The sequence below is a fragment of the Dendrobates tinctorius genome, unplaced genomic scaffold (genome assembly GCF_039654945.1).
Source record: "Dendrobates tinctorius isolate UK_male_01 unplaced genomic scaffold, ASM3965494v1 ptg000116l, whole genome shotgun sequence".
Lineage (NCBI taxonomy): Eukaryota > Metazoa > Chordata > Amphibia > Anura > Dendrobatidae > Dendrobates > Dendrobates tinctorius.
In genome coordinates this window covers 36,605,259-36,893,616 of record NW_027361784.1, presented here as the reverse complement: position 1 = coordinate 36,893,616, position 288,358 = coordinate 36,605,259, and the positions used below count along the sequence as shown (strand labels likewise).

General features: G+C 44.2%; 1 protein-coding gene across 7 annotated transcripts; it reads left to right on the top strand.

Annotated features, from left to right (window-relative positions):
• The first annotated feature begins 108,686 nt into the window (after nucleotides 1-108,686).
• ST3GAL1 (ST3 beta-galactoside alpha-2,3-sialyltransferase 1) lies at nucleotides 108,687-253,812 on the top strand. 7 transcript variants are annotated; one of them, XM_073590368.1, is made up of 11 exons: nucleotides 108,692-108,790; nucleotides 130,459-130,562; nucleotides 133,617-133,679; nucleotides 170,317-170,343; nucleotides 189,187-189,271; nucleotides 220,327-220,894; nucleotides 225,190-225,383; nucleotides 235,198-235,377; nucleotides 244,188-244,233; nucleotides 244,815-244,934; nucleotides 245,740-253,812. In XM_073590368.1, exons 6-11 carry the CDS (start codon nucleotides 220,580-220,582, stop codon nucleotides 245,911-245,913), a joined length of 1,029 nt encoding a protein of 342 aa, XP_073446469.1. In that variant the 5' UTR covers nucleotides 108,692-108,790; nucleotides 130,459-130,562; nucleotides 133,617-133,679; nucleotides 170,317-170,343; nucleotides 189,187-189,271; nucleotides 220,327-220,579; the 3' UTR covers nucleotides 245,914-253,812. The 7 variants fall into 7 exon arrangements, with proteins under 7 accessions (XP_073446471.1, XP_073446466.1, XP_073446472.1 ...); XM_073590370.1 differs by lacking the exon at nucleotides 130,459-130,562 and having other exon boundaries at nucleotides 108,687-108,790; XM_073590364.1 differs by lacking the exon at nucleotides 170,317-170,343.
• Nucleotides 253,813-288,358: the final 34,546 nt, after the last annotated feature.

The following is a 288,358-nucleotide window of genomic DNA, read 5'->3' as shown; positions in this document are numbered from 1 at the left end:
AAACACAAAAGAGAATGAAGCAAAAAGCAAAACATTGATCATTTCACACAAAACTCCAAAAATGAGCCAGACAAAAGTATTGGCACCCTCAGCCTAATACTTGGTTGCACAACCTTTAGCCAAAATAACTGCGACCAACCGCTTCCGGTAACCATCAATGAGTTTCTTACAATGCTCTGCTGGAATTTTAGACCATTCTTCTTTGGCAAACTGCTTCAGGTCCCTGATGTTAGAAGGGTGCCTTCTCCAAACTGCCATTTTTAGATCTTTCCACAGGTGTTCTATGGGATTCAGGTCTGGACTCATTGCTGGCCACCTTAGAAGTCTCCAGTGCTTTCTCTCAAACCATTTTCTAGTGCTTTTTGAAGTGTGTTTTGGGTCATTGTACTGCTGGAAGACCCATGACCTCTGAGGGAGACCCAGCTTTCTCACACTGGGCCCTACATTATGCTGCAAAATTTGTTGGTTGTCTTCAGACTTCATAATGCCAAGCACACGGTCAAGCAGTCCAGTGCCAGAGGCAGCAAAGCAACCCCAAAACATCAGGGAACCTCCGCGATGTTTGACTGTAGGGACCGTGTTCTTTTCTTTGAATGCCTCTTTTTTTCTCCTGTAAACTCTATGTTGATGCCTTTGCCCAAAAAGCTCTACTTTTGTCTCATCTGACCAGAGAACATTCTTCCAAAACGTTTTAGGCTTTTTCAGGTAAGTTTTGGCAAACTCCAGCCTGGCTTTTTTATGTCTCGGGGTAAGAAGTGGGGTCTTCCTGGGTCTCCTACCATACGGTCCCTTTTCTTTCAGACGCCGACGGATAGTACGGGTTGACACTGTTGTACCCTCGGACTGCAGGGCAGCTTGAACTTGTTTGGATGTTAGTCGAGGTTCTTTATCCAACATCCGCACAATCTTGCGTTGAAATCTCTTGTCAATGTTTCTTTTCCGTCCACATCTAGGGAGGTTAGCCACAGTGCCATGGGCTTTAAACTTCCTGATGACACTGCGCACGGTAGACACAGGAACATTCAGGTCTTTGGAGATGGACTTGTAGCCTTGAGATTGCTCACGCTTCCTCACAATTTGGTTTCTCAAGTCCTCAGACAGTTCTTTGGTCTTCTTTCTTTTCTCCATGCTCAATGTGGTACACACAAGGACACAGGACAGAGGTTGAGTCAACTTTAATCCATGTTAACTGGCTGCAAGTGTGATTTAGTTATTGCCAACACCTGTTAGGTGCCACAGGTAAGTTACAGGTGCTGTTAATTACATAAATTAGAGAAGCATCACATGATTTTTCAAACAGTGCCAATACTTTTGTCCACTCTCTTTTTTATGTTTGGTGTGGAATTATATCCAATTTGGCTTTAGGACAATTATTTTTGTGTTTTTTAATTTAAGACAAATTAAATGAAGATAATAATACCAAAGAATTTGTGTTTGCAATCATTTTCAGGAAGAAACTGAGTATTATCTGACAGAATTGCAGGGGTGTCAATACTTTTGGCCATAACTGTATGTACAAGAATATAACTACTATAATACTGTCCCTATGTACAAGAATACAACTACAATAATACTGCCCCTATGTACAAGAATATAACTACTATAATACTGCCCCTATGTACAAGAATATAACTACTATAATACTGCTCCTATGTACAAGAATATAACTACTATAATACTGCTCCTATGTACAAGAATATAACTACTGTAATACTGTCCCTATGTACAAGAATGTAACTACTAAAATACTGCCCCTATGTACAAGAATATAACTACTATAATACTGCTCCCTATGTACAAGAATATAACTACTATAATACTGCTCCTATGTACAAGAATATAACTACTAAAATCCTGCCCTTATGTACAAGAATGTAACTACTAAAATAGTGCCCCTATGTACAAGAATATAACTACTAAAATACTGCCCCTATGTACAAGAATATAACTACTATAATACTGCTCCTATGTACAAGAATATAACTACTATAATACTGTCCCCTATGTACAAGAGTATAACTACTATAATACTGCTCCTATGTACAAGAATATAACTACTATAATACTGCTCCTATGTACAAGAATATAACTACTATAATACTGCTCCCTATGTACAAGAATATAACTACTGTAATACTGTCCCTATGTACAAGAATGTAACTACTAAAATACTGCCCCTATGTACAAGAATATAACTACTATAATACTGCTACTATGTACAAGAATATAACTACTATAATACTGTCCCTATGTACAAGAATATAATTACTATAATACTGCTCCTATGTACAAGACTATAACTACTATAATACTGTCCCTATGTACAAGAATATTAGTACTATAATACTGCTCCTATGTACAAGAATATAACTACTATAATACTGTCCCTATGTACAAGAATATAACTACTATAATACTGTCCCTATGTACAAGAATACAACTACTATAATACTGCTCCTATGTACAAGAATATAACTACTATAATACTGTCCCTATGTACAAGAATATAAATACTAAAATACTGCCCCTATGTACAAGAATATACTATAATACTGCTCCTATGTACAAGAGTATAACTACTATAATACTGCTCCTATGTACAAGAATATAACTACTATAATACTGCTCCTATGTACAAGAACATAACTACTATAATACTGCTCCTATATACAAGAATATAACTACTATAATACTGCCCCTATGTACAAGAATATAAATACTATAATACTGCTCCTATGTACAAGAATATAACTACTATAATGCTGCTCCTATGTACAAGAATATAACTACTATAATACTGCCCCCTATGAACAAGAATATAACTACTATAATACTGCCCCTATATACAAGAATATAACTACTATAATACTGTCCCTATGAACAAGAATATAACTACTCTAATACTGCTCCCTATGTACAAGAATATAACTACTATAATACTGACCCTATGTACAAGAATATAACTACTATAATACTGCCCCCTATGTACAAGAATATAACTGCTATAATACTGCCCCCATATACAAGAATATAACTACTATAATACTGCTCCCTATGTACAAGACTATAACTACTATAATACTGCTCCTATGTACAAGAATATAACTACTATAATACTGTCCCTATGTACAAGAATATAACTACTATAATACTGCTCCTATGCACAAGAATAAAACTACTATAATACTGTCCCTATGTACAAGAATATAACTACTATAATACTGCTCCTTTGTATAAGAATATAACTACTATAATACTGCTCCTATTTACAAGAATATAACTACTATAATACTGTCCCCTATGTACAAGAGTATAACTACTATAATACTGCTCCTATGTACAAGAATATAACTACTATAATACTGCTCCCTATGTACAAGAATATAACTACTAAAATACTGCCCCTATGTACAAGAATATAACTACTATAATACTGCTCCTATGTACAAGAATATAACTACTATAATACTGCTCCTATGTACAAGAATATAACTACTATAATACTGCTCCTATATACAAGAATATAACTACTATAATACTGCCCCTATGTACAAGAATATAACTACTATAATACTGCTCCTATGTATAAGAATATAACTGCTATTATACTGCTCCTATGTACAAGAATATAACTACTATAATACTGCTCCGATGTACAAGAATATAACTACTATAATACTGCTCCTATTTACAAGAATATAACTACTATAATACTGTTCCCTATGTACAAGAGTATAACTACTATAATACTGCTCCTATGTACAAGAATATAACTACTATAATACTGCTCCCTATGTGCAAGAATATAACTACTACAATACTGTCTCTATGTACAAGAGTACAACTACTAAAATACTGCCCCTATGTACAAGAATATAACTACTATAATACTGCTCCTATGTACATGAATATAACTACTATAATACTGCTCCTATGTACAAGAATATAACTACTATAATACTGCTCCCTATGTACAAGAATATAACTACTATAATACTGCCCCTATGTACAAGAATATAACTACTATAATACTGTCCCCTATGTACAAGAATATACAGTAACTACTATATTACTGCTCCTATGTACAAGAATATAACTACTATAATACTGCTCCCTATGTACAAGAATATAACTACTAAAATACTGCCCCTATGTACAAGAATATAACTACTATAATACTGCTCCTATGTACAAGAATATAACTACTATAATACTGCTCCTATGTACAAGAATATAACTACTATAATACTGCTCCTATATACAAGAATATAACTACTATAATACTGCCCCTATGTACAAGAATATAACTACTATAATACTGCTCCTATGTATAAGAATATAACTGCTATTATACTGCTCCTATGTACAAGAATATAACTATTATAATACTGCTCCGATGTACTAGAATATCATCAAAAAGTTAATTTATTTCACTTCTTCATTACAAAAAGTGAATCTCCTATATTCTATAGAGTCATTACACACAGAGTGATCTATTTCACGTGTTTATTTCTGTTAATGTTGATGATTAGAGTTGAGCGAAACGGGTCGAACAAATTCAAAAGTCGCCGACTTTCGCTAAAGTCAGGTTTCATGAAGCGAAACCTGACCTTAACATGAGGTCGGCCACGAGGTCGATGACCATTGCGCCAAAGTCGCGTTTCAAAAGATGCTTTAGCGCCCTTTTTCAGCCAATCAGGAAGAACAGACACTGTGGGCAACGTGATGACATAGGCAGGGGTCACCACCATCTTTGAGAAGGGCATGCAAGTGATTGGCTTGCTTTGTGTGGCATCAAAGGGGGTATGAAAGGGCGTGCACGCCGACCGCCATGTTACTCATGCTGATCTCAGAATAGGGAGAGCTGCTGCTGCTGCTCATTCTGTAGGGAGAGCGTTAGGAAGGCCAAAAGAAAAAAAAAATGCTTCTGCTGCTAGCGCTTTTCACTGTAGTTACTGTGCAGTGAAAGGTGAAGATTTTTGCTTTTGTGCAGCAGCACTGGTGGTGATTAGCCTGCCTTTTAAGGCTAGCTGCATTGTTGTGTGCACACTGGTGTTCAAACTGCTTTTTTAAAAGCAATCCAAATTGTATTGTTTTGTCCTGGTGAGGTACTGAGCGTTCATTTTTTCACACACCATACAGCGGTGTACGCTCCTCACACAGTACCATGTACCGGCTGTTATCACGGCCAAATTGAAGCTATCTGTGTGTGACTCTGTAAGGAAAAGCCGAGGAGTTTGTCCGTTCTTACAGACCTACACCTTAGAGTTTTGTCCGTTTTTCAAACAGGTTCGTATATCTGCTGTTTGATTACATTCAAAACTAGAGAGAGACAGCGTGTGTCAGTCCGTATACAAAAGCACGGAGCTTGACAATCTGTGTGTGACTCTGTAAGGAAAAGCCGAGGAGTTTGTTCGTTCTTACAGACCTACACCTTAGAGTTTTGTCCATTTTTCAAACAGTTTCTTATATCTGCTGTTTGATTACATTCAAAACTAAAGAGAGTGTGTGTCAGTCCGTATACAAAAACTCGGAGCTTGACAATTTTACATACACACACCGTACAGCGGTGTACGTGTACGCTCCTCACACAGTACCGTGTACCGGCTGGTATCACGGCCAAATTGAAGCTATCTGGGTGTGATTCTGTAAGAAAAAGCCGAGGAGTTTGTCCGTTCTTACAGACCTACAGTCTAGGGAGATTCCAATTCTGCCCAATTCTATATACACCTTGTAGTTTGTCATACACTAGGCAATTTCTGCCTGTTACATTGCGGTGTAATATACACAAGGCCTGACAGAATCCAACTGTGTCCTGAAGTCTGTAGAGAGATTCCGTTTCTCCCCAGTCCTCTGTACACCTTTTTTACACTATCCAGAATCAGCCTGTTAATTTGAGGTGTAATATACCCAGGGCCTGACAGAATCCAACTTTGTCCAGAAGTGTGTAAGGAGATTCAAATTCTCCCCAGTTCTCTATACACATTTTTACACCATCCAAAATCAGCCTGTTACATTGAGGTATAACATACACTGGGCCTGAGAGAATACTTCAGTATCCAGAAGTGTGTAAGGAGATTCAAATTCTCCCCAGTCCTCTATACACATTTTTTACACCATCCAAAATCAGCCTGTTACATTGCGGTGTAATATACACTGGGCCTGAGAGAATCCTTCAGTGTCCTGAAGTCTGTAGAGATTCCAATTCTCCCCAGTCCTCTATACACATTTTTTACACCATCCAAAATCAGCCCGTTACATTGCGGTGTAATATACACTGGGCCTGAGAGAATCCTTCAGTGTCCTCAAGTCTGTAGAGAGATTCCAATTCTCCCCAGTCCTCTATACACATTTTTTACACCATCCAAAATCAGCCTGTTATATTGAGGTGTAACATACACAGGGCCTGAGATAATGCTTCAGTATCCAGAAGTGTGTAGAGAGATTACATTTCTCCCCAGTCCTCTATACACCTCTTTTACACCATCCAGAATCAGCCTGTTACTTTGAGGTGTAATATACCCAGGGCCTGACAAAATCCAACTGTGTCCTGAAGTCTGTAGAGAGATTCCAATTCACCCCAGTTGTCTATACACCTTTTTTACACCATCCAGAATCAGCCTGTTAATTTGAGGTGTAATATACCCAGGGCCTGACAGAATCCAACTGTGTCCAGAAGTGTGTAAGGAGATTCAAATTCTCCCCAGTCCTCTATACACATTTTTTACACCATCCAAAATCAGCCTGTTACATTGAGGTGTAACATACACAGGGCCTGAGAGAATCCTTCAGTATCCAGAAGTGTGTAAGGAGATTTAAATTCTCCCCAGTCCTCTATACATATTTTTACACCATCCAAAATCAGCCTGTTACATTGAGGTGTAATATACACTGGGCCTGAGAGAATCCTTCAGTGTCCAGAAGTGTGTAAGGAGATTCAAATTCTCCCCAGTCCTCTATACACATTTTTTACACCATCCAAAATCAGCCTGTTACATTGCGGTGTAATATACACTGGGCCTGAGAGAATCCTTCAGTGTCCTCAAGTCTGTAGAGAGATTCAAATTCTCCCTGGTCCTCTATACACATTTTTTACACCATCCAAAATCAGCCTGTTACATTGAGGTGTAACATACACAGGGCCTGAGAGAATACTTCAGTATCCAGAAGTGTGTAAGGAGATTCAAATTCTCCCCACTACTATATACACCTTGTACCTTGTTTTACAGTACCATATAGTTGGTAGAATTTTGGGTACATTTTCCCCAAAAATGAGGAAGTGTGGTGGAAGAGGCCGTGGAAGTGGCCGGGGGTTGCCAGCTGGTAATGATGGTGTTGGTGGTGGTGGTGGTGGATATGCTGGTAGTGGCAAAAGCAAAATAGCACCTAATGCAGGAGGTGTTGAGCCTGCGTCATCGACTGGCTCCACAAGGCCTCGAAGGCTCCCTTTTCTGGGAGTAGGTAAACCGCTTTTAAAGCCGGAGCTTCAGGAACAAGTTTTGGCTTACTTTGCTGACTCAGCCTCCAGCTCTATCGCCTCCTCTTCTGAAGTTGTAAAAAATATAAGCACTGAGTCGTCATTGGAGGCTCATGGTCATGAACCACACCTTTCCTTGTGTCCTTCACCCGTACCAAAATTGAAGGATGACGCAGGCCACACTACAGATTACTCCATGGAGCTGTTTTCACATACCATGCCTGGGTTATCAAGTCAAATCGTGAATTACCCAGGCCAAGATGAATCTGACATGGAGTGCACTGATGCACAGCCACTGCTAGATGATTCTGCTGGTACATTCACTCAGAGCACTACATTGTCCTCGCAGTGTACTGAGCCAGAATCTGACCCAGATGAAACTCAGGTGCCCCTTCCCGCATACTATACCACCATACACGGTGACACAGAGGAAGGTGCACATGACATTGAAGAGGAGGTGATGGATGACCCAGTAGTTGACCAAGATTGGCATCTATTGGGGGAAGTGGGTGCTGCTGCCAATAGCTCAGAAGAGGAGTAGGAGCATCCACAGCAGACATCGACATCGCAACAGCTGTTATCTGGCAGGCCCGGAGCAGTCCAAAAACGTGTTACAAAAACCAAAAGAGTTGCAGGACAGCTTGGCCAGACGGTCAAATTAGCACAGCCTGCAAGGCCTCAAAATGTCTTCTCTAGTAGGAAGAGTGCAGTGTGGCACTTTTTTGAACAAAATCCTAATGATCAGGCAAAGGTTATCTGTAAGAAGTGTGCAAAGACCTTTAGCCGAGGGAAAAATCTGAGAAATTTGAATACCAGTTGCATGCTTAGAAATTTAACCACCATGCACTTGCAAGCGTGGACGGACTACCAAACCTCACGTACCACATGTGCAACTGCTCCCAATGAAGGTAGTCAGCAACGCTACATTGTTTCCCCCACTGTAAGCCCACCGGTTAGCACACCACCAGCAGCAAATGTTGAGGTGTCGTCGCAAGGCCAAAGCAGTCAGGGTATCACAATGTTATTGCTACGAAAGACAGAATCTAGGCCATCAGAAAGAACACCAACTCGATAACCATCATCAACCCTCTCTCAGTCCGCCATGTCCACCACTAGTTCCACCATATGCAGCTCTCAAGTCCAGCTCACCCTACCAGAGACTATGAGTAGGACTAGAAAGTACTCATCCTCTCATCCATGTACACTGGGTTTGAACGCCCACATTGCCAAACTAATCTCGTTAGAGATGATGCCCTACCGGTTGGTTGAAAGCTCAGCTTTCCGCGAACTCATGGCCTACGCAGTACCACGCTATGACCTACCCAGTCAGCACTTCTTTTCTCGCAAAGCCATCCCAGCCCTCCACCTTCATGTGAAAGACCGCATTGTCCATGCACTCAAGCAATCAGTGAGTGGAAAGGTGCACCTCACCACAGATGCATGGTCCAGTAGGCATGGCCAGGGTCGTTACGTGTCCATCACTGCGCACTGGGTTAATGTGGTGGATGCAGAGTCCACAGGGGGCAGCGGTGGTGGGACAGTGCTGCCTAGCCCACGGTATAGGAAACAGTTGGCTGTAGGCGTTCGACCCTCCTCCTCCTCCTCCAGAAGCGAAAGCTCGTCCACAGAGCGCAGTCGCATGAGCACTCCATCCGCAGCTGCCTGTGTTGCACACAAGGTGTCCCACTATCGATCAGCTAGTGGAAAGCATCAGCAGGCTGTGTTGAAGATGATGTGTTTGGGCGACAGACACACCGCGGAGGTACTGGCCGACTACTTGCAGCGACAAACTGAGTCATGGCTGGGCAGTCTACATCTTGAGGCAGGCAAGGTAGTTAGAGATAACGGCCGAAATTTTGTGGCAGCCATAGCCTTTCAAAACTCAGACACATACCTTGCTTGGCTCACACCTTGAACCTGGTGGTGCAGTGCTTCCTCAATAATTATCCGGAGTTAACAGGGCTGCTCCAGAACGTTCGAAGACTGTGCTCGCACATCCGCCAGTCGCCCGTACACTTCAGTCGTATGCAGAAGTGCAGCGATTGTTCCACCTTCCCAAGCACCGCCTAATTATCGACGTTGCAACAAGGTGGAACTCCACCTTGCACATGGCTGAGCGGCTGTGCGAACAGAGGCAGGCTGTAATGCATTTGTGGGAGGATACACGGGCAGCCACTTTGAGGGCAGACATGGAGTTGTCAGGTGTTTTGAGGAATGCACACGGCTGGTAAGCGCTGACGACGCCATCCTAAGCATGAGCATCCCACTTATGCGTCTGCTCATGCAAACTTTGACGCACATTAAGGAGCAGGCGTCTGCAGCCGAGGATGATGAGGAAGAGGAGGAGGGAAGCGTTGATGACAGTCAGCCATTGTCTGCTTCGGGACCTCAACTGGACGAGGTGGAGGAAGAAGAGGAAGAGGAGGAGGAGGATGATGGGGATGATCATTTAGGGGAGGAGGATGATGGGGATGATCATTTAGGGGAGGAGGATGATGGGGATGATTACTTAGGGGAGGAGGATGCTTCTCGTGGGGCAAGAGAAAATGTTGGCGTGGCAAGGTCTGGTACAGGCTTTGTGCGTGACTGGAGGGATGTGGATTTGCCAGAAAGTGCTCCTCCACCCAGCACTCGCAGTGCATCATTGACACCGGGAACATTGGCCCACATGTCAGATTATGCCTTGCAGATCCTAAAAAGGGACCCCCGCATTGCCAAAATGATGAACGATGATGACTACTGGTTTGCCAGCATCCTGGATCCACGCTATAAAGGCAAATTCCAAAACATCATGCCACAGGAGAACCTTGACCTAATATTGGCTAACAAACAAGCAACTCTGGTAAACCGGTTGGTTGAGGCATTCCCAGCACACAGCAGCGGTGATGGTTCTCACACGAGCCGTACGGGCCGGGGGAAACTTGGAAGAGGTGTTTGTGGTGCACACATCAGAAGTGGCGTTGGAGACAGGGGTTTCATGACCATGTTGTGGACTGATTTTTCAAGTCCTGCTCACACGACTGGTAATACTGCATCGATTAAAAGTGACAGGAGACAGCAGTTGTCAACTATGGTTACAAACTACTTTTCCTCCCATATCGATGTTCTCCCGCACAGGTCATTCCCCTTTGACTATTGGGCCGCTAAACTGGAAACCTGGCCTGAATTGGCGCAATATGCCTTACAGGAGCTCTCTTGTCCAGCTACAAGTGTGCTAACGGAAAGAGTCTTCAGTGCTGCTGGATTAATCCTGACAGAAAAAAGGACCCGTCTGTCGACCCAAAATGTGGATGATCTAACCTTCATTAAAATGAACCATGCATGGGTTTCAAATGATTTTGTCCCACCTTCCCCTGATGACACCTAGGTTGCCAGAAAAATGACTTGCTTTGGTCCTCCTCTTCCTCACACTTGCCCAATTTCGCCTTTTGCAGCAGCTGAATGTCCAACATCAACATATGCCATTTTGTAAACCTCCCTAACTGGGCTGCCCCCCCCCCATGGCCGGGGTCACCACCTAGTGCACCCAACTGTGTGAGTGCCGTTGCCCTGGAGAGGTGGGTGGGCCGACTCTTGGGCGCGGGCACTGGCACAGGGTCCCTCATAGTGCAATCAAGAGTCTCTGACGGTGGGGGTGCACACCCGCCATCAAACACACCGCCGTACTATGAGGGGCCCAGTCCCAGTACCGATGCCCACGAGTGGGCCCCCCTTGCTTGGGCAGGGCCCCAGCATTTGCAATGCTTACCTCTCCCTGCTCCTCCGCTGTGTAGTCTGGCCTGTCAAATCCTTCACTGGGACTGCCACTACAAATTTGGTGAACTGATACATGATGGTTAAGACGTAGCTATGCCCTGTCCTGCTGGGCTCTATCTTCAGATGATCAATGGCTTTCATTTCTTATGGACATCGACTCACAATGAGATGCAGTGGTGGTTTATCATCAGCTTTCACAGTTTTCCAACTCACAGACGTGTGACATTCCTGTGCACATTTTTAAATGTGCCCTCTCATGCCAATCCACTAGAATCGCCTACGGCCTGTGGCTTCTGTCTTTTGCACTCCAAAGTTACCTGACAGATCATGATAGGCAGTAAGCACCATGTCTACATCTCTCCCTGTGATCAAAATTTGATGGAGATGAGTAACGGTGATGGGATCAACGGTACTGCGATACAGCAACCCTTTCTTCACAAAGAACTGTTTTCACTGTCACCACACACAAAAAGTAATTGAGGGTCAGCATCGCCTCTGAGATTTCTCCTGGAAGTTTTTCCCCTGATTAGTAATTTCTACATTTCTGCAATCACTAGACTTTATGTCTGTACTTTTATGCATCTCATTTTCCTATTGCGGAGAGTCTGGACTGTCTTACTGAGACAGAAATATATATGAAGATTTAAAAATACCACTAAAAGTGTATACTGGTGTACGCTTCAAATACATTTCCTTTTTCCTACTTTTAGATTGTTATCTAATCCATACTGAGAACATGGAGATTTTAAATGTTTAAACTATGCTACATATATATGTTATCCAGTGATAATGTACCCTTTCTCAACTTTGTACTATCTGGTCAAATCCATACTGGGCCTGAGAACGTCTGAGTCTGCCTCCTGATCTATAGACATATATTTGCAATGTGTAAACTATGCTATATATACCTGTAATCCGGTGATACTGTACCCTTTCTCTACTTTCTGCAATCTTGTTGAATCCATACTGTGCCTGAGACATCTGAGTCTGCCTCCTGATTACAGCTGAGTGGTGTTTGAGTGGAACTGTTAGCCAAGTTCAAATTCTAGCTGTTTTGGGCGGTGTTAGATCCGTTCGTCGAACAACAAAACTTTGATTACAATTCCGCTGTTTGAGTTTCCGTTCCAGAAAGTTTCATCAAACAAACGCGCAACTATATTTTCACATTAATAATGGTTTTCAAAGATAATAGACAGTTTCAGGCCATAGTAGCGGTGTCTGGTAGCCAGCGGTGTAGTACACCTGTGTAGGAGCTACACCGTGTGTGCTCCTAATAATTTTATAGCGCATATTGTGATGAAAATCCTTTTTGGCCTAGTAACTGTGTCTGCTATTCAGCAGAGGAGCCCACCCGTGAACCATGCTATGCCGCCTGTTTATAAAAGAACCAGTTTTTGACTGCATTTACACCACTTAATACTTTGGGCCTAGTAACTGTGTATGCTACTCAGCAGAGTTGGCCACAAAGCTATGCCGCCTTTTTAGGTAAGAACTGTGTGCTACTCAGCAGAAGAACCCAGCTGTTAAGCAAGCTACAGCACCTCTGGTTTGGACACTTAATTTTTTCCTTTTTTCTGGAATTCCGGTTGACCTGCACTTACTGGGAAATCCTCGTTCTCGGGGAAGAATTGTAATCACAGATCCCCATCACTAACGGTGTTCAGCGGGTTATCTGCACCTGTAAGCGACACACGCTGGTCCTTTCAGTGTAGCACGCATGCAGCCACGGACAGGTAAGGGCATGACAGACCTGTTATTGGCCGATCTCGCGTGCCAGAGCCTCGCATGTCCCTCTAGTAAGCTGGACGCGGACCACGGGGGCATGACGGAGTCTCGTTCGTTAACGGAATTAAGCTTGCAATGTGAGCATCTTTTCTGTGGCTGGATGGTTGAGGTTGCCCGTGTTGAGTCAAATTAAGCCAGAGGCTCCACTCCTGGTGGTGCCCTTCTGGACATTCCTTTAAGGTTCAGCTTTGCAACCATACTGCCCCCGGAAAAAAACAAACACTTTGCCTTCATGGACGCTGTTTGGAGGGTCGTGACTCGTGGGAATAACGCCGCCCAATCGGTTTATCTGCTAGAGAGATCCTTCGTTGCTCACAAGCATGACATCACACTCCCTAGGAGGAAGCTAATGCCACTGTGGCGAAGGTACTCCTTGGGGCGCCACAAGTGTACAGATGCCCAGCCAATACTAGATGATTCTGCTGAAACATTGACCCAGACCACTACATTACCCTCCCACTCTACACAGCCAGAATCTGACCCTGATTAAACTCAGGTTACCCTTCCCACATACTATACCACCTTACATGGTGACAAAGAGGAAGGTGCAGATGAAAGTGCAGGTTCGGCCCACCCGCCGTCAGACACACCGCCGCACTATGAGGGGCCCTGTGCCAGTGCCGTCGCCAACGAGTGGGCCCCCCTGCTTGGTAAGGATCACAGCACTTACAAAGTTGAAATACTTACCTCTCCTTGCTCCTCCGCCGTGACGTCTTGTGCGTTTCCTGACAGTGATATTCTGATCAGAGAGTGCAATGACATCACGCCTGTACGCCCTCTGCCTAAACAGTCCAAGAGCAGAGAGAGGGAAGATGGGGATGACGAGGAGTCCAGACTAGTACAGGGATTCCCTAGCGAGGAGACTTATTTTATTATTTTAAAGGTTGGGAGCAATTTTTGGGGAGCACTATACTCTGGAGAATGATATCTGGGGCCCAACATACACTGGAACATTCCAAAGGTGGACATCAGTCACTGGAGCTGCATTGACAGGGCCCATTATACACTGGAGCATTAGGTATGGGGCCCATTATAAATGGAGCATTATTTGGGCCCATAAGACAGTGGAGCTTCATCCATGGGGACCAACATATACTGTAGCATTATGTGGAGCTCATCATATACTGTATGGAACATTATATGACACCAATGATTCTGTATGGAGAAATATATGGGCCTCATTACTCTGTATGGCGCACTATGCTGTGCCCATAATACTGTATGGAGGAATATATTGTCTGTTTTTGGAGCTATTGGAGAATTTAAAATGGATATCAGTCATGAGATGTAAGAAGTGAAATATTTTTCATTGTACTATACCGCTAATTCTAAGCCGTATCAGAGGATCATGAATTGTGGCATGTGTTAAAGGAGCCCATTGCACTCTTTGACCCAGGGCCCACGAAAATCTGGAGCCAGCCCTACCCCCCCCACAACTTTAGCCAAATAACCCCCAGTTTTCAATGTCTAACTATTATTATAAAGTAAATTAAGGTTGACAAGCTTAAGTAATAAGAATTGATGTTTTTGGCATTAAAATGGGCACTGTAGGTGTGTTTCCTGTCCTCCTCTCACTGCCGACTTTTATTCCCCATTGACTTGCATTGGGTTTCGTGTTTCAGTCGGCCTTCGACTTTTCACAATAATCGGACGATTTCGTTCGACCCGACTTTTGTGAAAGTTGGGTTTCACGAAACGCGACTCGACCCGAAAAAAGGCAAAGTCGCTCATCTCTACTGATGATTATGGCTCACAGCCAACGAAAACCCAAAAGTCATTATCTCAGTAAATTAGAATACTTTATAACACCAGCTTGAAAAATGATTTTAAAATCTGAAATGTTGGCTTACTGAAATGTATATTCAGTAAATGCACTCAATACTTGGTCGGGGCTCTATTTGTATCAATTCCTGCATCAATGCGGAATATAACTACTATAATACTGCTCCTGTGAACAAGAATATAACTAGTATAATACTGCCCCTATGTACAAGAATATAACTACTATAATACTGCCCCTATGTACAAGAATATAACTACTATAATACTGCTCCTATGTACAAGAATATAACTACTATAATACTGCTCCTATGTACAAGAATATAACTACTATAATACTGCTCCTATGTACAAGAATATAACTACTATAATACTGCTCCTATGTACAAGAATATAACTACTATAATACTGCCCCTATGTACAAGAATATAACTACTATAATACTGCTCCTATGTACAAGAATATAACAACTACAATACTGCTCCTATGTACAAGAATATAACTACTATAATACTGCCCCCTATGTACAAGAATATAACTACTATAATACTGCTCCTATGTACAAGAATATAACTACTATAATACTGCCCCCTATGTACAAGAATATAACTACTATAATACTGTCTCCTATGTACAAGAATATAACTACTATAATACTGCCCCTATGTACAAAAATATAACTACTATAATACTGCTCCTATGAACAAGAATATAACTACTATAATACTGCTCCTATGTACAAGAATATAACTACTATAATACTGCCCCTATGTACAAGAATATAACTACTATAATACTGTCTCCTATGTACAAGAATATAACTACTATAATACTGCCCCTATGTACAAAAATATAACTACTATAATACTGCTCCTATGAACAAGAATATAACTACTATAATACTGCTCCTATGTACAAGAATATAACTACTATAATACTGCCCCTATGTACAAGAATATAACAACTACAATACTGCTCCTATGTATAAGAATATAACTACTATAATACTGCCCCTATGTACAAGAATATAACTACTATAATACTGTCTCCTATGTACAAGAATATAACTACTATAATACTGCTCCTATATACAAGAATATAACTACTATAATACTGCTCCTATATACAAGAATATAACTACTATAATACTGCTCCTATGAACAAGAATATAACTATTATAATACTACCCCTATGTACAAGAATATAACTACTATAATACTGCTCCTATGTACAAGAATATAGCTACTATAATACTGCTCCTATGTACAAGAATATAACTAGTATAAGGCTGTGTGCCCACGTAGCGATTTTTAAGCATTTTTGCAGCGATTTTCGGCGCGAAAACGCTGCGAAAACGTTTAAAAATCGTGTACAGAACGCCCCCCATGCATTCCTATGGCATTCCGCACATGCTGTGCTAATGCTGCGCTTTTTTCCGCGGCGGAATCGCATCGCGGAAAAAATCGCAGCATGGTCATTCTTTTGTGCGGAATTGCAAAGAAATGCCGCTATTCCTCACCCATAGGAATGCATGAGAATCGCTTACTTCCCGCATGTGGCTATGCCCACCATGCGGGAAGTTAAGCGTCTCATGTGCGGTTGGTACCCACGGTGTGGAGGAGAGGAGACTGTCCTCCAGGCCCTGGGTACCATACCCCTGTAAAAAAAAAAAGAATTAAAAATCGGGGTATATTTACCTTCCGGCGTCCTGCGCTGCATTCCCGGCCTCAGCGTTCCCAGTAATGCCTTGCGGCACGGTCCTGTGATGACGTAGTCTCGCGTGACTCTAGCGGTCTCGCGAGATCGCTATAGTAACGCGAGACCAACGTCATCACAGGTCTCGCAAGGCATTACTGGGAACGCTGAGGCAGGGAATGCAGCGCAGGACGCCGGAAGGTAAATATACCCCGATTTTTTTATTTTTTTTTGCATTTTAACATTCTAGCTTTTACTATTGATGCCGCATAGGCAGCCTCAATAGTAAAAAGCTGCTCACACTTGTCAAACACTATGTTTGATGAGAGTGACCAACCTGTCAATCACTTTCCAAGCGATGCTTCAAATCGCTTGGAAAGTGCTTGAATATCGCACGTGAAAATTGCGGCAAAATCGCGGTAAAATCGCGGTGAAAAAACGCGCGATTTCTGGGAAGGAGTCCAGCTTTTAGTGTCCAGAATAAAACGCTATGTGGACACATAGCCTTATACTGCTCCCTATGTATGAGAATATAACTACTATAATACTGCTCCTATGTACAAGAATATAACTACTATAATACTGCCCCCTATGTACAAGAATATAACTGCTATATTACTGCCGCATATGCAAGAACATAACTACTATAATACTGCTCCCTATGTACAAGAATATAACTATTATAATATTGCTCCTATGTACAAGAATATAACTACTATAATACTGCCCCTATGTACAAGAATATAACTACTATAATACTGCCCCTATGTACAAGAATATAACTACTATAATACTGCTCCTATGTACAAGAATATAACTACTATAATACTGCCCCTATGTGCAAGAATATAACTACTATAATACTGCTCCTATGTACAAGACTATAACTACTATAATACTGTCCCTATGTACAAGAATATAAATACTATAATACTGCTCCTATGTACAAGAATATAACTACTATAATACTGCCCCCTATGTACAAGAATATAACTGCTATATAACTGCCCCATATGCAAGAATATAACTACTATAATACTGCCCCTATGTACAAGAATATAACTACTATAATACTGCTCCTATGTACAAGAATACAACTACTATAATACTGCCCCTATGTGCAAGAATATAACTACTATAATACTGCTCCTATGTACAAGACTATAACTACTATAATACTGTCCCTATGTACAAGAATATAAATACTATAATACTGCTCCTATGTACAAGAATATAACTACTATAATACTGCCCCCTATGTACAAGAATATAACTGCTATATAACTGCCCCATATGCAAGAATATAACTACTATAATACTGCTCCTATGTACAAGAATATGACTATTATAATACTGCTCCTATGTTCAAGAATATAACTACTATAATACTGTCCCTATGTACAATAATATAACTACTATAATACTGCCCCCTATGTACAAGAATATAACTACTATAATACTGCCCCCTATGTACAAGAATATAACTGCTATAATACTGCTCCTATGTACAAGAATATAACTACTCTAATACTGCTCCCTATGTACAAGAATATAACTACTATAATACTGCTGCTATGTACAAGAATATAACTACTATAATACTGCTCCTATGTACAAGACTATAACTACTATAATACTGTCCCTATGTACAAGAATATAACTACTATAATACTGCTCCTATGTACAAGAATATAACTACTATAATACTGCTCCTATATACAAGTACATAACTACTATAATACTGCTCCTATATACAAGAATATAACTACTATAATACTGCCCCTATGTACAAGAATATAACTACTATAATACTGCCCCTATGTACAAGAATATAACTACTATAATACTGCTCCTATGTACAAGAATATAACTACTATAATACTGCTCCTATGTACAAGAATATAACTACTATAATACTGCTCCTATATACAAGAACATAACTACTATAATACTGCTCCTATATACAAGAATATAACTACTATAATACTGCCCCTATGTACAAGAATATAACTACTATAATACTGCCCCTATGTACAAGAATATAACTACTATAATACTGCTCCTATGTACAAGAATATAACTACTATAATACTGCTCCTATGTACAAGAATATAACTACTATAATACTGCTCCTATATACAAGAACATAACTACTATAATACTGCTCCTATATACAAGAATATAACTACTATAATACTGCCCCTATGTACAAGAATATAACTACTATAATACTGCCCCTATGTACAAGAACATAACTACTATAATACTGCTCCTATGTACAAGAATATAACTACTATAATACTGCTCCTATGTACAAGAATATAACTACTATAATACTGCCCCTATGTACAAGAATATAACTACTATAATACTGCCCCTATGTACAAGAACATAACTACTATAATACTGCTCCTATGTACAAGAATATAACTACTATAATACTGCTCCTATATACAAGAATATAACTACTATAATACTGCCCCTATGTACAAGAATATAACTACTATAATACTGCCCCTATGTGCAAGAAATTAACTACTATAATACTGCTCCCATGTACAAGAATATAACTACTATAATACTGCTCCTATGTAAAAGACTATAACTATAATACTGTCCCTATGTGCAAGAATATATCTACTATAATACTGCTCCTATGTACAAGAATATAGCTACTATAATACTGTCCTAGGCTGAGAGGGAATGGCGGTCTGGTCCCTCTTTTTGGTCACTGGCTGTGGAGTCGTACGCCGGGGTCGCCATTCTGTTTAACACCAGGGATGTGACAGTACATAGGATGACAGAGGTGGTTATGGGAAGGTGTCTGGTCCTGGAAGTCACTGTCCATGGGAGGCGACTCCGGCTTATTAACATCTATGCGCCACAGACGGTGACTGACAGGACACCGTTATTTAATGATGTCAAGCTTTATCTGTTCACCTCTCTTCCAGTGATAATGGCGGGGGACTTTAATGCCATACTGACATCAGGTGACAGCTCCTCAGGTAGGACCGTGACGAGGGATGGTAGGATCTTGAATAACATAGTCCTGCAGGCCGGATTAGGTGACGTCTTTAAACGGGGAGGTCGAAAGCCAAAATTAACCTATTCCTGCTCCAATAGAGGCAGTAGAATAGATCTGGCTTTTGTAAGTCCCATGGAAGTCAATGGTGCCATGAGAGAGTCGTCCCATACTCAGACCATCTTGCCCTATATTTCTGCCTGGGGGCCGCTAAGCGAGCTGATGTTGGTAGGGGGTTATGGAGACTCAATTCCAGCCTCCTCCATGATGTCTCTGTCCAGAGTTGTGTCCTCTCCCTTTGCAGGGTCAGCTACAGAGAGTGGACTTCTATGACAACATGGCCGACTGGTGGGAAGACGTCAAGGATGATATCAGATACCTCTTGAAGAGATTGTCAGTTAAGAAAGGCAAGGAGTAAGTATAGTCAGTACCTAAGGCTGCGCAAAGAATTGGAGTCACTCTATTCTGAGGGCGGGGGTAACAAAGAGAAGATCGACAGGCTGAAATCTGAGATAAGGCAGTGTCAGTACAGCAGGTATACCTCCCTGGTTCTTGAACGGGATTATGGGGTCTTAGGGGCACCTGATCCCTTTGAGAATTGCCGGGAGCGGGTGGCCAATAAATCGGTCACAGGTATCATTGACTCCCAGGGTGTATTGCAGGAATCTCGGGAGGGTATCCTGGGGGTTGTGAAATCTTATTATACTGACTTGTTTCAGAGGAAGGCTTTGGATAAACATAAAATGACTCAATTCTTGGAGGCAACTCCAACGCCTGATACTAATGATCTGGACTTTTCTCCTTTGACAGCAGAATTAACAGTGGCGGAGGTTAAGGAGGCCATTGATAAGTTACATCTGAAGAAGGCACCAGGTCCAGATGGTACAACAGCAGAATTTTATAAGAAATTCAGAGACCTCCTGGCTCCAATTCTTGTGGATGTTTACAAAAATTGTCTAGAAAATCACCTGATGCCTCTATCCATGAGAGTGTCCTCATTAATTCTGCTGTCTAAAGGTAAGGAGCCAAGCGACATCAAGAACTGGAGGCCAATTGCCCTCTTGAATGTTGACAGGAAGATTCTGGCAAAGATCCTGTTTTCTAGGTTTGTCTGTTTGTCCCCGACACTGTTGGTAGGCTCTCAGTTTGGCACAGTAAAAGGGCGGAACATCTCTGGAGCGGTCATCTCGATACGGGAGATGTTTGAGAGATGTAAAGCTCTGCGGTGTGGGAGATATGTTGTCAGTCTGGACCAGGCTAAAGCCTTTGACAGAGTTGATCATGACTATCTGTGGGCCACTTTGTCAAAGTACGGTATTCCGGGACAATTTGTGGATTGGCTGAAGACTTTGTACAGATAGGCGGTGAGCTTTCCTCTGATTAATGGTTGGCAGGGTGGCACTTTTGGAGTTGAGGCAGGGGTGAGACAGAGCTGCCCGCTGAGTCCACTCCTGTATGTTTTTGCCATAGACCCGTTTTTGAGGTCACTGCAGGAGTGTAACTTTTGGGGGGTGCCGGTCCCCAACTGCTTGCCTCTGATGGTGGTTGCCTACGCGGATGATGTGACGCTGGTGATATCTAATCCTCATGAGGTGCAGATGTTGTCTGTGGCCATCAGAAGTTACTCAGAGGCCTCCGGGTCTCTGGTCAATCTTGAGAAGAGTCAAGCTCTGTGGACATTGCAATCTGACCCAGACTTTGATGTGCCGCAGTTTGTTAAGGCCTCCACCCATATTAAGATCTTAGGGGTTAAATTTGGGAGGGAAGATAATGCCAGCCTAAACTGGGAGAAAAAATTGGAGACCGGAAATGCAAAGGTTCAGAGATGGAAGAACTGGAGGCTGACTTACAGAGAAAGGGTTGCTATGTTGAAGACTTACCTGGTCCCCATCTTCTTGTATGTCTCTGTCGTTTTTCCTTTGCCAGAATCCTTCTCGGCGAGGCTCCTCAGTCTGTTCTTCCAGCTCTTATGGGGGAACAGGATGAACCTGATAAAGAGGGGAATAACGTACCTACGGCGGAGTGAGGGTGGGCTGGATATGTTAAATCCAAGGGTTTTCTTTGATTCCTTGTTTCTGAAACTAAATTTTGGGAGCATGGATTCAAACAGTAGCTCCCTGTGGGCGAATAGTATCAGGTATTGGATATTGCCTTTTGCGGAATCTTGGGTGCGAGGCGGCAGTCTCAAGAGGAGGAGATGGACAGGTGACCACCTCCCCCAGTATCTGGAATATGGTCTGAAGTGTGTCAGGAAGAGGGGACTGGAGAAGTCCTACATTGAGAGTAATACGAGGAAAGATCTGTGTGCTCATATATGTAGGACTTTCTTCTACTCTCCACTGGCCCTAAGAGATTGTGCCACCAGGACTCTTCAGGACAGTCTCCGATTCCTCAACGGGAGGCGACTTCCAGCAAAGTTTTTTGACATTGCTTGGCTGTCGCTACATGGGAAGCTCTTTGTGAGGGGGAACTTAAAATATTTAAGTGTTTCGGATCGGAACTGTCCCCTTGGTTGTCAGCAGGAGGAAACCATGGAGCATTTTATTTGTGATTGCTGGGGAGGTAGGGAAATATGGACGGAAGTATCAACCAAGCTGAAAGTCCCCAGACTGCTGTCCCTGAATTACCCTGACATTATCTATGGAGTCCCATCCATCGACAGGGGGACAATGTATCTGATCATTACCACCATTAAATATTACCACTGGCACATGAGAACCCAAGTGTCCCTCCACAGCGAGCCCTTCCATCCCGTAACCGCAGCCACAAAGATACTGTCCGAGCTCAGATGGATAAGAGCGATAGAGATAAAGAAAAGTCACCTTTATTCCTAATGTATTAATTTAGTTCTATAATTATTGTCTGATGCAGTCATGAGAATTTATGTTTTGTATTAAGGAAGAATTCAGTTTATTTTAATTGTATTTGTTGGTTTTATACAATAAAAATTGACCTCTATGTACAAGAATATAACTACTATAATACTGCTCCTATGTACAAGAATATAACTACTATAATACTGCTCCTGTGTACAAGAATATAACTACTATAATACTGCCCCTATGTACAAGAATATAACTACTATAATACTGCTCCTATGTACAAGAATATAACTACTATAATACTGCCCCTATGTACAAGAATATAACTACTATAATAATGCTCCTATGTACAAGAATATAACTACTATAATACTGCTCCTATGTACAAGAATATAACTACTATAATACTGCCCCTATGTACAAGAATATAACTACTATAATACTGCCCCCTATGTACAAGAATATAACTACTATAATACTGCTCCGATGTACTAGAATATCATCAAAAAGTTAATTTATTTCAGTTCTTCAAAACAAAAAGTGAAACTCATTATATAGAGTCATTACACACAGAGTGATCTATTTCACGTGTTTATTTCTGTTAATGTTGATGATTTTGGCTCACAGCCAATGAAAACCCAAAAGTCATTATCTCAGTAAATTAGAATACTTTATAACACCAGCTTGAAAAATGATTTTAAAATCTGAAATGTTGGCCTACTGAAATGTATGATCAGTAAATGCACTCAATACTTGGTCGGGGCTCTATTTGTATCAATTCCTGCATCAATGCGGCGTGGCATGGAGGCGATCAGCCTGTGACACTGCTGAGGTGTTATGGAAGCCCAGGTTGCTTTGATAGCAGCCTTCAGCTCGTCTGCATTGTTTGGTCTGGTGTCTCTCATCTTCCTCTTGACAATACTCCATAGATTCTCTATGGGGTTAAGGTCAGGTGAGTTTGCTGCCAATCAAGCAGTGATACTGTTGTGTGTATGTGGGAAGAAGGGTCCCCGCCGAGTGTCCAGGCCGGAACCAAGGGGACCGTCACCTAGGTTCCGGGGGAAACTGTTCCCGGGGGACAGAGTTCAGGGACGGACAGTTGAGATGGACAGATGGGCTGGGGGAGGAGCCAGTATAAAAGGGGCGGGGAACGCTAGTCACGGTGAGTCAGCAGATCGGGATAGAAGCAGCAGGAGACCGTGGGAGCGACTGAGAGCCAAAGCGACTTACCAGAGCCAGGAGAGACGTTCACCTAGGACATCAGAGGGACGGCGCCCAGATGACCGTCCGAGAGCCGCTGCCCCGCTTCAACCTGCGCCCACTGCCGCCTCACCCCAGCCCATGGCTGCGGCCTGCCCGCAGTCACTCGCGGTCATTGCCGCCTCGCTCCAGCCCGCGGCTGCGGCCTGTCTCCCGCCACCCGCAGCCGCCCTGCTCTCACCCGTGGCCACGGCAAGTCCAGTGCCATCGGCGGCCACCACTGTCCCGCTCTGGTCTGCGGCAAGGGCTGGGCCCTTGCTTGCCGCGGATTCCTTTTCGCAGCTGTTAGCTGCACAGGTGGCCTGCCAATCGCCACCCCGCATCGCTGCTGCTTGCCCCAGTCCGGGGGCTGTGGCCCATCCATCCAAGGACTCCTCCGGGGCCTGTGGTGCCCCAGTGTCACCGGAGTGTCGGAACGCTCGAAGACTACGTCAACTCTTCAGCAGCTGGGCCCAGCGGCTGCTACGCCAAAGAACCACCGTCCAGAACGCCAAGGGACGTCAGGACGGCTAAGTTGATTATATAGTTAAGGACCCGTAGTCGGCCATACCGACGCCCTATAGTGACCGGCTTTCGCCGTACATAGTCGTGTTCTACTCTGTTCATGTTTGCTTGTATTGAGCCCCTGTGAGGGCAACTCTTGTTACCCTTTTGTTTGGTCAGGCTACGACTGAGGACAGTTACCTCTAGGCCTATAAATGTTATTGCTAAAAGCACTAAACTGTCTCGCGCCTCGTCACTGCGTCCTGCGTACCTGCTAGTACCACATGTACACCAGGTATTGGTACTTTTGGCAGTGTGGACAGGTGCCAAGTTCTGTTGGAGAATGACATTTCCATCTCCAAAAAGCTTGTCGGCAGAGGGAAGCATGAATTGCTCTAAAATTTACTGATAGACGGCTGCACTGACTTTGGTCTTGATAAAACACAGTGGACCTACACCAGCAGATGACATGGCTCCCCAAACCATCACTGATTGTGGATACTTCACACTAGACCTCCATCAACTTGGATTGTGGCCTCTCCACTCTTCCTCCTGACTCTGGGACCGCGATTTCCAAATGAAATGCAAAGCTTATCCTCCTTGTGGAGTGTGTCAGTGACTGCCTTCTGGACATCTGTCAAGTCAGCAGTCTTCCCCATGATTGTGGAGCTACTGACACAGACTAAGGGACCTTTATAGATGCTTAGGAAGCCTTTACAGGTGTTTTTTGTTAATTATTCTAATTTACTGATATAATGACATTTGGGTTTTCATTGACTGCAAGCCATAATCATCAACACTAACAGAAATAAACACGTGAAATAGATCACTCTGTGTGTAGTGACTCTATAGAATATACAGTATGAGTTTCACTTTTTGCATTGAAGAACAGAAATTAATTATCTTTTTGGTGATATTCAAATTTTGTGAGAAGCACCTGTAAATCATTGATTTACAAAAATCTTGAATCTAAAAAATATTACTATGTTGGCTTCGAGGAATATCGTCATTTTCGGCAAATACCAAAAGATAATTAAATAGACTTTTTGACAAACAAGAAGCTTTATTCTAGAAGAATACATATATAAATTGTCAACAGTACAGTAAATGCAGTTTACTGTTCCTATGTAAAAAAATGTATTTCCTATTCCCACTTCAGATAGGTTTCTGCCATGGAGGATCTGCGGAGGAAGGGACTTGGAGATGTTGTGCAGGGGTGGGACTTGATAAAGGGGCATGACTACAGGAAAAAAATCAATTTTCTGCCCTCATAAATAGCATTGCCTATAAGTTGTAAGATATGATATAGTATTGTATAATATGCTGGAATTCATTATATTATCATTTAATATATAGTATATAGTACAATAAAGACTGATGTAATGACCTATAGAACATAAGGTATACAGTGGGTGTGGAAAGTATTCAGACCCCTTTAAACTTTTCACTCTTTGCTTCATTGCAGCCATTTGATAAATTCAAAAAAGTTTATTTTTTTCTCATTAATGTACACTCTGCACCCCATCTTGAATGAAAAAAAGTAGACATTTTTTGCAAATTTATTAAAAAAGAAAAACTGAAATATCACATGGTCATAAGTATTGAGACCCTGTGCTCAGACACTCATATTTAAGTCACATGCTGTCTATTTCCTTGTGATCCTCCTTGAGATGGTTCTACTACTTCATTGGAGTTCAGCTGTGTTTAATTAAACTGATAGGACTTGATTTGTAAAGGCGCACACCTGTCTATATAAGACCTCACAGCTCACAGTACATGTCAGACCAAATGAGAATCATGAGGTCAAAGGAACTAGCCAAGGAGCTCAGAGACAGAATTGTGGCAAGGCACAGATCTGGGCAAGGTTACAAAAGAATTTCTGCAGTAATCAAGATTCCTAAGAGCACAGTAGCCTCCATAATCCTTAAGTGGAAGAAATTTGGGACCACCAGAAGTCTTCCTAGACCGGGCTGTCCAGCCAAACTGAGCAATCGTGAGAGAAAAGCCATGGTGAGAAAGGTAAAGAAGAACCCCAAGATCACTGTGGCTGAGCTCCACAGATGCAGTAGGGAAATGAGAGAAAGTTCCACAAAGTCAACTATCTCTGCAGCCCTCCACCAGTTGGGCTTTTATGGCGCAGTGGCCCGACGGAAGCCTCTCCTCAGTGCCAGACATATGAAAGCCCACATAGAGTTTGCTAAAAAACACATGAAGGACTACCAGACTTTGAGAAATAAGATTCTCTGGTCTTATGAGATGAAGATAGAACATTTTGGTGATAATTCTAAGCGGTATGTGTGGAGAAAACCAGGCCCTGCTCATCACCTGCCCAATACAATCCCAACAGTGAAACATGGTGGTGGCAGCATCATGCTATGGGGGTTTTTCAGCTGCAGGGACAGGATGACGGGTTTAAACTGAAGGAAACATGAATGCGGCCAAGTACAGAGATATCCTGTATGAAAACCTCTTCCAGAGTGCTCTGGACCTCAGACGTGGCCGAAGGTTCACCTTCTAACAAGACAATGACCCTAAGCACACAGCTAAAATTGCAAAGGAGTGGCTTCAGAACAACTCTGTGACCATTATTGACTGTCCCAGCCAGAGCCCTGACCTAAACCCAATTGAGCATCTCTGGAGAGACCTGAAAATGGCTGTCCACCAACGTTCACCATCCAACCTGACGGAACTGGAGAGGATCTGCAAGGAAGATTGACAGAGGATCCCCAAATCCAGGGGTGAAAAACTTGTTGCATCATTCCCAAGAAGACTCATGGCTGTACTAGCTCAAAAGTGTGCTTCTACTCAATACTGAGCAAAGGGTCTGGATACTTATGACCATGTGATATTTCAGTTTTTCTTTTTCAATTAATTTGAAAAAAATTTCTACATTTCTGTTTTTTTCAGTCAAGATGGGGTGCAGAGTGTACATTAATGAGAAAAAAATGAACTTTTTTGAATTTACCAAATGGCTGCAATGAAACAAAGAGTGAAAAAATTTAAGGGGTCTGAATACTTTCCATACCCACTGTAATAAGATGTAGTGTAGTACAATAATATGGTGATTATTGGCTGCAGCCACCACTCGAGGGAGCTCATTACATATCTGTTTATACATTAAAGGGGTTGTCCGGTCCAAATCAATAAGTCTGTAGTCACTCGGTGTGACTGGACAACCCCTTTAAACTCTACAGCAACATTGTAAGCAGTAGGCTCAGATCCTCCCTCTAGTGGTGGCTGAAAGTGATCACAATTTTATCGTTTGGATCAGAAAAAAAACACAAAATACTCATCCAAGGAAAATGAAAAATGGGTCCTAAAATTTGGCAGTATCCATCAAAATGGTGTGTTCAGATGTAATTCTAGTCCAAATCATATAACAAAGCAATGACTTTATAAAGACACTCCAATTTTTTATGTGCTGCCTAAAGAAGTTCCTAGTGGAAAGGTCCTAATTGGGACCTGTAACATTAATAGGCCCCATGTTTGTGTATTATTGCCTATTACACCGGCCTCAGTCATCTAGTATAAGAGCGAGTGCCAGGCTGGACTCTTTACGACGGTCCTGCCAGAAGGTGCCATAAAAGATGAGACTATTTCATAAATGTCATATATAATGCACGAGTACCAGCTGATAATTAATTGCTCGTTACAGCACGTCCCTAATTAATGACGCTGGGAATCTTATCCTTTGCTGAGTGATTTCATGATGAAGAGAGAAATTTTATCCCTTGGAACACATTGCAATAAAATCAGAAGTCCTCTGTCCCGTGCTGCCGACTCAGCTACATTTCCTCTGCGGTGGCGACTTGACTGGACATCAGCTTTCTCCGTGATGAGAATTAGTCTTCAGAAAAAAATCTAATCTATGACTAAGAGCCACAAACCCAAGCAAGGAGCCAAACTAAAGTGCCGCTCACCTCCTCCGGATCAATCAAAATCCCGCACTGTAAAGTCTGAACTAGCATTTTGTCACCCACAGTGTGGGAAAGCCTACTGCAAGTGCAACATGAAGGGATTAGGGGAAGGCAGCCTAACACTAGGGAAGAGGAGAGTGGGGAACCCCTAGGCAGATCTAAAGTCACCCTGTCTGCCCTAAACATCCCTAAATAGGTTCTGCACCTATCGCCGAGCAGGACCCTAATCCCTGCCTGACCCTGATATTAAGCCCTGCTTAGGGAGATGACAGGGTGAGCCCTAGTCAGTCTCCACTACAATTAAAGACAGCTGGGACAGACAAACAAGGGGGAAAACTTATCTTGAGTAGACTCAGAGAGGTAACACAAACGTTCTCCAACAACACCAATGAGGAAGATAGCCAGCTGCTATATGTTGTGAGTTCATTTTCCCTTCACCATTGAGGTCTGATGAACTCCCTCCTCTAGTGAAGGAAGGTAGTGAGACTGATTACCAAACACCTGGGCAGCTAGATGAAGACTGGGTGGCTGGAATTGAGGACTGGATATAAGGCTGCCGACGCCCTTCTTCCTGGCTGGTGATTTTCCTGCTGGATTCTTGGAGACCAGTCTGATTCCTGTATCTCAAAGCTAAGTTTTTCTGCTCTGCTTTGTACTCTTCTGTTTTGTTTTTGTTTTGCCTTGTTTTTTGGGAGTTCTGCCATCCCCGGCCGGGGGTGAGCTGAATTCCATTTTTGTCTCTGATCTGTTGATATTTTGCTCTGTCTTCAGAATATACCTGAGTGCTGATATAGTCTTTTGAAGCCTAGCAACTTCAGGGCCTGTTTTTCCTATCAGTCGGTTGGCTCATTTTGATAGGGTTTTTGCGGATGGCAGACAGCAGCCTTCCTATCCTGTCCTATGTAGTTAGCTTGGGCCCCATCATTTGCTCAACCTATCTTTCTATCTGTGTTAGTGTTTTCATCTTGCTTCACCGTCATTATATGTTGGGGGCTGCCTATTGCTTTGGGGTCTGCTCTGGGGCAGTTTAGTTTTTCCCCTTTCTGTCTTTAGGCTATATAGTTCTCCGGCTGTGATCGAGGGGTCTAGGGCACCGTAAGAACCCCCCACGGCTACTGCTAGTTGTTGTGGATAGGTTCAGGGGTCTGCAATCCGATAGCTGCCAACCTCTGGTTTTTCTGGACTTAGCTGGTATTTTGTTTTTTCCTCCTTCAGTGACTCATCATAACAGCTATAGCTTCAAGCCTCAATAGGGGAAAATGGAAATATCACCGGCGATTCCCAGAAGCAGACAGGAAGTCTATAAACATCCAGGTCCAGGTGTGTCAACTAGAGCCGGGGGAGGTTGCCACTGGGTCCAAGAGTCAGAAGGACCAAGAAGGTGTCTGCAAAGCCAACCGCAGAGACCTTCTGCAGCCAAATGCTGTGTGACTGTCTGCACCCTCTGACACACCTGTGACACATTTATTATGAACATCGCACCTCTAAGTTAATATTTTCTTAGTATATCAATTTACAGAGCTCCGAATCCTCTGCATAGGCATAAAATGAAATTATATTATTTTTCCTGCTGCCACCACTAGGGGGAACTCATGAACTTACTGTTTATACATTCAGCTTAAAACATGCCAGTAATTTCAGGTGACTTTTGAGAGTAAGCGGTCATGTGCACATGAGGAATAAGAGCATTTCTAGCCATGGTATGACTTAGATACGGCATTTTTCATGAGTTTTCCCCTCTGCAGATTTTCTCTCTAATTTTCAGTTGTCTCTGAGCTGTTGTGGGGAAATTAGCAGCTGTGTGGTCTCCGATACACAGCACACACAGACATTAGGGATTGCTTCTCTCCTGGCTCTATGCAGCACATGATCAGCAGCATGAAAAACATTATACAGCAGCACTGAGCAATATAGCTGTGAATCCAGCTCTGTTGAAATTATATTTATTAAAGTATGTATATATGAATAAGACATATATACATATATGTATATATGTATATATATAGTGGCTTGTGAAAGTGTTCACCCCCTTGGCTTTTTATCTATTTTGTTGCATTACAGTCTATGCTTAAATATTTTTGTTTAATCCCACAAGAGAAAGTGCGGACGGCACCGCTGTTACCTTGAAATCGCTGGTGATGTGCGGCAAACAGAGGACCAACAGCTGGGGATCCCGGGTGCCAGACTTCGTAGTAATCAATCAAAGGCACCCAAAAATAAGTTGGCAAACGTACATGATACCGGAGTACCCATTGCAGTACCCACATTTTGATGATACCACTCAGAATCAAATATATTTTTGGGTGCCTTTGAGGGAAAAATATGTTTACAGCGCTAAAAAGTTTTTTCCACATGTTAGGTTATATCTCAGATATGTGGACGACGTGTTCATTATTTGGGATGGTTCTAGGGAATTGTTTGAGGATTTTGTTAGCTATTTGAATGAAGTGAACCTAATGAACATGGCGTTTACATATAATTTTGGTGGCATGAAGTTGGAGTTCTTAGACGTACTGTTGGAAATCAAAGAGGATAGCATTTGTACGTCTGTTTACAGGAAACCGTCAGCTACCAATTCTATATTACGCTATGACAGTTTTCTGAGGGTCCTTCAGTTGAATAATACCTTAGAGGGTTTTGTGAGACAATCAAGAGAAATGTATGATAGATTTAGACAACGGGGACATCCTGAATCACTGTTAGACATGACACTTGAAAAAGTGAAATCCCAATTTAAGGATAAAAAGAGGGGAGTTATGCCTCAACACCAAGGGCGAACTAAAAAAGAAAAGAGGTTCACTTTTTGTTTCCGCTATGGTCCCATGGATCGCCAGATACGATCAGCCATCAGAAGAAATTGGCATATTTTAGAACAAGATAGGGATTTAAGTGACATAGTATCTAGGGGGCCCCTTATTTCATGTAAACGTAGCACTAGAATTAGAGACATTTTGGTTCAGAATCGAATAGTAACTAAGCGAGACACTTGGCTGAGTAGGGGAATGCCCCAAGGGAATCACAGGTGTGGGCATTGTTCCTACTGCAAGTTTCATTGTACTGATCGTGTCTTGCAGATGGGTGCAGTGAAACATGTCGTTTCAGATTCGATTACATGTAAAACGGATCATGTGGTTTATGTAATTTTTTGTACTTGTCGTTTCTTTTATATAGGTAAAACCATACGCCCATTGTACGTTCGGTTTCGGGAACATTTTAAATCTATTGTAGCAGGTAAAGGAGTAAAACTAAAAAAGTGGTTTGGTACCGTGTTAGCCACGTGTTAGTTCTGGCTAATTGGGTAAAGGAGTCCCATGCTTAATTAGCCATGTTAGAGATATACATGGAATGGATCCAAATGTCCTTTCCTTTGCGGGGATTGAGAAGGTGGCAATACCTCCACAGGGAGGGAATCTCAATAAAATACCGTTAAGACGAGAATCGAGATGGATTATGAATACACAGGCAACAGGACCGTTAGGATTCAATGATAGGATAGACCTGGCCATTTTTTTGTAAGGAGTCGTATAGGCGGTGTCTAGAAAGTGGAGTAACATTGTTGAGATTTGAGTCGTGCATAGATGTTTTTTCTGTGACAACATGATTGGTGATGAGTATAAATATGGCCGTATTTTAGAGTAATAATGTCCGTTTTCTGGCCGGCTGTTTAATATTAACATCTTTATATGGGGGTTATGCATACAATCCAGGTCCATGTACACATGGTAGCGGTTTTTGCATGCAACATTTGTATTATTAGCTCTGTCAAATGGTTGCTATATATCTTAGATATATTGGATGTTTTTTCTTAAATCATAGGATAAAGGTTGAATTTGCTATGCAATTTTTTCCTCATATTACTGTAGCTGGTTTTCCATTTGTAAGTTTTCTCGGGTATGAGATAGTAGGGTTATATTGCACGGTTTTTAGCTATCCGCTGTAGTAAAATATAAAGGGTATATTATTATTATTATTATTTATTGTTATAGCGCCATTTATTCCATGGCGCTTTACATGTGAGGGGGGTATACATAAAAACAAGTACAATAATCTTAAACAATACAAGTCATAACTGGTACAGGAGGAGAGAGGACCCTGCCCGCGAGGGCTCACAATCTTCAAGGGATGGGTGATAATACAGTAGGCGAGGGTAGAGCTGGTCGTGCAGCGGTTTGGTCGATCGGTGGTTACTGCAGGTTATAGGCTTGTCTGAAGAGGTGGGTCTTCAGGCTCTTTTTGAAGGTTTCGATGGTAGGTGAGAGTCTGATATGTTGTGGTAGAGAGTTCCAGAGTAGGGGTGATGCGCGAGAGAAATCTTGTATGCGATTGTGGGAAGAGGAGATAAGAGGGGAGTAGAGAAGGAGATCTTGTGAGGATCGGAGGTTGCGTGCAGGAAAGTACCGGGAGACGAGGTCACAGATGTAAGGAGGAGACAAGTTGTGGATGGCTTTGTATGTCATGGTTAGGGTTTTGTAATGGAGTCTCTGGGCAATTGGGAGCCAGTGAAGGGATTGACAGAGGGGAGAAGCTGGGGAATAGCGGGGGGACAGGTGGATTAGTCGGGCAGCAGAGTTTAGAATAGATTGGAGGGGTGCGAGAGTGTTTGAGGGGAGGCCGCAGAGCATGAGGTTGCAGTAGTCAAGGCGAGAGATGATGAGGGCATGGACTAGGGTTTTTGCAGATTCTTGGGTGAGGAATGAACGGATGCGTGAAATATTTTTGAGTTGAAGTCGGCAGGAAGTGGAAAGGGTTTGGATATGTGGTTTGAAGGAGAGATCAGCATCAAGGATTACTCCGAGGCAGCGAGCTTGTGGGACTGGGGAGAGTGGGCAGTCATTTACTGTAATTGATAGGTTCGTAGGGGGGGTCACGTGAGATGGGGGAAAGATGATGAATTCTGTTTTGTCCATGTTGAGTTTCAGATATCTAGTGGAGAAGAAGGATGAAATAGTGGACAGACATTGAGGGATTCTGGTTAGTAGGGAGGTGATATCTGGTCCAGAGATGTAGATCTGTGTGTCATCAGCATAAAGATGATACTGAAAGCCATGAGATTCTATGAGCTGTCCCAGGCCAAAGGTGTAAATAGAGAACAGCAGGGGCCCTAGGACTGAACCTTGTGGGACTCCGACAGATAGGGGGCGAGGTGAGGAGGTGGTGTGTGAGTGGGAGACGCTGAATGTCCGGTCTGTTAGGTATGATGAGATCCAGGAGAGGGCCAAGTCTGTGATGCCGAGGGATGAGAGGGTCTGTAATAATAGGGAATGGTCCACTGTGTCAAAGGCAGCCGACAGGTCCAGGAGGAGGAGGACAGAGTAGTGTCGCTTGCTCTTGGCAGTTAAGAGGTCATTGGTGACCTTAGAAAGGGGAGTTTCAGTGGAGTGGTGTGACCGGAAGCCAGATTGTAAGCGGTCGAAGAGGGAGCAAGAAGAGAGATGGGAGGACAGTTCAAGGTAGACGTGTTGTTCCAGTAGCTTGGAGGCGTATGGGAGAAGTGATATAGGGCGATAGCTAGATACAGAGGATGGGTCAAGAGAGGGCTTTTTGAGGATAGGTGTGATGGAGGCATGTTTAAAGCTTGAGGGGAAAACACCAGTTGTTAGTGATAGGTTGAAGAGATGGGTTAGGGTTGGGATGAAGACTGTGGTGAGGTTTGGGATGAAGTGGGATGGGATTGGGTCGAGTGCACAGGTGGTGAGATGTGATCTTGAGAGTAGAGTGGAGAGTCGATCTTCTGTAATGGTGGAGAAGTTGGTTTTGAAGGTGGAGGGCTGGGAAGTCGGGAGGAAGGGCTCTGGGGGTTGTTGACCAAAACTGTCCCTGATGTTATCAATTTTCTGCTTGAAAAATGAGGCAAAGTCTTCAGCTGAGATGAGTGGGGAGGGAGGAGGTGCTGGGGGGTGGAGGAGAGAATTGAAGGTGTTGAATAACTGTTTAGGGTTGTGAGACAGGGAGGATATGAGAGATGAGAAGTAGGTTTGTTTAGCTGTGGCGAGTGTGGTCTTGAAAGTAGTGAGGGACTGTTTGAATGCGATGAAATGCTCGTTGGAGTGGGATCTTTTCCATCTGCGCTCAGCAGCCCTGGAAGCTCGCCTCAGCTCTTTGGTCAGGCTGGTGTGCCAGGGCTGTCTGTTGATTTTGCGAGTTTTGGTATGTGTAAGTGGGGCAGCGGATTCCAAAGCTACAGCTATTGTGGTGTTATATAGAGCGGCAGCGTCATCCGCATTGTGTAAGGAACTTATATCTGTAAGAGGGAGGAGGGATTCGGAGAATGAGTGTAGGTCAAGGTGTTTAAGATTCCTGCGAGGGTGTGAAAGTTTGTGGGGTGGGGATTGTAGACATGGAGTGAAGAGGGAAGAGAATGTGAGCAGGTTGTGGTCAGAGAGAGGAAGAGGTGAGTTAGAGAGGTTAGATAGGGAGCAGAGGCGGGTGAAGATGAGGTCCAGTGTGTGGCCATCTTTGTGGGTGGCTGTAGAAGACCATTGAGTGAGGCCGAAGGAGGAAGTGAGAGATAGAAGTTTAGTGGCAGCTGAGAGGGAAGTGTCAATGGGGATGTTGAAGTCACCCATGATGATAGTAGGGATGTCCGCGGAAAGGAAATGAAGTAACCAGGTGGTGAAGTGGTCAAAGAAGGTGGTGGCTGGCCCTGGGGGGCGGTAGATGACAGCCAGTTGGAGGTTGGAGGGGGAGTAGATGCGCACAGAGTGCACCTCAAAGGAAGGGAGGGTAACAGAGGGTGGCAGTGGGATTGGGGTGAAGGAGCAGGTATCTGACAGGAGAAAACCAACTCCTCCACCATGTTTGCTGCTGGGGCGGGGGGTGTGAGAAAGGTGGAAGCCGCCATACGAAAGTGCAGCAGGAGAGGCTGTGTCAGAAGGGGTGAGCCAGGTTTCGGTGATGGCGAGGAAGGAGAGTTTGGTAGTAACAAAAAGATCATGGATGTAGGAAAGCTTGTTGCAGACAGAGCGAGCGTTCCACAGAGCTCCTGTTAGTGGGACTGGGGAAGCGGGGGCTGGGTGAATGGGTATAAGGTTGGAGAGGTTACGGAAGGTTGTGATAGAGCGTGGATGGGAGGTAGAAATGACTGTGGGAATGTGGTGAGGACCAGGATTTGGAGAGATATCACCAGCAGTGAGAAGGAGCAGAGAAAGTGTTAGCAGGTGGGAGCAGGAGAGGGCATGAGGGGGCTGTCTGTGTTTGGAGACAGAGGATTGTATGTTAAGGAACAGTTTTGAGGCGGAGGTGAGGTGGATGGGGAGGATTGAAGAAGAGATGAACAGTTCCTTACTAGGAGTAGGGATTAGGGGAATTAGCAGAAAGTGAAGGATTATTGGGGTGAAAGTGAAAACAAACAGAAACATTGTTTACAGTGACTGTGTCCAGTTACCTTCAGTTCCCTTCTGGTTCAATTCTGGTTTTAATTCTTAAATTAATCTTCACACTTCTAGCACACACTTATAGCAATCACAATGCAGACTGAAGTCTATGCAGACTTGTACTCTGCAATATATGTACAACTAAGTGCAGTCAGGTGTGAAGCAGAGAGGAGTGGTCTCTGCTCATCTTGGCCAGACAATTAAGAGTGGACCAGATGTATATGATCAAGCCAGAGTAAACAAGGTCATAAATAACACTGGGGTAAGCTGGGGTTAGCTGAAAGGCATACCATGTGAATGCTAGGTGCAGAGGCAAGTCTATGTGCAAAGCTGGGTGACGCACTGTGTGTCCTTCATAGACAGACAGCAGGAGAGCAGGAGAGCTGGGTGGATGGACATACCATGTGAATGCTAGGTGCAGAGGCAAGTCTATGTGCAAAGCTGGGTGACGCACTGTGTGTCCTTCATAGACAGACAGCAGGAGAGCAGGAGAGCTGGGTGGATGGACATACCATGTGAATGCTAGGTGCAGAGGCAAGTCTATGTGCAAAGCTGGGTGACGCACTGTGTGTCCTTCATAGACAGACAGCAGGAGAGCAGGAGAGCTGGGTGGATGGACATACCATGTGAATGCTAGGTGCAGAGGCAAGTCTATGTGCAAAGCTGGGTGACGCACTGTGTGTCCTTCATAGACAGACAGCAGGAGAGCAGGAGAGCTGGGTGGATGGACATACCATGTGAATGCTAGGTGCAGAGGCAAGTCTATGTGCAAAGCTGGGTGACGCACTGTGTGTCCTTCATAGACAGACAGCAGGAGAGCAGGAGAGCTGGGTGGATGGACATACCATGTGAATGCTAGGTGCAGAGGCAAGTCTATGTGCAAAGCTGGGTGACGCACTGTGTGTCCTTCATAGACAGACAGCAGGAGAGCAGGAGAGCTGGGTGGATGGACATACCTGTCGGAAGAATAGAGATGCTTGTTAGAGTGCGATGGTGGCAGGTAGCAGGGCACAGTCTGTATTCATCCTTCTGGTTTTAATTCTTAAATTAATCTTCACACTTCTAGCACACACTTATAGCAATCACAATGCAGACTGAAGTCTATGCAGACTTGTACTCTGCAATATATGTACAACTAAGTGCAGTCAGGTGTGAAGCAGAGAGGAGTGGTCTCTGCTCATCTTGGCCAGACAATTAAGAGTGGACCAGATGTATATGATCAAGCCAGAGTAAACAAGGTCATAAATAACACTGGGGTAAGCTGGGGTTAGCTGAAAGGCATACCATGTGAATGCTAGGTGCAGAGGCAAGTCTATGTGCAAAGCTGGGTGACGCACTGTGTGTCCTTCATAGACAGACAGCAGGAGAGCTGTCTATGAAGCTGTATATGAAGAAGTTGCTTTTTCAGCCCCGAAAAAAGTCTTCTAAAAAAGAGGGTTTTTCTGTTATGAGAGGAAGAAAAGGTTTTTTTTTCCCTAAGGAATTTTTTGTAGAGAATTTTTGGAATAAAATCTTCCTGTGCAATCTTGATGGTTCTTCTTTTTGATATGTTTTATAATGCGATTATCTCTCGATGTAATTAAATGTTTTTTACCGCCTAGGCGGTGTGTCGGAATTCATGTTTTCTATTTGTTTGTGAGTATCGCCACATGTTTTTAATTTCACTTAAGTCACTTAGACAGCATCTGTGGAGGGAAGTGTTTCTTATTTGAACTCGTCACTTCCTTCCAGTGATTGACGCGTTGAAGCGCTCACATAGCGCGAAACGGCCGTTGTCAGCCTCTGTGCACGCCTTTTGTCACTCCCCCGACCTGACATGTTATTTATATGTCAATAAATTGGTGATTGAATTATCTCGATGAGTGCGACTATTTCTCTGCTTGGATTCAAGGATTAAATATTTTTGTAATCCGATTTGTGTGTGATGCATCAGCACTGAATAGTATAAGATGGTCAAGTGCTAAAGGCATAAAAGGCATAAATAGCGCAGTACGGTAGCTCAGTGGATAACCAGTCTTGCAGCGCTGGGTTCCTGGGTTCAAATCCCACCAAGGACAACATCTGCGAGGAGATTGCATGTTCTTGTGTTTGTGTAGGTTTTCTCTGGTTTCCTCCCACATTCAAAAGACATACTGATAGGGTTTCTAGATTGTGAGCCCCATCAGGGACAGTGCCAATAATTTCTGTAAAGTGCTGTGGAATTAATAACACTATATAATTAAATGTAAACATGTGCGTATGTATTCAACCCTTTTGCAAAGAATTCCTTAAAAAATTCTGGTGCAAGCAATTACTGTGGTGGTTACGTGTGACTGGACACACCGCCTCCAGCAGGGCGAATTTCAGAATTAGACGTGTATCTGGATACACCGCCTCCAGCAGGGCGAATTTAAATAATAAAGGGAAACACCAGGGAAGCCGATACAATGGAGGGCCCTGCGATAGGGAACGGGGACAAGGAGACCTCCTGCACTCCCCATGAGTCAGTGTCTCTACACTCCTGACGGTCCCTAGGCGGGTTCCGCACCCAGCGACGAGCAGGATACCTAAAAATCCCTAGCTCACCCTGCACCTAGCCCTTTCTAGTTATTTGGATGGTGCAGAAACTAATCCCACCACTGCACTAAAATACACATAAGGGAAGTCACAAACAGGGAAAACACCACTTAGCTTTGCTCTGTTGCTATTGCTCCAAGCAACAGAGTACGACACCAAAGTTCAGCTTCACCCCTGAAGCTCGACAGCTCAATTCAGCTTCCACCTGAAGCTATAACACCAGAGCTCCCCTGAGCTGCCAGAAACTCCTCTCTGTAGTTCCTTCCTCCACCAGACTTGGTTGGAAATGAGCAATGTCACCAACAGTGATTGCAACACCTGACACTCTTTTATAGGTCAGAGCCAGAGCAATCACACCTGCTTTATAATCACGTGCACTAAAGTAACCAGAGTGCAATGACCCTAACGGCCACCGGCGGCAAAACTAGAAATGAAACCACCACAGTGCAATGACCCTAATGGCCACCGGGGGCAAAACTAACTTTAAGCACACAGCTTAAGGGAAAAAAAAGGTTACTTGTTCATTTATCTGTCATAATCCAACCTGGATCATGACAGTACCCTCCCTCAATGAGGGGCCTCTGGACCCTCCAGACCGCTCCTCATCAGGGAACCACCTACAGCGGGGACGCCCCGATCCAGAGTTCACCCCAGCAACTACCTGCACTTTAGTTTTATGACAAACAAGCACCGCTGGTATTGGCAAAGTATGTTCTGGAGGCACCACACATCTCCAAAGCGCCGACCTGGAGAATGAGTTGTGTATGTGCATGTTCGGGGGTATCTCCAGCTGGTAAGTCTCCGGGCCCTGGATAGCCGACACCAGATACGGCCCGATCACCTAAGAATTCAGACCCCCGCATCACACTTCCACTGGATGTTTTTGGTGGCCACCCATACATGCTCGTTCACACACAGGTCCGGACCTGAACGTTTCTTGCCACACATTCGTTTGTCACAATACGGTGAACTCTTTCTGGAACTGACAACAGAGGCGTCCCCCTGTGTGACCACACTCACACCCCCACAATTCACCAAGGGGTACACCACCCTCCAACCCCTCTTACTATGAGGTCTGCGCCTCTCAGGGATGGCTAATGGCGAGGATTGAGCCTTGCCCCTACTCTCCTGCAGCACCTCCGCTGCTCTCACTGGAGAGGAAGGGGACGTTTGTAGAGAGACGGCAGAGACAGTAGCCCCTAGGCAGCAGCCCTCACATGACTGCTCCCAGCTGACTACTTCCCTAGTCTGCCAATCTGAAACCGGGTTGTGCTTTTTAGACCAAGGGGGGCCCACAACGATAGGTGCTGGATTGTCCTCCAAGACGTAGTATGACTGGGACTCATCATGATGTTCACTATACAGGACAATGTCTTCTATGACTTGGTTTAACCCCCCCTGGCTCAGTGGGACAGAGTTAATGGCCTGGACGCTTATGGGTTTGTCCGGCATCTTACCACTCAGACCATGAGTCTGGACAAACTGAGCATCCACCAAACTGACTTCTGCTCCACTGTTAAAAAGCACCGGTATGCCCTCAGATACATCGCCAATCCTCACCTCCGCTGACATAGTACCTTCTGAGGGCGAGGAGGAAATATACACTCCCAGTTCATCTTCCTCCACACGACCAAGGGGGCACGGCTTCTCTGACAGTACAGAAGTTTCGGCGTCAGTGCCAAGGACTACATCATTAGTCTGCTCACTACAGGGACGTACCCCTTCACCTTGGGGAACACCAGGCAGCACCATGGGGACACCGACTCTACCCACCTGCCTGGGTACGTCCACCTGTATAAGCAAGTCCTGCTCCCCAGCAGGGACTCACATCCTCGCCAAAGCCGTATATGAACCCTCTAGTTGAGGCAGAGGATAGGCCTCAGACCCATAATTCCGCTGCAGGTGCTACTGAAACACATCATTCAGCTCCTCACTAATCTCAGTGAGGGCCAGCAGCAACTGCTCACTGGTCTGCACTTGGCCCATGGCTCACCAGAGAAAAAAAATGTGTTGCGGTTGGTGATAATGTGGTGGTTACGTGTGACTGGACACACCGCCTCCAGCAGGGCGAATTTCTCTGACACACGTGACCCTGGATACACTGCCTCCAGTAGGGCAAATTTAAATAATTTAACATGCAGCCGGATCCACCGCCTCCAGCAGGCGAATTTCAGAATTACAAGTGTATCTGGATACACCGCCTCCAGCAGGGTGAATTTAAACAATAAAGGGAAACACCAGGGAAACCGATACAATGGAGGGCCCTGTGATAGGGAACGGGGATGTGGAGACCTCCTGCCCTCCCCTGAGTCAGTGTCTCTACACTCCTGACGGTCCCTAGGCGGGTTCTGCACCCAGCGACGAGCAGGATACCTAAAAATCCCTAGCTCGCCCTGCACCTAGCCCTTTCTAGTGACTTGGACAGTGCAGAAACTAATCCCACCACTGCACTAAAACACCCAGAAGGGAAGTCACAAACAGGGAAAACACCACTTTGCTTTGCTCTGTTGCTATTGCTCCAAGCAACAGAGTATGACACCAAAGTTCAGCTGCACCCCTGAAGCTCGAAACCTGAATTCAGCTTCCACCTGAAGCTATAACACCAGAGCTCCCCTGAGCTGCCAGGAACTCCTTTCTGTAGTTCCTTCCTCCACCAGACTTGGTTGGAAATGAGCAATATCACCAACAGTGATTGCAACACCTGACACTCTTTTATAGGTCAGAGCCAGAGCAATCACACCTGCTTTATAATCACAGGCACTAAACTAAAGTAACCAGTGTGCAATGACCCTAACGGCCACCGGCGGCAAAACTAGAACTGAATCCACCACAGTGCAATGACCCTAATGGCCACCGGGGGCAAAACTAACTTTAAGCACACAGCTTAAGGGAAAAAAAAGGTTACTAGTGCATTTATCTGTCATAATCCAACCTGGATCATGACAGTACCCTCCCTCAATGAAGGGCCTCTGGACCCTCCAGACCGCTCCTCATCAGGGAACCACCTACAGCGGGGACGCCCCGATCCAGAGTTCACCCCAGCAACTACCTGCACTTTAGTTTTATGACAAACAAGCACCGCTGGTATTGGCAAAGTATGTTCTGGAGGCACCACACATCTCCAAAGCGCCGACCTGGAGAACGAGTTGTGTATGTGCATGTCCGGGGATATCTCCAGCTGGTAAGTCTCCGGGCCCTGGATAGCCGACACCAGATACGGCCCGATGATCACCTGAGAATTCCAGACCCCCGCAACACACTTCCACTGGATGTTTTTGGTGGCCACCCATACACGCTCGTTCACACATGCATATATCAGCGACAGTCATATGGAAAAAGCTTACCAGGTGGTGCACAGTTACCCCAACTGTGGAACAAACCTCCGACTTACATTTCGCGCTCAGGAGGCGCTTTCATCTCCTTGAGAAAGCGCCTCCTGAGCGTGAAACGTACGTCGGAGGTTTGTTCCCGGCTGGGTGTAGCTGTGCACCACCTGGTAAGCTTTTTCCATATGACTGTCGCTGATATATGATGTAACTTATGATGAATGTTATGGATTCTGCTTGCCGTCATTAGCCCTATTGCCTGATTACACATCGGCTGGTTGCCCTGAGGATATCTTGTCCAGCCTATATGGCGATTATTTGGCATTTGTAACAGCCCTTGTGTCGGCATATTTTACAAACTATCAGGCCCGGATTGGCAATATAACCAACCGGGCATTTTCCCGCTGGGCCGCTGTCATGTGGGCCGCGGGCGGCAGCTCCCGATCATCTGGCCGCTTGCCAGCTGCTGCGGCCACTGTTGCTCCTGCCGCCAGCCCTCTGCGAGCACGAAGGTGATAGTTTCCAAGTTCCTCCCGCACTGCAGGGAGATAAGCCACCACGCCTCCCCCACGCACCCCATCCTCGCCGCAGCATGAGACCCCCCCGCCCCCGCAGCCACTCACAGTGTCGCTTGCCTTCTCCGTTCGCAGGACCTGTGATGAGGTCACAGGAGGGGAGGAGTCAGGGGGTCACATGATCAGGAGCCTTTGTCCAGACCCCTGACTCCGCCCCTCCTGTGACCTCATCACAGGTCCTGTGCACTCAGCCTTGCCTCTTGGTGTCTGCAAGACTCTGCTGTGCTGTTGTCATGTTGCTGGATGAGATAAGTATGTGTGGGGTCAGGAGGGGTTTACAGGGTAGATGTAGCAGAGCTGTATGTGTATGGGGTGTACTGAGCGGAGCCGTGTGTGTACGAGGTGTACGGAGCGGAGCCGTGTGTGTACGAGGTGTACGGAGCGGAGCCGTGTGTGTACGAGGTGTACGGAGAGGAGCCGTGTGTGTATGAGGTGTACGGAGAGGAGCCGTGTGTGTGCGAGGTGTACGGAGCGGAGCCGTGTGTGTGCGAGGTGTACGGAGAGGAGCCGTGTGTGTACGAGGTGTACGGATCGGAGCCGTGTGTGTGCGAGGTGTACGGAGAGGAGCCGTGTGTGTGCGAGGTGTTCGGAGAGGAGCCGTGTGTGTGTGAAGTGTACGGAGCGGAGCCGCGTGAGTACGAGGTGTACAGAGCGGAGCCGTGTGTACGAGGTGTACGGAGTGGAGCCGCGTGTGTACGAAGTGTACGGAGAGGAGCCACGTGTGTACGAAGTGTACGGAGAGGAGCCGGGTGTGTACGAGGTGTACGGAACGGAGCCGCGTGTACGAGGTGTACGGAGCAGAGCCGCGTGTGTATGGGTTATACGGAGGGGAGCCGTGTGTGCACGGAGTGGAGCCATATGTGTACGGGATGTACGGAGCAGAGCCAAGTGTGTACAAAGCATACAAAGCGTGCTTTTCCCACGGACACAGGAGTACACGGCGGAGCCCCGAGGAGCATTTTAAAACACACACGTGATGTTCCACCTGAAGTGATGTGCTTGAAGCTGACCGTAAATGAGATAATTTCTTGAGGAGATTGTAACAGAACCAGGAATGCTTCAGTTCCATCACCGTGTCCTCCGACAGCGCAGACAGCAGGATCGCCTTTCAATCGGGGATGCCGGCCATGTGAGCGGATCATGATATGTCCTGCATCGGGAGGCTCAGGTGGGCACTACAATGGGAGCCGGGCTGCTATAGTATATTTATAGAATCTTTCTTTATTTCTTTCTCTCTTTTTCTTTCTTTCTCTGTTCTTTCTTTCTCATTCTCTGTTCTGTCTTTCCCTCATTTTCTTTCTCTCTCTCTCTCTGTTCTTTCTCTCTCTCATCTTTCTTTTTTCTTTCTCTCTCTCTGTTCTTTCTTTCCCCTCTTTCTTTCTTTCTTTTTCTTTCCTCTCTTTCTTTCTCTCTGTTCTTTCTTTCTTTTCTTTACTTCTTTCTTTCTCTCTCTATTCTTTCTCTGTCTCTCTCTGTTCTTTCTTTCTTTCCCCTCTTTCTTTCTCTCTCTCTCTCTGTTCTTTCTTTCTTTCCCCTCTTTCTTTCTCTCTCTCTCTCTCTCTCTGTTCTTTCTTTCTTTCTCTTTTTTCTCTCTCTCTCTGTTTTCTCTCTTCCTTAGTGCCAGTCAGTGTGCCAATAATGCCAGCCACTGTGCCCTCAGTACAAGTCAGTGTGATCAGCAGTGCTAAATGGGTGCGATTAGGCGTGGACATGGGTGTGACTAGTTGTGGAATGGGTGTGGCCGGGCGTGGCCTAAAATTTGCAGTCTTTGTCCCTCTTTCCCTCCCTCAAAGGTTGGGAGGTATGATAGAGGCAGCTATGACCAGGGGGTCTGGTTGCCCAATGGATAGCAGTTCTGCCAGGAATTCTGTCACCGTGCGTACAAAAGGGGACAGAGCTTTGGGAGGAGTACTGTACCTAAAAGCAATAAATAGGATTGAGCTGAAATACTGGACACAGCTGTGACTACATCTTATATAGTCGTGTTAATCTCCTCTCACTGCTTGTAACCTACAAGTGTACAAAAATATTATATAGTCACCATATGACTAGTGGGCCTGTGTAACTTCAAATGCCAGGGCTGAATTTTAGTCCCAATCCGACCCTGCAAACTATCCTGGCTAATGTTATATACAGGTGCAGTCTTTTTTTTTTCACCCCCACCTGCCTTCTTAATATTGGTGTCTATTTGTCATCTGCAACTTTGCTGGTTATTTATATATATTGTCTGTGCTCGCATTTAATAAAGGATTTTGATATTTTTATACTACTTGGATTCGTTTGCTCCCTTTTTTCTCCTAAATTTGAATGTTTATGGAACGGAACATAATATTATTATGGCGGCTTATTTCCATGGATTGACGCATTGTGTTTTGTTGAAAGTATTGGGCTCATGTTTATTTCTAATGGATCATATCCTGTTGCGGGTCCTTTTTTTAAATAAAGCGGTTTAAAAACATTAAAGTCTCATATTAAATTCATCAGTATTCACAATATTCACTCCACTCATGGAGTAGTATAGATCCAAATATTCAATCAAAAGGATCTATCGTATATGACATTTCTCATCTGTTATGAGACATAGCTATGTCTCATAACAGATGAGAAATGTCATATATCCCCTGATGATTCTAGAAATGAAACGCGTTGGGTGACATTGTTTGGGATAGAGTCCACCTAGCAAAGGCAAAGGCGCCGTGATATGCTGTGGAAGTGACCCCCATTGAATAAGAAGCGCGGATACAGGCATCGGTGTGTGAATGTACAACACCTCAGATGAGTATAAATGGCACAATAACTCACTATGAGGGTTAATATATGATAGATCCTTTTGATTGAATATTTGGATCTATACTACTCCATGAGTGGAGAAAGGTGCTAAGGTCTGATGAGACTAAAATAGAAATTTTTGGTCACCAACGTAAACACTATGTTTGGTGCCAAACCAATAAAGCTTATCACACTGAGAACACCATCCCCAAAGTGAAACGTGGTGGTGGCAGCATCATGCTGTGGGGATGTTTTACGGTAGCAGGGACATGGAAAATGGATGATGCAAAATACAGTGATATTCTTGAGGAAAACCTGTTTCAGTCTGTCAGTGATTTGAGACTGGGACGTAGGTTCACCTTCTAACAAGACAATGACCCAAAGTATACTGCTAAAGCAACACTAGAGTGATTTAAGAGGAAACATGTAAATGTTTTGGAGTGACCTAGTCAAAGCCCAGACCTTAATCCAATGGAGAATTTGTGGTCAAACTTGAAGATTAATGTTCACCAGAGGAAACTATCTAACTTGAAGGAGCTGGAGCAGTTTTACCTTCAGGCCTTGAGGAATGGGCAAAAATCCCAGTGGCAAGATGTAGAAAGCTCTTAGAGACTTTCCAAAGCGAATTGCAGCTGTAATTGCCATAAAGTGAGGCTCTACAAAGTACTGACTTTAGGGAGGTGAATAGTTATGCACACTGAAATTTTCAGTTATTTTGTCCTATTTGTTGTATGCTTCTTTTCTTTGTAGGCCTCATTCAGTTATCAGTAAACAGTAAAATGATGTGCTTTACCTAAAAACTCTATCTTGGTCTAATGTGTCAATAAGACGCTTTTCCAGAAGGATTTTGACTTACTCATCCTAAAAATTGTGTCAAACTACAGTCTAACTTTTTACATGTCTGTGTCAGCAGTGAGGTCCCCCTGGGTCTCCTGCCATAGCATTTAATTTCCATCAAATGTGGAAGGATAGTTTGCGCTGACACTGATACACCCTGAGCCTGCAGGACAGCTTGAATTTCAAAACAGCTAATATAGAAAAAAATTCAAAAAAACTCACACAGCAAGATATGGCTTTACCAAAACCCTGTCCGATGACAGATGCACATAAAGCAGGATGCAGCTGGCCTCCACTAATAGAGGCATGGGGGCAGCTCAGGTGCAAACTACTGATAAAAACAACCACCCCACATCTAACAAACCATAGTGGGGTTGGCTGCCTAGTAGAATAAATGCACATAGATAAGGCTTGCATAGGACGCCAGTCACACATATGTAATGCACAGTGTCTGATTTGCAACTTATTAATGACGCCTATAGTATATGTGCATCTGTCATCTGACAGGGTTTTCGTAAAGCCATGTCTTGCTGTGTGAGTTTTTTACAGCTTGAATTTCTTCAGAACTTGATTGAGGCTACTTGTCCACCATCCGGACTATCTTGCGTTGCAACATTTAATCAATTTTCTCTGCTGTCCATGTCAAGGGAGATTAGCTACAGTGTAATGGGTTGTAAACTTCTTGATTATTACATCAAGATCTCTGGAGATGGACTTGTAAACTTGAGAGTGCTGATATTTTTCAACAGTTTTGGTTCTCAAGTCCTCAGACAGTTCTCTTCTCCTCTTTCTGTTCTCCCTACTTAGTGTGGCAGGCACAGACACACAATGCAAAGATTGAGTCACCTTCTCCCATTTTTATCTGGTTTCAGGTGTGATTTTCATATTGCCCACACCTGTTACTTGCCACAGGTGAGTGTGAGCGAGCATCGCATGCTTGCAGCAAAGTTGTTTACCCACAATTTTGGAAAGGTGTCACCAGTTTTGTCCGGCCTATTTTTCAGTTTGTTTTGTGTTGTTCCAAGTAAATAAACATGCTTATAACAAAATCTGTGTAATTGCAATAATTTTCTGGGAGAAATACTTCATTTTCTGGAATAATTTCAAGGGTGTCAATACTTTCTGCCATGACTGTATGTCTGTATATTTACTGTAAATGCAGATACCCGATCTCTAAATGGAAATTAGTGGAAGAGAAGGTAACCAGATGTAGTTCAAGTATGCCGTCTACAAGAGATCACATCTATATATATATATTTGCCATAATTGTTGGAATGCCACAAGTACCTGGGTATGTAGAGGCAGATGTCAGTCAGGTACAAGACAAAATTGGGGGGACCACTGCACCTGACATTTTGCATAAACTACTGGACGAAGCACTTTTATGCAAACACGCATCAGGTGCAGTGGGCTTTGGTTGTTTATCTCGTTCCTGATTGACATCTGCATACATGTCCCGGGTAATTGTAGCATTCCAATAATTCTGGTTTATGCATGTTGTGAGGGGTTGACCTAATCAGCTGCTTTCAGAAGTAGACACAGGAACGCTTCTTAGGTGAGTCACCTGCTGGTTTATTATGGGACAGCATAAACCATAGAATGGTTCAGCTAAATAAACATGGCCTTTCTGATATAACGGCAAAACAATAGATAAATGACAGCAAAGTCCTTAGATCTGAGGGGTTCGCCTGCTCAGACCACCATAAGTCTTTAGCTCCTCCTGGAGCCACGTCTGGAGACCTTCCTCTCCAAACCATAACACAGAGAAAAAAAAAGCAGTGACTGAACATTTAACTCCTCTGCCACTCCCATGAGGTGGAGATATGGTGAGTAGATGTCCCGCCCGTCTCTCACCTACTCACCAAAACCCAGTCCCTTTATAATGGCTAATTAACTCCTTCATCACATAGCATGCTGGAGAGAAACTTATGGGTTTCAGATCACGGAAGAAAGCAATCTTTGTGACATATCTCCCCTCACGTACAGTGCCATTGACCCTGTCATAGTATATATATGTGATTTCTTGTGGGTGGTATACCTGAACTAGGTCTGGTTACCTTCTCCTGCCCTACTTTCCATTTACAGAATGTACAGTATATGTGTATATACATAAATGTATATACATAGGTGTTATGCCCAATGGTAGCATACGTGATTCATGGACCCACTGGGTTACAGGGCCGGGCCTGACCAGGAAGGGTCGTAGCTAAACTGCTACCAGGTGTTCCCAAGGTGATTCTGATGGGGGAGACAAGCTGAGTTGCAGGTAGCCACCAGGTACAACTACTGGGCAGAACCTGGTACTGCAGCTGCTGACCCCAGGGGTGAGGTACGCTGACACTGATTAGACTAGGTTCTCCTAGGTATTAAGACTAGTAAGTTCTGGCACCTCTACAGAACAAAATGGCAGGAAGCAAGGAGCTCCCCACCTGAGTTCAATTTTGTCCACACACCAGTCACAAAGGAAGGAGCGGGACACAACATCCACAAGTCATAAGTCATGTGCTCACCCTCTGATCACGCGACAGCTAGTGTCACGTCACATGTCATACAACCGTGCCCAACTCTACGTCACAGGTCATGTGACTTCATTATGGTAACATGACGGCTAGTGCAACGTCACGCTAAATGTGACCGCGCCCCAATCACATGATTGATAGCGTCATAAGTCGCAGGGTGTGAATGGCATTACATAGGGTGTGAATTTTATCTCAGATCACAGAAAGAGTCATGTGTCTACTAGCCGGCCACATAATCGGCAAAACAGCGTAGAAAAAAGGATTGGATACTCATTGTAACATATTATGAATATATAGGGAGCTGACTACAAAGTGTTAGTGATAGAAACAAATATTCATAAAGCGTGGAAGAATAGTAAGGCTGGCTAGAGACATATCTGTACTTGTCTCTCCATTAACACATATATATGTACTTACAGTGGATTAAATTGTATATAACCTAAAGATGAATACAGAGTATCCATAAACCACTAATACCCAAGAATAAAATCAATAAAGTTTATTAAACATATACACTGCTCAAAAAAATAAAGGGAACACTAAAATACCACATCCAAGATATCTCTGAATGAAATATTCCAGTTGCAAATTTTTATTCATTGCATAGTGGAATGTGTTCCGAACAATAAACATAACAATGATCAATGTAAATCAAAATGAATATCCCATGGAGGTCTGGATTTGGAATGATACTCAAAATCAATGTGGAAAATCAAATTACAGGCTGATCCAACTTCAGTGGAATTGCCTCATGACAAGGAAAAGATGCTCAGTATTGTGTGTGGCCTCCACGTGCCTGTATGACCTCCCTACTGTACAACACCTGGGCATGCTCCTGATGGGATGACCTCCCAGACCTGGACTAAAGCGTCCGCCAACTCCTGGACAGTCTGTGGTGCAACGTGACGTTGGTGGATGGAGCGAGACATTATGTCCCAGATGTGCTCAATCAGATTCAGGTCTGGGGAACGTGCGGGCCAGTCCATAGCTTCAATGCTTTCATCTTGTAGGAACTGCTGACACACTCCAGCCACATGAGGTCTGGCATTGTTCTGCATTAGGAGGAACCCAGGGCCCACTGCACCTGCATATGGTCTCACAAGGCGTCTGAGGATCTCATCTCGGTACCTAATGGCAGTCAGGCTACCTCTGGCGAGCACATGGAGGGCTGCGCGGCCCTCCAAAGAAATGCCACCCCACACCATTACTGACCCACTGCCAAACCGGTCATGCTGAAGGATGTTGCAGGCAGCAGATCGCTCTCCACGGCGTCTCCAGACTCTGTCACGTCTGTCACATGTGCTCAGTGTGAACCTGCTTTCATCTGTGAAGAGCACAGGGCGCGAGTGGTACCGAGATGTGGTCTGTGGTCCCCACCTGCAGAACCACTCCTTTATTGAGGGTGTCTTGATAATTGCCAATAATTTCCATCTGTTGTCTATTCCATTTGCACAACAGCAAGTGAAATTGATTGTCAATCAGTGTTGCTTCCTAAGTGGACAGTTTGATTTCATAGAAGTTTGATTTACTTGGAGTTATATTCTGTTGTTTAAGTGTTCCCTTTATTTTTTTGAGCAGTGTATTTAACCCCTTTCCATACATTTAAGTCAATGTCGGAGTCCCTCCCTTTGATTTGGGCGCCGGCGGTAAGCCCACATCTTTCCCGGTACATATCATTTGTTTTGAACAGCTGACATGTACCTGGAATAGCCGCGGGTGGAATCACGATCCACCCGTGGCTATTAGCCCTTTAAATGCCGCTGTCAAATGCTGAGAGTGGCATTTAACAAGCGCTTCTGGCAATCGTGCTGGAAATACACTCACTGGAGACCTGCGGAACGTGATCGAGGGTCACCGGTGTGTTGGCATGACAAACCGAGGTATCTCTGAGACCTCTATTGTTGTCAGTGCCAGCTTGCTGTGAGCGCCACCCAGTAGTTGGCACTCATAGCAAGTGAGTAATTCTACTACATACAGGTGATCTGATCATCGCCTCTATGTTGCAGAGCCGATCGAGTTATGGCAGCTTCGAGTCTCCCTATTGAAGCATGCCAAAAGTAGAAAAAAAATGTTTTTAAAAATATAAAAAAAATATACAGTATAAAAGTTCAAATCACCTCCTTTTCGCCCCATTCAAAATAAAAGAATAATAAAAAATCAAACATACACATATTTGGTATCGCCGTGTTCAGAATCACCCGATCTATCAGTATAAAAAAAAGAATTAACCTGATCGTTAAGCGGCGTAGTGAGAGAAAAGTCAAAACACCGAATTACGTTTTTTTTGTCGCCATGACATTGCATTAAAATGCAATAACAGGTGATCAAAAGATCGCATCTGCACCAAGATAGTAGCATTAAAAACATCAGCTCAGCACGCAAAAAAATACACCCTCACCCAACCCAAGATCACGAACAATGGAGACACTACGGGTCTCGGAAAATGGCGCATTTTTTTTTTTAACAAAGTTTGAATTTTTTTTCACCACTTAGATAAAAAAGAACTTAGACATGTTTGGTGTCTATGAACTCGTAATGACCTGGAGAATCATAATGGCAGGTCAGTTTCAGCATTTAGTGAACCTAGCAGAAAAGCTAAACAAAAAACAAGTGTGGGATTGCTCTTTTTTTGCAATTTCACTGCACTTGGATTTTTTTTCCTGTTTTCTAGCACACGACATGGTAAAACCAAAAGTACAACTTGTCCCGCAAAAAACAAGCACTCACACGGTCATATTTATGGAAGAATAAAAAGGTTATGGCTCTGGGAAGACGGGGAGCAAAATACGAAAATGGAAAACCAAAAAAAGCTCCGGGGATTAAGGGGTTAAAAAAACATCACAAAAGGAAAAGGACATATGTATGAGGTTATTAAACAAGGATGAGGCGCCAAGTGAAGTCCTACAGAGGTTGCTATACTTCCTTGTCCCATCAGAAACTTCAAAACAAGTAATACAGGTAAAACTATTTGCGTCACAGATATTCTCATAATATGATAATTAATCAAGGAGACATATAAAGTGTTTAACAGTGCATACTCATAACAACAGTTAATAAAGTGAAAATGAAAATATTATAATTTTAATTCCCATATTTAAAATGAGAACATCACAATGAGGGAACAAGAAAGGAATTTAACACAAAAAAAATAAAATATATATTTTTTGAAAATAATAATTATAATGTTTATTTTTAATAATCTTTATATAGCGCTAACATATTCCGCAGCGCTTTACAGTTTGCACACATTATCAATTATCATCACTGTCCCCGATGCGGCTCACAATCTAAATTCCCTATCAGTATGTCTTTGGAATGTGGGAGGAAACCGGAGTACCCAGAGGAAAACCACACAAACACGGGGAGAACATACAAACTCCTTGCAGATGTTGTCCTTGGTGGGATTCGAACCCAGGACTCCAGTGCTAACCACTGAGCCACCGTGCTGCCCAAAATAATAATATAATCTAATGATATGATAAAATAAATAAAGAAAGAGTGAAAAACCTTGAAGGGCTGAAAAAAAATGAAAATACAAGTACTGAATCAGTGTGATGGGTGTGAACAAGCAATAAAGGATCACATAAAGCATATAACAAGAAAAAGTGAAGTGGTGAACAATAAGACCTCAGCATAAAACGGGGGATGAAGAAAATTGTAAACGTGCAAAATAGTAGGATCCAACAAATGTCAGAATATAAAATTGCAAAGAGGACACGGTGACAAAGATATCAATAAATTTACTTTTTGACATTTATATAAGTATAAAATTAAAACAGTGAACTAGGAAGTGTAAGGTCCAAAAGAGTAGAGTCAAGAACATACTAAAAAAGTAAAAAAAAAAAAAAAAAAAAAGGAAGCAATATGGAGAAGTGGGTAGATAGCATAAAATAAGTACATCATAAAGACATAACACAAATAGGTAACCATATCATTACAGAAGTGTGCATGAGTGAAAGATATAATATATAAAACTGGATGCCAAATCTCACCCAATATAGGCCATTGGCAGAGAGGTAGATTGAATCCTGGAAAGGAGAGCGCCAATCTCCTATACTTAAATGTGTCCCAAAAGCGTGTTGAAGAATCCATTTCCCATAGCAGAAGGCACGAATAGGACAGTTCTCAAAAGTAGAAATCTACAAAAGAAAAGAAGAGACAAGAAACAAAGTTAAAAACATACAAGAATAAAAACCAAAAAAATAAAACAGTAAAATATGATACGATACAGCTCAGAAAGTTATATTAGCAAATAATCACAAGGAAGATGTCACAAGGGTGTCACGTCCCCTTGGATGAGAGAGATGGTGGGATTCATGTCGTATTTTAAATGGATTTCCTTTCCTTCAGTGCTGAGAGGGTTAAGGACTCTTTCCATGGTGGCTGAGACCATACAGCCTGGTTGTTCTCAGCTGAAACTACTTATCATTATCATCTCCCTCTATATATACTAGCTGTGGATGTTTGGTCCTTGCCGACGAAAGATTTGTCTTCCTGTGCTGTGTGCTAAAGTTGAGTAGTTGGAGTGGAGATGGAGTTGTAGTGATCTGCTGTTGTGAGAGTATATCTCCTTGTCTCTATTCCTATTTAGTTTATACCTCCTTGTCCTCCTTCCTATTGTTGGTAAGTGGTTTTGTATGATAGTGGTTTTCTGTTATCCCTGTTTGTCTTTGTGTCTTGTTTACCTTACATTTCTGTCCCATGCCTCATGGAAGTGGGGAAGGGGACAGATCAGGGATCAACATGAGCATATTAAGGTCAGAGACCCGGGCCTCTTTACCTTCAAGAGTACCCCCGGGACATGGATAGTTTGAAGCCCCTCTCCCATACTAAAGATTGTCACAGTGTGACAGAAGATATCTGAAATCAAACCATCCTATTCCGGCAAGAAAGGTACAAAAAAAATGTGGTCATTGAAGCCAAATGGAGTTAATATATTCAGTTTGTATACCCACATAGACTCTTTGTGCGAAGAGGCGCTTCCTATTGCCCCCTCTGTGTCCAATCAAAGTTATGTCAATTCCCTTAACATGCAATCTTGGAATCACAGTTATGCATGGATTTAACATGACAAGGGATTGGTCTCAAAGTAGAGATCACTATGGCCCTATAGAGGTGATCATTTCTCCCCCTTTTTTTTTCTACTGTTGAAGCCAATCAGTTGTTATGGCTGTCCCTTAGTGGGAACTTAAGTATATGTTATTACAGCTAATCATTAGTCAAATGGGACCTTTACAATATATCGTTCATCTATGTAGAATGGGTCGCCCTCACACCCAGGGCTGTGGGGTACTCGGTACCGGGCCTGATGAGCTTCAATAGGAGATGTCACGGCAGCTGGGACACGGCCCGTGGCCCTGGGCGCCCATTGTAAAAGGGGTTGTTTCAGTGTGCTGATGGAAGTGAAAGTTTATAAGTGATTCGTGACGCCACCTGTGGTATTCGGCAATAGAGATGTAAGCCGACGCTGCAGACAGATCCTCTGGGACAGATGGTGTGGTGCAGCAGTGATGTTATTGCCCTCCACAGGCAGGGCTGTAGTCCTAGCGCAGTGTAGGAGGTGACACTTAGATGGTGTAGTGTCAGGCGCAAGGGATGTAGCAGTGCTGGGCGGGTTGGCGCAGGCGCAGGAATAAGTGGAGGACACCAGGGCATGTAGTTCCAAAGCTTTACTCACAGTCTGTTGTGCAAACAGGTACCTGCTTCCGTGCCGTGTCTTCCGGGTCAGGGACTCAGTCAACCTCCAGGTCAGATGGAATGCTCCCTTCCAACACTCCGCCAACATATGTGCCTTTTCTGAACGTCTCTTCTTATAGCGCCTTTGAGTGAAGTACTCCTAGTACTGAGTTACACTGGAGTTCCTCCTGTCAGATGTTCCTATGAACTCTACTTGTACGGCAGACAGCTGTAGCCTGCTTCGGGGACTCCTTGCTATTAAGTCCCGGCTCACTAATATGTTGCTGTTGTGCCCCCAAGTCTTGTGTGGGAATAAAGTGGTCACTACTTCTATTCCTCTGGTGTCTGCTGCAGGACCATTAGTATCCCTACAACCTCGGGGACCGGACCCCGGCCTTGCGCTTAGAACTTGAAAAGGGTTCTCCTCTAACCCTGGTCCTTGTTCTCTTATTCTCCTCACGTTCTGTGCTAATCCTTCTTTCTAATGGAGAATCAAGCTTCCTTCCTCTGTCTCTTTCCTGTGCCAGCAGACCCAGATCACTGTGGCCTGCTGCAGCACTTCCCTCTTCCATCCCTCTCCCGGGGATCTTCTCTGTCTCACACTCTGTCCTTCTAAATCTTCACTCACTCACTGAATGAAAGACTGACTGACTCAACTCTTCCCGCTCTTTTATGTGAACTAAACTCCACCCACCTCCCAGCACGTTTTGTGTTCCAAGCAGGGAGCCACCAATGGGTGCTTTGCTACACTCCAAGCAGGGAGCCGCCGAAGGTGCTTTGCTACACTACTTTGTGGTGTGGGGTGCAGGTGCTGGAGCGTGGTCTGGTGATATTATTTAGTTAAGTAGCTCTGTCTATTCAGATCATTTGATTAATGTTTTACCAAACATTATACCCCTTTAGCTATAACTATTTACTACTACTTAGGTGCCTACCATGTACGGTATCTATTTTTATTATTACAGTGATGTCCCCAGGTGATTCATTACCTGTGTTTTCCATTCTGTGTATTTTCTGTCATTTGTGTTGCTTTTATATATATATATTATTATCAAAGATTGGATTGATTTGACTGGCTTGCAGTTTTTCTGTTGTGGATTGTGAATCTTGGTGTTCTAAACCGCTGGTAACAGAAGTGAGTACAATGGATACAAACTAAATGCACCAACTACACCTTAAAGACATCGATATATATACAGTATATAGTCTACTGGACGCCTACCTGGAATGTTGAAAGAGACATGTCGGCAGAGGTCCTGCCGGTCACGCTTGCGGTGACACCTGCTTGAAAAAGTTAAAAAAACTGCAGCCCTGTGTCTGTGTGGCGTCACTTGACTACGGACCCTCAGTGGCAAAAAGGAAGAGTTATGATTAGCCAATGCGTTTCTGAAGTATGCCGACACGGCTCATTCACCACAGTACGGATCTAATGTGCAGATACCACCGCACTTTCATCGACCGTCCCAGCATATCCCTATCCAGAACGGAGAACTACACGCGTATGTCTCACGGAGCCTACCCAACATTCCAGGTAGGCACCCAGTAGGCTATGTATATTGATGACTTAAAGGTGAATTTAGTGCATTTCATTTGTATTTATTTTCCAGTTTATTTAGCTAATTACACACGAAGACAGGAAGCTGCGTTAGTATAGTAACCTTTAGACACTGACATATAGTGCACAATTAAAAGTGAGTACACCCCTAAGTGAAAATTGATAAATTGTGCCAAATTAGCTATTTTCTCTCCCCGGTGTCATTTAGCTCATTAGTGTTACAAGGTCTCCGGTGTGAATGGGGAGCAGATGTGGTAAATTTGGTGATATTGCTCTCACACTCTCACATACTCGGCACTGGAAGTTCAACATGTCACCTCATGGCAAAAAACTCTCTGAGGATCTGAAAAAAAGAATTGTTGCTCTTCATAAAGATGGTCTTGCCATGGACGACCAAAGAAGCTGAGTGCACTTGCTCAGCACCATATACAGAGGTTGTCTTCAAAATAGACGTATGAGTGCTGCCAACATTGCTGAAGAGGTTACAGGGGTGGGGAGTCCGCCTGTCTCTGCTCAGACCATATGCCACCGCACACTGTATCAAATTGGTCTACATCCCAGAATCATAGAATCATAGAATGTTAGAGTTGGAAGGGACCTCCTCGGTCATCGTGTCCAACCCCCTGCTCAATGCAGGATTTACTAAACCATCTCAGACAGATGTCTGTCCAGCCTCTGTTTGAAGACTTCCATTGAAAGAGAACTCACCACGTCTCATGGCAGCCTGTTCCACTCATTGATCACCCTCACTGTCAAAAAGTTTTTTCTAATATATAATCTGTATCTTTTCCCTTTAAGGCATTCTATTGCTTCTTATGTTTCTATGTGCATCTACCGCATTTCACTGATCCACCCAGTCAGTGATTACATCATAGAAGGAAATTAGATCAGTCTGGCATGACATGTTTGCTACAAACCCATGCTGGCTCTAGTTAATTACTGTATTCTTATCCAAGTGCTTACATACATGCTATTTAATAATTTGTTCAAAGATCTTTCCTGGTATAGAAGTAAGGCTCACTGGCCTGTAATTTCCTGATTTCATCTTATTTCCTTTTTGAAGATAGGGACAACATTTGCCCTTCTCCAATCTTCTTGGAGTTTTCCTGTTCTCCAGTATTTTCCAAAGATTCTGGCTAGTGGATCTGTAATTTCCTTTGCTAACTCTTTCACTACCCTAGGATGTAATTCATCTGGACCAGGAGATTTAAATTTATTTAAATTAGCTAAGTGTTCCCTCACAATCTCTCTAAGGCCTCTTCTAAAGATGGTGAACAAGAAAGCCGCAAACATTTTGCTGAAGATAAGCAGACTAAAGACATGGATTACTGAAACCATGTCCTGTGGTCTGATAAGACCAAGATAAAATTATTTGGTTCAGATGGTGTCAAGCGTGTGTAGCGGCAACCAGGTAAGGATTACAAAAATAAGTTTATCTTGCCTACAGTCAAGCATGGTGGTGGGAGTGTCATGGTTTGGGGCTGTATGAGTGTTGCCAGGTGTGGGAAGCTACAGTTCATTGATGGAACTGTGGTGTCCCCAGGAGTATGGTCGCCACAGTGGCATTACCTTCCTCCTAGGAAGTGTGATGTCATGCTTGGAAGCAATGAAAGGGTCTCTCTATCAGATAAATCCAGCACTCAGCACAGTTCCCACTCCAGGCCAGCAGAGGGCGCTCTGAACCAAACTGAGGGAGGATCTGCACTCTGGGGCCAGGAAATGGAAGTTAGTTGAGTTTGTGTTGAGAGGGAAAAGAGTGTAGATGTGGAGAGGAGCTGGAGGATTGAGCAGAATTCAGGCTCACTTCTAGCTGTAGCGCATGGTCCGGAGTCCGGTATCCGAGGTTGTATGGATGCTGATGGTCCTGCAGCAAAAACCGAAGGAAGAAGAGGCTGTAAATGCTTTGTTCCCAGCTAAGACTCGGAGGCACAGCAGCAACTTGTGTGAGCAAGAAAAAGGAGGCTAAAACTGTCTGCCATACAAGGGGAGTTCTAAAGAGAGCAAGCAAGGGGGACTTCAGTGTAACACAATACTGCAAGTGCCTCAGATAAGCGCTAGGAAGGAGACTACACAACCCATCTGCATAGAGAGATTCCTAAGTTGCTCCCATGCTGGCCAGCCTCTGTTCCATCTGTAATCTGGCCCCTGTCTGCACTTACAAAGCACAGTAAAGGTAAAGGAAACTGCACCCTGTTGTGTCATTGCCTTCTTCCTGCAACCCCTTCAGCACTGCTACATCTCTGTGCCTAACAGGGCAGCATGGTGGCTCAGTGGATAGCACTGCAGAACTGGAGTCCTGGGTTCGAATCCCACTAAGGACAACATCTGCAAGGAGTTTGTATGTTCTCCCCATGTTTGCGTGGGTTTCCTCCGGGTACTCCGGTTTCCTTCCACATTCCAAAGACATACTGATAGGGAATTTAGATTGTGAGCCCCATCAGGGACAGTGATGATAATGTGTGCAAAACTGTAAAGCGCTGCGGAATATGTTAGTGCTATATAAAAATAAAGATTATTATTATTAACACTACACCCTCTTCCTCAACACCTATTACTACTGCCCTGGGACTACAGCTCTACCTTTGGTGATTTCGTTGCCGAGCACCGCAGGTGGCGTCACGTATCATCCACCTATAAACTTTATTCAGCTATGTTTCACTCCTTTTGCATGGACGCCCAGGGCCACGGACCGGGTCACCGCTACTGTGACACGTCCATCTGAGACACCGGCCCAGTACCGAGTAACCCCACTGCCCTGGCGGGCGATCCAGAACCATGAATGTCAACATGTACTGTGACATACTGAAGCAGAGCATGATCCCCTACCTTTGGAAACTGGGCCACAGGGCAGAATTCCAACATGATAACTAAGCCAAATACACCTCCAAGACCACCACTGCCTTGTAAAAGAAATGTCTCCAGACCTAAACCAGCATCTGTGGAGCATCCTCAAACAGAAAGTGGAGGAGGGCATGGTCTCCAAAATCCACCTGCTCCGTGATGTCGTCATGGAGTGTAAGGGTATTCCAGTGGCAACTTGTGAAGATCTAGTCAATATCATACCCCAGAGAGTAAAGGCAGTGCTTGGAAATAATGGTGGCCACACAAAATATTGACACATTAGGCACAATTTGGCCATTTTCACTTAGGGGAGTACTCACTTTTCTTTCCAGCGATTTAAACATTAATGGCTGTGTGCTGATTTATTTTGAGGACACACCAAATTTACACTGTACGCTGACTACTTTACATTGTACCAAATTGTCAGATCTTCAGGGTTGTCTCATATACACATATATACTAGAATATTTACAAAAATGTCAGGGGTGTACTCACTTTTGTGATACAGATACACACATATATATATATATATATATATTTATTTGGCCAAACCCATTAAAACGAGTGTTTCCAAGGTGCTGGAAAGATGTTACAAATGGACTCTGTTGAAGATCTTCACTGTTGCTAGAGCAGGGTGCAGTTCCTAGATCTTTACACACCTTGATTGATACAATAACCAATATTAATTTGACCCAGCTGTAGAAATTGCTGCATCATTGTTCCATGACCAAATCCATGCAACGCCGAGCTGTTAGCACCTGGAATGCACTAGAGTAGAGGGATTCGTCTACCATACATTATGCCACCCCACACCGTAATCCTGGGATTATTATTATTATTGATATTATTTTTAGAGCACAGTTGATTCCATGGTGCTGTTCATGAAAAGGGGTTACATACAAAATACAGGTATAAAATACAGACAAGAAACTATCAATGACAGACTGGTACAGAGGGAAGAGGACCTTGCCTTCATGGGCTTACATTCTACAGGATAATGGGGAAGGAGACAGTAGGTCGGGGGGGTTGCAAAAGCTCCAGCGATGGTGAGGTGGCAGCGGTTACGTCTGAAAGTTCTGAATGTGGTGGATAATCAGGGGTGTTTAGGCACAGAATTCCAGAGAATGGGGGAATACTCCGGAGAAGCCTTGGAAGCATTTGGGTGAGGAACGTATAAGTGTGAAGGAGAGAATGAGGTCCTAGGAGGACCGTAGATTACGTGTTGGTAGATATCGGGAGAATAGTTCAGAAATATACAGTATATATGGAGGACACAGATTATGGACAGCCTTGTAGGTCAATGCCAGTAGTATGAACTGGATACGTTGAGGAATTGGGAGCCAATGAAGGGAATTGCGCATGGGAGAAGCCGAAGAGCAAAGTGGTCAGAGGAGGACTAGTCGGGCAGCAGAGTGAAGGACGGACTGGAGAGGTGCGAGAGGGTTAGCAGGGAGGCCACGGAGGAGGATACTGCAGTAGTTGAGGCGGGAGGTGATGAAGGCATGCACTAACATTTCAGTAGATTTAGGGCTAAGGAAAGGAAGGATTCTGGAAGTATTTTTGCACTGCTGGCAGCAGGAGATGGCGAGAGCATGGTTGTGTGGTTTGAAGTACAAGGCAGAGTTGAGAGTCATTCCGTGTCAGCGGACATCCATTACAGAGGAAAGCTTGATGTAATTTACTTTGATAGATTGGTTAGGGAGTTAGGTGAGGTGGAAGAGAGATGATGAGTTTAGCTTTGTCTACATTGAGCTTTGGGAAGTGTGATGAGTTGGAGGATATGGCTGATGGACACTTGTTTCTGTAGAGCAGAGAGATGATGCTTGGTCCAGAGAGGTAGATCTGAGCATCATCAGTGTATAGGTGGTACTGGAAGACATGGGACTTTATGAGTTGTCCCAGGCCAAAGGTGTAGATGGAGAAGAGTAGGGGTCCTAGAACAGAGCCTTGAGGGACATCAACAGAGAGAGGGCGGGATGAGGAGGTAGTGTGGGAGTTGGAGACGGTAAATGTTTGGTTAGGTATGAGGAGATCCAGGAGAGGGCGAGATCTTTGACATCAAGGAAATATAAGATTTGTAATAGAAGCAGTGGTCAACTGTGTCAAAGGCAGAGGACAGATCTAGAAGGAGGAGTACAGAGAATTGTTTGCTAGCTTTGGTAGTAAGTCATTACTAATTTTGGTCACATGGCAGTTCCAATGGAGTTATGGGGATGAAAGCCGGATTGTAAGCTGTCAAAGATTGAGTTAGATGAGAGGTGGGAGGAAAGCTCAACATGGCCGTGCTGATCGATGAGTTTGGAGGTGAACAGGAACAGCGATGTGGGACAATAGCAGTGCTGTGGTCCAAGGAGAGCCTGGAGGGGCATGACTAGGTGAAACAACTGTGATAGAACTGACCCAGTCAGGGGAAGGGGGAAAGTGCACCTACCCATTGGTACTGCCCCTTTGGATCCTCTGCAGGGGGAAACTTGGAGGAGTGAGAGCAGGGCTGGTCTCTGCTCATGAGCTTTTCAATGTGAAGAGGCACCCACTGAATAATTAAAGGGCAGCAGACCCAGAACAAAGGCCAAGGATTCACTCTTATGCTAGCACATAGCAATTTTAATTTTGTAAGTTGTGTTTGACAGGTCTCAAACACCAGACCTGCAGTGTGGAAGGCAGGAGCTTCCACAGTGAGACACAGGTTACAATGCTCATCAGGGATTTTTTCTGTCCAAAGATCCAAACTCTTCTTTTTATGGTGATATTGTACATCTATATACATGTATAATCAGATTTATAGAGCTAAAAAAGTAAAGATGCATTTGTTCGCATAGTTACTAAAAAAAAATAACAATGCAAAAACAATTACACTAATAGCACTTTATAATACACTCTTTAAAAATAAATGTCACAAAACAGAAACTGTGCACAAAAGATGGTAAGCACAACTGTGAATAGTGGTGCTCAAGTAGGATCCGAATCCGTATCACAAGATTCATAAACTTGGCACACACAAAGTGATGCCAGTGAAAAGTAATTTAATGAGGTGCAGTACATACAACAGACGTTTTGGTCACAGCACCTTCATTAATGTACTGTAAATAAAATAATAAATCAAAAAACAGTAATAAGCAACCAAAGTATATACAAAGGACAAATAAATCAATAGGAGCTTCTTAAGAGACAAGCGAATTCAAGGCCCTAAAATCATCATAATCATCATATCCATTATAGCAAGTATAAAGGAACATATATACCAAACAGATCAAGGAAGCATATTGCCATAAAATACACATTTCTTTATTGAAATACGTACAAAAGACACAGACAATAACAAAAAGAGATGGATATCCAAATAGATATCACAGGCACATATGTCTTCATAAAGTATGAAAATACACCAAGGGGTACAAACCATATGTCACAAAGTCATAGTATAGTACACCTAGTATAGGACATAAGGGGCACACAATATATATACCCTATGCAAGGTGTGCACTGCAACAAATATCACCGACATGTATGTCACCAGCATAGAGATATATAAGTAAATGAATCATAGGCAAAGAGGATATAATGCACTGCATTGGCAATAAGGCTAAGCCAAAGTGCTCTAATGGAATTAAAAAGTATAAAGCAGTGTGTTTGAGAGTCAAATATCGCCAGAGCAATAAACATTAAAATAAACGATGGAAAGCCTCTATGCAGTCTATGTGAACAAGTCATTAGATTCAATCTGTATAATTAAATAGATTATGAGCAAAGAGCATATAATACAGTACACTAGCAATTAATGCTTAAGCCATAATGGTCCAATGACACAGAAAAGTGTCTGACAGTGTGTGCTCAAAGTTAAATACTGCCAGAACAATACACATAGAGATCAACATAGGTGATCACATGGCAAATCCCCCTGACCCAAGTGTACCTCCCAGGATGAAGCTAAGGCGAAACGCGCGTCGGGGACTGCGGTATCACAGGTCATATGCTCGTTTCTTACCTCTTAGGGGTTGCTGTAACACACTTGTCAGACACTTTTCTGAGTCATTGGATCAAATGGAAAGAGGGAGGCATATCTAAAGAAGAATATAATGCTGTCTGCAGAACCTGCAGGGCACAAATCAGATTCGCTAAAACTGACAATGAATTGAGGCTTGCAAGAGATGTCAAAAGCAATAATAAAGGATTTTGGGATATATCAAAGGTAAAAGAAAAGTCAAAGATGCTATAGGATTTTTACAGGATGAAAATGATGAAATGGTAAGACAGGATGTTGAGAAGGCCGAACTTTTAAATTCCTATTTTGCATCTGTTTTCTCTCAGAAAGGAAATGTAACATCAACTGTTCTTCACTGTCCTATTAAGGGAATAGAAGAATCCAGGATATCTATAAACAGAAAGATAGTGAGGAAACACTTAGCTAACCTAAATGAATTCAAGTCTCCACGTCCAGATGAATTACACCCCAGAGTACTGAAGGAGATAGCAGAAGAAATTTTTGAACCCCTCTCCATAATCTTTGAAAATTCTTGGAGAACAGGAGAAGTCCCAGAAGACTGGAGAAGAGCAAATGTTGTTCCTATCTTCAAAAAGGGGAAGAAGGTGGACCCAGGCAACTATAGGCCGGTGAGTCTGACTTCTATACCAGGAAAGATCTTTGAACAAATTATTAAACAACATGTATGTCAGTACCTGGATAAGAATGAAGTGATTAAACAGAGTCAGCATGGGTTTGTAACTAATAAGTCATGTCAGACTAACTTAATTTCCTTCTATGACGGAATCACTGATTGGGTGGATCAAGGAAATGCTGTAGATATAGTATATATTGACTTCAGCAAAGCATTTGACAAAGTCTCTCATACAATCTTTATTGAAAAAATGACTAAGTATGGAATGGACAAGGCAACTGTTAGGTGGATTCATAACTGGCTTAGTGATCGGACCCAAAGAGTGGTCGTAAATGGCTGCACATCCAGTTGGAAGAATGTCTCAAGTGGGGTACCACAGGGCTCTGTCCTGGGCCCTGTATTGTTCAACATCTTTATCAACGATTTAGATGAAGGAATTGAGGGTAAACTGATTAAATTTGCTGATGACACAAAGCTAGGAGGGATAGCTAATACTAGAGAAGAGAGAGAGAGGATTCAAAAAGATATAAATAAACTGGAGAAGTGGGCAGCAACTAACAGAATGGTTTTTAACAGGGAGAAATGCAAAGTACTACATCTGGGCAATAAAAATGAAAAAAGCATATGCATATACAGAATGGGAGGAATAGGGCTAAGCAACAGCACATGTGAAAAAGACTTGGGTATACTAATAGATCACCGACTGAATATGAGTCAACAGTGTGATGCAGCAGCAAAAAAGGCAAATGCAATTCTAGGATGTATTAACAGAAGCATACAGTCTAGATCACGTGAAGTCATTATTTCCCTCTACTCCTGTTTGGTCAGACCTCATCTGGAATATTGTGTCCAGTTTTGGGCACCACATTTTAAAGAAGACATCAACAAACTGGAGCAAGTTCAGAAAAGAGCGACCAGAATGGTGACCGGTCTGCAAACCCTGTCTTATGAGGAAAGGTTGCAGGATTTGAGAATGTTTAGTTTGCAAAAGAGAAGACTGAGAGGAGACTTAATAGCTGTCTACAAATATCTCAAGGGCTGTCACATTGTAGAAGGATCAACTTTATTCTCATTTGCACAAGGAAAGACTAGAAGCAATGGGATGAAACTGAATGGGAGGAGACACAGATTAGATATTAGAAAAACCTTTTTGACAGTTAGAGTGATCAATGAGTGGAACAAGCTGCCACGAGAAGTGGTGAGTTCTCCTTCAATGGAAGTCTTCAAACAGAGGCTGGACAGACATCTGACTGGGATGATTTAGCGAATCCTGCTTTCAGCAGGGGGTTGGACCAGATGGCCCAGGAGGTCCCTTCCAACTCTACGATTCTATGATTATGGCTTAAGCATTAATTGCTAGTGTACTGTATTATATGCTCTTTGCTCATAATCTATTTAATTATACAGATTGAATCTAATGACATGTTCACATAGACTGCATAGAGGCTTTCCATCGTTTATTTTAATGTTTATTGCTCTGGCGATATTTGACTCTCAAACACACTGCTTTATACTTTTTGATGCCATGCCCTATACTAGGTGTACTATACTATGACTTTGTGACATATGGTTTGTACCCCTTGGTGTATTTTCATACTTTATGAAGACATATGTGCCTGTGATATCTATTTGGATAGCCATCTCTTTTTATTATTGTCTGTGTCTTTTGTACGTATTTCAATAAAGCAATGTGTATTTTATGGCAATATGCTTCCTTGATCTGTTTGGTATATATTTGTTGGGAAGTGCCATTTTCTTCAGGCCCAAATTGTGGAAATATATAAAGGAACATAGCTGGAGTTATAAAGCTATGAAAAGACCATAGTGAAAACATAGAATTGAACATAGTAACAACCTACAAAATGCTTGTGATGTACAGTAAATGTACATATCTAAGCAATGTACTGTTAGTAGAAAGAAAGTTGTAAAAATAGGGCCATAAGACCAGTAAAAAGGAGAATACACGGCTAGTGCAAAAAAGGAATATAATAACATAGGCCATATAAATGTGGAGTAAGGAGAACAATATACATACCCCTAACTGGGTAGTGCAGCGCTATGGTGCGGTATATCTGGAAGTTGAAGATATAGCCGCAATTACTAATTGCCATATGGGCCGCTGAGTGAAAAGAAATATCGCTAAATGAGTAAAAAGCTTACCCGATCGGTGAATGTGCAGCGTTAAGGAATTGACGCGGTATCCACTGCTTGTCTCGAGCGCTATAACTTGCTACCGGTGTCTATTTATAGAAGCCAAGATGGTGGCTAAACTGGAAGTGATAAGTCGGAAGTGATACAATGTGCGTTCCAGCAACACCATGTTGCGTTCCACTGGCCGGAAGTGACAAAAAAATAGGAGTATGCGTTCCAGCGGCTCCATAGTGTATTCCAAAAGGGGCAGGAAGTATAGAGGCCTGTGTATGCGTTCCAGCGAGACTATTCATTTGCGTTTCACCGACAGGAAAGACAGAGCAGGCATTTCAAAGGGGCCCTGACTGCTAGTTTCAGAAGAGATATTGTGGCCACATATGTCCGTGCTCAGAGCGTGCTCAATGCTGTGCTCAGTGTTGTAGATTCTGAAATGAGAATATAAAGCATTAGTAATTGAACAATATACTCTGGCAACATTCAAGTACAAAGCAAGATAAGACAGTCTTGTCAATAACTGTCATAACATTAACTCATGATACAGAGAGAAAAGACTGTACATCATAATCCCTGTTTAACCCTTTAGGGGCTAATGTCTGGAGCTTGTGGATCCAGAAAACCTCTCGTTTTTTTAAGGAGGCTAATATGGTTACCCCCTCTGCATGGTAATGTAACCTGTTCTATCACCTGGAATTTTAATTGGGCAACTGTGTGGCCTACTGTAATGAAGTGGTATGGACCAGGAAGCAACATGATTTTGCATCTAATGGACGACTTATGTTTTGAAATGCGGTCTTTCAGGGGTTGAGTTGTTTCCCCTATGTAAAGCAAACTACAGGGACACTTAATCAGGTATACTACAATTGATATTAAGGACCTTTACACCTCTATACTCCATCTGGAAGGCATCAAATCACTACGTAGACTAATGGATATGTCAAATTTCAGCCCTGATCAAATTAATTTGTGTTGTGAGGTTTTTTCTATCCTCCTTACAAAGATTTTTTTTCTCTTTGAGGATACATAATTTTTGCAAATCAAAGCCACAGCCATGGGCTCTAATACTGCACCAGCATATGCCAATTGCTACATGGCCCACTATAAAGACAGCGTGATATATCTTGATGACCTCTTTCGCTCACATGCTGTGATGTGGAAGAGATACATCGATGATATTTTTTGCAATTGGGATGGATCCCTAGACACTAAGGCTATGTGCACACGTGTGGAATTCCTGCAGAAATTTCCGCGGGAATTCCAGAATTCCATTCAGTGGGAAATATGTAAGAAATCCGCATTTTAAATTCCCTCCTATTTCCCGCGGAAAATCTAGTGTTTTGCAAGCATAATTACCTTGCAGAATGCTAGCATTTTTCAAGTGATCTGTAGCATCACTTGGAAAACTGATTGACAGGTTGGTCACACTTGTCAAACATCGTGTTTGACAAGTGTGACCAACTGTTTTACAACTGAGGCTGCCTATCAGCAGTAAAAAGATATATAGTTTAAACCTTTTGGCGTCCCACGCAGTGTTCCCGATCCTCGCGATGCTCCCAGCAAAGTCCTGTTCCCAGGGATGACTTGCGACAATGACCTTTGATGACGTCACGGTCTCGCGAGACCGCTATGGTGTCGCGAGACCGCGACGTCATCAAAGGTCATTGTCAGCAAGGCATCCCTGGAAACGGGACTTGCCGGGAGCATCGCTGAGGCCTGGTGATGCTGCGAGGGACACCGGAAGGTGAGAATATGACGATTTTTTATTTTAATTCTATTTTTTACAGGGATATGGTACCCAGAGCCTGGAGGGGAATCTCATCTCCTCCAGACACTAGGTACCATCCACAAATGTTCTGCTTACTTTTCGCATGGTGGGCATAGCCACATGCGGAAAGTAAGCAGAACAATGCATTCCTGTGTGTGCTGATTTTCCCATGATTCCGCAAAAACAATGAACATTCTGTTTATTTTTCCGTGATGCAATTCCGCCGTGGAAAAATACGCAGCATTAGCACAGCATGTATGGAATGCCATAGGAATGCATGGCATGCTTTTTTTTGGCGTTTTCACTGCAAAATTGCGCGTTTAAAAATGCCACAAAAACGCAAAAAATCGCTACGTGTGAACACAGCCTAAACTCCTTCTTTGATCGCTTACGGACATCGTGGCCTGGCTTAGGCTTCAAAATGTCATATGATGCTAAACAAATTAAATTTTTGGACACCATAATAAAGGACGAGATAGGTTGCCTGTCAACAGATCTATATGTTAAACCTACAGACCGAAACTGCTTACTTCACTATTCTAGCTTTCATCCAACTAAAATGAAGGATTCCATATCTAAAACACAAAAAATGAGGGTCCGGAGAATTGTATCCAATCAGATGACACAGGAGCAACGCAATCAAGAAATGCGTTTGAAATTTTCAGAAAGAGGTTATCCTCAGCATACATTGGAATCTGCAGAGACATTTAACCCTGTCCAACCAAAATCAGGGAATCGCATCCCTTCCGTGCATGATTATCATCCTTTGGCTTATCTTATCCATAGCAGTATACGTCGCCACTGGCACATCCTAGGTACAGCACATCCAAACATCAGGGAGTTCAAAGAACCATTGGTTAAAGCAGATGTAGACCCCGTTTGTCCATCTACACACCAACGTTTTCTGAGAAATCCTAAATTTGGTACCTTTCCCTGCTTGCAATGTACACAATGCAATAATGTGTTAAAGGGCAATTGTTTTCATCACCCCCATATGGGCAAAAAATACAATATTAAAGAGTATTACACATGTAATCATCACATGTAGTATACCTGATTAAGTGTCCCTATGGTTTGCTTTACATAACGGAAACAACTCAACCCGTGAAAGACCGCATCTCAAAACATAAGTCGTCCATTAGATGCAAAAGCACGAGGCTTCCTGGTCCATACCACTTCATTACAGTAGGCCACACAGCTGCCCAATTAAAATTCCAGGTGATAGAACAGGTTACATTACCATGCAGAGGGGGTAACCGTATTAGCCTCCTTAAAAATGAGAGGCTTTCTGGATCCACAAGCTCCAGACATTAGCCCCTAAAAGGTTAAATAGGGAATATGATGAACAGTCTTTTCTTTCTGTATCATAAGTTAAAGTTATGACAGTTATTAACAGGATTGTCTTATCTTGTTTTGTACTTGAATGCATACCTATCAGTGCGCCGCTTCAAATTTTAGGCCACGCCTTGACCACACCCATTTCACAACCAGTGACACCAATGTCCATGCCCCAATCACACCCATTTAGCACTGCTGATCACACTGACTGGTACTGAGGGCACAGTGGCTGGCATTATGGGCACAGTGGCTGGTACTGTGGGCACACTGACTGGTACTAAGGAAAAGAAAGAAAGAAAACAGAGAGAGAGAAAGGAGAGCGAGAGAGAAAGAAAGAACAGAGAGAAGAAAGAACAGAGAGAGAAAGAAGAAAGAACAGAGAGAGAAAGAAAGTGTTAGGGCTGGCGGAACACACCAAATTATAAAATAATAGTATGTGTGTTCGCGGCCCGGGGTCCACCGTGCAGAGGTGGTACACTGCTGCTAAGTAAAGGCGGAAGTAAAAAGCTGTGTGGGAAGGTCACAAGTGGGTTAACGTCACCCAGTGTGAACAGCACCGACTCTGTTAACTCACAGAGCCGCACTACCGCTGAACATAAACACCGGAGCCTGTTTAACTCACAGAGCCCAGCTAAGGAGCGCACAGAAAGCGGTCACAGAACCCTGCCCCAAGGACACGGGGTCAGAGTCCCTGTTGACCTTCTGAGAGCGCTGCATCGCAACTGCGGACACCGGTATAGATGCTGACTTCAGTGTGTAGAGCACGTGCACTGTGGCGTGCCGAGCCACTGGTAGAGACCAATGCCTGTCACTGACTCTGACCTACCTACACCTAAGCCTGGGCGCTTAACAGGCTAAGCTGCACAACACATGTGTTCCAAGGGTAGGGGTTCTGAGTCATTCATATATGCATACGACACACACTCTTGATAGTCAGCTAATGCAGTCTATACTAGCGCATTGCCGAGTGGCCATGCGAACCTTTTACAGCCGCGTGCTTCTGGGACCTTCCTGGCCTTTCGGATGGACCAATCCTAGCTGGAGAAGGACCTGAGCACGTGACCTTCGATCTCCAATGAGAGATCACACCACGGGCATGCTCAGTGGACCGAAAGGAGGACTTAGTCCCTGGAGAGACTCGCTGCTGGCCAGCCTGCGTTGCTAAAGGTGGACCAGAGGTGGCAGCAGCAAGCAAGCCCACAGTGCTGGTCTGAGAAGAGCGCTGGGAACGACGAGTCTGCTGAGCAGGCTCCTCTGCGGCCGAAGGAGAATGGGAGACCGCCGAGTGCAAGGCTTGGGATTCCTGCTGTGCAGCAGCATAAACCCGATGCCTAACAGAAAGAGGGGAAAGAAAGAACAGAGAGCAAAAGAAAGAACAGAGAGAAAGAAAGAGGGGAAAGAAAGAAAGAACAGAGAGTGAAGGAAAGAACAGAGAGAGACAGGTAGAAAGGGGAAAGAAAGAAAGGACAGAAAAATAAAGAGGGGAAATAAAGAAAGAACAGAGAAAAAGAGAGAAAGAACAGAGAGAAAGAAAGAGGGGACAGAAAAAAAGAACAGGGAGAGAAAGAAAGAACAGAGAGAGAAAGAGAAAGGAAGAACAGATAGAAAGAACATAGCGAGAGAGTGAAAAAAAGGGGAAAGAAAGAACAGAGAGAGAAAGAAAGAGGGGAAAGAAAGAGGGGACAGAAAAAAAGAACAGAGGGAGAGTGGAAAAAAAGAAGGGAAAAAAAGAACAGAGAGATAGAAAGAAAGAAGTAAAGAAAAAGAACAGAGAGATAGAGGGGAAAGAAATAGAAAGAGGGGAAAGAAAGAACAGAGAGAGAAAGAAAGAGCTGGAAAGAAAGAACAGAGAGGGGGAAAGAACAGAGAGAGAAAGAAAGAGGGGAAGAAGAAAGAACAGAGAGAGGGGAAGAAAGAACAGAGGGAGGAAAAAAAGAGGGGACAGAATAAAAGAACAGAGGGAGAGCAAAAGAAAAAACAGAGAGAGAAAGAAAGAGGGGAAAGAAAGAACAGAGAGAGAAAGAAAAAAGAAAGATTAGAGATAGAAAGAACAGAGAGAAAGAAAGAGGGGAAAGAAAGAAAAAAACAGAGAAAAAGAACAGAGAGAGAAAGAAAGAGGGGAAAGAAAGAACAGAGAGAGAACAGAGAGAGAAAGAGAAAGGAATGCACACGACTGGTAAGCGCAGACGACGCCATCATAAGCATGAGCATCCCACTTATGCGTCTGCTCATGCAAACTTTGACGCACATTAAGGTGACGCAGTGCATCATTGACACCTGAAACATTGGCCCACATGTCAGATTATGCCTTGCAGATCCTAAAAAGGGACCCCCGCATTGCCAAAATGTTGAACAATGACGACTACTCATTGTCCAGCATCCTGAATCCATGCTATAAAGGCAAATTCCAAAACATCATGCCACAGGAGAACCTTGACCTAATATTGGCTAACAATCAAGCAACTCTGGTAAACCGTTTGTTTGAGGCATTCCCAGCACACAGCAGCGGTGATGGTTCTCACACGAGTCGTAGGGGGCAACATGGAAGAGGTGTTCGTGGTGCACACAGCAGAAGTGGCGTTGGTGACAGGGGTTTCATGACCATGTTGTGGACTGATTTTTCAAATCCCGCTTACACGACTGGTAATACTGCATCGATTGAAAGTGACAGGAGACAGCAGTTGTCAACTATGGTTACAAACAGCTTCTCGTCCCATATCGATGTTCTCCCGCACAGGTCATTCCTCTTTGACTATTGGGCCGCTAAACTGGACGCCTGGCCTGAATTGGCACAATATGCCTTACAGGAGCTCGCTTGCCCTGCTGCTAGTGTGCTATCGGAAAGAGTCTTCAGTGCTGCTGGCTCAATCCTGACAGAAAAAAGCACCCGTCTGTCAACCCAAAATATTGATGATCTAACCTTCATTAAAATAAACCATGCATGGGTTTCAAATGATTTTGTCCCACCTTCCCCTGATGACACATAGGTTGCCATAAAAATGGCTCGCTTTTGTCCTCTTCCTCGGACTTCTCCAATTCCTCCATTTGCAGCTGCTGAATGTCCAACCTCAACATATGCCATTTTTTCAACCTCCCTAACTGGGCTGCCTCCCCCCCCCATGGCCTGGGTCACCACCTAGCACATGCAACCGTGCGAATGCCATTGCCCTGGACAGGTGGGTGGGCCGACTCTTGGGCGCCGGCACTGGCACAGGGTCCCTCACAGTGCAATCAAGTGTCTCTGACGGTGGGGGTGCACACTCGCCGTCAGACACACCGGCGTACTATGAGGGGCCCAGTGCCAGTACCGACGCCCACGAGTGTGCCCCCCTTGCTTGGGCAGGGCCCCAGCATTTGCAATATTTACCTCTCCCTGCTCCTCCGCTGTGTAGTCTGGGCTGTTAAATCCTTCACTGGGACTGCCACTACAAATTTAATGAACTGATAGATGATGGTTAAGGCGTAGCTATGCCCTGTCCCGCTGGCCAGGCTCTAGCTTCAGATGATCAATGGCTTCCATTTCTTATGGACGTCGACTCACAATGACATGCAGTGGTGGTTTATCATCAGCTTTCACAGTTTTCCTACTCACAGACATGTGACATTCCTGCCCACATTTTTAAATGTGCCCTCTCATGCCAATCCAATAGAATAGCCTACAGCCTGTGGCTTCTGTCTTTTGCACTCCAAAGTTACCTGACAGATCATGATAGGCAGTGAGGACCATGTCTACATCTCTCCCTGTGATCAAAATTTGATGGAGATGAGTAACGGTGATGGGATCAACGGTACTGCGATACAGCAACCCTTTCTTCACAAAGAACTGTTTTTGCTGTCTCCACACACAAAGTAATTGAGGGTCAGCATCGCCTCTGAGAATTCTCACGGAAGTTTTTCCCCTGATTAGTAACTCCTAAATTTCTGCAATCACTCGACTTTATGAATGTACTTTTATCCATCTCGTTTCCTCTTGCTGAGAGTCTGGACTGTCTTACTGAGACAGAAATATATATGAAGATTTAAAAATACCCCAACAGTGAATACTGGTGTACGCTTCAAAAACATTTCCTTTTTTCTACTTTTTAGATTGTTGTCTAATCCATACTGAGGCTGTGAGTGTCTTTGTCGGACTCCGGAAATAAACACGGAGATTTTAAATGTTTAAGCTATGCTATATATACCTGTTATCCGGCGATACTGTACCCTTTCTCAACTTTCTGCAATCTTGTCAAATCCATACTATGCCTGAGACCATCTGAGTCTGCCTCCTGATTACAGATGAGTGGTGTTTGAGTGGAACTGTTGGCCAAGTTCAAATTCTAGCTGTTTTGGGCGTTGTTAGATCCGTTCGTCGAACTACAACACTTTGATTAAAATTCGGCTGTTCGAGTTTCCGTTTGAGATCGTTTCGTTAAACAAAAGTGTATCTTTTTTTTCACATTAATAATGGTTTTCAATGATAATAGACAGTTTTAGGGCATAGTAGCGGTGTCTGGTAGCCAGCGGTGAAGTACACCTGTGAAGGAGCTACACCATGTGTGTTTCTAATAATTTTTTACCGCATATTGTCCTGAAAATCCTTTTGGGCCTAGTAACTGTGTCTGCTACTCAAAAGAGGAGCCCACCCGATAACCGAGCTATGCCACCTGTTTATGAAAGAACCAGTTTTTGACTGCATTTACACCACTTAATACTTTGGGCCTAGTAACTGTGTCTGCTACTCAGCAGAGTTGGCCACCCGTGAACCAAGCTATGCCGCCTGTTTATGTAAGAACTGTGTGCTACTCAGCAGAGGAGCCCAGCTGTTAAGCAAGCTACAGGACCTGTGGTTTGGACACTTAATTTTTTCACATTCTTTCTGGAATGCCGTTTAGGCCCTAATTCCAGAATTACGGTTGACCTGCACTTACTGGGAAATGCTTGTTCGCGGGGAAGAATTGTAATCCCAGATCCCCATCACTAACGGGGTTCAGCGTGTTATCCGCACCTGTAAGCGATACACGCTGGTCCTTTCATTGTAGCACGCGTGCAGCCCCAGACATGTAAGGGCATAACAAACATGTTATTGGCCGATCTCGCGTGCCAGAGCCTCGCGTGTCCCTCTAGTAAGCTGGATGCGGACCGCGGGGGTATGTCTGAGTCTCGTTCGTTAAAGGAATTAAGCTTGCAATCTGTGCAGCTTTTTTGTGGATGGCATGGTTGAGGTTGCCCGTGTTGAGTCCAATTAAGCCGCAGGCTCCACTCCTGGTGGTGCCCTTCTGGACATTCCTTTAAGGTTTAGCTGTGCAACCACACTGCCCCCGGAAACCAAACACTTTTCCTAACAGTGACATTCTGGTCAAAGAGCGCGATGACATCACGTCTGTACGCCCTCTGCCTAAACAGTCCAAGTGCAGAGAGATGGAAGATGGGGACGACGAGGAGTCCAGAGTACAGGGATTCCCTAGCGAGGGGACTTATTTAATTGTTTTAAAGGTTGGGAGCAATTTTTGGGGAGCACGATACTCTGGAGAATGATATCTGGGGCCCACCATACACTGGAGCATTCCAAAGATGGACATCAGTCACTGGAGCAGCATTTACAGGGCCCATTATACACTGGAGCATTAGAAATGGGGCCCATTACATATAGAGCATTATTTGGGCCCATAAGACACTGGAGCTTCATCCATGGTGAACAACATATACTGTAGCATTATGTGCAGCTCATCATATACTGTATCGAACATTATATGGGACCAATGATTCTGTATGGAGAAATATATGGGCCTCAATACTCTGTATGGCGCACTATGCGGTGGCCATAATACTGTATGGAGGAATATACTGTCCGTTTTTGGAACTATTGGAGAATTTAAAATGGATATCAGTCATGTGTAAGAAGTGAAGTATTTTTCATTGTACTGTACCGCTATTTCTCTGCCGTATCGGAGCATGATGAATTGTGGTATGTGTTAAAGGAGCCCATTTACACTCTTTGGCCCTGGGCCCACGAAAACCTGGAGCCAGCCCTACCCCCCCCCCCACAACTTTAGCCAAATAACCCCCAGTTTTCAATGCCTAACTATTATTATAAAGTAAATTAAGGTTGACAAGCTTAAGGAATAAGAATTGATGCTTTTGGCATTCAAATGGGCACTGTAGGTGTGTTTCCTGTCCTCCTCTCACTGCCGACTTTGCTTCCCCATTGACTTGTATTGGGTTTCGTGTTTCAGTCGGCCTTCGACATTTCACAATAATCGGCCGATTTCGTTCGACCCGACTTTTGCGAAGGTCGGGTTTCGTGAAACCCGACTCCACCGGAAAAAAGGCAAAGTCGCTTATCTCTACGTACCACCAAAATATCCATCAGTAAAAGGATTACATTACAATCTGCACTTGCATACGGCTGTCACTCTTTCACTCTCTTTCTTTCTTTTACATGTTTAGATGTTCTTTAGCAACAATTCTAGGAAATACGCCATATTGACCATGCCTCCTTATCTGGGATCCTCCATGCTGTATTATCTGTGATGTACCATGCTATATTACGCCATATTGACCATGCCTCCATATCTGGGATCCACCATGCTGTATTATCTGGGATGTACCATGCCATATTATGCCATATTGACCATGCCTCCATATCTGGGATCCACCATGCTGTATTATCTGGGATGAACCATGCTACATTACGCCATATTGACCATGCCTCCATATCTGGGATCCTCCATGCTGTATTATCTGTGATGTACCATACTATATTATGCCATATTGACCATGCCTCCATATCTGGGATCCTCCATGCTGTATTATCTGTGATGTACCATGCTATATTACGCCATATTGACCATGCCTCCATATCTGGGATCCACCATGCTGTATTATCTGGGATGAACCATGCTACATTACGCCATATTGACCATGCCTCCTTATCTGGGATCCTCCATGCTGTATTATCTGTGATGTACCATACTATATTACGCCATATTGATCATGCCTCCATATCTGGGATCCACCATGCTGTATTATCTGTGATGTACCATGCTATATTACGCCATATTGACCATGCCTCCTTATCTGGGATCCTCCATGCTGTATTATCTGTGATGTACCATGCTATATTACGCCATATTGACCATGCCTCCATATCTGGGATCCACCATGCTGTGTTATCTGGGATGTACCATGTTATATTACGCAATATTGACCATGCCTCCATATCTGGGATCCACCATGCTGTATTATCTGTGATGTACCATGTTATATTACGTCATATTGACCATGCCTCCATATCTGGGATCCACCATGCTGTATTATCTGGGATGTACCATGTTATATTACGCCATATTGACCATGCCTCCATATCTGGGATCCACCATGCTGTATTATCTGGGATGTACCATGCTATATTACGCCATATTGATCATGCCTCCATATCTGGGATCCACCATGCTGTATTATCTGGGATGTACCATGCTATATTACGCCATATTGACCATGCCTCCATATCTGGGATCCACCATGCTGTATTATCTGTGATGTACCATGCTATATTACGCAGTATTGACCATGCCTCCTTATCTGGGATCCACCATGCTGTATTATCTGGGATGTACCATGCTATATTACGCCATATTGACCATGCCTCCATATCTGGGATCCACCATGCTGTATTATCTGGGATGTACCATGCTATATTACGCCATATTGACCATGCCTCCATATCTGGGATCCACCATGCTGTATTATCTGGGATGTACCATGCTATATTACGCCATATTGACCATGCCTCCATATCTGGGATCCACCATGCTGTATTTTGTGATGTACCTTGCTATATTACGCAGTATTGACCATGCCTCCTTATCTGGGATCCTCCATGCTGTATTATCTGTGATGTACCATACTATATTACGCCATATTGACCATGCCTCCATATCTGGGATCCACCATGCTGTATTATCTGGGATGTACCATGTTATATTACGCCATATTGACCATGCCTCCATATCTGGGATCCACCATGCTGTATTATCTGGGATGTACCATGCTATATTACGCCATATTGATCATGCCTCCATATCTGGGATCCACCATGCTGTATTATCTGGGATGTACCATGCTATATTACGCCATATTGACCATGCCTCCATATCTGAGATCCACCATGCTGTATTATCTGTGATGTACCATGCTATATTACGCCATATTGACCATGCCTCCATATCTGGGATCCTCCATGCTGTATTATCTGGGATGTACCATGTTATATTACGCCATATTCACCATGCCTCCATATCTGGGATCCACCATGCTGTATTATCTGGGATGTACCATGCTATATTACGCCATATTGACCATGCCTCCATATCTGGGATCCTCCATGCTGTATTATCTGGGATGTACCATGCTATATTACGCCATATTGATCATGCCTCCATATCTGGGATCCACCATGCTGTATTATCTGGGATGTACTATGCTATATTACGCCATATTCACCATGCCTCCTCATCTGGGATCCTCCATGCTGTATTATCTGTGATGTACCATGCTATATTACGCCATATTGACCATGCCTCCATATCTGGGATCCACCATGCTGTATTATCTGGGATGTACCATGTTATATTACGCCATATTGACCATGCCTCCATATCTGGGATCCACCATGCTGTATTATCTGGGATGTACTATGCTATATTACGCCATATTCACCATGCCTCCATATCTGAGATCCTCCATGCTGTATTATCTGTGATGTACCATGCTATGTTACATTGGATTGACCATGCCTCCATATCTGGGATCCATCATGCTGCATTATCTGGGATTTACAATGTTATATTCTGTCGGATTGACCATGCCTCCTTACCTGGGATCCTCCATGCTGTATTATCTGGCATGTACCATGCTATATGCTCCCAGATAAGGAGGCATGGTCAATCCAACGTAATATAGCATGGTACATCCCAGATAATACAGCATGCTGGATCTCAGGTAAGGAGGCATGATCAATACGGCGTAATATAGCATGGTACATCCCAGATAATACACCATGCTGGATCTCAGGTAAGGAGGCATGATCAATATAGCGTAATATAGCATAGTGCATCCAAGATACTACAGCATGGTCGATATCAGATAAGGAGGCATGGTCAATACGGTATAATATAGCTTGGTACATCCCTGATAATAGAGCATGGGAGATCCCAGATAATAGAGCATGAAGGATCCCAAATAATACAGAGTGGTGGATCCCAGATAATATAGCGGGGTCGATCCAAGATAAAAGCACATGGTTGATCCAAGATAAACCAGTGTAGTGGACGCTATGTAATACAGCGTGGTCAATCACAGAAAATACAGCATGGTGGATCATAGATATTACAGCATGATGGATCTCAAATAATACAGCATGGTTGATCTCAGATAATACAACACGGTGGATTCTAGGTAATACAGCATCATGCATCCCAGATCACACAGCATTGCAGATCCCAGATAATACAGCATAATGGATCCTACGAAATACAGCAAGATGGAACCCAAATATTACTGCACTATGGATCACAGATAATATAGCATAGTGGATCCCAGATAAAACAGCATGGTAGATCCCAGATAATAGTGTATTGGGTATCAAAGATAATATAACATGGTGGATTCCAGACAATACAGCTAGTTGAATCCCAGATAATACAGCATGAGCATTCTGGATCCAAACATAATAAGGCATGGTGGATCCCAGATAAAATAACATGTTGGATCCTATGTAATACAGAATGATGGATCCCAAATATTACTGCACTGTGGATCTCATAAAATATGTCTGAGGCGTGTTCCTTCATGTATATGAATGGTAAATTATCATTGGTCACAGGTGTGAATCTTACTAAGAGTTGGACGCAGATGAGTTTTCACATATCCAGTGTGATGTCCCTGTGCTAACTGGTTACAACAGGGGCGGTCAGTCTAGTTTGGTTATATGTGGTAGTAATTGTACTGTTGGATTTGAGCGTTCACATTTGTCTTCAATGGTAAAATGGCTAAACTTGTTCAGAGACAGGATCCTGCCCCTAGGGATGATAGCGATTCCCGCTTTATGGGGTCAAGGACCTTCAAAAAGGCCTCCAGCAAAATACATCCCAGAGTTGAATTTCCAGATTATTATTACGAAACATCCAATTTTTCAGAGGAAGATGATGATCAAAAGCTAAATCTCTTCCCTACAGAGATAACCGAGAACTGGTTTGGGCCATCAGGTCATTGGGTCAGGAGACAGCCCACAATAGCATCACTACACAGCCTAGGGCCATTAGTTCTGATGTCTAGTAAATCTAGTCAGAATACTTTGAAACAGCCCAGGTGACTAACGTTACAACTTAAGAGTCAAAGCGCCCAATGTTGATGAGACACTCTAAGCTTTGATGCCTACTTAATTTGGTCAGGGGACCATGACCATGTGGCCACCTAGAGGTTGAGAAAGAGACATCATCTTCATGGCCAAGAGTCTGCATGTTACCTTCTCACTTTTGATGTCTGCTAAATCTGTTCTAAAGACTTGGAGTCAGTCCATAAGGTGAAAAAGCCACCACCTTAGGGGCCAACATGGATATCTTCTCAACTCTGATGTCAGCTAAATCCAGACAGAGGACTTAAAGACAAGCCAGGGGATGAATTGAGACATGACTGTAGAGGCCGACGGTCTTCAGTGTGGATCATACCTTATGAGCTCTGATGTCCACCAGTTCTGTCAGTGGACTTGAAGACAATGTAAAGGGTCGATAGAAACACCACCAATGGAACCAGGGGCCTTCAACGTGGATCAGATGCTCTGAAATGTACTAATCAAGTCAGAAGACTTGAAGACTATCCAGAGGGTGAATAGATCCCATCGTAGGGGCCAAGTGCCTTCAATGTGGATGATACATTATGAGCTCTGTTGTCCACTAATTCTGTAAGAGGAGTTGAAGAAGAAACACCACTGAATGGAGCCAAGGGCCTTCAACATGAGTAACACTAATGATGTAAAATAACGTACCCTAAAGTAACAGAGATTTGGTCGGCTAGTTCTCCCAGCTTGAATATGGCTGTTGTTATAGTTTGATAAACATCTTGTACCATCAGAGAACTGTCATAACAGAGTTGGTGTGTACAATGCTCAAATCCCACATTTACTGCAAATACAAGAATTCATATTGTATTGCACAAACATTTCCCTTGACACAGTACAGAGAAAATGCAATCGAATTATCGATTAAAATGTCCAATAATCAATTTGACGGTTTTAATATGAACAGAAGCATTTACAATATGCTGACGAACATTATGACACAGACATGTGCTCGTTCCAACCTTCCAACAGCTACTAAACAATCGCCTCGGAACGATCAGTGAGACGAACATATTTAGGACTTTGTTTTCCACTCCTACTTTTTGTTGGTCTACTCTTTGAACAAGTGAACAATCTCCATTTACATTACACAATTTTTGAAAGAAGAATGAGAATTTTTCCTTACTCCTAAAGAAAAGTATGTCATGTACAACGGACAAGCGATTTTTTTTGGACATATTGTTCAGTCACTCAGTCCATTCTCATTATACAATTGTCATGAATGATGGGTCAATAACATTGGAAATTGGGTCAAGGACCTTCAAGTCATGAACAATGAACGTTAGAATCGAAAGGCTTTTCGGCCAGTGCAAACGCATCTTTAATATCCTTTAGAATGTGGCCTCAAATTTAATTTGGCAGCATCATTGGCCCAGATACATTGTGGTTGACTGCCTCTACCACTACAGCTCTGTGAGAATGTTCCCGGGGCAGGATAATGCTGGTCTCCCAAGAGAGGACAGGATGGGATTAGCTTGGTTATGCAAAAATTCAATTAAATTATCCTAGAGGTATCTTTCTCCGGTGTAGACTGATGAGGGCTTTGACTTTTGGTTTGGCTTACACACACGTGAACCACAGTGTGTGCAATGAGTTTATAGGGGGTCTTTGTTCTATCCAGAATACCGCTATAAATTATATATAATTGTCTGATTTGCCTTTCTACACTTTAGAATAACGTCAGCCAATCCAACGGATATCGACGAGTTTGTCCGACAGTCTAACATCTATGGGAAGAGAAGGATCTGGCATGTCCAATTTTGGACTCCTGATACATTTGATTCCTCAGAAATAGAATGCTGCAAGAGATGCCTGTTGGTGGCTGTCTCACAGAGAATACATCACACATGGCCTAGTGAGCGCTCCTGTCTATGGGACAGTCGGGTGAGATACCTGTTGGCCAACAGCTATCTCCTATGGATGAGGAGCTTCAGAGAAGGAGCTTTAGTTAGGTAAGTCAGAAATTGTTCTCCAAAGTCACTTACATCAATCTCCACGGAGAACCAGGCTGGCTTATATGTTATCCACAAGTATCCAATATCGGGGATAGACACTAGATTCAGAGTGATTCATAAAATCTCTCCCATCAACTCATCAGATTATCCAGAAATCCTCCAGTAAGCCGTTCCTAAGTTCAGTATGCTGGATGCAAGGGTTTATCAGTTTTGCCAGAAGAGCAATTCCTGGAGCCATCTAGCCACATTCCGATAGAATTATGTACAAGTTCAATAAGACCACTAAAGCCTTAAATGGACAAGTTGGCCACTTGGAGGAGAAATCCACTCAACAGGAGCTCATTCCTATGAATAAATGGAGGTATGTGCTAAAAGATAACTCTGAGCTCAACAGGAGAGCCCATCTGGACACCATTAGTGTTCTAGGGTCATGCAAAGAACATGCAATGTTATTCAGCCAGAATATCCTGAAGGAATTTTGACAAACTTCTCCCTGTTCTTATCCATAGATTTGGGACTTGAGCCTGTAGGAGATAGATACCAACACCTGCTCCTGAACCTTCTGATGGATGTGATGTCAGTCCCAGGGTTACATCTCTCATAGTGATAACTCTGTATTTTCGGAGAAAAGTGGGTATTTTGTAAAACATCATGCACAAGAATTATGTAAAACTCTACTCTCTCAAGGGAGCCAAACTCATCAACTTCCTGGTGAAGTTCCTACTGCTCAACTGATGTCCAAGGAACTGTCCCATCCTAATAAATTACTAAGTTTTGTAGGCATCCCACGAATAAGGTTACCTCCAGAAACAAAAGAGTTAATTTCTGTGGCTTACAATTCTGCAAGTGCCTGGTCCTCACTGAGCCCTTGAGGGAAATCTCCTTTGCGAAACCTCTGAGGAACAAGCTTGCTGCTTTGGGTTATTAAGAACCTTCTATTCCATCCAGAATAGGTCGAGCTGAGGTTTTACAATTTCCTTCATTTCTCAAAATAATCATCTTTGTTCTCTCTTCCACTTCTCCTTAAAGAATACGAGTCGTGAACTACATTTTCGGTTAGTAATACAAAATAGCCCAATACTTTACAAAAAACAATTGGCAGTAACCTGCAGTCATGGCCCGCCATAATAATAAATGGTTCCACTCCATAAGCAAGTATAAATAGACGGACAAAAAGTGGAGTGATTGAATCCAGAAGGATTTTTTTTTTTTTATTAAAAATATCAAACTTTATTATGACAAATACATATACAAAAATACAATATTCATGGCAAAACTGCATGTAAAATGTGACACCAAAAGAACCAGAAGGGAAGACACATGGGGATATTCAAAGCACCAAGTTAATGCGTCCACTGAAAGTGACCCAGGTGGAATGTGAGCAGAAAATCACTGCCTATATGCATTCCTATTACCACCATAATAGGTGGGAAGCAGTGAAAGGCTTCCAGGGCTCACCACACATAGTGGAGGAAGCCGCAATAGCAATCTCATAATGTGTAATTAAATCACAACAACGCAAGGGTAAAGTAATGAGAGCGCTTACCAACTGGTGCTCGAATAACCCAGGCTGTGAAAAAGATCTCCGACGCGCGTTTCGCGCTTACCAATAGCGCTTTCTCAAGGAGATACTGCTAAAGCTGGCACAGGACCTTATGTATCTATAGTAACGGTCACGTGTGCAACCATGTGACAGAAATCAACCAATTAGCGGCGGCCATAGTGGCGCATGCGTCGTGCCACCACCGGTCCTCCTACATGAAGACAGGCGCCCAGCAGTGGCCGTGCGCGCAGGTGCAAGGAACAACCGCGCGCACGCCACAAACCGGTGAGGCGCCGCCTGCATGGGGAGGAACACGGGGAGCACATCCCGCATGGGCACAGCCATCGTATAATGGCATGAACAAAAGCAGAAGTCATGATAAATACCAATAGATACAAACATGAACAATACAAGCACGGATCAAGTGCAAATACCGCCCCAATAGCCCCCACAATGCTGTTACACAAATCGGAAAATGATCAGACAAATACATAATTTATTATTTTAAAACGCCTTACTACCCAGTGTCAAGGGCAGCTCCAGTAGCCTCAGCACCCATGAATGCTGTTGCCGCTGATCACTTAGTTGAGAAGTGGCCGCAGGGTGAGGGGGTTGTCGGGGTTGGGCATTCCGATCCACATAAAATCCTGTTCTGCGTTGGCAAGGCTGGTCAGCAAGATCCTGATGTAAACGATCAGTGGTGCCTCACAGTGGCAAAAGATCAGTGGCGCCTAGTGAAGCAACGAAAATTACCAACTGATGATGCGGAGGGCACCGGTAAGTCCAGGGGTGAGGTCGCTTCCAGTTCTGCGGAGGAGACTGAGCCCCTTCTGCCTGATGATGCGGAGGTCAAAATACCACCCCCTGTTGTCACTGGTCCAGCAGGAGTGAATGTGGTGGGAGGTGTGGATGAGATAATTTCTTTGTCTAGTGGTGTGGTTGTTGGTTTGGTGGAGTGTGAAGGGGTTATGGAGGTGGGTAATAGTGGTGTTGATGTGGTCACTGGTCCGGTTGCCCCCCTGGTGGTGGCAGAACCCGTCACGAGTTATGCCGCTGTCACCTCCGGGGGAAATAGGGCATCCTCCTAGTCTCCGGGCCACTGCAACATGCCGTCTCCTGAAGGCTCTAAAGAAGGGGAAGAGATCACTAATGGTAGAGGGTCGAGAGGTTGATCTATCCTTCTGGATAGAGAGGCATGGCCTTGGGGCCTTCCGAGAGCAAAATGGGGGAAATAAAGTGTGGTCCCTCCCGACAGTTGGTAGTGTGCGTAGGAATGTGGTCCGTCTACGGTGGAGGGGCAGTGATGCGTGTCCTCCAAGGTCTAAGGTTGTGGAACTCCTGCTGAAGATGGGCTTCAAGGCTATTGACAACTATGCCTTGATATATCCCTATTCCACGACTGAGTTTGATGTCATCTTTGTTCGACCAGAGGGGCTTGAGCTCTTCTGGTCAAATTATGAGTTGGCAAAAAATGAGCCCGGCTGGTGAGATTTTGCCGTCTCGCCAAAATCAAATCAAGAAACTGACCGTGATGACTTGTAACGAGTCATTTTCTTGTTATGACATCATGACGTGGCTTGGCCGATATGGAGAAGTGGTGGAGATGGCAAAGAAAAACCATGACGAGTATGGTATCTGGTCAGGTGCCTGGACGTTTATGGTAACACTTAGGCGTTCAGGTGGTACGGTTGCCACATTCCATCATCTGCCTTCCTGGGTAGGGATTGTATCCAGGTCTTCTACCAGGGGCAACAGAAGCTCTGCCACAATTGTGGTGACCCCACACACTTCAGTGCAATTTGCACTGTGCAGAAATGTGCATTGTGTGGGGATATCGGCCATCTTGCTGCATCTTGTGTGGAGATTAGGTGCCACCTGTGTGGTGACTTAGGTCACCCATTCAGCCGTTGAGCTCGCTCTTTTGCTAATGCAGTCGTGACCTCAGTGGGAGAAAGCCTTGAGGCTGATTCTGCTGGGGAAGGCACTAGCAGGGGTGAGGGAGCAGGAGCTGAGAGGCCAAGGAGGAAAAGCAATAAAAAGACGCCTGCCCAGCTGAGGCGTCTAGACAAGCGAAGACAGAAGAGGGAGGTGGGCGAGCCCCGGGCTACTGAGGTGACCCCTGTCCTGGATGCCAGTCTTGCTGCTGAGGCTCCGAGGGATGATGAGTTGGAGGAGGAGGTCAGGAGGATCCACAGGGAGGAAACAGCCACTGCTTCCGAATCCTCCCATTATGAAAGTATGGATGAGGATAATAGGCAGTGGCTAGAGGACAAGCGTAAGCACGGCACCAAAAAGAAGAGAAACAAGGGAGATAAAACATCATCTCCCGCTCTGACCAAGTACCTAAGGAAGGAAAAACTGACTCCCCTCTGGTTGGTCTTTCTAACCGGTTGAGAACAGGGTGAGGGTGAGGTTCCGGCTTCGGCGGAGCTTACAGGGGGTGCCGAGTCTCCTTCTTCTGGGAATGTAAGGTCCTTGGAGGGAGGGACTGGCCCAAAGTCCGGAGACGAGGACGACAGAAGAAAAAACACGTGGGAATGGACACCTCTGTGTCGTTCAAGAGGGGGAAGGATTCCTCCTCTGAGGCAGAGGATAAGGGGATTGGGAAGAAGAAAGCTATCTAACTCAATCACCAATGATGGCGGTACCCACTCTGTTGACGCTGGCATCTATAAATGTCGCCAGCATAAAGTCAAATATAGCCAGATTTTCGGCCTTTGATTTTCGCAGAGGTGTTGAAGCTGACATTTTCTTTTTGCAAGAGACCAGGCTGCTAAACATGGTAGATTGCCTCTTTGCCACAAAGAATTCCTTGTATATATGTGATATGTACTTGGCGATAATAAATTTGATTGATTGATTGATGTGTCTAAAGCCAAGAGGGAATGAAGACTCGCGCCCTCCTATTGGTCTCTTGCAGCCAAGCCGTATAGCGGAGTGGCAGTCCTTTTAACCGCACTGGTGGAATGCCGACTGGTTATTGAGTTAGAAATGGGAAGGTGCCTGATCTTAGATGTCCTCATGAAGGGACAAGAGCTCAAGCTCATTAACATCTATGGTCCCCAATCAAAGTGGGACCGAAAGTGTCTCTTTATGAGGATCAAGCCCTACCTTTTTACAAGTCGGCAGGTTGTCTTTGGAGGAGAATTAAATACTGTCACGAGGCCCCGGGATAGAGGAGGTTCCAGAGACAAGCTGACTTATGATAGCATCGCCCTTAATAGTATAGCTAGTGAGGCTCGCCTGGTGGATGTCCACATTCGGCACACCCCAGGCCACGTGGGGTTCACTTATCATAGAGGTAACTGTCGGCCCAGAATAGATAGGTTTTATTTAAAGGAGGAGGCTGTATCTTCAGCAGCGTCTGTTGAGGTGGAATTCTCCGACCACTGTTTAATTTTATTTTCTCGGAATGTTACAGAGACCCTCTGAATGGGAAGGCTGTTTTGGAGGCTGAATTCGTTTCTCTTGGAATAAGCGGACATAAGACAGTCCTTTGAGGATTTTCTTCAAAGCCAGGTACCCTTACTGGATCTTTGTAGTAGTAAGTCAGAGTGGTGGGAGATCTTCAAGAAAAGGGTGGCGAGATTCTTCCGCCAGCTCTCGAGCCTCAGAAGTCTGAGCAGGTACCGCCTGTGTCAGGGTCTGAGGAGGAAACTCGAGCATCTTGTCTCAACTGGAGGTAGCCGCGAGGAGATCTCCAGAGTGAAATCCTTGTTCATGAGGTGTCAATATGATAGACACGCATCTTTGGTTTTTGAGAGGGGTTACGGGAAGTACCGCTCGCCCGACCCTTACAGAAACTGCAAGACGTCAGTGAATAGTAAAGTGGTTACAGGACTGGTCGACACTACGGGGTCGCTGAGGTAATCCAGATCATGGATCCTAGAGGTTGTCAGATCCTTCTACTCGCACCTCTTGGGGAAGAGGGATCTTGATTGTGTTGAGATGTCGGCTTTCCTGGCTGAAGACATTCCCGAACAAAGGGTAGACCCCTCTCTTGACGTTTTGACAGAGATGATCAGGGAAGAGGAAGTTAAGTTGGCGATTGAAGGGCTTGCCCAAAAAAAAAAATTGCCCGGTCCAGATGGCTTAATATCTGAGTTCTATAAGACCTTTAAGGACGCTTTGGTTCCCCTCTTGACTGAGGTATTCAGTGAGTGTCTTTCGTCAGGCACTCTGCCAAAGTCAATGAGGAGGTCTGCCCTGTTCATCTTGTCAAAGGGTAAGGACCCATCATGCATTGAGAATTGTCATGCCATAGCGCTTCCCAATGCAGACAGGAAGGTTCTAGCAAAGGTGCTGTTTAATCGGCTGGTGAAATTTGCACCCCAACTCCTTTTGGATGCCCAACATTGCTCTGTTCCAGGTCGCAGGACATTTAGTGCTGTGCTCAGTATCCGGGAGGCAGTGGAGCAGGGTAGGGGTGGTCACTGGAAGGGGTACATGCTGTCACTGGACCAGGCAAAAGCGCTTGATCGGGTTAATCACGAGTACCTCTGGTCTGTCCTGAGATGTTACCTGCCGGGGGGGTTTGTTGATTGGCTTAAAACCTTGTACGGTGGGTCAGAGAGTTTCCCGCTTGTGAACGGTTGGATTGGCAGCTGTTTTGAGGTTGGATCTAGTGTTCGCCAGGGTTGTCCCTCGGGGCCCACTGCTGTACGTGTTTGCGATTAACCCACTTCTTAGGAGGGTGGAGCGTGGACCTTTGGCCGGGATCAGGATGGACCGGGCAGCACCGGAAGCCACTCTGAGGGTGGTGGCTTATGCCGATGATGTCAATGTTTTTGTTTCCTCTCACGAGGAGGCAGGGTGGCTGATGTCAGAGGTAGATCGCTACTCGGAGGCATCTGGGTCCAAGATCAACTGGGATAAGTGTGAGAGTCTCTAGCTGGGAGGAGGAGATCCTGGTTTTGATCTCCCGGGCACTCTTCCAGGACCCAAAGTCTTTGCAAAAGTCCTTGGCATTGAATTTGGCCAGGAGGATTACCCCAAACAAAATTGGGACAGCAGGCTAGAGATCGCCACTCAGAAGGTGAACCAATGGAAGGGTTGGTCTTTGACCCTAAGGGAAAGGGTAACCCTGATCAAAACTTACCTGCTCCCTTTACTGAATTATCTGGGCAGTGTGTGCATCTTGCTAGAGTCTCTCTGGACTCGGGTCTACAGTTTGTTCTTCCAACTGTTATGGGGGAATAGACTGAACCTGGTCAAGAGGGAGGTTACTTGCCGTACGAGGAGACTATGGTCAACTCTGTGGTGTTCCTTGTGGATACCTTCATCAAGATCAATATTGCAAACCTCTGGAAAGAGAGGGCTCCTCCTTGGGTATTCTCCTCTAGGGGATGGTTTCAGCCTTTCTTCCAGGAATGGGAGACAGGATGGCAAGTGAAGGATCTTTGCACACCACATGGACATCTTCCGGCTTACGCTACCTTGGTTCTGAAGGTAATTCGCCGGTGGGGTCTGGGAATGTGGGAGATCAGGACTCTGCCAAGAAAACTCCTTGACAATAAGGTTCTGTTGACCCATTTAGAGAGGCCTCTGGTGCTCAGAGATTGCCCAAGTCGGGATCTTGGGGTGGGTTTGCATCTTTTGAATTCTATCAGGATCCCCTCGAAGTTTTGGGACTTGGCTTGGCGCTGCTTCCATGGGAAACTGTGTGTGAGGGACAATCTGATGTGTAGGAGATCTGAGGACAGGAACTGTCCTCGGGAGCATTGTGGTACCGTGCTGGAAAGCATGGACCATTTCCTGCTTCATTGTCCCTTCAACACAGAGGTGTACAACAGGGTGGGCGCCTCTATTGGCTGGTCTCGGCTGGCCGGTCTCTCCTATGCGGAATGGGCCTATGGAGAATTCGGAGACCTTGGTGGTCGGGACCGCTGCACCTTATTTCTAGTTAGCGCAGTGTTTAGGTATCACACGTGGAATGCATGGTGCTTAGTATCGACGCAACGGAAAATCCTCCCAGTAGACGATGTGTTTAGGACCATACTTGGTGACCTGGTGAAGGTGCGCTCTCTGGAGTATGAAGACTGGGCACACATAGGGCCGCTCTCCTCTGGAGGGGCTTTTCTTTTAGTGTGCCCTAGTCTGGTCATCTCCTTTCCTGGTGGTGGGCTGCTGCTGACACTGTAGATTTTTGTTTTGTGATCGGTATACAGTGATGTAGGGCTGCAGGCGCCGAACTTGGGCTCTGTGATTTGTGGGTGTTGTAGTGTTTGTTTCTGTATATATTGTATATAGGGATATAGATTTGGGTGTAGGTGTTAGGTTGGGTGGTGGGAAAAGGGGGGAGGTGGGTTTATCTTGTGGGAGAGAATGAGCGGCTGGACCAGTGTTCATTATACGGATTATTTTTTTGGCTAATATTTTTAATTTGTTTCTGTTATTATTATTGTTATGTTTTTCATTTTTATAATAAAAGAGCTACAGAATGTAACTCAGGATCAGTAATGTAATGTATGTACACAGTGACTGCACCAGCAGAATAGTGAGTGCAGCTCTGGGGTATAATACAGGATGTAACTCAGGATCAGTAATGTAATGTATGTACACAGTGACTGCACCAGCAGAATAGTGAGTGCAGCTCTGGAGTATAAACATAGTTTTGAAGGCTGAAGGAAGACCTTATGTCCATCTAGTTCAGCCTATTTTTAGTGCAGCTGTTCTGAATTGTTGATCCTGGGGAAGGCAAAAAACCCACAGAGTAGAAGCCAATTTTCTCCATAGGGAAAAAAATTCCTTCCCCTAAGCTGGGTCAACCATCTACCTATAATATTCTGTTATTCGTAACCTTCTATACTGTTACTCACGAGAAAAGCATCCATTCCTTACATTCATTCAGTGAGTTGGCCATCACCACATCCTCAGGAAGAGAATTCCAGAGCCTCACTGCTCTTACCGTGAAGAACCCTCTTCTGTGCTGGTGCAGAAATTGTCTTTCCTCCAAACGAAGAAAATGCCCCCTTGTTCTTGTCACAGTCCTTGGTACAAACAGTTCATTGGAGAGATCTCTGTATTGCCCGCTGATATACTTGTACATATATATTAGGGCTCCCCTAAGTCTTCTCTTTTCTAGAGTAAATAGACCTACTTTTGATAACCTTTCTGGGTATTGTAGTGAACCAACTCCATTTATCATTTTAGTAGCCCGCCTTTGAACCCTTTCAAGTTCAGGAATGTCTTTCTTGAGCACCGGCGTCCAAAATTGCACACAATCCTCCAAGTGTGGTCTGACGAGTGATTTGTACAGAGGGAGAATTATGTTTTCATCTCGTGTCCCCAGACCTCTTCTAATGCATCCCATGACCCTATTTGCTTTGGTGGCAGCTGCCTGACACTGGGCACTCCAATTTAGCTTCTTATTGACTAAGATGCCTGAGTCTTTTTCCATGTCTGATTTCCCCAGCAGTTTCCCATTTAGTAAGTAATTGTAGCATCTGTTTCTCCTTCCCATGGGCATAACCTTACACTTATCTGTGTTAAACCTCATTTGCCATTTTTCAGCCCAATTCTCCAATTTACTCAAATCTGTCTGTAGTTGCAAACTGTCCTCCTTTGTGTTACCTACCTTATATAGTTTTGTATCATCTGCAAATACTGATATTTTACTGTGTAAGCCATCCACTAGATCAGTGGTCCCCAACCTTTTTTGCACCAGGGACCGGCTTGAACCAAGACCATTCTTCCATGGCCCGGCAGGGCGGGGATGGAGGTGTGACAGGGGCGGGGCTTTGGTCATAAGGGGGCGGGGCTATGGACGCGGTTGTAGTTTAGCAGTGCATATTTATCATTTAATTATAACATTTTTAATGTGACTCAACTCACCATAGGTTTTGAATGAGTGGGAGCACAGGGCTTGTTTCTCTGTTTCAGTGGGAGCACTGGGCTACTTCTACTGATGACCGTCACTGCTAATGATGATTGGAACCTACAAGGAAATGGAGCATTGAGCACTTAAGAACAATTGTACTGGAGTTCTGTACATGCTGATTATTTTCTAATCATCAGAAAATGTATGTGTGGTCCCCCCCGTCCAGCTCTGTGTGGCTCCCCCTGTTGTATGCATGGCTCCCCTGTCCCATCCTGTATACATGGCTCTGCTCCCACTCTCCCATCCTGTATACATGGCTCCGCTCCCATCCTCCCATCCTGTATGCATGGCTCTGCTCCCACTCTTCTATCCTGTATACATGGCTCCCCTGTCCCATCCTGTATGCATGGCTCCGCTCCCACTCTCCCTCCCTTGTATATATGGCTCTGCTTCCACTCTCCCTCCCCTGTGTATATGGCTCCACTCCCACTCTCCCTCCCCTGTATATATGGCTCTGCTCCCATTCTCCCTCCCTTGTATATATGGCTCTGCTCCCACTCTCCCTCCCCTGTATATATGGCTCTGCTCCCATTCTCCCTCCCCTGTATATATGGCTCCACTCCCACTCTCCCTCCCCTGTGTATATGGCTCCGCTCCCACTCTCCCTCCCCTGTATATATGGCTCCACTCCCACTCTCCCTCCCCTGTGTATATGGCTCTGCTCCCACTCTCCCTCCCCTGTATATATGGCTCCGCTCCCACTCTCCCTCCCCTCTGTATATGGCTCCGCTCCCATTCTCCCTCCCCTGTATATATGGCTCCACTCCCACTCTCCCTCCCCTGTGTATATGGCTCTGCTCCCACTCTCCCTCCCCTGTATATATGGCTCCGCTCCCACTCTCCCTCCCCTCTGTATATGGCTCTGCTCCCATTCTCCCTCCCCTGTATATATGGCTCCACTCCCACTCTCCCTCCCCTGTGTATATGGCTCCGCTCCCACTCTCCCTCCCCTGTATATATGGCTCCGCTCCCACTCTCCCTCCCCTGTGTATATGGCTCTGCTCCCACTCTCCCTCCCCTGTATATATGGCTCCACTCCCACTCTCCCTCCCCTGTGTATATGGCTCCGCTCCCACTCTCCCTCCCCTGTATATATGGCTCCACTCCCACTCTCCCTCCCCTGTGTATATGGCTCCGCTCCCACTCTCCCTCCCCTGTATATATGGCTCCACTCCCACTCTCCCTCCCCTGTGTATATGGCTCTGCTCCCACTCTCCCTCCCCTGTATATATGGCTCCACTCCCACTCTCCCTCCCCTGTGTATATGGCTCCGCTCCCACTCTCCCTCCCCTGTATATATGGCTCCACTCCCACTCTCCCTCCCCTGTGTATATGGCTCTGCTCCCACTCTCCCTCCCCTGTATATATGGCTCCACTCCCACTCTCCCTCCCCTGTGTATATGGCTCTGCTCCCACTCTCCCTCCCTTGTATATATGGCTCTGCTCCCATTCTCCCTCCCCTCTGTATATGGCTCCGCTCCCATTCTCCCTCCCCTGTATATATGGCTCCACTCCCACTCTCCCTCCCCTGTATATATGGCTCTGCTCCCATTCTCCCTCCCCTGTATATATGGCTCTGCTCCCATTCTCCCTCCCCTGTATATATGGCTCTGCTTCCACTCTCCCTCCCTTGTATATATGGCTCTGCTCCCACTCTCCCTCCCTTGTATATATGGCTCCACTCCCACTCTCCCTCCCTTGTATATATGGCTCTGCTCCCACTCTCCCTCCCCTGTATATATGGCTCCACTCCCACTCTCCCTCCCTTGTATATATGGCTCTGCTTCCACTTTCCCTCCCCTGTATATATGGCTCCGCTCCCATTCTCCCTCCCTTATATTTATGGCTCCGCTCCCATTCTCCCTCCCTTTTATTTATGGCTCCGCTCCCATTCTCCCTCCCTTATATTTATGGCTCCGCTTGGCTCCCCCATCCTCCCCATCATACTTACCCTCACGTCGCTGAACTTCCTTCCCGTCGCTGCATGTCCCTGCATCTCGCGGCGCTTCAGCTTCTTCCTGTGCGGAGCGGTCACGTGATACCGCTCATTAAGGTCCATGAATATGGACGCCACGCCTATGGGAGATGAGTGGCGTCCATATTCATGACCTTAAATGAGCGGTAGCACGTGACCGCTCAGCGCTGGATGAAGCCGCCGCGGGATGCAGGGTGAGTAACAGCTGCTGCACCGCCCCCCGGCTCCCCTTGTGTCCGCGGACCGGCAAGAGCACTGCAACGGCCCGGTGCTGGGCCGCGGACCGGCGGTTGGGGACCCCTGCACTAGATCATTAATAAATATATTAAATAGTAGGGAGCCCAATACAGACCCCTGTGGTACCCCACTAGTAACCCTGGCCCAATCTGAGGATGCCCCATTAATAACCACTCTTTGCTTTCTATCACTAAGCCAGCTACCTACCCATCTACACACATTTTCCCCTAGCCCGAGCGTTCTCATCTTACTTACCAATCTTTTATGTGGGACAGTGTCAAATGCTTTAGAGAAGTCGAGATAAATGACATCCAATGATTCTCCTTGGTCCATTTGAGAGCTTACATCCTCATAGAAGCTGATTAGAGTTGAGCGAAACGGGTCGAAAAAATTCAAAAGTCCCCGACTTTTGGCAAAGTCGGGTTTCATGAAACGAAACCCGACCCTAGGATGAGGTCGGCCACGATGTCGGTGACTTACGCGCCAAAGTCGCGTTTCAAAAGTTTGTTTTGCGCTCTTTTTCAGCCAATCAGGATCCACGGACACTGTGGGCAACGTGATGACATAGGCAGGGGTCACCACCATCTTTCAGAAGGGCATGCAAGTGATTGGCTTGTTTTGGGGGGCGTCACAGGGGGTATAAAAGGGCGTGCACGCCGACCGCCATGTTACTCATGCTGATCTCAGAATAGGGAGAGCTGCTGATGATGATGATTTTGTAGGGAGAGCGTTAGGCAGGGAAGAAGACACCAAAAACTGCTTCTGCTGCTAGCAATTTTGCGTGTACAACACACCAGTCACTGTGCAGTGCAAGGGGAGGCTATATAGTGGTGTATCAGTGGTGTTGGTTGTTGGGCTGCCTTCTAAGGCTTCCTGACATTCCTGCATTGCTGTTTACCCACTGCTCCGCAAACTGCTTTTTTAAAAGCAATCCCAATTTTTTTTTTTGTCCTGCTGAGAAGAAAAAAAAACTGCTTCTGCTGCTAGCGATTTTGCCTGTACAACACACCAGTCACTGTGCAGTGCAAGGGGAGGCTATATAGTGGTGTATCAGTGGTGTTGTTGTTGGGCTGCCTTCTAAGGCTTCCTGACATTCCTGCATTGCTGTTTACCCACTGCTCCGCAAACTGCTTTTTTAAAAGCAGTCACAATTTTTTTTTTTGTCCTGCTGAGAAGAAAAAAAACTGCTTCTGCTGCTAGCGATTTTGCCTGTACAACACACCAGTCACTGTGCAGTGCAAGGGGAGGCTATATAGTGGTGTATCAGTGGTGTTGGTTGTTGGGCTGCCTTCTAAGGCTTCCTGACATTCCTGCATTGCTGTTTACCCACTGCTCCGCAAACTGCTTTTTTAAAAGCAATCACAATTTTTTTTTGTCCTGCTGAGGTACTGAGCGTGCATTTTTTCACACCATACAGCGGTGTACGCTCCTCACACAGTACCGTGTAACGGCTGTTATCACAGCCACAGTGAAGCTATCAGTGAGTCACTCTGTGAGAATAAGTCGAGGACATGTTCCGTTCTTACAGACCTGCACTCTAGGGAGATTCCAATTCTGCCCAATTCTACATACACCTTGTAGTTTGTGATACACTAGCCAATTTCTGCCTGTGACATAGCGCTCAGATATTCAGTGGGCCTCACACAATCCATAAGTGTCCAGTGTCCACAAGTGTGTGCAGAAATTCAAAATCTCCCTTATCCTCTAGTCACTTTGGTCACAGCTCTGCCATCGAGCCTGTGACAGAGCGCTCAGATACTCAGTGGGCCTCACACAATCCATAAGTGTCCAGTGTCCACAAGTGTGTGCAGAAATTCAAAATCTCCCTTATCCTCTAGTCACTTTGGTCACAGCTCTGCCATCGAGCCTGTGACAGAGCGCTCAGATACTAGTCAGTGGGCCTCACACAATCCATAAGTGTCCAGTGTCCACAAGTGTGTGCAGAAATTCAAAATCTCCCTTATCCTCTAGTCACTTTGGTCACAGCTCTGCCATCGAGCCTGTGACAGAGCGCTCAGATACTAGTCAGTGGGCCTCACACAATCCATAAGTGTCCAGTGTCCACAAGTGTGTGCAGAAATTCAAAATCTCCCTTATCCTCTAGTCACTTTGGTCACAGCTCTGCCATCGAGCCTGTGACAGAGCGCTCAGATACTAGTCAGTGGGCCTCACACAATCCAAAAGTGTCCAGTGTCCACAAGTGTGTGCAGAAATTCAAAATCTCCCTTATCCTCTAGTCACTTTGGTCACAGCTCTGCCATCGAGCCTGTGACAGAGCACTCAGATACTAGTCAGTGGGCCTCACACAATCCATAAGTGTCCAGTGTCCACAAGTGTGTGCAGAAATTCAAAATCTCCCTTATCCTCTAGTCACTTTGGTCACAGCTCTGCCATCGAGCCTGTGACAGAGCGCTCAGATACTCAGTGGGCCTCACACAATCCAAAAGTGTCCAGTGTCCACAAGTGTCTGCAGAAATTCAAAATCTCCCCTGTCCTATAGACACCTTGTACCTTGCTTTACATTACTATATAGTTTGTTGGATTTTGTCTACATTTCTACCAAAAATGAGGAAGGCTGGTGGAAGAGGCCGTGGAATTGGGCGGGGGTTGGCAGCTGGTAATGATGGTGTTGGTGGTGGATCTGATGGTAGTGGCAAGAGCAAAATAGGACCGAATGCAGGTGTTGAGCCTGCGTCATCGTCTGGCTACATAAGGCCTCGAACGCTTAGTTTTCTAGGAGTTGGCAAACCGCTTTTAAAGCCAGAGCATCAGGAAAAAGTTTTGTCTTACATTGCTGACTCAGCCTCCAGCTCTATCGCCTCCTCTTCTTCAGTTGTAAAAAGTAAAAGCACTGAGTCGTCATTGGAGGCTCATGTTCATGAACCACACCTTTCCTTGTGTCCTTCACCCCAACCAAGATTGAAGGATGACGCAGGCCATACTACTGATTACTCCATGGAGCTGTTTTCACATACCATGCCTGGATTATCAAGTGAAATGATGAATTACCCAGGCCAAGATGAATCTGATATGGAGTGCACTGATGCACAGCCGCTGATGGATGATTCTGCTGGTACATTCACTCAGAGCACTACATTGTCCTCGCAGTGTACAGAGCCAGATTCTGACCCTGATGAGACTCAGGTGCCCCTTCCCGCACACTATACCACCATACACGGTGACACAGAGGAAGGTGCACATGACATAGAAGAGGAGGTGATGGATGACCCAGTTGTTGACCCAGATTGGCATCCATTGGGGGAAGAGGGTGCTGCTTCCAATAGCTCAGATGAGGAGCATCCACAGCAGACATCGACATCGCAACAGCTGTTATCTGGCAGGCCCGGAGCACTCCAAAGACAGGTTCCAAACATCAAAAGAGTTGCTGGACAGCTTGTCCAGAGGGTCAAAAGATCACAGCGTGCTAGGCCGCAAAATGTCTGCCAAAGTAGGAAGAGTGCAGTGTGGCACTTTTTTGAACAAAATCCTCATGATCAGGCCAAGGTTATCTGTAAGAAGTGCGCAAAGACCTTTAGCCGAGGGAAAAATCTGAAAAATTTGAATACCAGTTGCATGCTTAGACATTTAACCAGCATGCACTTGCAAGCGTGGACACAACACCAAACCTCAAGTGCCACATGTGCAACTGATCACAACGAAGGTAGTCAGCAACGCTACATTGTTTCCCCCACTGTAAGCCCACCGGTTAGCACAGCAGCAAATGTTGAGGTGTCGGTGCAATGCCACAGCAGTCAGGGAATCCCACTGTTATATCAACGAAAGACTGATTCTAGGCCATCAGAAAGGACAACAACTCCATCACCATCATCAACCCTCTCTCAGTCCGCCCTGTCCACCGCTACTTCCACCATATGCAGCTCTCAAGTCCAGCTCACCCTCCCAGACACTATGAGTAGGTCAAGAAAGTACTCAGTCTCTCATCCGCGTACACTGGGTTTGAACGCCCACATTGCCAAACTAATCTCGTTTGAGATGATGCCCTTTCGGTTGGTGGAAAGCGCAGCTTTCCGCGAACTCATGGCCTATGCAGTACCACGCTATGACCTACCCAGTCGCCACTTCTTCTCTCGCAAAGCCATCCCAGCCCTCCACCATCATGTGAAAGACCGCATTGTCCATGCACTCAAGCAGTCAGTGAGCGGAAAGGTGCACCTCACAACTGATGCATGGTCCAGTCGGCATGGGCAGGGCCGTTACGTGTCCATCTCTGCGCACTGGGTTAATGTGGTGGATGCAGGGTCCACAGGGGACAGCGGTGGTGGGACAGTGCTGCCTAGCCCACGGTATAGGAAACAGTTGGCTGTAGGCGTTCGACCCTCCTCCTCCTCCTCCTCCTCCAGAAGCGAAAGCTCGTCCACAGAGCGCAGTCGTACGAGCACTCCATCTGCAGCTGCCACTGTTGCACACGATGTGTCCCCCTATCGAGCATCTAGTGGAAAGCGTCAGCAGGCTGTGTTGCAGATAATGTGTTTGGGCGACAGACACACCGCCGAGGTACTGGCCGAGTACTTGAAGCGACAAACTGAGTCATGGCTGGGCAGTGTACATCTTGAGGCAGGCAAGGTAGTTAGTGATAACGGCCGTAATTTTGTGGCAGCCATAGCCCTTTCAAAACTCAGCCACATACCTTGCTTGGCTCACACCTTGAACCTGGTGGTGAAGTGCTTCCTCAAAAATTATCCGGAGTTAACAGCCCTGCTCCAGAAGGTGCGAAGACTGTGCGCGCACATCCGCCGGTCGCCTGTACACTCCGTTCGTATGCAGAAGCTGCAGCGATTGCTCCACCTTCCCAACCACCGCCTCATTATCGACATTGCAACAAGGTGGAACTCCACCCTGCACATGGTGGAGTGGCTGTGCGAGCAGAGGCAGGCCATAATGCATTTGTGGGAGGATACACGGCCAGGCACTTTGAGAGCAGACATGGAGTTGACAGGTGTGCAGTGGTCGAAGCTGAAAGACCTCTGTAAAGTCCTTCAGTGTTTTGAGGAATGCACACGGCTGGTAAGCGCAGACGACGCCATCCTAAGCATAAGCATCCCACTTATGCGTCTGCTCATGCAAACTTTGACGCACCTTAAGGAGCAGGCGTCTGCAGCCAATGTTGATGAGGAGGAAGAGGAGGAGGGAATCCTTGATGACATTCAGCCATTGTCTGCTCAGGGACCTCTCCTGGACGAGGTGGAGGAAGAAGAGGAGGAGGAGGAGGATGATGGGGATGATTACTTAGGGGAGGAGGATGCATCTCGTGGGGCAAGTGAAAATGTTGGCGTGGCAAGGTCTGGTACAGGGTTTGTGCGTGACTGGAGGGATGTGGATTTGCCAGAAAGTGCTCCTCCAACCAGCACTCGCAGTGCATCATTGACACCGGGAACATTGGCCCACATGTCAGATTATGCCTTGCGGATCCTAAAAAGGGACCCCCGCATTGCCAAAATGATGAACGATGACGAATACTGGTTGGCCAGCATCCTGGATCCACGCTATAAAGGCAAATTACAAAACATCATGCCACAGGAGAACCTTGACCTAATATTGGCTAATAAACAAGCAACTCTGGTAAATCGGTTGCTTGAGGCATTCCCAGCACACAGCAGCGGTGATGGTTCTCACACGAGCCGTACGGGCCGGGGGCAGCTTGGCAGAGGTGTTCGTGGTGCACACAGCAGAAGTGGCGTTGGAGACAGGGGTTTCATGACAATGTTGTGGACTGATTTTTCAAATACCGCTCACACAACTGGTAATACTGCATCGATGGAAAGTGACAGGAGACAGCAGTTGTCAACTATGGTTACAAACTACTTTTCCTCCCATATCGATGTTCTCCCACACAGGTCATTCCCCTTTGACTATTGGGCCGCTAAACTGGACACCTGGCCTGAATTGGCCCAATATGCCTTACAGGAGCTCGCTTGCCCAGCTGCAAGTGTGCTATCGGAAAGAGTCTTCAGTGCAGCTGGATCAATCCTGACAGAAAAAAGGACCCGTCTGTCAACCCAAAATGTGGATGATCTAACCTTCATTAAAATGAACCACGCATGGGTTTCCAAGGATTTTGTCCCACCTTCCCCTGATGTCACATAGGGTGACAGAAAAATGGCTTGCTTTGGTCCACCTCTTCCTGGGACTTCACCTATTTCGCCTTTTGCATCAGCTGAATGTCCAACATCAACATATGCCACTTTCTAAAACTCCACCGTGCGAGTGCCGTTGCCCTGGACAGGTGGGTAGGCCGACTCTTGGGCGCGGGCACTGGCACAGGGTCCCTCATAGTGCAATCAAGTGTCTCTGACGGTGGTGGTGCACACCCGCCGTCAGACACACCGCTGTACTATGAGGGGCCCAGTGCCAGTACCGACGCCCACGAGTGGGCCCCCCTTGCTTGGGCAGGGCCCCAGCATTTGCAATCTTTACCTCTCCCTGCTCCTCCGCTGTGTAATCTGGGCCGTCAAATCCATACTGTGCCTGACACCGTCTGAGCCTGCCTCCTGATGTATAGACATATATTTTGAATGTGTACGCTATCCATACATGTTATCTGGGGATACGGTACCCTTTCTAACCTTTGTGCAATCACGTGCAATCCATACTGGGCCTAACACCGTCTGAGCCTGCCTCCTGATGTATAGACATATATTTTGAATGTGTACGCTATCCATACATGTTATCCGGGGATACGGTACCCTTTCTAACCTTTGTGCAATCACGTGCAATCCATACTGGGCCTAACTCCGTCTGAGCCTGCCTCCTGATGTATAGACATATCTTTTGAATGTGTACGCTATCCATACATGTTATCCGGGGATACGGTACCCTTTCTAACCTTTGTGCAATCACGTGCAATCCATACTGGGCCTAACACCGTCTGAGCCTGCCTCCTGATGTATAGACATATATTTTGAATGTGTACGCTATCCATACATGTTATCTGGGGATACGGTACCCTTTCTAACCTTTGTGCAATCACGTGCAAGCCATACTGGGCCTAACACCGTCTGAGCCTGCCTCCTGATGTATAGACATATATTTTGAATGTGTACGCTATCCATACATGTTATCTGGGGATACGGTACCCTTTCTCACCTTTGTGCAATCACGTGTAATCCATACTGGGCCTGAGAACGGCTGGGGAGCTGTTAAGCAAGCTACAGCACCTGTGGTTTGCACACGTAAGTTTTTAATTTTTTCAGGAATGACGGTTAGGCCTAATTCCGGAACTGCGGTTGACCTGCACTTACTGGGAAATCATCATTCGCGGGTAATAATTGTAATCAGTGATCCCCATCACTAACGTTGTTCAGCGTATCTGCACCTGTAAGCGACAAACGCTGGCCTTTTCAGTGTAGCGCACATGCAGCCACGGACATGTAAGGGCATGACACACCAGTTATTGGCCAATCTCATGTGCCAGAGCCTCACGTGTCCCTCTAGTAAGCCGGACTCGGACCGCGGGGCATGACGGAGTCTCGTTCGTTAACGGAATTAAGCTTGCAATGTGTGCATCTGTTCTGTAGCTGGCATGGTTGAGGTTTCCCAGGTGGAGTCGAATTTAACCGTAGGCTCCACTCCTGGTGGTGCCCTTCTGAACATTCCTTTAAGGTTCAGCTTTGCAACCATACTGCCCACGTAAAACAAACACTTTGCCTTCATGAACGCTGTTTGGAGGGTCATGACTCGTGGGAATAATGCCGCCCAATCAGTTAACCTGCTAGAGAGATCCTTCGTTGCTCCCAAGCATGACATCACACTCCCTAGGAGGAAGGTAATGCCACTGTGGCGACCGTACTCCTGGGGGCGACACAAGTGCACTGATGCCCAGCCACTGCTCGATGAATCTGCTGGTACATTGACCCAGACCACTACATTCCCCTCGCACGCTACACGGCCTGAATCTGACCCTGATGAAACTCAGGTTACCCTTCCCATATACAGTTCCATCTTACACGGTGACAAAGAGGAAGCTGCAGATGAAAGTGCAGGTTCGGCCCACCCGCCATCAGACACACCACCGTACTATCAGGGGCCCTGTGCCAGTGCCGTCGCCAACGAGTGGGCCCCCCCTGCTTGCTCAGGATCACAGCACTTGCAAGGTTGAAATACTGTGCAGTGAGATGGAAGATGGGGACGACGAGGAGTCCAGACTAGTACAGGGATTCCCTAGCGAGGAGACTTATTTGATTGTTTTCAATGTTGGGACAGCAATTTTTGGGGAGCACTATACTCTGGAGAATGATAGATGGGGCCCACCATACACTGGAACATTCCAAAGGTGGACATCAGACACTGGAGCAGCATTTACAGGGCCCATTATACACTAGAGCATTAGAAATGGGGCCCATTATGTTTGGAGCATTGTTTGGGCCCATAAGACAGTGGAGCTTCATCCATGGGGACCAACATATACTGTAGCATTATGTGGAGCTCATCATATACTGTTTCAAACATTATATGGGACCAATGATTCTGTATGGAGAAATAGATGGGCCTCGTCATGAGATGTAAAAAGTGAAGTATTTTTCATTGTACTATACCGCTATTTCTCTGCCGTATCGGAGCATGATGAGTTGTGGTATGTGTTAAAGGGGCGCTCTTTCGTCCAGGGCACATGAAAACCTGCAGCCAGCCCTCCCCCCCACAACTTTAGCCAAATAACCCCCATTTTTCAGTGCGTAACTTGTATTATGAAGTTAATTAAGGTTGACAAGCTTAAGTAAGAAGAATTGATGCTTTTGGCATTCAAATGGGCACTGTAGGTGTGTTTCCTGTCCTCCTCTCACTGCCGACTTTTATTCCCCATTGACTTACATTGGGTTTTGTGTTTCGGGACGACCCCGACTTTTCCCTATAATCGGACGATCTTGCTCGACCCGACTTTTGGAAAAGTCGGGTTTCACGAAACGAAACTCGACCCTAAAAAACCAAAAGTCGCTCAACTCTAAAGCTGATCAGGTTAGTTTGACAGGAGCGATCCTTCATAAATCCATGTTGATGTGGAGTTAAACATTTATTAACATTGAGATATTCCATAATGGTATCCCTTAGAAACCATTCAAAAATTGTACCCACAACAGATGTTAAGCTTACCGGCCTATAGTTTCCAGGTTCCCTTTTACACCCCTTTTTGAATATTGGTACCACATTTGCTTGCTGCCAATCAAAAGGAACAGACCCTGTTTCTATAGAGTCTTTAAATATAAGCAATAGAGGCCTGTCTATCACATGACTTAACTCCCTTAATACCCGAGGGTGAATGCCATCAGGGCCTGGTGATTTGTCACTTTTAATCTTACTAAGGCGGTTCTGCACTTCAACCTGGGTTAGGCAGGTAATACTTAATGGGGAGTTTACATTATCACTCTGCATTTCCCCTAGCAAATCCTTTTCCTGTGTGAACACTGTTGAGAAAAAAGTATTTAAAACATTTGCTTTTCCCACATCGCTCTCTATGATTTCACCCTCATTGTTCTTTAAAGGGCCGACACCATCAATTTTAATAATTTTAATGTATGTACACAGTGACTGCACCAGCAGAATAGTGAGTGCAGCTCTGGAGTATAATACAGGGTGTAACTCAGGATCAGTAATGTAATGTATGTACACAGTGACTGCATCAGCAGAATAGTGAGTGCAGCTCTGGGGTATAATACAGGATGTAACTCAGGATCAGTAATGTAATGTATGTACACAGTGACTGTACAAGCAGAATAGTGAGTGCAGCTCTGGGGTATAATACAGGATGTAACTCAGGATCAGTAATGTAATGTATGTACACAGTGACTGCATCAGCAGAATAGTGAGTGCAGCTCTGGGGTATAATACAGGATGTAACTCAGGATCAGTAATGTAATGTATGTACACAGTGACTGTACAAGCAGAATAGTGAGTGCAGCTCTGGAGTATAATACAGGATGTAACTCAGGATCAGTAATGTAATGTATGTACACAGTGACTGCATCAGCAGAATAGTGAGTGCAGCTCTGGAGTATTATACAGGATGTAACTCAGGATCAGTAATGTAATGTATGTACACAGTGACTGTACAAGCAGAATAGTGAGGGCAGCTCTGGGGTATAATACAGGATGTAACTCAGGATCAGTAATGTAATGTATGTACACAGTGACTGCACCAGTAGAATAGTGAGTGCAGCTCTGGAGTATAATACAGGATGTAACTCAGGATCAGTAATGTATGTACACAGTAACTGCACCAGCAGAATAGTGAGTGCAGCTCTGGAGTATAACACAGGATGTAACTCAGGATCAGTAACTTTTTATGCCATACATATGTAGAATGTTTGAGAATTGCCGATATTCTGTTTTTTAATACTTATTCCTCTTTATGAATTAAGGAGCACCATTGTGAGAAATTTTGGTTTGTGATTTAAGAGACGAGGTTAAGTTGGTTTCATATTCGGTAATTTTTTCTTTTTTGTTTTTTATGCGTTTAACAACAAACATATGATGCAGCGAGGCGCCTTGAAGTGAATACAATTAAAAACAGCTACGAAAATTATAAAACTGGCACAAAAATGGGCATCAAATATTGTGATGATTATTTTTTGTTGATAAACTTATAAAAAACAGAAAAGAAAAAATTGCCGAATAAGAAACCAACTGCAGCCTCGTATGTCAGCAGCGTTTTGAGCAGAAGCTATAATGTGAGTGTGAACACGGTGTGAAATATCTGTTTATTATTGTTCTCTTCATATTGTTGGGTTCTGGCCTCTGCTCCTTTCCTTCTGACATGGGTGCTCTCCTTTCCTTCTGACACGGGTGCTCTCCTTTCCTTCTGACATGGGTGCTCTCCTTTCCTTCTGACATGGGTACTCTCCTTTCCTTCTGACATGGGTGCTCTCCTTTCCTTCTGACATGGGTGCTCTCCTTTCCGTGTGACATGGGTGCTCTCCTTTCCTTCTGACATGGGTGCTCTCCTTTCCTTCTGACATGGGTGCTCTCCTTTCCGTGTGACATGGGTGCTCTCTTTTCCTTGTGACATGGGTGCTCTCCTTTCCTTCTGACATGGGTGCTCTCCTTTCCTTCTGACATGGGTGCTCTCCTTTCCTTGTGACATGGGTGCTCTCCTTTCCTTCTGACATGGGTGCTCTCCTTTCCGTGTGACATGGGTGCTCTCCTTTCCTTCTGACATGATTGCTCTCCTTTCCTTGTGACGTGGGTGCTCTCCTTTCCTTGTGACGTGGGTGCTCTCTTTTCCTTGTGACATGGGTGCTCTCCTTTCCTTCTGACATGGGTGCTCTCCTTTCCTTCTGACACGGGTGCTCTCCTTTCCTTCTTACACGGGTGCTCTCATTTCCGTGTGACACGGGTGCTCTCCTTTCCTTGTGACACGGGTGCTCTCCTTTCCTTCTGACACGGGTGCTCTCCTTTCCTTGTGACATGGGTGCTCTCCTTTCCTTCTGACATGGGTGCTCTCCTTTCCTTCTGACATGGGTGCTCTCCTTTCCTTCTGACATGGGTGCTCTCCTTTCCTTGTGACACGGGTGCTCTCCTTTCCTTCTGACACGGGTGCTCTCCTTTCCTTCTGACACGGGTGCTCTCCTTTCCTTCTGACACGGGTGCTCTCCTTTCCTTCTGACACGGGTGCTCTCCTTTCCTTCTGACATGGGTGCTCTCCTTTCCTTCTGACATGGGTGCTCTCCTTTCCTTGTGACATGGGTGCTCTCCTTGTGACATGGGTGCTCTCCTTTCCTTCTGACATGGGTGCTCTCCTTTCCTTCTGACATGGGTGCTCTCCTTTCCTTGTGACATGGGTGCTCTCCTTTCCTTCTGACATGGGTGCTCTCCTTTCCTTCTGACATGGGTGCTCTCCTTTCCTTCTGACATGGGTGCTCTCCTTTCCTTCTGACATGGGTGCTCTCCTTTCCTTCTGACATGGGTGCTCTCCTTTCCGTGTGACATGGGTGCTCTCCTTTCCTTCTGACATGGGTGCTCTCCTTTCCTTCTGACATGGGTGCTCTCCTTTCCTTCTGACATGGGTGCTCTCCTTTCCGTGTGACATGGGTGCTCTCCTTTCCTTCTGACATGGGTGCTCTCCTTTCCTTCTGACATGGATGCTCTCCTTTCCTTCTGACACGGGTGCTCTCCTTTCCTTCTGACATGGGTGCTCTCCTTTCCTTCTGAAAAGGGGGCTCTCCTTTCCGTGTGACATGGGTGCTCTCCTTTCCTTCTGACATGGGTGCTCTCCTTTCCTTCTGACATGGGTGCTCTCCTTTCCTTCTGACATGGGTGCTCTCCTTTCCGTGTGACATGGGTGCTCTCCTTTCCGTGTGACATGGGTGCTCTCCTTTCCTTCTGACATGGGTGCTCTCCTTTCCTTCTGACATGGGTGCTCTCCTTTCCTTCTGACATGGGTGCTCTCCTTTCCTTCTGACATTGGTGCTCTCCTTTCCTTCTGACATGGGTGCTCTCCTTTCCGTGTGACATGGGTGCTCTCCTTTCCTTCTGACATGGGTGCTCTCCTTTCCTTCTGACATGGGTGCTCTCCTTTCCTTCTGACATGGGTGCTCTCCTTTCCTTCTGACATGGGTGCTCTCCTTTCCTTCTGACACGGGTGCTCTCCTTTCCTTCTGACATGGGTGCTCTCCTTTCCTTCTGACATGGGTGCTCTCCTTTCCTTCTGACATGGGTGCTCTCCTTTCCTTCTGACATGGGTGCTCTCCTTTCCGTGTGACATGGGTGCTCTCCTTTCCTTGTGACATGGGTGCTCTCCTTTCCTTCTGACATGGGTGCTCTCCTTTCCTTCTGACATGGGTGCTCTCCTTTCCTTCTGACATGGGTGCTCTCCTTTCCTTCTGACATGGGTGCTCTCCTTTCCTTCTGAAAAGGGGGCTCTCCTTTCCGTGTGACATGGGTGCTCTCCTTTCCTTCTGACATGGGTGCTCTCCTTTCCTTCTGACATGGGTGCTCTCCTTTCCTTCTGACATGGGTGCTCTCCTTTCCTTCTGACATGGGTGCTCTCCTTTCCGTGTGACATGGGTGCTCTCCTTTCCTTCTGACATGGGTGCTCTCCTTTCCTTCTGACATGGGTGCTCTCCTTTCCTTCTGACATGGGTGCTCTCCTTTCCGTGTGACATGGGTGCTCTCCTTTCCTTCTGACATGGGTGCTCTCCTTTCCTTCTGACATGGGTGCTCTCCTTTCCTTCTGACACGGGTGCTCTCCTTTCCTTCTGACACGGGTGCTCTCCTTTCCTTCTGACACGGGTGCTCTCCTTTCCTTCTGACACGGGTGCTCTCCTTTCCTTCTGACACGGGTGCTCTCCTTTCCTTCTGACATGGGTGCTCTCCTTTCCTTCTGACATGGGTGCTCTCCTTTCCTTCTGACATGGGTGCTCTCCTTTCCTTCTGACATGGGTGCTCTCCTTTCCTTCTGACATGGGTGCTCTCCTTTCCTTCTGACACGGGTGCTCTCCTTTCCTTCTGACACGGGTGCTCTCCTTTCCTTCTGACACGGGTGCTCTCCTTTCCTTCTGACACGGGTGCTCTCCTTTCCTTCTGACACGGGTGCTCTCCTTTCCTTCTGACACGGGTGCTCTCCTTTCCTTCTGACACGGGTGCTCTCCTTTCCTTCTGACACGGGTGCTCTCCTTTCCTTCTGACACGGGTGCTCTCCTTTCCTTCTGACACGGGTGCTCCCCTTTCCTTGTGACACGGGTGCTCTCCTTTCCTTCTGACACGGGTGCTCTCCTTTCCTTCTGACACGGGTGCTCTCCTTTCCTTCTGACATGGGTGATCTCCTTTCCTTCTGACATGGGTGCTCTCCTTTCCTTCTGACATGGGTGCTCTCCTTTCCTTCTGACACGGGTGCTCTCCTTTCCTTCTGACACGGGTGCTCTCCTTTCCTTCTGACACGGGTGCTCTCCTTTCCTTCTGACACGGGTGCTCTCCTTTCCTTCTGACATGGGTGCTCTCCTTTCCTTCTGACACGGGTGCTCTCCTTTCCTTCTGACATGGGTGCTCTCCTTTCCTTCTGACACGGGTGCTCTCCTTTCCTTCTGACACGGGTGCTCTCCTTTCCTTCTGACACGGGTGCTCTCCTTTCCTTCTGACACGGGTGCTCTCCTTTCCTTCTGACACGGGTGCTCTCCTTTCCTTCTGACACGGGTGCTCTCCTTTCCTTCTGACACGGGTGCTCTCCTTTCCTTCTGACACGGGTGCTCTCCTTTCCTTCTGACATGGGTGCTCTCCTTTCCTTCTGACATGGGTGCTCTCCTTTCCTTCTGACATGGGTGCTCTCCTTTCCTTCTGACATGGGTGCTCTCCTTTCCTTCTGACATGGGTGCTCTCCTTTCCTTCTGACACGGGTGCTCTCCTTTCCTTCTGACACGGGTGCTCTCCTTTCCGTGTGACACGGGTGCTCTCCTTTCCTTCTGACACGGGTGCTCTCCTTTCCTTCTGACACGGGTGCTCTCCTTTCCTTCTGACATGGGTGCTCTCCTTTCCTTCTGACACGGGTGCTCTCCTTTCCTTCTGACATGGGTGCTCTCCTTTCCTTCTGACATGGGTGCTCTCCTTTCCTTCTGACATGGGTGCTCTCCCTTCCTTCTGACACGGGTGCTCTCCTTTCCGTTTGACACGGGTGCTCTCCTTTCCGTTTGACACGGGTGCTCTCCTTTCCTTCTGACATGGGTGCTCTCCTTTCCTTCTGACATGGGTGCTCTCCTTTCCTTCTGACACGGGTGCTCTCCTTTCCTTCTGACATGGGTGCTCTCCTTTCCTTCTGACACGGGTGCTCTCCTTTCCTTCTGACACGGGTGCTCTCCTTTCCTTCTGACACGGGTGCTCTCCTTTCCTTCTGACACGGGTGCTCTCCTTTCCTTCTGACACGGGTGCTCTCCTTTCCTTCTGACACGGGTGCTCTCCTTTCCTTCTGACACGGGTGCTCTCCTTTCCTTCTGACACGGGTGCTCTCCTTTCCTTCTGACACGGGTGCTCTCCTTTCCTTCTGACACGGGTGCTCTCCTTTCCTTCTGACATGGGTGCTCTCCTTTCCTTCTGACATGGGTGCTCTCCTTTCCTTCTGACATGGGTGCTCTCCTTTCCTTCTGACACGGGTGCTCTCCTTTCCTTCTGACACGGGTGCTCTCCTTTCCTTCTGACACGGGTGCTCTCCTTTCCTTCTGACATGGGTGCTCTCCTTTCCTTCTGACATGGGTGCTCTCCTTTCCTTCTGACATGGGTGCTCTCCTTTCCTTCTGACATGGGTGCTCTCCTTTCCTTCTGACACGGGTGCTCTCCTTTCCTTCTGACACGGGTGCTCTCCTTTCCTTCTGACACGGGTGCTCTCCTTTCCTTCTGACATGGGTGCTCTCCTTTCCTTCTGACATGGGTGCTCTCCTTTCCTTCTGACATGGGTGCTCTCCTTTCCTTCTGACACGGGTGCTCTCCTTTCCTTCTGACACGGGTGCTCTCCTTTCCTTCTGACACGGGTGCTCTCCTTTCCTTCTGACACGGGTGCTCTCCTTTCCTTCTGACACGGGTGCTCTCCTTTCCTTCTGACACGGGTGCTCTCCTTTCCTTCTGACACGGGTGCTCTCCTTTCCTTCTGACACGGGTGCTCTCCTTTCCTTCTGACACGGGTGCTCTCCTTTCCTTCTGACATGGGTGCTCTCCTTTCCTTCTGACATGGGTGCTCTCCTTTCCTTCTGACATGGGTGCTCTCCTTTCCTTCTGACATGGGTGCTCTCCTTTCCTTCTGACATGGGTGCTCTCCTTTCCGTTTGACACGGGTGCTCTCCTTTCCTTCTGACATGGGTGCTCTCCTTTCCTTCTGACATGGGTGCTCTCCTTTCCTTCTGACATGGGTGCTCTCCTTTCCTTCTGACATGGGTGCTCTCCTTTCCTTCTGACATGGGTGCTCTCCTTTCCTTCTGACACGGGTGCTCTCGTTTCCTTCTGACATGGGTGCTCTCCTTTCCTTCTGACACGGGTGCTCTCCTTTCCTTCTGACACGGGTGCTCTCCTTTCCTTCTGACACGGGTGCTCTCCTTTCCTTCTGACATGGGTGCTCTCCTTTCCTTCTGACACGGGTGCTCTCCTTTCCTTCTGACATGGGTGCTCTCCTTTCCTTCTGACACGGGTGCTCTCCTTTCCTTCTGACACGGGTGCTCTCCTTTCCTTCTGACACGGGTGCTCTCCTTTCCTTCTGACACGGGTGCTCTCCTTTCCTTCTGACACGGGTGCTCTCCTTTCCTTCTGACACGGGTGCTCTCCTTTCCTTCTGACATGGGTGCTCTCCTTTCCTTCTGACACGGGTGCTCTCCTTTCCTTCTGACACGGGTGCTCTCCTTTCCTTCTGACACGGGTGCTCTCCTTTCCTTCTGACATGGGTGCTCTCCTTTCCTTCTGACACGGGTGCTCTCCTTTCCTTCTGACATGGGTGCTCTCCTTTCCTTCTGACATGGGTGCTCTCCTTTCCTTCTGACATGGGTGCTCTCCTTTCCTTCTGACATGGGTGCTCTCCTTTCCTTCTGACACGGGTGCTCTCCTTTCCTTCTGACACGGGTGCTCTCCTTTCCTTCTGACACGGGTGCTCTCCTTTCCTTCTGACATGGGTGCTCTCCTTTCCTTCTGACATGGGTGCTCTCCTTTCCGCCTTTGTCTCCCTCCTCCCTGGATATAGTGGCAGTGAAGCCGCTGCTGTGCCGGGTGGCAGCGCCGTGTCCGGGGGTCGCACACAGCCCGAGCTCTGCCTGCACCATCCTCCTCTGCCCCCGGAGTCGGGGCGGGGTTTGTCCTCCGTGTTTGGCTTTTTTCTCCAATCCACGTGGCTCCTGAGTTACTATATAGTGTGAGGGAGACAGAAGGAGAAGGCGCTGCAGGAGGAGGACGGCGGAGGAGCAGCAGCGCTGCCCGCAGGAGGCGCCGAGACCGCGGACACCGCACGGGGGGCTGTGCGGTAAGTGGCGACCCTGGATCTCCCTCCATTGTTTGCTGTGTCGGATTATTGTTCCTGCTGGATCAGACAGGGGGCAGAGACGGCCAGACGGGAGCGGACACTGGGGGAGCCGGGCAGACGGAGCCGGGCAGACGGAGCCGGGCAGACGGAGCCGGGCAGGGGGAGCGGACCCTGGGGGAGCCGGGCAGGGGGAGCCAGGCAGGGGGAGCGGACCCTGGGGGAGCCGGGCAGTGTGCAGGGATGGGTAGCTATTGGAGGAGCCGGGCAGGGGGAGCCGGGCAGGGGGAGCGGACCCTGGGGGAGCCGGGCAGTGTGCAGGGATGGGTAGCTATTGGAGGAGCCGGGCAGGGGGAGCGGACCCTGGGGGAGCCGGGCAGGGGGAGCCAGGCAGGGGGAGCGGACCCTGGGGGAGCCGGGCAGTGTGCAGGGATGGGTAGCTATTGGAGGAGCCGGGCAGGGGGAGCGGACCCTGGAGGAGCCGGGCAGGCTGTAGGTTGGGCACATACTGGAGGAGCCGGGCAGGCTGTAGGGGATGCACAGCAAAGGGGTTGGTGCAGAATGGACATTGGGTATCCAAGAGAGCAGTTTTTGTGGCCTGGATGAGGAGGGCAGAGTCAGGGCAGTCAGCACTAGAAGCCTGGAGGGTGTTGGGGGTGATTGTTGGGGCGTTGTGGAGACTGGATATAGAGGCAGCGGTCTGGAGCTGTAGAGAGTGGGAGTTGCTGGTGTAGGATATTGAGGGTAGTAATATGTGCAGTCCGGATAGGGAGACAGAGCAGCCAGGGTAGAGCAGAGGATTTGGCAGCTTCCATGTTGGGGGTTGTAGTTGTAAGTTTCTTGTGGATTATAGTTTGGACAGGAGGATGGAAGCAACGGATGGAGGGGAGAACAATCTGACTATAAAGATGTATCAGCCTGGACGTAAGAGCCGCCTAGATACAGGGGGGTAGTAGTGGCTGCAGCGCTCGGATCCAGGGGGGTAGTAGTGGCTGCAGCGCTCGGATCCAGGGGGGTAGTAGTGGCTGCAGCGCTCGGATCCAGGGGGGTAGTAGTGGCTGCAGCGCTCGGATACGGGGGGTAGTAGTGGCTGCAGCGCTCGGATACAGGGGGGTAGTAGTGGCTGCAGCGCTCGGATCCAGGGGGGTAGTAGTGGCTGCAGCGCTCGGATCCAGGGGGGTAGTAGTGGCTGCAGCGCTCGGATCCAGGGGGGTAGTAGTGGCTGCAGCGCTCGGATACGGGGGGTAGTAGTGGCTGCAGCGCTCGGATACAGGGGGGTAGTAGTGGCTGCAGCGCTCGGATACAGGGGGGTAGTAGTGGCTGCAGCGCTCGGATACAGGGGGGTAGTAGTGGCTGCAGCGCTCGGATACAGGGGGGTAGTAGTGGCTGCAGCGCTCGGATACAGGGGGGTAGTAGTGGCTGCAGCGCTCGGATACAGGGGGGTAGTAGTGGCTGCAGCGCTCGGATACAGGGGGGTAGTAGTGGCTGCAGCGCTCGGATACAGGGGGGTAGTAGTGGCTGCAGCGCTCGGATACAGGGGGGTAGTAGTGGCTGCAGCGCTCGGATACAGGGGGGTAGTAGTGGCTGCAGCGCTCGGATCCAGGGGGGTAGTAGTGGCTGCAGCGCTCGGATCCGGGGGGTAGTAGTGGCTGCAGCGCTCGGATACAGGGGGGTAGTAGTGGCTGCAGCGCTCGGATACAGGGGGGTAGTAGTGGCTGCAGCGCTCGGATACAGGGGGGTAGTAGTGGCTGCAGCGCTCGGATACAGGGGGGTAGTAGTGGCTGCAGCGCTCGGATACAGGGGGGTAGTAGTGGCTGCAGCGCTCGGATACAGGGGGGTAGTAGTGGCTGCAGTTTGGGCAGAGAGGATGAAGAGATGGGAAGCAGATCAGGCAGCAGGCTGGATATTGAGGGTCGTAGTTTATACTGTTTGGGCTTTGGAGGGGTTGTTGTCACGTGGTAGTGAATGGGGCTGAGTGTTTCACACTTGGTTGTATATCTGGATAGCTGTATACAGGGAGATATAGCGCTGGTACTCTTTATAACCCTTTTTTGTCCTTTTTTTGCTAGCGCTCTCCTCCGCCCTCCTACCTGATTAGAGCTGGCTCCTGCCATTACTTTTGTAGGCTTCCAGCCCCGTTGAGGCAGACACAGGGTCCCATCATAACCTTGTCATGGCGGGTGTGAATTGGCCAATTTGTGCTGTCCCTTCATTTCTCCTCTTTTCTATAGCAGTAAGACTGGTTTCACACTTGCGTTTTTTAGCGCAAAAAAAGCATGCTTTTTTTTTCCCCATACTTTAACATGGGTGCGCATACACATGCGTTTGTATGCGCATGCGTTTTTTTTTTTTTTTGTAGTGTGCGCTCAAAATGCATCCTGTTGCATTTTTTGTGCGTCCGACTTGCCCCAAAAACACAATGCGCACGCAGTGCGTTTTTTTTTTTTTTTTTTTTTTTTTTTTTTTTTTTTTTTCCAGCAAAACACCCATCATAGTCTATGGGTGCGCATTGTAATGCGCACGTATGTGCAAAAAACGCATGTGTTTTAAAAAAACCACACACAAACGCATGATGCGTCTTTTTCATGCATTTGTGTGTGCAAAAAACACGCAGCAAAAAAAACGCAAGTGTGAAAGTAGCCTAATGCGGCTCCTCTCTGATTTATTCGGTGGTCACATATTGCAGCGTTTCAGAGAGCGGCGGCGTTTTCTTGGTAATATTGAATAGTCCTGATTCTTGCATCTGTTCACACCTGTCTCATTCTGGTCAGAGGTTATTCAGGCAGGACTGACCGCTCCAGGCTGATGTTGCTGCCATTTCTCAGCCATCTCGCTGCTGTGGCTTTCCTGGATCAGTTGCACTTTCTAGGGATTTGGCCGCAGACTTCTCTCGCTTCTGGTTCTCTCTCCCCATTTTCCGTCGTCTTCTGTAGTCACTTGTGCACATGAGGTCTGCGATGGGCTAGGAGTACAGGCAGCATTGGTCACGGCTGGCATCCTGCATGTTGGTAGGGTCTGGAGAGTGTTCTATAAAGCAGGCAAGGGTCTTGGTAAGAGAACAAAGCATGTGTGCCGTGGATGGAAACAATGGTGATACCACGTATCCTGCTAAGATACTGTGCATAATGCTGGGATACAATGTATCCTGCTGAGATACTGTGCATAATGCTGGGATACAATGTATCCTGCTGAGATACTGTGCATAATGCTGGGATACAATGTATCCTGCTGAGATACTGTGCATAATGCTGGGATACAATGTATCCTGCTGAGATACTGTGCATAATGCTGGGATACAATGTATCCTGCTGAGATACTGGGCATAGTGCCGGGATGCAGAGCGTAGTGATGGGATACATTATTGCTGCAGAGCGCTGTGATCTCATTTCTTTGTCATTTATTTTGTCTTGTTTAGCAAATTCCTAAATAATCTCTTGTGTATAAAATGTGCCGTCTGTGTGTGCGGGACGCCGGGCCGGGCCGGTCTGTGTGTGCGGGACGCCGGGCCGGGCAGGTCTGTGTGTGCGGGACGCCGGGCCGGGCCGGTCTGTGTGTGCGGGACGCCGGCCGGGCAGGTCTGTGTGTGCGGGACGCCGGGCCGGGCAGGTCTGTGTGTGCGGGACGCCGGGCCGGGCAGGTCTGTGTGTGCGGGACGCCGGGCCGGGCAGGTCTGTGTGTGCGGGACGCCGGGCCGGGCAGGTCTGTGTGTGCGGGACGCCGGGCCGGGCAGGTCTGTGTGTGCGGGACGCCGGGCCGGGCAGGTCTGTGTGTGTGCGGGACGCCGGGCCGGGCAGGTCTGTGTGTGTGCGGGACGCCGGGCCGGGCCGGGCAGGTCTGTGTGTGCGGGACGCCGGGCCGGGCCGGGCAGGTCTGTGTGTGCGGGACGCCGGGCCGGGCCGGGCAGGTCTGTGTGTGCGGGACGCCGGGCCGGGCCGGGCAGGTCTGTGTGTGCGGGACGCCGGGCCGGGCCGGGCAGGTCTGTGTGTGCGGGACGCCGGGCAGGTCTGTGTGTGCGGGACGCCGGGCAGGTCTGTGTGTGCGGGACGCCGGGCAGGTCTGTGTGTGCGGGACGCCGGGCAGGTCTGTGTGTGCGGGACGCCGGGCCGGGCAGGTCTGTGTGTGCGGGACGCCGGGCCGGGCAGGTCTGTGTGTGCGGGACGCCGGGCCGGGCAGGTCTGTGTGTGCGGGACATAAAGACTGATTACTCGAACCCCAGGATTTACAGGTGCCCCCTGAGAATCCCCAAAAGTCTGCACCCTGAAAGATCTCAATTATTAGTGTACTATAGGCATGGGTCCTGCAGCCCCCTATAGTAATCCTATGGCTCAGTAGACTTTTGAGCCCCCCATAATATCTGTTTCCTGATCCCAATAAAGTGTAAATATTGGTGCCGTTTGTGGCTCAATGTCTCGGTGTTCGGGGACCGTCCTGTCATGGGCGCCTCATTGATTTGGGACCTTTAATTGCTTATCAGCCCCCACAAAGGAACGGTGTGTGATTGTCTTATGTTGGACCCCCAGAATATGTTTGTCTGCCATCATCCAGGGAATGTCTGTGTTTTGGACCCCAGACCCCTAGAAAGTTGAGGGTGGCGTTTGAAGACCCCCACACTACGTCAAGATGCCAACGTCCTGGGCGTCTGTGTGACCCCAAAGTTTCACTTATTGGCTTCCCATATATCTCCAGCTGTTGGGGCACTACATCTCCCAGCATGCCCTGACATTTTGCCTTCAGTGTCGATGCTCCATCTGGCTGTGACCTTTGGGATAAACTCCTTGTAGTAACCGGCTTATCGCTCGCTGACAGTCTCCTCTGAGCGTAATCTTCATGTTCATCTGTGTCAGGAGCTCACAACTTCTCCCCCTCAACCAATAATGACTTTTTTCCCTGTCACGTAGGATCCTATTACAGCACATCTGCTGCCTCCATCACCGCTGCTGTCCAGGGGGCTGACATTAGCCCTGAGCAATGAAGAGGTTAATAATGGTATTTTAGGAGGGAGGGTGATGTCATCCCTGGAGTTGTAAAAAGTCTGCCAGGAAGTGTAACTTTTAGGTGGAACTTCCCCTTGTTGAGGTCCTTGGCACAGGACATGGATTGTAGCTCAAACATCCTGGGGTGGGGGTCTGGGGCTGTCACAATGGAGTCTGTGTGGGGGCTGGTCTGGAGGTCGCTATTAACTCTGTATTTGCCAGTGAAATCTGACTCTTCTGATTCACATGGATGGATTTCAGACAGATTTCCTAATGTTTGGGCTCATTTAGACCTCAAAACGTCCGTCGCCGAGGCCTTGAGGGGGTCCGTCGCCGAGGCCTTGAGGGGGTCCGTCGCCGAGGCCTTGAGGGGGTCCGTCGCCGAGGCCTTGAGGGGGTCCGTCGCCGAGGCCTTGAGGGGGTCCGTCGCCGAGGACTAACAGCACCAGCATCCGAATGCTCTGTGTTATCTGTTATTCTTTATCCACAGACCCATAGATTTGCATGTGAATCGGATAAAAATTGGTTGTGTCACTGTGATTTTACAATGGACGTGTGAACAGCTCCATAGACTATAAGGCTGAGTTCACACGTGGCGTTTTTTTCGCGTTTCCGCGGCGGTTTTAACAGCGCAATTTTGCTGCGAAAACGCGGAAAATAAGCATCCCATGCGTTCCTATGGGATTCAGCAATGCTGTGCTATTGCTGCGGTTTTTACCGCGGCGGAATCGCTTCGTGGTAAAAAACGCAGCATGCTCATTATTTTGCGGAATGCATTGTTCCGCTTCCTTCCCGCATGTGGCTGTGCACAACATGCGGAAAGTAAGCAGAACAATTGCGGATGGTACCCACGGTCCGGAGGAGAGGAGACTGTCCTCCAGGCTCTGGGTACCATATCCCTGTAAAAAATAGAATTTAAAATAAAAAATATTGTTATTCTCACCTTCCGGCGTCCCATGCAGCCTTCCCGCCTCTCTCCACGCTCCCGTTCCCAGTAATCCTTTGCGAAAATGCCCGCGATGGCGTCCGTTCTCGCGGGATCGCGAAGTCTCGCGGGCATTTGCGCGACGTCATTGCGAATTACCGCGAGACGTCGTGATCTCGCGAGAACGGACGTCATCGCGGGCATTTTCGCAAAGGATTACTGGGAACGCCTGCGCGGGACGTCGGAAGGTAAGAATAACACCATTTTTTATTATTTTTTTTACATTCTATCTTTTACTACTGATGCTGCATAGGCGGCCTCAGTAGTAAAAAAGTTGGTCACACTCGTCAAACACTGTTTGACGAGTGTGACCAACCTGTCAATCAGTTCTCCAAGCGATGCTGCAGATCGCTTGGAGAACGCTAGCATTTTGCAAGCTAAATACGCTTGCAAAATGCTAGTTTTTCCGCGGGAATTTAAAATGCGATTTTTTTTTTTTTTTCCCGCGGACTGGAATTCCGGAATTCTCGCGTTAATTTCCGCGAGAGTTCCGGTACGTGTGCACTTGGCCTAAAAAAAAAACAAACAAAAAACAACCCTAATGTCTGAATGGGGCTTTAGGACGCGTTTGGTCTCAGGATCTGGTTATTCGGATTATTATTTTTTTTTTTTTTTTTTTTTTTTTAATATGGTGGTCATAGAAGGTGATGTGAATGAAAACCACTCAAAAAATGTTAAGATTTCTATGAAGGGTTTTTGGAACTTTTTGTATTGAAAAATTCTTATTTTGTTCTCAAATATGTTGAGTTTTATTTTTTTATTTTTTTTTTTTTTCCTTCATGTATGTATTTGCTGAGATAAAGCTCGTGTTTCCATTTACAGCTCTGGCAAAAATTAAGGGACCACCACATCAGAACCCTGTCATGGCCAGCCCAATCTCCAGACCTGAACCCCATTAAAAACCACTGGAATGTAATCAAGAGGATGATGGAGAGTCACAAGCCATCAAACAAAGAAGAACTGCTTACTAATTGTACCAGAAGCAGTGTGAGAGACTGGAGGAGAGCAGCCAAGACGCATGAAAGCTGTGATTAACAATCATGGTTATTCCACAAAACATTGATCTCTGAACTCTTCCTGAGTTAAAACATTAGTATTGTTTCTAATTGATTATGAACTTGTTTTCTTAGCATTATTTGAGGTCTGAAAACACTGATTTTGTCAGAATAAAAATACAAAATTTATTGATTGGAAATTCGGAGACATGTTGTCAGAAGTTTATAGACTAAAAGAACAATTTACATTTTACTCAAAAATATACCTATAAAGAGAAAAATCAGGCAAACTGAACATTTGAAAGTGGTTTTTGCCAGAGCTGTAAGAAGTGGTATAGGGTGATCGTTGAATGGAACAGACTGCCACGAGAGGTGGTGAGTTCTCCATCAATGGAAGTCTTCAAACAGAGGCTGGACAGACATCTGTCTGGGATGAGTTAGCGAATCCTGCTTTGAGCAGGGGGTTGGACCAGATGGCCCAAGAGGTCCCTTCCAATTCTATGATTCTAAGTAAGTGGCTACGTTGGTGCATGATCCCTCTCCTTTAGAGATCTGATGTGTTCGTCCGAGGCAGGACTCGTCTACACTGATGGGTCCAATCCTCTGCGTGTGCTCAGGGAGAAGCCTGTCAGTCTGAAGGAATCAGGACCAGGAGAAGCTGATGGCGTGGCCTTTTTTCTTGCCTCTGAGATGGTCCTGACCGGCTTCTCACAGTATTATTATTTTTTTTTTTTTTTTCCCTCGGCCATGGTTCAGAATCAACAATGCTGCTGCAATAACGGAGCCAATGTCTGACTTGGGGTCTCCAGATCAGGAGAGGACTGGGGTCTACTTTTTGATGAAATCCTCCCAAAGGTGAAAATGAAAAAAGAATGTTGCCATATATTTATAGTTATAAAGAGAAGTTATGATCAGAAAAAGGCCACCGGGTGAGGTGGATTCCTGTAAGCCTCAGGTCTGGGTGGGCGCACGGACCCCGGGGCTGATGAAGGAAGGCACGTGGGAACAGCAGGACGGACGGAGTGTAACCCAGCTAGGGTGGAAGCAAGTTAGAGCACACCAAGCCTAGAAGTCTGGAGTTGCAATCCCAAGACACAGTTGTTTGTGTCAATGGGTCATAAAATGAAATTATTTTAACTTTACATATCAAAGTATTAAAAGAAATCTTGTAAATTTTAAATGGGAAAATGGTGTTTTTTTTTTTTTTTTTTTTGACTCTTAACTTCATGAGGTTTCAGGAAACGACACATGTACATTAGCTGCAATGTACAGACTCTGACGCTATCTGTTGTATTGAAGCATCTAATGAGCGTGTGAAAAGGTCACTGTGAAGGGAAGAGGAGGAGGTGAGCTGTGACATCACCTATTGTGAATGCTGCATCCTGTTATCTACTGTATATAGAGGTGTTATCATTCATTGTACAGGAGGAGGAGGTGAGCTGTGACATCACCTATTGTGATTGTTGGTTTCTGTGGTATGTATAGACAGTCACTGTAACCCTACCTGTCTCTGTTGTAAGCTCTTTGTATCCCAGAAAGTAGGAGTCTAAAAACATCTCAGTGCTTATTATGAAAATGGCAAGATTACCCTTTTTATTTTGTTTTTAGAAATAGATTGTAATATGGAATATAAAAGTGTACACGTGGTCACAATTGTTGGTACCCCTCGTTTAATGACAGAAATATCTTGAATCTGACAAAAAAAAACCATCTTTTTTTTTTTTTTTTTTTTATGAAATTGAGCAAATTCTGTGGAAGCATGGCTGAAAAGCAGTGTCTGACTATCATTTGTTCATTTTCATAGCTTTATGATTTATTATCACTTTTGTCAGATTCAAGTTATTTCTATCATTGAACGAGGGGTACCAACAATTGTGACCATGTGTGTAGATATGTAACAGAAAAACCCGATTTAAACAATAGGTGATTTTCTGACGATGGCTTCTCTTTCCCGGCTTTGTCTACCGATTTTTACTCTCTTCATGCCTATAAAACGAAGAATGAAGCCACTCTGCTATAGTGTATAAATTTTTTTTTTTTTTTTTTTTTTTTTTTTTTTTTTAATATAATATTAATGTCTGTTTGATGCCTGCAGCTTCTATGCAAGTAATGCATCTCTATGGAAACAGACTACAAGACAAGCTGTGTGTAGTCTGATCCCGCAGCCACAGACCCTTTTATCTTCCCTTTACTTCTTCGCATCCTTCCAAACCTGTGCTGCCATCAAGTAGAGAACAAATGTGGGAGATAAGCGAGCCTGCCCGACTGTGGGATGTCACGGCGTGTGTTTGCTGCACGTTCCGCTGAAAATGTTTTTAATTAAGACGTATTCTAAAGTTTCTTCATTTTACATGTATTGGAAGAATAAAATAATAACTGGTCGCAGCGGTTACACAGACATTCGATTTGTCTTTATTATGTACTATACTTTTTTTTTTTTTTTTTTTTTTTTTTTTTTTTTTTTTTTTTAATTCTAGCATTAGTGCAGTGCAGGCTCATAAAGAGATTATACTGGGTGTGGGGTTGTAAAAAAAAAAAAAAAAAAAAAAAAAAAAAAACAGTAACAGAAGAAGCCGATCTATCCGGCGTTCAGGACTGGAGAACCCCCTTACCTTTACTACACAGGAATGGGAACATCTGGCATTAAGAGATGTGTAATGCTAAAGCTTCCTGCGAGGGCTGCGGGATATACTGAGGAACGTAAAGGCAAAATGAGCCCCAGATTCCAGGAGATAATAACTTCACTGCTCGTCTCAACTTGTGTAATTGATCTAAAGACGCTGCTCCAGGCTCTCATGTCCAAAGCCAAAAGCCACCGAACCGCCCCAATCACTGCACATGTAACCATCAGCCAGGAAATATGCCTGCTACATGGGGAGAAAGCAGAACAACATAATGAAAAAATGTATAATACTGCCCCAAGGTACAAGAATATAACTACTATAATACTGCCTCTATGTACATGAGTAGAAGGCTGGGATCACACTACAGCGAGATACGGCAGAGTCTCGCAGGTTAAAACCAAGCTCTGGCGCCGGCACTCCAGAGCGGAGCGTGCGGCTGCATAGAAATAAAGGGAACCGCATGCTCTGCTCCCGTGTGCTGACAGCAGTGCCAGGTATTACCATGCGAGACTCGGCCGTATTCCTCGCATGTGTGATCCCGGCCTAACTACTATAATGCTGCCCCTATGTACAAGAATATAACTACTATAATACTGCCCCCTATGTACAAGAATATAACTACTATAATACTGCCCCCTATGTACAAGAATATAACTACTATAATACTGCCCCTATGTACAAGAATATAACTACTATAATACTGCTCCTATGTACAAGAATATAACTACTATAATACTGCCCCTATGTACAAGAATATAACTACTATAATACTGCCCCTGTGTACAGGAATATAACTACTATAATACTGCCCCTGTGTACAAGAATATAACTACTAGAATACTGTCCCCTATATACAAGAATATAACTACTATAATACTGCTCCTATGTACTAGAATATAACTACTATAATACTGCTCCTATGTACAAAAATATAACTACTATAATACTGCTCCTATATACAAGAATATAACTACTATAATACTGCCCCTATGTACAAGAATATAACTACTATAATACTGCTCCTATGTACAAGAATATAACTACTATAATACTGCTCCTATGTACAAGAATATAACTACTATAATACTGCCCCTGTGTACAAGAATATAACTACTATAATACTGCCCCTGTGTACAAGAATATAACTACTATAATACTGCTCCTATGTACAAGAATATACTTAGCAGATTTTACAGTGTGTCTTAGAAGTAATATTAAGCTTTTCCTGGAGCGTGCTGTTGGGGTGATGCACACTACAGTAGATAGCGCAGATGATGATCTCTTCGTATTATCTTTACTGACCTCGTGTTTTCTAGGAATTTCCTGCAGTAAATGCGGACATGTTCTTGGGAGGAGGACACTTACAGGACACTTGGGGGTTCTGTGTTCAGAACCATTATTGTCATCAGCTGCTGTATGTGGAAAGATGAGGACACTGAAGTAAAACCACCACCCTCTACCTCTAGTAGTCTAGGTGGTCCCACAGATCAGATCAAAAGATGACCATGAAAAGGAGGTGTTAAAGGGACAGTACACAAAGTTACAATGAAAGTAAACAGACAAGCAATTTACCCAGAGTTTCTGCAAGGATAACTGCAGACAATAAAGTGAAGGGGTTTAGACTTTACTTTTCTAATGTTCTGCTACAGATGGATCAGTGGGAGAGGCTCCTGCTGCAGACAGTTGTCTGACAACTAGAAAGTAGCTCATCTTTTTTAGGGCCGATAATTATCAGGAAGATTCTCGGGAAGGGATAAGACTGCGGGTTTCTATGTATATGGCCCTTTGGCTCTTAGCTTAGATCTTTGTGTTTTTTTTGAAGATGTCCCATGGAATGGAGTGAGGCTGGAATAATCACTAAGATGTTTGCCTGAGTTTTTGGGGGTCACTTATCTTGAACCCCAAAATATTGATCTGAAACTCGCTCCGGTCTCCAGTTGGGGCAGAAAGGATGTTTTGCCATTCTTTAGGGAAACATAGTTTTAGCCGGTGCCTGAAGGAGGCGCTATTCTGTTTCTTTTATTGTGAAATGGTGAATATTGGAGGAATTTCTGGAATCCTCTAGGATGTTAATCTGCTTTCTCGAGGCCATAAATACTTCTGTTCTTTAGCTGATCATTTCTGTACTAACATGGACTAACTCTCAGATGGTTGGATACTGACCTTTCTGTAAGAAAGTGCATCAAACGTATGAAAAAATAACGTGTCTGGCCGCACATTTTCTTTGCAGCACCTCTCACTCGGGGGTCCGAGTAAATGCCGTAATAAGTCCCAATTTGGCTCGCTCAGCCAAGAGAAGGGCTATCGGCTGTGTGTTGCCATAGGAAAGGCATAAAAGTAACACAAAGATCAGCCAACAAGTCTGTGGTAATAGGATTGAATTTTTGGCTAGTTACCCTTTTAATTAAAGGGGAAGTGAACCTGATAAAGCTGCGGCTTTGTTATTATTGCTAATAATGGATATACTAATAACTAGATTCTGAAAAATGTATCCTGTAGTACATTAGTCACCCTGTTCCCTATTCTGATATGGTTGATAGCAGGGAGCCAAAAAATGATGTTATCTGCACCTCAAAAACATTTCTAGAATTCGACCTTTTCTTACTTTTGATTCTGCAAAAACTCTGACTGTTTCTCTTATTCATTCTCGACTATTGTAACTCTCTTCTAATCGGTCTCCCTCTTACCAAACTCTCCCCTCTCCAATCTGTCCTGAATGCTGCAGCCAGGATCATATTCCTCACCAATCGTTACACCGATGCCTCTACCTTGTGCCAGTCATTACACTGGCTACCCATCCACTCCAGAATTCAGTATAAACTTATTACCCTCACCCACAAAGCCCTCCATGGCTCAGCACCACCCTACATCTCCTCCCTTGTTTCAGTATACCACCCTACCCGTGCCCTCCGTTATGCTGATGACCTGAGGTTAGCATCCTCAATAATCAGAACCTCCCACTCCCGTCTCCAAGACTATACGTGTGCCGCGCCAATTCTTTGGAATGCACTTCCCAGGTCAATACGATTAGTCCCCAATCCCCACAATTTTAAGCGTGTCCTGGAAATGCATTTATTCAGACTGGCCTATCGCCTCAACACATTATCCTAATCTATCCCTGTGTGGCACAGCCAAAAGTTTTACCATAACCAGATTTCCCGCATCATGTTCCCACATGCTTTATGCCTCCATTAGCCCTCTGCATCTGTACTGTTATACACTTAACATTATGACTGGTCCATACAATCAGGGCAACTGTTACCACCCACCTTTTGTGTCTCCCTTTTTTCCTCGTAGACTGTAAGCTTGCGAGCAGGGCCCTCATTCCTATTGGTATTTGTTATGATCTATGCGATTATTGTTATGCTGTAATGTCTATTGTCTGTACAAATCCCCTCTGAAATGTAAAGTGCTGCGGAATATGTCAGCGCTATAGAAATAAAATTTATTATTTGCCCTCAAAATTGGAGAGAAGATGCGGTGAAAAAAAGTGTAGTGTTCCTTTAATGCCTATTCTTGCAACATTGTATCAGTAAGTGTAAACATTCCAAGGACTCTGAGGTGTCACATGACCTTCCCATCCTGCAGAGTGGTTTGGGGTGGGGGGTGTCAGGAGATCCTGCCAGGAAATGGTTAAAATTATTTTCTTATAATTTGCACACTATGACTCTGTAAATATCCTCCAATCTTGAGACATCCTTATTGATTTTCCTGGAGCTCAAGATGTCAGCCAGATATACTGCATACTTGGGAGGGGGTGGGGATCTTGTGGATCCTCAGAAAAGTTTTTGAAATTTCATGAGTGTTGTAGAAACCCTCCCCCGAAAATTACCTATTCTGTGGTTTTTTTTTTTTTTAATTTATTGATGGATTGCGCGATGCCTAATGTGTGTGTGTTGTGTTTTTTTTTTTTTTTTTTTTTTTTTTTTTTTTTTTTTCTTATTTGTTTTTGAATGGGGCAAAAGGGGGGTGATTTAAACTTTTATATTTTTTTTTTTTTTTTTTTTTTTTTACTTTTGGCATGCTTCAATTGTCTCCATGGGAGGCTAGAAGCTGCTACATACAGGCGATGAGCAGATCGCCTGTATGTAGCAGAATTACAGCATTGCTATGAGCGCCGACAGCAATCCGGCATCATTAACCATAGAGGTCTCGAGGAGACCTCTGGTTGTGACTGCAACGCATCGCTGACCCACGATCACCTGACGTGTATTTCCGGCCCTGCAGCCAGAAGCGCTTGTTAGATGCCGCTGTCAGCGGCATTTAACTAGTTAATAGGCGCAGGTGGATCGCGATTCCACCTGCGCCTATTGCAGGCACATGTACCGGCTTTGATGCGGACTCACCGCCGGAGCCCTCATCAAAGCGGGGGTCTGACATTGGACGTACTATTGCGTCCAAGGTCAGAAAGGGGTTAATATTTCTTTATAGAGAGGTCTGGTTTCCTGATACAAAGCTCCAAAATAATCTTCCTGCAGCCACCACTAGAGGGCGCTGAGGAGCTTGACCAGTATGCAGAAGGCTCATGAGCTCCCCTTAGTGGTGACTGCTGGCAGACAGAGCATTATCATCCATCTCTATGACTGAGCAGAGAATTTGGTGCTCTGTATCAGAAAATTGGGGCTGAAATGATCCAGCGAGGATGGCATCTGATGAGTGATTTATAAGTACAGTACTTCTAGATCCTATTTGTGCCTGCTGGGACTCGTAGTACTGAAGCCACCACAAGCCCCTTTTACTGTATGATGAATGACCCCCCACAGCTTCCCCATAAGAGTGTTGGAGTCAGGAGTGGCTAAAACCTTTTCTAGCCACTTTTGAGAACAGATTATTCAAGAATCACAAGCTTCGGGAGTCTCCCTTTAAATCCCCTTGGTATGGCTGTCGATGTAGCAGAGCTGAGTTTGTACATCTGTAGGATGTGACTTGTCTTCCTGGCGGACGTCCTTGCTGTTATAAGGAATAACAATATCGGACATGTCTTTAATATGGCGGCAGGGAACGTAAAATGTGTATGTGGCTGCGGCTTCAAAGCGCAGTAGCGATTGGCAGACAGTGGGAGCAGCGCGTTTGAAGCTGTCATGTGACCCCCCCCCCCCCCCCTTTGATGTGAAGGTTCCCTTTATCTCTGCTGTCTGTGTCTTCTAAGCCAAACTCCTGCGTCTTGTGACTGCACCTCGGGCGATGTCACGAACATAAATGGCCCGGGAGCGTCTGGGGGGGAAACGTTCTCTTATTGTTCTCCATATAATAGCTTAAAGGACACAAATTATTTATCGTTTTTCTCCTTCTCGGGTGAAGCCAGGTAACAACGCGGAGAGGTTAGATGTTAGGGCTCAAGAAATCTTCAGAGCGATCAGATCAGTTATCTGGAAACCAGGTGTTCAGCTTCCCCACAGCACCCCCACAGGAGAACCAGGGTATTGCACCATTGACAACAATGGGATGTCAGAGTAAGGCTATGTGCACATGCTGCGGATTTTTCCGTGTGGATTTTCCAAATCCGCATGTCAAAAGACCTGCGGTTTATCATCTCTACAATGGAGGAGATGGCAAACCGCAGCAGAATCCGCAGAAAAGAAGTGACTTGTCATTCTGTGGATTGGAAACCGCAGCAAAAACCGCACGGAAAATTCCGCACCGTCTGCACTGCGGTTTCCATTTTCCATAGGATATAATGGTACTGTACAATGCAGCTAATTCTGCTGCGGACCCGCAGGGCCAAAACCGCTGCGGATCCGCAGCGTGTGCACACACCCTAAGGCATGGACGGATCCTCCAGAGAATGGGATGATCTCTTCTATAGATACACGATGGTCCCGAAATAAAGGATTTGTTTTCTATTAATTGACTGGGTATTTCCATTGGGTTTTCCAAACTAGACAACCCCCTTTATGGTGCCGTCTCCATGCAAATTGGGGGTAGAATGTACAAATTAAGCAGCAGTTTTTGCAAAACTGTTAACAATTTGACTGCACGTCCTAAAGGCATCCGGAGGTAATTGTAAGCTCTTGTGTCAAGAAGCGGCATTAACAGGAGAAATGTTTGGGGAGAGGGCAGCAGCGCTGGCGATCCAACAGTGAGTGTCAGTGAACTGCAGGGTCCGGGTCCATGTGCTCCTGTGCAGAGAGCGCAGCGTTGACAAAGGGGATAACACACGGCTCAAAGGTGCAGAGCGGGGAGGTACGTCCATGATTGGTGAGTACTGGAAACACTGGAGCAAGGCACCAGGGCACAAAACATCAGTCCATGAGACATTGCTCCAAGTGACAGCGCTGTGGAAAATATTACTGCACGAGACGCCAGTACAAGAGGAATAAGGACACGAGACCCCACTACAGGAGACATAAGGACACAAGACTTCAGCGCTATACGCAATATCCGTGCATGAGACCTCACTACAGGAGACATCTCCACATGACTGCACAATTGCAGCAATTCTTTACTGTAGACCTCAACAGAAACAAAACCTAGCTTTCCAGACCCATGGATCTTTTGGACCGCTAATATTTTTAGTAATGACTTGTATACAACATGTTACTTTCCTATACCCCCAGTGTCATTCTCCTGTGCCCCTAGTGTTAGTGTATGCATTACTATCAGTGACCTCTGGATGTATTTGCACAATGTCCCTGATCATTGTTGGACATTGACTTTTGAGCCGAGTACAAATTACCGTTTGTTGCTGCCAGAGGACAAATATTACCTCCTATTGGGGTGGATGACATCTCTAATTATATTTGCTCTGTACAGAGACTGCAGCAGATGTGATGGTTCAGGGTGAGGAGGCTGATATTACCCAGATATAAGGTTGTAACTAGTGATGAGCAAACATGCTGGGATTAGGTGTTATCTGTTATATATATATATTTATGTTCCGAGTCCCCGCAGCTGCATGTTTCGCGGCTGTTCGACAACCTGTTTGTTAGACAATCCCTGCATGTGATGCGGCTGTCGGACATTATTTGACCACGCTGAAGTCACTCGGTCAGCACCCGAGCATTCTCAGATAACACCTTATCCCAGCCCGCTCGCTCATCACTAGCTGTGATTACAGTCAGGTTATTCTTCTTTCATTCTGCACCCTCTAAGCTCCAGGTCTCTGTGGTCTCTGCTTGTTCAGCGTCTGCTCAGATTGATTCTTCTTTGTCTAATGTAAATATCATGTTTTTACAGAATTAAATCCGATTCCTATTCCATTACAGCTTTGTTCACATGTTCAGTTTTTTTTTTTTCTTTTTTTTTTTTTTTTTGCCGGTAAAAACGCTTAAACGTAAAAAAAACACTTGCGTAGGCACACGGCCTCAAGAAAAAGAGAGGTTGAAACAACTGGTAATGGCCGGTCATCCTTTATGGCCTCTGTTACCCCCTACATTAAACGCAGAATTAAAACAGAAACCATAATGTGCATTGTGACATCCAGACTTTATAAATATTTTTTAAAAAACTGATCCTTTAAAAAAAGAAGAGAGGAAAAAAAACTGGTTTTCTCTTTTGCTTCTGTGTCTGTTCCATTTGTACCCGGTCAGTTACAAACTGACGACAACTGGACGTGTGAGCAGAGCCTGAAGGTCGCCATACACATGAGGCTGCGCCCCCCCGATCTCCGCAGGGTCGGCCGACTGTCTGTGTAGGGGTCCTCAGAGAGGAGTCTGGCAGTGACTTTCTCGTAGGATACCTGCTTTACTGTGGGGGTCTCCAATTAGCTCAGATCTGTTTGCATCCCGGATTATCGGAATTATACCGCAGTAGTGTCGTTCCGGCTATAAGAGGAATTGTTGTAGGAGTCGTCGTCCCCCCCCCCTGCTGGCTTTGTGTCGCGCTTCATAACTGACGTCCATACTCTGTGCAGATCTGTCCGGCGGCACGGTTTTATGTCAACCATCTGTCAGTGACGCGAGAGAACTTTTTCCTGCCGGGATTGTCAGTGTAGAGGAAGACGAGAGATCGCGTCGTGTCCACTCTTTAATAATCTGCATAACGTGATTAGCGCTTTTTATTCCCTGGAGATTCGTCCCAAAACGTGTGAGCGAAGGATCGCAAGGGATTCGGTCTGGCGGAGAGACGGGGAAATGCTCAGCGAGTTACCGGCGAGTGGCGGATCTCCGCTCAGGATTCGTAGAAGGCGCTCACTGTAGTTTATTGTACGGCAGAAACCAGGGCTGTGGAGTCGGTAAGCCAAACCTCTGACTCCTCAATTTCCATGACTCCGACTTCACCAAAATGGGCTCTGACTCCCACTCCATGACTCCGACTCCACAGCCCTGCCAGGCCTGTGGAGTCAGTAAGCCAAACCTCTGACTCCACCAAAATGGGCGCTGACTCCCACTCCATGACTCCTGCCAGGCCTGTGGAGTCAGTAAGCCAAACCTCTGACTCCACCAAAATGGGCTCTGACTCCCACTCCATGACTCCTGCCAGGCCTGTGGAGTCAGTAAGCCAAACCTCTGGCTCCACCAAAATGGGCTCTGACTCCAACTCCATGACTCCTGCCAGGCCTGTGGAGTCAGTAAGCCAAACCTGTGGCTCCACCAAAATGGGCTCTGACTCCTACTCCATGACTCCTGCCAGGCCTGTGGAGTCAGTAAGCCAAACCTCTGACTCCACCAAAATGGGCTCTGACTCCGACTCCATGACTCCGACTCCACAGCCCTGGCAGAAACTAGAACTCTCATCATATACTGTACCCTTTGGAGGACGCTACGCTTTATTCACGGTGTATGGACTCCATGGTCTTAGTAGAAATGGCTTAGTGACAGGAGACTCCTTTAATGGGGTACTCCGGGGATTCAGTGCGACCTAAGCTGAACCAGGCTCAATACATGTTTCTATTGTAAACCATGAAGATGGCGTTCCCTTTATAGTGCTGATCCATGGGGCTCACGAAAGTCGGCCCCACCACCACCAATCCAGCATTAATTACCTGTGATTAGGGGTCCTGGAAAAAGTGAGGCCACAGGCCAGAACCATCAACTAATCCGCAGAGGTTAAGGGAGTTATTGTAGTAGAGAGGTTTAAAGAGAACCCCCTTTATGATGTGTGCATGTATTCTGAATGGGGAGAGGGGCGTAAACTGCGACCGGACACCTGTGGCGGGGACTAATCTCGCTGTATTGTGGTATGATTTCTGCACTGTAATGTGCTACTTTTCCGTGGTGGGATACTGTTATTTGCACTGTCTGGCAGTATTACTTCTGCACAATGTTGCTGTTTACAGGGCACAGTACTGTTTGTAATGACATTAGTCCCATCTCTCCACTGTTCTTATTATTTAAAGGGGTATTCCCAAGCTTCATCTTGAGCAGCTCACAGCTCTGCAGTCTCAATACTGTCTCATGAGGGCATTTGAAGAAGCACTCCGGCCCTGATAGTGAAAACCTTTATTAAGGAAACTGCTTTAGAAGTAGCCCATGGTGGTGAAGGAAGCTGGTGATTTTTTTTCAAGATTTATCAGCTGTTCCTCTCCCTCCCCCTTCATCCTTCTCAGTCAGTGACAAGCTGCTAAGTGATGTATACAAATCAATGGCCTGCAGAGAGCTGACTGGTATGTTGAGAGTTAACTCCTCTCTTGGAATGTAACTACTGTGCACACTTCCTCCATGGAAACCAGCTGTACACTATGTAAGATAAAAGCTCTTGCAGCATGAGACTGGCAGAAGATACAAAAAGCAATCTTATTGCAAACTTATTTTCATGTTTATGCAACTAAAGCAATTTCATAACATGCGACTATCCCTTTAATCTTTAAATACTATATGGTGGCGCACTTTTTAATCATCTTGTATATTGCACTTTGTCATTACTGTTTTTATGGGGTGTTCACCTGGTATTGAGCTTATGCTGCGTCTGAACATGCTCTAATTCCTGAGTCAGCTTCTGGCATTTGTCATTTGCTGAGCTAGCATTAGGTGTAGGAATATTCGCCTTCCTATGGTCGTACGCGACAGATCCACCTGGAAGCGAGAAGTCTGCTTGGCTCCGTCTCTGAGCGTCTTCCCGATCTATTAATGCAACTTCTGAAACTTGCTACATTGTATCATTGGTTGAACATTCCGTTGCTGTCGCCACATTTTTAGGCCCCTCCCCTGTGACTAGTGACACATGTAAGCATTTTTAACAACTGTTGCATGTCCTACGGTGCGTGACTGACTTCCTAGAAAAATGGCAGTCTAGGGGTTTCCTGCAGGTGAAGCTGCATTCTATTAACCCTGGAGTCCTTTAATTTTCCAGACTATCGGAACACTTATTTGTAGCACCCATTAGTCCAGATGATGCTATTATAATGGATGAGGAATGTGGAATATTAATTTAACTACAGTTACAATTTTATGATATACCCATGTAGCAGAGCCAAGCTCTTTAGCTGTAGCAGAGCTGAACTTGTCAGATCTTGTTGGGTAAAGTTGACTTAGTTTGCTAATTTTTTTAGACCGTGTTTTTTTTTTTTTTTTTTTTTTTTTGCGGAGCCGAGCTTATCGGGTGGATCAGAGCCTAGATTGTTGGGTGGAGCAGATTTAGGTTAGTGTAGCTTACTGGAGGGGGTAGCAGAGTTGAATTTGTCAAGATGATTTTATAGAAGGTTATAGGCTTGATCCGTCTGGGCGTAGCGGAGCTCGGCCCGTCTGGGCGTAGCGGAGCTCGGCCCGTCTGGGCGTAGCGGAGCTCGGCCCGTCTGGGCGTAGCGGAGCTCGGCCCGTCTGGGCGTAGCGGAGCTCGGCCCGTCTGGGCGTAGCGGAGCCCGGCCCGTCTGGGCGTAGCGGGGCCGGGCCCGTCTGGGCGTAGCGGGGCCGGGCCCGTCTGGGCGTAGCGGGGCCGGGCCCGTCTGTGGGTAGCGGGGCCGGGCTCGTCTGTGGGTAGCGGAGCTCGGCCCGTCTGGGCGTAGCGGAGCTCGGCCCGTCTGGGCGTAGCGGAGCTCGGCCCGTCTGGGCGTAGCGGAGCTCGGCCCGTCTGGGCGTAGCGGAGCTCGGCCCGTCTGGGCGTAGCGGAGCTCGGCCCGTCTGGGCGTAGCGGAGCTCGGCCCGTCTGGGCGTAGCGGAGCTCGGCCCGTCTGGGCGTAGCGGAGCTCGGCCCGTCTGGGCGTAGCGGAGCTCGGCCCGTCTGGGCGTAGCGGGGCTGGGCCCGTCTGGGCGTAGCGGGGCTGGGCCCGTCTGGGGGTAGCGGGGCTGGGCCCGTCTGGGGGTAGCGGGGCTGGGCTCGTCTGGGGGTAGCGGGGCCGGGCTCGTCTGGGGGTAGCGGGGCCGGGCTCGTCTGGGGGTAGCGGGGCCGGGCTCGTCTGGGGGTAGCGGGGCCGGGCTCGTCTGGGGGTAGCGGGGCCGGGCTCGTCTGTGGGTAGCGGAGCTTGGCTCGTCTGTGGGTAGCGGAGCTTGGCTCGTCTGTGGGTAGCGGGGCTGGGCTCGTCTGTGGGTAGCGGGGCTGGGCTCGTCTGTGGGTAGCGGGGCTGGGCTCGTCTGTGGGTAGCGGGGCTGGGCTCGTCTGTGGGTAGCGGGGCTGGGCTCGTCTGTGGGTAGCGGGGCTGGGCCCGTCTGTGGGTAGCGGAGCTCGGCCCGTCTGGGCGTAGCGGGGCTGGGCTCGTCTGGGGGTAGCGGGGCTGAGCTCGTCTGGGGGTAGCGGGGCTGGGCTCGTCTGGGGGTAGCGGGGCTGGGCTCGTCTGGGGGTAGCGGGGCTGGGCTCGTCTGGGGGTAGCGGGGCTGGGCTCGTCTGGGGGTAGCGGGGCTGGGCCCGTCTGGGCGTAGCGGAGCTCGGCTCTGCTATAAATAGAAGAGGCAAGTATTTGAGGTTGTCGGATCTGTGATCCCGCTTTGTTTGGGGGTGGTCATCCCTGAGCTTTGTCCTCTGTCACAATGTAACAGATCAGGACTTTATTATTTTAGGCTGGATACCAGTGATGTAGCTGCAGTGAGCAAATCCAGCTCTGCTAATCCCAGCTAATGCTGTGTGAGCTCCCCGCATGGCAGCTCTGCTACCTCTGACCTCAGCAGCTGTTTTTGTGCTGTACACAGTGTGTCTGTAGCTGGTGATTGGAGGGTGGGGGTGATGCTCCGGAGTATGGGGGCCGCCGCCGTGCACATGACTTCCTTCCCTTGTCCTATTTTAGGTCTGGCTGCTTTGACATCTGACTTGGGTGTAGAAGACACTTGAACGCCAATCAGCGGACACGGCGGCTCCTGGGGACGGATTGGCGCGAGGACTAATAATCCGGTATTTTCTTGTCGACATTCGTTCCAGATTTTACGCATGCGGCCGCCGCTATTTATAAACCTGAAACCGCTCAGCGAGAAATGTGTCTGACATTGGGGTTTTATTCTGGTGCTTTTCTTTTTCTGTACAAAAGTCTATCAGGAAAACTTGCAGAAAAAAAAAACCTGCCAAACACTGAGCATGCAACATTCGCAGAAAGCGCCGGGGATTAGAGAGGAGCAAATCTCCCCAAATTCCTCTTATCCGTCACATTCGAAAGTGGTGCAAATAAAATCCGTCCAGATCGAAAAAACTGCAAAGACGTTCCACCCCCGAGGGGAGAGAAGGGGTTAAAAAATTCCACCAATATCCCGTTGCGCTCACCCATCCCAGGCCTCTTCTTACGCCGCCGGAGCTCCAAGGTCCACGCGATCCTTTAATGGGGCGAGAGTCATCGGTAACAGCTCGCCCGCTATTTTGCTGGATCAGTGCGAATCGAGTCACCGAAATTAGACCTTGTTCACACGGTGCATTTTTGAAAAAAAGCTTTTTTTTTTTTTATCTGCAGCGTCGATTGTTTCAGCGGGAATGGAAAAAAAAATGCATAAAAATGGCACTAAAAAAATCCTAGAGTGATCCGGGCTCGCCGTGAACCACGCGTACTCTGCAATGACGCCCTCACATGGCGGCTCCGTCTTCCGCGTCGTGTACTTGTTCCCAGTTTCTTGTCCTCCAGCCTGGAAATGAATTTACATCCAGAAAAATCCAATCCATCAGCTCCATTTCTGGAGCAATAGTCATAAATCAGGCCGCGTGTAAGGCCAGCGCTCGTCGCTTCCCTCCCTCCCTCCTCCTGTCATTCCAGTCCTCTGCTCGGGAAATGAAGAACAATGAGGCAATTTCTGCTCCTATGAAATGGAGCTGTCACCGCTGCAGGGCGCCGCTTATTGTGACACGCCAGACACTTTAGGGGGGCGTCACAATAAACTGTCCATGTACCAAAAGACCAAAGACCCCCTCGCCATGATATTAAAGAAAAAAAAATGCCACTCACATATGGAGAATGTATTCCCTGAATGACACAATTGCTAGTGGGGATTAGGGAATGTAATTGGAAAGATTTACCATTCGGGACCCTAGAAAAGATTTGCGGCCCCCCCACTGTGGAAGGTGACTGTAATCATTGCCTTTATGGTCCCTGCTCCTCTCCAATCCTGAGATATGGCCCTGCCTCTTCCCTGTGTATAAATCTATCTAGTCATTTTTAGCCAAATGAGTGTGGTTCTCAAGACATCCACAGAGAAGAGATGAGGCCCACATCTCCTTGGCTGGGTGCACATTTTGTGTGTTTTTCTCAGTAATACAGGCTGGATAAGAGGTCTGTCTCTTCCAGTAATACAGACTGAATGTGAGCTCGGAGTTCCTTTTTCAGTAATATAGGCTGAATTTGCACCCTAGTTATCTCTCCTAGTAATGTAGGCTGTATATGCTGTGTGAGTGTCTCTCCAAGTAATATAAGCTGGATATGAGCTCTGTGTGGCTCTCCTAGTAATACAGGCTGGATGTGAGGGCTGTGTGTCTCTCCCGGTAATGTAGGCTGGATGTGAGGGCTGTGTGTCTCTCCCGGTAATGTAGGCTTGATGAGAGGGCTGTGTGTCTCTCCCGGTAATGTAGGCTGGATGTGAGGGCTGTGTGTCTCTCCCGGTAATGTAGGCTGGATGTGAGGGCTGTGTGTCTCTCCCGGTAATGTAGGCTGGATGTGAGGGCTGTGTGTCTCTCCTGGTAATGTAGGCTGGATGTGAGGGCTGTGTGTCTCTCCCGGTAATGTAGGCTGGATGTGAGGGCTGTGTGTCTCTCCCGGTAATGTAGGCTGGATGTGGAGGCTGTGTGTCTCTCCCAGTAAAGTAGGCTGGATGTGAGAGCTGTGTGTCTCTCCCTGTAATGTAGGCTGGATGTGAGGGCTCTGTGTCTCTCCCTGTAATATAGGCTGGATGTGAGAGCTGTGTGTCTCTCTCAGTATTATAGGCTGGATGTGAGCTCTGTGTGTCTCTCCGAGTAATGTAGGCTGGATGTGAGGGCTGTGTGTCTCTCTCAGTATTATAGGCTGGATGTGAGCTCTGTGTGTCTCCCAGTAATATAGGCTGGATGTGAGGGCTGTGTGTCTCTCTCAGTATTATAGGCTGGATGTGAGCTCTGTGTGTCTCCCAGTAATATAGGCTGGATGTGAGGGCTGTGTGTCTCTCCCAGTAATGTAGGCTGGATGTGAGGGCTGTGTGTCTCTCCCAGTAATGTAGGCTGGATGTGAGGGCTGTGTGTCTCTCCCAGTAATGTAGGCTGGATGTGAGGGCTGTGTGTCTCTCTCAGTAATATAGGTTGGATGTGATATTATTTTTTTTTTTTTTCTCTCCCAGTAATCTAGGCTGGATGTGAGGTCAGTTTGTATCCAGTTATCCAGGACTCTGCCATATCTATTAGCTGATATATCAACACCTCTTCTATCCTCCACTTATTTCCTTCCTATATGCTTTCCTTCTTATCTGCAGCCAGCTTTCTCTGCCCCCTCCTGAGACTGTACATTCTTTTTTTTTTTTTTTCCCTTCTCCACTCTTTAGATCTGTGTACAACTCCCTCCCTGCTGGTATCTCTAACACTGAGAGAAGGGAAGTGGAGAGCGGAGATACATCGGGATCAGGAGCTCTGATGGATTTGTAACATTTATGCATCACTTGGCTAGATTAAGGACTTACGGACTCTCCACAGCAGCAAAATGGCAGAATTTTATTTTTAGAAAGTGTCTTAATTTTGCAAATAGGAAGCAAATTAAAAATGGAAAAAATTCTGTATGAACGTGTACATGGCCTAATGGCAGAAAATCTGGTTACATCAGCGGTGGGTGACAACCAGTATGACATTACACCTTTCTACCACGTGGGTTGTCACTGAACCCTGCAGTGCTTACCAACACATCAAATACAATATTTGGGACATTGAGCTCCTTAGTTTGAAACTTTCACTAAAGTCTTCACATTTATGAGGTTCTAGCTTCATCCACTAATTCCTCTCTCCTCCTTGTAGGATCCAGTGAGCGAGCGCAGATGTGACGCATCCACGCGGACGGCACATGACAAACCTCCGAGTGTGAGTACACCTCCCCATTGTATCGCTCCACGCACCTGGTAATCCGGTACGGAGATCCGAACAGAACGAGCCAATAAGGAAACGATTCCGGTGATAGATTGTGTAAAGAATCTATCAGTTTTCTGGTGTAAAATTGTTTGAAATGTTATGTTTTTTTTTGTTTTTTTTTTATGCCAGTTTTGGGCCAATTTTTTGAAAAATGGTCGAGATTGGGTATGACCTGAACTTGGCGTAAATTGTGACAAAAATATGAGCCGATGACTGGAGGAACGTTATTCGTGGTGGTGCACTGTAAGGGCAGTTTCACACATCAGTGTCTCCGGTACGTGTAGTGACCGTTTTCTCACATACCGGAGACACAGACACATTCGAATGAATGTGTCTATGCAGATGTCAGCGTGTTTTCACGGACCGTGTGTCTGTGTGCAAAACACGCTGACATGTCCGTTTTTGTGCAACAGCACGGATCACACGGACCCATACAAGTCAGTGGGTCCGTGTAAACACGTACCGCACACGGATGCTGTCCGTGTGCGATTAGTGTGCGTTTTTAAAAGTCAAAGGGTTAACATTGAAAATAATTTTTCAAAAATACGGACAGCACACGGCTGTCACACGGATGGTACACACGGACATACGGGGACAGCACACGGATGGTACACACGGACATACGGGGACAGCACACGGATGGTACACACGGACATACGGGGACAGCACACGGATGGTACACACGGACATACGGATAGCACACGGATGTCATACGTATGCACACGGACAGCTCCGGTACCGGAATTATCTGGACGTGTGAAACTGCCCTAACCGAAAGCTTCTTCATGAATTTGGGTCTTCCTGGATGAAGACTGAAAAAGCAAACCACTGCAAATGGCAGAGAGGAAAAGCAGCAGGATCAATGAAATAAAAAATATTAATATAATAATAAATAATATAATAAAATAAAAAAATAAAATTCAGATTGTAAAATGGCCTTTATTAAGTAATGGCACAAAAGACAACACAATAATTATTATTACTATTTATTGTTATAGCGCCATTTATTCCATGGCGCTTTACATGTAGGGAGGGGTATACATAAAAACAATACAATAATGTTGAACAATACAAGTCATAACTGGTACAGGAGGAGAGAGGACCCTGCCCGCGAAGGCTCACAATCTACAAGGATGGGTGAGAATACAGTAGGCGAGGGTAGAGCTGGTCGTGCAGCGGTTTGGTCGATCGGTGGTTACAGCAGGTTAATCAATACATACATACATACACTAATCAATACATGTGCATAATATAAAGGCACATAAACCGCAAATAAATGTAAGCAAGGCACCATTAATAAATACATATGAACAATCGGCCCAATATATAAAAATTATTAGAATTATCGTAGCCCATAGATTATAATAGAAGACATAATTAATAAAACCAGGCAAATGGCCACCAAAACATTCGAACACGGTGATGAATCAATCTGTGTCTTAAGTAATGTGTGGCCAGAGTGGGGGAAAAAAACAACGCTGAGCAAAAATACCTGGATGCCGTAATGAAGGACTGCGGTGTGCCACAAGAATGCGCCCCGACGCGCGTTTTGGAATTGGGTAATTATCTATCCCCATTTCCAGTGGTTCTGCTTTTTCATTTCAGGATAGTCTGCAATCCAATTCTAGAGAGGTGGTATACTTTTGTATATGATTTAATTATAATTCTATGCATTTGTATATTTTAATTATTGGAATTACGTCCTCTTGCCTAATTCTGGATGAAGACTAGCCTGAAAAAATTCCAATTTTGATGAATAAGGACCTTTTTGGAGGTTCTTTATCCAACAAAATGTTCACACTGAACTTTTTGATATGTATTTTTGAGCAAATTTTGCTCAAAAATTTACCTGGAAAAACAGCATCAACGACTCTTTCTAGTGTCTCGATTAAATTAAAAAAAAAACAAAAAAAAAACCTGCCAGTCGTGCCCACGATGCTGTTATTTTCCCACGGGGGGAAAAAAAGCAAAATTTAAATTCTTGAAGTTTTTCAGCTTCAGAAAAGGCTCCAAATTTTGAATCAAATTTAAAGTGGGAAAAAAAAAAAGCTTTGGGCATTTTCAGAGTTTTTTTTAGTTCCTGGAATTTTGAAGCAGATTTGATTGTCAATACTTTGTTTTGTTTTTTTTTCCAGTAGTGTTTTCTTCCACATGAAAATTTTCAAATGGAACAATCCATGCAAAATTAATAATAAAAAAGCTCAACCCTGTGTGAATTAATCCTATTGTCATCGCGGAATTTATTGACGTAGATTTTGAAGCCGTATTTGCTCCAAAATCCAAGCCTAAAAATGCGTTAAATCTTCCCACAAGGCGGTCAGGGCTGACATTCGGCACTACAGTCAGCTCCGCCTCGCGCTGATTTTACATTTCCCCGGTGAAGTTCTCGGCATTTAGCGCTAATAACAAATTGGATGATCATTAAAGGCAGCGAAAATCAGTGAGTGGCGATTAGGCCTAAAGAACATATGGGCTCGTTTCGGGGGGGATTAGGAGGCGCCGCGTCCTTCTATAATTGGCTGCTCAATCTCTTAAGCTTTTACTCGGCTTTATCATAGGGAAAATGAAGGTTGTTACATGCGAGAGGCAACTCTGCCGCCTGACGCCGTCCCACGTATCCGCCACAGTCCTCCCCGAAAATCCTCCACTTTCCAGATATTTCTTTCTTAGATCTTTCTTTGGCCCCCCAGAGATCTGAACGGACTACTGCCCGATTTTCAAGATCTCTGCTTGTTGTGAGCATTTTTTTAAAAATGTTGTATTTCTCACATCTGAAGGTTTGTTACAATTGTATCACATCGATGGAAATATCCGGATATTATTATTTCTGCTGGAAAAGCCTTTTTTTTTTTTTTTTTTTCCTTGGGATTCCCGTCATTTAAAATGCAATTATCGTCCTTCTGCTACATCTCTCCTCTTTCAGGACGCATTTCGCACCTCGCTGTGACTTTTTCCATTTACCTCGAATGACCAAGCAGATCTATTTATGGCCAAGAGAATGCGAGGAATTCTCTGTATACCGCACTGGTGTCAGCGAAGTGTGCGGATATATGGCGGAGGGCGGCGACCAACGCTCTGATATTAATGGGCCGCATGTCACAAGCTGCAACATCTGAGATATATATATCCATCCATTCCAGAAATTAATAAACAAATCTGTCTTTATTGTCAGTGTCTTCAACTCCTGGTAATAATAACGCAGTCATTTTATCTTCACCGTGATGTTATCTATTTAATTTCCTGTTCTCGCCCATAACAATATCTAATACCAGAGGAGGAGAAGAGTCCAGGGATTATTATTACTGTTTAATCCTGGATAAAGTTATCTCCGTTTCTTAAAGTAGTTATATTCTTGTACATAGGGGCAGTATTATAGAAGTTATATTCTTGTACATAGGGGCAGTATTATAGAAGTTATATTCTTGCACATAGGGGCAGTATTATAGAAGTTATATTCTTGCACATAGGCGCAGTATTATAGTAGTTATATTCTTGTACATAGGGAGCAGTATTATAGAAGTTATATTCTTGTACATAGGAGCAGTATTATAGTAGTTATATTCTTGTACATAGGAGCAGTATTATAGTAGTTATATTCTTGTACATAGGGGCAGTATTATAGAAGTTATATTCTTGCACATAGGCGCAGTATTATAGTAGTTATATTCTTGTACATAGGGAGCAGTATTATAGTAGTTATATTCTTGTACATAGGAGTAGTATTATAGTAGTTATATTCTTGTGTATAGTGGCAGTATTATAGTAGTTATATTCTTGTACATAGGGGCAGTATTATAGTAGTTATATTCCTGTATATAGGAGCAGTATTATAGTAGATATATTCTTGTACATAGGGGGCAGTATTATAGTAGTTATATTCCTGTATATAGGAGCAGTATTATAGTAGATATATTCTTGTACATAGGGGGCAGTATTATAGTAGTTATATTCTTGTACATAGGGGCAGTATTATAGTAGTTATATTCTTGTACATATGAGCAGTATTATAGTAGATATATTCTTGTACATAGTGGCAGTATTATAGTAGTTATATTCTTGTACATAGTGGCAGTATTATAGTAGTTATATTCTTGTACATAGGGGCAGTATTATAGTAGTTATATTCTTGTACATAGGAGCAGTATTCTAGTAGTTATATTCTTGTACATATGAGCAGTATTATAGTAGTTATATTCTTGTACATACGGGCAGTATTATAGTAGTTATATTCTTGTACATAGGAGCAGTATTATAGTAGTTATAGTCTTGCACATATGCGCAGTATTATAGTAGTTATATTCTTGTGTATAGGAGCAGTATTATAGTAGTTATATTCTTGTACATAGGGGAAGTATTCTAGTAGTTATATTCTTGTACATAGGGGAAGTATTATAGTAGTTATATTCTTGTACATAGGGGCAGTATTATAGTAGTTATATTCTTGTACATAGGAGCAGTATTATAGTAGTTATATTCTTGCACATATGCCCAGTATTATAGTAGTTATATTCTTGTATATAGCAGCAGTATTATAGTACTTATATTCTTGTACATAGGGGAAGTATTATAGTAGTTATATTCTTGTATATAGGAGCAGTATTATAGTAGTTATATTCTTGTACATAGGGGAAGTATTATAGTAGTTATATTCTTGTACATAGGGGCAGTATTATAGTAGTTATATTCTTGCACATATGCGCAGTAATATAACTACTATAATACTGCCCCTATATACAAGAAGATTACTATAATACTTCCCCTATGTACAAGAATATAATTACTATAATACTGCTCCTATATACAAGAATATAACTACTATAATACTGCGCATATGTGCAAGAATATAACTACTATAATACTGCCCCTATGTACAAGAATATAACTATTATAATACTGCCCCCTATGTACAAGAATATAACTACTATAATACTGCTCCTATGTACAAGAATATAACTACTATAATACTGCTCCTATGTACAAGAATATAACTACTATAATACTGCCCCTATGTACAAGAATATAACTCTGTACATAGGGGGCAGTATTATAGTAGTTATATTCTTGTACATAGGGGCAGTATTATAGTAGTTATATTCTTGTACATAGGAGCAGTATTATAGTAGTTATATTCTTGCACATATGCCCAGTATTATAGTAGTTATATTCTTGTATATAGCAGCAGTATTATAGTACTTATATTCTTGTACATAGGGGAAGTATTATAGTAGTTATATTCTTGTATATAGGAGCAGTATTATAGTAGTTATATTCTTGTACATAGGGGAAGTATTATAGTAGTTATATTCTTGTACATAGGGGCAGTATTATAGTAGTTATATTCTTGCACATATGCGCAGTAATATAACTACTATAATACTGCCCCTATATACAAGAAGATTACTATAATACTTCCCCTATGTACAAGAATATAATTACTATAATACTGCTCCTATATACAAGAATATAACTACTATAATACTGCGCATATGTGCAAGAATATAACTACTATAATACTGCCCCTATGTACAAGAATATAACTATTATAATACTGCCCCCTATGTACAAGAATATAACTACTATAATACTGCTCCTATGTACAAGAATATAACTACTATAATACTGCTCCTATGTACAAGAATATAACTACTATAATACTGCCCCTATGTACAAGAATATAACTACTATAATACTGCCCCCTATGTACAGAAATATAACTACTATAATACTGCCCCCTATGTACAAGAATATAACTACTATAATACTGCTCTATGTGCAAGAATATAGCTAATATAATACTGCCCCTATTTACTAGAATATTAGTAGTTATATTCTTGTATATAGGGGCAGTATTATAGTAGTTATATTCTTGCACATAGAGCAGTATTATAGTAGTTATATTCTTGTACATAGGGGTAGTATTATAGTAGTTATATTCTTGTACATAGGAGCAGTATTATAGTAGTTATATTCTTGTACATAGGGGCAGTATTATAGTACTTATATTCCTGTACATAGGAGCAGTATTATAGTAGTTATATTCTTGTACATAGGGGCAGTATTATAGTAGTTATATTCTTGTACATAGGGGTAGTATTATAGTAGTTATATTCTTGTACATAGGGGCAGTATTATAGTAGTTATATATTGTTGCATATAGGCGCAGTATTATAGTAGTTCTGTTATTTTGCCCTGACCATGTGTTTGGCGCTCGGTGAGATCTGCCGTCTCTGCTGCTTCTCGTTAATTTACAGAATATGGTCTGTGACTTGTTCTTGGACTATGGAGCAATGTTTTGGGGTACGACAATGTTTCATTCATTTATTCTAATGTCCGTCCGTGTGATATCTTATTACCCTCCAGTGCCCAGTGAAATGTCCAGCAGATGGTCGGATGCTTCTCCTAGAATGCGCCGTTTTGTTGGCTGCTGTTATTCGTTGCCGCCACTTGTTGCCGGAGTTCATCATTCCTGATGTCCCATAAACTGACACAAAGAATAAAAGACAATTCTGTGGGAAAAATTTAATCCGTTACCGGTCCGCGTGTAAAAACCAGTGAAGCAATGATACATCGCCGTCTGTTTTACTTCTCTGGGGAAGACTATGGCGAAATAAAGAACAAGCCGTAAAAAAAAACAAAAAACAAAAAAACAATGTGCATTGAAGAATCTTCCAAACTTTGAATATACTTTTGTGTTTCATTTCTCACTATAGTCAATATACCAGACCCCCCCCCCCCTTCCCAGGTCCAACATTTAGTTTTCATTGCTGATGTGACGTCCACAGCGCTGCAGCCAATCGCTGAGCTCTGCTGAGGTTGACGCCACAAGCTGCCCTGACTGGCCACAGACTATAACAGCTGCATCGGCAGAGACTCCTTATTGGTGATGGAAATATAAGGCTGTGTTCACACGCAGCTTTTTTATTCTGCAGCCAGAACCTGCTGTCTTAGCAGCTCTGGCTACAGCATATAGTTAATAGTCAGTTTTATAAACAAAAGTTAAAAAAAAAAATGCTGCAGAGCTCAAAAGTGTGTGCAGGAGATTTCTGATAACCCAGAGCTGTGAAAAGCAAAACCACAGCAAGAAACCTCTGAGTGTGAAAATAGCCTTAGGCCGGGATCACACACAGCGAGATATGGCCGAGTCTCGCAGGTTAAAACCAAGCTCTGGCGCCGGCACTCCGGAGCGGAGCGTGCAGCCGCACAGCAATACATGGAGCTGCACGCTCCGGAGTGCCGGCGCCAGAGCTTGGTTTTAACCTGCGAGACTCGGCCGTATCTCGCTGTGTGTGATCCCGGCCTTAGTGTAATAATGAGACTTGTACTTCCTGTCAGGTGCAGATCACTTTACTCCAGTCTCATTATCATCTCAGAAAGGAATACAATCACTGATATCACCTCTGTATACAGTATATTACACAGGATCCACCATTCACAATAGATGTCACAGCTCACCTCCTCCTCTACAATCACTGATATCACCTCTGTATACAGTATATTACACAGGATCCATCATTCACAATAGATGATGTCACAGCTCACCACCTCCTCTACAATCACTGATATCACCTCTGTATACAGTATATTACACAGGATCAACCATTCACAATAGAGGTCACAGCTCACCTCCTCCTCTACAATCACATTTAACACCTCTGTATACAGTATATTACACAGGATCCACCATTCACAATAGGTGATATCACAGCTCACCTCCTCCTCCTGTACAATGACTGATAACACCTCTATATATAGTAAATAACACAGGGTCCACCATTCATAACAGGTGATGTCACAGCTCACCCCCTTCCTCCTCTATGACGACCACTCTATATACAGTAGATAACACAGGATCCACCATTCACAGCTCACCTCCTCCTCCTGTACAATGACTGATCATCTTTATTCCCATTTGCACAAGGAAAGACTAGAAGCAATGGGATGAAACTGAATGGGAGGAGACAGATTAGATATTAGAAAAAAACTTTTTGACAGTGAGGGTGATCAATGAGTGGAACAGGCTGCCACGAGAAGTGGTGAGTTCTCCTTCAATAGAAGTCTTCAAACAGAGGCTGGACAGACATCTGTCTGGGATGATTTAATGAATCCTGCTTTGAGCAGGGGGTTGGACCAGATGGCCCAGGAGGTCCCTTCCAACGCTATGATTCTATGATAACACCTCTATATGCAGTAGATAACACAGGATCCACCATTCACAATAGGTGATATCACAGCTCACCTCCTCCTCCTACAATTTGTCTTCTGCTGTTACTAATCTTGTCCCCAGCAGATAGTATATGTGTATTACTGTTGCGGTGTAGGTAGGTCGCACACATTGGACATATATAGGACTAGTTTCCTACATCGCTCACATAGTAGTGACTCTGGAGTGCCCCCGTTTCTCCATAGACCAGCAGAGAACCTTTTGAGGCTGTTGGTTCCCTTCTACAGAATGATGGTCAGGGTGCAGAGGTGGCGACTGTGGCTGCGCCTTCATCCTCTGGACTGTTTGCTCTCGGCTCGGCTCCGGACCCGACCTCCCTTCTGCTGCTGACGGATTTACACAGATAGTTAAAAGCATAATTCAAAATAAAATTCACTATTTTTTTGTTACTTTTTTCGGAGCTCTAAAACCCATCCTACGTCGCCCCGTCTCCTCTTTTTAGCCTTCCGCCAATTAATAATGGAGCAGTTTAGTTTTCATTTCCCCCCCTCTGTCTTTATGTCACTTGTGTCCCAGCATTGTCTGGCACTTCTCTCTTGATCCCGTTATTTTGGCTTCTCGGGCAGCTCTTCTGTTCTCTGCGCCTTTGTACGACGCCTCGCTCCTCCAGGTAACAGGCGAGCGCCTCTATCTTCTGCTGACGGTTACTATTTCGCCAGATCTGTCCTCGGTTAAATCAACATACAATTAAGGATTTTGCAAACATTAGAAATTTCCCGGTGATAATATGCTGTACGAGGTGCAGGAGTTTTACTTGTGTCCTTATGGCGGATTTTTTTTTTTATAGTCATTATAGACATAATTTTACAGTGTACTTATCATGTCACCGAAAACCTGTTAAAAAGCATGGACGTACTACCTTCATCCCCTACAATTCGCCTCCTTTTTAATGGATAGTTACTTTTCACCAGCATTCTGCCAGCACTATAAGTGCTGAAACATTCTTTTTCTCACGTCCCAGCATGCACTGCTCCAGCTGTTGTCTACTGACACTGAATTGAAATCCTGCCCCTCTGTCCTGCCTGTTTATTGGTTGATGCATCAGAGAGAGGAAAAAAGAGTGGACCCTAACTCCTGTATGGAGATAAAGCTATGACCCACCCACTTCCTGTAGAAAAACAAAAATCCGAACTCGCTTCCTGCGGAGAGAGGAAAAAAAAAAACCCTGAACCATTTTCATGTGGATGAACAAAGACTGAAGCCCACTTCCTATATAGAGGGGGAAAAAAACAACCACACTGCTTTTTAGAGCGGGGAAAGTCCCAACCCAACTTCCTGTAGAGGGGCAACGACTCAACTCGACTTCCTGTAGAAAGTAAAAACCCAACCACACTTCCTTTAATAATATAATAATACATTTTATTTCTATAGCGCCGACATATTCCGCAGCACTTTACATTTCAGAGGGGATTTGTACAGACAATAGACATTACAGCATAACAATAATCACATAGATCATAACAGATACCAAGAGGAATGAGGGCCCTGCTCGCAAGCTGACAGTCTATGAGGAAAGAGGTAGACACGAGCTCAACGATCACTGGGTTTTGGCCGTTGCAGCTGAAAAGAGGAAATCGGAAAACCGTGCGCTGAATTTTGGCTCATCTTTCATCGTTTTTAAGAAATCTCAAGATGGAAGAGGCCAGGAGCCATTTGGTGAGCTGCATTTCTTGCTACATGTTCACAGATTTACCAGTGGAAAAGCCAAACTTCACATGCCACAAATGCAAGCTTGTGTCCCTGTTGGAGGAAAAGTTGCAAAATCTCGAAGAGAGGTTAGCTACATTGAAGATCATTAAGGAAGGTGAAGAGTTCTTGGACAGAGCAGAATTATCTCTTCATGTTACAGAAAGAGAAGAAATTCGAAGTGCACCTGAAGAAACAGAGGAATGGAGACATGTGACCCAGAGAAGCAGGAGGATCAGGAGGCAGTCAGCACCCATACTGCTCAGAAACCAGTACCAGGCTCTCACGCAGGAAAACGATGAAGAAATACATCAGGATAAGACTTTGCCAACAAACAGCAACCTTGTACGCCTTCAGAGTCCTCCTGGATGGAGAAAGAAAAATGTTGTGAAGAAGAAATGGAGAGTGGTGGTCATGGGGGATTCCCTGTTGAGAGGAACAGAGGCCGCTATCTGCAGACCGGATATAACTTCAAGAGAAATGTGCTGTCTTCCAGGTGCCAAAATTAAAGATGTGTCTGACAGGATATCAGGACTCTTCAGACCTACAGATGACTACCCATTCCTGCTACTACATGTGGGGACAAATGACACCGCAAGAAACGACCTGGAAACCATCTGCAGAGACTTTGAAGACTTAGGCAAGAAAGTGAAAGAACTGGGAGCGCAGGTGGTCTTCTCTTCCATCCTCCCAGTGGATGGCCATGGAACAAGGAGGTGGAATAAGATTCTGCAGGTGAACAACTGGCTACGTCGATGGTGCCGTCAGCAACGATTTGGATTTCTGGATCACGGAGTGAACTACTTATACGATGGACTACTTGCTAGAGATGGGGTGCACCTTACGAAGACTGGAAAACATGTATTTGGAAGTCGCCTTGCTACACTTGTAAGGAGAGCTTTAAACTAGAACAACATGGGAAGGGAAGCAAAAGACCAGAAAAAGCCATACACCTGACAAATGCTATTGAGAACTCTGCTATTAGAAGTGGAAAGGAAGAACAAAGACGAAAGAATCTAATTAATAAAAATATTGGAGAAAGAGAAATAGATCACAAGCTAAAATGTTTCTATACTAATGCACAAAGCATGGGCAACAAACAAGGAGAATTGGAACTACTAACACAGGAAAAGAAATATGATGTAATTGGAATCACTGAAACTTGGTTGGACAATACACATGATTGGAATACAAGACTAGAAGGATGCAACTTATTTGCAAGAAACAGACTTGATAAACGAGGAGAGGGTGTCGCATTGTATGTTAGAAACGCGTATATCTGCACAGAGATTGAAGCTTCAGAGACTGGGAGTTCTGTGGAAACTGTTTGGGTAAGAATACAAGGACAGAACAATGGAAAGGACACCATTGTAGGCATTTACTACAGGCCGCCTGTGCAAGCTGAAGATATGGATGAACTCTTTATGCATCAGATGGCCAAGTTCTCCAAAAAATATGACATAGTTGTCATGGGAGATTTCAACTATCCAGACATTTGTTGGGAATCTCTCTCAGGCAAAACTAACAGGTCAAGGAAATTCTTATCCTCTCTTGCTGACAACTTTATCTTCCAAAAGGTAAGGGAGACAACAAGGGGAACTGCTACCTTGGATCTAATCCTTATAAACTGGGAGGAAATGGTTGAGGAGGTAAAAGTGGCTGGGACCCTAGGAGGTAGCGACCATGCTATTTTAGAATTATGGATAACTAGAGGAGGAAGACCTGTGAAGACTCAGACGTCAAGGTTAGATTTCAGAAAGGCAGATTTTAAGGGATTCAGAAAGAGAATTGGAGGGATCCAATGGCTGGATATCCCTAAAGACAAACATGTCCAGGAAGGATGGGAAATCTTGAAAAATGAAATTCTCAAAGCACAATTGTTAACAATTCCGAAAAGAGGGAAGAATAGGAAGCATTTAAGGAAACCAGGATGGATGAACACAGAACTTAAGCACATGCTAAAAAGGAAGAAAAAAATGTTTATAAAATGGAAAGAGGGAGGCATATCTAAAGAAGAATATAATGCTGTCTGCAGAACCTGCAGGGCACAAAGATTAGTGAAGCTGACAATGAATTGAGGCTTACAAGAGATGTCAAAAGCAATAATAAAGGATTTTGGGGATATGTCAAAAGTAAAAGAAAAGTCAAAGATGCTATAGGATTTTTACAAGATGAAAATGATGAAATGGTAAGACAGGATGTTGAGAAGGCCGAACTTTTAAATTCCTATTTTGCATCTGTTTTCTCTCAGAAAGGAAATGTAACATCAACTGTTCTTCACTGTCCTATTAAGGGAATAGAAGAATCCAGGAAATCTATAAACAGAAAGATAGTGAGGAAACACTTAGCTAACCTAAATGAATTCAAGTCTCCAGGTCCAGATGAATTACACCCCAGAGTACTGAAGGAGATAGCAGAAGAAATTTTTGAACCCCTCTCCATAATCTTTGAAAATTCTTGGAGAACAGGAGAAGTGCCAGAAGACTGGAGAAGAGCAAATGTTGTTCCTATCTTCAAAAAGGGGAAGAAGGTGGACCCAGGCAACTATAGGCCGGTGAGTCTGACTTCTATACCAGGAAAGATCTTTGAACAAATTATTAAACAACATGTATGTCGGTACCTGGATAAGAATGAAGTGATTAAACAGAGTCAGCATGGGTTTGTAACTAATAAGTCATGTCAGACTAAATTTCCTTCTATGACAGAATCACTGATTGGTTGGATCAAGGAAATGCTGCAGATATAGTATATCTTGATTTCAGCAAAGCATTTGACAAAGTATCTCATACAATCCTTATTGAAAAAATGACTAAGTATGGAATGGACAAGGCAACTGTTAGGTGGATTCATAACTGGCTTAGTGATCGGACCCAAAGAGTGGTCGTAAATGGCTGCACATCCAGTTGGAAGAATGTCTCAAGTGGGGTACCACAGGGCTCTGTCCTGGGCCCTGTATTGTTCAACATCTTTATCAACGATTTAGATGAAGGAATTGAGGGTAAACTGATTAAATATGCTGATGACACAAAGCTAGGAGGGATAGCTAATACTAGAGAAGAGAGAGAGGATTGAAAAATATATAAATAAACTGGAGAAGTGGGCAGCAACTAACAGAATGGTTTTTAACAGGGAAAAATGCAAAGTACTATATCTGGGCAAGAAAAATGAAAAAAGCATATACAGAATGGGAGGAATAGGGCTAAGCAACAGCACATGTGAAAAAGACTTGGGTATACTAATAGATCACGGACTGAATATGAGTCAACAGTGTGATGCAGCAGCAAAAAAGGCAAATGCAATTCTAGGATGTATGTTGTGAGTTCATTTTCCCCTTCTTTACTGAGGCCCGAGGAACTCCCTCTTCTGGTAAAGAAAGGTAGTGAGCCTGATTGTCAAACACCTGAGGCTGAAGATTGTGACTGGCTGAGTGGAGTTACGGACTGGATATAATGCTGCCGACGCCCTTCTGCCCTGCGGGTGATTTCTCTGTGGGATCCTTGGAGACTAGTCTGAATTCCTGCTCCTCCAAAGCTAAGTCTGCTGCTCGGCCTTTTGCTTTTGTGCTTTGACTTTGTTTTTGCTTTGTTTTTCTGGATTTCTGCCATTCCCTGCTGGGATGTACTGAATTCATTTAGCTCTGTCTTCTGAAAATACCTGAGTGCTGATTCAGTTTTTGAAGCCTAGCTGCTTCAGGGCCTTTTTCATATCAGCTGGTTGGCTTATGTTTTTGATAGGGTTTTGGCAGATTGCAGACAGCAGCCTTCCTGTCCTTTCCTATCTAGGTAGTTTTGGGGCCCTGTCTTTGCTCAGTTTATCTTTCTGTCTGTTAGTGTTTTCATCTTGCTTCACCGTCATTATATGTGGGGGGCTGCCTATTGCTTTGGGGTCTGCTCTGGGGCAGTTTAGATTTCCCCTTTCCTTCTTTAGGCCTATGTATTTCTCCGGCTGTGATCGAGGGGTCTCTGGGCATCGTAGGAACCCCCCACGGCTACTGCTAGTTGTGTTGATAGGTTCAGGGGTCTGCAATCTGATAGTTGCCAACTTCTCTGGTTTTCTGGACTTAGCTTGTATTTCTGTTTTTGCCTCCTACGGTGACTCATTCATAACAGATGTATTAACAGAAGCATACAGTCTAGATCACGTGAAGTCATTATTTCCCTCTACTCCTCTTTGGTCAGACCTCATCTGGAATATTGTGTCCAGTTTTGGGCACCACATTTTAAAAAAGACATCAACAAACTGGAACAAGTTCAGAAAAGAGCAACCAAAATGGTGACCGGTCTGCAAACCCTGTCTTATGAGGAAAGGTTGCAGGATTTGGGATTGCAAAAGAGAAGACTGAGAGGAGACTTAATAGCTGTCTACAAATATCTAAAGGGCTGTCACATTGTAGAAGGATCAACTTTATTCTCATTTGCACAAGGAAAGACTAGAAGCAATGGGATGAAACTGAATGGGAGGAGACACAGATTAGATATTAGAAAAAACTTTTTGACAGAGTGATCAATGAGTGGAACAAGCTGCCACGAGAAGTGGTGAGTTCTCCTTCAATGGAAGTCTTCAAACAGAGGCTGGACATACATCTGACTGGGATGATTTAGCGAATCCTGCTTTGAGCAGGGGGTTGGACCAGATGGCCCAGGAGGTCCCTTCCAACTCTACCATTCTATGATTCTATGAAAGGTGGGTGGTAACAATTGCCCTGATTGTATGGACCAGCCATAATGTTAAGTGTGTAACAGTACAGATGCAGAGGGCTAATGGATGCATAAAGCATGTGGGAACATGATGCGGGGAACCTGGTTATGGTAAAAACTTTTAGCTGTGCCACACAGGGATTTATTAGGTTAATGTGTTGAGGCGGTATGGCAGTCTGAATAAATGCGTTTTCAGGGCACGCTTAAAATTGTGGGGATTGGGGACTAATCGTATTGACCTGGGAAGTGCATTCCAAAGAATTGGCGCAGCACGTGTAAAGTCTTGGAGACGGGAGTGGGAGGTTCTGATTATTGAGGATGCTAACCTCAGGTCATCAGCAGAACGGAGGGCGCGGGTAGGATGGTATACTGAAACAAGGGAGGAGATGTAGGGTGGTGCTGAGCCATGGAGGGCTTTGTGGGTAAGGGTAATAAGTTTGTACTGGATTCTGGAGTGGATGGGTAGCCAGTGTAATGACTGGCACAAGGTAGAGGCATCGGTGTAACGATTGGTGAGGAATATGATCCTGGCTGCAGCATTCAAGACAGATTGGAGAGGGGAGAGTTTGGTAAGAGGGAGACCGATTAGAAGAGAGTTACAATAGTCAAGACAAGAATGAATAAGAGAAACAGTAAGAGTTTTTGTGGAGTCAAAAGTAAGAAAAGGTCGAATTCTAGAAATGTTTTTGAGGTGCTGATAACAAGAGCGAGCCAGTGACCGAATATGGGGGGACAAAGGAAAGCTCGGAGTCAAGTATGACCCCAAGACAGCGGGCATGTTGCTGGGGAGTGATAGTAGAACCACACACGGAAATGGCAATGTCGGGTATAGGTACATTAGTAGCGGGAGGAAACACAAGGAGTTCAGTCTTTGACAGGTTCAGGTTTCAGATATAGTGAGGACATGATGTTAGACACTGATTAGACAATCGCCGGTGTTTTCTAGAAAGGCTGGCATGATGTCAGGAGAAGAAGCGTATAATTGGGTGTCGTCAGCATAGAGATGGTACTGGAAACCAAATCTAGTGATTGTTTGACCAATATGGGCAGTATACAAATAGAAGAGAAGGGGGCCTAGGACTGATCCTTGAGGAACCCCAACAGTAAGGGGAAGGTGAGAGCAGGAGGAATCGGCAAAAGATACAGTAAAGGAGCGGTCAGAGAGCTAGGAGGAGAACCAGGAGAGAACGGTGTCCTTGAGGCCAGTGGAACGGAGCATAGTGAGGAGGGGCTGATGATCCACAGTGTCAAATGCTGCAGAGAGATCCAAGAGAATTAGCATGGAGTAATGACCATTTAATTTAGCTGTTAGTAGATCATTAGAGACTTTAGTGAGGGCAGTTTCAGTAGAGTGTAAAGAGCGGAAACCGGATTGGAGAGGGTCAAGAAGAGTTATCAAAGAGAGAGCGCATCAGATGGGAGTGGACCAGGCGTTCCAGGAGTTTAGAGATGAAGGGAAGATTAGAGACAGGACTATAGTTAGCGGCACAGTTTTTGTCGAAGGATGGTTTTTTAAGTAGTGGATGTATGATGGCATGCTTAAATAAGGAGGGAAAGATACCAGAAGAGAGAGTTAAATATTTTAGTTAGGTGAGGGGTGACAGCAGGGGAAAGGGGCTGGAGTAGATGTGACGGGAATGGGTCACTGGTGCAAGTGGTTGGGCGAGAAGATGCAAGGAGCCTGCTTACTACTTCTGTGACTGGTTCAAAATCAGAGAGTGAGCTAGATGTAGTGGGGGAGGGAGGACCGTGCATGGTATGAGGGAATTGGGAGATAATTTCCTGTCGAATCTGGTCAATTTTTTTCTTTGAAGTAATTGGCCAGATCGTCAGCTCGAAGCTCCGTGGTTGGGGCCTGTACTCTTGGGTTGAGTAACTCTTGGGTTGAGTAGAGAATGAAAAGTGTCAGACATTTCGGGTTATTGGACAGTGAGGTGATGAGGGTGTTGAAATAGGTTTGTTTTGAGAGGTGAAGGGCAGTGTTGTATGTTCGAAGCATAAACTTATAATGAATGAAATCTTCGTGTAGGTTGGATTTTCTCCACAGACGTTCGGCGCACCTGGAGCACCGCTGTAGGAAATGTGTTTGCAGGGTGTGCCAGGGTTGTCGCCGTCTGTGTTGTGGTGTTCTATTTATAGGGGGTGCAAATTCATCCGGGGCACTTTGAAGTGTTTCATTGTAATGCTTCAATGCAGAATCAGGACCTGAGAGGGAGGAGATAGGGGCCAATGAAGACTGCAAGTTCTTCATAAGTTTCTGGGTGTTAATGGCCTGTATGTTTCTATAAGTCTGGACAGTGGGGGTGACCTGAGCAGCCTGGCAGTTCTTGATAGAGAATGAAAGAAGATTGTGGTCAGAGAGCGGGAGAGGGGAGTTTGCAAAATCACCCACTGCACAAAGACGAGAGAAGGCCAAGTCGAGGGAGTTTCCGTCTTCATGAGAATTAGTAAGCTGCGAAAGGCCAATCGAGGAGGTTAGAGATAAAAGGTGAGTAGCAGATGGGGAGAGGGGAAGAGCAATGGGGATGTCGAAATCTCCCATGATGAGGGTAGGGATGTCACAGGAGAGAAAATCTGGAAGCCAAGTGGCAAAATGATCCAGGAACTGATGGGAGGGGCCGGGAGGACGATACACCACCGCCACTCGCATGGAGAGTCTGATAGCATGGACCTCAAAAGAAGGGAAGACAAGTGAGGGTACTTGAGGGATAACCTGAAAGGTACATTTTGATTATAGGAGCAGACCAACGCCTCCACCTGCTCTGTTGTCTGATCTTGGGGTATGAGAGAAGTGTAGTCCCCCGTATGAAAGAGCAGCAGTAGTGTCTGACTGCTGGATCCAGGTTTCAGTAAGAGCCAGGAGGTTAAGAGAATTAGAAAGGAAAAAGTCATGAATGAAGGAGAGTTTGTAACACACTGAGCGAGAATTCCAAAGTGCACAATTAAGAGAGACAGATGGCATCAGGGAATATTAATAAGATTAGAGGGGTTTCTGAGTGTAACAGTTGGGGGGTTTGACGTTCTATAACATGGGGGACCAGGGTTGGGAGCAATGTCTCCTGCGACTTGGAGAAGGAGGATAGAAAGAGTGAGCAGATGGTTAAGTGATTTGTGAGAGTGTCTCTTATGTTGAATGGAGGGACTGAATGGATCAGTGCTGTGTAGCAATGTGAAAAGAGCGTGAGTGCTATACATAGGAAAGGAGTGAGGGGCCAATATGGACGGAGTGTAGAGAGTTAATTCCAGGGCGGTGGATGTGTGTAAATGCAGTGGCCAGGATATAAATTAGACAAATGCATATGGTGAATATTTGGGGTTGCCCAAATGTACAGGGAATAGATTTATTTATTTGTCTTACCTGTCTCCTGCCCTGTCTAACTGCCATGTTATAACTGCCAGCGCACTTTCATACATGTACTTCGATTACATGTACATAAATGCCCCCCCTACATAAATGCCTTCCCCAGGCTAGCTCTGAATTTATTGAAGGCCACTTCTAAGATCTTCCCTTTTTTTTTTTTTCTCTCCTTAAGGGCCTGTCACACTAAGCGATATCGCTAGCAATATCGCTATAACTTGTGACGTTATAGCGATATTGCTAGCGACATCGCTGTGTCTGATACTTAACTACGATCCGCTCCCCCGCTGGTTATCGAACGAGAACGTCCTGGACTGTTTCTCGTCGTCAGCTTCCTGTGGCGCTTCCTGTGGACAGACGAGCGTGGAGCCAGGCGGGAGGACGCAGGATCGCCTAGTGTGACAGGTAAGTAGCGACCCCTCGACCCCTGCGATGTCGCTGGTGAGATCTGCCTGTGTGGCAGCTCACTAGCGACCACTTAGTGATGTACCAGTGATCCTGACCGCGTCATATCGCTGGTCGGGATCGCTGGTACATCGCTAAGTGTGACAGTACCTTTACTCGTTAGCAATCAAACTAAGTTAGGCCAGCAGGACACAATAAATGTTTTTAGCAGATAAACAACTATGAAATAACTATATACCATTATGTATGCTGCTTTATAGGGGGGAAAGCCCTAACCCAACTTTCTGCGGGGAGACAAAAATCTGACCCCACTTCCTGTAGAGACAAAAACCCAAGTTAACTTCCTGTACAGAGACAAAGACACACCTCACTTCCTGTAAAGACAAAAATCAACCTCACTTCCTGTGGAGAGAAAAAGCCCTGAACAAACTTCCTGTAGAGGGACAACGATTCAACCCTACTTCCTGTAGAGAGTAAAAACCCAGCCACACTTCCTTTATTTAGGGGAAAGCCCTAACCCAACTTCCTGCCGGGAGACCAAAAATCTGACCCCACTTCCTGTTGAGACACAATTATACACACCACTTCCTGTAGAGAAGCAAGAACCCAACTCCTCTTCCCGTGAAGAGAAAAAAAACTTTGCTCTAGGGGAACAAAGCCCTACTCCACTTTCTGCAGAGGGACAAAGCCTCGTTTCCCCTTCCTGTTTAGAGACAAAAACCAGACCCCACTTCCTGTGGAGAAAAATAATGTGACTGCACTTCCTGTAGTGAGACAAAAGACCCAACCCCACTTCCTGTGGAGAGAAAAAACTCAATCTCACTTCCTTAAGAGGAGGAAAAGCCCCGACTCCACTTCCTTTGGAGAAACAAAGAACCGATCATGCTTTCTGTAGAGCGGCTAATACCCGCCCTCACTTCCTGTAATCCCTCTCTAATGCTAGTGATGGATTATACCTGACAACAGGCTGCAAATTAAACAGAAGGGAATACTCCTAGCGGCCGACAACTTTGTAGTGATTTATTTTTTGGGAGAGGGCAGCAAGACAACATGGTGGCACAGTGGTTAGGACACTGTGGCTCTGTGGTTAGTCCTGGGTTCAAGTCCCACCATGGACAACATCTGCAAAGTGTTTGTATGTTCTCTCCATGTTTGCGGGGGTTTCCTCTGGGTTCTCCAGTTTCCTCCCACACTCCAAAGACATACTGATAGGGAATCTCGACCGTGAGTCCAAATGGGGACAGTGATAATGTCTGTAAAGCGCTGCGGAATTAATGGTGGTATGTGAGTAAAAGTTCCCTGACAGTCCTGGAACCAAAACTCGTTATCGGCCATTTTACTTTATCTCTAGTGATGAGGCCGCTGACGAATTTGACATCCGCTGCCCTTTTAAATTCGAAAAAAACCTGCAGTAATCCATGTGACCGTGAGCATCGATCGGCCATAAGTCTTGGCATAAACACTTAGTTTCAGAACTAGACTAACGAGCCCCCCGCACTCATCCCACTGGCAAGCAATTACTTTCTGGAAGAAAAAAAAAAACACTTGTGCAGGAATGCGAGCCAGAACGAGAAAGTGTTTGGCGCTGCCGTCATCTCAGTTTTTCAGCCCCGAGAGATTCATTAATTGACTCCCTGCCCCCCAATAATGACTCATTTCTGAGGCGGTCATATTCAATTTAAAAATACCTGATGAGAATGGACGAAAACTATGCAAAACCGACTTCAGGACACCCCCCCCCACTTCCAGTGATTGCATTTTGCTCGGTTTTGATGCGTTTTTTTTCCGCAGCGGTTTCAAACCGCATGGAAGAAGCCAAAACCGCAGAAAAATCCGCAAAATTAATTAGCATGCTGCGGTTTTTACTGCGATGCATTTTTTTTCGCAGTAAAAAACGCATCAATATGCACAAAAAGTGTAAAATGCATAGAAATGACTGGGAAGCTTATTTTTAGCGGTTTTATAGTGAAAACCGCTAAAAAAACCCGCTGTGTGTGAACACAGCCTAAAGGGCGAGTTGGCTGAAGTAAAGAGAAGAACCGAGACCGTGACTGGGCGACCTAGCTTTAACCCCGGCTCCTGGGGATCACGCTCCCCGCGGGGTGGTCAGCCTACACAGGCCCGGTGTTTCGAGTGTGGAGAACCAGGCCATTTTGCCCGAGAGTGCCCACGGCGTGGGAGATACCCACCCCGGCGGCCTTTAAACTAAAGGGCTCGGAGCCGAAAACCACAACTAGGGGTGGTGGAAGTCCCGAAGATTTGGTAGCAAAATGTCCGGTGGTTTTGGCAGAAGTGGAGTGCTGGGCCGTCCGGTGCCTGGTGGACACGGGGTCACAAGTAACCACTATGCCCGCAACGTACTTTCAACAGAACTTCCCGGAAGCAGCAAGGCCTCAGTGGGGGCCTGTGATCAGACTAGTAGCTGCCAACCAACTGCCGGTCCCAGTTGCCGGGGTGGTGTGGGTGCAGGTGACGTTGTGCGGTAAACCCCTTGGCCGCAGAGGGGTGGTACTGACTCTCAAGGAGAAGCTGATAAGCAACACCCCGTCACCCTAGGCATGAATGCTCTACGAGAGTTCGGCAACCTACTGCTCAATGACCCTACACAGAGGATTCTGAAGCAGTGGGGTTCTCGCACAGCCCAGGGACAGGTATTCCAGCAGCTGGTGTGGGGTGCACGGGTACATCAGGACCGTCAGGAGGGTGGGGCACTGGGTAAGGTCATCATGCCAACGACTCCCCTGCTTGTGTTACCTCCTGGACAGACAGTGGTGGCCCTGCCAATTCTAGCCTTCAGGCATCACACCAGGGGGATGACAAAGGGAGAGACACGACTAAGGGTGTCAGGGCAACAGAGGGCGGGGCTAGGAAAAAAGGAGCAGGGGGCGCGCTCTGGTGTCAGTTGACAGAGAGCCAGACAACAGGCAGGAAGCCATGTGAGACAGAGGACCGAGGGAGCGGACGGTGTGTTCTGGAGAGACCGACGGGTCTGTGAAAGGAAAGCTGCGCACTTACCGACAAGTGACACGTGAAAGATTTTCACCGGCGGCCGCTCCCCTCATATGGTCGCATACAGCCGCCCTCGCTGTTTCCCTCCCTGCTGTGACAATTCCGTGACCGCTGCGACTACAGACCATTCCGTTACAGCGGTCAGGACACTGCCCCCCCTGCCTTCTCCCCCAGTTGCGGCCCTGTCATCACCGGCCCCTGGGGGCGCCACCTCGCTACAGGCGGCCGTAGAGGCCCCCGTCTGGTTTGCTAAGGGACCCTGAGCAGAGGTTGGTGAACGGTTATATTTAGAGACTGCGTCATAACTCCGCGGTGAGATGAGAGCCGCAAGGAGACGCCTGTTGCGCCCACCGGCACCGTTTCTTCAGGGCCTGTTGCTCCCCACCGGCACCGTTTCTTCAGGGCCTGTTGCGCCCCACCGGCACCGTTTCTTCAGGGCCTGTTGCGCCCCACCGGCACCGTTTCTTCAGGGCCTGTTGCGCCCCACCGGCACCGTTTCTTCAGGGCCTGTTGCGCCCCACCGGCACCGTTTCTTCAGGGCCTGTTGCGCCCCACCGGCACCGTTTCTTCAGGGCCTGTTGCGCCCCACCGGCACCGTTTACTATAGGAGATAAGGACCCCCAGTTTGGTCATACGTGGCATATAGCACCCGGGCCCACCGGGTTAGTTGCATTTACAATAAGAAAGTGTTAGGTTTGTTGAGTCCCTGCGTGGACTGGTTGTTGTTAATACTTTTTATTTGCTCAATATAGCCCAGCGGCTACAGTTTATAAAAGTTATTTCCACAAACCACACTCAGTCTCGTGTCTCGTCACTGCATCCTGCGAACCTGCTGAACCCTACACTTGTCCCTGCTTAATTGTAAAGTGCTGTGGAATATGTGGAATATGTTGGCGCTATATAAATAAAAATTATTATTATTGTGGGGGTGCCCCCTATATTTGCTCGTTTCACCATTGGTTGTCTGATGTAATTTTTCTGATCCTGTTGTCAGTGTCGTCCTGGTTTTCTGCAGTGAAATTGGTATCCGGACGCTGGGCAGGTGCCGATACATAAAGCTTATTATTTTTTTTTTTTTTTTTTTTGCTCATGGTGGAAATGTCACCAAGTATAAAGAGACTGTGATGTGTCCTGTCCGATAAATGGAAACGCAGAATGAAAATGGCAAACGCGCGTCGGGTGACGTCTCTAAGTGCTAAGAAATTCTGCGTGTTTATCTGCCGGTGCCAGCTGTGCGCTCCGGTGACCTGACGAGCCAGTGAGGGGGAAAAAAAAAATCTAGAGTTAGCGAATTAAAATGGCATAATACAATATAATGCTCCCCCTCCCCCGACATCTGCTAATTATAAATACCTTGTGACTAACGAAGGCTCCCTGCCAGCCTCAGGGCCAACAGGGTTAAATGTCATCGGGCTGCAAGGGTAATGGGCTGGAGGCTACAATGAGTAATAGCCCCATAAAGTGAGAGATGTGGAGATAATAGACACAGAAGGAAAGTCTCATCCTGCGCTGGTATAAAAGCCCCCCAAAAAAGGGAGGAGGATGGATGGCTAAAGAGATACTAGAGAGGGAGGAGGATGGATAGAGATACTAGAGAGTAAGGAGGGAGGATGGATGAAGCGGTACTAGAGAGTAAGGAGGGAGGAGGATGGATGGAGATACTAGAGAGTAAGGAGGGAGGAGGATGGATGGATGAGGAGGTACTAGAGAGTATGGAGGGAGGATAGATAAAGAGATACTAGAGAGTAAGGAGGGAGGAGGATGGATAGATACTAGAGAGTAAGGAGGGAGGAGGATGGATGGATGAGGAGGTACTAGAGTAAGGAGGGAGGAGGATGGGTGGATAGATACTAGAGAGTAAGGAGGGAGGAGGATGGATGGATGAGGAGGTACTAGAGAGTAAGGAGGGAGGAGGATAGATGAAGAGATACTAGAGAGTAAGGAGGGAGGATGGATGGATGAGGAGGTACTAGAGAGTAAGGAGGGAGGAGGATGGATGAAGAGATACTAGAGAGTGAGTGGATGGATGAGGAGGTACTAGAGAGTAAGGAGGGAGGAGGATGGATGGAGAGATACTGGAGAGTATGGAGGGAGGAGGATGGATAGAGATACTAGAGAGTAAGGAAAGAGGAGGATGGATGAGGAGATACTAGAGAGTTAGGAGGGAGGAGGATGGATGGAGATATTAGAGAGGAGGAAGGAGGATGGATGGATGAAGAGGTACTAGAGAGTAAGGAGGGAGGAGGATGGATGGATGAAGAGATACTAGAGAGTAAGGAGGGAGGAGGATGGATGAAGAGATACTTGAGAGTAAGGAGGGAGGAGTATGGATGAAGAGGTACTAGAGAGTAAGAAGGGAGGAGGATGGATGTATGAAGAGATACCGGAGCGATGGGGACATATGGATATCCTCTAGATAGATACTGGATAGATGGATAGATATATTGATAATATATGGATGCATAGTCTATGGATGGAACACTAATATATGGATAGATAAAAAAGATAATATATGGATAGGTGGATGGATGGATAGGTCGATCGATTGATCCAGGATCATGGTCAGTTGAGCCTTCGTCAAACCATTTTTCTTGTTTAGATTGTTAGATCCCTCATAGACAGATGGAGAGGAGATGGATCTGTTCACACCTGCGTTCCTAATTCACGTTGTTCTGCTGTGTTTGATCAGTGATGATGATGGCAGATCCATCTCCTAGTGGAGATCAGCTGCACCTGATGGATCCTGTTGTCTGCAACGGGGTCCGTCCGGGGGTTTCCTGTCTTGGTCTTTATTTTTTTTCCTGTATTTTTGGCCGCATCTGTGATGGATCTTTTGACCCAGATGTGATCACCTTGTGTTATGACGTAGTTTAGTACATTGGATCCGTGCAAGGAACCTGTATCTATCCGGAGCCCGGGCTGAGGCTCTGCGGACAGCGGATCGTCTACGTTGGAGGCTGATGTAGCAGACTCCCTCCTGTCCGTGGGTACTGGATACGTTTCGGATTTCTGGCCAGAGATGTTCCCTTCCCTGACAGTATTTACTTTGTGTTCCAGTTCTTCACCATCGTTAGTAAGTGGCAGATCATTGGCTTCTCTCGGTTCTGATGGCGTCCGGCCACATCTCAGGTGTGATCCTATAGAAAAGGCGTAACCCCTCCGAGGGGGCGATGAAGGAGTCCCTTGTTTGGTCCTTTGTCCTTCCTGGCAGCTCCTCATTAGTTCCTTCTTATCAGCCTGGTGTAAATACAAAATTCCTCAGCGAATTATAATATTAGCGGAAAGTTTAATCCTTCCCCTTCTGCGACCTGAAATGGAAGAAATGGCCTGAACTCCTGCTCCTGAGTCCTGGCCGTCAGGTGGAGACTTGGCCACATTGCAGAAGCCGAGCGTATAGGGGGGCACAAACTTTACATGAAGTTTATAAAGGCTTGCTGCCTGAGCACTCAAGTGAAATGGCCTCCAGGGTTTACGAGGGCGAGAAATGTCCCTTCTAATAATCCCTAAGACTGTACGGTCCCCCCCCCCCCCCCCCAACAGTGCCGGCCACTGAGCCGACATTGCCGGTGCGCCTATTAACGGCTCCAAGCGCGGTGTGTCCCTCTGCCCGAAAAAGGTGCCAGCTAAAAAGCCTCCGTAATAATGCAGTTGTATTACTTTTAAATTACTGCTGTACCCCCATAACAGTGCCAGACACTGGACCCAAATACCCAGTGTGCCCCAGTATCAGTGCCCGCCTTGTGTGTCCCCACTAAACGTGCCAACCACCGAACTCTCCGGCTCTAAAAGGTCCAACCGCTAAACCTCTATAACCAGTATAGCACCGCTGCTGTTCCCCCATAACAGTGTCATGCACTCCTCCGTAACTGTGCCAGCCATTACAGCGCTACTGCTGCTCCTGTTACATTGACAGCTGTTCTGCCCATTAACGGTGCCAGATAGTGTGCCCACGTAATCAAAAAACCAGTGACGTCCACCAATGTGCCCCGTTACCAGTATCCACCACTAAACCTCAATATTAAAGCAGCAACTGTATTCCCATTATGTCATGACTGCTTCGCCCCGGTGCCAGTGCCAGCTGCTCTGCCCGGTATCAGTGCCAGCCTCTGTGTCCTGTACAAGTGCCAACCACTGTGCCCACACAAAAGCAAAATAATGATGTTTTCACAACAATGCAGTCAATGGCCCCTTAAAAGTTTCGTCCATTATGTCCTCCGTAAAAGTGCCAGCCAGTCTGCCCGATAACGGTGCCAGCGACTCCGCTCACCCAAACACAAGATAACTGTTTCCACAACAGTTCCTGCAATGTAGCCCACTGCCAGCCATTGTGTCATCCCCTACCCAAAGCGCCGGCCACCAAGCCTCTTCAGCAGTGTAGCAACTGCTTTTCTGACAGCACCACGGCTCTGCCCCCATAATAGTGCCAGCTGCTAAGCCTCCATATTGATTCCCACATTCTGAGTACTGAGCCCGTCTCACGACCATATTGTACTCAGAGCTTTGTTTCTGGCACAGAGCTACAGGTTCCCTGCTTTCCTTCACACAGCCATAGAGTTACAGTGGGGCAAAAAAGTATTTAGTCAGTCAGCAATAGTGCAAGTTCCACCACTTAAAAAGATGAGAGGCGTCTGTAATTTACATCATAGGTAGACCTCAACTATGGGAGACAAACTGAGAAAAAAAAATCCAGAAAATCACATTGTCTGTTTTTTTTTTCATTTTATTTGCATATTATGGTGGAAAATAAGTATTTGGTCAGAAACAAAATTTCATCTCAATACTTTGTGATATATCCTTTGTTGGCAATGACAGAGGTCAAACGTTTTCTGTAAGTCTTCACAAGGTTGCCACACACTGTTGTTGGTATGTTGGCCCATTCCTCCATGCAGATCTCCTCTAGAGCAGTGATGTTTTTGGCTTTTCGCTTGGCAACACGGACTTTCAACTCCCTCCAAAGGTTTTCTATAGGGTTGAGATCTGGAGACTGGCTAGGCCACTCCAGGACCTTGAAATGCTTCTTACGAAGCCACTCCTTCGTTGCCCTGGCGGTGTGCTTTGGATCATTGTCATGTTGAAAGACCCAGCCACGTTTCATCTTCAATGCCCTTGCTGATGGAAGGAGGTTTGCACTCAAAATCTCACGATACATGGCCCTATTCATTCTTTCATGTACCCGGATCAGTCGTCCTGGCCCCTTTGCAGAGAAACAGCCCCAAAGCATGATGTTTCCACCACCATGCTTTACAGTAGGTATGGTGTTTGATGGATGCAACTCAGTATTCTTTTTCCTCCAAACACGACAAGTTGTGTTTCTACCAAACAGTTCCAGTTTGGTTTCATCAGACCATAGGACATTCTCCCAAAACTCCTCTGGATCATCCAAATGCTCTCTAGCAAACTTCAGACGGGCCCGGACATGTACAGGCTTAAGCAGTGGGACACGTCTGGCACTGCAGGATCTGACTCCATGGTGGCGTAGTGTGTTACTTATGGTAGGCCTTGTTACATTGGTCCCAGCTCTCTACAGTTCATTCACTAGGTCCCCTCGCGTGGTTCTGGGATTTTTGCTCACCGTTCTTGTGATCATTCTGACCCCACGGGGTGGGATTTTGCGTGGAGCACCAGATCGAGGGAGATTATCAGTGGTCTTGTATGTCTTCCATTTTCTAATTATTGCTCCCACAGTTGATTTCTTCACTCCAAGCTGGTTGGCTATTGCAGATTCAGTCTTCCCAGCCTGGTGCAGGGCTACAATTTTGTTTCTGGTGTCCTTTGACAGCTCTTTGGTCTTCACCATAGTGGGGTTTGGAGTCAGACTGTTTGAGGGTGTGTACAGGTGTCTTTTTATACTGATAACAAGTTTAAACAGGTGCCATTACTACAGGTAATGAGTGGAGGAAAGAGGAGACTCTTAAAGAAGAAGTTACAGGTCTGTGAGAGCCAGAAATCTTGATTGCTTGCTTCTGACCAAATACTTATTTTCCACCATAATATGCAAATAAAATGAAAAAAAAACAGACAATGTGATTTTCTGGATTTTTTTTTTCTCAGTTTGTCTCCCATAGTTGAGGTCTACCTATGATGTAAATTACAGACGCCTCTCATCTTTTTAAGTGGTGGAACTTGCACTATTGCTGACTGACTAAATACTTTTTTGCCCCACTGTATATAATAAAATGCCATATGCCTGCAGCCACCACTAGGGGGAGCTGAAAATGTATGAATTTATACAGCCTCCACTAGGGGGAGCTCAATGTGCATGAATTTATACAGCCACCACTGGGGGGAGCTCAATACATACAGATTTATACAGTCACCACTAGGGGGAGCTCACTACATACAGATTTATACAGTCACCAATAGGAGGAGCTCACTACATACAGATTTATACAGTCACCACTAGGGGGAGCTCACTACATACATATTTATACAGTCACCACTAGGAGGAGCTTACTACATACAGATTCATACAGTCACCACTAGGAGGAGCTTACTACATACAGATTCATACAGCCACCACTAGGAGGAGCTCACTACATACAGATTTATACAGCCACCACTGGGGGGAGCTCACTACATACAGTCACCACTAGGGGGAGCTCACTACATACAGATATATACAGTCACCACTAGGAGGAGCTCACATACAGATTTATACAGTCACCACTAGGAGGAGCTCACTACATACAGATTTATACAGCCACCACTGGGGGGAGCTCACTACATACAGATTTATACAGTCACCACTAGGGGGAGCTCACTACATACAGATATATACAGTCACCACTAGGAGGAGCTCACTACATACAGATTTATACAGTCACCACTGGGGGAGCTTACTACATACACATTTATACAGCCACCACTAAGAGGCACTCAGTAATTATGAATTTATACAGCCACCATTAGGAGTAGCTCAGTACATATGAATTTATACAGTCATCACTAGGGGGAGCTCAATGTGCATGACTTTATACAATCACCGCTAGGAGGAGCCCAGTACATATGAATTTATACAGCCACCAATAGGAGGAGCTCTGTGCGTATGAATTTATTCCACCACCAGGGGGCGCTCATTGCGTATGAAATTATGCAGCCATCACTTGGAGGAGCTCAACATATTTTATACAGCCACCACAAAGTAATTTATACAGTTTCCATTGAACTCAATAATAAATATGTTGAAGTTTCCTCTAGTGGTGGATGCTGGTGTCCATAATTGTCCCATTTGCTGAACTATAACCATTATACAGATATATTAGCATAGAATCTTAGACATCTGTAAGCAAATTGTCTTCAGAGAGGAAGAGGACTAGAACTCTAGTGCCACCTGATGGAAGTGGCAATCCTAAAAGTCAATGTTGACCCTTTATCGAGCCTTGTTACATGGTTACATGACTTAAGATAAAAGCCAAATTAGAATCTCAATTTGCAGACACTGTGTTTAAGGGTGCTGCCCCTCATCAGTGCAAAGTGTGAGATCTGGTTTGGCTGTGTGAGAGGCGTCTGACCGATATCCAAGAAGTATCATTTCTCCTTGCGGAGATTGACATGCTAAGCATGCTGAGATGTTCTAGTCCTCTTCCTCTCTGAAGAGACAATTTGCAGATTTCCCAGAGGAGCATTGTGGCTTTAAGACTCCTCATGTCGGCATGCTTGGCATGTCAATCTCCGCAAGGAGAAACGATACTTCTTGGATGATAGACGTCTGTAAGGGAATACATCCCAATTTGCTTTGTGTTTTACTTCGCCTCTTTTCCAAGGTTTCTGCTTGCTGTCGGTGAATGTAATCATTCTGAAACCTTTCTAAACCGAACACTCCATGGAAGTCCTGCAGTCTATAGACTGTTCCTATCAGTCCTTTTTTGTGATATCCTTTAGTCCCCTCGTCCTCCTTTTGGTGATTATAATGACCAGTCACGTATCTTAGTGTATGTGTCTCCTTTTATATCTTATGATTTGTGACTCTCCCATCACTTCCATGAGTCCTGCGCTCTCCCAGTCCTATCCCCTGGCTGCTATCTAGTGGAGGCACGTCCGATCAGTGCCATATAATCCTACCCCGAGGTCTCCTTTGTAAAGTTCTGGTGTAAATCAAATTAATTAAAAGCCATTTTAGAGGAAGTTGGAGGCGGCGGACATTGACGGTGGTTAATGGGGGAAGATTCTGAATGCTGCGCGGCAGACAAAGGCGAGAAACCTTAGAACATGCAGCACTGACTACGTCTCGTTCCTCGTCCTGTGCCACGGAGAAGCCATGTCCCATACTCTGAACTGTGAGAATTAATAGATTCAGGCTTGTCTGTAGTTTCAAGTGACTTTCTTGTGTGTAAAGGAGAAATAATGCTATTTTTGGCCATTATATAACTTGCATGATGCTTTTTTTTACACTGTTTTTCCAACTCGGATATTTCAGTTGTCTCTGAGCTGGTGGGTGGACACTAGCTGCTGTGAGGTCTTCCATACATATCACACACATACATGAGGGATACTTGCTCTCTTGTCTGTATGTAGCACAGTTCAGAAACGGCAGCATGCAGGACATTATGCAGCAGTACTGAGGATTGTAGCTGTGAATCCAGCTCTAGGAGAGAGAAACGCTTATTAGAAAGCAGCAGTAATGGAGGACATTACTAAATATAGAAGTGCTATGCAGTGTAGCTATGAATCCAGCTCTGGGAGAGAAAAACTTGTTAGAAAGCAGCAGTAATGGAGAACATTATATAGCAGTGTAGCTGTGAATCAAGCTCTGGGAGAGATAGACAATTATTAGAAAGCCGCAGCAGTAATAAAGGGCATTATATAACAGTGTGGCTAGGAATCCAGCTCTGGGAAAGAGAAACACTTTTATTGGAATTCAGCAGCAATTGAGGATATTATTTAGCAGCGCTGAGCAGTGTAGCTGTGAATCCAGCTCTGGGAGAGAGAGAGACACTTTTTAGAAAGCAGCAACAGTGATAAAGGACATTATATAGCAGTGTTGCTGTGAATCCAGCTCTTGGAGAGAAAAAAAAACTTATTAGAAAGCAGCAGCATGGAGGACACTATGCAGTAGTACTGAGCTGTGAATCCAGCTCTAGATAAAATGCTAGAAAGCAGCGGTCAGGATATGCTAAAAGTTGTGGAATGCCATGAACAGCCAATCAAACCTCGCTTTACCGATGAGAAGCTGTAGACCTCCATGGTCCGGACTAGAATGACAGAGGTGCAGGGAAGACGGACATGGGCAGACAGAGCTGCAGGAGAGGGGCGATGTGATATCCTGCTTGGAGTCTGACGGTGGTAAAAGTGGAATAAAAATAAATGATGAGTTGCTGAGCGCGGCCGTGTCCTGAGAACCTGTGTGCAGATTTTCCAGTCCCCTAATAACCTCTTGGCCAGGATGACAATCTACCTTTCTCTCATGAGCTCATTTCACTTTTTGTCCAAACTCCAATTTTGGTCCCATTGTCCGGGCCCCTCTCGGCACGGCTCAGATCTCCGGGGCTCTGAACAGACCTTATGTAGTGCACTTGGCAGCCGCTCAGGTTGGAGCGAGCAGCGGTGTGGATGACTTCTCACATTCCTGGATGGGGATCGCTCGGCTGGGAAGGCTTCTTCCCCCATGTTTCCAGAGTATCTCATCCTGGAAATAAAAGGGAAAAAAAAGACATCAATCAGAACGAGGGCGATTTTCCCCCCCCCCCCCCCCCCTATATTGTTCAAGACAACCTCACATTACCGATACAGATGTTTCTGTACTGATCTTTGCGAGAACTTTTGTAAATTACTTCAATTTCTCAAAAAACCCTCGACTGGCTGTAATTCACATCCCCGCCTCTGGGTGGCCACATATTGGACTATATAACATACACCTCCCCTGACAGAGTATCAAAAAATCATATTTTATTTTCAAAGTTGGTCATCTTATGCCAGTCACCTCCCTAGGTGTCGAAAGGAAATGAAGGACATATCTGGAGGAATACTCTCAGCCGTGTCACTAGTGGACTTGTAATCCCAGAAGATCAGACGCCAAGTGGCCATTACAGGGAGGGCCGTATTTATAACATGGCATGTAGTGGCTTGTGCCTAAGGCGGCGGAAAAGAGGAGGCGGCAAAAGGATCGGTAGTCAGAAATCGGACATGCTGGATATTTATTATGGGATTTATTGGTTTAGTAATTGGTGGCATTGGCAGCACTGCCCATAAATACAGCTGTGATTGCAGAAGAGCTCAGTCTCCGGCCATGACACTGGGTCATCCATGGGAACTTCTGGTACCAAGGTGTGATGTCGGCTCAGAACGGTGACCTCGGCCGTCTACTCGGTCATTGATTTGTGAACAGTGAAGCATAAACCGAAATGTGGAGCAACGCTGAGGCTCGTACACAAAAATTATGTTACCGGAGAATTGATCGATGGTCCAAAGGTCACAGGACCAAGGTTTCCTGGAACTACAGGAACTAGATATTGTAACATGCGCTGAGTCCATAGTGAGAAACGCTCTATACAAATGTTAGCTGTACTTCCTCCAATGTGAAATTTTATATTTTCGTTTTTTTTTTTTATTTTAGCAATTTTCATATATCACGATCTATGGTTTAAAAAAATTACAAAAATTGTAAGCTTGTCAAACTAGCCACTGGGGCTTTTTTAGACTTGTAGGTACTGTGTTTTCAGGAAGAGTTTTCAGCAGTTTCCTTATCAGAGGAAGGATTACAATGACTCCTCTATACACAACTAACACCAGTCACAATACGTGATGTCACAGCTCACCTCCTCCCCTCCTGTATAATGACTGATAACACCTCCTATATACAGCTGAAAATACAGGATCCACCAGTCACAATAAGTGATGTCACAGCTCACCTCCTCCTGTACAATGACTGATAACACCTCTATATACAGTAGATAACACAGGATCCAGCATTCACAATAGGTGATATCACAGCTCACCTTCTCCTCCTGTATAATGACTGATCGCACCTCTATTTACAGCAGATAATACAGGATCCACCATTCACAATAGGTGATGTCACAGCTCGCCTCCTCCTGTACAATGACTGATAACACCTCTATATACAGTAGATAAAACAGGATCCAGCATTCACAATAGGTGATATCACAGCTCACCTCCTCCTCCTGTATAATGACTGATAACCCCTCTATATACAGTAAATCACACAGGATCCACCAGTCAGAATAAGTGATGTCACAGCTCACCTCCTCCTGTATAATGACTGATAACACCTCTATATACAGTAGATAACACAGGATCCACCATTCACAATAGGTGATGTCACAGCTCACCTCCTCCTGTACAATGACTGATAACACCTCTATATACAGTAGATAACACAGGATCCACCATTCACAATAGGTGATATCACAGCTCACCTCCTCCTGTACAATGACTGATAACACCTCTATATACAGTAGATATAACAGGATCCAGCATTCACAATAGGCGATATCACAGCTCACCTCCTCCTCCTGTACAATGACTGATAACACCTCTATATACAGTAGATAACACAGGATCCACCATTCACAATAGATCATTTTGGACATTTACACAATGCTGGAGAAAGTCCTTAGTCTTTATTCTCCTGGTTGGTGCCATGTTGCAGACTGCAATGACCCCAAATCCTGACCCTCTTAAAGGTGCTCTACATTTGTCACATTGGTAGGGGTCTATAAACCCACCGGATACCAGATCCTGACCTGCCGATGGCTTCTTCAGCGGGAGATGCCGAAATACTGGTCAGAGTCTCTTGGACTTGGGCTGCGTTGTCCATCTTGGTCCCACATACAGTGGTCCATGCGTCTTACAATTTGAGGGTCTCGGGCTCTGTGTTTGGTGGGTCATGAGAGCCATCCGGCAGCGGATTAAGGCTCGATTTTTGGTGCAAGGATGGTGTTTTAGCATCAGGTGAGGCTCTTTTTAGGGAGAAGCAAACATCAGAGCGCCCCTTTAAGAGCAGACACTGTGACTGGACCGTCAGCTCGGCGACATCTCCGCTGACTTTCTTGGGAACAGATGCGATTCCTGTGGTTTAGTGACCGAGCGCTGACTCTTTGGGAGTGAACGTTTTAATCTGGGGAAGAACCAAGAACGTTCTTAATTGTCCGACCTTGAAGTTACAAGAAAGCTCTTCTCATCTTTTGTTCTTGTGGCTCCGGCCGCTTTTCCTTTCCTGTATTCGGATCCATTTTGCTCTTTATTTAAAATCATTAGAATTATTAATCAGTCTTTTCATGGTTCGTGCTCCCTCTTCCATCATCCACCGGTGGTCTCCAGGACCCTCGGTTTGGCCATGTCCAGTTACGATGGTGAACCGACGGGGCCCGATGGTGAACAGCAAATTTAAAGTGACATGTCCTTGTCCTGTATTGTGTACATATTACACGCTTACCCTGGTTGATTACTTGCTACGTCTCGACTTTTCCCCTCCTTTTAAAGGGGTTTAAAAAAACAAACATGGTTTTGTCGTCCAAAAACAGCACCGCCTCTTTCTACAGGTTACATTTGGTACTGCAGCCCAGGTTTATTTAAGTAAATGGGGCCGAGTGGAAATACAATTCCCAACCTCTGGACAGGCTCAGCAGAAAGCAGCCATGTTTTGTGTTTGTTTTTTTTTCTTTTCCTTTAAAAATCCTGGACAACCCCTTTAAATTGGCCACACAGGTTAGAATGCTTATATCATCGTTGGACAAATGTCTCCCCTTTCCATACACATGCGAGCTTGGCTTAATAGGAAGAGGAGCGTAAACCTCTCCTAGACCCCTCCGCCTTCTATCTGAAAGAAGAAGGGATTGGGCATGTCGAAATCCAACATGCCCAATCTTTCTTTTAAACAGAATCTGCCGTGGACGGTGTTGTGGATCTGGACAATATAAGACGTTCATTTGCACGGCATACACATTGACGGCTTTTATTCCACTGCGTATAGTCTTTGGCGCTGGTTCTTGGTCCGATATCAGATGGCCGCCACACGAGCACGTTCAGTTCCAAGAGCTAACGGCTCTTCCAAATTTGATTAGGTTTGGAGCTTTGGAGCCAAGTGATCAAGATGCAAAGAGACTTGTGAATTATGCATAGAAATGGCCCTTAAGGGGACGCATTGCGGGCGGGTGGCTGACGGCTGTACTCTAGAGTCGGCACAGCGGGATGGGGTGTAGGGATCACAAGAATTTGGACAGGGATTTTAGGACAGATATGCATTTGCTTTTTTTGCAATTACATATTGCGTAAAAGAAAGTTCCCTGATGAATTAATCTCTGCTGTGTCTGACTAGGTGGAGCAGCGATGGATTTGTCATGCATGATATTGTCCTTGGCTATGGCACATACGCAGGACTTCTCTATGGAACCTTTCTATTGATGACCTCCGCTCCGTTCACTGTTTAGTGACTGTTGTCAGGTACTGCAGCTCAGCTCCTATTCACTTCAATGAGGGCTGGGCTGCATTACCCTAGAACGGCCACTACACAGTGTACGGAGCTGAGGTCCTCCTGTTCTGTACACCCGAGCTGGGGGATGCCAGTTGTCCGATCCCAAGTGACCTGAAATTGATGATACTGCACAACCCCTTTAAAGAGGACCTGCCAAATACATATTTTTTTTTTTTTGTAAACTGATTTAAAAGCGGCCGTTCTCCTGAATCCGGCGTTGTTTTTCTTTTGTTCTTGCGCCTCTCCGTTCCTGAGATATGGCCTCCTCTAAATCTGAGTGGGCGTGGTCATCAACTGCTCCTTGTGGGCGTGGTCCTCAACTGCTCCTTGTGGGCGTGTTCTTCAATACCCCACCCGCTTGGCAAACAAAACTAGATTTATATACAGGGAAAATGGAGTATATCTCAGGAACGGAGAGGCGCAGAAACAAAAGAAAAACATCTCCGAAATCGGGAGAACGGCGGCATCTACACCAGGTGACACAATTACATACTCGTGGTAAACGACAGGTTCTCCTCATCTATGTTCTTTTCACTAATTCGTAGCAGCAGTTCTCATAGAATTCAGTGGAGAAGTTTCCGCTCACACAGAACCCCCAATCTTCTAGCAGTGGGGCCCCCTTATATCAGGCACTTATACCAAATCCTGGCACTTTTTGCTTTCGAAGTCTCAAACCCCCCCATTTTTTTTTTTTTGGCTGAAGAGAGGAGCGAGCTGACGGGAGTCAGCACTATGTTTTCTTGTCTGTGTCTCGCAGTGTCCCTTTTTAAATATTTCACACGCACAAAAAAAAAAAAAGTTAGAAACTTTCTCGAAACTTTCAAGGTTGAAAAAGTGTAAGACACGGCGAAGGGTTAAGCCAGAAGTGCCGCGTAATGGCCTCTTCTCCAGGATCTACTCCAGCGTCTTCCCAGCAGGTTTATCATCTGGGAACATTTGCCCGAGGGCGGCCTCTGTTATGTCTCTGTGCGCCACGCTTTAGCTTATGGTTTTCCGCCTGTGTTTTGAGGCGTCGGTGCGGGGGATGGGCGCGGGTATGGAACCGGATCAGGTCTAATAGATGCATCCACTGATATTATAGGATTTAAAGAGGTCAAGTCATTTAACAAAGCACCTTGAAATGATGGTATTGGTATGATGCTTTGTCAAAACTGAGCTTGTGACTTATGGATAGCACTTAAGGTGACAACTCGAGGGTCCGACTTCTGGGACCCCCTTTCTTAAGGTCAGTTTATAGCAAAGAAAAATCCCAGATCGAGATAAAAGGTTAAAAATTGACGGACTACTAGGACGGAGTCCTGACTGTGGCAGTAGGATATCGGTGGGGCGAGTCGGGCACGCGGCGTCACCCGGGAGGTGAGTCACTTGACTCGTCATTGTTGTGCTGCTTGTCTTTGCACGTCTGCTGAAGTGCACTTGTAATTCCACACTATTGTGCGCTAATAACCTGTAAGTAAGGCTCATAAAAGCGCATGACTGCGGGCAAAAAAAGGCAAATGCACCGACAATGCGAGTGATTAGGGTCAGGGCCACACCTGCGAATAAATAAACCGTATGAGCCTCTGCATACATATATACAAAGGATGAACGGGCAGATCGTTTGCCCACTTCTCAGCAATGCCTAATGAATGGCTGACAACAATAACTGTACTAAAATATACTTCCGGTAGAAGAGTGTGTAAATGCAGACAGGGTGTCCCTGCGATAAATGAATAGTACACATGAAAATAAGCAACTGTGTAATATACCTCATCAGACTAATCCGCTTCTTTCTCCTCCAGGACAGATCGATCATTCGCAATTCACAGGTAACATTTCAATGTGTATTCAGTGAAGGTAAATGTTTGCGTTACTTACATAACTAGTATAGTACTGCCCCTATGTACAAGAATATAACTTGTATAATACTGCCCCCTATGTACAAGAATATAACTACTATAATACTGCTCCTATGTACAAGAATATAACTACTATAATACTGCCCCTATGTATAAGAATATAACTACTATAATACTGCCCCTATGTACAAGAATATAACTACTATAATACTGCTCCTATGTACAAGAATATAACTGCTATAATACTGCCCCTATGTATAAGAATATAACTACTATAATACTGCCCCTATGTACAAGAATATAACCACTATAATACTGCTCCTATGTACAAGAATATAACTACTATAATACTGCCCCTATATACAAAAATATAACTACTATAATACTGCCCCCTATGTGCAAGAATATAACTACTATATTACGGCTCCTATGTACAAGAATATAACTGCTATAATACTGCTCCTATGTACAAGAATATAACTGCTATAATACTGCTCCTATGTACAAGAATATAACTGCTATAATACTGCTCCTATACACAAGAATATAGCTACTATAATACTGCTCCTATGTACAAGAATATAACTGCTATAATACTGCTCCTATGTACAAGAATATAACTACTATAATACTGCCCCCTATGTACAAGAATATAACTACTATAATACTGCCCTCTATGTACAAGAATATAACTACTATAATACTGCCCCCTATGTACAAGAATATAACTACTATAATACTGCCCCCTATGTACAAGACTATAACTACTATAATACTGCCCCTATGTACAAGAATATAACTACTATAATACTGCTCCCTATGTACAAGAATATAACTACTATAATACTGCCCCCTATGTACAAGAATATAACTACTATAATACTTCCCCTATGTACAAGAATATATCTACTATAATACGGCCCCTATGTACAAGAATATAACTACTATAATACTGCCTCCTATGTACAAGAATATAACTACTATAATACTGCTCCCTGTCTACAAGAATATAACTACTATAATACTGCCCCTATGTACAAGAATATAACTACTATAATACTGCCCCTATGTACAAGAATATATCTACTATAATACGGCCCCTATGTACAAGAATATAACTACTATAATACTGCCTCCTATGTACAAGAATATAACTACTATAATACCGCCTCTATGTACAAGAATATAACTACTATAATACCGCCTCAATGTACAAGAATATAACTACTATAATACTGCCCCTATGTACGAGAATATAACTACTATAATACTGCCCCTATGTAAAATTATATAGGTCTGAACACGCAGAAATGATCAAACCTTGCAGGAATTGCTTTCTTATTAGATCAGTCATATATTAGAATCTAGGCTTCCTTCTTCTCTTGGCTTTAGTACTTTCTTAGAACAGTAAATACATATTCATTTAGTTTTCTTGCTGAGCTTCATAAAAATTATTCTTATTAACCGCTGATCTAACAGCCTCCTCTTTGAAGTGAGAAATGAGAAGTTAACGAGCTACTGTTCACTCCTTTTCTGCCCCCATACAAGGCTTTGTAAATAGGAAGGTTTTGCAGCTGTGCACCCGGCTAATGAATCACAGGTGATCGACGCTTCATCTACAGAGAAAGTAAAAGGCTTTGAATATTTTCTTCAGTGACAAAATAAGTAGATCAAAGAAGGAAGAGAAGAGCAATCGCTACATCATGCATACAGTATGAGGCTGTACTGTCTATATACTGTCCCATGTAGAAGAATATTATAGTAGTTATATTCTTGTGCATAGGGAGCAGTATTATAGTAGTTATATTCTTGTACATAGGGGCAGTATTATAGTAGTTATATTCTTGTACATAGGGGCAGTATTATAGTAGTTATATTATTGTACATAGGAGCAGTATTATAGTAGTTATATTCTTGTACACAGGGGCAGTATTATAGTAGTTATATTATTGTACATAGGAGCAGTATTATAGTAGTTATATTATATTATTGTACATAGGAGCAGTATTATAGTAGTTATATTCTTGTACATAGGGGCAGTATTATAGTAGTTATATTATTGTACATAGGAGCAGTATTATAGTAGTTATATTCTTGTACACAGGGGCAGTATTATACTAGTTATATTCTTGTACATAGGGGCAGTATTATACTAGTTATATTCTTGTACATAGGGGCAGTATTATAGTAGTTATATTCTTGTACATAGGGGCAGTATTATAGTAGTTATATTATTGTACATAGGAGCAGTATTATAGTAGTTATATTCTTGTACACAGGGGCAGTATTATAGTAGTTATATTCTTGTACATAGGGGCAGTATTATAGTAGTTATATTCCTGTACATAGGGTGCAGTATTATAGTAGTTATATTCTTGTACATAGGAGCAGTATTATAGTAGTTATATTCTTGTACATAGGGGCACTATTACAGTAGTTATATTCTTGTACATAGGGGCAGTATTATAGTAGCTATATTCTTGTACATGGGGGCAGTATTATAGTAGTTATATTCTTGTACATAGGGGCAGTATTACAGTAGTTATATTCTTGTACATAGGAGCATTATTATAGTAGCTATATTCTTGTACATAGGGGCAATTTTTATTGTAAGAACCCTGCTGCTCTGGTGTTAGCTTAGTAGACCCCTGGTGGACCTCTGGTCTGGTCAGTATTTCCCCTGACAGTAAAGCTGCCTCCTCCAGAATCTCTGCCCCTGCCACCAAGTCCTCGTCAGGAAAGTCCTTACAGATATTGTGCCAGGCGTCTGGACAGTCCCTGTGAGGGTGACCGATCTTCCCACAGAGGTTGCACCTGATGTTCTGGCAGTCTGCAGCTAGATGGCCGACCTCCCCACACAGGCTGCACTTCACCACAGTACAGGTATTTGCCAGGTGACCTGCCTTGCCACATTTAAAGCACTTACGAGGCTGCCCAGGATAGAAACACACACCCCTCTCCCTCCCAATAAAGAAGGAGTTGGGTAAATGGGCAGTGATGTTATTGCATTGGCGCAGTTTCACCAAAACCCGCCACCCTCCCGTCCAGATCCCATCACTGTCTTTGCTTTTGGTGAGGTCAGAGACCAGGTCACAATGCCTCCGGAGCCACACCACAATGTCCTGCGGGGGAACAGACTCATTCCAGAAGATGACATTTACGGTGACAGTATCTGGCTTAGAGATAGGAATAAAGCTGAACTTACTCCAGCCCTCCGTGTCTGTAAACTTGGGGAAACTAGACCAGAATCTGTCCAGGTCAGACATGAGCTTAAAGCTGACATCATAGCCCTGCCTGTCTGGAAGATTAATCACTGCCAGGATGCTGACTGGCACAAACCCCATCTGGTGGCACAAGAGCTCCCTGACGACAAACCTCCTGTCTGCCAGGTCCTCCTTGGCACCTCTGTGCCGGAAACGCACGACATTTCTCCGTTTAAACGCCTGGCCTGTATAATTGGTACCAGAGGTAAAGGACGGAGCGCCACGACTCCAGGCATTACTAGGGGGACAGTGCGGGGTCACTTTGGGTTGACTTACGGGGTGAAGGTCTGCAGCAGGAGGGGCAGCCACACCTTGTGTGCTCGAAATTAAAGGGGGGAAATCACAGACATTATCATGCACATTGTTATCAGCATCAATGTCATTATCAGACTGTGCAGCGTCCACCAAAGATACTGTGCTCCCCCAAGCCTCCGACCCCTCAGATACAGCGCGGTTATCCCCAGCATCAGAGCCCTGCTGGGCACCATCAGTAATGACCGGCACATGTCCACTGCCCAACTGTTGTGCTTGGCATACTGAGACTTGTAGTCCCTCTGCTGGAAAGTGCAGTCCATGCTTCTGCTTGGAATCTGCTGCAGGCTGCTGTGCTGGGCATTCTCAGACTTGTGGTACACCTGCTGGAATCTGCATAACGTGCTGCTGCTTGGGGTCTGCCGCAGACTGCTGCGGCTGCAGTATTTGACCCTTTTGGAAGCAGAAACTTGCAGGCTGCAGCACTGGCCGCACCGGCTTCTGGGGCTCACCTGGGACAATGTCTGAGCTGGAACCTGCAGAGTCCTGCTTGTGTGACATAAACAGTTCCTGGTTCCTATAAGTCTCTGCCAGGGGCCCCATCTTCTCTAGGACACAGTCCATGTCCCTCACCACTTTTGCCAGCTGTATGCCAAGCATGTTCAGAGTCTGATCACAAAAGGTGTGATCCCCACCAGGATTAGCAGCCTTTACATTATAGCCCAAGTCTATCTGTTTCTGCAGCAAGTCTTGATGCTGCTGTAACTCACCGAGCCTCTTGACCAGTCCTGGGATCTCCTCTGCCACCTGAAGCTCAGGTGCACATGGCATCTCCTCCTGGGATCCTGCTTTCAGCAATGTCCCTGGATGCTTGAAACCAGACGTCTCCTTAACTTTCACCACCGCTGGTTTCGTGGCTCCAGGCTCCACAGCACTTTTACTGCTGCCACCTGACTGAGACATTGTGCGCCCCGAGCTCGCCATGCTGGCCACCACATGCTGCTGCTGCAGGTTCTCCTGGAGCGTCTGTCTCTCCAGTGAGGTTCTCCTCTGTCTGCTGGGAGTCAGCTGCACACCTGAAGATGGTGATGGCACCTCCTGAGCTGCAGGCTGCTTTCCTCCATTCAGCTTCTCACCAGTAGATTTCTTTAGGATTTCTCCTAGTTGTCCTTCACTCTGCTTGCCTTGGCTGGCCGACTGCTTAACTGGAACTTTCTTACCCACAGCCATGGCTTTTCCTTGTTCCGTTACTTTTTGCACTTTCATAGCTTCACCTTTCTTGCTGCTGCTGCTACTTCCATTCTGAGCTTTCTTTCCCTCAGAAACAACTTTGGGACTTGCATCCGCCTTAGACACAACTTGAGTGTTACTTCCAAGTGTAGGCCTGGAAGCCTGGGCCTTGCTTGGGGAGTTACCCCGCCCAGGGTGGCCTCTCCCTGGGCTTGCTACAAACATACAACCTCACAGCTAGGAGGCAGTATTATAGTAGTTATATTCTTGTACATAGGGGCAGTATTATAGTAGTAATATTCTTGTACATAGGGGCAGTATTATAGTAGTAATATTCTTGTACATAGGGGCAGCATTATAGTAGTTATATTCTTGTACATAGGGGCAGTATAATAGTAATTACATTGTACATAGGAGCAGTATTATAGCAGTTATATTCTTGTACATAGGGGCAGTATTATAGTAGTTATATTCTTTTACGTAGGGGCAGTATTATAGTAGTTATATTCTGGTATATAGGGGCAGTATTATAGTAGTTATATTCTTGTACATAGGGGCAGTATTATAGTAGTTATATTCTTGTACATAGGAGCAGTATTATACTAGCTATATTCTTGTACATGGGGCAGTATTATAGTAGTTATATTCTTGTACATGGGGCAGTATTATAATAGCTATATTCTTGTACATAGGAGCAGCATTATAGTAGTTATATTCTTGTACATAGGGGCAGTATTATAGTAGTTATATTCTTGTACATAAGGGCAGTATTATAGTAGTTATATTCTTGTACATAGGGGCAGTATTATAATAGTTATATTCTTGTACATAGGGGCAGTATTATAGTAGTTATATTCTTGTACATAGGAGCAGTATTATAGTAGTTATATTCTTGTACATAGGAGCAGTATTATAGTAGTTATATTCTTGTACATAGGAGCAGTATTATAGTAGTTATATTCTTGTACATAGAGGGCAGTATTATAGTAGTTATATTCCTGTATATAGGGGACAGTATTATAGTAGTTATATTCTTGTACATAGGAGGCAGTATTATAGTAGTTATATTCTTGTACATAGGAGCAGTATTATAGTAGTTATATTCTTGTACATAGGGGCAGTATTATAGTAGTTATATTCTGGTATATATGGGCAGTATGTGTAGTAAATTAGAAAAAAGAAACAGCACAGTACCTAGCTTCGGGTGCACGGCCCAGACAAAAAGTTCAATATCCAATACTCCTTCCAAATAGAGGCAGCACTCCATAGTTTGTCTTTCAAGTGGTAGTGAGTTTATTGAACCCACTTATCAAGGCAACTTTTCGGCTCAACTGAGCCTTTCTCAAGCCTTGACTCAAGACTAACTATGGAGTGCTGCCTCTATTTGGAATGAGTATCAGTATTTTTAGTAGTTATTTAGTGGACATAAGGGAAATTGATCATGTGATTGTTTCTGTAATTACCCCCTTTTCCTTCCTTTCTTCCCCCGCTGCTTGCCTTTCCCCAGTGCTCTCTTACTGATCGTGTACCAGTGAGTACCGTCCATTGCTGAGGATATGAAATCTTTGCTTCTTCCTATAACATGGTGGGCGTTATTCTCTGACAGGAGAGGCTCGGCTCCTTATTTCCCGGTCGTGTGTCTGTTTCAATTTTCCTTCATCTTTCGTTATACTCGTCATATGTTTTAGATTCTCTGAAAACCACAAACTTTTTTTTAGTTTTTCCTGGTTGTTCGTGTCCCTCTGGCGTCCTGTAAGATTTCCACCCTCCTTGTATTTTTCTGAGCTGATAATACTTCATCTGATTATGCAGCGGAGCACTCACATAATTGATCTGTTAATTTTAAGTTAAAAATATTCCATTTGGTGATACGAGGCAGAGACAAAGCACGCCTCCGCCGCGGGGAAGTGAGGATGGTAATTACACAAGCTGCTTTGTAATGTAACACAGTGTTTACCGCTGTAGGACGTGGACAATGACCGTCTGGTAATCTGCAAGGTCCGAGTGTAAGAAAAGGAGGACGAGAGTCTTCCTATGAAGTGACGACTGTTCTGTGGGATGGAGAATAGGAAACTTTTTAGATTGAAGAACATGAGTCAACAGTGTGATGCAGCAGCAAGAAAGGCAAATGCAATTCTAGGATGTATTACCAGAAGCATACAATTTAGATCACGTGAAGTCATTATTTCCCTCTACTCCTCTTTGGTCAGACCTCATCTGGAATATTGTGTCCAGTTTTGGGCGCCACATTTTAAAAAAGACATCAACAAACTGGGGCAAGTTCAGAAAAGAGCGACCAGAATGGTGACCGGTCTGCAAACCCTGTCTTATGAGGAAAGGTTGCAGGATTTGGGAATGTTTAGTTTGCAAAAGAGAAGACTGAGAGGAGACTTAATAGCTGTCTACAAATATCTCAAGGTCTGTCACATTGTAGAAGGATCAACTTTATTCTCATTTGCACAAGGAAAGACTAGAAGCAATGGGATGAAACTGAATGGGAGGAGACACAGATTAGATATTAGAAAAACTTTTTGACAGAGTGATCAGTGAGTGGAACAGGCTGCCACGAGAAGTGGTGAGTTCTCCTTCAATAGAAGTCTTCAAACAGAGGCTGGACAGACATCTGACTGGGATGATTTAGTGAATCCTGGTTTGAGCAGGGGGTTGGACCAGATGGCCCAGGAGGTCCCTTCCAACTCTACCATTCTATGATTCTAGATCTATTGGTTATTTCCTAAAATGGATCACTTTTTTATTTTTTTCTTCCGAGCTATTGAAAGTTTATTTATATGAGGGGCTGCTGATAGGTCTTTGGCTTAACCCAGAAAGAAACGAGATACGAAGATGAAACTTTACATTTATTCCACACTAGATGTGTGCCCGATGCTCTCGCATCGGGAGGGCAGTAACATCACAATGGGGGCAGCTTTGTGGCGCTGGGGGTGGCGGCCCACCCACTTCCGTGCAGTCACAACCAGCAGGAAAGGCGGTGTTTTGCGGCCTGTGCTGGAGATGGTGTGCGGCGCCACCAGAGGGCGGCCACACCCAGTCTCCAGCACAGGCCTCAAGCCGCGGTCTTTCCTGCCGGCTGTTACTGCACGGAAGTGGGTGGGCAGGCAGCGGCGGGATCCAGCGTATCTAGTCAGGCGGTGGGTCCTGGCGGGGGTCCTGCGGCGGCGGCATTCCTCTCATTACTCCCCCCTCATTACAGCCTCTCGTTATACCCCCTGGTTACACCCCTTTCATAGCCTCATGATCGCAGCAGCGGTTGTTATCGCAGCGGTGGCCTGGATCTGAGCGTCGTTTGGGATCACAGCGACGGCCTGGATCCGAGCGGCAGTCAAGATTGCAGCGGCGTACGGGATCGCAGCTGCGTCCTGGATCTGAGAGGCATCACTTGGGTGTTCCAAAATGGCGGTCGGCGTACTTCCGGTGCGGCGCGTTGGATTGTGGGATTCTGGGACATCCAGACGGAAGTGGATGATGGACAATTTAAGGCAATTATATATATATATATATACATACATACATACACACACTCTCCTTTGATGTCAGCACACTTTGTACATCGGTATTCCAAGTTCTGTAAGCCTTGTAAAAAAAAAAAAAAAAAATATTCTGGTTGTGCCTCAAACCAGGCATCCGAAACAGCCATGGCATCAGAAATGGTGTGATATTTGGTACCTTTGAGGTGTTTCTTCAGGTTTGGAAACAGATGATTGTCAGAGGGAGCTAGATCTGGTGAGTAAGGTGGGTGGTCAACCAGCTGGAAGCCCAGCTCCGCCAGTTTGGCCTTGGTGGCTTGTGCAGTGTGAGCGGAGGATTCTGCGCCTTTTGGCCTTCAGTTGGTCCAAAAGTTCAGTGTAATACCTTGCATTGATGGTGGAACACGTTCACGGGAAATCTCCATGATGTCCGCTATTGCTTTAGCTGAAATTCGCCGGTTCTCCAGTATGAGGTTGTGCTCAGCATCAACGATCTCCGGAACAACCACCACTCTCGGTCGTCCGGGACGTTCCTCATCTTTGGTGCTGAAGTGCTCCGTTTTGGCCACCCCAGTCCTTAACTGTAGAACATGAAGAGCATTGATCCCCCAATGTCTGCGACATGTCACCATGAATATCCTTCGCGAACTTTCCTAGCAAAATAAGAATTTTATCCCTCCTCTGCTCTCATTTGCCGTGAATATCGCATTAGACTCCGCCATTTTATTTTCCCGCGTGCGTAGAACACTGTTTCCATAAGCTAAAAACACATTTGTGAAAACCTATTAGACACGTAAGGCTGTGATGTAACACTCGTTACCATAGACACAAAAAAGATCACAAAGACTCCTCAGCAGCCCCTCGTATAGTAAACCAGCAGGAGAGTTCTATTTATCATATTGGGGCTTCACATCTACCTGCGGTGGACCGTCTGGGTCCCTGGATAATGAATAGAGAACCATTAGCGCTCAATGCCAGGCTGTGGCAGCAAAAGCCAGCAAGATTTTATTTTTCATTAAGAAAATCTTAGCTTCTAAAAGAAGGTATTTATATGGAAATGTGTCAGGAAATCACCTCTTATATAAATCGTGTTTTTTTTTTTGTTAAATAAAATTGTAATAGTATTTTTTTTCTTTTTCATATCAAAATCTTCATAAAAAAAAAAACAAGTTAGTCACCTTGAAATTTTCACTGTGGCTATTTTATACTTCTGTCCTTTTAGGTACAATTTTCAATAGGCTGCATATCATCAGAAGCAGGATTATAGTGATAGATAACTCCTCTATATACAGTACATATAGACTGGATCCATCACTTACAGTAGGTGATGTCACAGCTCACCTCCTCCTCCTGTACAATGACTGATAACACCTCTATATACAGTAGATAACACAAGATCCACCATTCACAATAGGTGATGTCACAGCTCACCTCCTCCTCCTGTACAATGACTGATAACACCTCTATATACAGTAGATAACACAGGATCCACCATTCACAATAGGTGATATCACAGCTCACCTCCTCCTATATATATTTCGATGTTTTTATTTTTTCATCTATATGGCTGCACTTAATGTTGTCTCTGGTTATTTTTATGACGTTTACAGATTGGAATAAATGCTGTGATCATTTTAACATTGTGGTTGTTACATTTATTTGGCAATTCCAATTTTGTATGTATGGTTTTGATCTCTTTTCTTCAAAAAATAAAATATTTTGTTAGTTTTAAAAATAAACAAATCACTTTTTTTCATTTAATTATTTATTTTTTTAAACCATCTTTGAAAATTTTTTTTATAATATTTTTTGCCCTATTAGAAGAATTGGAACAGCCAATCTCCGATTTGCTTAGATACTCTGCAATAGTTTGGTGCATTACGCCTGACGGACGGTTTCTTATGCTGTGCTTGGGAAAGGGACGAATTGGCTTACCTGGAGAATGTGGCCCCATCACCACGCTGCAGTGATTGATGAGCTCCCCTTAGTGGTGTCTGCAGACATCTTCAATGTACTGTGAATGTTGAGCTCCCCCTAGTGGTGTCTGCAGACATCTTCAATGTACTGTGATTGATGAGCTCCCCCTAGTGGTGTCTGCAGACATCTGTGTGATGTACTGTGATTGATGAGCTCCCCCTAGTTGTGATTGCAGACATCGTCAATGTACTGTGGTTGATGAGCTCCCTCTAGTGATGTCTGCAGACATCTTCAATGTACCGTGATTGATGAGCTCCCCCTAGTGATGTCTGCAAACAATTGTGATGTACTGTGAATGTTGAGTTCCCCCTAGTGGTGCCTGGAGACGGCTTTAATTTATGCCAAAGATTTAGAGCATTGTTGCATTGGGTAATATAAGCATAACACAGTGCGTATTTTTTTCCCTCTTTTCTTTGCATCTAAAGTTCCCATAATTCCCTATTGTGTCCCCGTTATCATCTCCAAACCTTCTATTTAATAATGTCCTAACTTTCTTGTATCAATCGCTTGTCTGTTTCCCCGTCTGACCCGCCTTGTCAGAGCAAATCCCCAATTCCCAGCTTTATATTCCGCTATGTTCTGCCAATCTTAACACGCTCCAGTGTCGAAAGCCGCGGTGAGCGCAGATCATCTCCCCGGCTCTTCTATTCATGATGGTGCACGGAGCAAATCACTCCACGGTGAATGAGGTCACCGCGGGGGATTCTGACCGGGTTTTTTTTCCCATTTACAATTTATTTTTTTTTTTTTTGGTCATTCCAAGAAAATTGTGAAAAACTCTGTTACATTTCACCGAGAAGTTTAATATCCCGATTTTCCCAGATTTTGAGTTTTTAAGTGGCATTTAAAGTTTAACTTCATCCAAAAAACCCCCCTGAAAATTTGTCTTTTGACTCAATTTTGTAAAAGGGGTGGTAAGTTTAAAAAAAGGAATTGTAAGTTAAAGGGAATGTGTCATCAGAAACTGACCTGTTTAAATCTGATTTTTTTTTTTTTATCTCTTCACAGTGACTTTTACACACGCTCATTAGATGCTTCAATACAAGAGTCTCTTCATTGCTGCTAATGTACATGTGTATTTCATGAAGCAATTAGTCTAAAAACGCCCTAGAGGCCTGTGTGAGAATTGCAGATTTTATATTTTTAAATAAGATTGTGATATAGGAAAAAAAAAATTAGCAAAATTTAAGAAAAAAAGATTAAGATTTAAGCAACAGGTTATTTTCTGATGATACGTTTCTTTCAGGTGGGTTGCAGGATGTTCTTTCACTTTGTGATTAGTGGGGGTCTGACAGTTAGGACCGCCACCAAACCTGAGAATAATAGGAAAGCTGTGCTGGTTTATCTTTGGATCCCCTTCTAATTTTTTTTCTGCATCCTGGCCACCCCCTGCTTAGCTGGCAGAGCTCTATACAAGGGAAAAGCAGTGTAGATGTTGTAAAGTTACACCAACCCGGCATTCTCTTAATTCTCAGGATCATAGATTTCATAAAATGGGAATATCCCTTTAACAGTGTGGTCTCCTGAATTCTGGACTATTATTTATTTGCCAGAGTAGATACATAAAAGATATCTCTTGACCTTCAGTCCATTAATTTAGCGGTGCAATACTTCATTTATCCTGTGGTGGCACTCGCTGCAGGTTTCATCCACAGATCACTTCACCTTCATATTAAACGGTGCAGGTTTCTTATAACAGTGCAGGGGTTAATCTGCTCAGTTGAGAGCTCCTGGAAGCTTTCCTGCATTGATGGTCTCTGCTGTTCAGTGTTGGCCACTCCCCTCTCCTATATATACTTCAGGCATTGCTAGAGTTAGCTTCAGGCTGCATGGTTCATGAGCCAGAGGAGTTTTGTTGTTTGAGGAGGCGTTTGATTCTATGGCTTGGTTTTGGTTCTAGGTAAATTCTCTTCTTCTCCTACTTTGGTTTTTCCCCTTCCTTCACACTCTGTGCATTTTTGTATGATTGGTCTTTTCCTTGATCCGTGTTAGTATTCTGTTGTTAGTCAGGTTGGTGTATTTCCATACACTACTACGCCCCTCTTCCCTGGGTGGGGGGAGGGAACAGACTTGGGGAGGATTCAGGAACTCAGCAAGGTCCGTGGCCCTGGCATCTTCACCATTAGAAGTAATCTGGGTAGCAGGGATAGCTTGGGCACCCCTAGAGCTACGGACATGTAAGGAGCCTCTGGCCTTGGGATATCTGACAAGAGTCGTGACAAAGTCATTGTCCAAAGTGCACAGTCCCTTTAATTGTCTTTTTCCTGCTCTTTCTGATAATGACCCCCTTTGTGATGAATTCTAATGGAGTGTTTATTTGAACTGAATCATTTCGGCCTCCATTTGGTACATCACCCATGTTTAGTTTTTAGGGGTATGAAGTAAAAAAAAAAAGTTTTATTTTTTTATTTTTTTTTTCCCCAAATAAGTTGCGCTCTTTCCATCGGATGCTTTTTGTATTGCAGGCAGACCTCGCTTAAGTGTATGCAGCAAAACCTGGCATAGCCTGTGGACAAGGGTGGTGCTGTGTCTGGGGGAAAAAAATAATGTCTAAAATGTTGATCCTGGACCCATATGCCATAGTCTACTTGTTCTTATAAGAAGATGATTGAAAATGAAAATTTGGCCCACGGTGAGGGTTGTAATTGTAGGGGATCCATAGATAGCAGTCACCCCACTTCTCCTGAGGACTGACGGGGGGCCAAGGGTGCAAAGGCACCCAACTTGCAAAGTTATCACCTATCTGTGAGAGAGGTGATAAGTTGCCCCTGGATCCCCACTGATCCTTAAATTGGCCTTGAAATCCTCCGTAGTAATTGTGCCACTGACGCTCGATCTATTGACCTCTGCCGTTTGACCGAGCACGGTATCCAACAGTCCTATAGACAGTGAATGGAGTGGTAGGGGGCTCACGTGACGAACTTTCCATTCTAGCTAGAGTCCTTGGGAGAGGTGATAACTTGCCCCTTTAAGTCCCTTGAGCACTTGAAATGCCTTTGCCGAAGTTCCTGTGAACACGACCAGACGGTTCATATAGTGACTCCAATTATTATTATTATTTTTTTGGTGGGTATCCTCCAATGAGATGAACATCAAGGTTGGTATCTGTAGGACCCCCATGAATGTGAGCCCAAGGCTAAATCTATTAGAGGGCACCAAGTACAGTACCAATCTGTCTATAGCCCCTTCTTCTGTGGCAGCGAGGACCGCGGGACCCCTGAGCACCCCTTCCAAGAACATCTATTTTACAACCTTTGCTTTTAGTCTCATGAACGCTTCCTCACCGCTGAACATGTGGTTTTCTTTATAATACCAGACTCCCTGCTGATTTTTTTTTTTTTTTCTTTTATTTGTTCATTGTGTTTTGGCATTCATCTGAAATGAACATAGGCAGATGAAAAATGGAGCAGCACCTGTATCCGGCAGATCCAAGAGCCCATGATTATCAGTCTTGGAGAACTTGGTGACCTATTAATGAAGGAAAAGTGACTCACGGGAAACATCATCGGAGCAATCTCATTCCAATTTTTAGGATCAGCTGGTGAAAGAAATGTAAAATGTGGCTGTGAGAGAGTGCAACGCATTTTCATTAGATATTTTTTTTACAATTTAGAACCACCATGTCATGCATCTGGGTTCGAACCCCTAAACCTGGGATCTGTGGTCGGCTTCTCTGTCCACCGAGCCACAGAAAATACACCTTTTCTCTGGGTGTTTAGTTTCTGTCATCGTTGCCTCAGTCTTTATCGAGTTACAGGTGTTTTTTCATATACTGATTTGTCTGCCCTTATCACCTTTGGGTGCAGCTTTTTACTGTATACTTCCCCCTACTGGTATTTCCTGCTGGTGATATTCTCATTTGGATGTCCAGACATGCTGCTGAAGTATAAGCCAGTCAGTGAAAGACCAGCTAGGGTTTATCTCTCTGTTGTTTATGTTCTTTACCCTGCACTCTTTCTATTTCAGCACACTTTCCCTTCTGCAGGTAATTTACACTCTGCTCTGCCCTCTGGTTCTTCAGGAGGAACATGAAGCGCTCGATGGCCTTTCAGGCCACATAGGTCCGAGTAGTTGCCATTGTCTAGTATGTGGTTAGGGCTATCTCAGCTCACGCAGGAACCACTAGGAAGTACAGGGTCAGGATCTCTAGTCTCTTCAGGTACCGTTAGGGTCAGTTGCAGTTTTACCTCTTGGAAATTAGGTCCAAAATGCACATGAAGTCTCCGTTCACCCTCTAACTTCAGTTGGGAATTAAAAAAGACAGAACTTGTATAATTTGTGACTGAAATGCTGTACGATTGGGGCGTGTTCTAAATAAATGGGTGGGGCATAAGAAACACTTGCAGCTTTGTGTTCCTTTTATTTTTAATTTGAGGCGCATGGCTTTGGGATGTCTTTGTTAAGGATCAATGGCCGTAGGATTTGTACCACGTCCCAACACATTTTTAGTGAGTTCTTTTATTGCACCTTGAAAATCTGATACATGCGCTGACATGCTATAGCCTTTAATGGACAAACCAAGTCATTTCTGACCCCCAACTGTACCGGAAATCACAAACTGTAAAACGGGGTCCAAAAGAAAAAAATAATGATGCTCCCTCCATTTAAAAAAAAAAAAAAAAGTTGTACCATAATCATAATCCTTCAGCCATAATAATTACCATTATCCAATCCCCACCGCCGCCCCCAATGCTTATGCACAAAATCAGCAGCGACAGCCAGAAGAGGCAACGCAAAAACTCCGCAAAAGCGCCTGATTATAGAGCACAGACCATTTCCTATCTCTAATTCATATCCACTATACCCTGGAATTAGCGGCTAATTAGGTGCTGCTAATTAGCAAGTGAGTGGAAAGTCTGAGAGTTAACATCTGCTGCGACTGCCAAGGACTCGCAACTTATTTCTGAAGTCAAAAATAAAGACGTCTGCAGGTGCGGGGTATATTTATCATATGGGGAAATTCATATCCACACTTGTATTAAGAAACGAGAGATGATACTCCGCTAACAAGTCAAGGAGTGAAAAGGAGGAGGAGAGGGCACATGGAGAAACTTACAAGAAGTGTAACAATAGAATCCGAGCTGCCCAAAGTCACCACTAGGGGAGCTCACTAATGGAGTTCAACAGAAGTTGTACAAATCCCTGCACAGATGGAGAAGATGAATAAGTCCAAATAAGAATACTGTTCATTTCAGTGTGCAACTCCAGGCTTAACATGTTCAAGGTCCAGTTTATATGCTTGGAAATAGTGAAGAACTGTTGCATAAAATGCTGAAAGCTTCAGAGCTGAAATCTACATCATTTTCTGCTAACTGATAGAAGCTTCTTTTCTTTTTCTCAGTTCAGCTCTGGAGTTAAATATATTGCATATCCTGTACTGATCCTGAGTTATATCCTTTATGTTCACAGTGACTGCACCAACTGAATAGTGAGTGCAGCTCTGGAGTATAATACAAGATGTAACTCAGGATCAGTAATGTAATGTATGTACACAGTGACTGCACCAGCAGAATAGTGAGTGCAGCTCTGGAGTATAGTACAGGATGTAACTCAGGATCAGTAATGTAATGTATGTACACAGTGACTGCACCAGCAGAATAGTGAGTGCAGCTCTGGAGTATAATACAGGATGTAACTCAGGGTCAGTAATGTATGTACACAGTGACTGCACCAGCAGAATAGTGAGTGCAGCTCTGGAGTATAGTACAGGATGTAACTCAGGATCAGTAATGTAATGTATGTACACAGTGACTGCACCAGCAGAATAGTGAGTGTAGCTCTGGAGTATAATACAGGATGTAACTCGGGGTCAGTAATGTATGTACACAGTGACTGCACCAGCAGAATAGTGAGTGCAGCTCTGGAGTATAGTACAGGATGTAACTCAGGATCAGTAATGTAATGTATGTACACAGTGACTGCACCAGCAGAATAGTGAGTGCAGCTCTGGAGTATAATACAGGATGTAACTCAGGGTCAGTAATGTATGTACACAGTGACTGCACCAGCAGAATAGTGAGTGCAGCTCTGGAGTATAATACAGGATGTAACTCAGGATCAGTAATGTATGTACACAGTGACTGCACCAGCAGAATAGTGAGTGCAGCTCTGGAGTATAATACAGGAGGTAACTCAGGATCAGTAATGTAATGTATGTACACAGTGACTGCACCAGCAGAATAGTGAGTGCAGCTCTGGGGAATAATACAGGATGTAACTCCAGGATCAGTAATGTAATGTATGTACACAGTGACTGCACCAGCAGAATAGTGAGTGTAGCTCTGGAGTATAATACAGGATGTAACTCGGGGTCAGTAATGTATGTACACAGTGACTGCACCAGCAGAATAGTGAGTGCAGCTCTGGAGTATAGTACAGGATGTAACTCAGGATCAGTAATGTAATGTATGTACACAGTGACTGCACCAGCAGAATAGTGAGTGCAGCTCTGGAGTATAATACAGGATGTAACTCAGGGTCAGTAATGTATGTACACAGTGACTGCACCAGCAGAATAGTGAGTGCAGCTCTGGAGTATAATACAGGATGTAACTCAGGATCAGTAATGTATGTACACAGTGACTGCACCAGCAGAATAGTGAGTGCAGCTCTGGAGTATAATACAGGAGGTAACTCAGGATCAGTAATGTAATGTATGTACGCAGTGACTGCACCAGCAGAATAGTGAGTGCAGCTCTGGGGAATAATACAGGATGTAACTCCAGGATCAGTAATGTAATGTATGTACACAGTGACTGCACCAGCAGAATAGTGAGTGCAGCTCTGGAGTATAATACAGGATGTAACTCCAGATCAATACAGGATCAGTAATGTAATGTATGTACACAGTGACTGCACCAGCAGAATAGTGAGTGCAGCTCTGGAGTATAATACAGGATGTAACTCAGGATCAGTAATGTATGTACACAGTGACTCCACCAGCAGAATCATGAGTGCAGCTCTGGAGTATAATACAGGATGTAACTCCGGATCAATACAGGATCAGTAATGTATGTACACAGTGACTCCACCAGCAGAATAGTGAGTGCAGCTCTGGAGTATAATACAGGATGTAACTCCGGATCAATACAGGATCAGTAATGTATGTACACAGTGACTGCACCAGCAGAATAGTGAGTGCAGCTCTGGAGTATAATACAGGATGTAACTCCGGATCAATACAGGATCAGTAATGTAATGTGTGTACACAGTGACTGCACCAGCAGAATAGTGAGTGCAGCTCTGGAGTATAATACAGGATGTAACTCCGGATCAGTAATGTATGTACACAGTGACTCCACCAGCAGAATAGTGAGTGCAGCTCTGGAGTATAATACAGGATGTAACTCCGGATCAATACAGGATCAGTAATGTATGTACACAGTGACTCCACCAGCAGAATAGTGAGTGCAGCTCTGGAGTATAATACAGGATGTAACTCTGGATCAATACAGGATCAGTAATGTATGTACACAGTGACTGCACCAGCAGAATAGTGAGTGCAGCTCTGGAGTATAATACAGGATGTAACTCAGGATCAGTAATGTAATGTATGTACACAGTGACTGCACAAGCAAAATAGTGAGTGCAGCTCTGGAGAATAATACAGGATGTAACTCAGGATCTGTAATGTAATGTATGTACACAGTGACTGCACCAACAGAATAGTGAGTGCAGCTCTGGAGTATAATACAGGATGTAATTCAGGATCAGTAATGTAATGTATGTACACAGTGACTGCACCAGCAGAATAGTGAGTGCAGCTCTGGGGTATAATACAGGATGTAACTCAGGATCAGTAATGTAATGTGTGTACACAGTGACTGCACCAACAGAATAGTGAGTGCAGCTCTGGAGTATAATACAGGATGTAATTCAGGATCAGTAATGTAATGTATGTACACAGTGACTGCACCAACAGAATAGTGAGTGCAGCTCTGGAGTATAATACAGGATGTAACTCAGGACCAGTAATGTATGTACACAGTGACTGCACCAGCAGAATAGTGAGTGCAGCTCTGGGGTATAATACAGGATGTAACTCAGGATCAGTAATGTAATGTATGTACACAGTGACTGCACCAACAGAATAGTGAGTGCAGCTCTGGAGTATAATACAGGATGTAACTCAGGATCAGTAATGTAATGTGTGTACACAGTGACTGCACCAGCAGAATAGTGAGTACAGCTCTGGAGTATAATACAGGATGTAACTCAGGATCAGTAATGTAATGTATGTACACAGTGACTGCACCAGCAGAATAGTGAGTGCAGCTCTGGAGTATAATACAGGATGTAACTCAGGATCAGTAATGTAATGTATGTACACAGTGACTGCACCAGCAGAATAGTGAGTGCAGCTCTGGGGTATAATACAGGATGTAACTCAGGATCAGTAATGTAATGTATGTACACAGTGACTGCACCAGCAGAATAGTGAGTGCAGCTCTGGAGTATAATACAGGATGTAACTCCGTATCAGTAATGTATGTACACTGTGACTTTTTTTCTCTTAGATGTACATGGTGTTTGGACAGAGACCTTATAGATCTGATATTGATGTGATTATCTGTGAATCTTTACCACTGTTCACTTTTTTATTTCAGATGTGACGTTCTCCCTTGAATATGTTCATCTGTCAATCAGACCCATTTTGGGAGCGACCTTGGAGATTTCTTTGAATCCGTGCCGGTATGTATAGTCTTTGTCATTGAGAACAGGGGAGAGGACTGGAATATTTAGGGGACACATTTGTCATTATGGAAGCTGTATATTCGGGTTATGTTGGGGCAGGACCGGCGTTTGTGGCGATATATCTGCATCTCATCCGTTTCTTTCCTGCTCTTTTTGTGCTCTCTCAGAGCGAGTCTTTGCTTCTTTAGTTCTTAGCACATTTCTCTGATTAGCTGGAGGGGCCCAAGACCCAGGGGAAGCATTGATGAAATCCAGACTTCAGCTGTTTTTGTTCACGTGGCTGAATTCCAAAAAGAGAAAAGTTCTTATGAAAACCCAGCACCGCCTCCCACCTCCTTCCTTCATCTTACATTGTTTTGTAACGTTTTCTCATTCCATAGACCCCTAAGATAAAGTCTTTGTGGTTAATATTTTCTTTCCCCTTTGGTGGCGGTGACCATGACGTCAACAAGGGACCAGAATTCCGAACAAGTTACCGTAGTTTTTTTTTTTTTTTCTTTGATTTGTTGCAAATCATCACAAAAAAAATTCTGGTGTCGATTTTACCAAAATTCAATTCAAACCCATGGGGAAAGCAAGGCACATATAGAAAAGACATACAGTATAGACCTGAAGGGACTCCTTGTGCTGCCATATTGTGCCCATACTGATATCATATCAGACCAATGCAGCAGGCAGTCATCACCCACATATGTGGCACAAGTCGCGCTCACTTATTGAGTGCATTCGGTTTCCTAGCTTTGGATTGTGCTGCAGGACGCCCAGGCAACCTGATGCTCCATTCGGCTGCTTTCCAAGATCTTTCAGCTTGTTAAAAATGGAGGACATAAGTGATGGATGAGGCTTGTAGAGGTGAGACCCAGACCCTCTTCTCGCTTGTCTTTGTTGCTAAAATTTTTAGAATTGTTTCTGTTCTGCAAAATCCGGAAGATCCGATGCAGGTTTAGAGGAATATAAATCTCATCTGGCCATGTAGACGTGGAACACTAGATCTCCAGGATCGGAGCCTCATTACATTAAGGGTTTATAGCTACAGTCTCGGAAGCACGGCGCTTCGAAAGACCAGCAATATCAGATTACGGGGATGTCGCCATATGCCTGACTGAGCTCATACCGTAATACCGCCTTATAAAATATTGAAGGTGTAATGTTATACTGTGTGTCAGGTGCTGCGGAGCCGTGTGTACAGTTACATGTTCAACACCGCGGATTAAGATGTTCCCCTGCGAGGAGGCGACTCAAAAAACAGAGCAATACTTGATGGACGGTTATCATATCATAGAATGAAATGTACAAGAGCACAATCTGCTATATAAAGATGCAAGAATATCACCAATATAGAGTGGCCAAAATTAACCCCCTTCCACCCCTTCCACTTTGGCATTTTTCATGTTTTACTGCCCCTCACAACCTGGAATTTCACTTTTTTTTTTTTTTTTTTTTGATCGTTTGCATCAGTTCGTGTAAAGAACTTGCCTACAACTGTGAACATTTGGTTTTCTTTTTATTGCAAAGCACATAACAAATAGGACAGAATAGCTGAAAACTTCAGTGTGCGAAACTATTAACCCTCCTAAAGTCAGTACTTTGTAGAGGCTCCTTTTGCAGCAATTACAGCTGCAAGTTGCTTTGGATAAGTCTCTATGAGCTTTTCATATCTGGCCACTGGGATTTGTACCCATTCCTCAAGGCAAAACTGCTCCTTCAAGTTAGATGGTTTCCTCTTGCGAACAGCATTCTTCATGTCTGACGACAAATCCTGATTTCGGGCTTCGACTAGGCCACTCCAAAACATTTACACGTTTCCCCTTAAACCACTCGAGTGTTGCTTTCGCAGTATGCTTTGGGTCATTGTCTTGTGGGAAGGTGAACCTCTGTCCCAGTCTCAAATCGCTGACAGACTGAAACAGATTTTGCTTAAGAATATCCCTGTATTTCGCACCATCCATCTTCCCCTCAACTGTGACAATTTTTCCAGTCTTTGCTGCCAAAAAACATCCCCTCAGCATGATGCTGTCACCACCATGTTTCACTGTGGGAATGGTGTTCTTGTGGTCATGAGCTGTGTTGGTTTGATGACAGACATAGCATTTAGCTTGGTGGACAAAAAGTTCAATTTTAGTCTCATCTGACCACAGCAGCTTCCTCCATACATTTGAAGAGTCTCCCACATGTGTTTTGTCAAACTCCAAAAAAGCCTTGCAATTTTTGTGTGTAAGTAAAGGCTTTCTTCTGGCCACCCTTCCATAAAGGCCACCTCTATGGAGCAAAAACGGAATAATGGACGTAGTAGTTGAATAGACAGCAGACCTATATCTGAATATTAACCGTAAATAATAACTTATACGTCCTAGAAAATGAATGGCAGACCATTCGGGATAGGAAAAACCGAAGAGAACCAACGAACATGGACAAAATCAAGCAATAAATCTGAAAATAACAGTATAAATGTAAAATATGCCTTTATTGAACAGTGAACATCAGCACTGTGGGCAAAGAGTGCTCACACACTAGTATGATGAATAAAAACCATAAAACAGTCTACAAAATCTAAATAATACGAACACAATAGGGGACCACACAGTAGAAAAAATATATTTTTTGTAGCAGTGATAAAAACTATGTGTAAAAAAAAAAAGCTATATATCAGATGATATGTGATTAATGTAATTCACATCATCCACACCAATGAGGAAAAATAGTGACTAAACACATAATAAATGTGCTCAACAAGTCATAAAAATCAAAAAGTATAATATAAAGGCCGATAACCTGTATGTAGCAAATAAAAAAGAATATAGCCCTATGTAAAAAAAAAACTGCCCAAAGAACATGCATCCAAAATAAAGGCGCTGATTGGAGTGCTGCCAAGTATATAAAATACAACATGTGCTAATAGTGGAAATGAACCAGTATGCCACAGAGATGGTCACACTATCAAATACTAAAAAGCTATTAATAAAGAAATTGGAATAATGTCCTGAGGCATAAACCTGGTGCGGTGCTGATGGTGGTCCCTCTGTTCAAGATGCGGAGCACACCCCGACGCGCGTTTTGGACTTCTGTCTGCTATTTTGTTCTTATTCAGATTTTGTAGATTGTTTTATGGTTTTTATTCATCATACTAGTGTGAGCACTCTTTGCACACAGTTTTGATGTTTGCCAGTCACTGTTCAATAAAGGCATCTTTTACATTTATACTGTCATTTTCAGATTTATATTGTCAATGTGCCTTGGTTCTTTTCGGTTTCACCTCTATGGAGTGTATGGCTTATTGTAGTCCTATGGACAGATACTCCGGTCTCTGCTTGGGAACTCTGCAGCTCCATCAGGGATCACGGTTACCTTTGTTCTCTGTGCTGCCTCTCCGGTTAATGTCCTCCTTGCCCAGGCTGAGCGTTTTGATGGACGGCCTTCTCTTGCCAGGTTTGTGGTGGTATCATGTTCTTTCCATTTGATGATAATGGATTGATGGTGCTCCGGGGGATCATCAGATCAGATCATGGGATGTTTCCTTATAACCCAACCTTGACTTGTTCTTCTCAACAACTTTGTCCCTGACTTGTTTGGAGATCTCCTTGGTCTTCATGGTGTTTGGTTAGCGTTGCCTCTTGTTAATGGTGTTGCAGCCTCTGTTGTTTTCAGAAAAGGTAAAATGTATATACTGACAGGCGTGTGACACTCATAGGGGACGTCCTGTCTCTAAGCATGGGACTTACGAAGGGAAATGCTTGCACTAGAAATTTTTAGGGGCTTCATAGCAAAAGGGGTGAATACGTATGCACATGGCAATTTTTAGTTATTTGATCCCATAAATTTAATTTATTCCTATATTTTCCCCCTTCACTTCACCAACTTAGACTATGTACTGCTGATGCATCACACACAAATCGGATGACAAAAATATTTAAACACAGGTTGTAATGTATATAGCAACTATAATACTGCCCCTATATACAAGAATATAACTACTATAATACAGTCCACCATGTACAAGAATATAACTACTATAATACTGCTCCTATGTACAAGAATATAACTACTATAATACTGCTCCTATGTACAAGAATGTACAAGAATATAACTACTATAATACTGCCCCTATGTACAAGAATATAGCTACTATAATACTGCTCCTATGTACAAGAATATAACTACTATAATACTGCCCCCTATGTACATGAATATAACTACTATAATACTGCCCCCTATGTACAAGAATATAACTACTATAATACTGCTCCTATGTACAAGAATATAACTACTATAATACTGCCCCTATGTACAAGAATATAACTACTATAATACTGCCCCTATGTACAAGAATATAACTACTATAATACTGCCCCTATGTACAAGAATATAACTACTATAATACTGCTCCTATGTACAAGAATATAACTACTATAATACTGCCCCTATGTACAAGAATATAACTACTATAATACTTCCCCTATGTACAAGAATATAACTACTATAATACTGCCCCTATGTACAAGAATATAACTACTATAATACTGCTCCTATGTACAAGAATACAACTACTATAATACTGCCCCTATGTACAAGAATATAACTACTATAATACTGCCCCCTATATACAAGAATATAACTACTATAATACTGCTCCTATGTACAAGAATATAACTACTATAATACTGCCCCTATGTACAAGAATATAACTACTATAATACTGCCCCTATGTACAAGAATATAACTACTATAATACTGCCCCTATGTACAAGAATATAACTACTATAATACTGCCTCTATGTACAAGATATAGACATATAGTGGGAAACATAACACATGTATGAGGGAAATAACTAAGTATAGTGCAAATTGCCGCCTACCACTCAAACATGTGCATTTTTAATGGATAAGTATAGGGCCAACTGCAGAAAAGCATGCTGAGAAAACACTGAAAGCAGTCATAGGGTCCCATTAAAATTCAATACTTTATTAAATACAAAAAGTATAAAAACGGGTATGGTACAATGGTAGGGGCAGGGAATATTGCACACACCAAGTGGTCACACAAGAAAAAATGGGCATCCGGACAAAACTGCTCTGCGACTACACATATATTCTATTGAACATGTAGGAAGATGCGGACTGCATTGCACATAATTAATCAAATTGGATCAGAAAAAGATCAAATTAGCACCTACTAGCAACCACCTGTCATGATAATATGAATATACAAGTACTAAACTGAGAGCAAGTGCTCATATTAAAGGACAACCGTCCATAACACAAGTACGTGCATAATATGATGACTCATAGCAGTTGCAGGTGCGATATAGGCAAAAAATACTAGCACACAGCAGCCTAAAAATCAAGCATCATGAATAAAGTATTGTTACCTGCCCCATGTACAAGAATATAGCTACTATAATACTGCTCCTATATACAAGACTATAACTACTATAATACTGCTCCTATGTACAAGAATATAACTACTATAATACTGCCCCCTATGTACAAGAATATAACTACTATAATACTGCTCCTATATACAAGACTATAACTACTATAATACTGCTCCTATGTACAAGAATATAACTACTATAATACTGCCCCCTATGTACAAGAATATAACTACTATAATACTGCTCCTATGTACAAGAATGTGACTACTATAATACTGCCCCCTATGTACAAGAATATAACTACTATAATACTGCTCCTATGTACAAGAATATAACTACTATAATACTGCCCCCTATGTACAAGAATATAACTACTATAATACTGCTCCTATATACAAGACTATAACTACTATAATACTGCTCCTATATACAAGACTATAACTACTATAATACTGCTCCTATGTACAAGAATATAACTACTATAATACTGCCCCCTATGTACAAGAATATAACTACTATAATACTGCTCCTATGTACAAGAATGTGACTACTATAATACTGCCCCTATATACAAGAATATAACTACTATAATACTGCCCCTATGTACAAGAATATTACTACTATAATACTGCTCCTATGTACAAGAATATAACTACTATAATACTGCCCCTAAGTACAAGAATATAACTACTATAATACTGCCCCTATGTACAAGAATATAGCTACTATAATACTGCTCCTATATACAAGACTATAACTACTATAATACTGCCCCTATGTACAAGAATATAACTACTATATTACTGTCCCCTATGTACAAGAATATAACTAATATAATACTGCTCCTGTGTACAAGAATGTGACTACTATAATACTGCCCCTATATACAAGAATATAACTACTATAATACTGCCCCTACGTACAAGAATATGACTACTATAATACTGCCTCCTTTGTACAAGAATATAACTACTATAATACTGCCCCATGTACAAGAATATAGCTACTATAATACTGCCCCTATGTACAAGAATATAACTACTATAATACTGCCCCTATGTACAAGAATATATCTACTATAATACTGCTCCTATGTACAAGATTATAACTACTATAATACTGCTCCTATGTACAGGAATATAACTCCTATAATACTGCCCCATGTACAAGAATATAGCTACTATAATACTGCCCCTATGTACAAGAATATATCTACTATAATACTGCCCCTATGTACAAGAATATGACTACTATAATACTGCTCCTATGTACAAGAATATAACTACTATAATACTGATCCTATGTACAAGAATATAACTACTATAATACTGCTCCTATGTACAAGAATATAACTACTATAATACTGCTCCTATGTACAAGAATATAACTACTATAATACTGCTCCTATGTACAAGATTATAACTACTATAATACTGCTCCTATGTACAAGAATATAACTGCTATAATACTGCTCCTATGTACAAGAATATAACTGCTATAATACTGCTCCCTATGTACAAGAATATAGCTACTATAATACTGCTCCCTATGTACAAGAATATAACTACTATAATACTGCTATGTACAAGAATATAACTACTATAATACTGCTGCTATGTACAAGAATATAACTACTATAATACTGCTCCTATGTACAAGATTATAACTACTATAATACTGCCCCTATGTACAAGAATATAACTACTATAATGCTGCTCCCTATGTACAAGAATATAACTACTATAATACTGCTCCTATGTACAAGAATATAACTGCTATAATACTGCTCCCTATGTACAAGAATATAACTACTATAATACTGCTCCTATGTACAAGAATATAACTACTATAATACTGCTCCTATGTACAAGAATATAACTACTATAATACTGCTCCTATGTACAAGAATATAACTACTATAATACTGCTCCTATGTACAAGATTATAACTACTATAATACTGCTCCTATGTACAAGAATATAACTGCTATAATACTGCTCCTATGTACAAGAATATAACTGCTATAATACTGCTCCCTATGTACAAGAATATAGCTACTATAATACTGCTCCCTATGTACAAGAATATAGCTACTATAATACTGCTCCCTATGTACAAGAATATAACTACTATAATACTGCTCCTATGTACAAGAATATAACTACTATAATACTGCTCCTATGTACAAGAATATAACTGCTATAATACTGCTCCCTATGTACAAGAATATAACTACTATAATACTGCTCCTATGTACAAGAATATAACTGCTATAATACTGCTCCCTATGTACAAGAATATAACTACTATAATACTGCTCCCATGTACAAGAATATAGCTACTATAATACTGCTCCTATGTACAAGAATATAACTACTATAATACTGCCCCTATGTGCAAAAATATAACTACTATAATACTGCTCCCTATGTACAAGAATATAACTACTATAATACTGCTCCTATGTACAAGAATATAACTACTATAATACTGCCCCTATGTACAAGAATATAACTACTATAATACTGCCCCTATGTACAAGAATATAACTACTATAATACTGCCCCTATGTACAAGAATATAACTGCTATAATACTGCTCCCTATGTACAAGAATATAGCTACTATAATACTGCTCCCTATGTACAAGAATATAACTACTATAATACTGCTCCTATGTACAAGAATATAACTACTATAATACTGCTCCTATGTACAAGAATATAACTACTATAATACTGCCCCCTATGTACAAGAATATAACTACTATAATACTGCCCCTATGTACAAGAATATAACTACTGTAACACAGGAAAAATTAAAGGAAATGTCAGCTGACGCTCCTTGAAGATAATGCTATTGCACTGGCTCCTATGGTGCATTATGGAATTTTAGCGAAGAAAGGAAAAATGCAGCATCCTGAAACTCTTCTAAAACTCCATTTTTATTAGCAATAGTGAAAGGCTGTCGTCCATCACAAAACTGCAGTAAAACTTGAATTAAAATAGCTGAAACATAGTGACTCATGTTGATCTAAAGATATCTTAATCTATGCTGCTATTTTGAAAGAGAAAAAACTCAGCGTGTGACATCACATCCTGCAAACTAATTCACTTTAATTACGCAGCACCACTTTTTCCTAGAGGAAGGGAGGGAAGAAACATTAGACAACATTCCTTACGGAGAAGAATGACGGTCATTAATTTATCAGGTCAAATTCTTACACAACAACAAATGTACTTTGTAGAGGTTTAACATTGTCTCCCACAAATTGCTTTGACGTTTAAATGTCACACTGTGGTGGTCTTTAGTATGGGAGAGGGGCCTCAAGCTGTCTCTGGAACTGGGACTCTAGGTATCACTGTCCTGGGTGTACTCTTAATGTAGAGCTTCCCACGTCACCGACCTTACTGTGCTCCTGTTAAACTCTGATCTTTCCCCTCCTTCACCCCATGAGGTTTGGGACAGAAATGTAAGGTAAACAAAACACAAAGACGAAACAGGGATAACAGAAAACAACTATAAACAAAACCACTAACCACCAATAAGAACGAGGATGGGGACAAGGAGTAATAAACTAAATCGGAACAGGGACCAAGAGACAAACACACATGTACTACAGCTTAAAACACTACTAGAACAATTCTACTCCAACCAGTTAGCTTTAGCACACAGCACAGGAAGACTAATCTTTCACCGACAGGGACAAGAATGTCTGACCAGTATTTATTGAAAGAGGTAGGGACCAGAACAGAAACAGGTGAAATGGAGGTGCATGTTTCTGACTGGTATAGAAAGGGTTGTTAACCTCTTCATCACTGGAGAAAACAAAATCTATATAATAAGGGACACAGATCACACCATCTCTAAAGAAGACCTGCGATTCATTACCCAACAACTTGACCGTCTAACTCCAGATCTTCGATGGGAACGTGACTCCCTTGTGACACTATAGGTGTTGTGAACTCTCGATCTGACTTCTGAGTCGGGGCTCCCTCTGGTGGTCGCTGCGGGTAGTGGAGCTGGCCGTGATGATGGAAATCTATCACCTAGAGACGATGATTGGATGTCAGGGGTTACTGACTGGGAGGATTTAAGTGAGCAAGCTTCCTTCAGTTGCTGCTGGTGATTTGGTTTCTCTTCCTGTGTATTGTGAAGTCTTCTTTTTCACCTCCTTGGTCTTGCATCATTCAGATAAGTTATTTGCTGGAATCTTTTGCATTTGATATAGTTTTTGCCTTTCTCTGCTTTCTGCTTTGCTGTGTGGGTTCAGCATTATTCCCTACTGGGATTTGTGCTGGACCCCGCTCATATTTCACAACTTATGTCATTCTGTTCAGTATTGCTAATCCCCTGTTATATTAGTATCTTTTGCTTTGCTTCCAGTTCACACCAGAATTCTGATCTAGCGGGGCAGAGGTCGTGTGGCCTCAGTGTTTTTGTATATCAGACTTGTTCAATTTTTTAGGGTTTTTGCGTGATTGCAGACAGTTTCTTTCCTGTCCTGTTCTTTCCTGTCCTGTTCTATCTAGATAGTTTGGGCCCCATCATTTACGCACTCTATTTTCTGCCTGCGTTTGTGCCTCATCTTGTCTCACCAACAATACATGTTTGGGGGCTATCTATTCCTTTGGGGTTGTACTCCGGTGCAGTTTAGCTTTCCCCTCTCTTGCTTTAGGCTTAGTTAACTCTTTGGCTGTGCCGAGGCGTCTAGGCCATCGTAGGCACGTTCCACGGCTAATGCTAGTTGTGTTGTTAGGTTTAGGGGTCTGCAATCCGCTCCGTTAACCAACCTTTCTGGTTTCCTGGTTGCTTAGCTAATTCCCCGGTAATCCTCCTCGGTGACCGAATCATAACAATAGGACACTACTAGACATGAATAAATTCGTTAGGAATCTGACATTTTTCGATGGAGCCCAACAATTCTATGTCGCAAGATGATCATCGCAGAGATCCCGCTAACCTTGGTAGAATTTAACCGTTTACTAAACAGTGTTCGATACAAACTCTTAGAACACTGTCTAGTACCGGGTCCTCAGACTTTTTAAACAGGGGGCCAGTTCACTGTCCCTTAGACCATTGGAGGGCCGGAATATAGTATAACTATGAGTAAATTCCTATGCACACTGCACATATCTTATTTTGAAGTAAAACCACAAAACCGGAACAAATACAATATTTAAAATGAAACACAAATAAAGTTAAATCAACAAACTTAACAGGTAATTCAATGGGAACTATGGGGAGGCTTTTGGCTAATGAGATAGTCAACGTCCGGTTCCGTATTTGTCACTGCTAGTCGTAACAAGTGAAGCAGTTGTTCTCTTTCTCAATATCATGGTTTCCTAGGGATTCCAAATTGCTGGCAGTAAAATACCAACATATATACAGCGCTACAGAAACAATATACCAGCAATAAAATTGTCCGCACAAAGACATACAGACTGCACTGCCATCAATGCAGCCTTGCCAATCCATTTCATTCTCACCAGTGCCCATATTGGTCGAACTCCGCTTTTACCTCAGGCTCTGGCTGGTGTGGTGCGAGAGTCCCGAATAGGCAGGTAAACGTCCCCAGTAGGCAGGTATAGGTCCCCAATAGGCAGGTATAGGTCCCCAATAGGCAGGTATAGGTCCCCAGTAGGCAGGTATAGGTCCCCAGTAGGCAGGTATAGGTCCCCAGTAGGCAGGTATAGGTCCCCAATAGGCAGGTATAGGTCCCCAATAGGCAGGTATAGGTCCTCAGTAGGCAGGTATAGGTCCCCAATAGGCAGGTATAGGTCCCCAGTAGGCAGGTATAGGTCCCCAATAGGCAGGTATAGGTCCCCAATAGGCAGGTATAGGTCCCCAATAGGCAGGTATAGGTCCCCAGTAGGCAGGTATAGGTCCCCAATAGGCAGGTATAGGTCCCCAGTAGGCAGGTATAGGTCCCCAATAGGCAGGTATAGGTCCCCAGTAGGCAGGTATAGGTCCCCAGTAGGCAGGTATAGGTCCCCAATAGGCAGGTATAGGTCCCCAATAGGCAGGTATAGGTCCCCAGTAGGCAGGTATAGGTCCCCAATAGGCAGGTATAGGTCCCCAGTAGGCAGGTATAGGTCCCCAATAGGCAGGTATAGGTCCCCAGTAGGCAGGTATAGGTCCCCAGTAGGCAGGTATAGGTCCCCAATAGGCAGGTATAGGTCCCCAATAGGCAGGTAAAGGTCCCCTATAGGCAGCATAGGTCCGAATGGTAGACCATGTCCCTCGCTGCTCTGAAGAGGCGCCTGCTTGACTCCGTCTTCTTCTGGCACAGGCGGCGTGACGTCATCAGGCCGCGCAGGTGGCGTGATGACAATCACGTCGTCTGTGCTGCATACGGAGGCCCGCAAGTCTTCCGGTGTGGCAGCGCATCGCCCTTCCTCGCCACCTCGTCGTTCCGCCCGCAATTACAGGGCCCGCTGACATTGAACTGTAGCGAAGTTCAATGTCGGCCGGGCCCAGTGGCCACTGTAGCTTAGGTAGGAGGAACAGCTGCTCAGGGCCCCCTAAGACGGGCCGCCTGTGGTCCGCGGGCCATAGTTTGAGGACCCCTGGTCTAGTAATTCAATCGTTCAAGAGGATAATCTCAGTATAGGATTAAAATTGAAAAACCCTTATTACTGTCCAGTAAACTCTCGTCCACCTGTATTGGATGTTTTTCAAGAGTTGGTTGAAGACGATTTGGTGAAGCTCAAACAGTCGATCACAATTCCACTTTGGAAACACAACTTGAATAAATAGAAATTTAAAGGTCTACAGGACATTAAATTTAATGACGGTCTAATTATGCGCAAGGCAGATAAGGGAGCGGCTGTTGTCGTTGAAACCAAATTTGCTAATGTTGAATAATGAATATATTTACATTAAATTTCCGCGTTTCAGAAAAAACTGGAGTGTTTTTTGTTAGGAGTGAAAATGGGGACTGTATATTCTAAATAATCAGATGACCTAAAAGTACTTTACCTTATTACCCTGTATTTTCTCCTCATTACCCAAAATTCACAATGGGATATTTCCTCCCAACTTCAGACCATTGTTGATGGAATAGGAGAATACAATGAAAAACTGAGCATAGGTGTAGAGATGTAGCTATAGAAATTAATTCCTAATATGCCCAGTTTTCTGAAATATAAAAAGCATGTCATGACCCTGTACCCTTCGATTCCTGATGATCCGGCAGGAACGGCGCCGACCAATCATTTATCCAAGTACAATATTTAGAATTGAGAGTCCTCAGTGGTTGATACCTTTTTAATGGCTAACTGAAAAGATGGTAACAAATTGAAAGCTTTCGAGACTACTCAGGTCTCTTCTTCAGTCCTAGAATAACACAAAATCTGAAGAGTCACATATTTATGCACAATGGGAGACAGAAATAATGCAATAGCACAATACATCAGCGACATTTTTTTTCTTATTCTATTGCATTATTTTCATTTATCAATTTTACCTCCAAAAAGGGACCTCCCATGGGAGCCAGTTTTTCACTTGTGATTGCTAATATTTTAGTTTCGGAATGGGAAGAAATCCCTTCCCCCCCCCCCCCCACATCAGGTGGTTTGGTCGCTCTATCGACGACTTGCTCCCGGTGTGGGATGGAGCAAGGGATTTGACCCAGGAATTTTTCAAGTACATTAATAATAATTCTATGAATCTTAGATTTACTATCTGTGTTGAAAAATCCAGAATCAATTTCTTGGACATTAATCTGACCATGGATCTCAACAATGGAGTAGTCATCTCTCCCTACCGAAAAGCTAATGCCACTAAAAATATTCCTGTGGAAGAACATTATAGATATAAGAGAAACTCAGCACTAAATACGTGTTTTGTTGCAGAATCAGGCAGGGTCTGCAATAGAAATGAAATGGGCAATATCCAAACTGGATGTTAGAGAGAGCTAAACACATAGAATAAAGGAGAGGCCTTCAATGGTTCTCGATGTTCTCACAAGGGAGGTTAATACGAACAAACACTAGTGCGGTTTTCTCCGCAACATTTGGCCCCCAATATCATGACATTGTTAAACTTCTGAAACATCGTTTACCTATACTATAATAAACCGGGATAAAAATTGAAAAAAGTTTTAATTGAACTTGTAAAATTTGGGACAAAAAGAGAACCCAACTTAGGAGAGATTTTATCCTCAAGTTTACACATTAAAAATAGCATCATAGGTAAATCATGGCTGTCCACTAGGATCTTAGAAATGTGGACACGCTATTTGTAATTGCTGTAAGGTGATTTAAAATTCAAAAAATTTTGTTTCTACAAATAACTACACATAAAGAATACATTATTAACTTTTACATTTATTGCAATTCTATGAACATTATTTATTTCAGGACTTTTAATATTTGTCACGTACAGTATGTAGGTTGTACTGGAGGCCCGTTGAAAGTGAGGATTGGATGACATATGTCGGATGCAGTCGATAAGCTCTTACATAAAAGCTCGGTAGCTGGCAAACTTTTTGCCCAAATTCACAATGGCCACATCTCTAGCTTAGAAGCAATTTGCATAGAACGAGTTAAACAACCAACCAGACGTGGCGACATGAGATGCAAATTAGCGAAGAGAGAAACTTGGTGGATCTATGAACTAAAAACAAGTTCACCATTAGGCATGAACTTAAGGCAAGACCTGATTTCCCACTATAAATAATACTGCATTCAGGCCATAGTACACTCTGCAGACAGTGAAGCATGGTGGAAGCATCAAGATATGGGCATGTTTCTCTTACTATGGTGCCGGACCTAGTTACCGCACACCAGGGATCAGGGACCAGTTTCCATATATTAAAATGCTTGAAGAGGTCATGTTGCCTTACGTTGAAGAGGAGATGCCCTTGAAATCGGAGTTTCACCAAGACAACCACCCTAAACAACCAGTAACATCTTGGTTCCAGTCCAACAAAATCTTGGTTATGGAGCTGCCGGGCCAGTCCCCGGACCTTAGTCCGATAGGACACTTGTGATGGCATAAAAAAATGCAGTTTCTGAGGAAAAGCCAACAAAGGCCAAAAAATTGTGGGTTGTAGTCCGAGCATCCTGCGCTGGAAGAACAGGGGCCGGAAGTTGGGTGACTCCATGCGATAGATGTGAAGCCGTTCTAAAAAACTGTGGGTAACAACGAAACATTAGGTCATTGATTCAGAGGAATGCGAAATCCACACAAAAAATACGTATTGTGAGTCTTTAAAGACAAATTCAGACACGGACCAATATTCATTTTTTTTGTTGATTTTTAACTTCTTTACAGAAAATGATCTACATTTCTCTTCATGTTGTGAACTAGAGAACAGTGTGCGATGTTCCCAAAGCTGGAAATAAAAAGTGGTCGAAAGGTTTTGTGATTAGATCATATTTTTGTGTGTTTGAACTCCCTGGTGTTATTTTGAACACTACTGTACGGTAATGATGAGTCGGCGTTGTTGCTGTCTGCGTTCAGCGGCCAAACAACCATCCTTAAAAAGGCATGGGTTCCCTACCTCATCAAATTCCCGAAACACCCCTCAGCCAATCACGAGGTGGGGGCTGGGTTACATATGGCCCCCTCCCACCAATAGACAGTTGGTGCGTGGAAGAGGATTGTCAGCGTCATCCAATCACAGTCTTATCATAATTATCTTATCCAATCGAAGTCTCCATAAACATAAATTTACAGACCAATCAGACGATTGGTGCATCAGTCGTTAAAATATATGTGAGGAGGTTAGCGCAGCCATCACTAAAGTAGGAATATGCTTATGTAGACATGAGAAAACATAGGTGGTAGTGATGAGCGAGCGTCCTATCCGCGTATGCTCAAGTGCTAACCGAGTGTCTTCGGCGTGCTCGAATACTATGTTTGCATCCTCGCGACTATAAGACAGCCGCAACACCTGCATGGATTGTCAAACAAACGAGCTGTTGAACAGCCGCGAGACATGCAGCTGCGGGGACTCAAACATATTATTCGGGCACGCCGTAGCCACTCAGTTAGCACCTGAGCATGCTCAGATAACACCTAATCCAAGCACGCTCACTCATCACTAGTAGGTGGTATTTCTTAGGGTGGTTTCACATTAGTAAGGGTGGTTTCACATTAGTGTTTAAGGCCGCAGCGTCGGCCTGCGCATGGCCGCCGCTAAACCCCGCCCCCTGCCGCGCCTCCGCCGGTAGCTCCGCCTACGGGCGCAACACGATGCATGTGTCCTGCGTCCCCTATCTTTAGCACTGGGGATGCAGGCCGTGCGCATGTATGCGTTTATCGGCGCATGCGTCCTTTTGAAGGGTGCGCCGACCAGCGCCAAACGCAACCTGTTGCAAATTGGTGCGCTCGGTGCACAATCAAAAAGATGCATGCGCCGCCAAACGCATACTGCGCACGGCCTGCGTCCCCAGTGCTAAAGATAAAGGACGCATGCAGCATCATGCGCCCGTAGGCGGAGCTACTGGCGGAGGCACGGCAGGGGGCGGGGCTTAGCAGCGGCCGTGCGCAGGCCGACGCTGCGGCCTTAAACGCTAATGTGAAACCACCCTTACTCATTAGCCCTACTAGATGAGTAAGGGTTGACGCCAACATCGCCAAACTGGAGATAAACATGGAAACAATATGTCAAAATAGGCAATGTATACTATTCTGTGCCTTTATTATTTTCTATTAAGCCTATCTGCGTCACATATAAAAGATGCTGTATGATTAGTAGCGGCAAATCAGCAATAGATCCTAATCATGCTAATGACTGTACTGTAATGGCAAATAGTTACCATAACATTAACATATGGTTTGTCTAGAAGTGATTATAAGGTGCATGACAAATTGTTTAATGGTTACACAATCCATGTAATAATTTGTACTTTGTACCAGATTGGCAAGCTGCGCGAACTCATAGGATGTCAAATTATAGATGATGATTGGGCACAAGTGACATAATAGTCATTATGGAAAACATAACCGGACACCATAAGAAATGCCCACATCCACTGGGCAGGTCAATAAGGCAAAACAAAATAATAATAAAAAATACTTCTCTTTACGTACCAGAAAATAACTACTATAATACTGCCCGTATATACAAGAATATAACTACTATAATACTGCCCGTATATACAAGAATATAACTACTATAATACTGCCCCTATGTACAAGAATATAACTACTATAATACTGCCCCTATGTATAAGAATATAACTACTATAATACTGCCCCTATGTACAAGAATATAACTACTATAATACTGCCCCTATGTATAAGAATATAACTACTATAATACTGCCCCCTATGTACAAGAATATAACCACTATAATACTGCTCCTATGTACAAGAATATAACTACTATAATACTGCTCCGATGTACAAGAATATAACTACTATAACACTGCCCTCTATGTACAAGAATATAACTACTATAATACTGCTCCGATGTACAAGAATATAACTACTATAATACTGCTCCTATGTACAAGAATATAACTACTATAAAGCTGTGTGCACACGTAGCGATTTTTAAGCGTTTTTGCCGCGATTTTCGGCGCGAAAACGCTTAAAAATCGTGTACAGAACGCCCCCCATGCATTCCTATGGCATTCCGCACATGCTGTGCTAATGCTGCGCTTTTTTCCGCGGCGGAATCGCATCGCGGAAAAAATCGCAGCATGCTCATTCTTTGTGCGGAATCGCAAAGAATTGCCGCGATTCCGCACCCATAGGAATGCATGAGAATCGCTTACTTCCCGCATGTGGCTATGCGCACCATGCGGGAAGTTAAGGGTCTCATGTGCGGTTGGTACCCACGGTGTGGAGGAGAGGAGACTGTCCTCCAGGCCCTGGGTACCATACCCCTCAACGCGAGACTACCTCATCACAGGTCTCGCAAGGCATTACTGGGAACGCTGAGGCCCGGGATGGCAGCGCGGGACGCCGGAGGGTAAATATACCCCGATTTTTTTATTTTTTTTTCCCGCATTTTAACATTTTATCTTTTACTATTGATGCCGCATAGGCAGCCTCAATAGTAAAAACCTGGTCACACTTGTCAAACACTATGTTTGACGAGTGTGACCAACCTGTCAATCACTTTCCAAGCGATTCTTCAAATCGCTTGGAAAGTGCTTGAATATCGCACGCAAAAATCGCGATCATAATCGGGGTAAAATCGCGGTGAAATCGCGCGGAAAAAACGCGCGATTTCTGGGAAGGAGTCCGGTTTTTAGTGAGCGTTTTAAAACGCTACGTGTGCACATAGCCTAACACTGCCCTCTATGTACAAGAATATAACTACTATAATACTGCTCCTATGCACAGAAATATATCTACTATAATACTGCCCTCTATGTACAAGAATATAACTACTATAATACTGCCCCTATGTACAAGACTATAACTACTATAATACTGCTCCTATGTACAAGAATATAACTGCTATAACACTGCCCCCTATGTGCAAGAATATAGCTACTATAATACTGCCCCTATGTACAAGAATATAACTACTATAATACTGCTCCTATGTACAAGAATATAACTACTATAATACTGCTCCTATGTACAAGAATATAACTACTATAATACTGCCCCTATGTACAAGAATATAACTACTATATTACTGCCCCTATGTACAAGACTATAACTACTATAATACTGCTCCTATGTACAAGAATATAACTGCTATAATACTGCTCCTATGTACAAGAATATAACTACTATAATACTGCCCCTATGTACAAGAATATAACTACTATAATACTGCCCCTATGTACAAGAATATAACTACTATAATACTGCTCCTATGTACAAGAATATAACTACTATAATACTGCTCCTATGTACAAGAATATAACTACTATAATACTGCCCCTATGTACAAGAATATAACTACTATAATACTGCCCCTATGTACAAGACTATAACTACTATAATACTGCTCCTATGTACAAGAATATAACTGCTATAACACTGCCCCCTATGTGCAAGAATATAACTACTATAATACTGCCCCTATGTACAAGAATATAGCTACTATAATACTGCTCCTATGTACAAGAATATAACTACTATAATACTGCTCCTATGTACAAGAATATAACTACTATAATACTGCCCCTATGTACAAGAATATAACTACTATATTACTGCCCCTATGTACAAGAATATAACTACTATAATACTGCTCCCGTGTACAAGAATATAACTGCTATAATACTGCTCATATGTACAAGAATATAACTACTATAATACTGCCCCCTATGTACAAGAATATAACTACTATATTACTGCCCCTATGTACAAGAATATAACTACTATAATACTGCTCCCGTGTACAAGAATATAACTGCTATAATACTGCTCCTATGTACAAGAATATAACTGCTATAATACTGCCCCCTATGTACAAGAGAATTTAATGCTATAATTCTTCTTCTTATAGACAAGTGTCAGACCATTGCACGTTACGTGTCATTCCTCGGCATCTTGTGTTGGATGGGACATTTTGATCTCTGCCATGAATTTCAGTACATGGATTTGTGTAAAACTGTTTTTTATGTTTGCAGATTCTAATTCTGTAGCTTTTTTTATTAGTTGTGCCATCAGGCGGGTAGCACCCAGTACACGGGTGGAGTACATCTGATTGCTTCCTGTCTTTCAGTACCACCCATGTTTAATGGTCTAATTTTGTGAGAAAATTCAAATAAGTTGTTTTGCGCATGGAAAGGTTTCTTTTTTTTTTCTTTTTTTTGCTCCGTTTATTTTTAGCTTTTCTGTGGCCATGGATGAGTCTTGGGCTAGAGACTGTGTCTCACACTCCCTACAGACAGAGAATGTATTTTATGTCAAATAGCATGTCATAGTCCAGATTCTTTGTCAATTAATTTCTATATTTATCTGTTCTGTGATTTTAGTTCCATATTTCTCATATAGAGCTGTAAATTGCCCTATAGACATAATGTAAAATGATCTGCGACCCACTGCCGCCACTAGGGGGAACGGAGTAAGTAGTAAAGTGCTTAGCTCCCCCTAGTGGTGATTTTTGAATTTTTATATTTGATATAATTCCAAATTAAGCAACTTTCTAAATAGTCTTCATTAAACATTTCCTGCCATTTTGGTGCCACAGTGCTTCTTTAAGTCTTTTATCTAGCTCACTGTTTCTGACATCTCTTTGCACTCCCCTCCCTTCGCTCAGTGTTAAAGATAGCAGCAGAAGACCAGGGGATAGCACAGAGATCTGTAGTGTGGATGTGAGAGAAAGCATGTACAATCTCTGGCATGGCAAAGAAAACAGGCTACAGATAACAAGGAAAGAACATGAAAATGAAATAAGGATAGAAGCTGTGCTGATATATGAACTTATGAGTACAGCAGCACCCTGGATACACACAGAGCTCACATACAGTCTATATTACTTCTTAGACCTAAACTCCAGCCTATATAACTGGGACACACATTGAAATCTCACATCCAGCCTATATTACTGGCAGAGTCATTCACATCCAGCCTATATTACTGGCAGTCATTCACATCCAGCCTATATTACTGGCAGAGTCATTCACATCCAGCCTATATTACTGGCAGAGTCATTCACATCCAGCCTATATTACTGGCAGAGTCATTCACATCCAGCCTATATTACTGGCAGAGTCATTCACATCCAGCCTATATTACTGGCAGAATCATTCACATCCAGCCTATATTACTGGCAGAATCATTCACATTCAGCCTGTATTATTTGCAGATACTTAGACACACAGACTTAACTTTCCGCCTATACTACTGGGAAAGACACAGAGATCTCACATTCAGCCTTCATTACTGGCGAAGACACTCCCACTTCACATGCCGCATATATTGGAGAGACTTTCAGACGTCACATCCAGCTTATATTACTGGGTGACATGCAGTCATCACATCTAATCTATATTACTGAGAGAGTCATACAGACTTCACATTCAGCCTGTATTACTGGGAGAGACATAAAGAACTCACATCCAGTCTCTATTACTGGGAGAGACACTCAGACCAAACATCAAGCCTATGTTCAGCCTATACTGTGTTACTGGCAGAGACATAGGAGTTCATATCCAGCCTATATTACTGGGAGGGACACCCGAACCTCACATCTAGCCAATATTACTGGGAAAGACACACATACCTCACATCTGGCCTGTGTTACTAAGATAAACACACAAGGTTCACATCCAGTCTATTTTTTTGGGAGAGACACAGAGCTCACACCCAGTCTGTATTACTGGAGAAACACACGCAGCTTACATCAAGCCTATATTACAGGGAGAGACATAGAGCTCAAATCCTGCCTATATTACTAAGAGAGACACACAGAGCTCACATCCAGCCTATATTACTGGGAGAAAAAGAGTTACTGATAAGCGGTCATAAAGGAGCGCTTAGGAAGTAACCCAGGGGCAGACAAAGATGTCAGGTCTCCACAGCAGCGCCAGCCGAAAACCTCCAATGGAGGATAGGAGCAATGAGAAAATGGAAAACAGTTTTAGGAGCGCAGGAAAGAGACTCAGACAAAAGATGGGTTTAAACCACAACGCGTTTCGACGGAGGATCCGTTTTCAGCAGGTGGAACTGCTGAAAACGGATCCTCCGTCGAATCGCGTTGTGGTTTAAACCCATCTATTGTCTGAGTCTCTTTCCTGCGCTCCTAAGACCGTTTTCCATTTTCTCATATATTACTGGGAGAGACACAGAGCTCACATCCAGCCTATGTTACTAGGAGAGACACAAGGCTCACACCCAGCCTGTCTAACTGGGAGAGACACAGAGCACACATGCAGACTATATTACTGGGAGAGAGACAGACCTCACATCCAGCCTATATTACTGGGAGAGAGACAAAGCTGACATCCAGCCTATATTACTGGGAGAGAGACAGAGCTGACATCCAGCCTATATTACTGGGAGAGAGACAGAGCTCACATCCAGCCTGTCTAACTGGGAGAGACACAGAGCACACATGCAGACTATATTACTGGGAGAGAGACCGACCTCACATCCAGCCTATATTACTGGGAGAGAGACAGAGCTGACATCCAGCCTATATTACTGGGAGAGAGACAGAGCTGACATCCAGCCTATATTACTGGGAGAGAGACAGAGCTGACATCCAGCCTATATTACTGGGAGAGAGACAGAGCTGACATCCAGCCTATATTACTGGGAGAGAGACAGAGCTGACATCCAGACTATATTACTGGGAGAGAGACAGAGCTGACATCCAGCATGTATTACTGGGAGAGAGACAGAGCTGACATCCAGCCTATATTCCTGGGAGAGACACAGACCTCACATCCAGCCTATATTACTGGGAGAGACACAGACCTCACATCCAGCCTGTATTACTAATAGAGACACTCCTACAAAAGAAAAATCTGAAACTTGAATCAGGCTGCAAACTTCATACAGCGGGGTCTATAAAATGAATGCAGGAATGATGACTGCAGACTGAAACCTTGATCAGTTAAAATTAAGGTAACAAGAACCAGTTATGAATATACTAAGTACACCCTGTTTGAGTTCTGTGGTTTTATATATCCGGTTAGATCAGGTCCTTAGTAGAATCCAACCTCAGACTAACAGCAACACCTGACCAATCACATTGTCATTATGTATGTAACAAAAACTATTGCAAAATGCAGAAGTCGCGTGTGAAAAAAAAAACAAAGATGACTATTACCTTCCAGGGAAAAAAAACCCACAGAGGCTCTTGGTCTGATATTGTTCGGGGGAACGCCTAGCACTATCCTCTCCTCTCCCCAGCTGCTCCACGGGACACATGGTAGCAGGAATTCGGGGAATGTTTTTGAACCGATAGGAAATATTTTTCCTTTTCTAGGAAGATTCTGATTTCTAAAGCTCCAGGTATTTGGTGCTGACACGTAGCTGATGGGGTGTTATGCCCTGATATATCAGCCTGCAGGGGATCGCCCATATATACGCCTGTGCCGGAGGCTGTGTGCACCTGTCCCTGACATTCATATGACTGTTAACCCCTTAGAAGCTTCAGCCGTGTATATCTATCTAGAAAAAGTTGCTTTGACGTTGCATATGTTCATAGTTGGTGGCAATTTTTTTCGCACTTCATCAGGCAGGTGCCATGTGGAATCATTCTAGATATGACGCCGTGCACATTTAGTTAATTGTTTAGGAGCAGAAAGTTGCCAAGTCCTCCTTTTTAAAAGTTCAAAAATCTTTAAAAACTTGGAGGTTAGTTTTTGGATTGGAAATGACCTATGTGCACACAGGGATTTTCAAGGAGTTTTTGGAGCAGGAACTCGACAAAAAACATTGCAGTTCTCACTTTGGGCCTCCGCTCTGAAAACTCGTCGAAAAGACTCTTTGTGCACAAAGCCAAGGAGCGGAAACTTTCCCAAGTGTTGCTCAAAAGCTCAGAGATTCTGCTCCAAAAACTCAGCAGAAATGCTCAATGTGAGAACTTGCTGCAAAACCTTTTGGTGAGGATGTGCTCAGAAAAACTCTTTAAAACTTCGGGAAGAAGAAACTTTTGATCTATTTTGTCTTTTCTTTTTTTTTTTTTTTTTCCTGAGCGCTTTTTTCCGATATTTACTTGTATACTAGTGAAGCCGTCTGAAGAACGGTCAGGGAACGTCTATGAAAGTCTTTGGAAACCTGAAGGAGATAATAAAAAAAAAAAAAAAAATCCTTGAAGATGAAACATGTTCACAGCAAGTGGCTCTGCGTCCCTGGACGCCGGGGATGTCAGACTCAAATACGCAGGGGGCCAAAACGAAAAGCTTGGACACAGTCGCAGCCAACCTTGATAGCTATTAAAGAATAACGATGAACAATTTCATGTGGAAACAAATGTACAGGGGTTGTCCCCCCAACAAGGTACATTTTGATGAATAGAGCTAAGAAAAAAATGTTGGAATGATATAATATGTTATGGAAGAGCAGGGTAAGAATATGGCCCCATGGCAGAATTTAAATATGTAATAATAAAATATAAAAAAAAACCTTGAATAATACATATAATAAAGTATGATGCAAACAAAAGTGCCCCCAAACACAGTAAGATACCCCCCCAGTGAATTCCTCCACACACACGGTATGATGACCCCAGAGAAGTATGGTGACCCCATAACAGTATGTTTCCCCAATTGAAATCCCCACTCAGCCCTCCATACATTATAATGGACCCCACATAGTCCTCTATACAGTATAATGGACCCTACATAGTCCTCCCTACAGTATGATGGGCCCCATACAGTGCTCCATACAGTATAATAAACCCCACATAGTGCTCCATACAGTAAGCCCCACATAGTGCTCGATAAAGTATAAGCCCCACATAGTGTTCCATTCAGTATAATGGCCCTACATTGCATAGTCCTCCCTACAGTATAATGGGTCCCACATAGTTCTCCATGCAATATAATAAGCCCCACATAGTCCTCCATACAGTGTAATAGGCCCCACAAAGTCATCCATACAGTATAATAGGTCTCACATAGTGCTCCATAAAGTATAATGGCCTCACATAGTGCTCCATACAGTATAATGGCCTCACATAGTGCTCCATACAGTATAATGGCCTCACATAGTGCTCCATACAGTATAATGGCCTCACATAGTGCTCCATACAGTATAATGGCCTCACATAGTCCTCCATACAGTATAATGGCCTCACATAGTCCTCCATACAGTATAATGGCCTCACATAGTCCTCCATACAGTAAAATGGCCTCACATAGTGCTCCATACAGTATAATGGCCTCATATAGTGCTCGTTACAGTATAATGACCTCACATAGTGCTCCATACAGTATAATGGCCTCACATAGTCTTCTATATAGTGTAATGGGCCCCACAAAGTCATCCATTCAGTAGAATAGGTCTCACATAGTGCTCCATACAGTATAATGGGCTCCACATAGTGCTCATTATAGTATAATGGGCCTCACATAGTGCTCCCCACAATATAATGGCCCCACATAGTCCTTCATACAGTATAATGGCCTCACATAGTGCTCCATACAGTATAATGGCCTCACATAGTGCTCCATACAGTATAATGGGCCTCATATAGTGCTCCCCACAATATAATGGCCCCACATAGTCCTCCATACAGTATGAGCCCCACATAGTGCTCCATACAGTATAATGAGCCCCACATGGTGCTCCATACAGTATAATGAGCCCCACATAGTGCTCCATACAGTATAATGAGCCCCTCATAGTGCTCCATACAGTATAATGGCCCCACATACTGATCCATGCATGCAGTATAATGGCTACAAAAAGTGCTTCATACTGTATAATGGCCTCAACGCTAAAAAAAAAATGAAAACTCCCCTCTGCCCATTCTCCCCCTGCTCCGATCACTTCATGGTGTCTTCTGGTCCTCTGCACACCTCGGCACAGCAGGCATGTTGTAATGACATCATTGTGCCCGCGGCTCTGAGACATCAAACGTAAAGGGGGAATGATGGGAGAGGAAGCGTCAGCTGACACTAGATTTGGCCTGCGGGCAGAGTTTGACAAAGCTCTCAAAGGGGGCGATAATCATTTTTGATCATGCGGCAGAAAGCTGTCCATACAACGGACGGGTGTCATTCGTATAAAGTTGAGAAGGATGAGTTAGCGGAACTAAGCGCAACAGTACAGCACTGGGATGGAGCGGGTTTTGGGAGCTGAGCACGCCCTCCGTTATAGGTGCACATCTGACACCTCCGATTCTGGCCGTTTAACCCCCTTAGATGCTTTAGTCAATAGTGTCCTAGCATCTAAGCATTCCCAGGCATTTCCATCAAATGGGTTACATTAACAAAAAATGAAAAAAGTTATGGATACAAAATATTGTTACCCCTGACCCAATAATTGTGATCGTAGCATCATCCTACAACTTTTTTTTTTAGACCCCGTGTAAGGTAAATCTGCATTATTCTCTCTCTGAGTATTCCGTGTATGTGTCAGTCTTTACTGCAGGTCTCGCATTCCATTCATGAGTCATAATTTCGGCTGTGGACGTTTCTCCTGCGTCGTCCAATGCCGCACTTGTGACATCAGCAGATTGCAGCACCTCTTTAATCGGAGCCAGACATGACTTCACGGGGGAAAACGCCGCCGTCGCCTTGTAGCCGCGTAAAACAACTTATGGGGGGGATGACGGGATCTTTTCAACCGGAATCCCCTGAATAAACAGGACTGACGCCCAAAGTCGCAGCCAGTTGTTAACCACTTGTTTTTTTTGTAGTTCAGTGATGATTGTGTAATAAAAACTCCTAGGACTTCTGTTAATTCCTCACATTTCCCAAGATGTCTGCAAACTGTAAAGGAATGGAACCAACAGAGACTTAATGTGTCGCAGCTGAGTGTTTGTTACAGTTGTTTCCAGTCTAGAAAATCCTCTGTGAGCTAAACAGTCTGGAATTACGGCTGCTGATTTTTTTTTTTTACCTGCATTGATACATTGTAACAAACTCTCAGTTTAGAAGAAATATTGCGCTGATAGTTTCAGCTTGCAGGGAATTAATTACACTGGATACGATTGTGTCCACATCTGGGCTTGAAGTCTGTGCTGATTTATTAGCACGAGCACTGCCATTCACTGACAGCAAGCAACAATTTAGAAAACCAAAGTCCATTACAAAGTTACAGATTTTTTTTTTTTTTTAAAGACTTTTCCAACTTTTGAAATCGTTGCGCCTCACTACAGCAAAGGGCATGGCGGCCGTTACCGCTGGCGTAGGAGTTGTGGTCTTGCTGACGCTCGTCGGGGGGAGGGACCACATGTCATGTTCTAGATGTGACAAAAGTCCCGGCCATGAGCACATCGCAGGATCTTGTTGTCACTACAGTGTAGAAAACAATCCATCTCATGCCTGACGCCAAAGCAAAACACACAAACAGTAATTAGGCAGCGGCGCTGTCAGGGCGCTGATTAATATGTGCAGAACAAGGCAGCCGCTCAGTTCCAACTGGATCAGAAAAATGCCGCCACTGCCAAAAAAAATGAAGGTCACTCGAGGGTGAATTATAGTGTTTAATGGTTTCACAGGAGGAAGGAAAATCAAGAATTTTCACTGTGGATTTTAGATTTCATGTATTTGTTTACTATTACTGATGTAGCACCATCATATACCACCACCTTGTCCGCAGAGCTTAGCCCCTGAAAACCCTGCCCCACCCAGACTCTCTTGAAAACCAATTGGATAATGTCACTCATCTCTACAAGAATTTACTAGGATTCTGTATTCTAGACGCCTTTGGACCTACATTCATAATTCTTCTCTTTGCAACTTTTTTTTTCTTATTTCACTAGAATGCAGATGCAGGTCCGCACAATTGGCTCATTTCCAGTTTATTTGGTAATGTAGGGGTCATACACACGGCCAGATTTGTGCCAATTTCCCGCAGTGGACACACGATGCATGCCTTGAACTTTGTATGTTCAAGGCGTGCAGAATTTGTTTTAAACCTTAGATTTCTCCTGGTGCCCCCCTCTTATTGTAATGACAGCTTTACATCCTCCTCCTGGCCCTTCTCTTCGACAGCGCCATCAGGTCATCACCAGGAATGGCTTCCAACTGTCTTGGAGGAGTTACCAGAGGTGCTGAGCATTTATTGTTTGCTTTGCCTTCAATCTGAATCCATATCTATTCGGTTGAGTTTGAGTGATTGTGGAGGCCATGTCATCTGGTGCAACACCTGTGCCTCTCCTTAGTCACGTAGCCTTTACATAGAATGGAGATGTGTTTTGGGTCATTGTCCTGTTGAAACACAAATAATGGTCCCACTGTGCAGACCAGATGGGATGGCGGTCGCTTTAGAACGCTGTGGTAAGTGTACCATGGATTTGTTATAAATTATTAATGGAGTCACCAACAAAGCACCCCAACACCATCACACCTCTCCCTCCAGGCTTCATGATGGTCAGCACATATGTAGAAAGTATCCAATCACCTTTTCTGCTTCCCTCAAAGACATGGCATTTGGTGCCAAAAATGTGAAATTTTGACTCAACAGACTGCAGCACAGATTTCACACGATCTAATGTTTATTTCTTGTGTTTATTGGCCTGCCAAAAAGTCTCTTCGTGTTTGTGGCCCTCAGTAGGGGCTTCTTTGCTACAATTCGACCATAACGACCTGCTTCTGATGAGACAGCTGATGTTGATATCTGTGCATCATCTATGAGAGCTGTTATCTGACATGCTGTCAATTTGTGTTTTTTGAGGCTGTTAACTCTGATGAACTTATCCTCTGCAGCAGAGGTCATTTTTTGGTCTTCCTTTCCTGGGCTGAAAAATATTTAGAATTGAGAGTCCTCAGTGGTAGATACCTTTTAATGGCTAACTGAAAAGATGGTAACACATTGCAAGCTTTTGAGACTACTCAGGTCTCTTCATCAGGCATAGACTGATACAAAATATGAAGAATCACATATTTATGCACAACACAGCACAGGAAAAATGCAATAGATAAGACAAGTGACGTGAAGCAGAACTATCATTATGGGGGAGTAATAGACAGTTATGGCCATAAATATTGGACCAGTTCATAGATAAGGAGTGAAAGTTTTATTGTCTACTGATTGGGGTCTGGTAATGTGTTGTGATGCCCACACAAGTTCTTAGGAGCAAATTCCTTAATTGATGTAAAAAGACATAAATCCATCCATTTCCTGGTCTGAGGCAGTTTCATCATAGCGATTTGTGGTTTTCATGACCTCTCTTGAAAGATACCTTCAAGGTTCTAACAATTTTACAGATTGGGACATTTTTGCAATTTTTCAGATTAGGTCAGTCAATTTTAAAGTAATTTCTATTTACTTAGTTGAGTGTCTCTTGCCATATTCTGGCTTGGAACAGTTGTGGGATAGGGCTAAATCTACCATGTGCTCATTCCAGTAAGAACAGGAAAAACTATTGCATGAACGGGTGTGTCCAGACTTTTGACAAGTACTGTAGCCATGCGAGGGCTAGCGGTTTTTTGTGGTTTTTTTTTACTCTGGAGGACAAGATTCAATGAAATGGTGGAGAAAAAAAGAATTCACAATTTCTCCATTTTTTTTTTTTTTTTTTTTTTTTTTTTTTTTTCTCCGATGGACCAGTATGAGTCCTTGTTTTATGTCTGGCGAACAGTAATTTTTATTATCCCATTTTGGAGGAGTACCAAAATGTTTTATTTTGTTTAGCCCGCAGGTTAAATATTTTTTATTATTTTACTATTGAAATTTTACAAGTTTGGCTATACCAGATTTTTTATTTATTTTTTAATTTATTTAGTTTTAAATGGGGGTGATATTAATTTTTAGAAATTTTTTTTTTTATTTATTCATTGTTGTCTGGCTTCGCAAGAGGACCAACATGGCAGCCATCACACAAATTAAACGCTAGCTCTGGTCGCTGCTGTATTAAACAGATCAGCCACTCCATACACCAACACTTAACATAGGACGTACAGTTTAGAAAACCCGTTTTAATGTACTGTACCCCGGATTAAGAGAAGAGGGTCTCGTGCAGATTCCTCATCTGACCCCAGTGGAGAGCTTTATAAAGAGTCTCTCGCTCTGGAGGACCCGTCCTGTTCTGCGGTACACACACGACCCATTGATAATATGTAATGCCTAACTTCGCCTGCGGGAGTGCTGTACAGATATTTGGTTTCCCACAAATGATAGCTGATCGCTGGAGGTCTCGGTAGTGTGGCATTTTGTGATCTGCTTCTACTCAAGGGACCCTGCTAGGAATCTTCCACAGTTGAGAACCTCCTTATAGCTTAAATTAATTTTCACAGTGTAATGTTTTGGATTATTCTGCATTTTAAGGAAGTTATGGTTCTAGAGAGGAAATCACCAGGGAAACTGATGAACAATTACGTTTTTTTTTTTTGTATCTGCAGAGTCATGAATGCAGCTCTGGAGGAGACTCTGACATTCTGTAATAACTCTCGATAATTAGTGTATAGTAGAGCTGATCCTAAGCTTTCTATAGGGCGTCCGCAGCATCGAGTATTTTCTAGGTGCCTGTGAATTCTGAGAATGAGTTGTGTTTTATCCTCCAGACATCACTGATGATTTCCTACCACGTAGTAATGGAAAAATGATGACCGCGTCCTGACGAGTTCCTCCATCCCATATTATTTCTGGTCATTGGTTTCATAGGAAAATGTCTACAAGTGTAGGAAAGTGTTTGTGTATGGCTACAGATCATCAGCACGTCCTTGTGCCCCGTCACTCATCAAATTAAAGGGGTTTGCACTCAGTAACATCCCCTTCTAATAACACCCAGTAATTCATATAAATGTGTACGCGAGGGTCCTGCGCTGGGCAACCCCATCCTTAGTTTCCATCGAGTTTTAGCTATTCCTCCCTTCCCCTTCCAAAAACCTGAGTTATTTGTCTGAAGATTCTCTGGAAAAGTTTAGAAATATTCTGCCCACAAAATTCTCCAATTGCAAACCTTTAAGGAGGAGGGTAGGGGACAGAGGGGGGATGCAGCTGCAGGTTTTACATCCTCCAATTATAAAACTGTAAGGAGGGTAGGGGGTAGAGGAGGGGGATGAAGCTGCAGGTTTTAAATCCTCCAATTGTAAACCTGTAAAAATGGTAGGGGGTAGAGGAGGGGGATGAAGATGCAGGTTTTAAATTCTCTAATTGTAAACCTGAGAGGAGGGTAGGGGGGGTAGGAGGGGGATGCAGTTGCAGCTTTTAAATCCTCCAATTGTAAAACTGTAAGGAGGGTAGGATGCAGAGAAGGGGGATGCAGCTGCAGGTTTTACATCCTCCAATTGCAAACCTGTAAGGACAGTAAGGGGCAGAGGAGGGGGATGCAGCTGCAGGTTTTAAATCCTCCAGTTGTAAACCTGTAAAAATGGTAGGGGGTAGAGGAGGGGGATGAAGCTGCAGGTTTTAAATTCTCTAATTGTAAACCTGAAAGGAAGGTAGGGGGGTACGAGGGGTATGCAGTTGCAGCTTTTAAATCCTCCAATTGTAAAACTGTAAGGAGGGTAGGGGGCAAAGAAGGGGGATGCAGCTGCAGGTTTTAAATCCTCCAGTTGTAAAACTGAAAGGAGGGTACGATGCAGAGGAGGGGGATGCAGCTGCAGGTTTTTTTTTTTTTATATAGCAAAACTGCTTAATAAGGAGAGTTTGGCTCAGATCACACCACAAATCCTTGCTAAAAGTAAAGGCTTGCCACGCCAGTTCTGCATCTTTCTAAGGCCTCATTCAGACGTAAGGGATATGAGTCCAAATTGTGTGAATTTTTTTTTTTTTATCAGTTTGGTCAGATTGTACTAACAGGGTGTGGTTAAAGTTTTTTTCAGATGAGAAACAAAAATTAAAACGTTTCCCTACCTTTTCCTATTCTAGCCTTCCCTTTTTTTTTTTACACACCTATTGACTTGCTGCATTGCCTACTTTGATCTAATTCAGCCCTGCCTCTGCAATGTTGCGCAGAATGTACGTTCCGTGTAAAATAACGGAGATGTGAACCGCCCCATTCACTATTACAGGTGTAAGTTTGCACTTGTACGCAAAAATTGGACGTGTGAATGAGGCATCAAAACTATATATCATGACATGTTAAGTTGCAATACCAGACACATCCTATGAAAAGGTGGCGGCGCTGTTTTTGAAATTTTTCTTCTTCTAATCCTGTACATTTAGTAATCATCTTCTATCTCTACAGGAGAACCCATCCTGGAACCCTGTAGGACACATAACCAGGTCATCCTACAACAATCCTGGACCCCATGTCCATCGACCCAGGAGTTGTACGCAACTTTTTCAATCTCCAAGAGTCAAAACTGATCCAGCTGCTGAAGACCTTGAGGACATCTTACCTGGAGGGTCGACAATGATCGAGCATCATAGTCTGTGACAGCGTGGAACATACATGCCAACTGTTCCTGGACCCCTTTAAGCCTTGACCAGCGTAAATCATGGTTGCCTTAAGGAACAGAAATCTGAAGCTGTTTACCATCGCCTTGGCAGTTTTTGCCATCACCATCATGTCGTTCCTTCTTAACTACACCCAGAACTCGGGGCTCGTCCTATGGAACCCCGAAAGATACTTCAGGTTCTCAGAGCCATTTATCCGATTCATTATGTCCGTGCGGAGGCCGTGCAGCTGTGAGAGCTGTGTGTCCGAGACCGACAACTCCATTTGGTTTGATGAAAGATTTAATTTAACGTTTCCTCCTCTAATGACGAAACAGAACAGTATGGTGTCCGAGAGTACGTACAAGTGGTGGATGGTGAGTGACCGCACTAATATAAAGGTGCAATATATATGGGGCAGTATTATATTAATGACATTATTCAGCAATGTAGGCAGTATTATAGTAGTTATATTCTTGTACATAGGGGGCAGTATTATAGTAGTTATATTCCTGTACATAGGAGCAGTATTATAGTAGTTATATTCTTGCACATAAGGGCAGTATTCTAGTAGTAGTTATATTTTTGTACATGGGGTCAGTATTATAGTAGTTATATTCTTGCACATAAGGGCAGTATTCTAGTAGTAGTTATATTCTTGTACATAGGAGCAGTATTATAGTAGTTATATTCTTGTACATAGGAGCAGTATTATAGTAGTTATATTCTTGTACATAGGGGCAGTATTATAGTAGTTATATTCTTGTACATAAGAGCAGTATTATAGTAGTTATATTCTTGTACATAGGGGCAGTATTATAGTAGTTATATTCTTGTACATAGGGGGCAGTATTATAGTAGTTATATTCTTGTACATAGGGGGCAGTATTATAGTAGTTATATTCTTGTACATAGGGGGCAGTATTATAGTAGTTATATTCTTGTACATAGGGGCAGTAATATAGTAGTTATATTCTTGTACATAGGGGCAGTATTATAGTAGTTATATTCTTGTACATAGGGGCAGTATTATAGTAGTTATATTCTTGTACATAGGGGGCAGTATTATAGTAGTTATATTCTTGTACATAGGGGCAGTAATATAGTAGTTATATTCTTGTACATAGGGGCAGTAATATAGTAGTTATATTCTTGTACATAGGGGGCAGTATTATAGTAGTTATATTCTTGTACATAGGGGCAGTAATATAGTAGTTATATTCTTGTACATAGGGGCAGTATTATAGTAGTTATATTCTTGTACATAGGGGGCAGTATTATAGTAGTTATATTCTTGTACATAGGGGCAGTAATATAGTAGTTATATTCTTGTACATAGGGGCAGTATTATAGTAGTTATATTCTTGTACATAGGGGCAGTATTATAGTAGTTATATTCTTGTACATAGGGGCAGTATTATAGTAGTTATATTCTTGTACATAGGGGGCAGTATTATAGTAGTTATATTCTTGTACATAGGGGCAGTATTATAGTAGTTATATTCTTGTACATAGGGGGCAGTATTATAGTAGTTATAGTCTTGTACATAGGGGGCAGTATTATAGTAGTTATATTCTTGTACATAGGGGGCAGTATTATAGTAGTTATATTCTTGTACATAGGAGCAGTATTATAGTAGTTATATTCTTGTACATAGGAGCAGTATTATAGTAGTTATATTCTTGCACATAGGGGCAGTATTATAGTAGTTATATTCTTGTACATAGGGGGCAGTATTATAGTAGTTATATTCTTGTACATAGGAGCAGCATTATAGTAGTTATATTCTTGTACATAGGGGCAGCATTATAGTAGTTATATTCTTGTACATAGGGGCAGTATTATAGTAGTTATATTCTTGTACATAGGGGCAGTATTATAGTAGTTATATTCTTGTACATAGGGGGCAGTATTATAGTAGTTATATTCTTGTATAAGGGTAAATTTAAATTGTACATAACTTGTTAGTTTCAAGTTATTTCTGTGATTGTGGGTTGTTATTACTTGCGCTCTGTACATATTACCCATTTAGTAAGGACCTTTTTTACAGCCCATTTCTTGCTTTTCATTTTTTTCCTGTACTTTTACACCTCAGTTATGTGGCCGCTCTCGCTTCCTTTATTAGGTTGTTTTTGCAGTTTGTCATTTATCATCCTGTTATATGATTCAGGATGTGAGAAGATGCAGTCACTCTGCGTATGAATGCAACCAGTATAACACTTGTTTTCCGCCTACGCTGTGAATTTGCCCTTAACACCTGCAGACTCAGACTATATGTCTTCTTATTTCGGTAATTGGCTATCGATGGCACCATGGAGGGAGGATACGAGGTGCAGGTGTAGCTTCACTTCTTCCCGCATTTCGTGTGATGCTGACATATGGAGACGGCAGAGGCAGATTTTTGCTTGTTAGGCTAAATGAAATAGGAGACACAAACTCCAGTAATTGTGTTTTTTAGGACTCGGTATATATAAACGAGGCCATAAATATATAAAGATAGTGCAATGGTTGATTGAACCGGGGCTCGTACTGCAGCCTGTTTACACCAATCGGACCAACTTGCTGTGGACATCTGCCCTCCATGACTTACACTCATGATGAACCCCCTGGTCTACACCATCCTAGGCTAGAGAGGCAAAGAAAGATGCCCACTGGACCATTAATCCCTATGGATTGGAATTTACCTGTATTGACCAAAATTCCTAAAATTAAAGGAACTGTCTTGAAGTAATTAAAAAGAGCCCCCCCATGTAAACCCCTCAGTTATTTAATTTTAAAAAAGTGACCTACAAACGGCATATACCGCTAAACAATGGAATAAATTGTAAGTATGTGTTTAGTTTTCCTACAGTGCCTCCGCAGGTGAAAGAAAGTATTACAAAGATCTCATTCATGCTGAGTCCTCCAAAGTGAAGACTTCTAAGTACTTTCTACATGGAGTCATGAATGAGAGTCATTAATAGGGGTCTATTCTACGTTTTTTAATTTTCGAATGGGTTTTCTGATTTCCAAGTGTCCGTTCCATTGGCCTCAAGGACTCGTTCTCTCCTGGTTCCCCTCCTATCTCTTCTCCTTTACTGTATCTTTTGCCGGTTCCTCCTCCTCTCACCTTCCCCTTACTGTTGGGGTTCCTCAAGGATTGGTTCTAGGCCCCCTCCTCTTCTCCTTGTACACTGCCCGTATTGGTCAAACAATCAGTAGATTTGGTTTCCAGTACCATCTCTATGCTGATGACACCCAATTATACGCTTCTTCTCCTGACATCACGCCAGCCTTTCAAGACAACACCGGCGATTGTCTAAACGCTGTGTCTAACATCATGTCCTCACTATATCTGAAACTGAACCTGTTAAAGACTGAACTCCTTGTGTTTCCTCCCTCTACTAATGTACCTATGCCCGACATTGCCATTTCTGTGTGTGGTTCCACTATTACTCCCCAGCAACAGGCCCACTGTCTTGGGGTCATACTTGACTCCAAGCTTTCCTTTGTCCCCCACATTCGATCACTGGCTCGCTCTTGTCATCTGCATCTCAAAAACATTTCTAGAATTCGACCTTTTCTTACTTTTGACTCCGTAAAAACTCTTACTGTTTCTCTTATTCATTCTCGTTTCGACTATTGTAACTCTCTTCTAATCGGTCTCCCTCTTACCAAACTCTCCCCTCTCCAATCTATCCTGAATGCTGCAGCCAGGATCATATTCCTCACCAATGGTTACACCGATGCCTCTACCTTGTGCCAGTCATTACACTGGCTACCCATCCACTCCAGAATTCAGTATAAACTTATTACCCTCACCCACAAAGCCCTCCATGGCTCAGCACCACCCTACATCTCCTCCCTTGTTTCAGTATACCACCCTACCCGTGCCCTCCGTTCTGCTGATGACCTGAGGTTAGCATCCTCAATAATCAGAACCTCCCACTCCCGTCTCCAAGACTATACACGTGCTGCGCCAATTCTTTGGAATGCACTTCCCAGGTCAATACGATTAGTCCCCAATCCCCACAATTTTAAGCGTGCCGTGAAAGCTCATTTATTGGCCTACCTCCTCAACACATTAACCTAATCTATCCCTGGGTGACACAGCCAAAAGTTTTACCATAACCAGGTTCCCCGCATCATGTTCCCACATGCTTTATGCATCCATTAGCCCTCTGTGTCTGTACTGATACACACTTAACATTATGGCTGGTCCGAACAATCAGGGCAACTGTTACCACCCACCTTTCGTGTCTACCTCTTTCCTCATAGACTGTAAGCTTGCGAGCAGGGCCCTCATTCCTCTTGGTATCTGTTATGATCTATGTGATTATTGTTATGCTGTAATGTCTATTGTCTGTACAAATCCCCTCTGAAATGTAAAGTGCTGCGGAATATGTCGGCGCTATAGAAATAAAATTTATTATTATTATTATGGCTTAAATGTTGGGCGGGATGTGTTGTCGGTGCTGCATTGGCAGCATGAAGGACCTGAAATATGGCCACCGTCACATGGAAAGTCAAGCTAAAGAGTCGTGGACCCACTGAATCTGGACGTTACAGTAGTTCCCAGCAGTTAGACCCCACTAATCAGACGTTGCGGTTAAGTCTGGTTTACTTGTGTTGGTGACGTCTGAAAAAGTTTTCCGTCAAGTATCAAATCAATTATTTTCTTTCTACACACAGAGGTTACAAGGTGAGAAGAAACCGATGGAAATCAACAAAGCCATCGAAGAAATGTTTACACTTATCCCAGGTCACAACAATCTGCAGGACCATAGCCCAGACCGATGCCGAACATGTGCCGTAGTGGGCAACTCCGGAAACCTCAAAGGCTCAGAATATGGCCAGGAAATTGACAGCCACAACCTTGTGTTCAGGTGAGACTGACGACTGGTACTGCCAGCTTGTCAAGGGGAAAGGGCCCGAGCGAAAACTCTCGTATACACGATGCAAAAAGCGGAGACGGGTGTAATATAATTTTATTTGCAAAAATTGAAATTATGTAATTATTCTGTGAAAATAGTGGATACAGAAATGGGAACCGCATATAATGTGTGACTGTAATGGCCAAATGCTTCTCCTAGAATTATAATAGTTTCATTCTTATTCATTGGGGCAGTATTATAGTAGTTATATTCTTGTACATAGGGAGCAGTATTATAGTAGATATATTCTTGTACATAGGAGCAGTATTATAGTAGTTATATTCTTGTACATAGGAGCAGTATTATAGTAGTTATATTCTTGTACATAGCGGCAGTATTATAGTAGTTATATTCTTGTACATAGGAGCAGTATTATAGTAGTTATATTCTTGTACATAGGAGCAGTATTATAGTAGTTATATTCTTGTACATAGGGGAAGAATTATAGTAGTTATATTCTTGTACATAGGGGGCAGTATTATAGTAGTTATATTCCTGTACATAGGAGCAGTATTATAGTAGTTATGTTCTTGTACATAGGGGGCAGTATTATAGTAGTTATATTCTTGTACATAGGAGCAGTATTATAGTAGTTATATTCTTATACATAGGGGCAGTTTTATAGTAGTTATATTCCTGTACATAGGGGGCAGTATTATAGTAGTAATATTCTTGTACATAACGGCAGTATTATAGTAGTTATATACTTGTACATAGGAGAAGTATTATAGTAGTTATATTCTTGTACATAGGAGCAGTTTTATAGTAGTTATATTCCTGTACATAGGGGGCAGTATTATAGTAGTTATATTCTTGTACATAAGGGCAGTATTATAGTAGTTATATTCTTGTACATAGGAGCAGTATTATAGTAGTTATATTCTTGTACATAGGGGCAGTATTATAGTAGTTATATTCTTGTACATAGGGGCAATTTTTTTTGTAAAAACCAAACAAATACAAATAACATTCCTCCAATAATACAAAACTGAATTCACTAGGATTGTACATACATTCATTACATATCCAGTTTATACATATCAAATTAACTTAGAGTCCATACTCCTAGTTTGAGGAGAGAAAAAAAAAAAAAAACACTTTGCAAACAGAGCTCATCATGTTCCTACCCAGTGACTCATCCTTCTCTATCTTAACATTTCCTAATTTCTCCTAATGATTTTCCCTATCTGAGTTCAGACATTATCTGGTTGACAGCGTCCCAGATCTGAGTCGGAGTTATTCTGTTCACCACCGGTCTCCATCTCAGACTCTACCCGAGTGCCCTCAGGTAAGGGCTTCCGCTTTGGTGGAGGACAGTCCTCTATGTCCCTATCACACTCTGCGTCAATTCTTTTCAGGTCATCTTCAAAATCGCCGTCAGACTCAGACAGAACATCAAACCTGTTAGATACGACCATTACAGCTGCAGAACTCTGGAATTTCTTCCCGGCTCCTTGGCCAGTGTCATACCCCTCAGGTTTACGGGAGGCCTTGTCCTTTTTCTTCCTTTTCTGATTATTGCTATACTCCTCAGACACAGATGGTAGCACTGAAGTAATGCCTTCCTGTGACCGCTGCCCCTGAGGTACAACCTCCATACTCCCCTGTTCTCTCTCTGAACCCTGCTGCTCTGGTGTTAGCTGAGTAGACCCCTGGTGGACCTCTGGTCTGGTCAGTATTTCCCCTGACAGTAAAGCTGCCTCCTCCAGAATCTCTGCCCCTGCCACCAAGTCCTCGTCAGGAAAGTCCTTACAGCTATTGTGCCAGGCGTCTGGACAGTCCCTGTGAGGGTGACCGATCTTCCCACAGAGGTTGCACCTGATGTTCTGGCAGTCTGCAGCTAGATGGCCGACCTCCCCACACAGGCTGCACTTCACCACAGTACAGGTATTTGCCAGGTGACCTGCCTTGCCACATTTAAAGCACTTACGAGGCTGCCCTGGATAGAAACACACACCCCTCTCCCTCCCAATAAAGAAGGAGTTGGGTAAATGGGCAGTGATGTTATTACATTGGCGCAGTTTCACCAAAACCCGCCACCCTCCTGTCCAGATACCATCACTGTCCCTGCTTTTGGTGAGGTCCGAGACCAGGTCACAATGCCTCCGGAGCCACACCACAATGTCCTGGGGGGGAACAGACTCATTCCAGAAGATGACATTTACGGTGACAGTATCTGGCTTAGAGATAGGACTAAAGCTGAACTTACTCCAGCCCTCCGTGTCTCTAAACTTGGGGAAACTAGACCAGAATCTGTCCAGGTCAGACATGAGCTTAACCCCTTCCTGACATCAGACGTACTATCCCGTCCATGGGACCCAGGCCCCTATGCCCATGGACGGGATAGTACGTCTAGTGCGATCAGCGGCGCCCACGTGGTGAGCGCCGCTGATCGCGGCCGGGTGTCAGCTGATTATCACAGCTGACACCCGGCACTATGTGTCAGGGGCGGTCACGGACCGCCCCCGACACGTTAACCCCTTGCACACCGCGATCAAACATCGCGGTGTACCGGGAGTTAAAGGGAAGCATCGGCAGGGAGGGGGCTCCCTCCGTGCTTCCCTGAGCCCCCCACGGCAGCGCAATGTGCAGCGCTGCTGCGGGGGACACCTTTCCTCCAGGCCCCCGGATCCAAGATGGCGACGGGGGCCTTCGGGGGCCTGCAGGAAGCTGGCTTCCTCAGTGCCTGCAAAGCGCAGGCATGAGGAAGCCTTGTGCACTGCCTGTGTCAGATTGCTGGTCTGTCACAGTGATCTGTGATGTGACAGATCAGCGATCTGTCACAGGACAGTGATGTCCCACCTGGGACTATGTAATAAAGTAAAAAAAAAATTAAAAAAAAGTGTAAAAATAATTTTTAAAAAATCGCCAAATAAATTAGTAAAAAAAAAAAAAAATATTCCCCAATAAATTCATTTTTTGAAAATAAAAAAAAACCCAAAACAATAAAAGCACACATATTAGGTATCGCCGCGTCCGTAACGACCCGCCCTATAAAACTGTCCCATTAGTTAACCCCTTTAGTGAACCCCTAAAAAATTAAAAATAAAAAACGAAGCAAAAAATAATGATTTATTATCATACCGCCAAACAAAAAGTGTAATAACGCGCGATCAAAAAGACGCATATAAATATCCATGGTACCGCTGAAAACGTCATCTTGTCCCGCAAAAAAACGAGCCGCCACACAGCATCATCAGCGAAAAAATAAAAAAGTTATAGCTCGCAGAATAAAGCGATGCAAAAATAATTATTTTTTATATAAAATAGTTTTCATTGCATAAAACCGACAAAACATAAAAAAACGACCTAAATGAGGTATCGCTGTAACCGTACTGACCCGAAGAATAAAACCGCTTTATCAATTTTACCGCACGCGGAACGGTGTAAACGCACCCCCCCAAAAGAAATTCATGAAACGCTGGTTTTTGTTCATTCTGCGTCCCAAAAATAGGAATAAAAAGCGATCAAAAAAGTCACGTGCCCGAAAATAGGGAAAAATAATAAAATTAAAAAATGTATTTATTTCCATTTTTCCATTAGGGCTAGGGTTAGGGCTAGGGTTAGGGCTTGGGTTAGGGCTGAGATTAGGGTTAGGGGTGTGTTGAGGTTAGGGTTGGAGTTAGAATTTCCACTGTTTGGGCACATCAGGGGCTCTCCAAATGCAACATTGCGTCTGATCTCAATTCCAGCCAATTCTGAGTTGAAAAAGTCATATGGTGCTCCTTCCCTTCCAAGCTCTGCCATGCGCCCAAACAGTGTTTTACCCCCACATGTAGGGTATCAGCCTACTCAGGACAAATTGCAAAACAATTTTTGGTGTCCAATTTCTCCTGTTACCCTTAGGAAAATAAAAAATTGGGGGCAAAAATATCATTTTTGTGGAAAAAAATGATTTTTTTATTTTCACGTCCGAGCGTTATAAACTTCTGTGAAGCACTTGGGGGTTCAAAGTGCTCACCACACATCTAGATAAGTTCCGTGGGGGGGTCTAGTGTCCAAAATGGGGTCACTTGTTGGGAGTTTCAATAGTTTAGGTACATCAGGGGCTCTCCAAACGCACATGACACCCGCAGACCATTCCATCAAAGTCTGCATTCCAAAATGGCACTGCTTCCCTTCCGAGCCCCGACGTGTGTCCATACAGTAGTTTTCTCCCACATATGGGGTGTCAGCGTACTCAGGACAAATTGGACAACAACTTTTGGGGTTCAATTTCTCCTGTTACCCTTGGGAAAATAAAAAAATTGGGGACTAATTGATCATGTTTGTGGAAAAAATACAATTTTTTTATTTTCATGCCTTGGCATTATAAACTTCTGTGAAGCCCTTGGGGGTTCAAAGTGCTCACCTCACATCTAGATAAGTTCCTTAGGGGGTCTAGTTTTCAAAATGGGGTCATTTGTGGGGGGTTTCCACTGTTTAGGTACATCAGGGGTTTTCCAATCGCGACATGGTGTCCGATCTCAATTCCAGCCAAAAACGTCAAATGGCGCTGCTTCCCTTCCGAGCTCTGCCATGCGCCCAAATAGTGGTTTACCCCCACATGTGGGGTATCAGCGTACTCAGGACAAATTGCACAATAACTTTTACGGTGCTGTTACCCTTGGAAAAATAAGAATTGAGGGTGAAAAGAAAAAATATGATTATTTAATTGTACGGCTTTATGTTATAAACTTCTGTGAAGCACTGGGGGGTTCAAAGTGCTCACCACACATCTAGATAAGTTCCTTGGGGGGGTCTAGTTTCCAAAATGGGGTCACTTGTAGGGGGTTTCCACTGTTTAGGTACATCAGGGACTCTCCAAACGTGACATGGCGTCCGATCTGAATTCCAGCCAATTTTGCATTGAAAAAGTCAAACGGCGCTCCTTCCATTCTGAGCTCTGCCATGCGCCGAAACAGTCGTTCCCCCCCACAAATCAGGTATCAGCGTACTCAGGACAAATTGCACAATAACTTTTGCAGTCCAATTTCTCCTGTTACCCTTGGTAAAATAAAAAAATTGAACCTGAAGTATTTTTTTTGTGAAAAAAAGTTAGATGTTCATTTTTTTTTTTAAATATTCAAAAAAATTCCTGTGACGCACCTAAAGGGTTAATAAACTTCTTGAATGTGGTTTTGAGCACCTTAAGGGGTGCAGTTTTTAGAATGGTGTCACTTTTGGGTATTTTCTATCATATAGACCCCTCAAAGTGGCTTCAAATGTGATGTGGTCCTAAAAATAAAATGGTGTTGTAAAAATGAGAAATCGCTGGTCAACTTTTAACCCTTATAACTTTCTAACAAAAAAAAATTTTGGTTCCAAAATTGTGCTGATGTAAAGTAAACATGTGGGAAATGTTAGTTATCAAGTTTTTTGTGTGCCGTATCTCTGTGATTTAAGGGCATAAAAATTCAAAGTTGGAGAATTGTGAAATTTTCAAAATTTTTGCCAAATTTCCGTTTTTTTTCACAAATAAACGCAAGTTATTTGAATGAAATTTTACCACTAACATGAAGTACAATATGCCACGAGAAAACAATGTCAGAATCACCGGGATCCATAGAAGCGTTCTAGAGTTATGACCTCATAAAGGTACAGTGGTCAGAATTGTAAAAATTGGCCCGGTCATGAACGTGCAAACCACCCTTGGGGGTGAAGGGGTTAAAGCTGACGTCATAGCCCTGCCTGTCTGGAAGATTAATCACTGCCAGGATGCTGACTGGCACAAACCCCATCTGGTGGCACAAGAGCTCCCTGACAACAAACCTCCTGTCTGGCAGGTCCTCCTTGGCACTTCTGTGCCGGAAACGCACAACGTTTCTCCGTTTAAACGCCTGGCCTGTATAATTGGCACCAGAGGTAAAGGAAGGAGCACCACGACTCCAGGCATTACTGGGGGGACTGTGCGGGGTCACATTGGGTTGACTGACGGGGTGAAGGTCTGCAGCAGGAGGGGCAGCCACACCTTGTGTGCTTGAAATTAAAGGGGGGAAATCACAGACATTATTATGCACATTGTTATCATCAGCATCAATGTCATTATCAGACTGTGCAGCGTCCACCAAAGATACTGTGCTCCCCCAAGCCCCCGACCCACAAGATATAGTGCGGTTATCCCCAGCATCAGAGCCCTGCTGGGCACCATCAGTAATGACCGGCACATGTCCACTGCCCAACTGTTGTGCTTGGCATTCTGAGACTTGTAGTCCCTCTGCTGGAAAGTGCAGTCCATGCTGCTGCTTGGAATCTGCTGCAGGCTGCTGTGCTGGGCATTCTGAGACTTGTGGTACACCTGCTGGAATCTGCATAACATGCTGCTGCGGCTGCAGTATTTAACCCTTTTGGAAGCAGAAACTTGCAGGCTGCAGCACTGGCCGCACCGGCTTCTGGGGCTCACCTGGGACAATGTCTGAGCTGGAACCTGCAGAGTCCTGCTTGTGTGACATAAACAGTTCCTGGTTCCTATAAGTCTCTGCCAGGGGCCCCATCTTCTCTAGGACACAGTCCATGTCCATCACCACTTTTGCCAGCTGTATGCCAAGCATGTTCAGAGTCTGATCACAAAAGGTGTGATCCCCACCAGGATTAGCAGCCTTTACATTATAGCCCATTTCTATTTGCTTCTGCAGCAAGTCTTTGTGCTGCTGTAACTCACCGAGCCTCTTGACCAGTCCTGGGATCTCCTCTGCGACCTGAAGCTCAGGTGCACATGGCGTCTCCTCCTGGGATCCTGCTTTCAGCAATGTCCCCGGATGCTTGAAACCAGACGTCTCCTTAACTTTCACCACTGCTGGTTTCGTGGTTCCAGGCTCCACAGCACTTTTACTGCTGCCACCTGACTGCGACCTTGTGCGCCCAGAGCTCGCCATGCTGGCCACCACATGCTGCTGCTGCAGGTTCTCCTGGAGCGTCTGTCTCTCCAGTGAGGTTCTCCTCTGTCTGCTGGGAGTCAGCTGCACACCTGAAGTTGGTGATGGCACCTCCTGAGCTGCAGTCTGCTTTCCTCCATTCAGCTTCTCACCAGTAGATTTCTTTTGGATTTCTCCTAGTTGTCCTTCACTCTGCTTTCCTTGGCTGGCCGACTGCTTAACTGGAACTTTCTTACCCACAGCCATGGCTTTTCCTTGTTCCGTTACTTTTTGCACTTTCACAGCTTCATCTTTCTTACTGCTGCTGCTTCCATTCTGAGCTTTCTTTCCCTCAGAAACAACTTTGGGACTTGCATCCGCCCTAGACACAACTTGAGCGTTACTTCCTGGAAGCCTGGGCCTTGCTTGGGGAGTTACCCCGCCCAGGGTGGCCTCCCCCTGGGCTTGCTCCAGACATCAGGAGAGCTACAAACACACAACCTCACAGCTAGGAGGCAGTATTATAGTAGTTATATTCTTGTACATGGGGGCAGTATTATAGTAGTTATATTCTTGTACATAGGGGCAGTATTATAGTTGTTATATTCTTGTACATAGGAGCAGTATTATAGTAGTTATATTCTTGTACATAGGAGCAGTATTATAGTAGTTATATTCTTGTACATAGGAGCAGTATTATAGTAGTTATATTCTTGTATATAGGAGCAGTATTATAGTAGTTATATTCTTGTACATAGGGGCAGTATTATAGTAGTTATAGTCTTGTACATAGGAGGCAGTATTATAGTAGTTATATTCTTGTACATGGTTCAGTATTATAGTAGTTATATTCTTGCACATAGGAGCAGTATTATAGTAGTTCTATTCTTGTACATAGGGGCAGTATTATAGTAGTTATATACTTGTACATAGGGGCAGTATTATAGTAGTTATATTCTTGTACATGAGGGCAGTATTATATTTTTTTTTGTGTATATTGCAGTGTACATATTCTGTTTGTTTGCTTCTATGTATAATTGATTGATAATTGGTCACTGTTATCGGTTTTCGCAGCCCGGTGACTCATGTTCCTAATCCTCGTCCCTGGGGTGAGAATCTTGTTCAGAAATTATCTACATTATATTGTTATTCTGCAGATGGGAAGCGAAATGTCACACAAAGTCATTTACAATTAAGTGCTATCGTTTCCCAAATCCAGTTATTTCTCTGGGCTTTAGGGCTGTTTTTGTTCTTCTCGGCTTCTGTTATAATGAAGGTGTTTTCTTTGGCGTCGAATGTTCTTTTAATAAGGATCACTTTCCATAATTGCCTTTGATGCAGATTGCATTAGAGGACGTATTTTGGCTTATGAAGCATATGGCGGGGTGGAATCTGCGACGCTTTGGTTCTTCAGCTCTGCCATCCTCACAACTAATAATCAGCCTGATGGGTGAGGCTCTGCAGCGGCGGTCTGTGTGAGGAAGGTCACGTTCTGCAGGGACGGGGCGATCTGACGATTGATCTTTCTGATGTTACTTTCATGTGAATAGACCGGTGTAGCAGAGCTGAGTTTGTCGTGTGATTCTTTAGCAGAACTCACAGGGCTGCAGAGACCCAATGAGGACCAAAATGTCAAACACTGCATCTGACAACTCGTGGTTCTTCAATCTTTGCTGCTTCTGACAACTCATATATTCTAGTGTTGCTGTTTCTGACAAATGAAATCATAAGAGTTGTCACAAATAGCAACGCTGGAAAATAAGTTGTCAGACACTGTCAACCTGGAACATGTGAGTCAAATGTTCTAGTTGTGCTATTTCTGACAACTGATGTTTTCCAGCTTTGCTTCTTCTGACAACTCATATGTTACAGTGCTGCTTTTTCTGATATCTTATATTCTCCAACTTTTCTATTTCTGACAACTCATGTTCCAGCTTTAAGACTTTTGACAACTCCGATGCTCCAGCTTTGATATTTCTGACAACTCACCTGTTCCTTCTTCACTATTTCTGACAACTCAGAGGTATAGCGTTTGTTATTTCTGACAACTCAGATGTTCCAACTTTACAACGTCTGACAACTCAAATGTTCCAGCTGTTCTCTTTCTGACAACTCAGATGTTCCAGCTGTGCTCCTTCTGACATCTCAGATGTTCCAGCTGTTCTCCTTCTGACATCTCAGATGTTCCAGCTGTTCTCCTTCTGACATCTCAGATGTTCCAGCTGTGCTCCTTCTGACATCTCAGATGTTCCAGCTGTTCTCCTTCTGACATCTCAGATGTTCCAGCTGTTCTCCTTCTGACATCTCAGATGTTCCAGCTGTTCTCCTTCTGACATCTCAGATGTTCCAGCTGTGCTCCTTCTGACATCTCAGATGTTCCAGCTGTTCTCTTTCTGACATCTCAGATGTTCCAGCTGTGCTCCTTCTGACATCTCAGATGTTCCAGCTGTGCTCCTTCTGACATCTCAGATGTTCCAGCTGTTCTCCTTCTGACATCTCAGATGTTCCAGCTGTTCTCCTTCTGACATCTCAGATGTTCCAGCTGTTCTCTTTCTGACATCTCAGATGTTCCAGCTGTTCTCTTTCTGACAACTCAGATGTTCCAGCTGTGCTCCTTCTGACAACCTTTCTATGTATGTGCACTTTCGGGCCAGGCTTGGTGCCGACGGACACCATTTACCTTCCCTGATACTTTGTACCCAGGTTTTGTTCACCGGTGAAGCTTCAGCTGTGAGAAATGTTATGTCTGTAAAGTTTTTCAGCCTCCGGAGGTGAAGAATATTCGCAGTCACTGACAGCAGCAAAATGTCTGATCTCTAGTCAGAGACTTTACTGCAAATTAAATCAAGAAGCTTCATTTATAGAAAACTCCTCGAGTTTCATTTTTGAACACAATGTCTCCGAGTCTGACCAGAATCTGCTTTTTCCTTCAGGATGAACCATGCTCCCACTGCAAAATTCGAGAAGGATGTTGGGAATAAGACGACTCACCACTTTGTGTACCCGGAGAGCATGCGAGACCTGCAGGATGACGTCAGCATGGTCCTTATTCCCTTCAAGACCCTCGATCTACAGTGGATCGTCAGCGCCCTGACCACTGGGACCATAAACTTGTAAGTCACATTGCGTCATCAGATATCTACACGCCACTTTCTTACCGCCATACGGCCCTGAGATCGTCTTGTACTTGTATCTCCAGGAAGATCTCTCAGCTCTAGTTATTCCGGAAGACATTAATCTCATTAGCACCAGATCTGCATCACTAATGTGTTACCTGGTATCCAGTCATACACCATGCAAGCTCAGCACTGTCTGTCTACAGATCACAGGGAGTGTGACACACGGGAGACAGGAAGATTAGAACCAAAACATATAATACTACCCCTATGTACAAGAATATACCTACTGTAATACTGCCCCTATGTACAGTAATATAACTACTATAATACTGCCCCTATGTACAAGAATATAACTACTATAATACTGCCCCTATGTACAAGAATATAACTACTATATTACAGCTCCTATGTACAGGAATATAACTACTATAATACTGCTCCTTTGTACAAGAATATAACTACTATAATACTGCTCCTATGTACAAGAGTATAACTACTATATTACTGCCCCTATGTACAAGAATATAACTACTATAATACTGCCCCTATGTACAAGAATATAACTACTATAATACTGCTCCCTATGTACAAGAATATAACTACTATAATACAGCCCCTATGTACAAGAATATAACTACTATAATACTGCCCCTATGTACAAGAATATAACTACTATAATACTGCCCCTATGTACAAGAATATAACTACTATAATACTGCTCCTATCTACAAGAATATAACTACTATAATACTGCCCCTATGTACAGGAATATAACTAGTATAATACTGCCCCTATGTACAAGAATATAACTACTATAATACTGCTCCTATGTACAAGAATATAACTAGTATAATACTGCCCCCTATGTACAAGAATATAACTACTATAATACTGCCCCTATGTACAAGAATATAACTACTATAATACTGCCCCTATGTACAAGAATGTAACTACTATAATACTACCCCTATGTACAAGAATATAACTACTATAATACTGCTCCTATGTACAAGAATATAACTACTATAATACTGTCCCTATGTACAAGCATATAACTACTATAATACTGCTCCTATGTACAAGAACATAACTACTATAATACTGCTCCTATGTATAAGAATATAACTACTAATAATACTGCCCCTATGTACAAGACTATAACTACTATAATACTGCGCCTATGTACAAGAATATAACTACTATAATACTGCTCCTATGTACAAGAATATAACTAGTATAATACTGCCCCCTATGTACAAGAATATAAATACTATAATACTGATCCCTATGTACAAGAATATAACTACTATAATACTGTCCCTATGTACAAGAATATAACTACTATAATACTGCCCCTATGTACAAGAATATAGCTACTATAATACTGCCCCCCTATGTACAGGAATATAACTACTATAATACTGCTCCTATGTACTAGAATATAACTACTGTAATACTGCTCCTATGTACAAGAATATAACTACTATAATACTGCTCCTATGTACAAGAATATAACTACTATAATACTGCCCCTATGTACAAGAATATAACTACTATAATACTGCCCCTATGTACAAGAATATAACTACTATAATACTGCTCCTATGTACAAGAATATAACTAGTATAATACTGCCCCCTATGTACAAGAATATAACTACTATAATACTGATCCCTATGTACAAGAATATAACTACTATAATACTGTCCCTATGTACAAGAATATAACTACTATAATACTGCCCCTATGTACAAGAATATAACTACTATAATACTGCCCCCCTATGTACAGGAATATAACTACTGTAATACTGCCCCCCTATGTACAGGAATATAACTACTGTAATACTGCTCCTATGTACTAGAATATAACTACTGTAATACTGCTCCTATGTACAAGAATATAACTACTATAATACTGCCCCTATGTACAAGAATATAACTACTATAATACTGCTCCTATGTACAGGAATATAACTACTATAATACTGCTCCTATGTACAAGAATATAACTACTATAATACTGCCCCCTATGTACAAGAATATAACTACTATAATACTGCCCCTATGTACAAGAATATAACTACTATAATACTGCTCCTATGTACAAGAATATAACTACTATAATACTGCTCCTATGTACATGAATATAACTACTATAATACTGCTCCTATGTACAAGAATATAGCTACTGTAATGCTGCCCCCCCCATGTACAAGCGTATCGGTATTATCTCTGGGCTCGTGTTAGTTTTGTGTCTGTGATCTCCTTTAATGATCGGCTTGTGTAGAGGTCGTCCCTGCGGCTTTGTGGCATTACAGGTGGGATCAGGATGGGCCATGACTGGCTGGTCTGGTTCATGCAGAGTTGCTGGATGGAGCTGGTAGCGGTGTACAGTTTTGTTAGCAGGTGGAATTTCCCTTTTTTCCGTACATCTAGCCTCAGCCTTTCTGAACTCGGTCAGTCTCATAGTCCCAGCAGCTGGGCAGATTACCCGGGATTATCTGCAAGTGCAATATGGATTGTTGATAGCGGTTTTAGAATAACTGTACCAGACATCAGCTGCAGTGGTTTATCTGATAAGATCAAGGAATGTTTTCAGATTTAATACAAAATGTCAATTGTCGACATAAATGCAATGATTATGTACTGGGGTCTTGTGTTCGTGCTGGGTCAGTCCGGATGTGGCGTGAGGATTGGGGCTACATCTGATGATGAGCTAATGGTACGCGGTCATTGGAGCCCATGATTGCAGTGTGGCACATGTTTCTTACAGTGTACCTTCATTTCTGATGACCGTTTGACAATGACAATCTGTCATGTGTGCACAACGAATACCACTATTTCTGACCATTATATGACTTGTATCCTGCATTTTCCACCAGTTTCCCCTCTGCATGCTCCTATCTCTAATTTCCAGTTTTCTCTGAGTTATTGGATGAAGACTTGCTGATACGATGTCTCCCATACACACCACACACAGACATGAGGGATTCCTGTTCTGTCACTGTGTAGCACAAGTTCAGAAGCAGCAACAGCATAGAAAACATTATACAGCCGTACTGAGCAGTGTAGCTGTGACTCCAGCTCTGGGGTGAGATATAATACTTATAATACTTCCTAGCATGAAGCAGTTGGGGTCTTGGGTTTCTGTCTCTTTTTCACTCTGTTGCTTTTTCCTACTTGGGTTGGGTATATAGAGACACTGTGGTTTGGTACATTCAGCCAGTGTCTCTGTGCATTCAGGCCTGTGTCTCGGTGCATCCCTGCCAGTGTTTGGTGCACCAATCTGGTGTCATGGTGTTTATTTCTGTGTCTTGGTGCATCCATTTTGTGTCTTGTGTCCCTGCTTCTGTCTTGGTGTATCCAGTCTTGTGCCTCGGTGTGCCTGTGACTTGGTGCGTCCGCTCCTTTTGTCTTGGTGAATCAATCTTGTGTCTTGGTGTTCATGCCCATGTTTTGGTGAGTCAAAGCCTTTGTCTTGGTGCGTCCTTGCCTGTATCTTTTGTGCATCCATCTTGTCTCTTAGTGTTCATGCCTGTGTCTTGGTGCGTCCCAGCATCTGTCTTGGTGTATCCAGGCTTGTGGCTAGTTGCGTCTGTGCATTGGTGCGACCACGTCTTTGCATCAGTGCATCCGTGCTTTTGTCTCGACGCGTCCGTGACTGTGCCTCAGCGTGTCCATGCTTGTTCCTCGGTGCGTCCATGCCTCGGTGCAGCCATGTCTGTGCCACGGTGTGGCCAGGCCTTGGTGCGTCCATGCCTCGGTGCGTCCATGCCTCGGTGCATCCATGCCTGTGCCTCGGTGCGTCCATGTGGTATCTCACTGGAAGTCATGTTTCGCCTCAAGGGCACCGTATGTGCTGTGCTAGATTGGTGCCGTTGATTTCTATTGAAAAGTACCTTAAAGAAACCAAATCAATGGCCACCGACAACTGCCCAGTGGGGCCATTGTCATGTGCTATAGAAAGGTCCTTGTCTATTGTCCATAGAACTGTATGGAGCTCCCACAAGATCATCTTGGGAAGTTGGGCCAGAATCTTGACCCTATCACCACCGTGGTCCTAGAGGGAATTCGGTTCACTGCAATATAGATTCAGTTCATGTTGTTCTTCAGAAGTAGAGAAAGTTGCCAGATTCCTGTAGAGGAGGTGGACTATTGGTGGGGAACCCAACAAATGGGTCCGAATGTTCTGATTGTCCCTCAGTTTATGGTCTCTCCTTGGACATTGGAAGAATTTCCAGACTGCAGTGGACCTTTTGTACTTCATACATCTGTCATCTTTTACGCCAGAGGTGGCTAGCTCTGTGTCAGGTGGTGATGCCAGGGCCGCTGTCTGTCACATATGCCCGTCTTGATGAAGGAGTCAGATGGACTTTGAAACGCATTGACAAATAAACCACTTTATCCTGAGATCTTTCTAATGAGTCTGTCTTAAAAGCATAGACCCCTTCAGGGACATTTTAAATTTTAACTATTTGGATTCCATGAAAAAATGTTGCATCGTTTGGCTTTTACACCCTTTATATGCCGGCAGCAGAACGAGTTAACTGAGAATCCATTTTCATGAGGAGCTTGTAACAATTTTTTTTTTCCCTGAGCGCCGCTGTGCTGATTTTTAACCACAGACCACATTGAAGTTGAGCTTAACTTTTATGTAGTCACAAATCAGCAGTGAGGAGATCAGAAAGACAGATAAGTATCAGGCTTAACCAGATCCACAACCGTTCATGTAGTTCTTCGTAGACTTAAGTACAATTGATATTCGGACCCTCGTTTTGACTTTTCGGGGTCCCATAGAGTGGTGAATATCCAAAGTATTGACAATATAAGAACTTCAACTTTTTTTTGGGGGGGGAGGGGGGGGAGTGCATTGTTGGATCAAATTAGAATATTCTTTCTTCTCTCCCGAGCCCCCGTTTTCCCGAGCGGCGCAGTCCTCACATGCATCATTGATACTTTATGTAATTAAGAGGTTGGATTAGGATTCATTACGGACGGCTCAATTGTCTCATTGTCTGGCCTTCAGGTGAGACAATGGCCCCTGTTTGGTCGGATTTATTGGCTTGAAGTGGCCGCGCTGAGACGTGAAGCTCCGGGATTCCTGCATGATTGAGTTACAGGTTCCCCGGTCACGCAGCTGCCGCCTCCTGCAGTCTACTGACGGCCCCTCTGTTGGTGGACATGGGGGATTAGCGGAATCTGCCACAATGATCCGATTTTTATTTATTTTTGTAAATCCCCCTGTGACTTCGGGCATCGGCCGGGGTTGGGGGGGTCCTCAGATATGAAACTATTGTGTTCCACAGGCCGGCCACGTGAAGGGTGGATTCTGGATCTCGCAGGATGGGATGGATTTTCGTCTGCAGGTCCCATTGACAGCTACTGGTCACAATAGAGTTTTTTTATGTTATGTTGCGGAACCAGAACTTACAGTCAATCATAATATGAGCAATATTGGATGAGAGTTTCTGACATGACGGAATAGCTTAGACTTCCTTCCAGTTGTCTTTAAGGGTACAGACACCTTTAGAGGCATTTTTTTTTTCTTTTTTATTTAATTGCATGTGTTTGAGACTTAAAAAAAAAATCAATTAGATTTATTAAACGTTTTACACAGTTGGCTGCAGAATGAGTTAACTGAGAATCTATCAGTGAGCTCCTTCTGTCAAGGAGTTTGTAAATCTTTCTTTTTCTGGATCCTCTGACCTTGTTTGTGACCACAGACCACATCAAAGTTGAGGTGAACTTTCATGGTGTCCACAAATCCGTTGAAAAGAGCTCAGAAAATGTCAGAAGGAGCTCGCTGACAGATTTTCTGATTTAACTGATTGTGCAGCCAGCAATGTGCAGGGAAAGCAATGAGCCTGTAAACCGTGGAACATTTTATATGAAACCCAATTGCAAAAAAAAAAGATTTTCACCCCTGAATGCAGAAACTTGAAACTTTAACTTTTTTGTGATCCTTGTCCAGATGGCAAATTGAGGTAGGACAACTTTCCCATTGATTCACATTTCTTCTTCTTGACTGTGACCAAAGATGGCTGCTTCTCAGGGTCATACACCCGGTGTAATTCAGTTGAGTGAGTGGATGAAACCATATATACCCCCTAGGTCTCCCAAAAGGCTGTACAACCCATTCATGATCCCGCTGTATTTAGGATGACGAGCGCTGTCCAACTTCTCGGATACTTATGGCCAAATGAACATGTTTTTGTCTCCCCCTAGTGGTCATAGAGATCATTACAACTTGAATTTTCTTTTTGAAATATTCTAAGAAAATTTGCTGTTTTATCTATGGCTTTTTGTGGATCCATTAAGAAAAAAAAATATTATAATTTATGTTCTATTTTTTATTTTTTTTGTAAACTTACTATTATTTTAAATGAAATTGCTTGTGTCAGGGGGGTGTAGCTATAAGGCCCCCTTTACACGTCCTGGTGACCTGGTGATTCTGGTACTGGAAAAGACAGTACCAGTGAGAACCGTGGTCCTTGTCCGTGTGCTAGCCATGTGTCTGTGTGCTGAGGAACATGACAGATAGATAGATGTCAGTGAGATATATAATTAGTGCCATGTGTATATTTTTGTACTAAATACAAGTATAGAAAACTAAATAAATGAAAAAAATGGTGTGGGGGTCCCCCTTATTGTTTTCATAACCAGCTGAGGAAAAGCTGACAGCTGGGGGCTGGTGTTATTCCGGGAAGGGGCCAATATCCAATAAGGTTTCCAGCCTATAAACAGCAGCTCACAGCTGTCTGCTTAGCCTTAACTGGTTAAAAAGGGAGGGACCCCCCAAAAAATGAGGTGGGGCTGATCTTGATAGGCTGAGAGAGGGCCGTCGATATGGGCCCCTTCCCAGACTAAAAGCACCAGCCCTCTGGCACCCCAGAAATGGCGCATCCATTAGATGTACCAATTCTGATGCTTAGCCTCAGCCCTTCCCGAGTGCACTGGTGCATTGACAAGTGGGGTAATAGTTTTGGGGTTGATGTAAACTGTGTAATGTCAAGCTCAGGGGTTAGTAATGAAGAGGCATTTATCAGACACCCCCATTACTAAGTCCATAGTCAAAAGTAATAGACACACACAGAGAAAAGTCCTTTAATTGTAAAAATCACTCCCCGACAATTGCATTCATTTATCCGTTTATTACCATAAAAGTAATTCTCAACTGTCCACCGTAAATCCGTAATAAGGAGGTCCCACAATGATCCCCAACTCTGCTACATCAGGATGCTGTGGTGAGCGGAGACATCAGTAACGTGACTGCTCACCATGGCATTCAGAACACAGAGAGAAATTTCTCATACTGCTAGCGGTGATGTCAGTAAGGTTACCGCAGTTCACAGGCCGGCTCACACAGAGGTTACCGTGAGGATCGCCACCTGAGACCTGCAGTAACCTTAATTACATAATTACTCATCACTGCAGCCGGGTTCTCACACTACTCTCGGAGTGTTCCAGCTGCCATGGTGGGGGTCACATTACTGATGTCACCGCTCACCACACCATCCAGGTGTAGCAGGGCAACCGAGAAGAGCCGAGGCTAAGTGCTAGATCTGGCACATCTAATGGATGTGCCATTTCTGGGATGGTTGAGGGCTGGTGTTATAATTCTGGGAAGAGTCTGGCCCCTTCCCATCCTATTAATATCAGCCCACAGCTTTCTGTTTAGTCTTTGCCTTTAGTAAATAAAGGGGGGGACCCCCCCTTTTTAAGAACCAGTAAATGGTATGCAGACAGTTGTGAGCTGATGCTAATAGGTTGAGAACCTTTATAGATATTGGCCCCCTCCCACAATAATAACAGCAGCTCCCAGCTGTCTGCTTTCCCTCATCTGGTCATTAAAAATGAGGGGACCCCACGCCATATTTTTTCAGTTATTTATTAAATGTACGCTATTCTCAGACAGCAGGGCTGACTAAACCTGTCATCAGCATCTCGCTGATCGCAGGGAGACCAAGTGAGGATGATGACAGCTGTAGATAGCGCTATTCCCAGACGGCAGTGCTGACTACAACTGTCACCAGCATCTCAATGATCGCACGGAGGGCAGGCGAGGATGATGGAAGGTGTAGTCAGAAATAGGCGGCTGGGAAAAGCGCTAAGGCCGGGGTCAGACTTGCGAGTAAAATGCGAGAAACTCGCTCATCAATACCCGGCACTTGGGACCACAGCGTTCAGCTGCATAGAAATACATGAAGCCGCACACTCCGGTCCGAGTGCCGGGTGTTGATGCGAGAGACTCGTGCGAGTTTCTTCCATCACACTTGCAAGTCTGACCCCGGGCTAACTCTACTGCTTTCCCCTGCCACCTGATAATTTCATTCGGGTACGTGTCACACGGATGTCATCAGTGTGCACATATGCAGCATGCATCTCCTCCATGATAATTCTGATGCATACTACATTAAACTACTCTATGCTGCATTCATTTTCTGCATGAGATCCTCTAGAGTACTTTCCGCTTATTAATGAAAAGAATCTGAAGCAATTAAGTTTTTATGTCTGTTCTGCAATGCCTGACTTCTCCAGCAGAGGTCAGTGTTTCTATGCAGTTTTTGCTTTCTACCAGAAGAGGGCAGCAGTGTCTGTCCTATAATTGCGTGATGTCATCCACCATAACCAGACCGCCAAAATAATCCCGTCTGATGATGTCATCATGGAGAATTTCTTTATTGCTGAATAATTAGGTAGAAATGCTCTTCTGGAGTGTGGGGAAAAAAAGCTAGTGTCACATTTCCAGCTGGATTTTGGAATGGGCTGATACTATTATTGCTTTTCTTTTTTTGTTTCCAGCACTTATGCCCCAGTGCCACAGAAGATCAAAGTCAGTAAAGACAAGGTGAGCCATAAATGTGGATTTATGAGCCGTACCGGCCCCATTGTGATGAATGGGTGGGGTTAGAGCGCCCCCTAATTTTAAGTGCACCTATTATGGAGAAGATCCTCATTATCCCTCAAAAACACTAAAGGACCCGGAGGATCCTGCAAAAGAAGAAAAAAATTGCAATTAAAAGATGTAAAAAATGCACGTCAGTCCATGTGGGGTGCACTTATATAGCGCTGGGTACTACCCTAAGCATAATAATACCCAGCGAGACTCTGAGCAGCATATGAAGTTGCACTTACATCCCCTGCTCCATCTCGGTGTCAGTATTCACTGTCGTTCTAGCATTCGATTCATGCACCAGAAAGTCCAAGAAGAACGGTCCTACAGACTTCCCCATAGTTTGTACTTGAGTTGTGAGACCTCTCTGTAAAGTGTTTTATTTCGTCTTTGTTCATTACTTTGTTATTTTTAATAAAGTTTTATAAAAAAAAAAATTAACAAAGTGGAAAAATTACATAATTAAGTTCAACCTGGGAATGTAAAATGTATTTATTTGTCTTTGTTCCTTTTTTTTTTTTTTTTTTTTATGACAGATTCTCGTCTACCACCCGGAATTTATGAAATACGTATATGACAGGTGGCTACTTCACCACGGCCGGTACCCGTCTACCGGAATCCTGAGCGTCATATTTGCTCTTCACGTCTGCGATCAGGTAGGACTCTTATATGTGGCATGCGAGGCCGAACTTAAAGGGAAATTCTCAAGTTTTGGAAGTTATCTCGAGGACAACTTCCTGGTCACTGGGGGTCCGACCTCTGGGAGCCCCACCGATCTCGAGAACCGGAGCTCTTCAGAACCCCCTGTAAATGGAGCAGTGGTTGATTTTGCAAGTTGCTACTCCATTCAGTCTCATAGGAGTCCTGACGATCAACCCGAGACCTGCTCTTGGCAATCACCGGCGGTCTCTTTAAGAATGAATGGAGCGGGATTGCGCATGATCGACCTTCTGGGACTTTCTGTAATTTTGGGTCAATGTGGTCTAGGAACCAGATGGGATAAAAAACTAACCAAAATTTTGATCTTTTTGGAAAATTTGAGTTTTGCTCAAATGTGATCTGTCGGCACAAAATGACTGTTCAAACCAAGCACAGACGCTCGATCCGCCCTTCACGAGGCCATATCTCCCTCCTACTTGTTTTTCGTCTATCTCCAACCTCCTCGATTGAAAGCTTTTGGCTTTATGGAGCAAGAGAAGGGCAGACATAGATGGAAAGCAAGTAAGGTGGAGAGGTGCACTGAACTAGTCGGCCACATCAGGGTTTCACCGAGCACCTGTGCTTGGTTTGACTGGTCATTTTGTGCTGATAGATTGCCTTTTAGAACTTCAGTAGCTTTCTTGAAAGTCAAAAATAACCCAAGAATCAGGATTGGTGCAGTAAGAGGAAGTAGGTTTAGATAAATGAAGAATAATGTAATTTTTATAATTTAGTTTTTTATTTTTGAACCTGTTATCGCAGGTGGATTTGTACGGTTTTGGTGCCGACAGTAAAGGAAACTGGCATCATTACTGGGAGAACAACCGATCTGCCGGAGCCTTCAGACAAACTGGCGTCCATAACGGGGACTTCGAAGCAGAAATTATAGGAAACCTTACTTCTGTCAACAAAATCAAAGTTCACAGAGGCAGATGACCCAGCTGAGGACAATATACAGCGGATCGGCCTGGATACAGTGTCCATATTTATGGTGTTCTGGAAGATAGTGGGGACTTTGTTTTTTGTGCAATGAGTTTTAATTGCAAAATTTTCATGGTGGAAAATAAAAACTTATGGGGACACGGAAATGGGGCAAACCGGGTGGATGGAGGCTCTCCGAATAGTTGAAGGATTATTCTAGAAGAGTTGGACGTTTCACGGCTGGTCAAAAGGTCCAAGGACACATTGTTCTTCTGAAGACCACCAGAGTAAGTTGACCCATTGGAAACTTCATGGACTCAAATCTAGTTTCATTACTGTCAAGACTGGTCTTAAAAGTCCAAGGACACATCGTTGTTCTTCTGAAGACCTCCGGAGCAAGATAATTCATTGGGAACTTTCTGGACTCCCAAGTTTTATTACTATCATGGCTGGTCTTAAAAGTCTAAAGACATATTGTTCTTGTGAAGACCACTGGAAGGAGACAATCCATTGGGAACCAGTGTGGATTCAAATCTAGTTTGATCACTATCATGGCTGGTCTTAAAAGTCCAAGCACATATTGTTCTTCTGAAGTCCACCGGAGCGAGATGATCCATTGGAGGTCCCGTGGACTCAAAGGCTAGTGTTTAAAAGTCCAAAGAGCCCTTCTGAAGACCACCTAAAAGAGATGATCCGACAAGAACCCTGGGGAATCTTACTCGTGTTCTAGTTACATAGAACATCAGGTTCGAGAAGATTTCCAAAATTTTTGGTCAACGTCTCGAAATCAGGAGGAGGATCAGAAAGCAATGTATGTGTTAAGTAAACAACCAGGACCAACTGGACCTTCTCTTTCTTGAGATTTTTTTAAGTCTACAACTAAAATTGGGTACTCTGTGAATTTCAGTGGTCTGGTTAAAGACTCCCATATTGAAACATTTGTACTTTTTTTCTATTTGTACACGGTTTCATATTAATTTTTGATAATCTCCTTTTTTCATATTGTGGCTGAAAAAGGGTCTTAATCATGGAAATCTTTTTCAACGATTTTTTTTTTTTTTTAGGTTGAAAATTGCTAAAAAAAAAAAAAAAATTTTTACAGTCACGAGGCAAATGTCCAAAATTTAGAAAAAGAAATTGGTCTTTTTGATTTAAAAACTTTCCTGTTTGTGTAAATACCTCAGCGTAATTGTTATTTATTGCTTTCAGTCAATTTTCAAGAAAACCATGGAGGTATTTTTGTGCTTTTTTTTTTTTTTCCCAAAATGCAACGAGTTAATGGGGAAGGGTACACATAATTTATTTTTAAGGCCTTATTTTTAAATTGGAATTTTAGTTGGAAAATGGATAGAACATTATATCCTCCCATTTATAACTTTTTTAATTTTTTTTAAATTATTTTTTTTTACTTGATCTATGGCTTTGAATTTGTTTAATTAAATAAAAATAAATTGAAATTAAAGTTTTTTTTTTGTTTTTTTTTGTTTTTTTTTTCTTCCGGAGTAGGGCTTAGAGCGATCTCTAAAGTTTACTACCGAGAGAGAGGTGCCTGTAAAAAAAAAAAAAAAAAAAAAAAAAAAAAAAAAATTAAAATTTCAAAACTTTGAAAAGTTTTTTTTTCTTTTTTTTTTTTTTAATATAATTTAATTTAGTGCCGTTGTTATGAAATAGTTTTACATATCTGTATCTCCAGATTGTTCAAACAGGGTGTAAAAATGTAACCTAGGGTTGTCAAGTCCAAGGGCAAAATGTACAATTTTTTTTTTTGTTAATCAGGAAGGGCTAATTTCTGTCTTTTAGCCTTTTGTGCCTGTAGTACATGACCATGTCATATGCAAAAACTTTGTCTGGAAAGTTAGAAAACTTTTTTCTTTCTGACCCTCGATAACGTCTCCTCTGTGAAATGGTTACTTATTATTCAGGCATCTCGTTTTGTTAATAATACAATTAATTTTTTGCTGTTTTTTTTATTTTTTATTTTTTTTCATCTTGGTAGACGTTTGCATGCAGGTAAATTCTTCACAATATCATTATAACTAGAGTGTAAAATCTGCAAAAGTTAAAAATGTGATTTTTTTTTTTTTTTTTTTTTTTTTTTTTTTTCAAAAGTTAAAAAAGTTTTTGGAAAGTTATATTATCTTTTTTAAATTCTGTCCTAATTTTGATGTAAAACCTGTGCAAATCAGAAATTCTATGCAGTGTACACCTTTGTCGTATTGTCATACTTTTCTATATCTATTTTAAGCAAAAAAAAAAATGTGTTTTTATATTGTTCGTTCTGTTGGGAAAATGTTGATGTAGGTTTTTATAACTTCAAGGCAAACACAAATTTTACTCTTTACAATGCTATTTCTGGATCCTAAGCATTTATTTTTTTTTTAATTATTTTTTATTCTTTCTTTTTTTTTATTTCCACATAAAATTTATTTAAAGGAGTATTCTCCTCTCCAAGATCCTATCCCAATATGTAGTAGGTGTAGTAATAATAATAATATTAGCAAATACCTCCAATTAGAAATGTAGTATAGTTTTTCTGATTCACTATGTCCCTTTCCTCTTGTGCAGACATTGCAGAACTTTAGGTATCCATGGTTACGACCACTAGTAACCAGCTGTCATTATATCAGTGGTCATAACCATGGATACATAAGGTCCTGCAATGCCTGCACATGAGGAAAGAGGTAGTTTTTCTGATTTGCTTTGTCTCTTTCCTCGTGTGCAGGCATTTGCGGACATTATTTATCCATGGTTACGACCACTAGCAACTTGCAAACTGTCACTATATCCGTGGTCGTAACCATGGACACCGAAGGTCCTGTAATGCTTGCTCATGAGGAAAGAGACATAGCGAATCAGAAAAACTACCTCTTTACTCATGTGCAGGCATTGCAGGACCTTAGGTATCCATGGTTACAGCCAATGATATAGTGACAGTTTTTTAGCTAGTTGTTACTGGTCATAACCATGGATACCTAAGGTTCTGCAATGCCTGCACATGAGGAAAGAGGTAGTTTTTCTGATTTGCTTTGTCTCTTTCCTCGTGTGCAGGCATTGCAGTACCTTATTTATCCATGGTTACGACCACTAGCAACTTGCAAACTAACTGTCACTATATCAGTGGTCGTAACCATGGACACCTAAGGTCCTGTAATGCCTGCTCATGAGGAAAGAGACATAGCGAATCAGAAAAACTACCTCTTTCCTCATGTGCAGGCATTGCAGGACCTTAGGTATCCATGGTTACAACCTATGATATAGTGAAAGTTCATTAGCTAGTTGTTACTGGTCGTAACCATGGATACCTAAGGTTCTGCAATGCCTGCACATGAGGAAAGAGGTAGTTTTTCTGACTTGCTTTGTCTCTTTCCTCGTGTGCAGGCATTGCGGACCTTATTTATCCATGGTTACGACCACCAGCAACTTTCAAACTAACTGTCACTTTATCAGTGGTCGTAACTATGGACACTTAAGGTTCTGTAATGCCTGCTCATGACGAAAATGACATGGCGAATCAGATAAACTACCTCTTTCCTCATGTGCAGGCATTGCAGGATCTTAGGTATCCATGGTTACAACCTATGATATAGTGACAGTTCGTTAGCTAGTTTTTAGTGGTTGTAACCATGGACACTTAAGATCCTGCAATGCCTGTGCATGTGGAAAGAGATATAGAAAATCAGAAAAACTATACTACATTTCTAATTGGAGGTATTTGCTAATATTATTATTACACCTACTACGTATTGGGGTAGGATCTTTAATGCTTGTGTTTTTGTTATTTTCACCTTGATCTATGCACCTTCCATTGCAGATACTGACGGATCCTCCATTGATCCTGGATTGTGTCATCTACCTCTGTTAAGATTTTTCCTTTTTGACTTTTATTTTTACTTTGTATACCACTTTATTTAGACTGTATTTACTTCAATTATAGGTTTCGTACTTGTGCCAAATATTTGTCCAGTTTTTTTTTAAGTAGTCACATATTTGCTGCTAGAGTGACCACCGGAAGGCAAAAATATGCAGTAGATTTAGAGAGGAGCCGGTGGTCCTACCATTTAAGCCTCTTTTCAAAAGGGCATAATATGGACCCGAATCATCATTTGCGGGGGTTTTATGTCCATTTTTTTGTTTTGTGCTGAATTCCTCAAAATGGAGGCTATTTTAAATTTTGCGCAAAGTTAAAAAAAAAAGGTCTTTATTTTCGTCTTTGACCAATTCGGCAGCAAAAAGTCAGACTTTTTGGAAAATGACACAAAGAAAACATAAAATTATTCTGGCGAGTGGAGTACATTTATATATAAAAAAAAGTTTGCGACTCTTAAAAAGTTGCAATTGATGAATCGGCCGAAAATATCTAGAAACCTTAAACTCTGTCCAAAATGTCGAACGTAGAAAAAACTAAAAAAGAATTGGGCACAAATGGAAAAGCAGAAGAAAAAAAACCTCAAAATGGGACAAAAAAAAGGCACAAATGCTGCATGGTTCTACTGGACGAAGGTTGGATCACCATGAGGTTCAAAGTTTATCTAAGTTCCAGACAAAAAAAAACTGTTCTAGGTTTACACCAACAGAACAGCATGGGATCTAGATCTCTTGGCCAAAATACAGCCATTTTGTGGTCATCTGGAATGGGCCATTAGCAAAAAATTAAAAATGGCTGTACGTGTGACCAGTGATGTTCCTTTATAGAACCTGTAGGTGTTAGCATGACCCAACCAAGAAGTTCCTTGGCTACGTACAGTTTGTGAGTCACCAAACTTTTTGGTATAGTTTTTAAGGGTGAGTTTTGGACAACTTTTGGCCAATAAAAGGTGTAGATAATGGAAGCCATGTCTACATGGTGTCCATCAAAGTCCAACAACTATCATGAGATACTTCTGTAGACCTCTGAGAACTATCCTCTTGGGTTCTCCTAGTCCAAAATTGTGTGTCGATGCAGCTGGGCCCCAATGCTTTGTGACCATAGGTTGAGAACTTGGACCCAAAATGTAGCTATGTCCTAAAAGTGCTAAGAGCTAAAGTCTTTGTGGTGGCCAAACCTAAGAGAACTTGATCAGACAATAGATATTCCTACACACTGATGTAGAAGTTGAACTTTATTAATTGTCTGAATTTTAATTTTTCTAGGTTCCTACATTCTCTTTTTTTTTTTATCAAGCTAGGCACTGCGAGATGTATGAGGAAGATGTAGAGGGGCCTCTCTGGGTTCCAAGTGAGGGCTTGATGGGCGAATACCAATCCAAAATATGATTTCTTATAAGAAAGGCTGGCGAATCTAGAAGCCACAAAAAATATATAAAAGTCCACTCTTGACCCATGAGACACCATCACGCCTAGGACTTTAAAAAAAAAAAAAAAAAAAAAATGGAAGTATACAGTCATGGCCAAAAGTTTTGAGAATGACACAAATATTATATTTTCACATGATCTGCCGGCCTCTGGTTTTTATGTGTGTTTGTCAGATGTTTTTATCACATACAGAAATATAATTGCAATCATATTATGAGTAACAAAAGGTTATATTGACAGTTAGAATAAGTTAATGCAGCAAGTCAATATTTGCAGTGTTGACCCTTCTTCAGGACCTCAGCAATTCTCCCTGGCGTGCTCTCAATCAACTTCTGGATCAAATCCTGACTGATAGCAGTCCATTCTTGCAAAATCAATGCTTTTATTTTGTCTGAATTTGAAGGTTTTTGTTTGTCCACCCGTCTCTTGATGATTGACCACAAGTTCTCAATGGGATTAAGATCTGGGGAGTTTCCAGGCCATGGTCCCAAAATCTCTGTTTTGTTCCCTGAGCCATTTAGTTATCACCTTTGCTTTATGGCAAGGTGCTCCATCATGTTGAAAAAGGCATTGTTGATCGCCAAACTGCTCTTGGACGGTTGGGAGAAGTTGCTCTCGGAGGACATTCTGGTACCATTCTTTATTCATGGCTGTGTTTTTAGGCAAGACTGAGAGAGAGCCCATTCCCTTGGCTGAGAAGCAACCCCACACATGAATGGTTTCAGGATGCTTGACAGTTGGCATGAGACAAGACTGGTGGTAGCGCTCACCTCGTCTTCTCCGAATAAGCCGTTTTCCAGATGTCCCAAACAATCGAAAAGGGGATTCATCAGAGAAAATGACTTTACCCCAGTCCTCAGCAGTCCACTCCCTGTACCTCTTGCAGAATATCAGTCTGTCCATGATGTTTCTCCTGGAGAGAAGTGGCTTCTTTGCTGCCCTCCATGAGACCAGGCCTTGCTCCAAGAGTCTCCGCCTCACAGTGCATGCAGATGCACTCACACCTGCCTGCTGCCATTCCTGAGCAAGCTCTGCACTGCTGGTAGCCCAATCCCGCAGCTGAAACACTTTTAAGAGACGGTCCTTTCTAGCTGCGATACTCTTCCCTGTTAGGCCATTTTTGTGTAGTGCAATCATGACTGCACGTGTTTCTTTAGAGATAACCATGGTTAACAGAAGAGAAACAATGATGCCAAGCACCAGCCTTTTAAAGTGTCCAGTGGTGTCATTCTTACTTAATCATGACAGATTGATCTCCAGCCCTGTCCTCCTCATCAACACCCACACTTGTGTTAATGGAGCAATCACTGAAACGATGTTAGCTGGTCCTTTTAAGGCAGGGCTGCAATGATGTTGAAATGTGTTTTGGGGGATAAAGTTCATTTTCTAGGCAAATATTGACTTTGCAAGTAATTGCTGTTAAGCTGATCACTCTTTATAACATTCTGGAGTATATGCAAATTGCCATTAGAAAAAATGAAGCAGTAGACTTTGTAAAAATTAATATTTGTGTCATTCTCAAAACTTTTGGCCATGACTCTATGTGGAGTCCCGTTGTTGGGAGTAATAGGGTGATAATTTGCAAATATGAGACTCTTGACAAAGATGTTCTCACAAGGATGGTGGATGACCATCGGTGATGCTCTGTGTTGTGGGTTCTGATAAATTGGCAAAGATCAAAATATTACGTAGCCAACAAGTAGAAGTATGGGAAATGGTGACTAGCTGGTGGACAAGGAATGGATGTAAACCAGCAAAATTACTGCTAAGTATTGTAAAACAAAGTGTGTGAATATGCATATACATTTAAATCAATATAAAAAAAAGTAAAATTTTCAAATATTATCTTATAACACAAAATAATAAATTTTAGAGTCTCCTAAGAAAATCTGAAATTGTGTTCTAAAAATTTGGGATTTGTATGGGCTATTTCATGGTAGTGTTGTGATTTAAAGGTAATATATCAGCAGATTTTGATGTGTTATCTGACAGCAGCATGATGTAGAGACAGAGACCCTGATTCCAGCGATGTATCACTTAGTTTACTGGGTGCAGCAGTTCCTGTTTTCTCTGCTGAAGATCTATCAGAGCTTGAATGCTGAGCTCTGCATAACCCCGCCCACATCACTGATTGGATGCTTCCTGTGTACAAAGTATCTTGACAGCAAACTGCCAATCAGTTGTGGGGGCGAGGTTGGACCAGGATACACAAGACACCTAGTCCTGTAGTAATATTCTCTGATTGTATTGAAACAGCAAAACACAGTCCAGTAAGTGATACATCACTGGAATCAGGGTTTGTGCCCCTAAATCATGATGCACTCAGATTATGTTGCAAAAACCTCCTGAGAGATTCCCTTTATTATGGCTGTATGACTCTTGGGAAAGTATTGGACTGTGGGGTGCCAATGTAGGTATCTATGGCTTGTTTACAATTTTTTTTTTGTAAATTTAAACTGTTTTTCTAAAAAAAAAAAAAATGAACAAAAATTGAGTATTCTTTGTGTACAAAAAAAAACAACCAAAGTCGCCTGTGAAATTTGACTTTTTATGGTTTTATATACCAAATTACTATACACATTTATTTTACTTGAAATAAAATCACAACTGAAATTAAAGCAAGAGATTGTCTTTGTGGACTTATTAATTGATTGTTATCGCTCTTCTGTTACCCTTTTTCTTTCTGAGATACATTTTGCATTTTGGACGACACTTCTTCATTACTAATCCGTGGGTTTGATGTCACCTGACAATACAAAGTTGATATCAAGTCCACAAATAGTAACCCCGCTTGCCGTTACAGGGCAAGTGGGAAGCGCTGGGCAAAGCGCCAGAACTGGCGCATCTACTAGATGCACCTTTTCTGGGGCGGGCTCCTATTTTTATGCTGAGTTCGCCAATATCCATGGCCCCTTACCAACTTGAAAATACTAGACCCAGCTGTCTGTTTTAGTTTGGCTGGTTGTCAAAAATGGGGGGACCCCACTCGTTTTATTTATTTAAATTTTAAAAAACGGCATGGGGACCCCTCTATTCTTGATAACTAGCCTTGCTGAAGCAGTTTTTATGCTGGGTTGGCCAATATCCATGGCCCCTTACCAGCTTGAGAATACTAGTCCCCAGCTGGCTGCTTTAGTTTGGCTGGTTGTCAAAAATGGGGGGGACCCCTCTATTCTTGATAACTAGCCTTGCTGAAGCTGACAGCTGAGGGTTGCAGCCCATGGAAGAGCCCCAGCATGGACTTCTCTTTATTTTCACTTATCCTCCATGCAAGCCTTCAGTGAGGTTTGAGAAAGACCCAGAAAGGGTCGAAACGTAACTTTGCTTTCACTCAATCCGATTTTCTGTGGTAGTTTTTCTTGTACATGTAATAAGTATAGATACTTTTTTGAAACTTAAAATATGTATTGAGTGCGGCTGCTTCCTTTCTCAGCTTTATATATGCCACACAGGAAAATTCTACTAGTGAATCCCCTTATTGTTCCGACACAGTAGGATATCGTGTTCACAGTGTTCCCTATACAGTATGATGCCCCCGAAGTGCCCACTGCGCACAATATGAAGCCCCGACATTACATTTCCCCCATGCCATAAGGTGCCCACATACAAGCATCCCATTTGCCCGCATCATTGCTCCTCTGGCTGAGCCGGTCTGTGCTGTCAGACACATCTGAAGGTCCTTGTAAGCTTCAGTCTCTAAATAAAGAGAATGGTGGAGCAGGAATCTGTCCGCTCCCCGCTCCACCATTGTGCGCAACTGTATCTGCATCTTGAGGATACAGATTGAGTTGAAGGACATACTTCCTACCTGAATGGACAGCTACCCAATAGTAGGACTATCCCGCTGTCTGGATTGGAAGGGAGTAGTGATGAGCAACCGTCCTCCGATAAAGTGTTATCTGAGCATGCTCAGGTGCTAACCGAGTGACTTCGGTGTGCTCGAAAGACATGTCCAAGTCTCCGCGACTGTATGTCTCTTGGCTGTTCAACACATGCAGAGATTGTCTAACAAACAGGCTGTCGAACAGCCGCGAGACATGCAGCCGCGGGGACTCGGAACATATTATACGAGCACGCCGGAGTCACTCGGTAAGCACCCGAGCATGCTCAGATAACACCTTGTAAGAGCCTATTTGCTCATCACTAGTAGGGAGTGAAGCAAGGTAACGTGTTACTCTGTAATTGGATGTCACAGAATGGTGCAATGATGTCACTGTCAATATGACAGGTCAGTCGCGGGATGGTGATGTCACTGTTTTAGGACAGTCGGTGACAGTATGGTGTAAGGATCATCTATTCAGTCTGTAACTATATCGTGATGTCACTGAATTATGCAGTGAGGTCACCGTTTACATTTGCGGCCAAAAGTTTTGAGACTGGCAAGTTTTGTTTTTCACATTTAACTGTTTCAGCGTTTTTCGATCATGTGGGATGTTTCTATAGTTACAGTGGTACAATTATAAACTTTTCATAAGTGTTTACACTTTTATGGACAAATACATAAAGTTTATCGAAAGACTCTATTTAGTGTTGATCCTTATTTCTCCAGACTTCTGCCATTCTCTCCGGCAGCTGGATTTCGGCTTCTGGGCCAAATCCAGACTGATGACCTCCCGCTCTCTTCTCCAAATCCAGACTGATGACCGCCCGCTCTCTTCTCCCAATCCAGACTGATGACCTCCTGCTCTCTTCTCCCAATCCAGACTGATGACCTCCCGCTCTCTTCTCCCAATCCAGACTGATGACCTCCCGCTCTCTTCTCCCAATCCAGACTGATGACGTCCTGCTCTCTTCTCCCAATCCAGACTGATGACCTCCCGCTCTCTTCTCCCAATCCAGACTGATGACCTCCCGCTCTCTTCTCCCAATCCAGACTGATGACCTCCCGCTCTCTTCTCCCAATCCAGACTGATGACCTCCCGCTCTCTTCTCCCAATCCAGACTGATGACCTCCCGCTCTCTTCTCCAAATCCAGACTGATGACCTCCCGCTCTCTTCTCCAAATCCAGACTGATGACCTCCTGCTCTCTTCTCCAAATCCAGACTGATGACCTCCCGCTCTCTTCTCCAAATCCAGACTGATGACCGCCCGCTCACTTCTCCAAATCCAGACTGATGACCGCCCGCTCTCTTCTCCAAATCCAGACTGATGACCGCCCGCTCTCTTCTCCCAATCCAGACTGATGACCGCCCGCTCTCTTCTCCCAATCCAGACTGATGACCGCCTGCTCTCTTCTCCCAATCCAGACTGATGACCTCCCGCTCTCTTCTCCAAATCCAGACTGATGACCTCCCGCTCTCTTCTCCAAATCCAGACTGATGACCTCCCGCTCTCTTCTCCAAATCCAGACTGATGACCTCCCGCTCTCTTCTCCAAATCCAGACTGATGACCTCCCGCTCTCTTCTCCAAATCCAGACTGATGACCTCCCGCTCTCTTCTCCAAATCCAGACTGATGACCGCCCGCTCTCACTTCCAAATCCAGAATGATGACCGCCCGCTCTCTTCTCCAAATCCAGACTGATGACCGCCCGCTCTCTTCTCTAAATCCAGACTGATGACCGCCCGCTCTCTTCTCCCGATCCATACTGATGACCGCCCGCTCTCTTCTCCCGATCCATACTGATGACCGCCCGCTCTCTTCTCCCGATCCATACTGATGACCGCCCGCTCTAACTTCCAAATCCAGACTGATGACCGCCCGCTCTAACTTCCAAATCCAGACTGATGACCGCCTGCTCTTGTCTCATCTGTGCTTGGAGTTTATCACGGTTTTTGTGTTTTTCTTTGTACTCACTTTTTTATTTTCAATGGTATTGAGATCTGGGGAGTGTTCTGGCCGTGGACCCAAAATGTCAATGTTTTGCTCACTCAACCACTTAGTTATCCCTGGCCTCCATCCTGCGGGACAAAGCATCATCACCACCTTGCTCCTGGATAGTGGCGGAAGTTGCTCTTGGAGGAGGTGTTAGATCCCGTTCTTTATTCATGGCCGTGTTCTTAGGCAAAATTGTGATTGAGACCCTCCATGGATGCAAAGTCCCCCCCCACATGAGTGGTCTCAGGAGGCTTTACTGCGGGCAGACACAGGACTCATGGCAGCGTCACCTTTTCTTCTCCAATCATTTTTCTTGATGTCCCTAATGGTCCAATGGGGCTTCATCAGAGAAGCACTGCAAGATGTAGACACTTTACACGTAAGTCTGTGATTGGTGACATCACTAATTGCCACAGTGATGTCACAGTCTATATAACTGGTCATTGTCACTGATTGGTGCAGTGAGGTCAGATTATTATTATAGCGCCATTTATTCCATGGCGCTTTACATGTGAGGAGGGGTATACATAATAAATACAGGTACAGTAATCTTAAACAATACAAGTCATGACTGGTACAGGAGGAGAGGACGCTGCCCGCGAGGGCTCACAATCTACAAGGGATGGGTGAGGATACAGTAGGCGAGGGTAGAGCTGGTCGTGCAGAGGTTTGGTGGATCGGTGGTTACTGCAGGTTGTAGGCTTGTCGGAAGAGGTAGGTCTTCAGGTTCCTTTTGAAGGTTTCCATGGTAGGCGAGAGTCTGGTATGTTGTGGTAGAGAGTTCCAGAGTAGGGGGGAGGATGTGCCGGAGAAAGCTTGTATGCGATTGTGGGAAGAAGAGATGAGGGGAGTAGAGAAGGAGATCTTGTGAGGATCGGAGGTTTCGTGCAGGTAAGTACCGGGAGAGGAGGTCACAGATGTATGGAGGACTCAGGTTGTGGATGGCTTTGTATGTCATGGTTAGGGTTTTGAACTGGAGTCTCTCTGGGTAATGGGGAGCCAGTGCAGGGACTGACAGAGGGAAGAGGCCAAGGAATAGCGGGGGGACAGGTGGATAAGTTGAGCAGCAGAGTTTAGAATAGATTGGAGGGGTGCGAGAGTGTTCGAGGGGAGGCCACAGAGCAGGAGGTTGCAGTAGTCAAGGCGGGAGATGATGTGGGCATGGATTAGGGTTTTTGCAGATTCTTGGTTGAGGAATGTACGGATCCGTGAAATATTTTTGAGTTGAAGTCGTCAGGAAGTAGAAAGGGCTTGGATATGTGATTTGAAAGAGAGATCAGTGTCAAGGATTACCCCGAGGCAGCGAGCTTGTGGGACTGGGGAGAGTGAGCAGCCGTTTACTTTATTTCAGATGTATTTTTCTTTCATTTCTCTTTAATTCCATCTTTATTTTTCTTCTTTCTCTTCTTCCTTCCTCCGTTTGTCACATAAGCTATACATCACTTTTATTCCTATAGATAAATTTTATTTTACGGCTATGAATCAGACACTGTTATTGCCCGAACAGATGGTAATAATGAAAAATACAAAAGGAACGGCTTCTTGGTTATGACAGCGAGTGATTGATGGTAATTAATTCACTGGTAATAAAAATTAACAACAAAGGGCCAGACTCATTTCCACGCTGCGTTTTTATAGAAAACAATACCTTGAAATGAGAAAAAGATGCATAAAAAAAGCAGCAACACCACAATTTCCATCATTTCTAACATCAAAATCAATAAAAAGGATGGACGGATTCTTTATTTTTTTCAATCCATCATTTCATTCAGTGACATCTGAGAACTCACTGATAAAGTAAAAATGAACTGAATGTCGGGTTAAGCTTTTCCTGACAATATGTACTGATATTATCCCCCATAGAAGTCCATGGGGAAGATTTAATGCACCAAAATTGTGCCAAAAAGTTGCCCCTCACCACCTTTATCACACGTTTTATACCTTTATTTCCAACTCTGGGGTCACTGCATTGTGAAAAATGGATTCAGGCTCAAGAAAAAGGGTGCAACAGTCTGCAAAAATGTAGTCCAAATTTTTGGCACAGAGTAAGACAACTAATGCAGTGGCATGTAAAAGTGTGTGCACCCCTGGTCAAAATTACTGTTACTGTGAACAGTTAAGCAAGTTGAAGATGAAATCTCTAAAAGGGCTAACATTACAGATGACACATCTCCTTCGTATTTCAGGCAAAACAAAAAATATTTTAATTATTTACAGTTTAAAAACTAGTAAAAAGGAAAATGGACTGATGCAAAAGTTTGGGCACCCTTGGAGATTTGTATGCTTAGATAACTTTGACCAAGGTTTTGGACCTTAATTATCCTGTTGGGGTCATGGCTTGTTCGCTATCATCGTTAGGAAAGGCCCGGGTGATGCTAATTTTTCCACAAATATGACCTTCATGGAAGAGTCATAAGAAGAAAACCTCTCCTGCGTCCTCACCATAAAATTCAGCATCAGAAGTATGGAAAAGGACATCTAAACAAGCTTGATGCATTTTGGAAACAAGTCCTGTGGACCGATGAGGTTAAAATAAAACTCTTTGGCCACAATGATCAAAGGTATGTGTGGAGAAAAGAGGGCACAGAATTTCAGGAAAAGAACATCTCGCCAACCATTAAGCATGGCGGTGGATCAATCATTCTTTGGGGTTTTGTTGCTGCCAATGGCACAGGGAACGTTTCATGGGTAGAGGCAAAAATGGATTCAATTTTCAACAAATTCTTGATGCAAACATAACACCATCTGTAAAAAAGCTGAAGGTGAAAAGAGGAAGAGGATGGCTTCTACAACCGGAAAATGGCCCTACACACATCAAAATCCACAATAGACCTCAAAAGTCGCAAATTGACGGATTTACAATGGCCCTTACAGTCCCTGGATCTGAACATCATTGAAAATCTGTGTCCAGACCTCAAAATAGCAGAGGAAGCAAGACGACCCAGGAATCTCACAGAACTGGAGGAATTCTCCAAGGAAGAATGGATGAGAATCTGTCAAACAAGAATTGAAAAACTCTTGTCTGGCTACAAAAAGTGTTTACAAGCTCTGATACTTTCAAATGTGGGCGCTACAAAGTATTAATCATGCAGGGTGCCCAAAATTTTGCATCTGCTCATTTTCCCTCTTATAAATGCTAAAATGAAAAAAAAAAAAAAGACATATGTATTAATATAGATTTGCCTAAAATGCAAAGGAAGAAAGGAAGTGTATCATCTTAACTTTAGGCCTTGTCATTTCATCTTCAACTTGCTTGACTGTTCACAATAAGAGTGGTTTTGACCAGGGGTGCCCCAGTGTAGGTGGTAGAAGACTAAATCCCTGTGCAATCCATTCAACCCTCAGTGTCATTTTCAATATGGCGATATGTTTCCTTCAGACATTTGGTGTGTAGTTTGTGTTTCCACCACTTGGTGGCAGCATGTTACCACTGTATAACTATTTTCCTCCTCGCTTTGGAGAACTGATCTGCAGCATATAAAAATAATAATAATAACAATAATTTTATTTCTATAGTGTCAACATATTCCGCGGCACTTTACATTATAGAGGGGACATGTGCAGACCATAAAAGACATTACAGGATAACAATAATCATATAAACCAACAGATACCAAGAGGAATGAGGGACCTGTCACCCCAATCATCATCATCATCACACCACATTATATATCATCTATCTATTGTTTATTTATCTATCATCTATTATTTATCATCTATCGATTACAAAGGTCTGCAAAAAAAATTTTTTCAAGAGCTGTTTTGGTTATTCCACGTAATCTTTGTTTTTGAGTGCGCTGAATCCGAAAATGACCTCCGTTTTGTCATAGGACATCACGTTTTCTGACAATTTAAGTAACTATGTTAAGTAAGACAATACCGCAAAATAAATGAAAATAGACTCATAAAATTAATTTTTTATTACAAATGTTTCATGAAAATCATTTTTTTAACTGCAATGAGCTCATTAACACACACTAAAATCGATTCTTCTTCCCTGTGAGGCTTCTCTTGGTACATTTACGCTTGTGAGTAGCATCTGTAATGTCTCTCTGAAGCGTCCAACAGTAGTCTGCCATCATTGTAATGCTCCATCTTCCCTGGTATCTTCTTTCCATCTCTTTAATGTCCTGGTGGAATCGTTTACCTTGCTCTTCACTCACAGCTCCCAAATTTTCAGGAAAGTTGTAAGCCTTTCACGTCAACATGCTGAAGGCTTACTTGGACGACATCACCATCTTCAGTTCCACCTGGGAGGAACACCTTCAGCATCTCCAGGAGGTGCTCAAGCGTCTTCACCAGGCAGGGCTGACTATCAAGCCGGGAAAGTGCCAGATGGGCATGAGCGAGGTCCACTACCTGGGGCACCGGGTAGGCGGGGGTTCCATGAGTCCGGAGCCAGAAAAGGTGGAGCCAGAAAAGGTGGACGCAATCACGTCCTGGTCCACCTCCAGGACCAAGAAACAGGTGAAGTCCTTCTTGGGCACTGCAGCGTACTATAGGCGGTTCGTGCAGGACTATAGCGCCCTTGCAAAACCCTTGACCGACCTCACCAAGCAGAGGCTACCCCAGTCAACTGGACAGATGACTGTGAGGCAGCCTTCCAAGCTTTGAAAGCAGCCCTGTGCAGCTCTCCAGTGTTGAGAGCAGTCGACAGTAGTCACCCGTTTCTGGTACAGACTGACGCCAGCGAGTTTGGCCTCGGTGCTGTGCTCAGCCAGGTTGACTCGGGGAACCAGGAGCACCCCGTGTTGTACCTGAGCCGGAAACTTTTGCCGAGGGAAGTGGCATACTCCACCATTGAGAAGGAGTGTCTGGCCATGGTGTGGGCACTGCAACGTTTGCAGTCCAACCTGTACGGGCGCACCTTCACGGTGGTAACCGACCACAACCCTCTGAGCTGGTTGCACACAGTGTCCGGAACCAATGGAAGGTTGCTCCGCTGGAGCCTTGCCCTTCAACAGTACGACTTTACTGTACAACACAAAAAGGGCAGTGAACATGGAAATGCCGATGGGTTGTCCCGCCGGGGCAAACCCGCTGAGGTGCGCATGGCCGATTACCGAGAGGTAATGCCTCCATAGCACCCTCTAAAAGGGGGAGGTGTAATGTAAAATGTCTATAAAGTATGATGTTTCTAGAACCTTCTAGAAATCTCCCATTTCACACTACTGAGGACATTGTCCACTGTCAGCTGGCAGCACTTCCCCTCTCCCTTACAGCCCCCTCCTTTTACCCCCTCTTAGCAGCTGTCTGTGTGTGTGCTTTCTGCCGGCATCTGAAACCTGATACCGGGCATTTCCTCTCGAAGCCCAGCTAGAGGGAAAAGATCTCTTTGTTCTGGCCGAGGCTAGATGCCAGTGTATGGTAAGTATTAAAACAGGTCATATTGCAAAAACCATACAACTCAGAGATATAATAACCATATCACTGCGTAGGCAACAAAAGCAGGTTACCAATCTCTAATTTTCATAATCCTAATCCCTCCAGAAACTGAGATATGGATTGCTCCCAAACGGAGTGTCCTAAGTATGGCATGCTTGGTGTCTTCGGATTCTATTCGGTAAATCACAAACAATGATGCAGTATGTGTGTTGATATGGGCTTTTCTCCTTTAGATATAGTTATTCTAAGTTTTGTAGCCAAATCCTAACTTGGAGAAAGGGAGGTTGGACCTCTCCAGACCGCCCATTTCGTGAGGTCACAGACCCTAGGCTATAGGTATTCCCTACCAAATTCCAGTCAGTTCAGCTGGAGTCCTCCAGCCAGAGAGACGTGCCGATGAGTGGGGACTTTGGTTAAGCGCCCCTCCCTGTTATGAGCTCATTTTCTCCTTTACCTTTGATGTCCGATGAACTCCCTCTGCTGGTGAAAGGAGGTAGTGAAATTGATTTGGAGGGGAAAATCCTGTCATCTGAACAGGTGGAGTGTGATTGGACATCCGAAATCTCTGAGTGGATATAAGGCCGCCGACGCCCTGCTGGGTTGCTGGTGATCCTCTCTGCTCTGAGCTCTGGCCTCCAGTTTAGTCCTGTCTACTAAAGCTAAACTTTTGCTCTGCTATTGTTCCATGAGATTTTGTCTGTTTACTTAGTGTTTGTGTTCAGCCAGCCCTGGTTGGGACTGGCTGAACTCCATTTTTGTCTCTGATCAGTTGATCTCTTTGCTCTGTTTTCAGAATATACCTGAGTGCTGATATAGTGATTTTGAAGTCTAGTGACTTCAGGGCCTTTTCTATCAGACGTGTTGGACATTATTTTTGGCAGGGTTTTTGCGTGATTGCAGACAGTTGCGTTTCTTTCCTGTCCTATCTAGTTAGTGAGGGCCCCATCATTTGCTCAGCTTGTCTTTCTGTCTGTGTTTGTGTTTTCATCTGTTTTCACCGTCAATACATGTTTGGGGCTGTCTATTGCTTTGGGGTCTGCTCTGGGGCAGTTTAGATTTCCCCTTTCTTTCTTTAGGTTTATTTAGTTCTCCGGCTGTGAACGAGGTGTCTAGGACCACTGTAGGAACACCCCACGGCTACTGTTAGTTGTTGTGAATAGGATCAGGGGTCTGCAATCCGCTAGCTACCAACCTCTCCGGTTTTCTGGACTTAGCTTGTATTTTTGTTTTTTCCTCCTCCGGTGACTCATTCATAACATCTCCCTCAGCCACATGGTCTGGCTAATACCAACTACGCACATGTGAGTGTTACTTTCTGTTCTTTCATCCACTTTGTTTTCTATTTGTATTTGTACATATGTAATGTCTCAACTTTATAGCAACTTTTATCTATGTAATTACTGCCCACATTTTGGGAATAAATGATAAAAAATCTATTAGCTCTGTCTTCATGCTCTAAGAAACGAACTATGCGCCTTTTTTAGATAATCGCTACTAATTTGGGGTTTGTCACGGACCCTCTTAATTAACTCTTTAAGTAAAGCGTGGCTGGTGGCAGCGTGGAGTGCATGGCTGGCTAGGCTAGCTGGCAGTACAGACGGGTCTTACATGCTGAATGAGGGTCTGCGGCCACAGCATTGATAATTCCCTTACTGCAGTAGTCTAGTGGCCCGTGCACAACAAGCAGCCCGTCCGGCGACTAATTATCCTAGGTGCAGTTCCCTGACTGACCTGAGGGTAAGGGGGGCACCGGAGAGCTGCGAGTTCCAAAGTGGAACTGAGAAAGTGGGATATACATAAATCCCTGCAGTTCTTGGAAGGTTGTTAGCAGTGGTGGGGCATCCAAAATACCCCCCTGCGGTAAATTGTTAGAGCAAGATTAGCTTGCTGTATTTTGTCACGTGGTGCCGGTGGTGAGATAACTAAGATAAGCCCCATTGTGCCTGTGATAGCCGTGTGCCGGCAGTGCGTCGCATCCCTCCGTCCGCTGACAAACCCGTGTCGGTGGTGGGATCGTGACGTATTGGTGGCACAGGGTCCGCTGTCTGTCACAATTTGGCGGCACCGGCCGTGCCGTTCGTCACAATTTGGTGGCAACGGCGTGCCTCCTGCTTGCGTTCATCACATATTGGTGGCAGCGGTGGGATGTTCGTCACTGACACCATTGCGCTGAATCATATTGGATTTTGAATTGACCCATCAAGCCTTCGACATCGATGCAATAAACCAACTTATCTTCCTGGGCAAAGTAAGGAACGAACTCATCTTCACGATGTCTGAACCATGAAAAAGACACTCCTGGCAACAATAAATTCTTGCTTTTGAGCCTTGATTCGAGTAACTCAGCGGCATCTTTGGGAAGATTCAAGTCTCTTACCAAACCATTCATCTCCTCCTGGGAAAACAATTTTGGTCTTGTATCATCTTCAAAGTCAGAACTTGATTCATCATCTGGTTCAGGTATGACTCCACCTTCATCGGAGCTAGTTATCTCTTCCAAGGTAGCAGGGGCCTTGGGTACTGGTATATCTGTGCCATGGGGGATGGGATGAATTGCTGAGTGAATATTGGGGTATGAAATGGAATTCTTCCATTTTGAATTATACCCTTTCACATCGCATGAACAAAAGTAACAATCGTCACTATGGTTCTTTTGCTCTCGCCATACCATAGGAATCCCATAACGGAAAGCTTTTTCTTACCCTTGAACCAATTTCGGAGGTCCTCAACACACCGTTTGTACACTTTGAGGCGCCCAAGCTTTATCTTGATCTCCAAGCTTTAGTCCAAAATATGCGAAGTATACTTTTTTCACAAAGTCTGTAATATTCAGCTCTTGCTGTATATTCACCACAAATGTAACAGAAACTGTCAGGCGAATTAATACACTTCCACTGAGCCATAATGCTAATTTTGGGAAACACGGTTGAATGTGACAAGCTAACACGGTCTGAGATTAAAAAGTGTGAACAGGCGAGAACCAAGATAAAACAATTGAAACAAGCCCGGGCATGTCAGAGCCCGCTCGTTCAGCTTGCAACATGTTGATGCTGGTTTCATTAGCTCACTCTGCAAGTTTTTTTCTTTGAAAGTTATATGTTTTTGGCATTGTATATCTTCAATGCATTTATGTGAATTAATTAATAGTAATTTTGACTTTCAAAACCCTAAGATAAAAAAAAAACAAAAATTGAGAAAAATTTACTTTTGAAGAGAATTTTGCATTTTGCAGCAAATCCTGACGTCCAGGATTTTTTTCAATATTTTTTTCATTTTCAGCACACCAAAATACATGGAAATTAGATGAAAATAATCAAACAGCTTTTTAGTCACAGACCTGTGTTTATCTATCTATCTATCTATCTATCATTTATCTATCTATTATCTATCATCTATCTATTATCTATGTATCTTCCATCTATCTATCTATTATCTATTTATCTATCTATTATCTATCTCTCCACATGAAGCTCATGGGCCCCAGTACAATATATCCATTGTTACCCCCAATTAATTGTATTGTTTTTCTATATAATCTAGGGACCTGTAGGCTCTGGGGCCCGGGGGCCATTGTAGTTAGGCCCCTGTATCTGTATTCTGAGGACGTTGTGTTCTTAGTGTCTCGTTAATCAGCCATTGACCTCGTTATCTTCAGATCGCGTTCTGTGCTGACTATGGAAATGTAATAATCTCGACTTCTGCACTTCACAAGTCTAGAATTGAAGTCTCACTCGCCGGTTGCTCGCTGCCCTCCTCTACCTCATCTCTGGGCGACCGGTTCACCCTCGTACAACGTACCTCTGTCCACAATGTTAATCAAATCGGAAAACAGGGATTGATAAAAAAAAAGAGAAAAAAAATGTTTCTTCCATCTTTGCTTTCCTGGATGATTGGCTCCTATGATCTTATAAGAACTCTCCCCGGCTGGTTCCGTGTTCTCATAGGGACCACCCCAGTGAGTGGCAATACTCCCACATAACTGCCCGATGCCCGGCCGGGAGGACGTTGTTCTGCATTTATGACAATTTTCAAGATTAATTTAAAGATTTTTTTTTTTTTTTTTTTACAAATGTCCTTGCGTCTTTTCCTATACAAGCATTCACGGTACAGTTGTGCGGCACGCGTTCCTCTAAAGGGTCTGTTATTCTCACTTTCCTCCGGCTATTCTGTGACCGTATCACTAGGAAGTGTTGTCATGGGGACACAGCACAGTCAGTAAATACTGATTAGATGGTGACTTTACATAGGACGAGGCGACCACACCTGGACGTCGGCTCTCAGCGCCAAATCTGGACGTGTGATCTGCACTGCATAAATGTACCTGTATAAATATGTCCAATGCCAACAGTGCCAGCCATAGGAAACCCATGGGCAGTGCCACCCAAATAATTTATTGCCCTCTACACTTGTGCTGTCTACAGTGCCCTTATAATTGTACCAGTGATTGTCATATAGCTCCCCCATAAGACACGTAACCAATTCACAATGACCATATATTAGTGTCATCACCAAATCCCTTTAAAGTGAATCTGTCACCCCTTTTTTGAGATATCATATAATGATATCATTCAATTGTGCGTCACATAAGGATTCTCTTAGTACTTTTGCTTCCCCCTGACCCCGCACCTTTCATGCATAAATACCTTTTTTATATCGGTTCAGATGTATGTAAACTGCCGCTGTCCGGTCTGATGGGCGGGGCTTATTCACCTGCTCCTCCCCTCCCTGTCTTGCTCTACACAAGAAGAAATGCATAGAGCAAGACAGGGAGGGGAGGAGCAGGTGAATAAGCCCCGCCCATCGGACCGGACAGCGGCAGTTTACATACATCTGAACCGATATAAAAAAGGTATTTATGCATGAAAGGTGCGGGGTCAGGGGGAAGCAAAAGTACTAAGAGAATCCTTATGTGACACCCAATTGAATGATATCATTATATGATATCTCAAAAAAGGGGTGACAGATTCCCTTGAAATAGCACACAACAGTGCCACCTATCTGCAATAATGCCATTTACAGTGCCCTCACAAGAGTACTAGATAAGAGCACTGCAAGAAGTGCAGCCACATTTACCCTATAATAGTGCCATCTACATGCCTCTTCAAGAAGGACAGTCAAAGGCTGGATGTGAGCTCTGTGTGTCTCCCAGTAATATAGGCTGGATGTGAGATATGTGTGCCTCTTCCAGTAATATACAGTTGTGGCCAAAAGTATTGACACCCCTGCAATTTTGTCAGATAATACTCAGTTTCTTCCTGAAAATGATTGAAAACACAAATTCTTTGGTATTATTATCTTCATTTAATTTGTCTTAAATGAAAAAAACACAAAAGAGAATGAAGCAAAAAGCAAAACATTGATCATTTCACACAAAACTCCAAAAGTACTGGCACCCTCAGCCTAATACTTGGTTGCACAACCTTTATCCAAAATAACTGCGACCAACCGCTTCCGGTAACCATCAATGAGTTTCTTACAATGCTCTGCTGGAATTTTAGACCATTCTTCTTTGGCAAACTGCTCCAGGTCCCTGATATTTGAAGGGTGCCTTCTCCAAACTGCCATTTTTAGATCTCTCCACAGGTGTTCTATGGGATTCAGGTCTGGACTCATTGCTGGCCACCTTAGAAGTCTCCAGTGCAGTGTGTTTTGGGTCATTGTCCTGCTGGAAGACCCATGACCTCTGAGGGAGACCCAGCTTTCTCACACTGGGCCCTACATTATGCTGCAAAATTTGGTAGTCTTCTGACTTCATAATGCCATGCACACGGTCAAGCAGTCCAGTGCAAGAGGCAGCAAAGCAACCCCAAAACATGAGGGAACCTCCGCCATGTTTGACTGTAGGGACCGTGTTCTTTTCTTTGAATGCCTCTTTTTTTCTCCTGTAAACTCTATGTTGATGCCTTTGCCCAAAAAGCTCTACTTTTGTCTCATCTGACCAGAGAACATTCTTCCAAAACGTTTTAGACTTTTTCAGGTAAGTTTTGGCAAATTCCAGCCTGGCTTTTTTATGTCTCGGGGTAAGAAGTGGGGTCTTCCTGGGTCTCCTACCATACAGTCCCTTTTCATTCAGACGCCGATGGATAGTACGGGTTGACACTGTTGTACCCTCGGACTGCAGGGCAGCTTGAACTTGTTTGGATGTTAGTCTAGGTTCTTTATCCAACATCCGCACAATCTTGCGCTGAAATCTCTTGTCAATTTTTCTTTTCCGTCCACATCTAGGGAGGCTAGCCACAGTGCCATGGGCTTTACACTTCTTGACACTGCGCACGGTAGACACAGGAACATTCAGGTCTTTGGAGATGGACTTGTAGCCTTGAGATTGCTCATGCTTCCTCACAATTTGGTTTCTCAAGTCCTCAGACAGTTCTTTGGGCTTCTTTCTTTTCTCCATGCTCAATGTGGTACACACAAGGACACAGGACAGAGGTTGAGTCAACTTTAATCCATGTCAACTGGCTGCAAGTGTGATTTAGTTATTGCCAACACCTGTTAGGTGCCACAGGTAAGTTACAGGTGCTGTTAATTACACAAATTAGAGAAGCATCACATGATTTTTCGAACAGTGCCAATACTTTTGTCCACCCTCTTTTTTATGTTTGGTGTGGAATTATATCCAATTTGGCTTTAGGACAATTCTTTTTTCATTTAAGACAAATTAAATGAAGATAATAATAACAAAGAATTTGTGTTTGGAATCATTTTCAGGAAGAAACTATTATCTGACAGAATTGCAGGGGTGTCAATACTTTTGGCCACAACTGTATGTATGTATGATGGCATGTATGAGGAAAACAGTATGGGGGATGGGTGCAGACAGTATGGGGAGCGAACAGGTGAATGTATGTGGACACAGTATGGGGAGTGAGGGTGATGGGATGTGTGCAGACACAGTATGGGGAGTCGGGTATGTGTGAGCAGACAGTATAGAGAGTGAGGGGGTAAATATATGAGGAGACAGTATGGTGAACAGGTGGGATGTTAAAGGAGACAGTATGAGGCGGGAGGGGAATAGTGTGAGGTGACAGTATATTGCAGATATTTTTATTTAGGAGCATTATAATGACACTTCTATCTTTAAGGGCGTCGTGTGGAGATTTGCTGCAGAAGACCGGAGAAGATGGAAGTCTGCAGAGACGGCTGTGGATGAGAAAACTCATCATGGGGTCTGGACAAGAAGAAGAACGACTCCAGAGACGACGTCATCTATAAGGTACCTGGATGTAAATATTATTTGTGATAATGACTAATTCTCGTGTTTTTATTCGTGTTAGGAACATTAAAGGGGTTGTCCAGGTTTGTGCTGAGTCTGCAGTCATTCTATGTGACTGCAGACTTCTGAATTCTCACAGTGCTCACTGAACGCTGTCAGGATTCTCTCGTGCCGGTAATTTACATACATGCGGTCACATGCTGACTAGACATGTGTGGCCTCATTCAATGATAATGAACGGAGCGAGGCCGGGCACGTCTAGTAGGAATGTGGCCAGAAGTATACAAATCACATACTTGTGCTGACATGACTGTACATCGGCAAGGGAGAATCCTAAAAGTGTGCAGTGCATTGGTTGTGAGAATTCAGAAGCTGCAATGTCAGGATTCAGCGCTGCAGGTTCCAGCAGTCATCACATGGACACTTCACTCATATGCGATTGTCATACTTATGGTCCTGTGACAACGAGCTTCTCTTCCTGCTTCTCTCAGGTTTTCACTGAACATTGAGAGCATTAGGGAGAGCAGCTCGCAAGTGTGCTTGGGGGGGGGGGCGCCTAGCCGAATTCTTGCCCCGGGTGCCAGAAAGCCTAGATACACCTCTGCTTCAAGTGTAGGCATGGTGCTGATCACCCTATACATGAGCCAAATGTTTGTTCATAGGGTGAAATGATCTTTTGCGCAGTGCAAAAACTGATTGTTCTTGGCGGTGCATCATCCTGTGTAAACAGGACTCGCGACTGAGAACTATGGTAGCCTTATTTGCTTTGGTCTGCCAGGCATTTAAACAACTGTCGATCGGTAAAAGTTTTTCCGATCGGCGGTCATATCGTTACATACTTACATAGTTACATAGGTTGAATGACAATGCAGGAAAATTAGGACACCCCCATACAGAAAAATGGTCGGCCTTCTCTGTCCAACGTTGGTGTTTTTCGTACGACCACCTTTTAGGCTATGTGCCCACGTCAGCATTTTTAAACGCTCAGAAAACCGGACACCTTCCCAGAAAACGTGCGGTTTATTTCCGCGCGATTTTTGCACAAAAAACGCGCGTTTTTGATAAGTTTTTTCCGCGCGTTTTCAGGGAACATTGGAAACAGCAAAAAACGCGGAGCTATGCGGAAATTAATGAGGATGTTGCGTTGTTAGCTGCTAAGCGTTTTCTGAGCGGACAAAAACGCATGCATTGGCACAAAAAGCCAAAAATGCACTAAATTTAATGGGAAGCTTCTTTAAAGCGTTTCTGCAGCGTCAGATCCGACTCAAACGCTTACAAAAACTCAATGTGGGGACACAGCCTTAATCTACCAGGTTATACAGTAGTTTTTTTTTTTTTTTTTACTCATTTATCTAGCGCCATTAATTCCACAGCGCTTTATAGACATTATCGGCACTGTCCACAATGGGGCTCAGAATCTAAGTTCCCTACCAGTATGTCTTTGGAATGTGTTGGGAAACCCACGCAAACACAGGGAGAACATACAAACTCCTTGCAGATGTTGTCCTTGGTGGGATTCGAACCCAGGACCCCAGCGCTGCAAGGCTAACCACTGAGCCACCGTGCTGCCCCTTGTTCAGCTGTATCTTTTTCTGAATATTATGCCTATCCATGTCTATTTCCATCTTCAGTTTCCATTCGCTCACAGCCTCGGAGGTTGTTAAATCGCATACAAGATCCATTGGCTGCCTAGGGTCCTGGGGTGAAAGGCAAGGAGGACAGAGGTCACAGAAAATCTAAGAACAAGCAAATGCCCTTCGGGGCCATCTATCACCGTGTCATCATCTATCATGGTCCTACAGGGATTATTGATGAAGTTTTAGTTGCTTAACCGGTTCCTTCCAAGGGTCAGAGACAGGTTAGAGAAAGGACGAGAGACTCTGGGAAACATCAGATCCATGTCACATCTTAAGTAATATATCCTCTAGGTTGTGCCATATATATTTGGGCTGATCTATCCTTGTCTCTTCCATCTTTACAGGAGCACTCTAGCCAAAACTGCTATATACAAGGGGGAGAATTATTAATTCAGATTCAAGTGGCACCCCTGAGGAAGGCGGCGCGAAACGCACGTTGTGACAGGTGGTGCGTCATCCTTTACGTGCAGGGACATGGTGGGGTCTGAATATACTAGCTTTGATTTATTTTCAGGCACAGGCGTACTATGAAGCATTCATACCTCCCCCACTATCTTCCATTTTCTCTGAGGTTAACATAAGCGGTTTCTTCCGCTTCTCTATAATATCACTCACAGGTGATGGGGGAAGATTTAGGATGGAGAAATGTCAGGAACTATCTTTTTACCCCGGTGGCTCCTATTACAGGACCGCGCTGGTATCAGTGAGCTCTGCACCACCGGCCAGTCTGTCACATGGTAGTAAAGGCAGATGGCATGGCGAGGGGCCGGATGTCACATACCGGGGCTCGGGGTCAGAGGTTATACAACAGGAGCGAGGAGCTGAATGTTATACACCAGGGGCAATGGCTCCAGATGCAATATATTGGAGATACGGGGCAGGATATTATACACCCGGGTCAGCAGGGCTGAATGTTACACACCGGGGGGCATTAGGGCTGGAAGTTAGGATGTTATACACCGGGGGGGGGGGTGCGGTTGATGGGGCCAGATGTTATACACTGGGGGCCATGGAGAAAATTTAAATATAGAAAAACAAAAGGTAAAGGCTCTTTTAATATTGCAATAAAATAATGGACAAAAAAAAAATAACCTTTGCTCCTGAATGACTAAACGAGGCCGGTCCGTAAATGGTTAACTGCCACATAAAAAAGAAAAATCAAATATAAAATCTTTCTAATCCATTTTATTGGAGGATTCTGATTGTTTGTGCGGCTCATTGTCTGCGCCGTCTTGTGAGCGGATTATTGTCGTTGCGGGTTTAATGATTAGCCCGGGTCTCGGCCTCACGCTCCTATAATAATGTATTCCCACAGGCCGCTCTGTAATTGCCCTATTTTTATCAGTTCTTAATAAGTAACCGAGACGTAAGAAAACAAATCCACCTGTCTCCGGCATACCGACAGCCCCGGCGCAGGATGAAAACCCGCAGACATGATGCTTTTCACAGCCGAGGATTTCCCACTCTCTTCCAGCCGCCACAATTGTTTAGGCGCTGATCCATTTCTTCTCCACTGACACAATGTAACAAACACATAACAGTGATCTGTGCTACTGATGTGTCTGCCTCACTCACACTGGATACAAACTATCTCCGGCCACATGCATCCACTCCATGATGGATACACACATGGACAAAATTGTTGGTACCCTTCTGTTAAAGAATGAAAAAATCAAGTTTATTCAAAATCAACTAATGAAAATCAGACATTGCTTTCGAAATTTGGTTCAACTGAAAAATAATTAAAAAGTAATAATGAAAAGGGCCTAGACAAAAAATGATGGTCCTCTAGAAAAGATTTTAAATAATTTTACGCTTGCTAGGGGCATGTGAAACTATTGTGTGCCCTGAAACTTGCATCACAGTTGTCTAAAAACTTGTAATCAGTCAGTCTGCCTATTTATATGGTGCAAAGTAGTCACTGTGCTGTTTGGTATCCTGGTACAAGACTGGTATCCAGGTGCAAAGTAGTCACTATGCTGTTTGGTATCCTGGTACAAGACTGGTATCCAGGTGCAAAGTAGTCACTATGCTGTTTGGTATCCTGGTACAAGACTGGTATCCAGGTGCAAAGTAGTCACTGTGCTGTTTGGTATCCTGTTACAAGACTGGTATCCAGGTGCAAAATAGTCACTGTGCTGTTTGGTATCCTGGTAAAAGACTGGTATCCAGGTGCAAAGTAGTCACTGTGCTGTTTGGTATCCTGGTAAAAGACTGGTATCCAGGTGCAAAGTAGTCACTGTGCTGTTTGGTATCCTGGTACAAGACTGGTATCCAGGTGCAAAGTAGTCACTGTGCTGTTTGGTATCCTGTTACAAGACTGGTATCCAGGTGCAAAGTAGTCACTGTGCTGTTTGGTATCCTGGTAAAAGACTGGTATCCAGGTGCAAAGTAGTCACTGTGCTGTTTGGTATCCTGTTACAAGACTGGTATCCAGGTGCAAAGTAGTCACTGTGCTGTTTGGTATCCTGGTACAAGACTGGTATCCAGGTGCAAAGTAGTCACTGTGCTGTTTGGTATCCTGGTAAAAGACTGGTATCCAGGTGCAAAGTAGTCACTGTGCTGTTTCGTATCCTGGTATTTGCCAAACTGTACAAGGATCTAAAAAAGCTGAGGAGAGAGTTGTCTCAGGAGATTAGAGAAAAGTATAGACAAAGGTAAAGACTATAAGACATCTCCAAACAGCCTGATGCTCCTGTTACTACTACTTTAAGATCTACAGGACTGTAGCTGAGCTCCCTAGTCATGGCCGCAAGAGGAAAACTGATGGCAAATTGAAGAGACTGATAATGTTAATGGTAACCAAAGAGCCCAAAACAACTTCCAAAGAGATTAGAGATGAGCTCCAAGGTCAAGGTACATCAGTTTCAAATTGCACCATCCGTTGTTGTCTTGGCCAAAGTGGACCTCATGAAAGACGACAGAGGAGAAAACCACTGTTGAAAGCAAATCATAAAAAAGCAAGACATAAATTTGCCAAAATTCATATTGACAAGCCACAAAGTTTCTAGGACAACGTCCTGTGGACGGAGGAGAAAGAACTGCAGCGTTTTAGCGTCATATCAGCTCTATGTTCATGGACAAAGCCTACAAAGAAAAGAACATTGCACCTACTGTGAAACATAGAGGAGGCTCTGTTATGTCCTGGGGCTGCTGTGCTGCTTCTGGCACAGGGGGTCTTAAATCTTTGCAGAGTACAACAAAATCTCAAGAATATCAAGGAATTCTGGAGCGAATATGCTGGATGGTGTCAGAAAGCTCAGTCTGAGCCACAGGTCACTGGTCCTCCAACAGGATAACGACTCAAAAGACAGAGCTACAAACATCCAAGAATGGCTAAGGCTGGTTTCACATTTGTGTTTAAGGCCACAGCGTCGGCCTGCACACGGCCGCCGCTAAGCCCCGCCCCCTGCCATGCCTCCGTCAGTAGCTCTGCCTACGGGCGCATGACGCTGCATGCGTCCTGCGTCCCCTATCTTTAGCACTGGGGATGCAGGCCGTGCGCAGGTATGCGTTTGGCGGTGCATGCGTCCTTTTGACGCTGCGCCGACCAGCGCCAAACACAACCTGTTGCAATTTGGTGCGGTCGGCGTAGCGTCAAAAGGACGCATGCACCGCCAAACGCATACCTGCTCATGGCCTGCATCCCCAGTGCTAAAGATAGGGGACGCAGGATGCATGCAGCATCATGCGCCCGTAGGCGGAGCTACTGACGGAGGCACGGCAGGGGGCGGGGCTTAGCAGCGGCCGTGCGCAGGCCAACGCTGCGGCCTTAAACGCAAATGTGAAACCACCCTAAGAGCAAAGCATTGGACTCTTCTGACTGAGGTGGCTTCTATGAGACCTGATCTAAATCCTGCAGAACATCTGTGGAAGGAGCAGAAACCTGCAGTCTGGAGAAGACATCTACACACCTGAGACACAAGGACCAGTTTGCTCATGACCACTGGGCCAAAATACCTGAGGACCATGCAGAAGTCTCATTGAAAGTTACGAAAATCGTTTGATTGCAGTGATTGCCTCACAAGGTTGTGTCCCAAAATATTAAGGTAAGGGTACCATCATTTTTGTCTAGGGGAGTGTCGTTATTTTTTCTTTTTCTGTTGAACCAATTAAAAAAAGCGAAATCTGATTGCCATTATTGATATTCATTAAATTTACATAGGTAACTTCTTTTATGAAATTATTTCAGAGACATCACTGTTTTTTATTACTTTAACAGAAGGAAACCGTCAATTTTGTCTACTTCTGTATGACAAGTGAGCTGCAGTACCACTGCCAGCCTACAGATAAGCGTGGCGCTGTTTCTTATCTAAGAAAAAATACTTTACATTGTACATATGACAATATTCTAATGGTGAAATCATGGCTGGGTTGTTTGTTACATCAGAAGTGGTAAGTGATTCTAGAAGTGAATTGGGCTCTGGTGTTGAGGGGGTTAACCCTGCCTGTCACCTCCTGAACTTGGTGGCAGCTGCATGTCTCTCAGCCTCCTATATAAACAGACACCTGCAGATGCCGGCTGCCATACAATGGTGTGTTCTCTTTCTCAGGGAATTTTATATGGGTGCTGTAAATACAGAAAAGTTGCAGTAATTTTCCACCTTATAAAAACAAGTTCTAGGTATAGATCCGACCTGCAGAGGGCGCTGGTCATTGTCTTATTTGGATTGTCAAATGTAGCAACCTCTTCTTATAGAGTTATTCCCAAAATATCAAGTTATCCCTTATTCATGGGCTATGGAATAACCCCGATCATGTGGGGTCCGACCGACGGGACTCCAAGCAATTTCAAGATCGGGGCAATGGAACCCACAAAAATCGGGCTCTGCAGCCTTATCCTGCATGGAGTGTAGGTGCGCATCCATTCTTCATGGGACTGTGAGAGCGATGTTCCCAGCAGCACACCTGCGTTGTATCCAGGACTCTCGGGGTTCAATACTAGTATTGCAGGGGGACCCCAGCAATTGGATGCCCAGCGATCAGTAAGTTATCCCTATTGATTGCGGATGATTAGATTTTTTGGGAATAACCATTTAAAGCAGAATTCCTTTGTCAGGCACTTATTCTATAGCTGTCACCTCTGGAACCATCAGCAACAACGAGGCTCCAATGTCTTAACGCTGGGAATTGAAAGCTGCATATGCAACCACCTGTCCGCTCTTGGTGATGTCTGTTTATTGGCGGATAACTTGTTACTGATTGTTGAAAGTCTGACTGCTGGCACCCCACCGATCCTGAGAGCCAAACCAAGGCTCCGAAGAGCCCCGCGGGAGGAGAGCGATGGTCCATCATGTGTACAGTCACTGCATTCATTCTTATGGCAGGCGAGCGCTGTCCTCCGCTATCTATGGCGGTACCATTAAAAATAAATGGAGCGGCAGTGTACCGAACACGCGAGGCTCAAGAGCCCCTGTTTACGAGAGGGGTGAGGGTCTCAGTGGTCGGTCCTCCAGCAATCAGGGGATAATGTCCAAATTTGAGACAGTAAACTTTTCCAGTAATGTAAATAAAAACTTTAAAAAAAAAAAATAAAATAATAAAATTTCTTATTTGCTATCTCATAAAATTCTTCCCTGAAACGAAAAAAAAAAATCTAAATGGCCGAGTTGTTGTTTTCGGTCACTTCGCCTCTTTTAAAAAAAATGGAATAGAAAGAGGTCAGACATTCAGAAATTGGCATGGACCCCAAAATGATAATGATAAAATTTCAGACCATACCGTAATAAACAAGCACCAATGAAACACAATCAACAATAGAAAAGGTATAGTTCTTAGGAGGGGAGGAGGAAATATTGAAAGCGAAAAGGAGCTCACGGGTAGTATTAGTGCCCTGTGTGGGCGCCGACCAATGGCCCCTGCTCTCCCTGCGGCAGCACTGACTGCAGGGATGGCCGAGTATGATGAGTGTCGGCGATGAGAGAAGCCATTTGGAGAGAATCAATTTAGTTAGGAATTTCCTAAAACATTGTGGATTTGATAACAGCTCACATTATCAGGATTCGATTCACAAGAAGCCAGCCGGCCGCCATTTTGTTGGATTTTTTTGAGTGACTTTTTTCTGCTTGCTTCCACTCAGCCTTTCATGCTCGTCACGTGAGCGCTTGAGGCCTAGTCAGTGCTGGAAGATCTCAAGACAGAGCGGAAGACTGGAAGGTAGCGGGGTGGAAAGAAAGATGATAGGGTGGGCCTATCACAAGATGAGGCCACCAGTGAAAACTCTAGGCCTCTATTAAATCTGATTATGTGGTCACCTCCTCACGATTCACCACCGTCTTCCCTATCTAGGAAAGTAACCTAGTAAATTAAAAGGGAGCTTAGTTCTGATTAGCCAGATGGCCGATCACTCCGTGTAACACCCTCGCAAGTCCAGCAAACATGGAGGACACCTGGCGTTGGCCAACTAGTCGATTTCTGTCACCAAATCTTTAGGACGAGGAGTAGAACCTTCTCCATGTATATTATCACGGCTCCATTACCTCACACAACCTTGACAGCTGGTAATCAGGTCTGTAAATCAGCTACAGACCGCCATTCAACTAGATTAATCTGAAGGGATGGGGCAGACATTTTGTTCCCAATCACGAAAACAATAAACTGAAGGTCACGGAGCATTACGGCCATTAGTGAGAAATTTATGTAAATTGTATGCAAAACTCATTATAAGAATCAAAAATTTATTCCTTCCCTACAAAATACTGTTTCCCCTGGAAAAATAAAGATTTAGGACAAATTGGGGCAGATTTAGTAAAGCTGCGTGCATCGTGCCCATAGCAACAACACATCTCAGCTTTCATTATACCAGAAAGTTCCGTTGTGGTCGGTTGCTACGGTTACATTTATTTCCCTCTTAGATAGTCGCGGTAATTGAAGGCCATCGTGCCGCCATTTGTCCGTAAAAGCCGCATAAACGTTGTGGCAGGCTGAAGATACAAAACATGTTTTGTAGATGCAAAATATGATGTCGTCTAGGAAAAATACAACACATGGTTTATGGCACAAAATACTAATTTATGACAGAATTAATTATACAGAGTAGGGTATTTTTGGAACCTGGATTTGAGGTGGACTCTTCAATGCATTTTGGATACATAAAATACATTCTTTTACTAGAAATTGACTGTACAAACCAGGGCTGGCCTGAGGATGATCTGGGCAACTGAGTATTGAAACACCCACAAAAACCATAGCTACTATTTACCTCCAACATGGCGAGACTGCATCAGCTGAGAGGGTCCGGTGTCAGATGACCTCACTCCCTGCCTTACATCTGGCCAATTCTGTAAGTCAAGTCCCAACTGGCATCCCGCATGGTCTGGAACGTCAGCCCCAGGCCGCCAACTTGACTTTGGGAGGAATGGAGGGTCATTTGGACATTTACGATGTGGCTTTCTGATTTCTATGTACGCCTCCGACTATGGTCACGATGCACTTAGTTTGGGTTAGTCCAAAACATTGAATTTGAGCAGCACTCACATCTTTTAGGTTCGTCTGCAGACCATGGCGTACTTGCCAACTCTTAGGGGTGCTCTTTTCATGCCATGCCTCCTCCATACCTCTTCCTCACCCCATGAATATGCCTTTGAACTTTGCAACCACTTCCTATTCTTTACACACATTTTCTTCTTTCCTTGTCTAGGCTCACTTCCCTCCATCTCAGCTAGCATCTTTACCTTCACCACCACCCCCAGCGCAATATTTCAAGAGTCTCTTCGGTCCCCAATTATTATTATTATTATTATTATTATTATTATTATTATTATTATTATTATTCATTTATATAGCGCCATTTATTCCAATGCGCTTTACATGTGAAAAGGGGAAATATAGACAAGTACAATAAACATGTGTAAGACAAGGGACACAAAAGTACAGAAGGAGAGATGACCCTGCCCGCAAGGGCTCACAGTCTATAGGGATGGGTGAGTGTTGTGAGTTCATTTTCCCCATCACCGTCGATGTCTGATGAACTCCCTCTTCTGGTGAAGGAAGGTAGTGAGGCTGATTACCAAACACCTGATCTTGTTGATGATGACTGGGTAACAGGAACTTCTGACTGGATATAAGGCAGCTGACGCCCTTCTGAGTCGCTGGTGATTTCTCTGCTGGATTCTTAGAGACCAGTCTGATTCCTGCTTCCCAAAGATAAGTTTTTGCTCTGCTATTGAACTTATTAGTTTTGTTTACCTTGTTTTTTGGAGTTCAGCCATCCCCGGTCGGGGGTGTGCTGAGTTCCATTTTTGTCTCTGATCAGTTTGTCTCTTTGCTCTGTCTTCAGAATTTACCTGAGTGCTGATATAGTCATTTTGAAGTCCTAGCGACTTCAGGGCCTGTTTTTCCTATCAGACGGTTGGGACATTTTTTGGTAGGGTTTTTTACGGATTGCAGACAGCAGCTTTTCTATCCTGTCCTTTTTAGTTAGCTTGGGCCCCATCGTTTGCTCAACCTATCTTTCTATCTGTGTTAGTGTTTTCATCTTGCTTCACCGTCATTATATGTTGGGGGCTGCCTATTGCTTTGGGGTCTGCTCTGGGGCAGTTTAGATTTCCCCTTTCTTTCTTTAGGCCTATTTAGTTCTCCGGCTGTGATCGAGGGGTCTAGGGCATCGTAGGAACCCCTCACGGCTACTGTTAGTTGTTGTGGATATGATCAGGGGCCTGCAATCCGATAGCTACCAACCTCTCCGGTTTTCTGGACTTAGCCTGTATTTTTGTTTTTTCCTCCTTCGGTGACTCATTCATAACAGAATTACCAGCCATACCGCAGATCCTAGGGTACTCAATAGCAGGAAAGAATTGTAAAAAAAAAAAAAAAAAGGAGTTTGTCAGAATTTTTTTTTTTGTGTATATTTTTTCCTCTATGTCTCTGAGGCCGTAGGGGGAATTTTTTTTTTCTTTCTCAATGGAGATGAAGCAATTGTCTGATCGTGTGGAGCAGCTCACTGCTGAAGTGCGGGGAATTTCCGCCTATCTTGCTCATTCACATTCTGCTGAACCAAAGATCCCTACTCCTCATGTGTTTTTTGGGGATCGGTCTAAATTTTTGAATTTTAAGAATAATTGTAAATTATTTTTTGCCTTGAAGCCTAACTCGTCGGGGAGCTCAGCGCAGCAGGTTAAAATTGTCATCTCTTTGCTGCGTGGCGATCCCCAGGATTGGGCGTTTTCTTTGAAACCTGATGATCCTATTCTTACTAATGTGAATGCATTGTTTCAAGCTTTGGGGTTGTTGTATGATGAACCTAATGCTATTGATCAGGCTGAAAAGGCCCTGTTGGCATTGAGCCAGGGTCGGGATTCTGCAGAGTTGTACTGTCAAAAATTCCGAAAGTGGGCGGTCCTTACTACCTGGAATGATGGTGCCTTGGCAGCTCTCTTTCGGAAGGGTTTGTCAGAAACCGTAAAAGATACTATGGTGGGATTTCCTGTGCCCTCTGGTCTTGACGATTCTATGTCATTAGCCCTTCAGGTTGATCGGCGTTTGCGTGAACGCAAAACCGCACGAGAGGTGTTGCCACCTGTTGAACAAATGTCTGAACCTATGCAATGTGATAGAGTTTTGTCTAGGGCGCAACGTCAGGAGTTTAGAAGGCATAATAAGCTGTGTTTCTTCTGTGGTGATGCCTCGCATATTATTTCTGTCTGCCCTAAACGAGAGAAACGTTTTGCACACACATTTGCTGTGGGTGGTGTACAACCTAAGTTTCTTCTGGCAATTACTCTGATCTGCTCCCTGTCCACATTTTCCGCTAAGGCTTTTGTGGATTCGGGAGCAGCTCTGAACCTGATGGACTTGGATTTTGCTAAACGTTGTGGATTTCCTATGACACCTTTGCGGACGCCTATCCCTTTGAGGGGGATTGATGCTACTCATTTGGCGAAGAATAAACCTCAGTTTTGGACCCAGGTGATAATGCGGGTCGCCCCAGACCATCAAGAGAATTGCAGATTTTTGGTGTTGCATAATTTGCATGATACCATTGTTCTGGGGTTTCCCTGGTTGCAAATCCATAATCCAGTTTTGGATTGGAAATCTGTGTCTGTGGTGAGTTGGGGTTGTCGGTGTGCCCTTAGTGATGCTCCTGTTTTCTCCACCTCTCCCCAGTCGCATGATGTTCCTGACTATTTGGCTGATTTTTATGATGTATTTAGTGAGAATGAGTCTGCGTCTTTGCCTCCTCATAGGAGGTATGACTGTGCAATTGAGCTGAGCCCTAGGTGTAAATTTCCCAAGGGTCGACTTTTCAATTTATCTGTACCCGAGCACGAGGCTATGCGATCCTATATTAAGGAGTCGTTGGAGAAGGGTCATATTAGACCATCCTCTTATTCCTTAGGTGCTGGTTTTTTTTTTCGTGGCTAAGAAAGATGGGTCATTAAGGCCTTGTATTGACTATCGTTCCCTCAACAAAATTACTGTTAAATATCAGTATCCGTTACCCCTGATTTCTGATCTATTCTCCAGAGTTAAAGGTGCTTGCTGGTTTACAAAGCTTGACCTCGGGGGGGGGGGGGGCCGTATAATCTTATTCGCATTAAGCACGGGGATGAATGGAAGATGGCTTTTAATACTCCGGAGGGACATTTTGAGTACCTGGTGATGCCTTTTGGGCTCACTAATGCCCCTTCTGTCTTCCAGTGCTTCATGAATGATATTTTCCGAGACTTGGTGGATAAATTTTTGATCATCTATCTGGATGATATTTTGATCTTTTCCAAGGATTGGGATTCTCATGTGGAACATGTTCGGACTGTGTTCCGGATTTTGAGGGAGAATTCCCTGTATGTCAAGGGATCGAAATGCCTTTTTGGTGTACAGAGGATTTCATTTTTGGGATTTATTTTGTCTCCGTCAACTTTTGAAATGGACTCGGCCAAGGTACAGGCCATTTATGATTGGGTTCAGCACACTTCTTTGAAGGCCCTCCAGAAGTTTTTGGGTTTTGCTAATTTTTATGGTAAATTTATAGCTACTTTTTCTGGCATTGCCAAACCATTGACTGATTTGACTAAGAAGGGTGCTGATGTGCTGAATTGGTCTCCGGAGGCTGTTTCTTCCTTTCAGGAGCTGAAGCGAAGGTTTACTTCTGCTCCGGTTTTGCGGCAACCTGATGTCTCACTCCCATTTCAGGTAGAGGTGGACGCTTCTGAGATTGGTGCAGGAGCTGTTTTGTCCCAAAGAGATCCTGTAACATCTAAAATGAATCCCTGTGCTTTCTTTTCCCGAAAGTTCTCCCCATCCGAACGTAACTATGATGTGGGGAATCGGGAACTGTTAGCCATGAAATGGGCATTTGAGGAGTGGAGACATTGGTTGGAGGGAGCTAAACATCAAGTCGTGGTCCTTACTGACCACAAGAATTTGATTTACCTGGAGTCGGCCAAACGCTTGAATCCTAGACAGGCTAGGTGGGCCTTGTTTTTCACACGTTTTGATTTTGTGGTCTCTTTTCTTCCGGGCACTAAGAATGTCAAGGCAGACGCCCTCTCTAGGAGTTTCTTTGCTGATTCTCCTGTTGTGACCAAGCCTGCTACCATCTTAGGTGAGGGGGTAGTTCTTTCTGCCATCTCGCCCGATTTGAGACGTGCTCTGGAAGAGTTTCAGGAGGACAAACCTGAGCGTTGTCCCAGTGGAAAGTTGTATGTTCCTGACCAGTGGAAGAAGAGAGTGATGTCTGAAGTTCATTGCTCTGCATTGGCTGGTCATCCAGGTATTTTTGGTACTAGAGATCTGGTGAGTCGCTCTTTTTGGTGGCCCACCTTGTCTCATGATGTCAGGAATTTTGTGCAGTCCTGTGGGACTTGCTCTCGGTCTAAACCTTGTTCTCGCTCTAGTGGGTTGTTGATGCCTTTGCCGGTGCCCAGGAGGCCATGGACCCATATTTCAATGGATTTTATCTCTGATATGCCTGTCTCTCAGAGAATGACTGTTATTTGGGTGATTTGTGATAGATTCTCTAAGATGGTCCATCTTGTACCACTCCCTAAGTTGACATCTTCCTCTGAGTTGGTGCCCTTGTTTTTGCAACAGGTGATTCGCTTGCACGGGATTCCTGAGAACATTGTATCTGACAGAGGAGTTCAGTTTGTGTCTAGATTTTGGAGGACTTTCTGTTCCAAGCTGGGAATTCAGTTGTCCTTCTCCTCTGCTTTTCACCCTCAGACCAATGGGCAGACGGAGAGAACAAACCAGACTTTGGAGTCGTATTTGAGATGTTTTATTTCTGCTGATCAGGATGATTGGGTTTCCTTTTTGCCCTTGGCCGAATTTGCTTTAAATAATAGAGCTAGTTCTGCCACTTTGATGTCACCTTTTTTTTGTAACTTTGGGTTTTATCCTCGATTCTCTTCAGGGCAGGTGGAGCCTTCTGCCTGCCCAGGTGTTGACACTGTGGTGGAGAGAATGCACCAGATCTGGGACCAAGTGGTGGATAAGTAGTCTCTCTCCCAGGAAAAGGCCCAGCAGTTTTCCAACCGGCATAGGACCATTGGTCCCCAGTTTAAGGTTGGTGATATGGTTTGGTTGTCATCAAAGAATATCGCTATGAAGATGGCTTCTCCAAAGTTTAAACCTAGATTTATTGGACCTTACAAGATTTTGGAGATTCTTAATCCAGTCTCTTTTCGATTGGCTCTTCCTGTTACATTTAAGATCCATAACGTGTTTCATAAGTCTCTGTTAAAGAGGTTTGTTGAGCCAGTAGTTCCTGTGGCGGCACCTCCTGACCCGGTATTGGTTGAAGGTAATGTGGTATATGAGGTTGAGAAGATACTGGATTCTCGCCTGGCTAGACGGAGACTCCAGTATTTGGTTAAATGGAAGAGTTATGGCCAGGAGGATAATTCTTGGGTCCCTGCATCTGATATTCATGCCGAAAGATTGGTTCGTGCCTTTCATCGGGCCCATCCTGATCGCCCTGGTGGCATGGATGAGGGTTCGGTGACCCCTCCTCAAGGGGGAGGTACTGTTGGGAGTTCATTTTCCCCTTCACCGTCGATGTCTGATGAACTCCCTCTTCTGGTGAAGGAAGGTAGTGAGGCTGATTACCAAACACCTGATCTTGTAGATGATGACTGGGTAACAGGAACTTCTGACTGGATATAAGGCAGCTGACGCCATTCTGAGTCGCTGGTGATTTCTCTGCTGGATTCTTGGAGACCAGTCTGATTCCTGATTCCCAAAGATAACTTTTTGCTCTGCTATTGAACTTATTAGTTTTGTTTTGTTTACCTTGTTTTTTGGAGTTCAGCCATCCCCGGTCGGGGGTGTGCTGAGTTCCATTTTTGTCTCTGATCAGTTTGTCTCTTTGCTCTGTCTTCAGAATTTACCTGTGTGCTGATATAGTCATTTTGAAGTCCTAGCAACTTCAGGGCTTGTTTTTCCTATCAGACGGTTGGGACATTTTTTGTTAGGGTTTTTTACGGATTGCAGACAGCAGCTTTTCTATCCTGTCCTTTTTAGTTAGCTTGGGCCCCATCGTTTGCTCAACCTATCTTTCTATCTGTGTTAGTGTTTTCATCTTGCTTCACCGTCATTATATGTTGGGGGCTGCCTATTGCTTTGGGGTCTGCTCTGGGGCAGTTTAGATTTCCCCTTTCTTTCTTTAGGCCTATTTAGTTCTCCGGCTGAGATCGAGGGGTCTAGGGCATCGTAGGAACCCCCCACGGCTACTGTTAGTTGTTGTGGATAGGATCAGGGGTCTGCAATCCGATAGCTACCAACCTCTCCGGTTTTCTGGACTTAGCTTGTATTTTTGTTTTTTCCTCCTTCGGTGACTCATTCATAACAGGTGAGGATACACTAGGAGAGGGGAGAGCTGGTTATGCGGTGGTTCAGTAGACTGAGGATCATTGCAGGCTGTAGGCTTGTCGGAACAATTACGGCACTATAGTCCAGTATGTGTGAGTCTTGTACTTTATCCCACAGTTGTGCATCCTTTTCCCCCTTAGGGAGCTGCTTGTTCCACTATGAGCTTTACTTAAAGGGAATCTGTCACCCATATTTAGTGATATCATGTAAAGATATCACTAAATTGTGCCTCCCATAAGGATTCTAGTAGTGCGTCCCATAAGGATTCTAGTAGGGCTTTTGACTCCCCCCAACCCCGCACCTTGGAGGCATAAATACCTTTTTAGCTTGTTGGGGATGCATGCAAATCGCCGCGGTCCGGTCTGATGGGCGTGGTGGGTCGCCCCGTCCCAGGGCTGTGGGGTACTCGGTACCGGGCCGGTGTCAGGGGAATGTGTCACAGCAGCAGTGAACCGGTGCATGGCCCTGGGCGCCCAAGTAATGGTGGATGTAGTTAATGGAATGGAATAGTTCGTGACGCCACCTGTGGTGTTTGACAAGCAAGATGTTAAGCCAACGCTGCGTGCAGATCCTCTGGGGCTGATGGTGTGTTGCAGCATAGATGGTGTAGCTCCCCACAGGTGAAGCTGTAACCCCAGGGCAGTGTATAGGCGCAAGTAGTATAAAGGATGATACCCAGATGTAGCGGTGCTGACGGTGTTGGCGCACAATGACTGGAAGACACCAGGGCTTGTAGTTCCAAAGCTTTACTCACAGTTCGTGGTACACCGGTCCGGGTGCTGGTGGTGATGATACCGATGACGGCTCCGGGTCCGCGGGGGCTTCGGTAGGAACCTGCGCAGCCGCAACAGGTCCGGGCGAGTGCAAGGTCTCAGCTCTCAGATCCTCCGGTACGCTCAGCTGCACAGACAGCGTGCAGGTGAAGATCAGCGCTGCCGGAGGACAGTCCGGTGCAGCGGAGGCAGGTACCGGTGGAGCGGGTACCGCAGGCGTAGGCCCCTCTTGGGCCTGCTGCAGTCTCAGCTGCTCCAAGGCCTCCTGTCTCAGCTGCAGACGGGTGGTTAGTTCAGCAATTTCATCTTCTAGTTGCTGGCGGTTCATTCCGGAGTTCGGGTTGGAGCCGTCAGCCATGGCGCCAGGGATATCCGTTTCCCCGCGATCCGCAGGCCTCCTTCCCTCACTCTCCAAAATAGCGTTCTGGCGTTCTTCTTCCTGCCTCGGCCCCTTTTCCGCCACTGGCTTCTTCTTCTGCCCCTCCTTCCGGGGATGGCATCTTCTTCCAGCGCCTCCATTCCAAGCCAGTATAGGAACCCCTCGGGGGGTGGGCCATGTCGCTGTCACATAGTAATTCAGGCAGGGAAGGCCCAATACTCTTCGTGGTCTTTTCCTAGCACCTCCCATCTCTTCACGCCCTTCTTCTCCGTGCCAGCGGCCATTTCTAATGTCCATTTTACAGTCTATTAAATCAGGTCTTCTGCACATTTTCAAAAGTTCAAAGTCTCACAAATTTCAGATGCACAGAACCCGATGGCATCGGGTCTCGTCATCCTGTAGGTGATGCCAAAATTGGGTTGCCCCGTCCCAGGGCTGTGGGGTACTCGGTACCGGGCCGGTGTCATGGGAATGTGTCACAGCAGCAGTGACCTGGTCCGTGTCCCTGGGCGCCCAAGTAATGGTGGATGTAGTTAATGGAATGGAATAGTTTGTGACGCCACCTGTGGTGTTTGGCAAGCAAGATGTTAAGCCAACGCTGCGTGCAGATCCTCTGGGGCTGATGGTGTGTTGCAGCATAGATGGTGTAGCTCCCCACAGGTGAAGCTGTAACCTCAGGGCAGTGTATAGGCGCAGGTAGTGTAAAGGATGATACCCAGATGTAGCGGTGCTGACGGTGTTGGCGCACAATGACTGGAAGACACCAGGGCTTGTAGTTCCAAAGCTTTACTCTCAGTTCGTGGTACACACTGGTGCCTTCCTCTGTGCAGTGTCCTCCGGGGCAGAGACTCAATCAACCTCCCGGGCAAGTCAGGGTTCTCCTCTCCAACACTCCGCCAACATGTACCTTTCCTGAACGACTCCTCTATTTTGCCTTTTAGTGTGAAAAGCTCCAGTACCGTGGTAATCTGAAGTTCCTCCTGTCAGATGTTCCTAACAACCCTCCTTGTACGGCAGACAGCTGTAGCCTACTTCGGGGACTCCCGTTATCCTGAGTCCCAGCTCCCTATACAGATGCTGTTGTGCCCCAAGTCTTGGATGGGAGTAATGCATTTACAGCCAACTACTCCACCGGTGTCTGCTGCAGAACCGTAAGTGTCCATACAACCTCGGGGACCGGGCCCCGGCCTTGCGCTGAGAACCTATAGGCAGGGTTCCTCTTCCAACCCACAACTCCTCTTTCTTCTCCTACTCCTTCGTTCCGCGCTGTTCCTTCTCTCTCTTATGGAAGCTTAGGTTACAGCTCTACGTCTTTCTCCTTCTGTTCCTTTCCCGTGCCAGCGGGCTCAGGTCACTGAGGCAGCTGCAGCACTCCTTCCTCCATCCCTTCTTCCAGGAATCCGTCCTCAGACTCTCCTGACTGACTGACCTCCAGACTGAACCTCAGACTGATCTGTAATTCTAAACCTTCCCACTCTTTTATATGGATCTCCACTCCACCCACCTCCCAGCACATCTCGTGTTCCCAACTTACCTAGGTGGTGGGGCACTACACCTTAGGAGAAGGTGCAGTACCTCTGTGGCGACCGAGCCTCAGGGGCGCCACACGTGGCTTAGTGGTCTTCTCCCCCCCCCACCTCCTCGGCTTGCTGCGGTCTATGCCCCGGAAGTGTGTCCTGCATGTGAAGACTTCCGCGGCATAGACCGCGCTGGAAAATACTGGCGCTTGGCGCAGTAGTGATTTTATGCTTCGCCCACAGTTGGGCAAAGCATACTGCGCAGGCGCCGGGGGCCTTTACATTGCACAAGCGCGGAAACCAACGGCGTCTGTGGTATTCACAGATGAAGATTACGTGAAGCAAGCTGAGGAGGTGGGGGGAGAAGACCACTAAGCCACGCCCATCGGACCGGACAGCGGCGATTTGCATGCATCCCCAACAAGCTAAAAAGGTATTTGTGCCTCAAAGGTGCGGGGTCGGGGAGTCAAAAGCCCTACTAGAATCTTTATGGGATGCACAATTTAGTGATATCTTAACATGATATCACTAAATATGGGTGACAGATTCCCTTTAACTTCTTTGCTAGCTTTTGCCTTGGAACTACTGTCAGGGGCAGTCTCTTCGTCTCACATTCCTTGTTCCGTCCTGACCC

Coding starts and splice junctions, on each gene's coding strand:
- ST3GAL1 (XM_073590371.1), top strand. CDS start 220,580: ATGGTTGCCTTAAGGAACAGAAATCTGAAGCTGTTTACCATCGCCTTG. Junction 235,378..244,187: donor ACCACTGGGACCATAAACTT/GTAAGTCACATT, acceptor TTTTGTTTCCAG/CACTTATGCCCCAGTGCCAC. Junction 244,935..245,739: donor CTCTTCACGTCTGCGATCAG/GTAGGACTCTTA, acceptor CTGTTATCGCAG/GTGGATTTGTACGGTTTTGG.